This window comes from Micromys minutus (assembly GCF_963924665.1).
Source record: "Micromys minutus genome assembly, chromosome: 6".
Lineage (NCBI taxonomy): Eukaryota > Metazoa > Chordata > Mammalia > Rodentia > Muridae > Micromys > Micromys minutus.
Genome location: NC_137975.1, coordinates 56,350,338 through 56,638,695, shown reverse-complemented (window position 1 = coordinate 56,638,695; position 288,358 = coordinate 56,350,338). Strand labels below are relative to the sequence as shown.

The following is a 288,358-nucleotide window of genomic DNA, read 5'->3' as shown; positions in this document are numbered from 1 at the left end:
CATGGTAGAAACACAGTACCGATCCACCAGGTCGGGGTCTGAAGAAGCAACATACCCACCCAAACCTGTTTCCTGCAGACCAAAAGCCCAAACCATTCACTACTCATTAAAAACTAGCAAGTTCTGTGTGAATATTTATGACCTTCAAAAGAGTTACACAAAGAGCAGAAACTGGGAACCAACAGCCTTTATGTCCCTTGCCTTGGCTTCATTTGTGTCTCTTTGTCTTTCTCACTGCCCCACTTTGGCACAAACCTCAGAAGGGGTCACTTTAATGACAGTGGCTTATACTGGGAACTTTATTACTACCTGATGAATCAGTAAGACTATCCTAGGTTAAAAGCATCTGGGGAATTTATTTATCTCACAAAGGGTTTAATACTCTCTGGGTCACTTTTTATTGTATCCAGCATTATGATGATGATGAGTACTAATATTTTAACTCTAAGTCACAGTGACACAGATGCCACAGTGGCAAGTGCCAAAAACAAAAGGTGACTATGTGGAAAGATGTTCCACACAGGGGATGACCCTTGGACATGGTCAGGCACCACTGAAAGAGTGGCAGTCAGTCAGCAGAGATGAACTTCCACCTAGGTATCATTCTTCTTACACACACACACACAGGGATGTTGACTAAGATAGACAAGCCCTAAAAAATACTCAGGAAAGAGTGGTAGATAGATGCTTAGACAGTTTGCTGAATTCAACAATGAGCCTTGAGGTCAAGTGCCTGCTGGAAGCCTGGCCTTGCTCATCACTAGCCATGGGAGCATGAATAAGTTCCCTGACTTCTTTGTGTTTAATCTATTGAGTTGGAGAGAAGATGGTGTGCACTTCATAGCACAAAAGGAATGATTTAACACACTGGCTTTGAGAAGCAAGCACCATGTGGCTGTCTGTGAGAAGCAGAATCAATGGAGCTTTTCTGGGGACTTCACACATACCGTCTGCCCTGTGACTGGAGACATAATGCATTCTTGCAAACATGATCCTTCTCTTCATTGGATCTAGTACTTTCTGTCTTGTGCTCGTTTCCCTTTCCATAGCCCTTCCCCATCCTATGCCTCTCAGCTCTTTCCTAAGTCTAAATCCTATTCCACAATGATTAAAAGAACCCTACATCTTTAAATATACAGAGGGTTGCCAAACCCTTAGAACACCAGCCTCTCGCATCAGTTGCTGCAGTGAGGTCAGTGAAAACAGTAGAGACATCTTTGCTCACAGTTCTAGAAGCAGGAAGTGTAAAGTCAAGGTCTCAACCTACATTCTCCTTCTGGCTTCAAAGAAAACCTTGACCATGTCTTGATCCTACCTTTGGGTGGCTGCTCACAATCCATGGCTTTTGTTAACTTTATAGTTGTGATGTTCCAGCCTGTGTTCATGTGAGTCTCCAGTGTATTTTTTTCTTTTGTAATTAGGAACCAGTCACTAGACTACGGTCCAAACTACTCTGATAAGATCTCTTATAAGTAATAATAACCACAAAGACCCCACTCCAATAGGATCACGTCCTGTATTCTCAGATGGGGCACCGCTCAGCTCAGTGCACTGACAAGAGTAATTTCCATTCATCCGTGGAAAGCATGACTGTGGGAAGAAGCAATACAGTGAGGAGCTTTTAGAAGCTGCTTCACAACCCCGTCTCCCCAGCTGAGTGTTGCCTGCCTGGCTCATCTCTCCGCTTTTTGTCCTTCATTCTAAATATTCCTCTAGAAATACACATAGATCATATACCTCTGCTGTCTTTTTCCTTGTAGTATCAAAGGAAGCACCAATCCAGGTAGACTGTGTAAGCACAGACAGTAAATCAGGCAGGACAATGACTACTAATGCCCTATGGAGCAAAAGGCTTGGATAAAGGTTGGAATCTTCCCTTCTAGGTTGTGCTCTCTTCCTGTTTCACAGACAGGTATGGATACCTTACATCTATTAGATGAAAAGCTGCTTTATCCTAGACATTGCATTCTTCCCAGAGGAATTATTTTTTATAGATGCTGCATTTGCCAGGCAAATATTAAAATTATAAACTGGGAGTGTATCTGGTCTAGTCTTTGTGGTTGTCTCTGTAAAGTGTTGGCCATAATTTATAGAGGCTGCCAGAGATGATGTGTGTGCACTTGATAGCACAGATAATTAAGTCAACAGAGGACCGAAGTATTATCTGGTACCATAAGAAGCTAACGGAGCTGCAGCAGCTGACAAAAGAGTTCAGGAGACGGCAGCTAGAACCCACTCTGGAAAGACAAGATATGTACCCTTAATATACCAACTCTGCTGCTTTGGGGGCCACAACCATTGGGTAGGAGTCAATATAATTGTGAGTGTTGTGTGTGTTTGTGTATAGATATCAGTAAGTGTGCATGTATTCATGTGCTCTAAGGATTTTCTCTCTTTTATATCATATCCAATTCTCAAGCAATGATGACACTGATCATTGGGAAGAGAAGAGTCCCAGTTGGTTTGTGACAGCTGCCATCCTAATAAGATTGCTATCTGAGCAGGCTTGGCCTGTGTAAGCTCAGAGGTCAAGGAGCAATCCTGCTCAGAACTTTCCCAGAGACTGGGATGTTTGAAGCGGTTTAAAACATTTAAACATGGCACACTGGTAAATGCATAGATTTATAATCTATCATATCTGTGTTTGGAAAGCATTTTTACCATTCATTAGCAGCAGGAACTTGGGCCATTCAAGTAACCTTTCACCTATTCAGTCACCCTATCTATAAAAATGGCAATAACGATACTCATCTAGTAGAATTATTGTGAAGATGAACAGAGGTTAGATCAAATAAGTAAGCTGGGTAATAGTCCCATAGGTGACTTGATAAACAGTAGGATCCGTATTCTGTGAGCTTCTGCACTGACATGTCACCTGTACTCTGACAGACCCTTCTCCTAATGAAATCAGCAGTCTATATCCTGGGCTATGTGCCCCAGAGAGTAACAAGGCATTTTCAAGCTTTGGGGTCACCTCACCTCCTTTGGTCATTTCTATTAGTGTCACAGAACAGTTTGCATAAATACCTAAGAATATTCTTAGGGTTTTGACATCTTTCCCGAGGGTTAAAAAAAAAAAAAAAAAAAAAAAAGGAGGATGCCATCTTTTCTTATTCTATGCTGATGGAAATGTATTTCTTACTCAGGTATAATTTGAACTCCTCCCAGACACCTACACCCTAGTTTGTAACCCTGAGGAGAGGTAGTTTATCTTCATTTTCTACGTGTCCTAGAGTGCACCAGGACAGGCAGTACAGTACAGAGCCTATATCTGAGAGATGATTATTAACAAGGTAAGTGACCCTGGTGACCCTGGTGATCATGGTGCTGGTCTTTCTATGCTAACTGCTGTATGCTGAGTGCTATCTTTAACCTTTCACATTAAACCATAATGGTTCTCTTTAGTGCTACCAGAAGATAGAAAAACTGAAGCTGTATTGATATATCCTCAAATGGGGCACTTTGGGCTTATGTGTGAGTGTATGTGTTCTTTTATATTACAACAAAAACTTTGGATGCAAAAAAAGTTTAAAATCAGGGATACAACATTCCTATTACCTACCCACTACCTATCACCAATCCTTGGCCTTTATGGGTTTGTAATTCCACCCCTGTTCTGTCTGTCCCTGTTCACATGACTGTCTCCTCTGTGTCCCTTTTCTTATAAAGATGCCACTTACTGGATGAAGATCCACACAGATTCAACATGACCTCCTCATCAAGGACAACTAAAAAGACCCTATTTCCAAATAAGATCACATTCTGAGGTCCCAGATGGGACAGTAGTCAACTAAGTACAGCTAACAAATAGCAAGTTCTTTCTTTTATAACTCTGTGGAGCAGAAAAGAAAAGAAGTGATAGTAATATGCAAAAAAGAAGTTTTAAGAAACTGCTTCTGAGGCCCCAGCTGAGGGGTGCCTGCCTGGTTCATCCCTACTCTTTGCTCTTTATTCTAAATACACACAAAAATAAATAAAATACAAATACAAAGAATAAAAATCAGAAGATTACATACTGTTGTCTTCTTCCTAATAGTCCAAGGGATCATTTGCTTTTCAGTCTAGGACATTAAACTGTAACAAGTTTAAGTAACATAGAGATTCCCTCATGTTTTCTTTCTTCCCATTGGATTCTCTGCTATTGGAATTATCTCTAAGGCTTGGGGCTAGAAGAGAAGTGCAAGGCATGCCTCCTACTTTATTTTCTGCATTTCAGAGGGCATCTATGGGAAAAAAATAAAGGAGAGGATGGGAAAGGGAGCAATTCATTTAGCAACACTACTAAAGGAGTTTCTTAGATGTCTGATAAGTTACTTCTCTCACTTCTGTGACCAAACCCGTCACAAGAAACAACTTAAGGAAGTAAAATGTTGTTCAGGTTCACAGTTTAAAATTCATTCTGGATACCTTCCCAAAATGGAGTCTCTGTGCTTCCCAGGAGGCCACAGTGACCAAGGACACAGGTGAGAATTTCACCCAAAACCCATACCAACCCAGCTGATACCGGACCTACTCCCACTGCCCCATCCCCAACCCAAGCTCCATCTTCCTTCCTGCCCATGTCCCCACCTAGGCCAGATTAGCAGCCAGGTCAATACCCACCCTACCTCTGCATCCTGTGTGCTTCCCAGGAGATCTGCACTGACCAAGGACACAGAACTCCACCCTTTTTCCAGCCCACTTTCCCAACTGGGCCAAACAAATGACCTGATACCTGCCCAAATATTACAGCCTGTAAGCCTCTCAGGAGGTCCACAGTAACCAGGGGCACAGAAGGCCTTCTATAACCAGAGACACAGAAGGTCTGCCCTAACCAGACCCAACATTGCCAGCCTATAAAGAAACCAACCCTATTTCAGGTCACAGAACTATACCTGCCTCCAAAGAGACCCGTTTTAGCCAGAGACACTCAAGGAAGTTAGCACAAGAGAAAACCAGATGGCTGGAAGTAAGTGTAAGATCATAAACAACAGAACCCAATGCAATAGGCACCATCAGAACCCAGTTCTCCTACCACAGCAAGCCCTGGCTACCCTAACATGCATGAAAAGCAAGATAATGACCTATAATCTGATCTCATAATGATGATTAAGGTCTTTAAGTAGTATATAAAGAACTCCTTTGAAGAAATACAGGAAAACACAGGCAAGCATAGAAGTTCTTAAAGAAGAAACAAATCTCTTAAAGAAATACAGGAAAATACAATCAAGCAGATGAAAGAATTGAACAAAAATGGTTCAAGAAGTAAAAATGGAAATAGAAAGAATAAAGAAAACTGAAAGGGAGGCAAACCTGGAGATGGACAACTTAGAGAAGGGGTGAGGAGTTACAGATTCAAGCATCGCTAACAGAATACAAGAGATAGAAGAGAGAATCTCAGGCATAGAAGATACTGTACAAGATACTGACATGTCAACTAAAGAAAATACAAAGTGTAAATAGCTTCTAACCCAAAATATCCCAAAGTTCAGGACACAATGAAAAGATTAAACCTAAGAATAATAGGAATAGAAGAGGGTGAAGACTCCCAACTCAAAGGGCCAGAAAATATCCTCAGCAAAATCACAAAAGAAAAGTTCCCTAACCTGAAGAAAGGGATGGTCATAAATACAAGAGCTCTACAAAGCACCAAATAGATTGAACCAGAAAAAAGACCCTCTTGTCACATAATAATCAAAACACTAAATGCACAGAACAAGGAAAAAATATTAGAAGATGTAAGGAAAAAAGGCCAAGTAGCATAAAAAGACAGACCTATTAGAATTACATCAGACTTTTCAACAGAGACTCTAAAAGCCAGATCTGGACAGGTGTCATCCAGACTCTAAGAGAACACAAATGCCAGCCCAGGAAACTATACCCAACAAAAATCTCAATCATCATAGATCAAGAAACCAAGATATTCCATGATGAAAAAATGTAAAAAATACTAATCCAGCCCTACAGAGGATACTGGAATTAATCTCCAACACAAAGAGAGTAACTACACTCAAGAACACTTAAGGAACTAAACAGATCACAACAAACCCAAAAGAATAGAATCATACATACATAATGCCACCTCCAGCAAAGAAAATAACAGGAACCAACAATTATATGTCTGTTTAGCAGGGTACCAACAGGAATGGCCTGTTCTCATCTTGGCAGACTCTCTTACCTGGAGCCCCAAAATCTCTTCACCCAATTTGCTAAGTTCCCATGGAAGGTTGCTGCTATTCCAGCCCCACACATCCAAATTTTTATGGCTGGCTGGGGTGCCCCACTACTGTACCTGTCTCTGGAACTCAGTTGAGTCACTCCACAAAGAAAAACACCACACACACTTAGTTTGGAATCAACAGGTAACTCAATCACTGGGCACAGCAACTAGCATCCTAATTTTGTAAGCTATTTTGAATATAACTCCTCTGGTATTACATCTTGCCAAATTTGCCATCTAAACCTGTGGGCTCTTGTTAGCTAAATGTTGTCCTCCTATCTCTTGCCATCCAAAAGCAAGTCACCTTTTTCTTCTCCTTTCTTCTACCCCAAAAATTCTGCCTACACCTGGCCCAGTGATTGCTCCCCTGAAATATTTACTCATTCGGGGAAGGTTCTACCACAGTATATGTAAACAAGATCCTGCATTTTGCTACATAAAAGAAACACACTTAAATATCAAAGACAGTAACTACCTCACAGTAAAAGGTAGGTAAAAGGTTTTCCAAGCAAATGATGCCAAGAAACAAGCTGGAGTTGCCATTCTAATATCCAATAAAATAGACTTTCAAACAAAAGATATCAAATGAGATGGAGAAGGATACTTCATATTCATCAAAGGAAAAATGAAGTCTCAATCCTGAATCTATGCCTCAAAAGCAAGGACACACACATTCTTAAAGGCAAGTTTACTAAAGTTCAAAAAAAAAAAAAAAAAAAAAAAAAAAAACACATTGAACCTCACACAATAATAGTGGAAAACTTCAACACCCCACTTTCACCAATGGACAAATCATTGAAACAGAAATTAAACAAAGACACAGTAAAACTAAGAGAAGCTTTGGACCAAATGAATTTGACAGATATCTACACATTATTTCACTTCAAAGCGAGAGACTATGCCTTCTCAACACCTCATGGAAGCTTCTCCAAAATTTACCATATAATTAGAAATAAAGAAAGCCACACCATACAAGAACACTGGAATATTCCTATTCAATCAGATCACCACAGACTAAGACTATACTTCAGTAACAGCAAAAACAACAGAAAAACCCACATACTTATGGAAACTGAATAGCTCTCTGTTCAATGATAACTTGGTCAGGGAAGAAATAAAGTGAGAAATCAAACACTTTATAGAATTCAATGAAAATGAAGACACATCATATCCAAACTTATTGGGCACAATGAAAGCAGTTCTAAAAGGAAAATTCATAGCACTAAGTGCCTTGATAAGGAAATGGGAGAGATCCCATACAAGCAAATTTAAAGCAAACCTAAAAGCTCTAGAACAGAAAGAAGCAACATACCCAAGAGGAGTAGACAGCAGGAAATAGTCAAAATCAGGGCTGAAATCAACCATTTAGAAACAAAGAAAACACATGATCCTTGACAAAGAAGCAAAAACATACAGTGGAAAACAGATCTGGTGGTCTATATATAGAAGAATGAAAATAGATCCATATTTATTACCTTACACGAAGCTCAAGATCAAGTAGATAAATGGCCTCAGCATTAAACCAGAAACACTCAATCTAATAGAAGAGAAAGTGAGAAAGAGCCCTAAACTCATTGGCACAGGGGAAATTTTCCTGAACAGAACATCATTGGCTCAGGCTCTAAGATCAACAATTGGTAAATGGGACTTCATGAAATTGAAAATCTTTTATAAGGCAAAATAAAATACCAATAAGAAAATTGGCAATCTACAGATTGGGGAAAAGTCTTTATTAACCCTACATCTGACAGAGAACTAATATCTAAAATATATAAAGAACTCAAAAAGTCAACCTCCAAAAACCAAAATAACCCAATGAACAATGGGTTACAGAGCTAAACAGAGAGTTCAAAACAGAGGAATCTCAAATGGCTAAGAGGCACTTAAAGAAATGTTCAAAGTCCTTACTTATCTGAGAAATGCAAGTCAAAGCAACCATGAGATTCCACCTCACACCAATCAGAATAGCTCAGACAACACATGCTGGCAAGGATGTGGGATACGAGGTACACTCCTCCCTTGCTGGTGAGATTGCACATTGGTACAACCACTCTGGAAATTAATCTGGAGGTTCCTCAGAGAATTGGAAATAGTTCTAACTGAAGACCCAGCTATACCACTCTTGGGTATAGACTCAAAAGATGCCCCACCATACCACAAGGACACATGTTTCACCATGTTAATAACAGTCTTATTTGTAATATCCACAAACTGAAAACAACTCAGATATCCCTCAACAGAAGAAATGATACAGAAAATGTGGTTCATTTACACAATGGAATAGTCTTCAGCTATTACAAATGAGGACATCTTGAATTGTCTGGGAAAATGGATGGAAGTAGAAAATATCATCCTGAATGAGGTAACTCAGACCCAAAAGGACATGCATGATATGTACTCACTGATAAATGAATATTAGACAAAAGGTAAAGAATACCTAGGGTAAAACCTACTGACCGTAAGAAGTCTAACAAACAGAAATGCCCAAGTGAAGAGGCTCCAACCCCACTTAGAAGGGGGAAGGGAATAAGCACAAGAGGCAGAGGAAGGAAGAAACCTGGGTGGAATTGGGAAGTTGGAGGGAAAGGAGGAACCAAATCAGATACTGGAGGAGAGAGGACAGGAGAGAAGTCCATGGGGCCAAGAGAATAAATGGAAATAAGAAGCCTCTCGAAAAGGGATGTGGAAGAACCTCTAGAGAGTACAAAAGACTTCAGAGGCATGACACTCTCAGATTGAGAGGGCCTCAAGTTGGAAGAGAGGGTAAGTAACCTATGGTAAAAGTTCCTGACCCAGAATTGTTTCTGTCTAGAAGAACTGCGGGAACAAAGATGGAGAAGAGACTGAATGATGGTCCCATGACCTGCCCAACTTGGGATCCATCTGATAGGGGACACTAAGGGCTGGAACGTCTATGCTACAGTGTGCTTACAGACAGGAGCCTGGCATGACTGTCCTTTGAGAAGCTCTACCCAGCAGCTGACTGATACATAAGTAGGTACTTTGCACCCAACCATGGCACTGAAGTTAGAGAGCCCTATGGTTGGATTAGGGGAAAGAAGCTGAAAGGCGGAGCGACCCCATAGGAAGACCATCAATTTCAACTAACCCAGACCCCATGGAGCTCCCAGAGACTGAGCCACCAAGCAGGCAGCATACACTAGCTGGTCAGAGGCCTCTGGCACATATAGAACAAAGGACTGTCTGGTTAGGCCTCAGTGGGAGAAGATGTGTTTAATCTTTGATATGTGTGTGTGTGTGTGTGTGTGTGTGTAAATATGTGTGTGTTTGCATACAGATAATGCACGCACACACACAAACACACACACCTTTAAACCAAAGCAATTCTCGTGGGCAGACACTGAATGTGGAGTGAAGTGTGCTGTCTACCTGTGTCAGGTGTACCTGAGATCTGCCAGCTCACTGTGTCCTTGTGATTAGCCTCTCAGATGACTCCAGCAATGGCACAAACAAGGAAATTTAGGTTGTTGGTGGTGGAGGGGTTAATGGTACGCTCTGAACCAGTAAGAATATTTTGATAAGCCTGCCTGGTCTGCTAAAATCAGAACTGATCTGTTTGAATGACCAAGCTGGGGATGGGGGTGGGACACAGCCACACAGAGCTACTCAGCTCAGTAGCATCCTCTGCTGTCCGTGAACAATGCTGCCAAGTCATGTGCACCAGAGAGACTGGGGACTCTGCTATCTGCTTACTGTTTTCTACACAGTTGAGGCTTTAAGATCCTTCTCTGGTTCCTTGAGTAATCAGGCCTAAGACAAATGCAAATAAAGCTGCTTCAAGACCCATTGTAACCCCAGAGCTACAAATGGCAAAGTTGAAAAAAAGCACAAACAACACAAAACAGGAAGAGCTACTCTGTCCTTTGGTCATGAACTGATTTGATATATCAACCCCCAGGTATAGGTTAAAAGAGTGAGGTGACAGCATTATTTTCTTATCTTTTGAACTCCATATCTTCTATTTTCCCTGGTTCTTGATATACTGTTTCAAGGGAATTTTCTCCAAACATAAATGCAGAGGAGGCAGAAATTGGATTGGTTGTAGGAACTAAATTACAATTTAAGTTCAGTCTGCTTCGTGCCTGAAAACTCATAGTTCTTCAAACTGCACTTTAGTTATTGGGTAACCTTTAACAAATTAATTGATCATCTCTCTTTCCTTAGTCTCTCTCTCTGTACATCACTGAACACTGGCATAAATAAAATAGCTCCTACATTGGGCTGTTGCAGAGATGGGATGAAAGGAGAAAGAGTGAACTATGCTATCCTAGGACTGTGTAATGCAGAGCTTCCCAATCTTCCCAGTGCTGTCATCCATTGACAGAGTGCCCCCTGTCGTGATGATCCCCAAAATTCCTTTTATTGCTGCTTCATAGCTATAATTTTTCTGCTTTTATGAATGGAATTGTAAACATCTGTGTTTTCTGATAGTCTTTGGCAGCCCTTGTGAAAGGGGTCACAATCCACAGGTTGAAAACTGCTAGTTTAAGGGGGAGGGGTCTGCTTCAGACTTATCAAGTCAGAAATCTCATTTGGAGATGGACAAGCCATATAGTAGCTCTAATCCTACCCCTTGATGATGAAAAAGGCGAAGTTAACATCAGCCTTAAAATGTGAGTCTTCTCTTTGGAGAAATTTCGAAAGTTTCTGAGAGGCAGGCTGTTAGGACTACAGTGCCTCAGAGCTTCCAGATGGTACTTCACAGGGGCATGAAGGCAGAAGAACCTTCCAGAAGGAGGTAATACTCCATGTGCCAGTTCCATCTGAAGTAATCCCAGGTGGAAGAAGTAAAAAAGGTATTTTAATTTTAGTGGCTTTAGTGTTTTATTTTTTTATTTCCAAGAATGAAATTTTATGGAAACGAGAATAGAAAGAAAGGCTGAAGTCTTTGAGACAGAAGTGTAAGAGCACCACAAATGGACAATAAGCTTCCAAACTGTGAAGAAAATAGACACAGTCTTGCTTGAAAGTGAAAAAAGATTCATCCGTGTTTCTCTCCAGTGTTGTGAAGCCCGATAGCCAGGTTTATAACCCGTTGCCATGTAAAGTTTCTGTGACAGAATTCAAATTTCTTCAGATTCATGCCCATGACCTTGCACAGGAATGCTTTCCTTCTCCCTCGACAATATCAGCCATTGCGATCTTTAGGGAAATTACAACAGCTTAAAGAGCCTCATGATCTATTTGTAGGAGCTATTCCTAAGGTAGCAGGACACAGCCAGATGAACATGTAATCTGAAAACAAATCAGTACTACAATTGAGGACTAACCCAACACTGAAGTTTAGTTTTTGTGTTTAAACAGCAGTGGAGCGTGGATTTTTCCTTTCTTTTATCTAAATTAGATAAGGGTGTGACTAAAGTGATCATGGCACATAAGTTAAGAACAGTGAAGCCAGAGATGAGTTCCCAGCACCCATATTAGGCATTACATAGCCACCTATAATTCCAGCTCCATGAGATTCAACACCTTCTTTTGATCTGTATAGGCACCTGAACACACAAGTATGTTCTCTCTCTCTCTCTCTCTCTCTCTCTCTCTCTCTCTCTCTCTCTCTCTCTCTCTCTCTCTCTCCCTCCTTCCCTCCCTCCCTCTCCCTCCCTCCCTCTCCCTCCCTCCCTCCCTCCCTCCCTCCTTCCCCCCCCCACAAACACACACACAAATGTAGAAACAAAGTAAATCTTAAATATATATTAGGTCACATTCAGGCATTTTGAAGAGAACCTCCACTCAACACTGAGTGGAAGAAGAGTTCCTTCTCTCCGCCCTTACTGTTACATTAGAGATCACCAGATCAAAATAGATTAAATGTACTTGACTGAGGATAGAAAATTCAGGCACTTACTAGGTAGTAATAACTTCTGACAATATCAACATGTGTCTAATAATGAGGTTAATCATAAATTTGATACTTGAAAGAACATTTTGCCACTGAGCATGTGTTGTTGATTTTTAAAAATGAGTTGAGAGGATTTTTTTTTGGTTTTCCTTCATATGTTCAACATTTTTGTTTTTGCTTTTTACATGTTCAGGACATAAAATGTTGTCACTCCAAAATTATGTCCCTGCTGTTTTGTATGTACCACAATATTCACAGCCTGTCAAGAAGATATTTTTAAAAAATTGAGAATTATTTTTATTAAGGCACTTAAGTTGACAACCCCTTCATGTGCAAATGAGTCTGAAAAAATAAACTGTTCTTTAACCATTATTTTTATTTGTTGCCACTTATAATTTTTGGTTGTTACAATTGGTTTGGGTTTGTTATTCCATGCTATAAAAAGGTAGATAGATAAATGAAGGAATTTTAATGTGATTCAGTTTATAGAAGCCTAAATCTTTAGAAGCACCAACTATCATTGTAAATTCTCAGTACAAGCATGTAGAGAAAGGTTTTGCATTTTCAAACTCAACTGAACCACATCCCACACCCCACTTCATATGACTCAGTGATTGTCAACCCACGAGTTCTATTAAGATCATCAGGAGAGTTTGAAAATACTCAGATGTAGACTTACTCTGAACTATAGAATCATACCACTCCTTTGAGGAAACAGACGAGAATATTTATTTGAAGCAAGCTTAGCATCGGTGTACTCCATGTGTATTGCCATTCATAGCTTCCCATCTAAAGAAATGGTAAATAGTGCTCCTCACTGTCTTCACACATACACAGACCCTCAGAATGTGCCCTTACTTGAAAATATAATGTTTGCAGAAAATGCTAGTGATAATGAAATTGTTGAACTGACTAAGAATGTGCTGCTTAACGTAGGCCTGAATCCAATGCCTAGTGTCCCTAAAAGAGGAGAAGACACAGAAAAATACGGACATGCATGGAAGAAAAACATGTGATAGAGATCAGAGTCAGACTACCACAGGAGTTTCTTGGGCCACCAGAAACCGGAAACAGATGAAGGTAGATTCTCCAGAGTCTACAGAGAGAGAAAGCAATGCCCTACAGATATCCTTGATTCTGACAACTAGACTCCATAAGTGTGAAGAATTAATTATACAATGTTGCAGTAAATAGTGAAAATGTTTGAGTACTAGACCCAGCTGTGACTCTGCCACATGTCTACTCCACCTACCCTGCTTGTTTTTGATCTGGGTGGTCCACAACCACCCCAGCATGTTGTTTTCACTCACTTTCCATTGGTGGGTTGTGGCCAAGCCTTGCACACATACATCCCAACTCCGTGGGAGGCTCTGTGCTTCCCACCATTATTCCCTCTTTGAACTCAATTGAGCTGCCACATCAAAGAACACACCAAAATACTCTGATAAAATTGGTAGGACATAATTCGCCCACCTAGATAAGTCAAATGATCCTGTACAATTCCACCCCTTATAAAATATTTATAACAATCTTTATCCATATAGAGATGCGCCAAGAGAAACATCTACGTCTGCCTCCACGTTCTCCTCTTGAATCTCCCCTCGCCTGCCTTACCAAAACTTTGTCCCCACCCCACTCTATACTGTTCAATTATGTATCACCTTGATATCAATCTGTAATACACTATGTTATATCATCTAGGTTTTAGTAATGCATCATAGTGGCATTAGTCACTATGAAAATATAAATAATGTCACCCCTAAAAAGTAAATTCCAGTGGTTGTACTCTAACCATTTACATAATTTATATGCCAGGTGAATGAAAAGAAAGAGCAGATGGGAGTGCTGGCAGATGCAACATCAGCATTTTAAGAGGTTGAAGGTGTGAGGATCAGGAGCTCAAGGCTATTCTCCATTACTTAGCAAGCTTCAGGTCGAACTGGGAAATATAAAACTGTCTCAAAATTTTAAAAAGATAAGAGAAACAGAAAAATATAGCATGCACACTAGTTGTGAATATTATGATCATGCCTACGTCAGTCATATATTTTTTTAACCAAGGTGTCTTAGTCATTGTCCTATTGCTGTAAAGAGATGCCATGACCTTGACAACTCTTATTAAAAAAAGTGTTTAACTGGGGAGGTTTACAATTTCAGTGGCTTATCGTATTATCAGGATGATGGAAAGTATGGCTACTTGCTGGCCGGAGTCGTAAGCCAAAGTTCTATATCTAGATTAGAGAGAGAGACAGAGGGAGAGAGAGAGAGAGAGAGAGAGAGAGAGAGAGAGAGAGAGAGAGAGAGAGAGAGAGAGAGAGAGAGAGAGAGAGAGCTGTAGAAACCCCAAAGCTCATCCCACAGTGACACACTTCCTCCAAAAAGGCCACACCTCCTAATCCATGTCATGCACTGGTTCCGGGTTCCCCAGAGGCACATTCTCTGCAGATTTCTTGATAAGGTTTGATATTTAAATAATCTATGGGTGGGGTGGATGACTGAGTGGGTACAGTGCCTCTCAACCGAAGATGAAGAGTGGACTCAGGTCCTTGTAGTCTATGTGCGGCCAGAGACTGAAGCACACACCTGTAACCCCAGCACTGCTGAGAGGAACTGAAGATGGAGACAAGAGAATCCTCAGACTTTGACTATGTTTAAATTTTCTCTTATCAAAGGTCTTTGAAAACCATACTGTCCTAGAACATCTCTTTTCCCTTAGCTAGGACATTATATACTAGCTTTGGAATCCTAAAGACTTTAAAGGTTATCAATTGGTCCCCTAATTACTGCCCGAAAAGCAGGGGAAAAAATGAGAAAGAAAACCCCATATCAGTAAAAACACAACAACCAAACCAACCAAACAAACAAACAAACGAAAGGGCCTCTGTCCAGGGCCTTTATTAATTTCACATTTGTGTGCCTACACAGCAATGCATGTCCAGCCATTTGGCACTCTTCCTCCTCAGTGTGTGCTTTTCCTCATCCTTAGGTGTGTGGCTAACTTATAAAGTACTTAAGAACAAGGGTATTGACTAAAATCCCTGTTTTAGAAATCTACCATTGTACACCCAAAGCATTTTGTACATATTTCCAATATAGCTCAGTTGGTGTGATTATATAAACAACGTGTAGTTAGGAAAGAATCACATTTTCCTTTGCCTGGGGGGGGGGACTGGGGGAATATTTAAAATGTTCAATAGATTTCCATCCCCCTGCTTATTAGATGATGCAATCTAAAGTATGGTAAATACTTACAGGAGCCAATGACTTTACAGAAAGTGCATCTCATAAATTATCCATAATCTTCCACATGCTCTGAAAAGCAGTTAGCTACTCTCAGAATCTACAGATTGGAAAACTAAGGCACAGTGATGAGGATGTATAGCTTTCTCAAGGTCGCAATGCTGATGATGTCAGCAACACACTCACATCGGGAGCCTGGGGAAATGACTGATGTTGAAATAAGTTTTTTTCACTAGTCCTTCCTGTGCTGGTGCAGGTAGAGACTGAAAAGTGTAGCTCAGAACTGTGTCTAAGTTAATGGTGGTAAAGCACACAATACTGTAATATAAATAACACCGATTGCACCAAGCACACTGTTAATTCCTTCTTATGAGGTGCTTGGTCTATTCTTCCTAAACTCCTAAAGATCTTATTGTAACGATTACACAAGTTCTAAACTTAAATATCACCATATCATAGTTCTACTGCATCAATGTACAACCAATATATTGATGAGTCAATATTATAATAAACATAAACAGCAAGTGACCACTTAGATATAAGAGTTCAAGAGCAATCTATTTGCAATGGATTTATGACTCAGTTTACACAGTTAAGGAATGGGGTGAATCAAAAATCCTAAACAGGTTCTTCTCCAGGAATAGATCACAGCAAGATGCATAAATGCTCTGTGAAGGTTGGCATCATTAGGAAAGATGGGGCCAGCTATGGGGTCTGCCCCTACAGAGAATTTAGAAAGTTGAAATCGGCCAGCCCAACAAATTGTGTGGCAATTCCAAAATAAAGAGGTTGATTGTGGACATTTGTCCCCGAGTTTTCTGCAGAAAATCGGTGGCTCGTGCTGAATGGACCTATGACATTTCTGCTGTCACTGTCAAGTCAGCCATGAACAACCAAAGAAACTGAAAGGCCAAAAGAGGCACGACTGTCTCCCAGCCTACAGCAAATGAAGGAGTGTATATTTTTAAATATCAATGGTAAGATAAACATGAGTGCTACCAGGTAGTGGTTAATAAATGTATGAGAGATTCCACAACACCAGTACCATAGGGACCAGGACAAGGTTAAGGTCCCCAGGACAAAAGTAAAATTTGTTAAACTGGAAAAAATCAAAACAAAGAACAGAAGTGTTAGATTAGGGTTTGTTTTGTTTTTAGATGATGTCTCTATGCAGTCCTGGATATCCTGGGGCTTGCTAGGTAGATCAGGCTAGCCTAAGCGCACAAGAGACCCATGTATCTCTGCTTCCCAAGTGCTGGGGGAAAGGGCCTGCACAGCAACGCTCAGTTCTGATTTTGTTAATAGGAATGAAAAGTGGTCGCTGGAAGGAGCCATTTGTTTTATAAGTCTCATGACCTTTCTGGTTGGCTGAAGCCAGAGAAAGAAAAAATCCAGAGTTGTCAGAGCAATACAAAGAGATGTGTAGGTCATTGATAGATAGTCTCCAAGCCACCCGACAGCTAGAAGAGTCTAGTATCCTGGCTTCTGACCCTCACCACCCACATTTACCACATCTTCTGCCATTGACAATTTCCTAATATCTCTTCCTGCTGTCTCATGCCCCTCAATGAAATTATTGGACATTCATAAATCAATGTACATGCTCTGTCTCTCCTGTATTGCTTTACGAATTGTGTTTTAGAAATCCCCTTAATTACTGGTCTTATCATTTTGTCTTCTTTATGATGTGCACTGGTATAGCCCATTAGCACATCAAGATCAAGGCCCAGGAGCACGGAAGTCTAGAACCCTAACAGTTAAGCCAAATACTAACAATATAAAGCCTTCATCTTCTTGAGGGGTATCAACACTCCACTAATCCTCACACTTGATAACAATGTAGATCAGAGAGTTGGTTAAACTGAAAATGAGAGCTACATGTTGAACTCTGTTTCTTTCTACTGTGTTTGGCTGGGCTCTAGCCTGCAGCAGTAATGTTTGCCACCATTAACGGAAAGTGACTATACTGTCAACCCAAAACTTCTAACCTCTAGATTATGGGAGATGACCCATAATACTTTCAAGGAGTCAGCTGTCACCACACTTGGGACCCTCCTTTGCCACCTCCCCAGTTTTTAAGAGCTTGTAGAATTTGTTTACTTTGTAACTCAAGGAGACAGGTTTTCCCCCTTTGAATCAGTTCCTATACTATACAGTGTTTCTTCAGAGTAAATAGCGATCTTTAATACATTTGCAGTAAAAGTATTAAATATGCATATATTCATGCTGTGACATCAGGACCTTTAAGTCTCTCAAAATAATAAAATAAATAATAAATGATCCATCTCATTGAGGAGTTAGTTATAGACCTATCATAAAATTTTTTGCTTTTGGAGTTTAACAATATTGGAATATTTGCACATAAATTATTAAAGGTGTCTTGGTCAGAAATGTCAGTGTCTCTTTCCTGAAAGTGGCATTTTTTTTCCAAAATAAGATTGTTCAAAGGATACCCAGGAAAATAATAGGCACTGGGAAAAGAGTAGATTAGGTTCACTGAGGTCAAAATTTCCAAAGTTCAAATAAATGCTTTATAAGTGAGTGCTTTTTTAGAAGTGTCCAAATATTTATAAATTTAAAAGTAGGGCTGGTAAGATAGTTCAGTGAATAAAGGCGCTTTTGTACAAGCTGGATGAACTGATATCACTTCATGGAAGCCAGGCAAGGGTAGGAGAAAACCAAGGCTGTCCTCTGACCTCCACACTAAGACTATGCTACATGTGCCCACCCTTATAATGTACCCACACAATGCTAATACTAATCTGTAAACATTAAAACATCATGGGCAGATGTAAAAGAAACTTAGAGATACTGTTTCATTTCTACTACTGTGGTAAAATTTTCTAACAAAAACCAACTTAAGGAAGGGAGACTTACTAGATTAATAATTTCAGTTTATAGTTTATTGATGCGGGAAAGCCCCAGAGAGGGAAGCCTGAAATAGCTGGTCACACCATCAGAGAAGTCTCAGAGAGAGGACCTAGCCACACCACATTTACAGCTATGAGTGGGGAAGAAATGAATGCACACACAATGCTTGCTTGCTCATTCAATGCTCGGCATTTCTGTACTTCACAGTCCAAGTCCCAGGACTGGTGCCTCCCACAGTCTTCATAAATCAATTAACAATCAAGACAGTCTCCCATAGATGTGACCAGCGGGCAGCTTGATGTCAATAATTCAGAAATTGAAAGCATCCTGCTAAGTGATTCTAGGTAGTGTTAGGCTGGTTGCTAAAAGGAACCAGCACAGATTATGGGTACATAACGGGGACAGGCTTGCTTCAGGAGCACATTGGTGGTACAATGATGGAACAAGAAAGGATTATACTGACATTAGGAACAGAACAGTTGCAGATTTGCTCCGTCTATGGGTGATCTCAAAGGGCAATTGTCATCCATCTGATCTGGTTTCTGAAAGATTACAAACAGCGTTGTCTATTACGTGTATTGACTGCAGATTGCTGAGAGCAAAGGTACGTAGCCTGCTTTAAAGATATCTTAATACCTACATGCAGACTCATCTCAAACAGTGAAAAAAACTGAGCAGTGTTGCACAGGGGCTCTGGACGGAAGAGTACTGTGAGTTCAGAGAGAGATGAGATACAGAACTTGAGGGGAATAGCTAGTACTAGAGCTGCAAGTTGGGAAATGGTTTGTGGGGGAGAAAAGGGAAGCCTTTTATCTTGATTAGGATTTTGAAAGATGAAAGATCCAATTTAGCATCTTAACCGTTGTACGAGTACAGTATAGAAGTGGTTTGCTTAGTCTTTTTACTGTGGAATGTGGCGGATGATGCCAGAGGACCACTGTTGCTACAAAGCCAGCCTGAGCTACATGGGAAATTTTAGCACAGCCTGGGCTAAGGAATGAGACCTTGTCTTAAAACCAAAGAAAGTAAATGAATAAACAAATAAATAAATGTGACTGACATAGCCCAAAACTGATCTAGAATGCCATTCAGAAAATAAGGGGGGGGGGGAGAGAAGCCAGAGAGTTCTTCAGACTGTCATGTCATTCATTGCAAGTAGGGGAAGACACTCACAGATCGCAGTGATAATGGGGACACTTATCTTTGGGGGCTAAAAGGAAGCATCGGTCCAAATCTGTTCAACAGTCAGTATCCCCCAAGTGTCACTCACAAGTGTGAACTGATGATTCTGGCGTTCGGTCCCACTAAATTGAAAGAGGCAGGCCAGCAAGATGGCAGAGACAACAGAGGCCCTTGATGCCCAGCCTGACTTCCTGAGTTTAGTCCCTGGGATCCACAGGGTTAGAGAAAACCAAACTCTTGAAAATTGTCTTCCATCTTCCACACGTACACAGTGGCACGGGGACAAAAACACACGCAAAAACAAAGAAATGTAATTTAATTTTTAATAGGGAGAAGGAAAGCTTCTGCAAATCATTACAAAATTATGGAGACACCTCCACTTTTGCAAGAAGGTAGGGCGAGGACTCCTGGTTAAGAAAGCAAATATTCTTTAGGAGAAATAAAGATGGAGAAGAGATCTGACTGAATGTAAAGTTTCTTTTGTCTCCTGAATTAGGCCAGTTGACAAATTCTCCTGTCTGTTTACCTTGTTGCTCCACTGAGGCACCAAGAGCTACCCAATACAACCTGTATGAATATATCATCGGTTGGTAACATTTCCTAGTAGGATACCAGGAGCCAGCTAGCTCAGCTCCCCAATTCTCCTTGTAGCTTTTGCCTCATCAGGACAATTTCAAGGGACTCTAAGCACATAAGAGAAGCCTCAAGTTGACCTTAAATTTGAAGTGAACAAAATCCAAGAGCGAAGCTATCTAATTGGCTGACTTCCCCAGCATGGTTAAGTATAGAGTGTAAGTAAAGAGGAAAGGAAGAAATAAACCATCACCGGCCCTGGGAGATCTGGCCCCACCAGCAAGCCTATGGCTCTCCTCAGGTGATGGCTTTGGCCACAGATGAATATAGAGAAAGACACATTCTCCCTGAGTGGGGATCTGGAACTGACCACTAGGATTTTGAGTGGGTAAATATGGACAGCACAAAATGGTTATGCTTTGTTCTTTTTTTTTTTTTTTTTTTTGCAGGAGTTGGAATTTGGTATCAGGGTGGGTGTGATGGAGGAGGACAAGACATAGGAAGACTGGGAGGTGATCGTGATTGGAGCCCATATAATTAATTAAAGATAGATAGATATGGAGGAGGACAAGACATAGGAAGACTGGGAGGTGATCATGATTGGAGCCCATATAATTAATTAAAGATAGATAGATAGATAGATAGATAGATAGACAGACAGACAGACAGATAGACAGGTAATTGAAAGCTATCTGAGACACAACCAGGAATGTAACCAGCGGGTGACTTAGGCTTGAATCTCAGCAGTAACTTCCCCACGTGGCCCCTGTCCCCAGTCTGAGAGATGAGCATCACCATCTGGGGCCTGATGTGCAATCCCTGCGCAAACTGAACTTGCATTTCTCCTGCGTGAAATGCACCAGAGCACTTCAGAGGAGCCATTCTGGAACCCTTCCTTCTACTGATGCTCACTCCCAGTCTCCCCGTAGGGAGGTTAAGAGGTGAGGAGCTCCCCTTGTTCTTCTCCATTCGCACCTTCAGTGGACTTGGAAGGTGGCAGGGTGACAGAGAGCTTGCCTAACATGCGTTAGACTCCATTTCCCAACACTACAAACAAGACAAGTCTTCACCAGCAACCTGTTCTCAAGGCAAGGGGGTTCCAGTGACCTCCGCTGGATGTATTTTCGGGGCTCTGCTTGCATTCTTAGCTGCAGGGAAACACAGGGACCACTTCCTAAAGAGTTTTAAAACACGCTGAACAGCTCAGACAGACAGACAGCTCCTCCACCCAAGACTTCCAGGCTGCAGCAGAGGCAGACATTGGCAGAGCCGGACAGATTAGCCCCTGCTGTTGTTTGGAACTGAAGTGTTCACCTTCCCCACACCTCCGGACACAGTTACCCTCCCCCCTCCAGAAAGGGCTTCCTGTGTTCAACTCACACACAAAAAGTAGTTGGGGCCCTGGAAAGGATTCTTATAACAATCTTTCCGGGGTTGCTTTTTATCCAGTTGCTTAAGGATTCATCAGATTGATCAGAGTAAGGATGGTATAGTTAAAGGAGGTGGTTGGAAAACCAATGACTTAAAAGTACATCGCTATTTGTGAAAACAGACAAAGCTTTTATAGCCTGGGTTCCAGAATGTTCAGTGAAACCGATTTTCCCTTTTACTCCCCTTGTGTGCAATACTGAAGAGGGTTGAAGGGCTGTTAACATCGTCCCCCTTTGTCACTTACAAGGGAGAAAGATGAGGAATTAAAAAAAAAAATGTTTCCAACATAAAAGTTTACAGGCAGATGTGTTTGAGGTGGATGGCCAATTCTTGATCTTTTCAAACTAAGAACATAGAAATGCTGCTTCCGTAGCCCTCACAATCCACCCTTTAAATATTAACACGAACTGCAAAGCCAAGGAACAAAGTCTCTGTAGCGAACTATTTCCGGCTCCTCCAGGCAAGCACATTTCGGATGCATCTGACGCCACCCTGGAAATATTGACTTTATGTTTTTGGTGGATATCAGGATTTATTGTCCCTTGAGGTAAATATTGACCTCCGTGTCGCCACAGTCAATATTTACTGTACTTCTCACTTCCATAAATCTTTCTCTGCACCCAAATGAGAATTTCGAGTTGCCATGACTAAGCTAGCTATGGGGAAAGAGGCGTTTTCAAGGAGGCACAAGACCAGCATAACTCTCACGGTGGTTTATGGAAGAGGGTCCTGACTACTAAGTATGCATTTATATTCAGTATTATCCTGTTCTAAGTTTTCCTGTGTCTGTTAAATCCAATTCCCTGACCTCAATAGAACTTTAACATGAAAAAAATGTCTTAGGGTTTGTTGTTACGTTTCCCGCCCCTGCACCGAGACAAGATTTCTCTCTGTTGCACTGGCTGTTCCAGAGCTCTGTATATAGACTAGCCTGGACTTGAACTCATAAAGATCTGCCTGATTCTACCTCCTTAGTGCCAGGATTAAAGGCATGTGCCAATATGCTCCTGTAATAAGAGACTTGATGCACTGGGGTGGGGGGATGCTTGGAAGAACTTCCCTCTCAGAGATGAAGGGGAGGGAAAAGGGGGAAGGAACTCTGCCAGAGGGTACCCAAAGGGGGCCAGCATTTGGGATGTAATTAAATAATATTTTTTAAGAGCATGGTCAATAGCAACTTGGGAAGGGTTTCATACTTCATACATCATTCATACTTCCAACATCACAGTCTATCAGCAAAGGAAGTCCTGATAAGAGCTCACAGCAGAAGCCTAGAGACAGGAACCAAATAGGAGACCATAGAGAAGTGATGCTCACTGGTTTGCTCCTGTTAGCTTGCTTCAGTCTGCCTTCTTATGCACTCCCAGACAACCTGTCCGGCGTGGTACCATCCACATTGGGCTAGTCCGTCCTCTACCATTCGCTGATTAAGAAACTTCCCCATAAGTTTGCCTCCCGGCCTGTCTGGAGGGCATATACTCTCGACAGAGCTTCTGTCTTCCGGGATGACTCTCTCTTGTGTCAGATTGGGATTACACAATACCCTGTACAGAGAGTCATCTACTACTTTGGCTAGCTTAGCAACAACCTGCCATCCCGTAGCTGTTGCTTTGGTGTTCCGGAAAGAACTTGTTCAGTGTGGTCTGGAGACTGATGGCTATGATTTTTGTCTTGAATGAGTGTTTTTCTTAAGTGTACAGCAAGAGAAAGCTAAAGGATGAACGGAAAGTTCTAGTATTGTGGGTGTGTGTGTATGCCACCACCCTTGCTTTATGTTGTCCTGGCATTCAGACCCTAGCTTTGAGCATGTGGATAAGCGTTGTACCAATTGAGCTATGTCCACAACCCTCTTTCTATTAAAATAGGGCTGCATTCAACTTCTGGATAAGAGTCTAACACATGGCTTTAGGTGACCAATAGAACCCACCTACTCTACACTCAGTCCAAGATGCTCTTCAAAGAGGACCGAGGTTGAAGATCAACCTGCCTGGAGTGGAAAGCCTCTGAGAATGGAAATGCAGTGATGTTTTCCAGCTTCCTGTCCCTCAACACAGTGCTGGAGGCTTACATTATTTAAAAGTGTATTTAAAAAACAGTCATGTTAGGTCCAGTTACACTGGGGGAAAGACACAGGCACTGAACACAGAAATCATGTGACAGGATGCCTCCAAAGCAATGAGGATGCACAGCAGTGATACCCGTGTGCCCACTAAATGTGTGTGTGTGTGTGTGTGTGTGTGTGTGTGTGTGTGTGTGTGTGTGTGTTGAAAGTAAAACAATGAAGTTTAAAGAAAGACCTACAGGGGGGTGTTATTTTATTAACCTACAAAGTTTCAGGGAAACACAAAGGCAGAAGAAGAGCTGCCTAGTTTCTTTTAAAAAGCTGGCAGAGCCCATGTGGATGCTGTCAATGGACTTTTGGGTTGATGAGCAAAAGGGTGGAAAACACCGGTTCACCTCTTTATTCACAGCTGCACTTTCTGGGCAGGCGCTGTCCGCTGTGTAAAGCTGAGAGGCAGCTCTTTGATTTTCTTTCCATTTGATGAAGAGGCTCTGGTGCTCGGCAGACCAAAATTCACCAAACTGCTAATTGTTTTTTAAATGAGAATTATGACACTTTTAACAAGCTGCACTTCTTACTTTGCATTGTTGTGGGGTGGCTGCTCGCATTCTGCCGAACTATCTTACTTTGAGATCCGGGTCCCTAATTGCTTATAAACCACACTGTTTATTGAGTATTAACTCCAGCATAGTTGTTTATGATGGGAGCCTATTGCTCAGTGCCTATAAAAAGCAACATAAATGAGCTACTTGGTGTCTGTAGAGTTTCTCCCAACACACATACGTACACACACACACACACACACACACATGCACATGCAAACACACGTGGACATGTACAGACATGCTCACAGGGCTACACTGACGTTCATCAGTGGAAAGAACACACAGACATAGAATGGACAGAATTATGCAGCAGGAAAAAGCAGGCAGCACATGTTGCTTGGTAACCAGGAAGCCACTCTCTTGATTCATCTGGGTGTCAACCATACATTTTGTGCTGTACATTACCTATAATGAAAAGGTCGGCGACCCAATGAAATATCAGATTAAGTCAAACTATTAACTGGACAAATGCATTTAAAGTGCCCTTGTACGCTTGGTTTCCTGTGATTAGTATACATGATGTTCTGCCAAGGCAAGCATGAATCATTAATATATTCGGAGCCTGCTGCTCGATGCAGGGAAACAATAAGTCACTCGGAGTAACGCGGTGTGTTGTGTTTATAAGACATGGAGCCTTCAGCCGGCGTGATCTACGGTGTTGTTATTCTGTGGTAAGGACACAAGTGCCTTTCTTTTCCTCCTCCCTTTTGTAAAAAGTGTTTGTCATCCCCTTTAAAAGACAGAAAAATCTTTCGCCGGGAAAAGAAAAAAAAATGGTCACCACATGACTGTGCCTGTGTGGGGGAGGGGAGATAACTCAGCCCATCAGATAGCTGCACTGTGAGGGCTTTTTATCATTTTCCTTTTTTCTCCCCTTCTGCAGTTAAAACCTATAGCTTGTAGACCTGTGCTTCGGGGGCTCTGCATGCTTAAAGTTAAAATAATGCAGAGGTTCCCAACAAATAAAAATCCAATGACTGGGTTTAAACTCTGAGTTCCCTGTCTTCTTTCTGTGTTTGATGGTTAGAGTTAGTATGAGACACCCCCAAATCCAATGACTAAGTTTGAATTCTGAGCTCCCTGTCTTCTCTGTCTTTGATGGTTAGAGTTAGTATGAGACCCCCACAAAGCTACAGGTGTCTCCCCCTGTTCTACACCACTATAGCTAGGACTAGGAACAGGAGAGTCTATGTGGTTAGCTATTTACAATTTGACCTTGATTTTATGAGTTAAGTTCATAGGGGTGGAAGTAATTATGTGGTGAGACCTGGGCTCATTTTCCACCTCTGCCCTTAATCAGTCCATTTAAGCCATATAAAAACATTTTGAGGCAGAAAGTAGTCAAGAGAACAAAGGATAACACGCCTCCCTGTGACTCTCAAGTTCTTTCCTGGAATCTTCTCCGACCATTCATTAGGGGCAGGCTAAGTCTTCCACAGCTCACCGATAGGCAGTGCAACCAATATGTGCTGAGCGCCTTCTGTGTATGAGGCACGGGACTTGACCTGAGATGGTGGTACTCTCAATAGCCACATTAAACCTACAGGCAGACACCGGGAACTGAGTTCCAGGGTGTAGACCAGAAGATGCTAATGTGACTTCTAAGATCAGTCCACCAACACCACCATTTCTTACTAATCATTAACTTTTCAGTGATGGTTAGAGGTGGAAAAAAAAAACCTACCAATAATTGGAACTGCATAATTGGTAGAAAAATGTAATGGTTAAATTGGTGAATTTGGGGTGGCTTCTGGTCGCCTAGAGATGCTCATTCTTTATTCTTTGTTTTGCTTATTTGGTGTGCAACAACTTTCCCGTTCACATCTGTTCTCCTCATAGGGCTGTCAGTGAAAACTGCACTCATCTTGAGAGGCATAAGAGAGAGTTTGTCCTGGAGGCGAATGTGAACACCATACTCCAGCAACACGGGTTTAGGTTATTCCAAATCTCACACTCCAATAAGCTACAGTTTTATTGAAGTTTCATAGTAACAGGACAGAAAAATCATAAATCAAAATGGCTTTTAAAATACATTGGTAGAAACATAAAATAGACAGGTCACAGAAAGGTGGGGAACTCTGAGCTTCGGATGCTATCTGAAAGGCATTCTTAGTTCTTTGGTTGCTATGAATTAGGGGTCTCTTGGTGGATCCCAGAAGGTAAACCTAATGCTCACAATGATGTTAGCACACAGACAGAAGAGGACAATAAATGACTGGACAGGGGGCTAAGGATGATTCTGGATAATTTGGCTCTTGACCTTCAACATCCCATCCCTTCCACATCACTGAAGTTCTGATCAATTAATGGACCTTGCAGTGGGTTTGGCATAAAGTGTGTTTCCTTCCAGGCACTTGTACTCACAAAGAACACAGTGCTAGAATTTGGTGATACTCCATCTGCTCAACCATCACAATGAACCCCCTACCCCTACCCAGTGGGTAAAAATACCATCACCTGACCAGTCGTTCTAGCTCAGAGTCACGGTGGTTTCCTGCTTCATCCGTGCTTGAACAGAGCCGGTCCTCTGCCCCTCCGACCCCGACAGCTGCTGTGAGCCTGAGCCCTTCTTCACTTCGTGGCTCCAGCATCGCCACCGCATCTTCCTCACAAGTGCGCCAGAACTACCACCAGGACTCGGAGGCTGCCACCAACCTGGACTTGTATGCCTCCTCCGTCTATCTGCCTATGTCTTGTTATTTTGCCCAGGATGATGTGGCTCTGAAGAACTTTGCCAAATACTTTCTCCACCAATCTCATGAGGAGAGAGAACACGCCAAGAAACTGATGAAGTTGCAGAACCAACGGGGTGGCCGCATCTTCCTGCGGGATATAAAGAAACCAGGCCACGAGGAAAGAGAGAGCGAGCTGAATGCAATGCAGTGTGCACTGCACGTGGAAAAGAGTGTGAATCAGTCACCACTGGAACTTCACAAACTGGCTACTCACGAGAATGAGCCCCACGTATGTGCCTTCATTGAGACGCATTATCTGAATGAACAGGTGATATCCATTAAGGAACTGGGTGATCACGTGACCGAATTACAAGCGATGAGAGTCTCTGAACCTGGCATGGCAGAATATCTCTTTGACAAGCACACCCTGAGACACCGTGATGGGAGCTAAGCTGACTTCCCCAGAGCCACGTGACTTTACTGGTCACTGAGGCAGTGCATGCATGTCAGGCTGCCTTAATCCTTTCGATAAGTTGCACCAAAACATCTGCTTGAGTTGTTTAACTTGTATCATTTCTTCAAATAAAGAATTTGGGTACCTCTGCCACACCTAAGAGCTGCTCTAAAACTCAGGGCTCGCTCTTTTTGTTCATTGCCTCTGCATTTGATAGCTACCAGTCAGAGCTGCGGTTCCTTACAGGGTACATTTAAGGAAGTAGCAAATGGTCCCCATATGAAGGTTATTTTCTTAGTCGGGGTTTCTATTCCTGCACAAAACATCATGACCAAAAAACAAGTTGGGGAGGAAAGAGTTTATTCAGCGTACACTTCCACATCGTTGTTCATCACCAAAGGAAGTCAGGACATGAACTTACACAGGGCATGAACTAGGAGGCAGGGGCTAATGCAGAGGCATGAAGGGGTGCTTCTTACTGGCTTGCTTCCCCTGGCTTACTCAGCTTGCTTTCTTATAGAACACAGGTCTACCAGCCCAGGGATGGCCCTCCTTCTCTTGGTCACTAATTGAGAGAAAGCCTTACAGCTGGATCTCATGGAGGCATTTCCTCAAGGGAGGCTCCTTTCTCTGTGATAACTCCAGCTTGTGTCAAGTTGACACACAAAACCAACCAGTACAGTTATGTTCAGAGACATCTTTCAACCCCCCATCAAAGATGACCGAAACCACAAACAATCTAAACCCTATAATTAATTATTTTTTTTATCTGAGCTGTTTGCCAGGTGATATGGTTAGAGCTTTTTCAGTCTCAGCACAAATTTCTTTTACCATCTTAAAATTAACACACACACACACACACACACTTGATTGAAATGTAGTGACTTTTAGCATTTTTTTCTTTTGTTAGCCACTAGGTGGTAAATCTGAATCACATGTGGACCCATAAATATTCCAGACAAAAGCCCATGCAGTGTGGAGAGACTGGTACAGACCTCATCACCATATTTGAACATAAAATTTACTTAATAATTGCTTGTTCCTGGAATTTTCTATATAGCACTGCCAGATTATAATTAGTAAAAAATGTATTAAAAGCAAAACCATGGATTGCAAAGCTCTCTTTTTAAAGATTTACTTTTATTTTCATGTGTACATTTTTTCATGTGTTTGTCCGTGGGCCATGTGCATGACTGAAACCCTGGAGTTACAGGTGATTGTGAGTAACTTTGTAGCTGCTCCAACTGCAGTCTTGGTCATCTGTAAAAGCAACAAGCACTCTTACTTGCTGAGCTGTCTCACTGGCCCAGAATCCCAAATAGTTTATCTTCTATAATTTATATCTATTTACATTCCTTGCATTGTCTAACAAGGATGTGTACGATTCTATATCGAATTGATCTCTTTGAAAATTAACTTTATTAGAACATAACAGCCACAATCATTCATCTTATAAGCATAGTGAACTGTCTAAATGTAATTCACCTTTCCCTCCAACAGTATCTCAAACCTATGAGCACCTTGATAAACAAGTACTATTCCCTTTGTCATAGCCTGAATTATGTCTGTTTCAGAATTCATAAGTTATATTTCCAATGTCCAGCACCTCTACATTAGTTTCTTATAACTAAATATGTTTTTTTTTTTTTAAAAAAAAACCATCATGGTCAAAAGCAACTTAGGGAAGAATTTCTTTTGTCCAGAGAGACCAGAGATCATCACGATGGGAGGCATGGCAACAAGTGGCAGTCATGGCAACAGGAACACACAATGAACCACAAGCATAAAGCAGAGAGAGTGAATTGGAAGTGGTATGAGTCTTTAAATTATCAAAACCCCTTTCTAATAACATACTTTCTCCAACAAAATCTTATCCCCCAAACCTCCCCAAACAAGCAGTCATCAGCAACCAAGATCAAGTGTTCAAATATCTAAGCCTATGGGGGACATTCTCATCCAAACAATTACATCTTTTGAATGTGATTGAATTTGGAGACTGAGTCTTGAAAGACATAATTAAGTTAAAACAAAGTCACCGAAATGAGCTTTCATTCAATCTGACTCTCATTGTAAGAGATTGAGACCTAGACACGTGGAGGGAAGACCACATGGAGATGAAGAATGAAGATGCCTTCTACCACCCAAAAAGGAGACACAATCTTATCGGATCCTTTTTCTTGGTCTTCCACCATTGAGAAAGAACAGCATTGAGAAAGAAGAGAAAATAGATACTTATGGCTTCAGTCTGTGGTATTCTGTTGAGATAGATCTAGCAGATCAATGCCTTTGTGTTCACATGTCTCTAGCAATCAGAAACACACACACACACACACACACACACACACAAACACACACAATCAACTATTAGATTAAATTATGCTGTGTGCCAGAATAAATATTTATGTGTGATTACACAAATTACCACCAAATCAAACTAAAGGGCTTTAATGGTCATCTTGGCTACAAAGCTATGCAAAGCAATGGCCTTCCCTATTTTTTCCTTCATCTTATGTTGATAGCAAAGGCACTCACCTTTTGAAGGATGCTAGTTTCCAATTCAAAATATATGCAAATGCACACAAGTGGGGACATCTCCTCACATGCATGTTCACACACATGAGTGAACATGGAATTCAATGTATAAAAGGACACTGGGAATACCAAGAAAAAATGTTTTTCTGAATAAGGAAGGATGGATAGGTGCTTATCTAGCTGGAAGATCTATCTACAAGATGGTAGAAAAATGTGTACTCCAACAAACCCTTCATTCCATTATAACTCTGTTTAATGAAGGCCATAATGATTCCCTTATTCTATTAACACTCAGAAGAGAGGTCATAAAATAATACAGTGTGTTTATTAAGGCATGGGATGTAATGGAAGCTGATGAATGTACCAGGAAAGAACCATTAACGGAATGATGAATTCAGGTTCTGTTTGCATTCCTATTAGGCTGAATCCACACTTGTTAGCTTAAGTAATCCCTGAGCTTCAGTTAGAGCCATCCACATATAAAAAAAGCATCGGAGTCTCAAAGGAATAGTGTTCTAATGTGCCCATGGAAACTCAAGTACATTATATCTCCCCTGAGATATAAAGGGCTCTACAAGAACAGAGTTCATATTAAACAAATTAAGTTGTCAAATAAGAGGGGAAAATTGCCCTAGGTTCATCTAGTATTCTTATTTACATGGGTCTGAGAGATAAAATGGTATTAACTGATGAACTTGTCTGCAATAGTTTTAAAGGTTCAGTTCTTTAAAAGAACAAAGAGTTGAACTAAATATGAATAATATAAGGATGATTGCAATGACATCAAGGTCATGTGCTCTTGTGGAGAAGAGTCTTTAAAAAGATTTTTTAAAGTTTTTCTGGACTTTAGGTTGATATAAGAGAATGTCAGGAAGCAGAACAGGAATTCTATTTTATAGGAAGGAAATGTTACACATTTCTGAAAAGCTCACTTCCTTCCCAAATAGAAAATGAAAGAACTCTACAAGAACCTTTTATCAATTTAGAGGTACCGTGTTAGTAGTGCAGTAGATAACACTTTAGCCTCACAGTTTTAGTGTCTGTATTTTAAGGGTTTTTCTTTTTTTCTTAAGGATCAGAACTTTTCATTATTGTGCTGACTGTCCTGGTTGCAGGCTTTCTGGTCAGTCCTATGTGGATGCTGAAAATGGTGCTGGGGTAGAAGATACGCAGCTGGAAAGGGATGCTGTTCCTGGAGTTATTAGAGTTATCATTAGCAATTACAGGTTCTGTTGACCATCCTCAGTATGCCAATGAAAGAAACAACTAATAATGAGAAGCAGTGTAAGAGAAGATGGATTGTATATGGCTGCATGGGGAAGACGCTCACTGAGACCCAGTGACTCCCAAGTTCATATTCAAGATTCTGATATGAGTTTTAGTTTTTATAACAAGGCAAGATGTGTGTATGACAGAGCAGTTCTGGTCAAGATGTAGTTTCACCCAGCATTTATCATCTCAGCTCTAGTGTCTTTTTCAAGATGATATGACTGTATCAGAACTATATGAAGTCACTTTCCTGGTGACAAGTTACCCCATTGACTGGCATTCATCATTTTCCTTCTCCCATCATGAGATTCCTGGAGAAACTCAAATTCTGCAAGTCCATTGTCTCCATAGTCTGAGAGTCAATTAGGCACAAGTACCTCTTTAGAATATCTTCATTCCACACTTGGTCCCAAAAAGACTTCTTGGACCCTAAAGGCAACCTTTTTCCCTATGAAAAGCTTTGGAGCCCCAAGACTTACCTGCTTGAAACCATCCTGCACCAATCCTTTCCTGATTGGGTCCTCTTGGGGCACAGCCAAGCAGCAGTAAATTGATTATAGTCCCCTGACTTCTGTTGTCTATCACTGGACTCTCAAGGAGCCTTGAACAACCCCAAGAGCATCCTGCTTCCCATGAATGCCTGCTGAATGTGAACTCCAAGAATAACCACCTTGGAACCCTAACCCAGAAATCCCTTCCCAGTTGTCTGGGGCATAGCTAGCAGAGGTGAGCTGTGTATTGTCCCATGATATCCATTGTCTTGCTCTGGACTTGCCCTTTGGTTCTGAGGAACCTTATGGGACCCGAAAAGCACCCTGATTCCTCTTGGAGGCCTGCGGGAGAGCCCAAGTACTACCAGCTTAGACAATTTTCCCACCAATTCATTGTCAGTGAGGTCTGCCTGAGGCACAGGCAGCAGAGTCTGTTCACCCTGCTTTTCTGAGAAGTCATGCTGTCATCAGGATCATCCAGCTAACACCAGGGACAACCAGATACCTAAGAACAGTGTAAGAACACAACCAACAAGAGCCAAGGCAGTATGGCACCACCAGAGCCCAGTTATCCTGCTACAGCAAGCCCTGGAAACCCTAACAAAACTGAAGCACAAGAAGATGATCATAAATCCAATCTTATAAAAATAATAGAGGTCTTTAAAGAGAAAATAAATAAATCCCTTTAAGAAATATAGAAAAATATATTTAAAACATTGGAGGCACTAAAAGAGGAAGGAAGCCAATATGAAGAACTAGAAAAAAGTACAATCAAATAGATGAAGGATATGAATAAAACTTCCATGACCTGAGAATTGAAGTAGAAGCAATTACAAAAAACACAAACTGAAGCAATCATGGAGATAAAAAACCTAGGAAAGAGAACAGGAACCACAGACAAAAGAAGGAAGAAAGAATCATAGATGAAATCAATACACTGGTCAAAAAAAGTGCAAAATCTAAAAAGTTCATGACACAAAACATCCAAGAAATTTGGAACCCTATGGAAATGACCAAACCAAAGAATAATAGAAATAGACAAAGGAGAATGTCCCCAGCTCAAAGGCCCAGAGAACATGTTCACCAAAGTCATAAAAGAAATGTCCCTAACCTAAAGAAAGAGATGGTTATAAAGACAAAAGAATCCTACAGAACACCAAACAGATTGGACCAGAAAAGAAAATACTCCTACCACACAATCATCAGAACACTAAAGGTACAGGACAAAGAAAGAATATTAAAAGCTGCAAGTGAAAAGGACCAATTAACATATGAAGGCATACCTATTCAAATTACATGCAACTTCTCAACAGAGACTGTAAAAACTATAAGAGACTTCGCAGATGTCATGCAGACACTACAAGACCACAAATGTGAGCCTGGACTATTATGCCCAGCAAAGAGTTCAATCACCATAGATGGAGACAGATATTCTAGGACAAAATCAAATTCAGACAATATATTTCCATTAACCCAGCCTTACAGAGGATACTAGAAGGAAAACTTCAACATAACAAGGCTAACTACACTCAACACAAAACAAGAAATAAGTTCACAACATTTAAACCAATAGAAGAAACCACACACACACAGAGCACTACCACCACCAACATCAAAATAACATTAACAACCATTGGTCATTAATAACTTTCAACATCAATGGACTCAGTTCCCCAATAAAAAGAGACAAGCTAACAGAATGGGTACATAAATAGAATCCATTTTTCTGTTGTATACAAGAAACAAATCTCAGCAACAAAGATAGACATTATCTGAGAGTAAAGGGCTGGAAAAAAATTTTCCAAGTAAATGGACCTATGAAACAAGCTGGAGTAGCCATTCCAATATCTAATAAAATAGACTTTAAGCCAAAAGTTATCAAAAGAGATGGGAAAGAACACTCTGGAAATTAATTTGACAGTTTTTCAGAAGACTGGGAATTTATCTATCTCAAGACCCACCAGATATAACACTCTTGGGCATATACTCAAAAAATGCTCCAGCATCTCACAAAGACAGGTGCTCAGTTATGTTCACAGCAGCTTTATTCATAATAGCCAGGAACTAGAAATAATATCGATGTCCCTCAACTGAAGAATGAACAAAGGCAATGTGGTGAATCTACACAATGGAATACTATTCAGCTATGAAAACCAAGAACATCATGAATTTTGCAGACAAATGGATGGAACTAAAAAATATCATCCTGGTGTTTTCAGCCTTCACTGTGACGCTGTTGCTCTCTAATGCCAGCCCTGCCTCTCGCTTGCTGAGCTCCAGCTGAAGGAGAAGGGTTAGGGTAAGTACGGAGGTGCCCATACCATGGCTCATACAAAGCAAACTGCCCACAAACCCACCGATGGTAAAGCACCCAGGAAACAACTGGTTACAAAAGCTGCTCTTAAGAGTGCGCCCTCTACTGGAGGGGTGAAAAAACTCATTGTTACAAGCCTGGTACTTTGGCACTCCATGAAATCAGACACTATGTAAGTTCACTGAACTTCTGATTCGCAAGCTTCCCTTTCAGCGTCCAGTGAGAGAGATTGCTCAGGACTTAAAAACAGATCTGCGCTTCCAGAGCGCTGCTATTGGTGCTTTGCAAGAGGCAAGCGAGGCCTATCTGGTTGGCCTTTTTGAAGATACCAACCTGTGTGCTATCCATGCCAAACGTGCCAAAGATATCCTGCTAGTACACTGGATAAGAGTCCACTATGAGGGAAAACATTTTATTCCCCAAACAACAACAACAAAAAACAACCAAACAAACAAAAAGCCCAATGTTTTTCCTCTTCTTCCTGTTATCAGTACTTCTGAATGTTGGATATTTTTTCCATGGAGTCAAAGGTACCTAAGTGTATGATTGCAAGTGGAAACATAGGGGACAGAATCAGGTGTTGGCAGTTTCTCCACATTCATTTGTATGTAGATTTTTAATATAAATGCAAGATGTAAAGCATTAATGCAAGCAAAATGTTTCAGTGAACACATTTCCACAGTTCAACTTTGTAACAATTGTAAATAAACTTGTTACAATTTTCTAGACAACACCAGCATTTGGATTTTTTAAAACAAGTAAATTTTTTATTGAAGGCAACTAAATGGTGTTTGTATCATTTTTATCAATCAGTAGATTCCATCCATTCACCATACTCTTCTAGCTGAGTTGTTCTACAAGGACATGTTTTTAATGTTGTCTGTCTTCTGTACTTGCTGTTCCTGTAAGTTTGCTATTAAAACACACTAAACAAATTTTTAAGGAAAAGAAAATATCCTGAGTGAGGTAATCAAGACCCAAAAGCACATGCATACACTCACTTATAAGCGGATATTAACCATAAAGTACAGGATACCCATATTATGATCAACAGGCCCGGAGAAGCCAAATAACAAGGAGGGCCCAAGGGAGGACGGTTGAAGCTTTTTCAGAAGAGGAAATAAAACAGATAATGGAAGTGGATGGATGGAGAGAACTTGGTGGGAGAGGGGATGGGGGATAAAGGTGGGGCACAGGGGGATTAGATGTAGGCAGAGCAGAGGAGAGAGAAGAGAAATTGGCAGTGTGTATGAATGTGTGTGTGTGTGTGTGTGTGTGTGTGTGTGTGTGTGTGTGTGTGTGAATCCCTAGGACATGCCAGAGACATGGGAGGGATACCCCAGGCGGCTTATGGGGCAACTCTATCTGAGACTCGTAGCAGTAGGGGATAAGGATTCTGAAGTGGTCATTTCCTATAGCCAGGCAGGACTCCCAGTGGAGAAATAAGGACAGCAATCTGCCTACAAACCTTAGACCAATATGTCCTGCCTATAAGATGTTCAGGAAGAAAGATAGAGCAGAGACTGAGGAAATGGCCAACCAATGACTGGCCCAAACTGAGACACATCCCATGGCCAAGACCCAATCTCTAACTCTATTAATGGCACTCTGTTATGCTTACAGACAGGAGCCTAACATAACTGTCCTCTGGGAGGCTCCACCCAGCAGCCAATGGAAAGAGATGCAGAGGCCCATGATGCTATCAGAGACTTATGGAAGAGATGGGAGAAGTATTGAGGAACTCAAAGAGGATAGGGACTTTTGTACAGAAAAGGTCTCCTGTAAGCTTGGAGCTCGCAGTACCTTTCCTTAACAGCCTAATCCTAACAGCACAGATAACATAGTCTTTCTTCCAACAGACTCAAGAAACCTGGGATCTTTGGGGTTCCCAGAGGCTGAACCACCAACCAGACAGTGAGCACAGGTAGCACATAGGCCCTCTGCATATATGTAGCAAATGAGCAGTTTGGTCTTCGTGCAGGTCCCCCAACAACTGGAGCAGGGATCTGTTGCCTGTCTGAGGATCCAGTTCCCGAAGTGGGTCACTTTGGCTGGCCTCAGTAGGAGAGGATACACCTAGTCCTGAGGTGACTTGATATGGAGGGATAGGAGGGGGATGAAACCTAAAAGAAGTCCCCTCCTTTCCAAAGGAGAAGGGAGGGAAGAATGAGGAGAAGATCTGTTCCCCTTCTCTCCTCTAGTCCCCCACAGCAGAGATATATATGTATATGCAGATCACAGTTCTATCTCTCCAGTCTAAGTCTCTGCAACTGTCAGTTTAGCTGCTAGAAGCTGGGGTCTGGAGTGTGGATAGAACAGGAGACTTATTGAGAAAAAGACATTTGTAATTGACAGGGAATTGATTTTTTTAGATTAATATGACTGAGTTTTGAGATATAATAGGAAAACATGTCTTAAAACAGTGAATAAAGAGTTATTGAATTTAAGAAAAAATATTTTAGGGAATGTTATTCCTAAGTGCTGGTAGAAGGGATTGGAATATATTCATTTCATGTTGTATTACCAATAAGGTGAGAGTTCCAATGCAACCATTCTTACAGTTCAGTAAGGTAAATTGTTAAGGACGTGAGAACAGGACCTACACATTCCTATATTAAGCAGAAAATGAGATAATAAAGGATAGTAAAATGATTATGGATTTTAGCTCCACTTCTCAGCAGATAATAAATACTTCTGATAGAACAACCTTATAACTGTAGTCACTCAGTTTCTTTAGCAACAGAGCCTAACTTCCTCTACAAATGTTCAAAATAACCCATACTTTTTAAAACTTCTTGTAACTCTTGCAGCTATAAAATGGTCATGTGATTCCAGTCAATACAATAAAAGTCTGTTGAAAGTGAGGAATCTTCTAAGAAAGTCTTTGCTGCTTAATTAAAATGGTAGTAGGGAAATGGAATTTGCCATTTTGGGAAGAAAAGAAAACACATCTATGTGAGACCAGGGGTAGCCAGATTGCAAATATGAAGGCAGGAGTCTAAGTTCCATGCCATCTCAAAAACATTCCTCAAGTATTCTCCAAGAACGCCTCTCAATTAAGAGGAATCTCTGCTCTTATATCAAGAAGCCACTGAGGCTACCCGAATCCCTTCAGTCCCACTGGAAAAGAAATGCTAATCATTAAAGCATTTGAGTGTTTCTTTACTTGCATCTGAAGCTATGGTAGCAAACACACCACTTTTATAAGAGTTACATATTGGAGGCAATTGTGCAGCAGTTTGTCTATAGAATCATCATGGCAAAAAAGTTGAGATCTGAATGCATTGCAGAACTCATTTTACACATGAGAGAATTAAGAATGAGAGGTTGAGTGATTTATTAATTTTGGTAATGCCTTCTTCTCACACCCCTGTTTATACCCTGATGGCATGTATTGGTTGGTGTTCACATATTAAGCTGACAATATTACCTATAGCTGACCTAGGGCACTTGAAAAGTTGTGTGGAAAGTATTTCCAAGAAAATTCTATAGATTGTCATTCTCAGTGTCCACAGTATACACATATAATAAATCCCCTTTTTTAGTACAGTCCATGATGAGACACAGGATAATGATTCACTGACATTCTCTTCTATATGAACCGAATGGCATCCTAGGCTGAGAGGATAATAACAAGGAGATAACAACAACAATCATGATAATGTGTTGTTTGTAAATTCGATGCATTTTATATCCATATATACTTTTCAAAACTTGGTATTCACAATATCCAGACATAGTGCATAAATATGTTAATACCAGATCCAGGGATATAAAATTAGATGGACCTCTGGGGGCTTGCTGGCTAGCCAACCTATCCAAATCTGTTTCAGCTCAGTGAGAGTACCTGACTCCCAAACAGGATAGCTGGTATTCTAACCTAAGAATAACCTCTGTCCACTGCATTTTAGCATAAATACATATCTGGATCAATTGGTGAGAGGGCCTGACTCAGAATCACCTTAGAATATAAGCAAGAAATGCTACTTCTATTGATTTAGAGATTAGACAAAATATGGGACCCTCAAATTGCAGAGGACTCGAATATGGGACCCAGTTTCGCAGTTTTCCTAGTGGCTGTTTATTTCCCTTCAAGAGCCTAACATCCTAACATCATGGCTTAGTGTTCTAAATAAAATGAGAATTCGATGTGAGAAACTACTTCCATCTCCTCCCTTGGAGCAAGTGAAAAGATGCTCAGTACCCTGACTTGGAAAGGGATACTGGTTCCACTCAGCCCCAAGTACAATCTGGGGTGGGCAATGGGCCAGCAATGAGTCAATGGGATGTGTCACCCTTTCCCCTATGCGCTCGTATAAACAATACAAATTAGTGCTCTGCTTCATAAGCCACATGCCCACAGAGTGCTTCTTGTTATGGGAAAGCTCTGCATCTCACAGTCAGCAGTGTCAAAACATGAGCGATTATGTTCTCAAGAAGCCACTACTAGTTTGAGTTTAATTTTGTTTATTGGGCAGAACTGTACACTTAAGGCTTGAGAAAAATGTTTACTGCTGGTAACAATAACGATAACAATGGCTGGTGTGTCTCTACTCCTTGGGCAGACTTGGATACTAAACCTGGTTCTTGATGTCTTCATCTTCCACGCTCCCAGGACCAGCCGTTTCTCCTTCCTGCTGCTCCACCTTCCTCGGCATAGTGAACTACCCCACAAACAGGGAGCCTTACTTTAGTAAGCTGCTGTTACCAAGTATTTTGTCACAGAGCAAAAGAAGCAAAAACAGAAGCCCCACTGTGAAGACACTAATTTAACTCTCAGGAGGCCCGTGAAGTTACATACCAGGTCTACTACTTTTAGAGGACTGGTGTTAATTCCCTTTTGTCCATAGTGAAATTACCATTATGGATACTCTAAAATCAATGTTAGTGTGCCTTCAAATATAAAACATGTAAAACTATATCCTTTAAAGTGGTGACTTTTACAGTATGTGAGTTTTATAAGAATACAAATCATAGCAAAGAAAAAATCAAGCTAACCTTAAGAAAACTCTATTCCATCATCACCAAAACTTTCTATTCATCTTAACTAACAAGTCATAAAAAAACCAAAATCCAGCTATCCAAATGCTACAGAATTTCATATTGTATCCTCTCATGGAATAAGAGTGTTGCCCAGAAGGTGGCCAGTCCCAACTCAGTTAATCTGCCTTGTCCAGCACAATGCATTACTAGACAATAAAAGGCCACCAACATCTTACATTTTTGTTTCTAGGGAGGATTTTGATATGAAAGGGCATTGTGCAGAACACATGGTGGGCATTCAGTAAGTGCGTCCAGAGAGAAACGAATGTCATCAATCAAGAACAACAGTGAAGAAAGCATATGGGAGTAGAACTCATCAGATTCTGGATAAGAGGTGAAAGCAGTTCCATCATGATGGTGTTGGGTTGACTGACAGGTACACCGAGCCTCACCCAAGACGTTTTTTAATTCATTATGTACCTTGGACTTCTGAATTTTCTATCCCCAACTTCCAAGTATCAGGATTGCAGGAGTCATGTCTTCACTGATGTTCTGGCCCATGTTCACAATGGCCCTCCGCCCTCACCTAGCACAGCTACACCAGCCAAGCAGGACTCTCCTAAACTCAAAGCTCCTTGGGAGGTATCATGGGCTCCTTGCCTCACACAAGGTCCTGTCTTCAGATGGTCCTCTTTAGTAAAACTTACCCTTTAGGAAGTAACAGATTAATGAAGAGGAAGCAGAGGATGAGTAAATGGGCCAGAAGGTACCTGGGGACACTGCTCCAAAGGCATGTTGTGGCATTCGGTAATTAGATGCCACACAGAACTTCAGGGGACGGGTCCCCTACAGAATCTGTCTGTAGAAGCAGGGTAGCATTGGGTGCCAGGATCAACACATACTAATACCCAACCAACGTAAGTAGGCTCTAATGCCCTGCATATAATCTGGCTCTTTTCAATTTAAAGCATCAGGGACCTCAAGTAAGTTACTTGGGTCTTAATCTGTCTCATCTCCTTTTAATTAGATGCATTCATTTGAGCACAGGAAGCCCACCTATAACTCACATAGAATCTCCTAGAGGCTTACATAGAGGTGAATATTATATTGAAAAAATACATGGATACCTCTGGGGCCAGTGGGGAGAGGCTGAATCAAAGCCAGATTGAGCAAGGGTTCTGGGAGGCTCGAGTTTACCTCTCTCTTGTGTGTTCCTGATTTCTCTACTTTCTCTTCTGAGCACTCAACACACCATCAGTATTTACTCCCCTCACTCCCCAAAGGACCCTCAAACCCACGGGGTACCCCAGAATCCATAGTATCTACTGATCCTGGTTGAAATTCAGTCCTCTGTGTGTTCTAAACAGGCTGCCTTCGTGGGCTCAGTTAGCATGTTTTTTAAGACTGGCCTTTGAATGAACAAGTCTGACAACCCAAGTCCCAATTTACTCCTCCTCATGCTTTGCAGGTTTTCAGGAAGCCAAAATTTCCTGCCACTTCTAGTATTCTCACTTTTCAAGGCAAAAAAAAGTCAACCTCGGTGGCCTGGGAAAGTTCTTGCAGTTGCTGTTGAAATCCTCGGGCGTTTGCCATTTGTTGGCCGTACTCTCCACTGTGGGTACATTTTCAAAGGCATGCATTTAGCCTTAATTAATCTGAACATTTAATATAACATAAAGGAAGGGCTACAAGTGAGCCTCAAGACAGTAGGAACAAGTCATAGGAAGGATAATTTAGACCTCTCCATGGGTGGGTGACTAAGCGTGTGAGGAAATTGTGTTGGCAGAAAGAAAGGGACATGCGGGCATTTCCTTACATTCGCTGAGAGCACAGGGGAAGGAAAAGAAAGGGATGTGGAATTGTACCACAGCTGCCTCATGCTCCTGTTCCTTCAAATTCAGTTTTTCATACAATCTTTCAGGCACTGGGATAAAATCTGACACACACACAGACACACACACACACACACACACAGAGAGAGAGAGAGAGAGAGAGAGAGAGAGAGAGAGAGAGAGAGAGATAGACAGACAGCATGTGGATACTTTTCCCACTGAGTTCTTTGACAGTCCCTACCTCATAGAGGTAAGCGTAATAGACTGAGGCAAAATAGTCTCCCTAAACTAACACATACACACACACACACACACACACACACAGAGAGAGAGAGAGAGAGAGAGAGAGAGAGAGAGAGAGAGAGAGACGGACAGACAGAGACAGCAAGGGGGGAACTTACCAAACAAGCTCTGGGGTCCTGTTTTCAGTGTGTAGATGTGTATGAATGGTATATGCATGTGTATACATGTGTGTATACATGTATGTGCATATGTATACAGGTGTGATTACTTGAGGTGCCTTTGAAAAACAGAAATCAATATTAGAATAAACTCCTGTCTTTTTTTTTTTTTTTCTGAGTCAGACCCTCACACTGAGTCTGGAGCTCATTTTGGCTCAATTTCATAGCCAGCGAAACCCCAAGTTTCTCCTTTCTGTTCCAACTCCAGAACTAGGGTTACAGATGTATGCTACGGTTAGTGGCAGATGCTAGAGTTACAGGCACCTGCCAGGGCGACAGGGGAACACAGTTGCACATAGCTTTCACATGGCACTAGGCATCTTAACTGGTTCACATGCTTACATAGCAAGCCGTTTGCCCACAGAGCCACCTCAGCCTTGCTTTTGAGCTTTGAAAAGGAAATCATCTGTGAACTTTCCCACTGTTTTGTTTTAAAACCTTAGCCTTGTTACCAGGCTTCTTACCAATAGTATCTGTGCCATAGCCAAGAGACAATGGCCGCATGTGCTCTACACATCCCATTAAGAAAAAGCTACCTTTCTCATCTTAGTGTTGTCAAACAGAGGGAATGATGCTCTACTAAGTAACAGAAATATTCTGGCCTGAATGCTTACCGGTTTCTCCTTATTTTAACAAAACACCTGAGGTTAACAATTCTAAGAGCAGAAAGGGTTATTTTAACTTGTGGTTGGCTAATTAGCTTTGCGAATGCTGCCTCCCTTCCCTACAGTTCCTCATGCTCTGGAGAGCCCCGACCATAAGATTATCTTTGTAGTTACTTCATAACTATAACTTTGCTACTGTTATAAGTTATAGTGTAAGTATCTGTGTTCTCCAGTAGTCAACGGTGACCCCTGTGAAAGTTCCATTCGATCCCCAAAGTCTCTTCCATCGATAGGTTGAGCACGGCTCTTGTCGAGGTTTCCATCTATAGTTGATCAGCTCTGCCTCTTAAAGACTGTCGTGAGGCTGCATACCGTGGCAGGGATCTGTTATTGTCGAATCTGCCCACTTCACAACAGCGAGGATGTGAGATCAGCAACTGGGTTGAGCTCAAGGACCATGGCTCCACTTTTATTTTCCCATTTCTCGGTCCGTTTACATTCCCTTTGAGTGCAAGGTTCCAATAGTTCACGGTTCCCCTGCTTTAAGGAAAGTATCTTTATTCCCGTGCTTAAGCACCAATCAAAGAAGACTGAACGTAGGCATCCCGCACATATGTAGCAGATGTGAGGCTTGGTCTTCTTGCAGGTCTCCCAAAAACTGGATCAGGGGCCGTCCCTGACTCTGTTTTCTGCCTACGAAGCCCATTCCCTTAACTGGACCAAGACATGTCTTCAGTGAGAAAGGATGTGTGCAGTACTGCAGTGACTGATTTGTCCGCAGGGGGGCGCCCCCCTCCTTAGAGGAGAAGGGGAGGCGAGAATAGAGGGAGGAGGTTTGAGAAGGAACTGGGAGAAAGGGGCCGATACGGGGATGTAAGGTGAATTAAATTTTAATTACTTAATTTTTCAAAAAATTACTAGATTAAGGTGCTTGCCTTGCCAGTTCCATCAAGATGAGCTCTCATCCCAAATTTGGGAAGTGCCTCTGAGCTCGGGCTCGGTCACCCACTTTCCCAGATGACCTCCTTTGACTGATATCACAAAGCACCGCAGGGTGGGCGGCTTGTAGATAAACGCTACTGACTTCCCAGGTTTCAAGCCAGGAGGTGAAAAATGAGCAGCCTCCATGTCAGTTAAAGGCGCTGCTTTCTTCTTCGTAAATGGCACCCTTTGTTGTGTTTACCGAAGAAGGGTCAAGGGATCTCTCTGGAGTTCATTTATAGGGACACTAATGTCCAGCCTTGTGACTCTGGAACGTCTCCAAAGCTCCATCCTCTTCTTACTTTCATTTCAGAGGAAGATTCTACGACTGTAGCCCATGAGCTCCCGGGAGCACACCGCAGGGACACACCGTAGAAGGGACAGTAAGCTGTCTAGGCTGCTGGAGGAATCTCCAGGATGGAATCCCTGGTGTTCAGAGGATGAGGCACACACAATTTGCTAGGGAAAGCGTTATCTGTAGAATGGTACTCGCTTCCTCCCACAATTGTCGACTGACCATTCTTTTCTTGCTCACTAAGGATCCTAATCATTAAGTCAAAATAAACAATTTCCTTCCTGATAAAAAGTCCCACTGTTTCCACCTCTAAAAAGCTGACGGTTTTCAAAACTGTCTCAGCTACTTCTGGCCACTCGTACTTTGAGGAATGCTATGTGCTTACCTTTTAATGAGGTGCTGGTCAGTCTTTGGTTGCCTAGGCTGACCCAGTGCTGGTCAGTCTTTGGTTGCCTAGGGAAACGCAGTTTAAAGAATTAGTTCACACTTCCTTGTGGCTCTTCCAAGAGATTTCTAAAGCATCCAGCATCAGACACTTTGTTCTGAGAGGGTAAACCCTTGATCTTCTCAGTGAGAGAGTAAAGCACAAAGCCATCTTGGGTAGAACCGCAATTTCAAAGTCCTTTTTCTATCTTTCTAAATTGCCACACTCCCATGTTTTTCTCTTTCTATGTCTTTCACTGGCAGAACAGCTCAGTTCACAGTGGGAGCATGCGCAGTGGGAACATGCTGGGGAGAGGGTTGACCACGTGACCACAGACCTGGCAGTCTTAAGTAAGACTGGAAGTGGGCAGGGATAATTCTGGCCAAGAACCTATCTCAGGAACCCAGTCCATCCAGCTAGCCCCTATCTATGCGAATTTCTACAGCTTTCCGAAAGAACGCTACCAACTGTGGACTGGGTTTTCAAGGTACACGCCCATTTACATTTCAAATGTAAACTGCTATGCAGTGTTAAAGCATAGGCTCAGGAAGGAAGCTGATACTGAGGACTCGTAATGGAAATCAATGCAAAGCGCGACCTCTATCACGGTGCTTGAACATGGAGACTCACAGCTAGTGGGACAGGTCCTGCTTACTTTAGAAGACACCGGGAAGATGGCTCTGCCTCGTTCTGTGCTATCTGCCACCGAGGACCTCAACTCAAACCGAACGGGAAAGGAGAAGTCATGACCACTGCATTTTGTAATCACTGCTTCCTGGTCTCAGCATTTGAATTCCATTTCCATAAAAATCCACATCAGCAGGTTTCTGTGGGTAATTTTTTTTTCGTATCTTGCAGCTAGTTTTTATAATAAAAATGCATAATCAAATGGAACGACAAGGTTCCAGAGAACATAAATAATAAGTGTGAAAGAAAACCCCCCATTTCAAATTGTATAACATCAGCAAAAGCTCCAGTTCTCTCTACAGGTCGCCATAAAAATAACAAGTGGCTGCTATGCATAAAGCAAGGATACGTAAAAATGTGTTACCATGGATTGAATATTGTTAGAATAATCATAAGGCTGCGTTCTTATCTCCACGGTCTGAGGAATGGTTAGTAGAACCCGCCCACAATGACTTCCTCAGCAAGTTGTCATCACGTGTAACAGGGGCTCTTCCAGGCTCTCTGATCTATGTATGGAAAGCTGATAAAAAGAGTGTTGTCATAATCCATCAAAATTCTAAGAAGTAACCAGGGCTCTTCCGGCTTTGAGGGTGCGTGGAAAGGGAGATTTTTGTATCACTACCTAAAGAATCATGACATGTTTAGAAAAGAGATTGTCCTTTCTTGTTTTGTTTCTTGTTTTGGATTTGGTTTTTTGTTGTTGTTGTTGTTGTTGTTACTAACATGTGTTTATCATCCTGTGTGTTCATATAAGATTTAATCAAGCTTCGCAGTGGTCCCTAGAAATTATGAAATTAAAACGAGGTTCATTGGTAACTCATAATCCAATATGACTAATTTCCTCATAAAACCATAAGCTAAAGAATGCGAAAGATTTCCCCACCCACCACCACCCAAACCATTAAATGCTACAGAAGAGGCATTGGAGAGATTTCCTCCTCAGAATCCTCAAAAAGGAATCAGGTGCATAGATACCTTGGTCTTGGACTTTCAGTTTCTGAAACTAAGAGATAATACTCTACTGTTTCCTAAACTGTCCTGTCTATGGTCAGCAGCTTTCATTGATCAGTTCAGGGCTGAGATTGAGAAATACACCTCAATCTATTACTACCAATACACCACTTAATCTGAGCTACATAAAAGAAATGCCAATTGAGGGTAAGTTCAAGCTTTTCTGTAAAAAAGAATCGTGACTGAAATATGGCCATGTTGCTCTTTCTGTCGGGTATTGAAAGCTTCAGACAATGGAACATACAAAGGTAACAATGTTCCATGAACTTGGGCACTACAGTTCTCAACAGTTCAGTTTCTCCAAAGTTACAGAAGAGCCTTATCTTAGTTAGGATTTTACCACTGTGAACGGACACCATGGCCAAGGCAAGTCTCATCTAGGACAACACATATTTGGGGCTGGCTTACAGGTTCAGAGGTTCAATCCATTATCGTCAAGGTGGGAGCATGGCAGCATCCAGGCAGGCATGGTGCAGAAGGAGCTGAGAGTTCTACATCTTCATCTGAGGGCTGCTAGCAGAATACTGGCTTCCGGGAAGCTAGAATAAGGGTTTTAAGCTCACACCACCAAGTGACACACTTACTCCAACAGGGTCACCCCCTAATAGTTCCACTCCCTGAGCCAAGCATATACAAACCATCATAGGCCCCAATGTCTGTTTCCCCTAAAAGGTTCCCTGCCAGCCCTAGGTTTGCCATGGACATCTGCTTTAACCAGAGTATACCTAAGATATTTAACTCCATATTTCTATGATCTTATAAAATGTTCCAGGGGGTAGTCCCATTTCTCTCTCTGATTTACCATTTACTTGTTCCCATCTGTATCTTTGCCCTCAACCTTCCAAGCATTTCATTTCCTACTTCCTTTATGATGGTTTCTTTATCCTCTCCCTCATCCCCATTGGCCAAGTCTCTGTTGTCTTTTAGAAACCTTTTCCAGAAGCCCTCTCTGACCATTCAAGACTGCCTCTGGTCTCCTATCTCTGTGCTCCTAAGGAACCCTGTGTTCACTTTTAAAAGAGTCACTTGCTTCCTGTGATGAATACAACTTTCTCCTGCAGTGCACAGAAAATCCATGGCACTGGACCTCAATCCGGCTCATCAAAGTGCCTCGGTGTTTGGCACATACATAGCACAAAGAAACCTTTCAATGTGTTTTGCAGCATAATTCAAGAAATTCAGTTTTGCTGTAGGCTATCACTAGTCTAATTAGAAGGTAATTAGGGTCCCAAAATAAGAAAATACTGGAGATTAAAGGTGAAAATTGAGCTGAGAAGTGTTTAGGTGATGGGGTTGTTACCATTTGGTAACAGATAGGTAGAGAAATAGAGAGCAAAGAGATGCCTTTTAGGTTTTCTGATTGAGGTTAACTTATGAATTTAGAAATGGATCTCAGGGAGATCAGTTTGTAGTATAGGGGACGTAATTAGAGTTACTGTTGCCCTGGAAGCTAAACTACCCAGGTTCCACGCCTTCATTAGCTCATTTTGTATTTGTAGTTCAATTTACTTCCTACAAATATTGGGGTTTGCATGAATTACTGCCTCAGATTTTTTTGGGTTTTTTTTTTTTTTTTTTTTTTGACTCAACCATCCCATTGATTTTTCCCCCTCCTTTCTCTTTGTTATCTTGGGTCTCCATTAAGTTTCGTGCAGTAGAACCAGCCCTGTCCTATATGTTCTTGAGAGCCCTTCAGGAACACAAGCATTCTAATTAATGCAATGCATAAACTCCCTCGAATATGCTTCGGAGTTGTTTAAAGTGGCCCTGGGAATTTAATTTTCCAAAGCAAACTGGAATTAAAGCCCAGTACCCGGAAATATAAAGGGCAAGCTCAGCCTTACATAAGAAAGGCTTCTGCAGTCAGGGACAATAAAGTTCTACAGGAGCTGGAGGGGAAGGTCGGGGAGAAGAGAGTTTGCTGTAGAAGCAATGAGGCTATGAGTTCAGACCCCATTTAAAAGCTGGTTTGACGGCATACATCTGTAACTTCAGCCCAGAGCTGTGCAGAGAGACCCCGATGCTTGCAGCTTAGCCAGTGTGCCAGGTTCTGTAAGGGCCGTGTCGCAGAAGGGAGAGGGAGGAGATATGGCCCAGAGCCTAAGCATACTTGCTGCTCTTGTTCAGCTCTCAAACTTTGTTTCCAGCACCCACACTGTGGCTTACAACCATCCGTACCTCCAGTTCCAAGGAATCTGGTACCCTTTTTCAGGCTAACTTGAACACTAGAAATACATGTGGAACATATATATGCGTGAGTCTGAAACACTCAAACACATAAAATAAACAAATCTTTAAAACAAGAAAAAAGGTAAGGTATAGAGCTGTAGAGAGCAGCCTCTGGCCTCCACAAGGGTACACATGGGTATGTAATTCTCCCCACTCATATATAACACACTGACATGCCACACACACACAGACACACACAGACACACATACACCAACCAAAACCATTATGTACGAATAGTGACATTTGTTTTTCTGAAGGAACCTGGATGCATCTTCAGAAAGGTACCCACCACTCAGGCAATATAGCATAATAGCTCATTAGGGAGAGCAAGCAAGCAAGAAGTGTGCAGTAAAGGTCCTTCTCAGAATGCATTCCCCAAAGAAGCCCCTGCTCCTAGTACCTCTTTCCAGAGTATGGCTGTTTGCTCCTAGCTAAAGGGCCAGATTAAAACAAATTTAGCCAAGACATTCTCCAGGACACTGCTCTTTATACAAAACAAGGTCAAGTGAGCATCTCACTGTCTATTTCTATCAAAATCAGAGAGGGATGGTACCACTGGGTGGGATTAATGGACTAAAGATTGGTATGCCCAAAGGTGGGGTATGGGCTGGAGAGTGTGGTCTTACACAGCAAAGACTTTGCCACAAGGTGGTAATTTTGTGAAGGAAATAATTAGATTTTCGGGTAATAGAAAGAAGATATCATAAAATTAGGAATTTAGACCCATAAAAAACGTTTTTAGGTTATTTGAATTGTTGTAGAAATGCGATTTAATAAAGTGGTTAAGGTCAAGAGCTCCGAAATTCATATCAAGGTTCACTATTCAACTGTGTGACCCTGTGTTAGGAACATGACATCCCCAAGCCGTGTCTTTCTCGTCTGCAAAGGGTAAGACATAACAGTAGCAATCTCCTAAAGCTGTTGGAAGGATCAAAGGAGATAAAGATGACCACAATGCTTAGCTCAATTATTGACTCCATAAATCCTCAATCACGGTGAGGGATTATATTTCAATATGCAGCCGTGCAAGAGAGACAAGCACAGAACTCTCTTTAACCTAAAATCACTTTTCTTTATAAATGAGAATTAGTGCATACTTCTCCTGGTTATTGACAATGATTTCTGCCTTTTCAGAATCCTCAGCCAGAGGAAGTGCTTTCTGTAATTCACAGTACTCTAGGGACAGTGTAACAAAACCTTTCACACTGACACCACTCGGTTAATTCAAAACACGTAGTTGTCAAAATATCACTAAAACGAATGTTCACCACTGAAAATTTACCACAAAATGAATTATTTGCCATCACATGACAATGTGTAGGCCAGAGAACAGTTGAATGTAATTAATACTTTCAATATAACCAGCAAGGTCTAACTCTTCCTAAAGAGATTTGTATTTTACTGGTGTTACCTATACAACATCAGATTAAAAATACAAATTTCTGGGGAATTATTCAAGCCTGGAATTGATTTTCAAGAAAAATAAAAGAGTGGTAACTAAATCGTTCTGTAATAAGTGACCCACAATCATGCAATCCCAGCATGCTGTGCAGTAGTGTTTGGATGGACCTCTACTGAGTTTTGAGAGAAATGAGAAGTGCCATGAGCCCTTATGATACTTAATACACTATAGTTATGCTGGAAATACAGTTAAAAGGGGACAAATTCCCATGACACAAGTTATAGATAAAACTTTTATTGAGATTATATTTAATGTGCAAGGTTTTTTAAAATGCATATTTAAGAGATTTTTTTTCATGGATGTGCAAAGAGTCTGGGGTCTGTGTCACATATAGAAAGTGGGAACAAGCACTTAACAGCTTTTGGAACTCAATAATGAAGTGCCATATTCTAAATAAATATTGAAACTAATTTCCATGCTGAGAAATCTGCTTGCAATAAGTAACCACAAAGAAGAAGCAATGAACGGCCCCCATTTCTCCACTTCACACCTCAACACAACTTGTTAGGCTCACTAGAAGAAGGTGTCTCTTGGGCTTTTTCTGAAATGACAGAAAGAATATTTTCCAAGGACTCTGTCTAAGCTCTGTAGTCTGAATCAAGAAGCATAAAATTTAAGTCAGTATTGTCAATAAATGATTCAAAAGGATTGTCAATAAATGATTCAAGAGAAGATAGATTAGCTGGTAACATGCCTGCACTCAATTCCCAGAACCCATAGGGGTTTTATTGTTGTTTTTGTTTGGTTTTGATGTGGTTGTTTAAACCTAGGTGTGGTTGGGTATTTGTTTCAGCAAATAGAGACGTGGAGATCCCTGGGGTCCAGCTTAGACTGACAGGTAGATGAGAGAATGTGAGAATTATTTGGGCCAATGAGAGAAACTATCTCACAAAACAAGGTGGATGGCACATGAAGAATAAAACATGACGTTGCCCTCTGGTTTCCACATACATGTGCACCCGTACGCCTATATGCACATGCAGACAAGAATGGCTACCCAGTAAAACTTGGGAGAGATAATCCCAATGGAAGGTAGGCACAGGAGCTTTCTTACAATGCCTGGGCCTATCATCTGCCTTTCCATCAGCTGTGGGGGTAAATTAAACAGATGTGGATCGGAGAATCCTAAGATGGAGGGACTTTGAAATTCAAGAACTCTTCACGTCAGTTCCTTCTTTTAAAAAACTGAAATGCTTACTGCCATTCACCTCAGAGGATCAGCACTAGGAATAAATGAGCAAATTCATGTAAAATAGTTACTATGGTGTTAGAGCTTCATAATTAAGCACTGTCAATGTTAGTATTGTCTTGTTATTGCTTTGGCCACTGTCACTGATATTATAGTCTACTTTGTCATCCTTTTTAGCGTTATCTGTCAAATTGATACAGCCTAAAATCTTGTGAGAGGAGATCCTCAATTGAGGAATATCTAGATAAGACTGGCCTGTGTGCGTGGTTCGCCATGGTTAAAGTGGAATGGCCCAGCCCACTGTGGGTGGCACCATTCCCTAGGCAGGTGGTCTTGCTATATAAGAAGTAGATCATCATGATCCTGCAAGTAAGCCAGCACAGTGATTCCTCTATGGTTTCTACATCTTTTCTGGTAAGAAGTGAGTTTGTTGGTTTCCTGGGCTTTGGCTCTTTGAGGAGTAAAATCTTCAGAGTGAGACTGTAAGACTTCTATCCCAATCAAGTAAAGGTATGAAAAATAAAACTCTATTATCATAAGACAGAAAAAAACATATTTGAGAATAAGCAATAATCACCTGACTGGAATAAATTCTTTTTAGGAAATAATAATTTCTTAGTTTATGTACCAGTAAAAATTTGTCAAGAACTGTGGGGACTCAAGGCCCAATGTTTAGGAGCTACAACTGTTCTACAGGATAGAATTCTGTATGAATAGCTGAGAAACTATGTACCCTGCATCACCTCAGAGCTTCTATGGGTGGAACTCAACAGGCATTTCTTTCTTTTTTTTTAGCATAAATATATATGAGTATATTTTTCACAGTACTTGATTTCTTTAAAGTGTGATAGTATGCATTGAAATCTTACTATTTACAAAGATCATAAAGTATATGTAAAACAAAATGTTACATGGAAATAGTCAAAGTTTTTGGTATGTAAAGATTAAACATAATGATTTTTAACTACCAAAATTGCCACAAGGCTATCTTCTTAGCTCTTGAGTTATTAATGGTTTAAGGTCTAAGTGTACCCCACTCTGAGAGGGTGCTATACACTTTTTTTTCCTAAGAAGAACTGAAGCTTTCACTTTTTGGCCTTTTTCAGGTTTTTTTTTTTTTTTTTTTTTTTTTTTTTTTTTTTTTTTGGTATTTAGAGCTTTCTGGGGTTAGTACCCAATTATCAGTGACTGCATATTATGTCTGTTCTTTTGTGACTGGTTTACCTCACTCAGGATGATATTCTCTAGATGCAGCCATTTTTCTAGGAATTTCATAAAGTCGTTGTTTCTAATAGCTGAGTAGTATTCCATTGTGTAAATGTACCATAATTTCTGTATCCATTCATCTACTGAAAGACATGTGGGTTATTTTCAGGTTCTGGCTATTATAAATAAGACTGCTATAAACAGGGTGGAGTCAGGACCGTAATGACGGCATCTTGGGTGGATGACTCAGTTCAAACTCATGGAATCATCTCTATTCAGTATATGCAGTGTTTGTATATAACTCACATACCAACCAAAGTGTAAAATAAGGAAAAAATAAATCAATAATAAGAGAACCTGGGAAATGCATTAATAAAGACTTTTTGTATTATGGGTTACTCAAGAATCACTAACCCCAGGATTGGAAGGTAGTCAAAAAGTCATGCAGAAGAGACATGAATCTGAAGCTCACCATCAGGCAATTTAAGGAATCTCGTTTTCATTTATCCCTTGATGCCAATTTGGATTATTTTATTGTTGCTTTTTTTTTAAAGGTGAATCAAGTTCTATAGGGCTTGAGGGAAGCATCTCGGGACTATGTGATCAATATACTAGCTCTTCCTTCTGCCCCCATTTAAGACCTATATAGTCTGAAATGCCAGAAAAAAACAATGGTTAGACAATTCAGTTGTGAAGGAAAATACCCACATAGGAGAAAGCATCAAAAGAAATAAATTGTTGCTGATATACAGCAGGACTGGGAGTGACTTTTTTTCTGCCTTCTTTTTTTCCCCTGACTTTAAATTTTCCAACGCACAGGTAAGTACACATGCTTGGCAGTCTGTCGTTGCTACCTCTAACTCTCCAACTTGAGAGTAGCAATTTAGCCTTTTGAAGCTAGGTTTTCTTATGCATACATAGAAGAATAACAATAATATTTACCTATTAGATATGAAACGTGCTTAGCCCAGCATTTAGTACTAAGGGCCTTTCAGTAATTACATGCCTAGAACAAACAAGATTGTTGTATAAAAAAGCTAGGGAATATGTGTGTGTTTGTTTGTGTGTGCGTGTGTTTTTTCAATTCAAATTTATCTCCACTGTTCTAACACACTAAAGTCAGTCAGAAAGCACACTGAGCTGGAGGATGATGTAGTCCTAATTGACAAGAAATTCCTCAGGAGAGCTGATTTATCTACAGGATGACTTTTAACACAAAATGCTATTGAAGAAAACTTAGCTTTGGCCAAGAGCTTAACTGAAGGGTTGGGGCCACAGCTCAGTAATAAAGCACTTGCCTTATATGTATAATGCTTTAAACTCAGTTGCTAGTATTGCAGGAAAAAGAAACCACATTAATTTAGCAAGACACTGACTAGCTGTCTCTTTCAAAACAGCCGTGAAGTACTTCTCACACCTCCCCCAAGTCCACCCCAGAACTCTCCAGTGAAAACCACAGTTTCCCACCAACATTTTAAATGCCTAGCCTGTCAGATATTATCATTCCTAAAATTGGGCCTACATAACACTCCTCTAGATATGCTTGTGTGTGTGTGTGTGTGTGTGTGTGTGTGTGTGTGTGTGTGTGCGTGCATATGGCAAGCCTTTTCCCACCATGAAATTGTATTTATAATTGATCAAGAATTGCCTGTGTTCAACATATTCTCATATTCTCAACAAGGTCCTGTGACTCTTGAAAGGCAACTCTTGGTGAACCATCTGACATCATTTGTCTCCAGGGAATGTCATCAAGGGGTCATAGAATAAAGATTTCTGTTTCTAACCACAACTACAGCCAAGCTGGCATGTGACATCTGTTTATACAGTGGAAAGGCTTCAGTTTGTCTAATTAGAAATTCCACTTCTGAGACTGTAGCCTCAGATGAACGCTCTCTCTGACAAGTTCTTAAGGTCGTCTACACCTCCCCTTGTGACGAGGATGTTGCTTCAATCTCAGCATAGGCATCAGTGGCTGTAAAACACAGAAATAGAATTAGTGAGTTCCCTTAACACCCCAGACTCCAGCACCTTGAGAAAAGACCTCATTAGTAAGAAGAGAGAAAAATAATTCAATTTCCAACTGGCATTCTTTCTGTTGCAAATGTTGATGCAATTTCAGTCATTAGTCACTTTCATAAAGATGGAAACCATTATTGTAACAGAATAGCTAAGAGGTACTCTGATCTTGTGTTCATTCTGAATTCCCCAAATGTCTATGCCTCCATGAGTGCTTCCCTTTGGACAAGAGGGAAGATTGGCATTGTGTAAGGGAAGTCTTTAACGTGTCAAGAAACAGGCCAAGTTTATTACTACCTTTTCTCTTGGGACCAAGGAACGTACAATCTGGTTTTTCTTCTGTAATAAAAACTTCCCATTTGCTTTCAAGTGAATTATTCAGCCATAAAGGGAATTAGAGAATAGGAATAAAGTTGTTTCTCATTTGTCATTAGTAGTGCCATTCTTGTCGTGCTTTTTAAAATCTATACACACACCTATGACAGTCAGTAGCCAAGACAAAAACGTTTCTGAGAGTCATTCATTGTTAGTTTTGAGCCCAGTCTCCACATCGAAATAGTTGCATCTGACTCAAGTCCTCTGTTTGCCTCCTTTGCTGAACTGTAAAGTCGGTAAAGAGTAGATTTGTAAAGTCACCATGAGAACAAAGTGGCACCTGACATATGACAAGCATTTAATAAACAGTAGTTCATCCTACTGTCGCCTTCCCAACAGCTTTCGCTGTTCATCCTGGGGCTGCGACTTCTCTCCTGGAAACTCTCCAGGTAGCAAGATGACACGGGAGTTTTCTTAATTGAAACTGGAAGTCTATAAGGATCTTCAGGAATCTTCGAGACACATTTTTCTTTTGTGTTTTTATCAGAATATGTATTATAGCTAATGGGTTTCTTTGTGCTATTTACATGCTTGACTATAGTGCAGCTTTATCATATTCACCACTTCTAAAATACTTTGGTCTTTGATCGTAAGTGTCTTGGTTGAATTTTTGGGTTCATCCTACTTAAAGTTTGTTACAATCTTGGATATTCCTATTAGTGTCTTCTTCCAATCTGGGATGTTTTCCGTTTTTATTTCTCGAATATTCTCTCCCTTGTCTCACTTTCTTCTCCATCTGAGACTCTGGCACTAAAGACGTCAGTGTGTGTAACCATAGCCTTCAGGTCTCTTACACTTTCTACTTTGCTTCCGTCTTTTCTCATTTCTGTTCCTCAAACACAATAATCTCCTGTTTCATCTTCATTGATTACCCCCATCCCGTGAGTGCAACGAAGTTTCATTCACAATGATTATTTTTTTACTTTAATTCTCAATTTTAGGAATTTGTTCAGAAGAAATCAAATATCAATTAGACTACTGTTAGAGAGTACAGGTATATACAAGATGAACCTCAGAGTAGGTTAGAATAGGGTCATGTAATGAGCCCATTTAAATAAATAAACAAAGGGATACAAGATTATTGAGTATAGACGCGACACCAAATTGCAATGAGGTAAAGGCTTCACTTCCAATTATGATTTCTTTCACATCAAGTGTTTCTCTTAAGGCAAAGGCTACTGTCATTGTCATTCAGGAAAAGTGGCAGCCTAGAGAATGGTAAAAGATTTCTAGAGGACTAGTATTCTAACCAACTCAGTTGAAAAATGGAGTACAGATTTAAACAGAGAATTTTCAATAGCGGAAACTTAAATGGTTAAGAGACACTTAAAGAAATGCTCAACATCCTTAGCCATCAGGGAAATGCAAATCAAAACTACATTGAGATCCCATCTTATACCTGATAGAATGACTAAAATAAATAACACACGTGACAGCTCACACTGGAGAAATAAGGAAAACACTCATTCTGTGATAATGGGAGTGTAAACTTGCACAGCCACTGTGGAAATCATGTAGTAGTTCTTCAGAATGAGGGGAACTACCTCCACATCCAGCTATACCACCACTCTTGGGCATATACCCAAAGGATGCTTCATCCTACCACAAGGCCACTTGCTCTGTTCATTGCTGCTCTATACATAATAGCCAGAAACTGGAAACAACCTAGATGTAATCAACAGAAGGAATAGATAAAGGAAACAGTGTACATTTACACAGTACAGTATTATTACTCAGCTGTCAAAACAGTGACATCGTGAAATTTACAGGCAAATGGATGGGGAAAAAAGTCATCCTGAGTAAAGTAACCAGAGAGATAAATATGGTATATATTCACTTATATGTTGATATTAGCTGTTTGGTAAAGGATAACCAATCTGCAATGTATAGACCTTAAGAGGTTAGTTATAAAAAAAGGGATGTGGGGCTGGGGCACATGGATCTCCCTGGGAGATGAAATAAAATAGATTTTATGTGTGGACTGGACTTGGAGGAAGCAGGACCAGGAGGATCAGGTTGGGAAGGAGATAGGAAATTAGTTTTAGAGAATGAGCAGAGAGTCAACTAGACTTCAAAGGCATTTGAGGGGTGGTATGGAAACCTAATGAAATAGATACTTACTAAAATATATTAAGACAAACATATCGAAGTCTCCACAAAATAGAGGAGTTGCTGCCCAGCTGACCATCTCTTATCAATAAGAAAACCTTCCAGTACTAGGACTGGATATATCCAATTGAGTTGTCGGCCAGAGGAGACTCATGGAAATCTCCAAACAATGCAGGCTGTTGCCAAGAAAATAAGTTGCTCTCCAGAAACTGACAGCAAGACTCAGTTGCCAAGGAGAACACCCACATGACTCATGTGAACATGAAGAAATCCAACGGGTGCCTACATAGAACCTTCACGGTATGTTATAGAGTGTTTGCTGTGGGGAGGTACTCTGCAGGCTACCAAAAGAGAAATGTAAACATTGACCCAACCACAAACCCTTTGACCTACAATTCTGTCCTGAATGCAAAATATGTCAGAGCAATGGCGGCACAAATCTTGTGGGAATAGCCAATCAATGTCCGAGTTGACTCAAGGCCCTCTCCACAAGTTAGAACTTATACTCAACACTGCCTGGGCAATCAAGAACCAGATATTAGTCCAGAGACCTGGGGTAAAACTAAATGCTATTGGTCCTTTTATAAAAAGTAATAATAAAATGACTCCTGATGATATTCTGTTATACCAGATGTCTTAGTCAGCCATCATCAAATAAGCTTTCTCCTGCAGCAGATGGAAACAAATACAGAGACCCAGAGCCAGACATTAAAGAGAGGGGCAGAGAGAGGGGAGAGGGAGGGAAGGGGAGGGAAGGAGAGAGAGGGAGAGAGAGAGGACGTCAAACACACAGCTCTAAATGAGATGTCTTCATCAGATCCCTTCCTTCAGAGCTCAGGAAACCTCATGGAGGAAGAGGGGGAAGGAGTATAAGAGCCAGAGGGGATGGAGGACACCAGGAGAACAAGTCCCTTTAAATCAACTGGGCAAAGCTTATAGGAACTCAGAGACTGAAGCAGCAAACACAGGGCCAGAATGGGTCTTCCCCAGGTCCTCTGGGTATATATTATAGCTTTCAGTTTAGCATTTTTATGGGACTTCTGCATGTGGGAACAAGAGAGCCTCTGATTCTGTGTTTCTTTGGTTCTTCTACTGCTTTGTCCAGCTTCGATGTGACAGTTTTTACTTTATCTCATCATATTTAACTTTGTCATGTTTTGTTGTTATTCCTTAGAAGCCTGTTCTTTTCTGATGCAATACAGAAAGGGAATGGATCTGGATGGGAGAGAGGTGGGGAGGAACCGAGAGGAGTAGAGGGGGAGGAAACTGTAATCATGACATATTGTATGAGATGAAGATCTATTTTCAATAAAAGTGGGAAAGAGAAAAATGGTCATGTGGAGCAAATCACAATTAAGAGTGAAGGTTTTCACTCTGGAAATCAATCTGGAGGTTCCTCAGAAAATTGGAAATATATCTACCTAAAGACCCAGCAATACCACTCTTGGAAATATACCAAAATATGCCCCACAATGCCATGGGGTACATGTTCCACTATGTTGATAGTGGCCTTGTTTGTGATAGCCAGAATCTAGAAACAACACAGAAGTCCCACAACAGAAAAATTGATACAGAATAAGTGGTTCATTTACATAATGGAATATTACTCGGCTATTAAGAATGAGGATATCCTAGTTTTGCAGGCAAATCAATGGAACTAGAAAATATCATCCTGAGTGAAGTAACTCAAACCCCAAAACACATACATGGTATGTACCCACTAATAAGTGGATATTAGCTTTAAAAAAGTACAGAATGCACAGGATACAGTCCATAGGACTCAAAAAGGTTAACAAGCTGAAAGGTCCAGTTAAGGACACCTCAATCCCACTTGGGATGAAGAAGAAAGCGATCACAGAAGTGGGGGGTAAGGACCTTGGTGGGAAAAGAAACAAGGAGGGGAAGAGGGAAACATGATCAGATATTGGGTAGGGGAAATGACTGAATCCCTGAGGGCCAGCAGAAAGAATGGGAAAAGCAACCTTAGGAGGTAGGAAGTGAGAGAACTCTTCAGAATGTACCAGAAACCTGGGAGAGACTCAAAGGAACCCAGGACTCAAAGGGAGGGACCTTAGATGAAATTCCCTACAGTGGGGAGAGGGAACTTGTAGAGCTCACCCCTAGCTGAAAGACAGGGCATCAAGTGGGGTAGGGGGTTGCCATCCCATAGTCAAAAACTCAGACTCTTAGTTGTTCCTGACTGAAAGAACTTCTGGGACAAAAAGGGGAAAGAACCAGAAGAAAAGGAGGTCCAGTATGAGGCCCAAAGGGGAATCCAGCTCAAGGAGAGGCCCCAAGGCCTGACACTATTACTGAGGCTATGGAGCGCTCCAAAAAGCGAACTATCATGACTGCCCTCCAAAAGACCCAATAAGCAGCTGAAAGAACCAGATGTAGATATTTACACTGAACCAATCAACAGAAGCTGCTGACCCCTGTGGTTGAATTCGGGAAAAGCTGGAGGAGGCTGAGGAGAAGGGCGACCCTAGAAGAGGACCAGCAGTCTCAATTAACCTGAACCCCTGAGATCTCTCAGACACTGGACCACCAACCAGGTAGCACACACCAGCTGATTTGAGGCTCCCAATACATATACAGCAGAAAACTGCCAGGTTTGGGTTCAGTCAGAGAAGATGCACCTAACCCTTAAGAGCTGGAGGGCCCAGGGAGTGGGGAGGGATGGTGAGGTGGAGATGAGGCAGTTGAAGACATCCTGGGGGGGGGGAGGGCATGAGGTATGGGATGTGGAACCATCAAAGGGTAAACCAGGAGGGGGCTAAAATCTGAATATTTTTTATCCAGATTATTAGATTTTTTAAAATTTAAATAAAATTTTAAAAAGAGTGAAGTTTTTACTTCATTGATTCTTATGGCCGCTGCTATCTCCCTTAAAACCCCTCTAGTAAATTTTTCATTTCAGTGACTGTACTTTTCAGCTCCAGAACTTGCAGAAGTTTCATTTTAAGTTTGTATCTATTTACGGATGTTTACATTTTGCCCACAAATCCTTTTTTGATATTCTCAGTGGTTCTTTTTAGGGCCTTTGTGCTTTAAAGTCATTGTCTAGTTTGGTCTACCATCAAGGTTTTTCCAAGACTGTTACTTTATTTCCCATTTCAATGAAGCCAACCTTTCCTAGTCCTTGGTGTGCTTTGAGACATTTGCCTGTGAGTTGGACACATGCATCAAGGAATGCAGTAACTGGAAATTCAGCTCTCCTCTTCCTGCTTTCTGGTTTTGTTTGTCTGTTTGATAATTGTGTGTGTGTGTGTGTGTGTGTGTGTGAGAGAGAGAGAGAGAGAGAGAGAGAGAGAGAGAGAGAGAGAGAGAGAGAGAGAGAGAGACGGAGGGAGGGAGGGAGGGAGGGAAGGAGGGAGGGAGAAAGAGACAGAGAGAGACAGAGAGACAGAGAAAGACAGAGGCAGAGGCAGACAGAAACAGAGACAGAGAGGCAGAGAGAAAGAGAGAGAGAGAGAGATTTATTGGTACAGGTAGCCTTGAGATCAACATTAAACTTAATGTTTACCAAGATATTTTCCAATACTTTCCCTGGGCATCAATGGCCCCCGTTTCTAAATTTCTCTGTGTGAACTTCCTCTTGTGTATCCTGATGCTTATGTCTGACTCCCAAGAAAGAAACAGGGAAACAGTGCAGGGGACACAAGATGCTTATCATGTGCAGAAAATAGAAGAGGCAACATTCAGAAGGGAGAGCACAGATTCCTGACCGTTGTATGACTGGACCATCCTAGCTCCTGAAGGATGGAAACAAATCACCCCACAGGCATGTGTGTAGCTGCTCACCGAGGAGCTGTGTTGAGGAAGGAGAGCTACCATCACATTCTCTCAGAAATTAATGGTACTTACCCTTCCAGCCCTCCGTGGAAGGTGAAGCTTGTAAACTTGACAATTGCAAATGAACTGCTGAAGACAGATTTTGATGGTATGATACCTGTGGAGTAGCTGAGTTTTAGTGCTTCCTGCTCTGCTGTCTTCGAGGCCTTCCCACTTTACACCCATAGTTCTTAGACACAGGCAGTTGAAAGCCAGAAAGTGTAGTGTTTTAAATAAAAGAAAATTAAAAAAAAATTGCATCCCCTCCATCGAATTCTCTAAATGACTCTTTTGTTGGATTCTCTAAATTGTGTCTTCTCCTTAATTCATGTTGTTCATATTGCTTAGAAACTTTGTGTTTATCCATGTCTTGTAATCCTTTAAAAAAAAAAAAAAAGACTCTTCACCATGTGCACTAGCCATAGTCTCTGTCCCTATCCAGCTACGACCTAATCAATTCATTAAACTAAAAACAATGGAACTATAAAACAAGGTGAGTGCTTTAAAAGAAAGTAAAACTAGACCCTAATAAAATAACAAATGAATTGATCTAATATTGGAAACCTCAGAGAAATTCTTTCTGGAAAGTTACTGTATGATGTAAACAGAAAAGGCATTACCAAGATTGGATACTTGGGAGGCAGGGGAATCTCCTCTGGACAGACATGGCTGGCACAGGTGGGTAACTTGGACACCGCCTTTGAGAATATAGCCAAGCTCGAAGTCCAACGATCTCTCTGCTTCCTGATCCACCAACACATGGAAAATGTTATCTGAGACTCCAGCCATACTGATTAAGCTACTCCATTTGCCACGCCTTTACTGCCGTGGACTGCAATCCCTGAGCTGTAAGCTTAAATCATTATGTCCTCTCTTAAGTTGCTTTTGCCAGATGTTTTATTATAGCAATGGATAAGTAACTGAGTGGCCCTTAAACTTTACCATTTTTATGTTTGGAATGCATGGGATTAACTACTGTACTGGTTGGCTTTGTGTCAGCTTGACACAAGCTGGATTTATCAAAGAGAAAGGAGCCTCCCTTGAGGAAAGGTCTCCATGAGATCCAGCTGTAAGACATTTTCTCAACCAGGGTTGAGGACCCTGCCCATTTTGGGTGATGTCATTCCTGGGCTGATGATCCTGGGTTCTATAAGAAATCAAGCTGAGCAAGCCAGGGGAAGCAAGCCAGTAAACAACATCCCTCCATGGCCTCTGCATCAGCTCCTGCTTCCTGACCTGCTTGAGTTCCAGTCCTGACTTCCTTTGGTGATAAACAGCAATATGGAAATATAAGCTGAATAAACCCTTTCCTCCCCAACTTGCTTCTTGGTCACGATATTTTGTGCAGGAATAGAAACCCTGATTAAGACAACTATACAAGAGAAACTGGTTAGATGCTCCAAAGAACAGAGCATGTGAAGACAATGAAAGGTTGAGTTTAGTATAGTCAGGACACTGAAAGGCGGATGGCTGGAATAAAATGTGCACAAAGTAGTAAGCAAAGACTTTGAGTTTGTCTTCTTCGCCAAAACTTTTCCTCTCTTCCTTCATACACCGAAAATCATGGAACAACTATGAATAAAGCAGAGAAGCCATTCACTAATATTTGTCTGGAATACTATTGAGCTAAACGTGACATCTTCACATAGCTTCTTTTATGAGCAAGGAAGGAAAATATCTCTTAAAACAATACTGGAAATTAGACAATCTCCTCGGTTACCGGTGGACCACTAATCCTTTCTTTTACAGTTGGATCCAGAGTGTGTTAAAGAACAGCTCCCCTGAGAGGATGCAACTTCTGTAAATGAATCAGATCCCTGCTAGTCTTTTTAGCATTTTCATGTTCTCTCAAGAATACAGTCCAATACAAGCAAACACAAAACAAAAACCTGTGAAATTAATCTCATGTCCAAAATTCTGTGGTGTCTAAAAGTTAAGTCTAAGTCCCTGCTGTGACCCTTTACTACATCTAAGTAAAACATAAGGTGGCCTTTATTTTCCTCCTAAGCACACAATCTGTGAGTTTATAAAGTGAGGGAGTCATTTCCCCCAATAGTTCAGAAAGACTGTTCTAGGGTACAAATTGCCTTGTTGTTCATATGTCTCAACATGGCACCATCTACGTGGAGCACGTGCTTGGATTTATTTGCTGTGTCAAATCTTATTCCACTTGATCCCACCTTTCAGTGGGCGTTTGTAAATCACTTTCATGGGCATGCGATTTGTGAGTGCTATCAAAAAGTTCCCCTTAAGAGAATTTATGCCTCTCGTTGTCTCTCACCCTTAGCATCTCAATTGACTCACTGTCATCATTATGTGGAGCCATCTTGAGACTCTAACTCCATTTCTGCTGCCGAAGTGTAGCCTTGCTATAAACAAAGAAACAGGCACATGGTTAACAAATGGTGCCTGATTTGTACCAGTAAACAAATTAACCCTGTGTGTTTGCCTACGCCATGATAACCTTACTTATTCATGTCAGCCAGTGATAGAGATATTTTGAGACCTCAATGCTGTTTGTCTTGCAGCATCCCTACCCAACCCACAGATGCCTAAAATTTCCAAATAAACTAGCAGCTCCTCCTCACATAGATTTTTCTTTTTAGTATTTCTCTCCCATGAAAATTAGAACTAGAACAGATTTTCTCATCACTTGTATTGAGAGATGGTTTGAGTTCAGATTTTCAGACTTCACCATTGTGCACTGCAGTGAGCACATAACACTTTAAGCTTCAAGCAAAGAGCACAGGATCTACAAAACCTCTACCGACTAATAGTAAGAGTCCGATCTATGGCTGGAAACATGATCACACCGTAGATAAAAGCTCTGCTTGCTGTTCCCTTGTCTGCGTGAATCCAGAACAGTTAGAGGCAGAAAGTTCTGTTCAAGAAGATGGAGATAATCAGAGATTATATTTCTCTCTATAGATATAGATAATGTAGATATAGATAGACAGATCGATCGATAGATAGATGATAGATAGATAGATAGATGATAGATAGATAGATAGAGAGATAGGTACCATCAATGCTTGAAGCATCACATTGATGGTGGATGCTAGGTCCATGAGTTAGAAATGGACATCAAGTTCATCCTCTAATTACTTAATTAGAGCTTTAATTTCTCTATGTCTCAGTCGAAAGCAGCATCACAGAGTGAGCCTCATTATAACATTCCTAGAAGAACTGACACAAGTGAATAAAAGTAGTAGCATAGTACCCTGTGCTTCCCATTATTATAAATGTGTTCCAGCATTAGAAAGGAGGATCAGGGGCTAAGATTACTTGCTATTCTTTCAGAGTTCCTAGCTTCAGGTCCAAGCACCACCATCAGGAAGTTCATGAGCACCTGAAACTTTCAAAGCCAGCCTGCTGCTTGTCTCCCTAAGCCCTATCTTCCTAACACACACACACACACACACACACACACACACACACACACACACACAATGAAATAATAAAAATATTTGAGTGAGCACCACATGTGTTTGGAATCCCTTGTCCATATGTCAGTTAGATTTCCTAACCAAAGTAGAACCCGAGAACACGTTTAAAGTAGGTTTCACCTCATTGTCCATGACATCAAACCAAAATAAGGGCAAGAATCTACATAAAGGGGTCACACCAAGATGTGTGTCTAAATTGTCAGACAGGAACATGACTTTCCCCTCTGGGTAGATAGAAGAATAAAATCGTACGTTATAAGGAGAATTAGGACAACACTCATGCTCCAGGTCTTGCTGATCTTCTGCAGCCTTGTGTAAGATATGACATTATACACATACTCATGGGTGTTTTCTATAGAGTGATTGTGATGGGTAATTTTGATGGGTTTGTAGATCACCAAGAAAACAAGCCTCTATTTGTGTATGTGAGTGCTTCCTGAGAGGGCCGGCTGGGAAGACAACCTGAATGTGGGTGGCAATATTTCTAGAATCCTAGACTGCATAAACACAGTAACACAGACACTATTACAATGGCTTCCTGACTATGGAACCATGGGACCAACAGTCCCAATCTCCTCCCACCTCACATGGTGAGCTTTATCCTCAAACCCTCCCTGAGCCAAAGTAAACCCTTCTGCACCTAAGTTGCTTTCTCCAGGCATTTTGTCATAGCGGGAAGGAAAGTAGCTATTAGACATAATAACTACAACAGTATTTCATCAGATTTCTGGAACAGACTTCCAGCAAGTTCCAAAGCACTAATTCTGAGCAAATGCATCCTGCAGCACTACACAGTGAGTACCAATGAGAACCACACAGACCACCGGTCTCTTCTCAGTAACTGTGCTGGCTGATCTCCATTGTCACCCTGGCAATGTCTGAAATCAACAACTAAAACCCAAGCAGCTGGGCATGCCTGTGAGAGGGTTTTCTTGATTGGATATTTTGAGGTGAGAAGACCCGAGATACATCTTGGTGGAAGTGGCAGTCCACGTGAGAGAATGTGGAAGAAGAAAGCTTTTGTTTTGCTTTATCACACTCACTGGCAAGTCCAGCTGTGTTGCTGGGGCTATTAGCAGGTATTAGAACCTACTTCTTATGGATTCCAGAGTAGACTAAATCTTGACACATCTCTAAGACCCCAGGACCAGATCGGGGCTGCTGAGTTATCCAGTCCTGTGGACTGAAAAACTGCCAGAACCTTGACCTTTCCACCCAGAGACAACCATTGTTCAACCATAGCCTGTATGCCTGTCTAATACATCCCATTGTATGTACGTGTATGTGTATATGTGTGTCTCCTTGTGTATGTGTGTATCTCTGTGTGTGTATGTCTATGTGTGTATCTGCATGTATGTGTATCTCTATGTGTGTATGTGTGTGTATGCTTATGTGTGTGTGTATGTGTATATGTATGTGTGTATATATGTATATGTGTATGTATGTGTGTGTGTGTGTATGTGTGTTTATGTGTGTGTGTCTGTGTGTATGTGTGTTTATGTGTGTGTATGTTTGTGTGGATTTGTATGTGTATGTGTGTGTGTATGTATATATGTATGTATGTATATGTGTGTGTATATGTGTGTGTGTGTGTGTGTGTGTGTGTGTGTGTGTGTGTGTGTGAGTGTATGTGTGTGTGTGTATATCAGTTCTGTTCCTTGAGAGATTCCTGACACACACAGTGCCCGGCACAATATGGAACCCAGAAGCCCTTGTCAAGCTGGACCTTTCGATCTTCTTTCCTTCCAGAATGTTTCTGATGTGGATATTTTGATTAAAGGTAGTGGGAAGAGGAAACTAAAATTAAGGAAGAATCATCCTATGGGTAATTCAAATTGAAAATTACTGAGACAAGAATGTTTTGCCCACTTTGTGTACAGGTTACACACTTCTCCATAACACCCGAGGAGGTGACTCCTGAGAATCCTTAAGGAACTGTTATTATAAGAAATTAACCTCTAGTTATAGTCAGAACTAATAAAATATCTCAAAAGAATTCTCCACTGAATTTCTGGAGTGGTACTGCACGGCTCATTCAAACTCATGGCACCATTCCATTTACCCCTCTGTCCTCACCCACAAAAGATACGGTTTGCCACAAGTTTCTGAGTGTAGATCGGTACATGCCAAGCAGACAGCATTTGAAGTCCATCCTTATAGAAAGCAGCACACACCTTCGACTCTCTAGCCCCACTGGCTTATATAGTTTGTATGGAACAGTGTGTCTCGGTATCAGAACTTGAACTAGGACTTCTGTCTCCCAGCTCTGGGCTTCCTCTATATTAGAGGCTCCTAAACTACAAAAAAAAGAATGTACTCCCCAAATATTTGTGTGTATAGATTATATATATATACACATTGCATATTTACATATATACTATTTATATTTATATAATAGATATATTATATAAATATATGATATATATAAGTATAAATAAAATATATATATTTATATACTACATAATATATGCACATGCATAGTATCCATTTATAGCCTTTATAAACATTAAATATTTATATATACACACTATATAATATATATATATATATAGATCATATATATATATGATCTACCTCACTATGGTTCAAGCTACTAGAAATTTCTTTGCAGCTTTACAATGAGGCTACATAACTTCACTCAGAAAGGGACTTTAAATTTGTATCATTTCCTGAGTTCATAATATGTGGCAGGATCTTCTCACAATGTTGATAAATCACCTGACACTTTTCAGTCACAGGCAGGTTAAATTTCTGTTTGCTTGCTTTTTTGTTTTGTCTTGTCTTAATTCCAGTATCCAATAATTTACTCGGTATACTCAGTGAAATGCTTCCTCTGTCACGGTGAAATTGGATAGAGATGAGTAGGTAGAAAGTGCTCCCCTGTGTGCATGGAGCCCCGAGTTTGATTCCCAAAGCAGCAGAAATTTGAGTTAATGGGGCCACGTCCAAATCATGGTACTATAGAGAGTTTGAGTCCAGTAGGAGCTATATAAGACACTTCCAAAGTAAAGTAAAATAAAATAAAATAAAATAACATTTGTTAGATAATTTTCTTGCCTCTAGGTTGGTGTAAGTCTCTGGCACATGCAATATTATACACACACACACACACACACACACACACATATGTATATATATATATTATATATATATATGTATATATATATATATATATATATTCAGCCAAGTGAGTTTGTCAGATTATAGCCTCATGTAAGTGAAGAGAAATCTGCATTTAGTAAAAGTATAAATCACTTATACATATGCAAGTCATTGGTAAAATGTATATACATGCATGTAGCATATTACCCACATATATGTATATTATCCATTGTAAATAGACATATATATGGGCAAAAAGGACACATTTATAACGAAATAGAGACAGAGAAATGCCTGAGTGATGAGCCTAGTATCCTAACAATGGACAATTTGTTGCTGGGGAAAATTTTTCTTCTAACAAAAGGCAACTCTCACTAATCTATTGCAAGGGGTCAGGTGATTAAACACTTGTCATTAATTTGAAATATCTAATAAGATAGTTTATGATTTAGTAACCTGCAAATCTGAATCTCAATTCAGGCATTTTTCAGTCTGGATTTAGTGGCCACAGTAACCCAGATCGTGAAAGTCTCTGGATGTACCCCAAACTTTCTATTTTTAGTCACTTTTATCAGATACCTAAATGTTTTCGGAAGTGTACATTATTGGTATAGTCTCTCTTCCCAGAATTCCGACAGTATCATTTTACTAACCATGAGACACAGCACTTTACAGATTTAACAAAGGTTCTTTAAACCTCTATGACTTGATTCATATTTTCAGATTGTCAGTATATTCTCTCCAAGTTTGAAGTACTTTCAAATCTTTACTAATCTCTATTAATGACTCGCTGAAACCATTTTCCTCTGTTAATCTCATGTAAAAAGAGAGTCACTTTCTCCCAGGGACCATTTTCAGGATGCTCTCCCCATAGAATGGAGTTCTTTGCAAAATCTATTAGTTTTCCGGGCTATGCCACATTTACCAAAGTGGATAAATCGGGAACATGTGCCGGTGCTGGGTGGTGTGCTCCAACAGCGGCTCTTTTGGCATACACAGGCCATCACCTACAAGCTCCTTTCTATTATAAAGGAACAAATATATATGATATACTCACCCCATCTGGATTCCGCTGTCACTGCAGAGTCCTTACCACAGCTCTCATTGCTTCTGACCCAACCTACAATGATAACAGTCCTACTTTACCTTCTAGCCCAGTGATAGGAGCCATGCCAGAGCAACCAAAAGAGGAAAGGGTCTCCATCATCTCTTATTGTACCATCCATCAAGGGGAGACACCAAGGAAGGAACCCAAGCAGAACAGAAATCTAAAGGCAGGAACTGAGGCAGGATCTGCCATTTACTGGCTTGCTCCACAGGCTCATGTTCAGCTACCTTGTTTAATATTTCACAGGGCAACCTACCTAGGGTGTCACGGTCCACAGTGGGCTGAGCCTCCTTGCATCAATCATTGCTTAGGAAAATGACCAATACACTTGTCTACAGGTCAAGATGATCAAGGTGAGTACTAGGATAAGGTTCGCACTTCTTATAAGACCCTAGCTTGTGCCAAGTTAATGGAAAAAGTGACAATCACACCAGCACTTAACCATCTCTGTATCTGTATTCTAAACACAAGTGTTAGATAATAACACTCTTTCCTTTCAGCCTCAGTACACTTTTAATGGAACAACTTTATTTAAAAAAAAAAAAACAAAGATAAATGTACAGATTTTAAGCATTTTTGCATAAAAGTATACGAATATATTTTTGTCAGTGCTTGGGTTTTTTTTAAAGGTTTGAAAGTGTGCATTAAGATCTTACTAGTTACAATGCACAAAAAGTACATGTAAAACAAAATGTAACCTAGAATTAGTCAAAGTTTTCTTGGTGCGTAAGGATTAAGCGTAATGGGTTTTTTTTTTCTTTTTTCATGAACTGCATATAGTCTGTGAGTTGTTTCTGGGGTGTTCAGAGCTTTCTGGGGTTAGTATCCAATTATCAGTGATTGCATATTATGTCTGTTTTTTTGTGACTGGGTTATCTCACTCAGGATGATAGTCTCTAGATGCATCCATTTTCTTAAGAATTTCATAAAGTCATTGGTTTTGATAGCTGAGTAGTACTCCATTGTGTAAATATACAACAATTTTTGTATCTATTCATCTACTGAAGGACATCTAAGTTCTTTCCAGCTTCGGGCTATTATAAATAGGGCTGCTATGAACATTGTGGTGCATGTGTCTTTGTTGCATGTTGGAGCTTCTCTAGGGTATATGCCCAGAAGTGGAATAACTGGGTCTTCAGGTAGTACGATGGCCAATTTTCTAAAGAATCACCAGATTGATTTCCAGAGTGGTTGTACCAGTTTACAACCCCACCAACAGTGGAGAAGTGTTCCTCTTAGCCAATCTGACTGGTGTGAAGTAGAATCTCAGGGTTGTTTTGATTTGCATTTCCCTAATGGCTAAGGATGTCGAGCACTTCCTCAGATGTTTCTCGGTCATTCGGTGTTCCTCAACTGAAAACGTTTTGTTTAGCACTGTACCCCATTTTTTAATAGGGTTATTTGATTTTCTGGTGTCTAGCTTTTTGAGTTCCTTGTATACCTTGGATATTAGGCCTCTATCTGATGTGGTGTTGATAAAGATCTTTTCCCATTCTGTTGGTTGCCATTTTGTTTTCTTCACGATGTCCTTAGCCTTACAGAAACTTTGCAATCTCATTAAGTCCCATTTGTTAATCTTTGACCTTAGAGCTTGAGCCATTGGTGTTTTGTTCAGGAAATTTTCTCCTGTGCCTATCTGTTCTAAGGTTTTTCCATACTTTCACTTCTAATAGTTTCAGTGTACCTGGTTTAATGTGGAGATCTTTGATCCACTTGCACTTGAGCTTTGTAGAAGGAGATAGGAAAGGGTCTATTTTCATTCTTCTGCATGCTGAGTGCCAGTTGGACCAACACCATTTGTTAAAGAGACTGTCCCTTTCCATTGAATGGTTACAGCTCCTTTGTCAAAAATCAAGTGACCATATACATGAGGGCTCATTTCTGGATCTAACATTCTATTCCACTGATCCACGTGCCTATCTCTGTACCAGTACCATGCAGTTTATAGCACAATTGCCTTGTAATATAGCTTGAGGTAAGGGATAGTGATTCCTGCAGATAATTTACTGTTGTTGAGGATGTATTTCGCTATTCTAGATCTTCTATAATTCCAGATAAAACTGCACATTGCTCTTTACAACTCTATGAAGAATTGGGTTGGAATTTTGATGGGGATTGCATTGAATCTGTTGATTGGTACCATCTGTTTTGGTAAGATGGCCATTTTTACTACATTGATCCTTCCAATCCATGAGCATGTGAGATCATTCCGTTTTCTGAGACCTTTCTCAATTTCCTTCTTTAGAGGTTTGAAGTTCTTGTCATACAGATCCTTCACTTCCTTAGTTAGAGTCACACCAAGGTATTTCATATTTTTTGTGACTCTTGTGAAGAGTATCTTTTCCCTAATATCTTTCTCCACGTTTGTCCTTTGAGTAGAGGAAGACTACTGGTTTCCTTGAGTTAATTTTGTATCCAGCCACTTTGCTGAACTTGTTTATCAGCTGTAGAAGTTATCTGGTGGAATTTGTGGGGTCACTTAAGTACGATATCATGTCATTCGAAAATAGTGATGTTTTTACTTCTTCCTTTCCAATTTGTATCCCTTTGATTTTCTTTTGCTGTCTAATTGCTCTGGCTAGGACGTCCAGTACTATGCTGAATAGGTAGGGGGAGAGTGGGCACCCTGGTTTTAGTGGGATTGCTTCAAGTTTCCCACTGTTAAGTTTGAAGTTGTCTGTTGGTTTGCTGTATATTGCTTTTATTATGTTTAGGTATGGGCCTTGGATTCCTGTTCTTTCCAAGACTTTTAACATGAAGGGGTGTTGGATTTTGTCAAATGCTTTCTCAGCATCTAGTGAGATGACCATGTGGGTTTTTACTTTGAGGTTCTTTATATGGTAGATTACATTGATGAATTTCCTTATATTAAACCATCCCTACATCCCAGGGACGAAGCCTACTTGATAATGGCGTATGATCGTTTTGATGTGTTCTTAGATTCGCTTTGCAAAGAATTTGTTGAGTATTTTTGGTTCCATGTTCATAAGTGAGATTGGTCTGAAGTTCTCTTTCCTTGTAGGGTCTTTGTGTGGTTTAGGATTGAGGGTTATTTTAGCCTCAAAAAATGAGTTAGGTAGTGTTCCATCTGATTCTATTTTGGGGAATAATTTGTATAGTGTTGGTATTAGGTCGTCAATAAATGTCTGATAAAATTCTTCACTGAAACCATCTGGACCTGGGCTTTTTGTGGTTGGGAGGCTTTTGATGACTGCTTCTATTTCTTTAGGTGTTATGTGATTACTTAGATGGTTTACCTGGTCCTGGTTTAACTTTAGTATCTGGTATCTGTCTAGGAATTCATCCATTTCCTCCTGATTTTCCAGCTTTGTTGAGTATATGCTTTTATAGTAGGATCTGATGATTTCTTGAATTTCCTCAGTTTCAGTTATTATGTCTCCACTTTTTTTTCTGATTTTCTTAATTTGGATACTCTCTCTTTACCCTCTAGTTAGTCTGGCTAAGGGTTTACCAATCTTGTTAATTTTCTCAAAGAACTAGATCTTGGCTTTTTTTGATTCTTTGAATGGTTCTTTTGTTTCTATTTGGTTAATTTCTGCTTTGAATTTGATTATTTCTTGCTGTCTACTCCTCTTGGGTGTATCTGCTTCCTATTGTTCTAGAGATTTCAACTGTGCTGTCAGGATGCTAGTGTATGCTCTCTCCAGTTTCTTTGTGGAAGCACTCAAAGCTATGAATTTTCCTCTCAGTGCTGCTTTCATTGCATCCCATAGGTTTGGCTATGTTTTGTTTTCATTTTCATTAAATTCTAGAAAATCCTTAATTTCTTTCTTAATTTCTTCTTCGACCATGGTATCGTGTTCTCTTAGTCTCTGCATGATGTCTGTTCAGGATCTTCTAGCTTTCATAGTCTCTGTTGAGAAGTCGGGTGTGATTCTGATTGGTCTGCCTTTATATGTTTCATGACCTTTTTTTCCTTACTGCTTTTTAGTATTCTTTCTTTGCTTTGGGCACTTGTTGTTTTGACCATTATGTGTTGGGTGAAATTTCTTTTCTGGTCCACTCTATTTGGAGTTCTGTAGGCTTCTTTTATGCTGGTGGTCATCTCATTTTTAAGGGCAGGGAAGTTTTCTTTTACGATTTTGTTGAAGATATTTACTGTGCATTTTAGTTGATATTCTTTGCCCTCTTCTATTTCTATTATCCTTAGGTTTGGTCTTCTCATTGTGACCTGGATCTCCTGGATACTTTGGGTTAGGAGCTTTTTGGCTTTTGCATCTTCTCTGACTGTTTTGTCTATGTTTTCAGTGTTGTCTTCAGCCACTGAGATTCTCTTTTCCATCTCTTGTAGTCTGTTGGAGATGCTTGCATCTGTGACTCCTGATTTCTTTTTAGGTTTTCTACCTCTAGGGTTGTCTCTTTTAGTCTTTTTTCATTGTTTCCATTTCAATTTTAAATTCTTTCTTCAATTCCCTCTCTTTGGTTCTGTTCTTCTCTAGTTCTTTGATTTCTTTGAGTGTTTTCCTTGTTTCCTCTTTTAAAGCTTCCATTTTTTTTTTTTATTCTTTTCCTCCCGTTCTTGTTTAAGGATCTCTATCATCATCTTGAGGTAGGATTTTGGGTCTGAGTCTTCTTTTTCTGGAGTGTTTCGCATTCCGCTGTTTGCTGTGATGGGAGAGATGGGTCCTAGTGTTACCAGGTTGTCTTGGTTTCCCTGGGGTACATTCTTTCTCTTTCCTCTTGCCATCTTGTTGTCAGCAATTGGTTCTCCTCTTTCCCTTGTACCTGGCCTATGTCCCTGGATCTCTGCTGTTCCTTTTGGTAGATGGCCTGAGCACCTGTTTTGCATGCATGGGCCGCTGTGTGGAAACAGACACCCTAAGTCAGGATTCCTGCTCCCCTGAACCAATCGGGGGAAGGGGGGCGCACGTTCTGAGCGCTCAGCACAGACCTCTCTGCTCCCTGGCTTCTCAGAATGCCGTCTCTGCAGGCCTGTGTCCCTGAATCTCTGCTGTTCCTTGTGGCAGATGGCCTGAGCTGCCTCAATACATTTTAGAGTCCAAAGGCTATCATTATTTATGCGCTTAAAAATATAGTCAAATAGCCTTTCCATAGAGGAGCATCTCTGTCTGTCTCTGTCCTCTGTCTGTCACTGTCTCTGTCTCTGTCTCTGTCTGTCTCTGTCTCTCTGTATCTCTGTCTCTCTCTGTCTGTGTCTCTGTCTCTGTCTCTCTCTCTCTCTCTCTCTCTCTCTCTCTCTCTCTCTCTCTCTCTCTCTCTCTCTCTCCTCTCTCATACTTTCTTTTCCACACTTCTGAGTAAAAGCCTGCTCTGGATTCTCCTTGTTCAGTCTGATGGCATTATGGAAGGCTTCCTTGTGACAGCTCTGCAGAAAACAGCTAGCCAAACTTGGAAAAGCAGTACTCTCATTTCCAAAAGGTCAATTTAATAAGAAATAAAAAGAATTGTTCTGAAGAAGTAGTATTTTCGCAAAAAGAATACCTTCTCCTATACCCACTCAACCTTGGTTAATGTAAGGGTGGAGCCTCTTGAACTGATGAATAGCTGTTGAAGCTAAAGAGGACACTACAAGGTGTGGCTCAGGGGACTTTGGAGTTAACAGATGCACTGTAATTGAGCTCAGGGACTGCCACAAAATATTCAAGCCAATTATATCTGTTTGCCCATAAAATTATATATTTTTAAAGGTATTCATGATAATTCTTTCCTTTAATCTGCAAGTTATTTGTAACATCTCAGGATCTCCACTACAAATAACCATTCAGCCAGATATTGATGCCCATGTAATAAATGCCAGCCAGACATGGAAGTTTGAGTTCTAGGTCTGAAGATCAGATGCTATAACCAGTTTTTCCCTGTCTCCCAGTTTCATGATTTGTAATAAAAACCAAGTCCCCTTTAACCCATTGTCTCATTAGAAGATGTGGTGTCCACTGCACCCACCACACTCCTTACTTCTCTTCTCTTTCTACTAACAAATCATTCTTGTGCTTCTTGTGGCTCTGTTATATTCATTCAGTACCTTTTCAATGTGTGATTACAAATATTTTAAACTCATAGGTGACACACAAAATGCAGTGTGTGTATTTATAATGTACAGTTTAACTGACAGCCAATACCACAGAACCTTGGTAAATGGTGAATTATCCATGTCATCAATGGTCCCATACTTATGAGAAACAAGGGATTCTGGTGTTTTAGAGTTTTATTTAAAATGGAGAGTGGAAACCTTTGCTTCAGGTACAGACTTGTTCAGCCAGCTAAGCTGCCCTTATCTTCCTTATCATACAGGATATAGTGTGGTGAATGCATCTCATTTAATGCACCTTCTGGGGTTTTTTTGTTTTTGTTTTTTGTTTTTGTTTTTTGTTTTTTTTTTGTCATTAGCAAATACTTTAAATGTTAAAACCTTAAAGTCAAAGATGGGAAGATACTCCAGTGAGTAAAAGTGTCTGCCACATGAGTGTGAGTATTTACCTTTGAAAAAGATGGACACAGTGTGCAATTGTAATATTCAGCACTGGGAAAGAAATGGGTGTGGAGGAAGGGAGATCCAAACAGTCTAGACAAGTGGATGAACTCAAGATTAAATGAGATCCTCTACCTTAAAAAGAGAATGAAGTTGAGGGCAATTGAGGAAAGACATCTGATGACAACTTCTGGGAAGACATGGTGGCAGGAGCTGGAAGCAGTTGGTCACATACACAGACAATAGCAAAGAGAGATGGATAGATGAAAGCATGCCTATTACTCAGCTCAATTTCTCTATTATATAGCCCAGGATCCCCTACATAGGAAATGGTGCTGCCCACAGTGGGCCAGCTCTCCCTATGTTAATTAATACTAGTAATCAACCCTATATAGACATGCTCACAGACCAACACCATCTAAGATCACTCCTCACTCAGGGCTCTATTCTCTGATCATTCTAGGTTGTGTCAAGTTGACAATCAAAACTATCACACGCAGTATTAAAAATGAATACTTTGGCTAGGCAGTAGTGGCATACGCCTTTAATTCCAGCACTCAGGAGGCAGAGTCAGGGGATTTCTGTGAGTTTGAAGCCAGCCTGGTCTACAGAGCTAGTTTTAAGACATCCAAGGCTACACAGAGAACCTTTAAAAAGCAAAGGGTGGGGGAAGAATCCTATGTCATCTAGAGATGATTTAAAGAACCCAGGAGAATGTGCCAAAGTCAATGCAATGGCTACAGGGTTTTATTCTATTACTTTAATATTTAAATGTGCTGCATGAATGCATAAGTATGTGGATATAGTCATACATGTGTAGAAGCCAGAGATCCACATCAAACATCTTTCTTGGTTCCTCATAACCTTATTACTTATTGATACTGAGTCAATCACTGAACCTAGAGCTCCCTGGTTTGGCTAGATTCAAACTTGGGGCTTGTCAGCAAACCCCAAGAATCCTCTTGACTCTGCCTCTCTGGCACTGGGATATTAAAAATATATTGCCTCTGGCTTTTTAAATATATATTCTGGGAGCTCAAACTTGAGTCCTCACACTTATGATGTAAGCACTTTAGCCACCCTCCATCTCAACCAATGCTATATAGCATTTTATATAAGGGAGTTGATCATGTGTAGATTTTAAGTTACTATGGGATGGAAGGTCTCAGTGCTACTCCCTTCAGATTCTAACAAACGATTTTACTTAAATCATCTATATTATTTCCATTTACTTTTGTATCATGAACTGATTCCAAGTTCTAGACATACTCATACACCAGACACACACACACACACACACACACACAGAGAGAGAGAGAGAGAGAGAGAGAGAGAGAGAGAGAGAGATGGCTGAAGGGAGTTGGTATTCAGAAAGCAAGCATTTCTGTTTTGTGCTTTTCCCCTCAGGAATTAACTCTTCCAGCTCATAACCTTAAGGAACATTTTGGCTCCCACCAAGTCAGACATAAAATTTGGAGCATGCAATTGACTCCATGCACCCGCAAGGACCAGAGAACTCAGCGAGATAGATAATGGACAGTGAGCCCATGAAGGTTGGCATGACTCGTACTCTCCATCTGCAGAAGGGGCCTGTCATGCAGTGCCATTCCACCCTGCTAACTGTTGTTCTTTTTCACATTCAAATCCCTGTTCAGTGATAGTTCTTCTTTGCCAATGGCCTATCAGTTCTGTTATTATTTCACTATTAACAATTTCCTGTTATATCAACATGACTGGGCACAAGGACGTGTTGTTATTCTGTATTGTAAGTTTCTTCTCACTTTGTATTCTGAGACACTAAACAGTTTTCAGATCACCATTCACTTACCCACTATATGCTTCTTTAAGTCACTTATAAGGCTTTGGACCAGTATTTATCCAGAGTACCAGAATATTGACATTGTGCATATAGAAAGTTGGCATTCAAAATTAGTGTAAAAGTAAAGAAAAGACTGTGATTGAGATTCTTCTGTCTTCAATGGCCTAAATGTGTGTGGTCTTTTTTAACTTATCTACTAAAACCGAATCCCAAAGTGATGGGCCTAGGAAGGATGACTGACACAGAGTGACTGATTGGTGTGTTAAGGTGTGAGTGGGATTAACACCTTATAAACAGTCCCCCGTGTTTTCTCTTACCTTCTGCCATGTGAAAACATAGCAGGAAGGTAGACATACCATCTATGAACTAGGAAGCAATTATACAACAGACACTGATCCTGTTGGTCCTACCCTTGAGCTGTAAGAAATAGACGCCTACTGTTTATAATCCATCTAGTGAGTGGCATTTTATTACAGAGTCCCACACAGACTGACGGTCAGTCAAATATTTGTTGAATACCTACTGTGTGCTTGGTTGTAACTTATAGACATCAAAAGGTAGATCCCATGACCTCTGGAGTTCATCACCTTTAGTGACTATTTCTGGTTGTCAGCTTGCCTATATCTGGAATGAATTACAATCCATAACTGGGAGGCCCACCTTTGATTCTGATCTTGTGGCATAGAGGCTATGAATCTTAGGAAACTAAGGCAAGGAGATCACTGAGCTCAAGGTCATCTGGGACAAAGCAAGTCCTAGATCTAGGTGTGGTGGAACACACCTTTAATCTGGAACACACCTTCAGTTGGAGACCTATATAAGGGCATTGGAACAGGGAAGGTTGTCTCTCTTCACCTGACTGCCTTGTGGGACTTCACCTGTTTGCCTTGTGAGACTGAGTGTTGGCTAGATCCTTGGACTTCACAGCTGTTGCTGGCCATTTTAAGGGATTTGGACTACTAGGGGGAATCTGTGGCTTCCTACAGAAACCAGGTAACTTCTCCCTCAGGAGAGGTAACACTGGTCTCTTGCCCAACTGTCAAGTCAAGGAGAAATACAGTGGGCGCAATTTGGTCAAGGACATGGTGATACTGTTTAACCTAGGGGAGATACACCAAATATTGATGGAGGCTGAATAAATAACAAAGACTCCCAATGAATAGGGCAAGCAAGACAAATTACCCCTGCCTCAGTCTCTCCTTTCTATAGAGTTCTTGGCATCTACATGCTGGCGATTACCCAATGTGTTGGAAGTGGTGGCAGAAAATCGAGTGTGACATTTCCAGATTTTTGGTCAACTCAGTGCAGGACTCAGAAGCATGATTGTGGCTGGTTTCTAAACCCTACTTTCAGGACCCATGCTTCTGAATTCTTAAAATTTGAGAATCACAGTAACAAAAAGAGTTCTCAGTGCAAACAAGGGGAATCAAGAAAGGCTTCTGATTATGAAGGAACTCCAAGAAATATTTTACCTCGCCATCAAGTAAAGACATCAAGAAGATACCATCTATGAATCAAGAGCCAGGCCCTCAAGAGACACCAGACTTGCTGGTGCCTTGGTGTCTATTCAATGAGTATTTCTTAAAACGGTCATGTCAGTGTTGTTTGGAGCTTTGTTTACATCTCCTGTTTTCAGCTTAACAGTTCAAGAGGGTCGATGTCAAGGAGCAGTTCGAAGGAGTAAGAGTTTGCAAACATTTTTTTTTTTCTGATACTACTGATACTTTTATTTTTATACTCTTGGTCAGAGACAGAAGGAATATAAAAGTTAAAATGCTGGTATATTTTTAGGAGAAAGTAAATCTCACAACACGTTATGGAGGCAATACTTTAGTTGAATTAAAAATATGTGTGTGCTATATGTGTATGCACATATACACATAGGTGCCTGTGCACATGTGTGTGCATATGAATACCAGAAGTCAAGGCTAAACATTTTCCTCAGCTTTTGCTTATTTTAGTTTTTGACACAGTCTCTCGGTGAAGCCATTAGTCTTGACCTCTAGCCAGTGAGCTCCAGGAATTCACATGTCTACCTCCCTAACACTCACCTGTACAGAGATCACACACATATACACACTTACACACACACACACACACACACACACACACACTCACACACACACACACACACACACACACACACATTTGCACCTGGCTTTTTAAGTGGCTTCTGGGGATCAAATTCAGATCCTTGTACTTAGAACATCTTTTTCTCTCACTGAGCCCCCAAAGTATTGTTGTTTTTAATAGAAAATATGGGCCACAGGAAGAGTGCAGCAAACTGGCCATAGTAAAAACACAAAGATTGATTTAGACTGATGTCTCTATAGGACCTCAGAGATAGAACAATCCTGAAATCTCCCTTAAAGCCTGTTGCTAGCTGTACAGTCCCGTACTCTTTACCCCATTTCCTCTGGTGAACGGTGCTTAATGTCTAACTCTAGCTCTGAATTTAAAAGCAATAATTAAGCCCTCAAAACTTCTGGTGCCAAGGCTGTTCTGGAGCACTGTTAGTGCTCTGTAAATCACAATCCCCCAGCCCTGGGGGCTCCTTCCCAGAAACTGTCAGGGGCAACTCATCGTTTATGAGACGTCTCTTGGTGCTTTAGACTCATGGAGATAAAATTAAGTCAAAAAGCATTCCGTAAAAATGGCAGGGTAATTAAATGAGCGGTGCAGTGTCCCTCCATTTAAGTTGCATCAAAGACTGAATTGAGGCAAGGAGGGCGTGAGAGCTGTTTTCTTGCTGAGTGATTCTCAGGTACTGTAGGCACATTGGCTAATTAGGTCATGGACGACTGGAGACCTTCCCATCTCTTCTGCATATACTAAAAAGTGACACAGGGAGTCAACGGGTTCTCAAGATTGGGCCTAAAATCTGTGGAATGCAATTCTGATTCGTGGTTAGATCTGCTATTTTTCCTGTTGCTGTAACAAAAAGAGTCCAACAAAAACCTAAAGAGAGGAAGAGTTTATTTTACATTGCAGTTCCAAGGGGAAACGGGGGACATGTCATGGAAGCAGAAGCTGGTCCCACTGTATCCACGATCAGAGAGCAGAAAGGAAGATGGTCGTAGGAGGATGCTAGTGCTTAGGACACTTTTATTCAGTCCAGGACCCCAGTCCATGTAACATTGCCACCCACACTGAGTCTTTCCGTTTCAATTAACCTGAGTGGATAGTCTTTCCGAGTACATCCAATCACTAACCTAACCAATACATTTCCTCATAGATATGATGTCTGGGTGGAACCTTGTCTCCTAGGTGAAAGAAGGGAGTAAGTGTAGTCTAGAGACTTACAGAATAGCAGGAAAAGTAGTTCAGCCCATGAGCCTACGCTGAGCAGAAAGGATTTGATAAGGAGTCTTGACAATCTCCAAAGCAAGAACTAACTGTAGGAACTTTCTAAGGTCTCAGGCCTGTTCCAAAGCTATTAGGAAGACCTGACACATTTTATGTTATCAACTCATTCTTTTTTTTTTTTTAATCACACTGAAGCCAATGTTTTTTTTTTTTTTTTTTTTTTTTTTTTTTTTTTTTTTTTCTGTTTAATTAACCAGTCTTCACCTTTGGCCTCATTGACATCCCATTCCATTGATCTTACAACTCTGAATGGGAATTTGATCAGCTGTATAGCACCCACATGAATTCCCCTCCACACGTTGACTGTTGGAGTTTATCAGATGAACTTGCCCCTAACTCACAATCACCTGCAATCTCCCTTCCTCTGCCTGTACTCGAAACTTCTTACGGTCAACCCCTTGTCCCCCACCCCACTCAGCCCAGAGAAGGTCCAGTTATTTTCACTTAATTTCTTTATTCTGCTTACACATTGACTTAACATTTTGGTATTGGAAAATAAGTATCTTTCATGTGCACAATAATATATGCAGGAGCATCACATAAGGGTTTAAATGTTTGATGAATTAAAGTTGAAACATACATATAAAGCAACACCCGAGTTATATTCCTGATGTTTCAGAAATAGATATTTTATTTACCACAATTCATTCCTTCTATTTGCATATATTTAATTCATATTTATTTAAGTCTTACAAACTGTATCACAGCATACAAGACTTCTTCCCCAGTTAAATATTAACCATTTTCACATACCTTGCCTCCACTGATGATAGGCTACTAATTTTATGCATTTTAATGCTTATAAAGATTTAATCAAGGGTATATAGATGCATTGTGAGATATTCTGACAGAATTTGTCTAGTTTAGCCAAGTTGCAATAAAACTTTTTCCTTCTGTTCCAGATTAGTCTTAGCTTAATGGCCAGCTCTTAATTTTTCAGAAGTCAAAAAGAAGCCTCTCTTGTTACATTTCTGAAGGCTCCCTGATCTTGGAATGTTTGTGACTGTGGCCCATTGTCTTGTTTCTATCTAGGACAGTGTCAGTGGTTCTCATTTTTCCTAATGCTGTGTGACACTTTAATATAATTTCTGATGTTGTGACACTAACCATAAAATTATTTTTGTTGCTACTTCATAACTATAATTTTGCTACTGTTATGAACTGAAATGTAAATATTTTTGGAAACATAGGTTTGCCAAATTGAGCCTTTAGAGGAAATATTTGGCATTTCTGCTGTCTTAAGCCCATTGGCCCTTCTTGGCATTTGTCACCTGCATGAGCAGTAAAGACTTGTGGATATTTGTACTGCCCTGGGGTCTTTTGAATGTTGATTCTGATACAATATTTCAGTCTCAGCATCTTGCTTGAATAGAATAGTGGTCCACAACCTATGTGTCATGACCACCTTGGGAGTCAAATGACCTGTAGACAGGGATCACCCAAGACCATTGGGGAACTCAAACATTTATGATTATGGTTAAGCATCACTGCAGCATGAGGAACTGTATTAAAGGATTGCAGCCTTAAAAAGGATGAAAAACCACTGCTCTAGAAGGTTTCACGGTGTTGACATGCCAATCATGGACATGTTACATGATTCAAGGCCATGTTGACATCAGTGCTCCATGCTCCTGCTAAGAGCCAGATCTGGGTCTGTGATCCTACGGCAACCAGGGACAAGGTTGATGTCTTTGGCCCATGTTACAACAGAATGCCATGTAGACACCCATGTCTTGTGCTATTGCCTGAGGCCATGTTGATCTTCCTGGGCCTTGATGCTGCCAACAGCCATTTTGGTGTCTGTAGTCTGTCCTGACATTGTTGACCATTCTTAGTCCCATGGCCTGTGCTGATGCCCAGGGACCATGTGGAAGTCCATGAGCCATGCACCTGCTGACTATAAACAGCAAAAAAGCAACTTTTTCAGTAGTGTCAATGGCTGAAGACTCACAGTTAAGAAAGAAGGACATAGAAGGCTTCTGAGACAACCCCAAGACTCCTTCCCCAACAGCCCCAAATAACAGCTTAGACAGAAAACAATTGAAGAGAACTCTTTAAAATTGAGTTAAGGATGTTGAAGTTAGCTTCATATGATGGTTGTATGCTTGGCCCAAGGAGTGACACCATTAGATGATATGGCCCTGTTAGGGTTGGTATGACTTTGTTGCAGTAGGTGTGTCACTGTGGACATATGCTTTAAGACCCTTACCTTAGCTGCTTAGAAGTCAGTATTCTGATAGCAGCCTTCAAATGAAGATGGAGAACTATCAGCTCCTCCTGCACTATGCCTGTCTGCATGCTGCCATGTTCCCACCTTGATGATAATAAACTGAACCTCTGAACCTACGAGCCAGCCCCAATTAAATGCTGTTCTCATAAGAGTTGCCTTGGTCATGGTGTCTCTTCACAGCAGAAAAAAACTCAAACTAAGGCACTCTCCATAGCTGATTGCCCTCATCAGAGTGTGGGAAGGGAAGGACTTGGTTTTTTTTTAAGGGGCTGGCCACAGGGGGAATATGAGAAGCACAAATTGGACTTAGTGTTTGTCTTTTTGCTTTCTTGCTTTCTTCTGTAGAAGTCATAAATGCAGAAGCTTGAGGTAGTTGGTCACATTGCTTCTGTAGTCAGAGAATGGGAGAGGGAGGAGAGAGAGAGGAAGAGGGAGAGAGAGAGGGAAAGAGAGAGAGAGAGATTATCTGCACACACCAAGCATCATTTTGTAACAAGTTTGACAAAAATAAATAAATAAATAAACAGGCATATAAAATGGCAAGGTGGGTAGGCCTTGGGAACAATCAGGAGTTAGCTGAGGTCATTTTTCTTAGAGTCAATATTCTCTTAAAAATGAAAATGTGGCCCTCGATGGCTGTAAATCCCTAATACACAGAGATCCCTGGGTTACATACTTTATAATACTGAGATTGGGGTCTTGTAAGCAGAGACCACCAAAGTGTAACACTAAGTCTTGTGGAATAAAATCATGGATGATCAGCCGGAACGGCGGCTCGTACAGGCTGAGAAACTGCGACCTGGAACAGATCTTAGGAACTTCTGTTCCCACCCGGAGATGACTTCAGGACGCAGAGCGGAGCCTGGCCCAACAGCCAGCCAGAAAGGCGGCTCAAACAGGCTGAGCAACTGGTGAGTGGGAGACCTAGGCTGCGTGGGAGCAGAGGGATCTCTGCGGAGTGCACACGGAAAGGGCACCCCCTGCCCTGACCTGCCCTGTCCTCCCCGATCCAGTGACTGGGAACAGATCTTAAAAACTTCTGTTCCCACCCTGAGACGACTTCAGGACACAGAGCAAAGCCTGGCCCACCTGCCAGCCGGAAAGGTGGCTCAGAGAGGCTGAGCATCTGTGACCAGGAACAGATCTTAGGAACGTCTGTTCCCACCCGGAGGTGACTTCAGGATGCAGAGCGGAGCCTGGCCCAGCTGCCACCCGGAACCTGGGCTGCCGGGGAGTAGAGAGATCTCTGCGGAGTACACACGGAAAGTGTACCAGGGACACAGACCAGATACAAGGGAAAGGCAAGAACATATCACTGACAACAAAATGGCAGGAGGAAAGAGAAAGAGTATATCCCAAGGAAACCAAGACAATCTAGCAACACCAGAACCCAGCTCTCCGATAGTAGCAAACATCGGAATTCCAAACACTCCAGAGAAAGAAGACACAGACCTGAAATCATGCCTCAAGACGCTGATAGAGTTACTTAAACAAGAAAGGGAGGAAAAGCAAAAAGATTCAGAAGCTTTTAAAGAAGAAACAAGAAAAACACTCAAAGAACTCAAAGAACGAGACAAAAACAGAACCAAAGAAATAAAGGAATGGAAGAGGGAAATTAAAACAGAAATTGACACAATAAAGAAAGCGCTAAAAGAGATAACCCTAGAGTCAGAACACCAAAAAAAGAAATCAGGAGTCACAGAAGCAAGCATTTCCAACAGATTACAAGAGATCAAGGAGAGAATCTCGGGGGCAGAAGACAACATTGCAAACATAGACAAAACAGCCAGAGAAGATGCAAAAAACAAAAAGCTCCTAACCCAAAATGTCCAGGAAATACAAGACACAATGAGAAGACCGAACCTAAGGATAATAGGAATAGAAGAGGGAGAAGAGTATCAACAAAGAGGCACAGTAAATATCTTCAACAAAATCATAGAAGAAAACTTCCCTACCCTCAAGAATGAGATGACCACGAGCATAAAAGAAGCCTTCAGAACTCCAAATAGGTTGGACCAGAAAAGAAATACCTCCCGACACATAATAGTAAAAACATCAAGTGCCCAAAGTAAAGAAAGAATACTAAAAGCAGTAAGGGAAAAAGGTCAGGTAACATATAAAGGCAGACCAATCAGACTCACACCCGATTTCTCAACAGAGACTATGAAAGCTAGAAGAGCCTGGACAGACATCATGCACTCCTTAAGAGAGCACAAGTGCCAGCCCAAGCTGCTATACCCAGCAAAACTATCAATCACCATCGATGGAGAGACAAAGATATTTCAAGACAAATCAAAATTCACACAATATCTGACCACAAACCCAGCACTACAACGAATTATAGGTGGAAAACCCAATACAAGGAGGGAAAATACAGCCTAATAAAAACAAGAAAACTCCTAAACAAGAAAACTAAAAGAAGAAAAAAACACAGACACAACTCAACCCAAAAAAGCAAAAATGGCAGAAAACAGAAACAATTATTCCTTGATATCTATTAACATAAATGGTCTCAACTCCCCAATAAAGAGACATAGACTATCAGACTGGATACACAAACAAAATCCAGCCTTTTGCTGCATACAGGAAACTCATCTCAGAGACAGAGACAGACACTATCTCAGAGTAAAAGGGTGGGAAAAAAACTTCCAAGCAAACAGCTCCAAGAAGCAAGCTGGAGTGGCTATTCTAATATCGAATAAAGTAAACTTCCAACCAAAAGTTATCAAAAAAGATAAAGAAGGACACTTTTTACTCATTACCGGGGAAATCTGTCAGGAGGAACTCTCAATCCTTAACATATATGCTCCAAATAAAAAATCACCCACATTCATAAAAGAAACTCTACTAAAGCTCAAAAAATACATTTCACCCCACACAATAATAGTGGGAGACTTTAACACCCCACTCTCACCAATGGACAGATCAGGGAAACAGAAACTGAACAAGGACACTGCAAAACTAGCAGAGACTTTGAACCAACTAGAATTAATAGATATATACAGAACATACTATCCTAAAGTAAAAGAATACACCTTCTTCTCACCACCCCATGGCACCTTCTCGAAAATTGACCACATAATTGGACACAGAACGAGCCTTCATCGATATAAGAAGATTGAAATACTCCCATGCATCCTCTCAGATCACCATGGTCTACGGCTGGTCTTTAACAACAACAAAGACAACAAAATGCCCACATACACATGGAAACTAAACAACGCTCTGTTAAAGGATAGCAGGGTCAAAGAAGAAATAAAGAAAGAAATTAAGGACTTTCTAGAATTCAATGAAAATGATAACACAACATACCCAAACCTATGGGATGCAATGAAAGCAGTATTGAGAGGAAAACTCATTGCCCTAAGTGCTTCCAAGAGGAAACTGGAGAGAGCTCACATCAGCAACCTGACAGCACAGCTAAAAGCCCTAGAACAAAAGGAAGCAGATATACCCAAAAAGAGTAGACGGCAAGAAATAATCAAAATTAGGGCAGAAATAGACCAAATAGAAACAAAAAAAAAAAAACCATTGAAAAAATCAACAAAACAAAAAGTTGGTTCTTTGAGAAAATCAACAAGATTGATAAACCCCTAGCCAGACTAACTAAAGGACAAAGAGAGAGTATCCAAATTAACAAAATCAGAAAGGAAAGTGGTGACATAACAACTGAAACTAAGGAAATTCAAGAAATCATCAGATCCTACTACAAAAACTTATACTCCACAAAATTGGAAAATCTGGAGGAAATGGACGAATTCCTAGACAGATACAAGGTCCCAAAGTTTTACCAGGACCAAGTAAACCATCTAAATAACCCTATAACACCTAAAGAAATAGAAGAAGTCATCAAAAGCTTCCCAACCAAAAAAAGCCCAGGTCCAGACGGGTTCAGCGCAGAATTTTATCAGACATTTATTGGGGATATAACACCAATATTCGCCAAACTATTCCAAAAGATAGAATCAGATGGAATATTACCCAACTCATTTTTTGAGGCTACAATAACCCTCGTACCTAAGCCACACAAAGACCCTACAAGGAAAGAGAACTTCAGACCAATCTCACTTATGAACATCGATGCAAAAATACTCAACAAAATCCTTGCAAACCGAATCCAAGAACACATCAAAACCATCATTCAGCATGACCAAGTAGGCTTCTTCTCTGGGATGCAGGGATGGTTTAACATAAGGAAATCCATCAATGTAATCCACCATATAAACAAACTTAAAGACCAAAATCACATGGTCATCTCACTAGACGCTGAGAAAGCATTCAACAAAATCCAACACCCCTTCATGTTAAAAGTCCTGGAAAGAACAGGAATCCAAGGCCCATATTTAAACATAATAAAAGCAATATACAGCAAACCAACAGCCAACATCAAACTTAATGGCGAGAAACTTGAAGCAATCCCACTAAAATCAGGGACTCGACAAGGCTGCCCACTCTCTCCCTACCTATTCAACATAGTACTGGAAGTCCTGGCTGGAGCAATTAGACAGCAAAAGGAGATCAAGGGGATACAAATCGGAAAGGAAGAGATAAAAACATCACTCTTTGCCGATGACATGATAGTGTACTTGAGTGACCCCAAAAATTCCACCAGAAAACTCCTACAGCTGATAAACAAGTTCAGCAAAGTGGCCGGATACAAAATTAACTCAAACAAATCAGTAGCCTTCCTATACTCAAAGGACAAACATGTGGAGAAAGAAATTAGGGAAAAGGTACCCTTCACAATCGTTACAAAAACTATGAAATACCTTGGTGTGACTCTAACTAAGGAAGTGAAGGACCTGTATGACAAGAACTTCAAACCTCTAAAGAAAGAAATTGAGGAGGATCTCAAAAAATGGAAAGATCTCCCATGCTCATGGATTGGAAAGATCAACATCTTAAAAATGGCCATCCTACCAAAAGCAATCTACAGATTCAATGCAATCCCCATCAAAATTCCAACCCAGTTCTTCATGGAATTGGAAAGATCAATGTGCAATTTCATATGGAATAACAAAAGACCTAGAATAGCAAAATCCATCCTCAACAACAAAAAAACATCTGCGGGAATCACTATCCCTGACCTCAAGATATATTACAAGGCAATTGTGCTGAAAACTGCATGGCACTGGTACAGAAATAGGCAAGTGGATCAATGGAATAGAATAGAAGATCCAGAAATGAGCCCTCATGTATATGGTCACCTGATTTTTGACAAAGGAGCAGTAAACATTCAATGGAAAAAGGACAGCCTATTCAACAAATGGTGCTGGTCCAACTGGCACTCAACATGCAAAAGAATGAAAATAGACCCGTTCTTATCTCCTTGTACAAAGCTCAAGTGTAAGTGGATTAAAGATCTCCACATTAAACCAGATACACTGGAACTATTAGATGAGAAAGTAGGGAAAACCTTAGAACACATAGGCACAGGAGAAAATTTCCTGAACAAAACACCAATGGCTCAAGCTCTAAGGTCAAAGATTAACAAATGGGACTTAATGAGATTGCAAAGTTTCTGTAAGGCTAAGGACATCGTCAAGAAAACAAAACGGCAACCAACAGAATGGGAAAAGATCTTTACCAACACCACATCAGATAGAGGCCTAATATCCAAGGTGTACAAAGAAATCAAAAAGCTAGACACCAGAGAATCAAATAACCCTATTAAAAAATGGGGTACAGAGCTAAACAAATCATTTTCAGTTGAGGAACACCGAATGGCCGAAAAACATCTGAGGAAGTGCTCGACATCCTTAGCCATCAGGGAAATGCAAATCAAAACAACCCTAAGATTCCACCTCACACCAGTCAGATTGGCCAAGATCCAAAACTCAGATGACAGCAGATGCTGGCGAGGCTGCCGAGAAAGAGGAACACTTCTCCACTGTTGGTGGGGTTGCAAGCTAATACAACCACTCTGGAAATCTGTCTGGCGATACCTCAGAAAATTGGATATAGTACTACCTGAAGACCCAGCTATTCCACTTCTGGGCATATACCCCAGAGACACTTTAATACACAACAAAGATATATGCACCACAATGTTCATAGCGGCTCTATTTATAATAGCCAGAAGCTGGAAGGAACCCAGATGTCCTTCAGAAGACGAATGGATACAAAAATTGTGGTACATATACACAATGGAATACTACTCAGCCACCAGAAACAATGACTTAACCAAATTCTTAAGAAAATGGCTGCATCTAGAGAAGATCATCCTGAGTGAGATAACCCAGTCACAAAAGAACAGACATAATATGCAGTCACTGATAGTGGGATGCTAACCCCAGAGGCTTGCACTCCCCCAGAAACAACTCACAGACTGTATGAAGTCCAAGAAATAAAGAAAACAAAAAAATATACATATATTCACAAAACAAGAAGACTTTGACTATTTCCATGTTGCGTTTTGTTTTGCATGTACTTTACACTTATTGCAACTAGTACGTTTTCTATGCATACTGTCAAGCCCTTGAAAAAAATCAAGTACTGACTAAAAAACATATTCACATGGTTTTATGTAAAATTTATTTTAATGTCTGAAAATACAGTACTGACAAAAATGTATAATTTTAAGCAAAAAATGTTTAACATCTTTACATGTATCTTTGTTTTGCAAAATAAAGTCGTTTATAAAAAAAAAAATCATGGATGATGAGAGGGATGGGCATGCGGCTTGGTTTGTAGAATGCTTGTTCTGCATGCACAACACACTGGGTGTGTTTCCCAGGGCAGCATAAAGTCAGGAGAGGTGGCAAATTACGGCAAAGGAGGGTCAGAAGTTCACAGTCACCCTGGGCTATGGAATGAATCGAAGGCCAGCCTAGGTTATAGGAGAGTTTGTCTCAAAATTGGGGAGGGAGAGACAATGGTGGAATAGATTAATACTATCCCCTACAACATTGTATTTCTATATTATCTTCTACCAATAGGAGACATAATCTTATCAAGATTCCATTGAGATTGTAAAGACTTTGTTGGCAAAACGAAACTGTCTGTTTCTCAAGAACCTGGACTACCATGTACATGCAACAGCCTGAATAAAAGCATTACAGTAAAAAAAAAAAAAAAACAGTAGACTGTTCAGTAAGGTTTACACAGACATTTAAAAAGATTTATGCCGTCGATTGCCGTAGCATTTTGATACTTCCCAGTGGCATTTTATGTAAAAACTGAACTTTAAGAGAATTTTATAATTCATTCTAAACTTAATTCTATGCCTTTATTATTAACTGAGGAAATATGCGACCGTGATAAAATAGCCGGCTAACAGTAGCTGCCTGGGGATTACAAGAAGTCTATTGTATTATACAGTGTTCTTTTGCATATTTCATTTACTCGGGAGGAAGATATTCTAATTTGTAATTTCCATATGGCCAAGTTATTTCATGCTCTTCAGTGATTACTCTCTGTATTTGTTTAGAATCTGTCAATTTCTGCACAATTTAATAAGAACTTTTGACTTCCCAAACAGCCGCCAAATCTCAGATGGCTGCATTTCAAGTGAAAATTGAGAGGACAGTGGGTGTTTCTCTGGACCACAAGCCCAGAGCGTGGCTAGCCATTCAGCCTATTTCCCTTCTCCCTTCCTTGGTGTGCAACTATCTGACTTCATTGTGCCTCAACACAATTTTCCAGGGCATAATCTTCAGTCCTATTTTAACGCTGAAGTGGTAAGCGCAGAAGAAGCTGGTATGCTGCATTCACCGACTGCTATAAATTGCATTTGCGAATTTATGTGGCGATCAAATGAGGCAAACTTGCAAAGACTCGGTGCGATTTCCAGGACATTTAACCTGCCAGAGGTACCAAACAGTTTCCAAAAATGATCAAGTTGAAGCGATTCCGTTTAGATATTGTTTGCACATGACAGTGTTCTGAGCTCCCTCCCAGCAGTGAGGTTCTAATACCACACTACTACTTTCACACCAAAACAATGAATTCTGATTTGCCTCATCGAGTGGTTCCTCAAATGGGGTTTGCAATTAGCTCCCACGCCACAGGTCACTTAGGAAAGTCTGTTTAATTCCACCCAGTCAGCAAGTACTCATTGAATGACTTTTCGGACCTGGGCTACAAATTAATCTTTCCTGAAACAGTCCAAGCTGTTGCTTTCTCAATCCCTCTTAAGGGCTTGTTTTTTTTTTCAACTCTTCTCTTTAGTCCAGCCCGGAGAACATGGATTAAAGAGTTGCTAGGTCTTCTTTTTGCAGTTTATTTTTCTTACCCATTAGAGTTGTTATTGACCAATTTTTGTGTGATCAAACCTGCACCAAGGAACTAATATATGTAGTGAATCATAATAGTGATAGTAGAAATTTAGAAATTTCAAAATGATCCAGGTGTTCATGAATGTGTTTAAAGAGGCGATATACCAGAGAGGCCAACTATACAGAACTCTGCAGTTAGATCCAAGCTCCTGCTCGGCCAGTTGTTACCTGATCTCTATGAACTATTCGTTCACGATGGCAGCTTACTCATCTGAAGGTGACAATAATAAAGGATGCCACAAAAGGCTGTTGGATGATTAAATGAAATAATCCTTGTTTTAAATTGGGGTGAGCTGGCAAATCCAGGGGTCCTCCAGTCTTAGATGGGTTCTTAGGGTAAAAGCCAGATCCAGACCCGAGTTGACTCTGACCTGAAGGCTTTCCTGAAAAGATCTCCCTCTAGCCAGGGAGTTTCTATGGTTTCCTGGTTGTATGGAAGGCCAGAGCACAGACAGTCTACATTCACTGGATACTAATATTTTCTGGTAGAGGTGCGAAGGGCTAGCATATTAAAAACAGAAGTAGGCTAGAAAGGTGGCTCAGCAGTGAAGAGGCTGCTTCTCCAGAGAGCCTGGGGTTCAATTCCCAGCTGTGACTCCAGTCCCGGGAGATCTGCCCACTTCTAGCATCTGGGTGCCAGGCACATGCTTGATGCACAGACATACATGCAAGCAAAGCACCCAGACAAATGAAAGTAAATAAATAATCAATTGACTAAACAATTGTCATATGAAGTAAGTCTTCATGGAAATTTTAAAGTCTGTTTTGGTTTCATCTATGGTTGGTGGGCAAAGAGTATTTTTATCCAAACCAGCTGCCCTCTTTATAAATGAGCTGAGCTATTCATTGCTGGTTTCTTCCTTCTGCTCTGCCTTTCCGCTTGTGAAGGTTTTGCTATTGCTTTTGAATTGTCTGTATTTTCAGTAGTGGGGGAAAAAAAACATGTGGCCTGTGCCTAATATTGAAAATTGTTGTCTTGCTTATGGTCTTGGAGTACCACGGTACAATTTCAGTGTCTGATTTTTCTGGTTACAGGTGTTGGGATTCTGTAAACCCCACCCCTCAGTTACCTGGCAACAGCCAGGTATGCTCCACCCCAGTTACCTGATACTCTAAAAGGGGCTGCTTGCCCCCTCCTCTCTCTCTTGCCCTCTTGTGCTCTTGCCCTCTTGCTCTCCCCCTGCCCCCTCCCTTCCCCCTTCCCTTTACCCCCTCCCCCCCCCCGTGCTCATGCGCTCTCTCTCTCTCTCTCTCTCTCTCTCTCTCTCTCTCTCTCTCTCTCTCTCTCTACTACCCTCTTAATCTCCCCATGGCCCGAATAAACTCTATTCTGTACTATACCATATTCTGTACTATACCATCTTGTGGCTGGTCCCTCAGGGGAAGAGATTCCCAACATGGGCCCCCCAGAGGCATCTCCCTTGCCCCCAGGCCTCCCTGCACCTCATGGAGCATAGCCCCCCTCCCCCACTCTCTTGATCCTTTTCCTAACAACAGGCACAGAACACAGTTCAGAGGGTTGTGGTCATGACTGGAGGATGTCACTAAAAGTCAGAATGTAATAAATACCAAGAATCTGTCAGGACACCAGTCCTTTAAACGCAGGTCCATGTGGCAGCCATCTTTCTACTATCAATGTTTTCTAGAAGATGAACAAGCCATTTTCTTATGAGACGGTTCTTCCTGAGAGCACTAGTAGACATTAGTGATGTAATACTGTAGACTAAAAATAGGTTGTGATGGCTTTAATGTCTGTCTCCTGGGACAGTTTAATGCTCAGAAAATGAAGCAAAACTATTTCTACACTAAAAGATCTCAGCTTTTGGAGACTTGAGTTCTAATCCTGCTTTTCTTCCATATAATTTGCAGTATATACGTTATAAGCAGGGAGAAGAAAGAAAACAGAGCAAAGGGGGGTAGTGAGAGAGCTGCACTAGAAATAGGGCTACTTCTCTGAACAAAACCTTACACAGGATGGTGCCATAGACAGATGATACTTGTTGAGGTTCAGGGATGTTATTAACGTGCATTTTATCCCAGTTCTCCAGAGCTAGAAGAAGAATGACTAGTGATGACTTGGACTTGCATATCTCCATCCTTGTGAAGAGATTTCATTGTCACTCAGGTTTCCCAGCATCCTTGGCTGCCACAGGTTCCCTTCTGTCTTCTTCTTTATGCAAATCTGGACACATCTGAAGTCTCTTTAAAAAAAATAAACACACACATCATTATTGCCCAGGCGACCATGCTACTAGAAGTAAATACATCATTATTGCCAGGGTGACCATGCTACTAGATGTAAACACATCATTATTGCCAGGGTGACCATGCTACTAAAGGACCCACAAAAGCACCCACTCTATCTTCTTTCCCATGGGTTCATTCTCCATAAAGGGATGCCTGTGTTTCCCAGGAGTGTTTCTCATTAAGTGACATAAAAGGGTGTTGTGTTTCACGTGGCGTGTGGTGACTCATGCTGAAATGGAGTTAGCACTGCTAATCTGACTTGTGTGGCATGTGACAGGGTGACAATTTTAGACTGTATAGAAGGTGATGCTGAAAATGTCAACAAGTATTCAGTGTTAACACAGGTGTTTATTGAACTAAGATTATATAGTCTGAGGGGCTGGGATACACTGGAAATAGGTGCCCCTATGCATGATCCGGGGTTCTCTAGAGAAACGGTCAACAGACTGAATATGTGTTATGAAATGGGATGCTTTAGAGTAGCTTACATGAGAAGAACTGGGTTGTTCAACAAGGGCCAGGTTCATGCTGGAGGAGCTGAGAACCCAGTAAGTATCCAGTCCAAGAAGGTGGATGCTTCAATAGTTCCAAAGTGGTGCTGAGGTTCTGGACTGCTACTGGCCTTTAGTTCCCATTGAAAGGCCGAAGAAGCTGGGTCCTGACACCAATGCAGAACGGAGCTGGTGGTGGTAGTGAAATCAGAACCGACATGTGTAACAGGAAAGGTGGAGTGTAAATGAGTACTGGCTGGCCTCCTGATGCAGGAGCTGCTGTCGGGTAGATCATCTTCCTGGTAGAGCATCTTCCCTCAACTAATCCTTCTTGGAAATGCTCTCCCAATGGGCCCATGGTCTGTTTCTTAGCTGATTCCAGAGCAAATAAATGTTAACCATCACACCTTAGTGTGCTAAGAGGTAAGAAGACAGACTCTCCTGTCTTCTGGATTTACATAGAGTCCTGTAATTTCTATGAAGACAGTTTGATCTTAAAGTATAATAAAGTAGAAAAGATAAACTCTGAGCTATCGATTTATTCAGTGATTTACTTAAAGCATTGCTTGTATTACTATTTGCCAAGCAGTCGTTCTCTTGCCACCTGAGAGAGAATGACCTGGAGGGATGAGTGTTTAACAATGAGTCGTTGCCCTTAACAACCTGCTCAGTGCCAGGAAAGCTTCTGTAAATCTTGCTTGCTTGCCCTTCCCACCTCATGGTTTTGGAGTACAAAATGAGAATACAAACTGGACCTGTGGGGGACTGTCCTGGCTTTGGTCCTCTGGTGTCATCTCCCCCTCCACTCTCATTGCTCCAGCTTATTCCAAAAAGATTCTCCAACAATGCATTTGTTCGGCGTTGTTTGTATAACGTTCCTCCATGCTTCCCAAGCTTTTAATGATGGTGCTTTCATCATTGGCCATTTAACGGTCACTGGGGATGGAACGTGGCCTTTGAAGGCACCGAGCTTGTTCAGACCTCGTTACCTTTATAAAAGAACAACAGAAACATATAAGCAAATGCAGCTTGGCATTCGGTGACAAAGGATTGTGGGTTCAAAGATATGATGGCACCTAGAACTGGTTTTCACGGGATGGGGGGTGGGGAGGGTCTTGTACCATATGTGAGTCACTGTAAACAGGCAAGTGGAAAAAGACTATAGAGTGGGTGGGTCGCTCGGGCATAGTGACATGCATAATGCCAACACAGATGGCTTACTCTTAGCACACAAATAGCCTCTTTCCTACCATAGCATAAGACCGGGATGATGGATAAGAGATGGATGTAAAAGTTTCTTTTGCACATTTTACAAATACAGCTAGGATCTGGAGACACGTTTAATTGATAAAGTGCTTGAAAGGCAGGAAAGGGGATGTGAATTTGATTCTCAGAACCCACATAAAAACAAGGATGTGATCACACTTATAATCCCAGTGCTGAGGAGGAGACAGATGGGTCCCTAGGGCTTTCTGGTCACTGACCTTGCCTACTTAGCCAGTTCCAGGCCAGTGAGATAATGTCTAAAAATTCAAGGTGGGTAGTCCCTGTGAAACAATACCTGGGATTGGCCTCTTGCCTGTACTTGTGTGTCTGTCTGTCTGCGTGTGTGTGTGTGTGTGTGTGTGTAATTATTATTTATTACTAACAACATTAAAAATACAAATCCATTTTCTATCTATACAGACTATAAATGATGATTATAGCTTTTTAATTCAAGCGTAAATGTGGCATTTAAAAAATGTTCTTAGGCTCTTGAGCACAAATATTAATGTGAGGATAGATTGTAGAGTGCTTTTTCTAAACTAACGAAATTGATGGACTGGGTATTAAGTATATCTTGTACATTAGCAATTCATAATTGTAACGATTGTGCTCGATTTATATCTGAAAAAAAAGTTCTTTCATTGGACAAAAAGGGGGACATGTTGTGGGTTGCCCTGGTGCTGTTTGTATTTTGATGCTAATTCTGCTTCCTCAAGAGGGGCTGCCCTAAGGAGGAGTGGATCCTGTGCTCAGGAGATTCAGGTGAACCTTTCCCCCATTTTAACTGGTCAAATAAAGGCTAGGGCCTGTGATTGGACAGTGGAGGGGAAAGTTGGGACTGAAGGTTTTAGAGAGGGAGGGAGAAGAAGGAGGAGAGAGAGAAAAGAAGTGAAAGAAAAACGGAAAAAGAGGAGGTGGAAGGAAAATGGAGCAGAACCCTATGGCCTGGAGAAGCCACAGTAGCAAGGGATGTCATAGCTGGGGAATAGAGTAGTGTAGTGTGTATCTGCCCGATCTAGACATGCAGCTTATAAGTATTACGAATGAGTTATATGGATTTTGCTCAGGTTTATTAGGGTTGGATATTTACTTCAACATACATTCATTTGTTTCTCACCCAAAGGGGATGATACTGTAATGCGCCTCTTTCCATAGTGGTACCTCACTAATGCAGCAAGATTCAACAAAGGAAAGTTGATCCTTGTTAATAGCTGCAGAGTTTCACTATAGATCTATATTGTTTTTTATTTGTGCATTTTCTCTGTTTCCAACAGTGCTTCCTTTAGCATCCGTACACATGCCTTGCATACACATGGGGAACTTCCAACTCTTGAATTCGTTTTTGGCTTAATTTCTATAGGTACAGTAAAGCTGAAATATCAGAATGGATGTCATTTTAAAATATTTTTACTCCAGTGTTTAAGCCTTTTAAAGTTTCCTGGCAAAAATTTAAGCAAAAAAAAAAAAGTAAACATTAACACTAACATAGCTTAGTAGTCTCCTCTTTAGGTGTATGTGCATACACACATGTGTTCATGTGTTCTTGTGTAAGTCAGTGTCTGGAAGTTGGTTTTTCTTTGGTGCTCTTGCCTGTTTCATGCTTCAGGCTGGCTCCTCAACTTCACTGTGATTACTCACATGAGCTATCATGTCCAGGTTTTTGTGAGGCCTGGGGACTTGAACTCAGGTCCTAACACTAGCAAAGCAAGCGCTTTGCCTGCTGAGCCATCTCTGCAGTTGGTCGTCTCATCGAACAGGTTCATAGGCTCATCAATAGGCCTTGTGCAGTGCCATTCATTTTATGTTTTTTCTCTGCCTCACTTAAGCCACGCTGTGCTCTTAGCCAGTTGTGTAAAATATATAAAATTGTGGCTACTTTATTTGCATTTTAATATTAGAATTTATTTTTGTTTCCCCAAAATTAGTATTTTTTTCTCTACATTTATTTTTTTCTTCTTTGCATCTCCTAATCAAACATTTTATGAAGCTTTTTACTTTGCTCTGGGGAGTTCATAGTTTTGCTTCCTAAGAATGACTTTTGAATTCTACCAAGGTCTGCAGACAAAGCTACTGAAGAGGCTGAGGCTGAAAAACCACTTGAACCCAGAAGTTTGAGGCAGACCTGGACAATTTAGAGTAAGCCTGCCTAAAGAAAAGGAGAGACATTAGTTCATATTGCTTATTAATTTTCATGCTGGTTGTATTTTGCACTTGATACAAGCTTGAGTCATCTGGGAGCCTGAACTGTGAAATTTGTCTCCATCAGATTGGCCTACTGGCTAGTCTCAGGGGGACATTTTCCTAATTGTTAATAGATATAAGAAGGCCCAGCACACAGTGGGTGGTGCCACCCCTGCCTTCCTTGGTCCTGGTTGTATAAGAAAGCAAGCTGAGCAAGCCTTGAAAAGCAGAGAAGTAAGCAGTGCACCTCCATGGTCACTGCCCCTGTCCTATGAATTCTTGTCTTGACTTTGCTCAGTGAAGGGCTATGTTCAGAAAGTGTGAGACAAACAAACCTTCTTATCCACATGTTGATTTTGGTAATAGAATTTATCACAGTAATAGAAATCAAACTAGAACAAATTTGGTATTGCAGAATGAGATGTTGGCTGTGATGGATTTTGACCATGCTGGTTTGGGGGAAGGTTGTCAAAGCATTTGGAACTCTAGGATGGAATGACTTTTGAGTATTCCAAGCTTAATGCACTGTTCTTTGGAAGCCTGGGGAAGACTGCAGAAGGAAATGCAGACCACGGAGGCCTGCCTGGATGGTGGGGTCTTGGAGACAACTTCAAGAGTTCTTCAAAGACTGTGTCAGAGCTATTTGTGAAAAGCAAGCTCCATTTGTTCTGTGCTTCACTGGGAAAATAGATGCTGGTGAACAGTGACCAGCACCAAGACCAATAGAAACTCCTCATTCTCCAATTTGTTCCTTGTCAGATAATTGCTTAGAGTGGCAAGAAAAGTAACTACTGCATGGACAACCTGCAGGAGACTGATTCTAGCAGAGTCTCGTTATCTAACAAGAGCTATTTGATTTATGGTACCAGCATATTCAGTCATGTTCATTGTCTAAGTCAATGTTTTCATAATAGTATTTTATCATGTCAATAATTGCATGTGCATGTACATCAAGGGCACATTCGAGACTCTTTCTCAAACACACACACACACACACACACACACACACACACACACAGTTTTGATTTTAGAGCAAGGGTCTCTTGACAGGCATTTTTCATTCTGTTGGTATTTTGCCACTCTGTCTGCCAGATCCTTTCTCCATAGTTTTTGCATTTATAGTAGCCATGAACACAGGTTATTATTCCTCCAAATGTTGTTAGCCCAGCTGACCCTACTCAGGAGGTCCAAAAAAACATACCCTGTTTGGCAGATACAAACTATCTTATCCTATCCTATAAATGAATGATTCTTAGGTTTATTATGAGACAAGTCAGCATTACAATGCATATTAAATGTTTCATAAAACATTTTCATTTCAGCTTATGGGAATGAATTACATGGGACTATTGGGCTGAGTTTATCTAAGTGAGTCAGGATATTTACACATGAAAGTTGCCTACTTTAAATGGGATGAGTGATACCTAAACCTCCATTCGTGCTATCATTACTTTAAAAGCAATGGATCAATTAGTTCATGATGTGATAAGTATTAGCATCATTTGCAAGTTACATAGAACAAAACAGGTTTATCCCCACATTTACACCATTCCAAATGCCTCTCACAACCACTGGAATTTATGAGAAAGCAAAGGGGACAATATGCAAACTGTTTTGTTTTTAAAACGTTTGCAAAAAAATAAATAAATAAAATAGAGGTTTTACCATGTGGGAGAGACATTTAGAAATGTCACCTAGCTGAGTGGTTGGGAAATTGTAATTTAGATGGACCCTGTGCCAATATAAATGTTCATCTGGGCTTAAACAACTCATTTTAAAATAGCTCAAATATCATAAGAGTTACTGTAATTCGCAGAACAAGCCGTAGTGACACCTGCTGCTTGGTAACATGAAGAGACTTTTAATAACGATATCTTTGAGTGTTTAAACGTGGACACATCTTCACTGTGTAAACACACAAGACCAACAGATGAACTCAGTAAAATATGTTTGAGCTACAGGGAGGGGGAGAGGAAAAAGAGGAGGAGGGAGAGGGAGAGGGAGAATGAGAGGGAGAGAGTAGTCTGTGCAGACCAGAAATGGTACAGAAGACGAAATGTCAGTTTCAGCAGTGGGGCTAGGAAGCCGCCCTGTAGCCCAGACAAAAGCACTTCTTTTGGCTGAATACTACACAGTAGCACTCATGCGAGTGCTTTGCAAAATGACTTTATTTTCAAAATCTCCCACAAATGTGCTGGGCTCTGGCATTATAGGGAAAAGCCTGGCTCTGACAGCAGCAAGTGTTTCAGGAGGGCTTAGGTGAGGAGCCAGGACCAGAGCTTTTCCCCGAGGATTAAGATTTCTCCAACTACAAAAACCTGAGTTTCAGACAGAGATAACATCTTTCAGTAATTTGTCAAAAAGACAAACACAAGGGGAAAGAGGAAAAGCAATTGATAGGTATGCTTAAGTCTCTTTAAAAAGGGTGGAATTGGTCCTTTAACCACGTATATGGGTTGGAAGGTAGGAGATACTGTGGATCCTAGATAATATAGTGGCTAGGCTGGAAGAGTCTGGTAGGTGAGAGTGTAGAGCTGTGGACAGAGGACTCCTCTCTTTAGCAGATGTTACCCATTGCTTTTGCTTTGAGTTCTTGACATTGGTGTATGAATTGTCCCTGCTCCAGTATGTGCCTGTATGTGGTAGGGCTTTATTTTAACATGTTTATTCTTTTACAATAGCATACACATATTGTCTTAGTCAGGATTTGACTGCTGTGAACAGATACCATGACCAATGCAAGTCTTATAAAGGGCAATATTTAATTAGGACTGGCTTACAGGTTCTGAGGTTCAGTCCATTATCATCAAGGCTGGAGCATGGCAGCATCCAGGCAGGCATGGTAGAGAAGGAGCTGAGAATTCTACATCTTCATCTGAAGGTTGCTAGCAGAATACTGGCTTCCAGTCAGCTAGGGTGAGGGTCTTAAAGTCCACATCCAAAGTGACAAACCTACTCCAACAAGGTCACACCTTCTAACAGTGCCACTCCCTGAGCCAAGCATATACAAACCATCGCAGATATAGATAAATGCATATTTATCATATTCTCTCCATTACCCTCTCAATCCCCTCCAACCAAAACCTTTCTTCTTTCCAAGTAAGTTCCTCTCTTATTTTCATGTCTTAAAAAAAAATCCTGTGTGGACCAATGAATTTAATCATCACCTGCGTGATCACAAATGGGGAGTTCCTTCAGAAAAGGCAACTTTCCAGGGCCTACACTACTGAGGAAGGTGACTGCCCCCTCTCCCACTGGCCATTGATTCTATCCTATGAGAGACACTGCTACTGTGTACAGAACAGATGAACAGAAACATCTCACAGCAACATTCTATGAAACTATACAAATCTTCAGAAGGTCCACCAGTGGAAAAGATACACAAGTCAGTTTACATGCCATAGTGAAAATGAATCCATGGATTAAACTGGTGAATTAAAGGCACTTGTAAGTGTTATGTTTGCAATACTGAACAGAAGAAGCCAATTGAAACCTAGTGTAGAATCAACATTATGAAGTAATACTAAAGAGTATTTTGAAGAGCCATCAGAGTCCATTCTTAGATTAACGTTGAAATGCACCAAGGTAAAAACCATGCTTTGGAATCTGTAACACTAAGAATCTCTGAAATATGGAAGAAAGGGAGAAGCAGGTAGTTTGGCTTTATGAGATAAAAATATATAAACTTGAAGCAAGTATAGCAAAATGCTAAGTTTTAAGCACTCCTGTGCATTTACCATGCCACGTTATATTATTCAAAGGTTTGTTCGAGCATTTAAAATAGGAGTGCTGGCCAACGTTACCCAAATGACCCTAGCCAAAGTAAATGTGTCACAAAGTAAAACCAAAAATCATGAATCTCGGGAAGGGGGGGTAGAAAGGAGGGGGTTTTATAGGAAAAAGAGAGAGAGAGGAGAGAAGGGGGAGGAAGAGAGGGAAGAAGAGAGGAGGAAAGAGAGAGAAGAAGGGAGGGAGGGAAGGAAGAAGGGGGAGAGAGAGGGGGGGGGAGAGAGAGAGAGAGGGAGAGAGAGGGGGGGAGATAGAGAGAGAGGGGGAGGGAGGGAGGGAGAGGGAGAGAGAGGAAAGAAGGAGTAAGAATTTGAGAAAGTGGAGCTGTTATAAATGTAGAATGTGGTCTTGCTCTTGTGCTCTTGCAGCCTTGCTCTCCCACCCCTACCCCTCCTCTTCCCTTCCCTCCCCCCCCCCCCCCCCCCGTCTCCCTCCAAGTGCTCATGGCTGGCCTCTACTCCTCTTCTCTCTCTCTCTCCCTCCCTCCTTCCCTCCCTCCCTCTCTCTCTCTTTCTCTCTCTCTCTCTCTACCACCTTCTTAACTCTCCCATGACCCGAATAAACTCTATTCTGTACTTAAAAAAAAAAAGAAAGAAATGTAGAATATGGGCTTCCGGGGTCCACAACAGGCACTCAGAACACCCCACCAGGAAAGGCGGAGACCCAGAAAACACAGGACTGGCGAGAACCGGGTGAGAAGAAATTCCAACTAGCCAGGGGGCAGAGAGATTTCAGCAGAGCACATGGAAAGTGAGCCTGCCTGCTCGGCTTGATCCAGGAATCCAGGAACCATGGGCATCGGGCCAGGGTGCACAACAGGCACTCAGAACATCCTCTACCAGGAACAGCAGGGATCCAGGGACACAGACCAGGTACAAGGGAAAGACAAGAACCAATCACTGACAACAAGATGGCAAGAGGAAAGCAAAAGAATGTACCCTAGGAAAACCAAGACAACCTGGCAACACTAGAACCCAGCTCTCCCATCACAACAAACAATGGAATGCCAAACACTCCAAAAAAAGAAGACTCAGACATGAAATCCTACCTCAAGAGGATGATAGAGATCCTTAAACAAGAACAGGAGGAAAAGCATAAAGAATTAGAGGCTTTTAAAGAAGAAACAAGAAAAAACACTCAAATAACTAGAAGAAAAAAGAACCAAAGAGATGAAGGAATGAAAAAAGAAATTTAAAATGGAAATAGACATAATAAAGAAAACACTAAAAGAGACAACCCTAGAGGTAGAAAACCTAAAAAAGAAATCAGGAGTCACAGATGCAAGAATTTCCAACAGACTACAAGAGATGGAAGAGAGAATCTGGGGGCTGAAGACAACGTTGAAAAGAGACAAAACAGTCAGAGAAGATGCAAAAACCTAAAACCTCCTAACCCAAAATTTCCAGGAGACCCGGGACACAATGAGAAGACCAAACCTAAGGATAATAGGAATAAAAGAGGGCGAAGAATATCAACTAAGAGGTACAGTAAATATCTTCAAGAAAATCCTGGAAGAAAACTTCCCTACCCTTAAAAATGAGATGACCACAAGCATAAAAGAAGCCTACAGAACTCCAAATAGGTTGGACCAGAAAAGAAATTACTCCCGACACATAATAGTCAAAACACCAAGTGCCCAAACCAAAGAAAGAATACTAAAAGCAGTAAGGGAAAAAGGTCATGTAACATATAAAAGCAGACCAATCAGAATCACACCAGATTTCTCAACAGAGACGATGAAAGCTAGAAGAGCCTGGACAGACATCATGCAGACCTTGAGAGAGGACAAGTGCCAGCCCAAGCTGTTATACTCAGCAAAACCATCAATCACAATAGATGGAGAGACGAAGAAATTCCAAAACAAAACTAAATTCACACAATATATGACCACAAATCCAGCACTACAACAGATTATAGGTGGAAAACCCAATACAATGAGGGGAACCACCTCACAATAAAAACAAGAAAACTTCTAAGGAAGAAAACCAAAAGAAGAAAGACACGCAGGCACAATTCAACCCACCAAAACAACAATAGCAGGAAACAGCAACCACTATTCCTTGATATCTATTAACATAAATGGAATCAGCTCCCCAATAAAAATATATAGGCAATCAGACTGGATACATAAACAAAACCCAGCATTTTGCTGCATACAGGAAACTCATCTCAGAGACAAAGACAGACACTATATCAGAATAAAAGGTTGGGAAAAAAACCTTCCAAGCAAATGGACCCAAGAAGCAAGCTGGAGTGGCCATTCTAATATCGAATAAAGTAAATTTCCAACCAAAAGTTATCGCAAAAGATAAGAAAGGACACTTTTTACTCATTACAGAAAAAATCTGTCAGGAGGAACTCTCAATCCTTAACATATATGCTCCAAAGACAAAAGCACCCATATTCATAAAAGAAACCCTACTAAAGCTCAAAAAATACATTTTACCCCACACAATAATAGTGAGAGACTTTAATACCCCACTGTCACCAATGGACAGATCATGGAAACAGTAACTGAACAAGGACACTGTAAAACTAACAGAGACTAAGAACCAAATGGAATTAATAGATATATATAGAATATATCATCCTAAAACTAAAAAATACACCTTCTTCTCAGTACCTCATGGCACCTTCTAGAAAATCGACCACATAATTGGACACAGAATGAGCCTCAATCAATACAAGAAGATTGAAATACTCCCATGCATCCTTTCAGATCACCATGGTCTAAGGCTGGTCTTTAATAACAACAAAGACCACAAAAAGCCCATATACACATGAAAACTAAACAATGTCTTTTAAACGATAGCAGGGTCAAAGAAGAAATAAAGAAAGAAATAAGGGATTTTCTAGAATTCAATGAAAATGAAAACACGACATATCCAAACCTATGGGATGCAATGAAAGCAGTATTGAGAGGAAAACTCATAGCTCTGAGTGCTTCCAAAAAGAAACTTGAGATAGCATACACTAGAATCCTGACAGCACAGTTGAAAGCTCGAGAACAAAAGGAAGCAGATACACCCAAGAGGAGTAGAAGGCAAGTAATAATCAAACTTAGGGCAGAAATAGACCAAATAGAAATGAAAAGAACCATTGAAAGAATCAACAAAACCAAGAGCTGGTTCTTTGAGAAAATTAACAAGATTGATAAACCTTTTGCCATACAAACTAGAGAGCAAAGGAAGAGTATCCAAATTAACAAAATCAGAAAGGAAAGTGGAGAAATAACGACTGAAACTGAGGAAATTCAAGAAATCATCATATCCTACTACAAAAGACTATACTCAACAAAGCTGGAAAAGCTGGAGGAAATGGATGAATTCCTAGACAGATATGAGATACCAAAGTTAAACAAGGACCAGGTTAACCAGCTAAATAATCCCGTAACACCTAAAGAAATAGAAGCAGTCATCAAAAGCCTCCCAAGGGAAAAAAAAAACGCCCTGGTCCAGATGTGTTCAGTGCAGAGTTTTATCAGACATTTATTGATAACATAATACAAATACTCTCCAAACTATTCCACAAGATAGAATCAGATGGAATACTACCTAGATCATTTTTTGAGGCTACAATAACCCTTGTTCCTAAACCACACGAAGACCCTACAAGGATAGAGAACTTCAGACCAATCTCACTTATGAACATTGATGCAAAAATACTCAACAAAATCCTTGCAAACTGAATCCAAGAACACATCAAGACGATCATTCACCATGATCAAGTAGGCTGCATCCCTGGGATGCAGGGATGTTTAATATAAGGAAATCCATCAATGTAATTCACCATATAAACAAAGTCAAAGAAAAAAAGCACATGGTCATCTCACTAGATGCTGAGAAAGCATTTGACAAAATCCAACACCACTTCATGTTAAAAGTCTTGGAAACAACAGGAATCCAAGGCCCATACCTAAACATAATAAAAGCAATATACAGCAAACCAACAGCCAACATCAAACTTAAGGGTGGAAAACTTAAAGCAATCCCACTAAAATCAGGGAGTTGACAATGCTGCCCACTGTCCCCCTACCTATTCAACATAGTACTGGAAGTCCTGGCCTGAGCAACTAGACAGCAAAAGGAAATCAAAGGGATACAACTTGGAAAGGAAGAAGTAAAAACATCACTATTTGCAGATGACATGGTAGTGTACTTAAGTGATCCCACAACTTCCAGCAGAGAACTCCTACAGCTGATAAACAAGTTCAGCAAAGTGGCTAGATATAAAATTAACTCAAGCAAACCAGTAGTTTTCCCTTACTCAAAAGACAAACATGTGGAGAAAGAAATTACGGAAAAGATAGTCACAAAAATTATGAAATACCTTGGTGTGACTCTAACTAAGCAAGTGAAGGACCTGTATGACAAGAACTTCAAACCTCTAAAGAAGGAAATCGAAGAACATCTCAGAAAATGGAAAGATCTTCCATCCTCGTGGATTGGAAGGATCAACATTTTAAAAATGGCCATCTTACCAAAAGCAATCTACAGATTCAATGCAATCCTCATCAAAATTCCAACCCAGTTCTTCACTGAGTTGGAAAAAGCAATGTGCAATTTCATCTGGAATAACAGAAAACCTAGAATAGCGAAATCCATTCTTAACAACAAGAAAACATCTGCGGGAATCACTATCCCTGACCTCAACCTATATTAGAAGGCTATTGTGCTGAAAACTGCATGTACTGGTACAGAAATAGGCATGTGGATCAATGGAATAAAATATTAGATTCAGAAATGAGCCCTCACGTATATGGTCACCTGATTTTTGACAAAGGAGCTATAACATGCAATAGCAAAAGGATAGCCTATTCAACTCAGCATGCAGAAGAATGAAAATAGACCCTTTCTTATCTCCTTGTACAAAGCTCAAGTCTAAGTGGATCAAAGATCTCCACATTAAGCCAGGTACACTGAAACTATTAGATGAGAAAGTAGGGAAAACTTTAGAACATATAGGCACAGGAGTAAATTTCCTAAACCGAATACCAATGGCTTGAGCCCTAAGGTCAAAGATTGACAAATGGGACTTAATGAGATTGCAAAGTTTCTGTAAGGCTAAAGACACTGTAAAGAAAATAAAACGGCAGCCAACAGAGTGGGAAAAGATCTTTACCAACACCACATCAGATAGAGGCCTAATACCCAAGCTATACAAAGAACTCAAAAAGCTAGAAACCAGAGAATTATCAACCCTATTAAAAAATGGGGTACAGATTTAAACAAAAAGTTTACAATCAAGGAATATCGAGTAGATGAGAAGCATCTAAGGAAGTGCTCAACATCCTTAGCCATCAGGGAAATACAAATCAAAACAACCCTGAGATTCCACCTCACACCAGTCAGATTGGCCAAGATCCAAAACTCAGATGACAACAGATGCTGGTGACGATGTGGAGAAAGAGGAACACTTCTCCACTGCTGGTGGGGTTGTAAACAGTTACAACCACTCTGGAAATTAGTCTGGTGGTTCCTCAGAAAAATAGACATAGTACTACCTGAAGACCCAGTTATTCCACTTCTGGGCATTTACCCCAGAGACGCTCCAACACACAACAAAGATACATGCACCATAATGTTCATTGCAGCTCTACTGGAAAGAACCCAATTGTACTTCAGTAGTTGAATGGATACAAAAATTGTGGTACATTTACACAATGGTGTACTACTCAGCTATCAGAAACAATGACTTAACAAAATTCTTAAGAAAATGGCTGCATCTAGAGAATATCATCCTGAGTGAGATAACCCAGTCACAAAAGAACAGATATAATATGCAGTCACTGATAATGGGATACTAACCCCAGAAAGCTCTGAACACCCCCAGAAACAACTCACAGACTGTGTGAAGCTCAACAACAACATAAAAAGAATATATTTTAATTATAATAGAGCTGTATCACATCCCCCTTTCCTCCCTACAGCCCTTCCTAGTCTCTCTCCTATCCCCTCAAATTAATAGCCTTTTTTCCTATAGTATTGTTACATATATATATATATATATATATGTATATATATATATACATATATATATACACAAATACTTAATTACAACCTTAAAAAATGTATCCGAAGTAAATTTTAAAAAAAAGAAATGTAGAATGTGAGATGAAGAATGAAATTAGTTTCTCAGAATATAACACATTAAAGATGAAAGTGATAATATTTAAGAATATTAATGTTGCCTCACGAAGGATGATATTTAAGAATATTAATTCTGCCTCACAAAGTGTCGCAGAATTCCAGTGAGTCTTTCTAATAGTATACATGACTTAATATCAATATTGTATTCTAAATACAAATGCAAACATGATGAAATTATAATTGAACATAATGAGATAATGGGCAACTTAATAACACTGTTGCTTTCCAAATGTTCTACAGTACAAACACATTACTTTAATAATCAGAGACTGCTTTAAAATTTTCACCTCTAACCTATGTCTTAATTCGGAAAAGACCTGTATTATGAGTGCCCCAATTACAGGGGGCGGGTGAGTTTCCCAGGGCGGCTGAGTTATGCCAGAATATTTCATTATTGTTCTCACATTGCCTGACTATAATAATAGGTGCTTTTAAATGCATACATTTCATTTGAATTTCCTAGAAAAGAGGCCCCAAGGAAAAGCTAAGTTGAGAGGAGGAAGTAATTTCAGGTAAAGAAGTTAGGCATGTAAGGAAAAGAAATGCTAAACATTATGTTATAAGGTTAGGCATGATTCTAACAGAAGCTTGTGGCTTGCTGGACTGCGCAGAGCAGCCATACCAGGGGTGGGGGCATTGTTCTGGAGGAGGGACTTGTTCATACAATCTATATGTCACCGATGAAAGCTAAGGGGAAACTTCTTAAACATTTCCAAGTACTGTCAACTGAAACACCCCTTACTTCCCATGGAACTGAAGATTTGAACAGTTGAGCGCATGGGCTCTGAATGCCAGTTGCCAGTGGTTGTGGTTCTTAACTGTGGGGCTGACAATGACCACAGAGCAGGGACCTCTGATTCCCACGTTCATGCATCAATTGCTGGGTGCCTATTTTACCCACTGCAATATCCTGGCTCCCATGGGTATGGCTTCATTCATACCCAACTTATAGGTACCACTAGCTTGATAGGAAGACATAAAGAAGGTAGAAATGGCAGATTATCTTGGCAGTGTTGATGCTGAGGTCAGAGGATAGAACTGCGGGTGATAGTGGAGACGTCACAGAATTGGGACTCAAGCAACTCAGCGCTCCTTGTAACAGTACCACTCATAGTCACTGGTTGGCTTGACATCTGGGTTTGCCCAGTGTTTGATGACATCATGCCAGGTGCAACTGGTTTGTAATTATCAGCAAAATGCATCATGTCAGAGGAAGCAGGTGGTCTCCACCTGCTTTCAAGACATGCAACATGACTAAGGATTTTGAAATCCCGTGGACTGTTCACAAAGCTCCCCTCCAAAGAATATGTGGTGCTTTCTACATATAAGGGCTGATACATGGCTGACATTAAGCCTGTAATGTAGCCAAAAACAGCCTAGAACTTTTGATCCTCTGACACCACCTCTGGGGAAGTGGGGGGTGGGCCATTAAACTCAGAGGTTGAGTTTTAGTTATTTTACTGAAACTGGATTCCTAAAATTCATTGAGTCTTCTGTGCTAAACACCACACAGCATTTATTTTGTGTCGATTAATCCTATTAACTGTAAACATGCATAACGTTTTAGCCTTTTATAGAAAACTGAAATTTTGTGTTATATAACTGGAAGGTGATAGAATAAATACTTGGAGTCAGTTGTATGTGAAACGTGTATGTTTTCCCCTTATTCAACATTATCTGTCTTTGAGATATATGTTCTCTCCCTTCATACCACCCCCCATATATATATAATGTTTATAAACACATATATGTGTGTATTTATGTATGTGTATCTATGTATATATGTGTGTGTATTCACATTACACAAACATACACACATACTGTACATATATAACCACCTAAATATATAATGTATACATACACATATATACCTAATATTTGTATATATGTTTACACGTGTAGAATATATGTGTGTGTGTGTGTGTGTGTGTGTGTGTGTGTGTATCATTCCAAAACTTCCCAGCAAAACCCCACTATTAAAACAGAACAAATCTTGTGTTAAGTGAAAAGACACAGCAGTAGTGGTCATGGTATCATTGAATGTTTCCCCATCGTCATTCTAACAAAGCAAAACTTTCTTTCATCTATTACCATGATCTATCATTTAGACATATCAGCTAAACATGACACTAAAGAAAACTTTGACACTACAAACAAGCTTCATTCAACAGAGATGTGTGTAACCTGTGCTTGAACCAGTGTCATAAGCACACCTTCATGAAACTATTCAGACAACTCTTTGTGGCTCAGGTAATATTTTCACCTTACTGGTCTTCGCATGGAATCGCCCAAGGTCATCCTCACACAATCAGGACTGTGAAAATATGTTATGTGAACCTCTAGTAAGCACTGTACCTTCTCATTAAGACACCACAAACCTCAGAACAAAGGAGAAGCTTCTAGTGAACTGAAAGTTATACATAGTCTGGCTAAGTAGAAGAAAAACAACAGGAAAAACACTTTTGCTTTGGTTTATTCAATTTAGAAACTTGGAAGTGTCCATATAGTCAGCATTCAAATTTCTGTTTTCAAAGATATTTAAATCCAGATAGAAATAGGCTAGCTACACTTATCCAGCTGTGCCATCCTCTCTGCTGCTGGTATTATTGGAGAAAGGAAATGATGCTTTTTCTTGTGCTTTCTGAGGCTCTGCTTCTGCTGTGAAAGATTTGAACTTTTAGTAACAGTGATTAACAAACAAAAGCACCTCGTGGGAGCCAGGCATGGTGGGTGCACACGTGTAACCAGCATGCATCAGGCTGAGACAGAGGATCTCAAGTCTGAAGGCAGCTTGAACTGCAAAGTAAGAACTTAGTTCATGAACCTATTTTTTTAAACCACCCACAATTAGAAGAGAATGAAATGTGTATATGTGAGGTTTGACTAGCAGCAGGACTAAAAATGAGTTGAAAGTGAAGTGTGCTACTTGAGATCAGACAGAAGGACAGACGCAGTGTCTGTCCACTTCCGTTACCCAGGGGCCTAAGCCTGTTTTGGTTTCTCACTCTCCCTGTGTAATATAAGTCACAGTGGCAGAAAAGGAGGGGGATTCTCTTTGCATCAGATCCCAGGGTTGGGGTAACATAATGACAAGCTGTTTTCCTCTTCTTTCTTGAATACTCAAAACATAGTTGTGAGAGTGGGTCATCCAATGTATCAGTCAATGTAGTTATTAACTTAGGGTCCCTATGGCAAGAAAGCAATCTTTCTTCCAAAGTGTCAGGAAATCCTTAGAAATGAAAGATGGTTGAAGCTGGGAAGGCCAGGAACCATATGAAAGTAAGCAATACTATGTTTATGTGCACGTGTGTGCATGTTCATGTGCATGTACACATGTGTCCACTTGTGTGGAGGTCAGAGGACAACCTCTGGGATCATACTTAGAATGGTTATCTTCTTTGAGGCAGGGTCTCTCATTGAATTAAACAGTCATTGTCCACTGAGCCCTGGGGACCCACCCATCTCTATCCCAGAGACCTAGGATGGCAAGCATGTACTCTAGGTATTTCTAGCTGGGTTCTCAGTATGTAATTCAAGTCATTAAGACCACAAGTCAGGCACTTCAGCAATCATTCCCAGAGCCCCAAGGCACTGTTTGACTGTACCCAGGGAAGTGTCTGTGGCTGTATAAGGGAGCTAGCTAAGCATGAGCCTACAGAAGAGCAAGTGAGCACAGGTTCCTGCATCAAGTTCCTGCTTGCGCTCCTGCCTAGATTTTTCTTAATGGTGACCTGTGACCTCGAAGCACAAGCCAAACAAATCATTATCTCCTCTACGTTGTTTTGGGTTAAAATTTTATAAAACAAACAAACAAAACAGGAATAAAATAAGAGCAGGCACATGTTACCTGAGTAAAATTCCATTGCAAGAGGTGACTTTGAGATATATGGTTCTAACCAACAACAAATCCTATAATGAAATGCAAAACCAAAACAAACTTCAGGAGCAAAGAACCCTAACAGAAGCCCTGAACATACATTTAGTAACCGTTGACTCATAAACACAAACACTCATAAACAAAAACAAAAATTTATTTTTATTTTATTAGCAACGTGGTGTCCATGTTTTCAAGTAAAAAGGGTTTTTTCCATTTAGAATAAAAATTAAAATAGAACTCTGATATATATCTTCCTTTATGTACATGGAAACATATACAGAACATAATCTTACAGCAGACTGAGAGAGTATGCCCTTTGTCCTTTAAACTTCAAACATAAAGACTCTGATGTTTTTTCTTTTATGCACCAATACACAAGGTGTGAACCAAATTTCGATATAAACTTTGAAAAGAGGAGCATGAGACATAAAGGGCTCCCTCCATTGGTGACTAGGATTCTCTCTGCTTCTGGAGATGTTAGCTTGCATTCTGAGTGACAGGTAATATGTTCACTTTTTCCTTTATTGAAATAAAAAAAACCCACTGTTTTCATAATAATCCAATGCTCTAGCAAAAGACTATTATAGAACTTTCCTGCTTCAGTGTTCCTCTTTGTCCCATCCAAAGCACTATTCTGCCTCAGTTTGGTGACATGGCCTACATCTCTGTGGTACTGAGTCTTAGTCATCAAAAGAAAACTGAACAAGGATGCGTATAGTTCAGAAAACCGAATCATTCTTCACCATTTTAACCACAAAGGCTTTTGAAACCAAAACCCAAGGAGAGCAGGCATGACTTTTCAGCAAATTAAATGTGTCACACATACCACAATCTTGTTCTGTTGTGGAGTATTTTGGATACCCACAAACCACCCTAGTTTTAAAAAGCTAGGTGAATTAAGCAATTTAAGAAGTTAAACTGATTAAAGTGAGCGATTTTACTGAAAATTTTCCAACAGAAAGCAATTAGTGAGCAAGTTGAACCATTAGGTTGCACAGTTGCCAGTTCAAATCCTCCTTCCTATTTAATTATTGCGCCAAAGGGACACAAACAGTAGGTGTCCCCAGAGACTTGTGGTATAAACACTACAGCTATCTTAATTTACATTTTATTCCAAATAATTGCACGCTCAATCATAGCTCTCCAAGGACAGAGAGTAACTGGAGCCTAGACTCGAATATCTTAACCTCACACTAGCAATGTCAAACCACAACAGATCTCCTGATACTGCTCTGTACTGTTTCTTTATACAGAAATGAATATAAATGGGTGTTGTATGAAATAAGTATGAAAACCCCGAGGGCTTCCAAACTCAGGGACAAATCTTGGGAAGCAGTATTTGGTGTAAGATAGAAGACAACGCCAATATTTGCCTCATACAGCACTCAACATTCTGTGACATAGACTAGGAGGGACTCATCTTCAAAGGGCTGATCAAAAGGAACCGTCTGAAGATGGCAGTGAAGGTCAGATGTGGCAGTGTTAAAGTGTGGATCATTTTAATTTATTGAGGACCAAATCAAAGCAAGCATGGGAAATGATCTTCTGAATATGATCAAATAAGGTCTAGGGACTCAAACAGCTGTAGAACTCAAATGCTGTCTGTGAGTCAAACTCTGATCAAAGGCATCTAATTTTAAAAGTGACAGACCAGTTCTCTGCGCTCTGGATTAGAAACTATGGTGAAGGACACCATTTTGGAATAGGGAAATTATGCAATGCCCAGATAGCCTGCTTTGATCAGGGTATGTTTTATTTTATGGTCAGGATTCTTTATTATTATTTCTTTTTTTTTACAACACAATAAAAATATATTCCTGAAATTGGAGGCTGAAACACACCTTATGTTTTAAGGTGGGCATAGACAGACTGTTATTATTTAAGTTGAGGTGGAATTTCCATTCCTCAGCCCATTCCATGGACTGGGTAGTGTCTGCTCATGAAGAGCATGAATGGAGTGATGCACCCAAGGTGTCAGTACAGGGAGACATGGAGGAAAGGACTTTTGGTCCCAGAAGACAATCCGAGAGATAAGGAAATGATACCATCAAGGAAGCAATGAGGCAAGGGCATCATTTCATGGTACTTAGGGCAGAATATTTTTTTGGCGTATGTGTATAAAATCCATGTATTTTTTTTGAAAATTTTATTTGAAATATTTAAAATTTAAAGTATTGAAATAATATTGAATCTTTATTTTATTTCATTCCATAAAAATCAGCTCAGTGGCTCTGACAAAAGCAGTGAGAGGCAAGTGTAGAAAGAAACAAAACCCACATTACAATCTGGTGACAAAATTGCATTCCAAATGCGAGAATGCCATCCTGGATCAAAGCTCCGGAGGACACTGGCACCTCTCTGAGAAAATTCATCCTCTTTGGTCATGGAAATGATTCTCAAGTCTACAGGGGTAGGAGGGCTGCACATTGACAGCCACTCTGATGAGAGTGGCCCCTGGCCAGGTCAGTCTTGGGGTAAGATTTCTGTCATCTCTTCCTTGCCAAAGCCGAAGGTTAGGCTTCAGTTGATGACGCTATGCAGAGGGAGAACGACCGGGATGTTAAGCTGCCTGGCTGAAGCATGAAGAGAGGTTGAAACATTTGGATCCGCAGGAAGAAGGGTTTCTCACTAATGGTGGATATGTTCTGGCAGGCTTTTCTGTTTTCTGGCTCTTTCCGTGGGCTCAGCAGACCTCTAGGAAACCGCCCCCCCCACCCACTGTACCAAGGCAATGCCTCCTCCTCTGTGTCATTATTGGAAATGGCATGGGAAGGTGACATTTGTTTTGAAATCATACCATGTTCAAGCAATGTGATAGCCACATCTCATTTCAGAAGCATAAGAAATAACTCATCTTGAAAGAACCACAGTGAAGGATCAAGAAAGAGTCGGTACAGGAGAAATGCCACCCCATCTTGAAATAGACAAGACTGAGTATTTCAACCGACAGACTGAGTATTTATGGCCAAAGATAATGGCTGAGAAGGCAAACAAGGCAAGGAAGGTTCAACATGAGCTTAGAAGAGAAAAACCCAAGTGCAAGCTAACCACACAGACACCACACAGGAAGCAGTCCAACCACCAGTTGTCCCTAGGCATACCCATTTATCAAAGGTCTGTAGCTTGACCATAGAATACCAGCTTTGGGGAAGATGAAAGAGACTCAAGAACAGATAATGCAACCATGGCCCAGGGTTGAGAATAAGTAACTAACGTAGGCAACCAGAGGTTTCAAACTTGATGAGTCTACAAATGACTTCGTGAGATTTCAGAAGCAGCCACAAATAGGGTGAAAGTCAGAAACTGGAGGGTTAAATTCTGCGGCCATATTTGTTTGTTTTCTCATTATGGTCTACCTAGGCTCCTCTCTACCTTTCTCCTCGATGGGAACATGGATCCAGGGTGGTGCTGAGCTACCCGAGGACATGAAGTTGGCCATTAGACAACGGATGGAAACCAACTGGATCCAGTATTTGCTCTGCTATCCTATGCTGTGAAATACTGCTCCCTTGTGCTTGCTTTCCATGTGGAAAGTCAGGCACTAGCAGAAAAGATGCTCAGAAGGATTTGCTAGCAGTGACCATCTGTGTTAGCATTCTAAGCAGATACAGCTAGTTCACAAAAAAATAGCTACCCCCAAAATATTTTCTAATATTTGCCCTGTGAAAGCCTTTCATCAATATGTAATTTTTACTACCCTAAAGCAGCCTCCTCCTGACTGGTCACAGTGATCTTAAAACATTGCAGCTATGATCCTGCAGGAGACTGCAGGAGTGTCTGCTATTGTAAATGTTTTAGGTTCCACTTACACGGTAGCTGTCTCATGGTAACCCACCGTACTTGTGAAAAGGCACCTCTCACAGAGGAAGAAGCTGAAAAGAGCCCAGCACAGTGTGGGACAATGGAGCTTAAGTGAGACCAAACGGAAAAGGAGGTGGGTCTAAACCAAGGTAGCCTACATGTGTGTGGCAGACGGAGCTGTAAGGGAGCTTGAGACTGAGTCAGGCAAAAATAGAAGCAAGATGGCTATTCTGCTCTGCTAACACCTTATCTGTCTGAGTTTCTCAGGAACCTAGACCTCGGTGCAAGGAAACCTGACTTCCAGAAAGAAGAAAAGGAAACTCGGAGGTGCTGAGCCAGGGAGGGTCCGTCTCAGAACATTCACAATACTCTGTGGGAAAAAAAAGAGCTGCTGGTGTTTCTTCCGTGTGCTTTAAAAACATAGGACTATCAAATAGGCTGGTGCAAGAAGGAGGTCCTGGAAACCTTGACAACAAACACAGCATTATCAGAGCCAGGCGACACCCACTAAGAAGGGCGAGTTAGCTAGCATACTGGGCATAGAAAGCCACCTTCACTCGCTCAATCTGGTGGCACAGCTTGATAGCAGGTCCTAGCTTCAGCTCCATACACTCCTGCACCGTTGGGAGAGTCAGCAGGAGGAGGGCCTGCCCATCGATGTCCTGTCAGGAGAGAAAGCCACGTTAGAGAAGGAGGATACACTTGGAGAATGTGTTCATCTTGTCAAGCTTTGTCCAGGAGCTAAACATGTAAAGAACTGTTCTTTGTGCTTTTAAACTTGTGGGCATATTATCAAAGGTAGCATTTAGCTTGATGACTACTGAAAGCTTGTGTTAACCAATCTCTCTCTCTCTCTCTCTCTCTCTCTCTCTCTCTCTCTCTCTCTCTCTCTCTCTCTCTCTGTGTGTGTGTGTGTGTAGAAGTTAGAGGGAATCCTTGGATGTTGGTCCTCAACCCCTACGTTGTCCAACACATTGTATCCTTGCAGGCTAGCTGGCCTGTAATTTTGTCTCTGCCTCTCCTCTCCTCACAGGAGTGTGCTAGGATTACATATACATGTACACTATTTCCCCTGGATATTTATTGGTTCTGGGGATCCAAACTTGGGTCATAGGTTTGCATTGCTTTACCCATTGAGCCATCGCTCCCACCCTGATAAAAATGGTTTTTTGCTAAAAAACATTTTAGCTTCTCTGAAATTTCCTAAGCTTTTCCTAGTGGATGTTCCAGGCAATGGAACAGTGGAGAGGGTCCAGAAGTTGTTTCCCAGGCTAAGTATCCTGTTCTGGGACAGCAAATTCTTAGTTCTGGTCAGGTCCTTCTATGCTGATCTGAACACCAGAAAAGATATGGACACTAAAACATACTAACTCACTGCTTTGTATGGTCTGATATTTTATCACCAAGATAGGTGATAAGGCACCAAAGAGAAAGTTGTCAACTACATAGTGTGATTTCCCAGAGAAAAATACATGCACACATTTGTGTGTGTGTGTACAGACAGATATGCAGACAAAAACAGACAACAGACAGAGAAAGAAGGGCTATACCTACCTTGCTCCATTAAATTTCCTTATTGCTACACAGTGATAAACATGTCCAGTGTATATCACCACCGCCACATGTACCATGCCACAAACCATTATTTATTGCTGGTAAAATCATGATATCATACTACATTCAAACGGAACCCATGTTAGTTGCCACATGTTAACCCAACACTCCTAAGAATCATCTTTAGAAGAAAATCTTTTACAATTGAATCTATCCTTTAAAACGATTAGAGAAAAAGAATCTGTCAGATGTACAAGAAATATCAATGTAAACTATGAAAAAAGTTAAGACTACATGGGGCATTCAGAGTAACCCACTGGCAAGTAGCAGACCCCCAAAGACAATAGACAGTTGAAATAAGGAGCCTGGCTCCTAATAAGAATGATGAATTGAGCCAAGGGATCAAGAATGGGGTAACAATCAAAGCAAAACCCCAGAGCTAAAGAACTGAGTAAACCAGCCACAGATACTGGCAGAAGCCTCAGCAAGCAGACAGGCAGAGTTCCCAACTTGAAGAGAAATCTTTGGAGGTAACAGATTTAGACACAAAAGGGAAGAAGGGAAAAGTCAGTAGCCAAGTGAACAGTAAGCCATTCCCTGAAATGGACGGATATTCAACTGAGTATCTTAGAAAAAGGGGGTGGGACCCAGAAAACCTAATGATGAAATAAACAACTGAAATCTTAAATATCTACATTGAGGTCCAGGAGGCTCAGAAGACCTCTCAAAGGCATGATGGCTGAGATGACCCATGAGAAAGGCACACCTTTGAAGCTCTTGTACAAGAGCACGTTTTCATAAATTGCACACAGAAGCTATGTTTTCATCCCTGGGACTAAGACTAAGAATAAATGGCTGAATGAAGCTTGAGTTGCAGGCTGATACATCTATGCTAACTAAGATGTCTAATTAGAACATTATAAAGAGGAAGGTTTAACATAAAGAGGCAGAAATAATGCACAGATTCTATCTGCCTGGTACACTCCACTAATCTCATTTTGCTTTTAAATCTACAAAAGTACCTGGGAAATAGAACTAACAAACCTTAATTGTAGTTTATATGTAGAAATCTTTCAGCCAACAGGGAGGGGGACAAAGAACTAAATAATTGACACCTATGTGTACTTCTTCAAATTGTGTATGTCCAACCCATTCCCGCTATTAGCTGTGAGTGTTTTAAAAGAAAAGTTGGTGTGGGGATGAAAAGGAGGAAGAGGAAAACCCTAAAAGAGAACTAAGTCTGCCAATGATCCTTTAACATTCTCATAAAATGAGCAGCTTGTTCAGACAGTGTGCTTCGCTTCTGAGCAGCCTGACTGGCAATGGGCAAGCACATAGACTAGGTTATTCAGGGCCATGTGCTTAAACCACATTACGGATGTTCGGACTCTCGCTGTATGATGTTCAGATTTGCAGCACAAAATACAAAGAGTAGATTTTACTGAGAGGCTGCCACAACATTTTGGAAAGAAAAGGTATGAATGCTGGCAATGGGGAACGTGTAGTGTCTGCAATCACTCCCGGTGATCAGAACCATCTCTGAACTCCTAACGTCCCTAAGCATTAACAGCTATTATTAGTCTGTGCACTGTGGTCTCCCATGCAAGCTGGTGAATAATCTGACAGCTCAGGAAACGCTTTCTGGAGGCCTCACCCAACCAGAGCACTGCCCATTTCGACAAAATGGTGACAGGAAAAAAAGAGCTAGTAAAAATAAGTCATTAAAAGTCTAATGGACCAGAAAGAACTCAAGTGTCCACACACTTTAGATGAACCAGCAGGCACCACTATTTTTTATTACAACAGCAGAAAAATCCCTAATGTAAAATGCAAAATAATGAAGAACAAGACTCATCCATTAAAAGCCCACCTGACGTCTAAATCAAGGACAAAGCTTTTAGATGATGTCAGAGGAGGTGGGTGGAGGAAGCTGTTGCCCACTCTTTGAATCTATGGTGAAATGTGCCAGAAAGTTTATTTCCTTGAAATAGTCTGAGATATTGTTGGAAACTGGGCTTAGCAGACACATAAAAGAGGAATTTAGTGTTTTAGCCACCCATCCCACACACCAGCACCTCACTGAGAGTTTGCACAATTCTGAACACAGTTATCAACACAGAAGCCTGGTAAGCATTTGTGATACAGATGTTCTTGAGCTCCCAAAATTATTTTGAATTTCACATTAGGGATTTTCAACTGTTATAATAATAATTTAAAAGTGTTACCTGATGGTTCATCTAAAGTGTATGGCCACGTGTGTCCTTAGAATCTAGAAATCACCAAAAAAAAAAAAAAAAAAAAACAAAACAAAAACAACAACAAAAAAACCTATCCCTTGTTCTGGCTCAGAGAAGAATAGTGTTTCTAAAGTGAATGAAACATTTGAGTCTAAAATTTAAGATTTCTAAAAAAACAATATATTTCATTGTCATATTTTAGGCATTATAAGGTATATGTTGGATCAGTATATGTTGAATGTATATATGGACCAACATATAGATGGCGGTGTATTTAAACCTATATACGAAGAATTTGTCCTGTACTTAAATAAGACAGGTTCCTGTTTTGTTTGTTTGTCTGTATGTTTGTTTTAATATCGCTGTGTCTAAGTACCAGACTGGGAAAATGCTACCTCAGACAGTACGCTACATGATTTCCTCACTGTTGCTTTGTGTTTGTTTCTAAGATGGAGATGACATTTTATCAGTGAGCACTGCTCAGCGTTTCCTGTCTTGCCTGTGAGCTATAATGAAAAGACAGATCATTGCTCTCATGCCTTGGGTCAGAAAGCACGTCTCTCTGTCTGCCTCCCTGTCTGTGCCCAGAGAAGAAGAGCAGCGAACGGCAGAAATCAAGAGCCGGACCTCCTGTCTGGCTCCTCTTTGTTTCTTCCATGTGACCTCCTCAGGAGTGTGCAGAAGTTTCCAGAGTGAATGAGAATTAATCACTTCACCTCATGAGTACAGAGGCAGCAGAGCTTTAATACCAAGAACTACACTCATGGGAATGAGAGGTGGAGTTCTGGGATAGTCTTTAATTTTTACAAAATTTACAACATTTGACCTTTTGCAACCTTTGACCTCATTGACTTGGACATAAAGCTAGAAAATCCTCTATATCAATGGGCAATCGACCTTTTTTCTACCTTAATGTTTAAAATGTTACTTTAAATTATTGACTTATTAAATGTAAAAACAGACTAGAGAGGTCTATCTTTAATCAACTATATAGACAATAGTATTTAGAAAAATATTCGGTCTTAAAAGACAAGATATTTACTCTGTGAGGCTTGGCTGGTTAGTGACCCTCCACGCTAGTATGAGAACATTGGCTGAGTCAGACATGGAAAGAAGACAGAGAGCAAGTTCCATCAAGTCTCTGCTTCTAGTTCCTGCTTCCAGGTTCCTATCTTGAGCTCCTTCCCTGACAACCCTTCCTTCGAGACTATGAGCCATGAGAGGAAATCAATTCCCTTCCAGGCTGAGAGCATTTTATTTATCACAGCCAGGGCTTAATAGAAACTGGTACTAGGAAGTGGCCTAATAGAAACTGGTACCAGGAAGTGGGCTACAGCTAGGGATAAGAGCGGAGCCTAGATATTCACTCTTCACTTGGCAGGCACCTGTCAGTCAGAAAACCCTCATGGCAGGTGTACTGTACCTGGACGAGCCTGCTTACAGATAGATGTCAACTCTAGCATGCAGCTGAAGGGCATGTAAGACTTTATCGCTCCATACCAAGTCATGAAGAAGCCAGATAAGGCAGGCAGTTCCTTTAAGAGTCTCAGGGCTGGGAAGACAGTTTAGTCAGCCAGTAGCCTAGTTCCAAGCCAGTGAGTGAACCTGTCTCATAAAGGTGACATTGCTCGAGGAAGGATACCTTATGCTCTCCTCTGGGCCTCAAATGCACATGCATACCAATGTGCACACGGGCATGCATGTAACTGCACACACATGAACATATATACATTCATGCACAGACATACAAACACACAGAGATAAGACCTGGAGTCCAGAAAATCATCCAATGACACAGAAAGCCACCGTACCTGCTCCTGAAAGATCCTGGCCAAAGGTGCACAGTCAGTCAGCTTAATGAAGCGTACCACATCCATGACAGACCACTCCAGTGGATTGCTCTCAAGGATCAGTTTCTCCTCCTCTGAATCCTTTGCATCCTGCAGGGAAGGGGGGCAGGGTACTGTCATTGCACACTGTGGGGCCAGTTGCATCGGGTCCTAACAAGCTCTGTGTCTCCACAGTGCTGGACCAGAACTCCTAGCCCTCTTGGTCTCTCACTGGGCACACAGACAGAACTCGGAGTTTCTTAACAACCTGCCTCTGGTGACTTTTACCCCTGCAGTGACTTGGGTATCTTCAAAGGCTTAAAAACATTAACAACAGAAGGTACAGCCGGGCCAGGGACATATCTCAGTTGGCAAAATGTTTGACACCCAAGAATAAGAACGTGAGTTTGATCACCAGATCACACATTAAGAAAAGAAAAAAATTGTGGTGGAGTTTGGGACGTGGAGACAGGAGGATTGTGGGAGTTGCTGCTCAGAGAGAATAACCCACTACTAAGCAAGCTCCAGGCACTAGATGGCCTGCCTCAAAACATTTTTTATATAAAAAAAGAAGAAGAGTGACAGCCCCTAAGAAATTGCATCTGAGCTCGATCCCTGGCCTTTGTGCACACCTATAAACATGCTCCTGCTATACCCTGTGGCTTACTGAGTCCCTACTTGTGAAAATATAGGGCCAGGTTTCTGAGGAAACATCTCTGATAAAAGTAAGAAAGTAAGAAAGAAAGAAAGAAAGAAAGAAAGAAAGAAAGAAAGAAAGAAAGAAAGGTGAATAGATAGTAAGAAGCCCAGCTGGAAGCGTGCAAGGTAATTCACTGTCACCCCTGGCTTACGTGACAATGGCACCAAGGACTTCAGCAGCAGTTCATATGTCACCTATGGATTACAGGAGTGCCACGCATGCTGATTTAATATTATGATATGAGAGAGGTGTCTTGTACGAGAGTGAGGGAGGAGTGCAAAACTCAAGTGTGGAAATGAGACATGTAGAGATGGAATTCTGGGACCCAGAACTGGAGATTGGACCCTTTCCTCCACCTAACTGGAAGCTCTAGAGGATTAAAGACACCCAGAAATGAAGACATTATTCTAACCCTGGCAACTCCTGTCTGTTGTTTCCTGGCCCTGTCTACCAAGAGATGACATCATTCTTTTGTCCTTGGAATTGGGAAGTTTGACAGAGCATCTCGGGTCATTTCTGATATTTTAAAGATTTTTTCCTGAACCATATACCCTTAACTCTACTCCGTGTTCTATTTTTAAATTTTATTTTATTAGATACTCTGCATTTACATTTGAGATGTTGTCCCTTCTGCTCTCCCGCCCCCAGCCCAGCTCTCATCCTCCCTCCCCCTCCACTTTCTTCATGAAGGTGTGCTCCCTCCTAATCACCCTCTCCACCCCATTGCCTTGGCATTCCCCTACAATGGGAAAACGTGCCCTCCCTGGACAAAAAGCCTCTTCTCACATTGATGCCAGACACTACTAGCTTCAACTACATAAGCAACTGGAGACATAGGTCTCTCAATGTGTGTTCAATGGTTGGTGTTTTAGTCCTCGAGAGTTTTGGAGGATTTGGTTGGTTGATAATGTTGTTCTTCCCATGAGGTTGCAACCCCTTTCAGTTCCTTTAGTCCTTTCTTTAGCACCTTCATGTCAGTTCGATGGTTAGCTGCAAGCATGCTCAGGTGCATCTATATGACTCTGACAGAGATCCTGAGGAGGTATCTCTATCAGGTTTCTGTCGGTAAGTACTTTTTGGCATCAGCATTAGTGTTTTAATTTGGTGGCTGCATATAGGGTGGATCCCCCGGGTGAGGCGGCCTCTGAGTGATCTTTTCTTCAATCCCTGTTCCCCTATTTGACCTTGCATTTTCTCCCGGGAAAGATGAGTCATGCACCCTCCAATCTCTGAACTCACCTGTGATTTCTCAAGCCTAATAAGTGGACCCTTGAGTCTGTTCCTAGAAGAAGCAGTAGTTGGCACTTGGCGGCGCTTCCGTGCCCTTTGCACTGGAGGCTTCGTCACAGCTGTTGAAATTTTCTTGAGGGTCACAGCCCTCCGTGGCCGGGAAGAGGCCACTGCTGGTAAGGTGTTTTTCTGGGAAGACCGGAGCCTGTAACCAGTTTCCTGAATTGGAGTGTTCTTGGCATCCTGCAGGGCAAAGGGATGTGCTTAGTGATGGTGGGTTGAAAGGGCCTTGATGAGCACAGTGTACCTCTTACCGACAGCTACACTGCCAGGCCTTAATAGCACTTCCCTTTCTTGCCAGAATAAAGCTCCTGGCAAGGTTTGTCTATGGAGATCCCAAAATACCAAAAAAAAAAAAAAAAAAAAAAAAAAAAAATCCAAACACAGACATCTTTTAATGTAGTTGAACATGTGCAATTGGTTCTTGGTATGCAAAGGAATGGGGGACTTAATGGGAAGAGTGGGGAGTTAATAGGTAAAATGCTTGTCATACAAGCAACAACAAGAACCTTGGTTTCATCCCTAGAAGCTCTGTGGAAAAGTTTGGAATTGGGAAGGTGGAGCCAGATGGGTCCTTGGGATTTGCTGGTGAATCAGCTTAGCCAAAAATGATGTGCCACTCTGAGCAAAACAACCAAACAGGGCAGACAAAAGTGCATGTTGCACAAACCAGACAACCTGATTGTGATTCTGGGGTCCCACAGTAGGAGGAGACAACAAAGTTGTCTCTAAGCTTCCTCGGGTGCAGCACAGCAAGCGTATGCCTGTGTTGTCACCTCTCTGTCTTCTCTCCCTTCCCCTTCTGCCCTGTGACTTGTTCTCACACACACATAAATCACATATTAAGTTATAAAACCAAAGAGACCCTTCTAGCGTACCTGTGCCAAGACCACTGGTGCAGCCACTGGTGCGGCCACTGCTTTGGCCACTGGTGCGGCCACTGCTTTGGCCACTGGTGCGGCCACTGCTTTGGCCACTGGTGCGGTCACTGCTTTGGCCACTGGTGCGGCCACTGCTTTGGCCACTGGTGCGGCCACTGGTGCGGCCACTGCTTTGGCCACTGGTGCGGCCACTGCTTTGGCCACTGGTGCGGCCACTGCTTTGGCCACTGGTGCGGCCACTGGTGCGGCCACTGCTTCGGCCACTGGTGCGGCCACTGCTTCGGCCACTGGTGCGGCCACTGCTTGGGCCACTGGTGCGGCCACTGGTGCGGCCACTGCTTCGGCCACTGGTGCGGCCACTGGTGCGGCCACTGGTGCGGCCACTGGTGCGGTCACTGGTGCGGCCACTGGTGCGGCCACTGCTTCGGCCACTGCTTCGGCCACTGCTTCGGCCACTGGTGCGGCCACTGCTTCGGCCACTGGTGCGGCCACAGTAGAAGACTTCCGTCTCTTCTGCACATAGACTGACTTCCTGCGTTTCCTTCTCCTGACTGGTTGTGGTGGACTTTCAGCATTGCTGTCTCCAAGTGGAGGATTAATGACCCTCTTTCTTTTTCCATAATAATAGGCTACAAAAAAAAAAAAAGACAGTTTTACTGAGAGTATAACCTACGATGTGTTCATCACAGAGCCATACAGCCCACTGGGAGATCACTGGACTCACTGGTCCCAACTCTAACCAACAGCTATTTTGCTTTGTTTGTTTGCTTTCCCCCTGCCACTGTACCTCAATTTCCAGTGAAAGCAATATTCACTCGGAGGGATCCTAGCCTTTTGAAGTTTGGTAAAATGAGACCCAGAATCATCTTTTAGTTCACTTGCAGGTCACAGTGCTGACCCCATCTCCCTTTTGTCCCGGGACTACAGAAGAACCTATTTACAAGGTCAACATTCAAGCCAACTGAAGTCCTCAGACAAGTCAGTTCCTTCAGGATCAGTAGCTACCGAGGAGCCCTTGCTGACTAACCTGGCCTGAGGTAAGGTATTATAGAAATGAATAGGGAAGTGTGAACATCCTGGGGTAGAGTAAGTCATAGAGAAAGTATAAATCACAAAGGGAATTTCTAGGTGATGCTTAGGGTTCATTGTCAACTTGACAGACCTTAGAATTACCTGGGAAGGGCCTGTGGCTGATAGGGTGGGGAGTTATCTTAACTTGATTAGTTGAGGTGGGAAGGGAGCTGGTAAGCAGACAACTACCATGTACTCCTTGCATCCGATTTCATCTGATGTGCCATGACCACCCCTCTCAAATTTCTGCCATTGTAACTTCTGCCATAGTTGGCTGCAACTTGGAAGTGTGAGCGAAAATAAATACACCCCCCATAAGTTGTTTTAATCAGAGTATTTGACCAACCACAGCAGCAAAACAACTAAGACACCTTGTCTCAAAACAAGGCCTGTGGATGTGGCTCAGTGGTAATATGCTTGTCTGGCATGAGCAAGACTGGGTTCTATGCCAGGGACTGGGAACAGAAGATTAATTTGCCAAGTCTCTCTCTCTCTCTCTCTCTCTCTCTCTCTCTCTCTCTCTCTCTCTCTCTCTCTCTCTCTCTCTCTCTCTCTCTCCTCCTCCTCCTCCTCCTCCTCCTCCTCCTCCTCACACGTTTAGTGTCTATCTGTCTGTACATATAAGAGCCATACTGTGAACAGTATCTTAACTATATTCATGGTTCCAACACAGCAGTTGATATACAGGTGGCTGTGGTTCAAAGCTCTGATCACACTGTGTGGGTTCTTCAACTCTAGGTGGCTCCAACCTGGGCTGGCAGAGCCAACTTCCTTGTCCTGGCCCAAGGACCAGAGATGACTAAGGGGAGGTTGGGAAGCTCAGAAGCTGTTAGACTGAAGTTCTCAAAGCTTGAGATATCTAAATTAGAGACCTCTACAGTGGGAAAGGCTACCAGGGTGGAAGAAAATCATTCTCAGAAGAGAAGAAATGAAAGGCAGTGGGAAGCTGTAAGTGTAAGGCAGAGATCTCTCGGTGTGGTGGGGGATGACAGTCACAAGCATTACAAGTTGGGAAAGTGGGACCAACTCAGAGTCCTGCTTAGCAGTGGCAAAGCAAAGGCATCTGGGAAGGAAGGTGCCCAAGAGAGTGCTGAGGGAATTATCTAAGCAGGAGAGAAGCGGACAGGGTCTGTGCAGGAAAACTTCCCGGGCACTTTCCTGTGTGGGGTGAGAGAACCATCCGCCAGCAGTGAAGGACTTGTTCACACCTGTAACCCCAACTGTAAAGGGCAGAGGCAGGGGGTGCTCAGAAACTGTGAAGCCAGCCCAGCTTACATAGTGAGCTTTAGGCTAGCCTTGGTCACAGAATGAAAAGGCCACATCTCAGAAACGAAACAAACAAACAAACAGAACCCCAAAAAAGTGTTTTCCTTACAAATCATGGGTTTATACTAGGACATGAAATTGATTAGAGTCCCTAAACATTACTAGTTATCAATTTATAAGATCCTTCTTTGACACACACAGCTTAGGAAATAGTTGGTCCTCTGAAGTTCTCCCTTCTTCTTTCCCAAAACCTTCTAATGAACCCCACCACCACCACTATTAGATTCATCCAACCCCTTCTTATATCAGCCTAAAACATACATGGATTGGCAACAGCAAATCTTAAAGAGTTCTCCAGGTACTCACATGAAGAACTCTGCAAAGAGTTAAAAACAAGACAAGACAAACAGACAGACAACAAACAGATGCCCAGTACAGCCCAGGAGCACTCAGGCATGTTGGGTGTCTTTCCTGTTCATACTCACTGTATTTGGTTTTGGTGTACACGTAACAATTCTCCGGGCAGGCTTCAGAAAGCAACTCAGAGCTGAGCAAGTTGGGACAGCATTCTAGCCTGGCACAAAGTTGCTGGCAGAAACTTAGTACTTGGTCGGCTGTTTTCACGATCTTGACCACAGCCATATATGTTCTGCCTCGGTACCTGGATGATAACAGAGTAGGACCAGTGAGTTCATTTTCAAACTTATTCTGTTAAGGCTGGCAGGTGGGTCTAACCTTTCGGCATTATGACAGATACAGATATTGTCACCTACAAAGTTCACACTCGAGAACTACACATGAAGCTATTATTATTATTATTAATGGCATGATAGCTTGGCCAGATGGCTCAATGGTTCTCTTAGCATTGGCTATACTTCCAGAGAAAGGAGGCTAGGTTTCCAGCACCCACAAGGTGGCTCATGGCTATCTATAACTCCTGATCTAGAGGGACTTATCCTCCTTCTGGCCTCAGAGGACATTGCAGGCATGTGGTACACAGCAAACGCAAGCAAAACATTCAGGCATATAAAATAAAAATAAATGCATTAAAAAAAATTACGACGTTTCAAGTTTGGGATTTAGTGTTGGGCCTCATAGCTCTCCTGGGGTACATGCAGCCTACATGCCAGGGGTTGGAGACACACAGCATTGTTAAGGTTGGAATCTGAGGTGTTCCCTAAAGGTGTTAGATGTGTGGATGCCAGCCTCGGGGCTTTGGGGAAATGACTGGATCATACAGTGCCATTGATTATTGATCAGCACAGTGACTTCTCAGTGGATTCATAAGTTGATGGCATTATTGGGAAAAGATAAAGACTTTGGGGGCAGGGCCTAGATAGAGACAATGAGTCTCTGGGGCATGCCTCTATTTTGTCCCTAATTCCTTTTGATCATTCACACAGTCTCCCTGAGGTGAGCAGCTCATTAGGAAACCACTCACTCCCTACCATGCTACTCCACTATGGGCTGAAACTTCAGACTCTCTAGGCCCACACCAGGACTTCTTCCCATGTTATTCTAAGAGTGGACACTTTGTTACCTCAAAGGCAACAACAAAAACAGACAAGCTGGAGTGTACTTCCAAAGTGACATCTCTATTTCCTAATAACGCGGTGCTCTGTGAGCAGCTTTTATCTTCTCTGTACACTACTTTCTTACAGTCTTACTGGGGGTATGCTGGAGAATTATTCTCTGGTGGGTACAAAAAACATTTCAGTGTTTCTAGATGGATAATTGTTTTAGATCCCCCCTAAAGCAGAGAGTCAAATTCCCGTGTCTTAAGACTCAGAATGACGTAGGTAAGCGTGGAATATTTACATTTGTCAGTTCCTTCCCTTTGTCACTGGGCATCATTGAACCATAAGTGACTTTTACAGAATTGGATGACAGGACTGACCTAAACAGACACCAGGAATTCGGAGTGGGTAGCTGACCATAAACTGTCCCACCAACCACATACATGGTGCCGGGAAGAGTCAGTAACTGAGAAAATGATGGTGGTCATGCAGCTGGTCCCACCATGGATTAGACTGGGTATGATGCTGCATGGCTGGTGTGAGCAAGTGCAAGGTGGTCCTTGGCTATCTCTACGGCTCCATGGAAAGGCATGAAAGAAGGCTAGGCCTTCTTAGGCACTAAGCAACACTCAGCACCAGAGTAAGGGACGTTTTCCTGTGGTCTCCTCAATAATCATGAGCAAGCATGTTAGCATGCCTGCTCTCCCATTCAGAGATGGAGAAAGGTAAAGCCTTTGACCCCACCTACTCAAGAAACTAAGGCAGGAGGATCTCAAATTCACATACATGGCCAGACTGAGCAACTCAGTGAGATTTGCCACATACTATAGTTTTAAAAGGCTAGGTTCTGGCATAGAGGCCCTGGCTTTGAAAATCTTAAATAGGAAATAAAAAGAGAAAGAAGAAAGTGAAGGAAAACCCAAACCAAGTCATCTTCTCAAGTCCCAAATCAAAGCACAAAGTTGGCTAACTACATACACATAAACCCAGCGCTCAAGGCCATTGCACTTAACGCAAGCCAAAGAGATATGTCGGTTTCTTCAAACTTTAAATTCTTTCTCTATTCCAAAGCAGAGGATATTTTCTTTGGTACAAACGGGTCATGATAGCAAATCCCAAGATGATCATCCTGCAATGATTGACAGGAACCCCTTCCATGTAGGCTCTTCTCCTTCCTAGTAAGTTTTCCACTGGCTTATACACACGTTTCGATTCTGAATGCTTAATCATTAATAAAAATATGTATTATTAATAAGGGGCGGGGGAGATAACTCCATTGGTAAAATGCTTGCCTAGCAAGCCCAAGGACCTGAGATCAAGCTCTAGAAGCTGGACAGGGTGGTGTATGCTGTATTGCTCAATCTGGGGACGTGGAGACAGAAGGACAGCTGAGCTTGTTGTCCAATCAGCACAGCCTACTTGCCAACTATACTAAAATAAGAGGCTATTTCAAAAAAAAAAAAACACCTGAATGTCCTATAAGGGTGCTCCTTGACCTCCATACATATTTACATGCACACACATACACATTTGCACATATATAATACACATATATGCATACAAACATATATGCAAGAATACTAGTTAAGCAAGTCACTTTTCATATTAGCAATCTTAACGCTTAACACAGTTCAGTAGAGCAGAAATGTCACTGTTATGACATGGATGTGAGTAGCCCTTCTAGGACCATTTATTAAGCATTTGGTCCTTAATTGATAATTCTCTTTTAGGAGGTGGCACCGAGCTGGCACCTCTTTTCTCTCTTTTCTCCTGTCCACTGGGATGTTAACAGCCTCTGCCACAATATCATCCTGCCACAATGCAGACCTAGAAAGAGAGCCAGGTGAGCACAGGCTAAACCAGAGCCCACAAGGAAAAACACATCTTTGGCTCCCAAAGTTGTTTTTATTAAGCATTATGTTACGGGGATACTAAAACCGATCTAGGCAGGAAGTCTACATGTAACACATGGAGATGTGATGCAACAGACCTTTGACTTGTTTCTGTGTGCCTGGACAGTATCAAACCAAGGAGTGGGGAAACAGCATGAGAAGTATGACCAACTCCATGTTTCCCAAAGCTGAGGACACTTACATTGCCTCGATAGTCTCCTCCTGGAAATTCCACTCTGGGTCTTCCAGCAGCTGTAACTCTCTCAGCACCCTCCCGGGCTTGTAGGCGGCATTGGTGATCATGGTGAGGATCTGTTGGAAAGAAGACACCACAGTGAAGCATCCTGTTGACCTCAACAAGGATGTGTTGACCGTTCTTGACAAGAGATTTTCATTAAGTGTGGCAGGTTCTGATGAAGAGGAACTAACTACTATCTAGGAGAGATAAAGACTAGCCATGCTGGCTAGGAAAACAGAAACTGATACAGAGTGTGCCTGATGCTAAAATCCTCTTCAATTTGTTCTCCAACAGAATTGCTCTTCAGTCAGGTCCTGAGAATTTCATTCTGTTTTGAAAGGCCCATGGTAGGGTCTGGAGAGGTAGCTCTGTAGTTCTGTAGGTACTGCCCTGGAAGAGGACCTGTGCTTGGTCCACAGCACCCATATCTAGCAGCTTCCAACTGCCTGCAATGACCACTCACTACAAGGGATCTAACACCCTCTTCTATCTTCCACAACCATTTGTATCCCTGTGCATGTCCCTTGAACTAATTAAATGTAAAACTCAATCTTGTACTTTTTAATGTAACCAATAAAGCAAGCAATGTTTGAACTAACACTGCATATATTTCAAATATACCTGTAAGAAATGTAATGAGTTTCTAGAAGCAGATAATGGGTCAACTTGGGTATGTGTCATAAGCAGTAGTCTGAACCACAGTAACACCATCCAACATTATATTATTTTTAAATAACACACTCATTTTCAAGTGTGAAGTCCAAGGAAATAGCTAATGTGGTGACCACCTATAGCAGAGTGCCCAGAATGACCAACTGTGTCTATCCTAAGAGTCAACAGGACAGGTTCTAGAGAAGTAATGTGTTCCCAGTAATTCTCAGTGTGCCTGTTTACTAAATCAATGGAGGAACCCAGAACCGACCCTGAGCACTGGCTTCTCACTAAGCAAGTCATGATTTACTAACTTTTTTGTGGTTTAGAAACAGTATCTCTTATAGCCAAGGCAGACCTCAAACTCTGAACTTCGTGCTTCTACCTCTTACACGCTAGGTTTCCAGGAAACGTATTGCCATGCCTATGTGATGTTTAGCATTTACAGACTCTGCCATGCTCCTGATACTCAGCAATATGAAGAAGTGAAGCAGGAAGTCAGTTGTTAAATTCTACAAAGTCGCCATCCGTGGGCAGCTCCCTGGGATGCTAGTCATACAGACAGTAGGAAAATTACATGGTGTTGCCCCTCTTCAAATAGCCAAGTCCAGAAAAGGTAGTAGTAGTCACATCAGGCTGAAGGCACACACTTCAAGAGTAGGGGTTAGATACAACTCATAGTGAAAAAAAAAAAAAATCGTTCCAAGATGGGAAACAGGCGCCAGTGCCACCGTGTCTGTTTTGGGTGGAAATCAGTCAACATGAAGGATAAATATACCCAAGAACCTCTAAAAACGTGAGGCTTTCTCACATTAATTAAAGGGATTCATCTTTGATTTTACACTATCCATGGAGACAGATGTGGTTGCGCTGGAGAATGCCTGTCGCACCAATTTGAGGATCAGAGTTCGAGTCCCAGCACCTGCACTGTCAGCTGTGGTGGAAGGTACCCACACTAGGGAGGGAAAGGCAGGCAGATCACAGGAATTTGCTTGCCAACTGGTCTAGCTAAATTGGTGAGTTCCAGGTTCCAGGTCTTGAGACTCCGTCTCAAAAGATAAGATGACAGAGGAAGATACATAAAGATGACTTTTGGCCACCGTGTATATGTGCATATACCCTCCATACATGAATACAAACATACAATTTACACCCCCCCTCAAAAAAAGAGAGACAATTTTTTTTTTTTGTACAGTTACTATGGCAAGCCACTTTGTCCCAGTGATACCCTGTTTTTCTAAGGAACCCTGACTATCCCCAACAAAAAGACACGCTTGAACCCAGGGATTACATGGAACAAGCCAATGCAGACCGTCATGTAACATTTTATTTTCTGCATTAAAACAGTCATCTGATTTTTTTATCTGCCATCAGTACAAGTTAAGAAACTGAGCTTAAAAATAAATCTAATTAGAGATGGCTGCAGTAACACATAAAGTATTTATCATAAAGCAATAACATTTCAGTTGGTTCTTTTCATTGTGACTAGCGGAGAAAACCCCAGAGCTATGGTGTCATGTGCTGCATATCAGAATGTATTCTGTGACTGCGAAAAGAACCAGAACATGCCTTCCAGAGTTCATTTCAGCCTGGAAACAAGCAGCAATTAAATTTGAAAATGCGCCCGATATTGAATTTTTTTTTCTTGTGGCTTTCCCCATTACTAACCCATTTGTCTTCAAATTTAACAAGGTCTCTCTAAAATGTTAGAGCGCTGGTATGCACGGTGGCTGTGTCCATGAATGCCAAAGAAAATACGGAGGTCCCATAAACAGAACTAAGTGGGGGGTGGGGAGACTGCACAGTGGTTAAAGTGTTGGCCACGTGCTCTAAAGACCCAAGTTTGGATCTCCATAATTCATATAAATGTTAGCTCCGTGTAGTGGCCCACCTATGATCCCATTCTTGTCAGAGAAAAAAAAAAAAGATCCCAGAGCAACCTGGCTGGCCAAACTAGCTGCAAGATAAGGGTTTGATTGAGAGGTGCTGTCTTTATGAATAAGGCAGAAGAGTCCACAGAAGACTACTGATATCAACTGCAAGTTTGCCCATGTAAACCAGCAGACATGCAAACATGCATATACATATATGTACTATACATATAGACATACAAATGAAAGAGTAAGAACTAAGTAGATGTCTGTTATCACTGGGCAGAGTTAAATGAAGTACCTTTACTTTGTAAACTATCAGAATACAATTCAGTATGTTTTCTGTAAGAAATAAAACAATAGCATGAATCCCTTCCGTGAACAGTGGAAGCTAATGTTGAGCTGATGCTTCCAGCAGAAGCAGTACATGCAGAGCCCGGCACCGTCACAAGGCACGTGTGCCTCTGCCGCTCAACAAGGCCTTTCCTCTGTCTGGAAAAGTCACTATCGGGAAAAGTCACTTCTAAAGAATCTCATGATAGGTGCTGAGAGCGAGCGAGTGTTGAACAGTTAGCCCCAAATGAGATGCTTTATTGGGATTCTTCACAAGGCTCAGTAATACTGTATAAGAAATAAAGAATCTAAGAACTGGAGAAAAGGGTGGTGTTGTGGAAGCCAGTCGTTGGGAACTGGCACAGCCTTTGCATTCGTTAACTCATGGTAGCTATGACCACCTACATGAGATCAGGATCAGGCCCTCCCTGGGGATTTGTGGGTTAGGTAAGGGATGCTGGGAGAAGAACCATTTTCTTCAGTGGTGCATGGGTAAGTTGCCCATGAGCCTACCTCTCACCCACATTACTAAAAGTAAGCCTTATACTTATATATTTAAAAAATTAAAGTAGAAAAGAGTAGTTGAGGGCTTGAGAGATGGCTCAGTGGTTAAGAGCACTGACAGTTCTTCTAGAGGTCGTGAGTTCAAATCCCAGCAATCACATGGTTCACAACCATCTGTAATGGAATCTGATGCCCTCTTCTGGTGTGTCTGAAGATAGCTACAGTGTAACTATAGATAATAAATCTTAAATAAATCTTTGTAAAAGAGAGAGTAGTTAAAAGGACGAAGACATGAGTAAAAAGGGAGATGGGCTAGTTAGATATGTTCAGGGATAAATATCAAAATACATATATGTAGTCACAATAATGTCCAATATTATTTAACAGATGCTAATATAGAGCATTCTAATACATAAAGCGATCCCTGTCACTTTAATTGTAATTTCCTTGTGTCACTGATGACTTAACAGCCATCCTCACTGCATCATCTCCACAAATAGATTGAGACACTGGGAACGGAGAGATAGATGATAAATAATGAGGTAGACTAAGTATCTGATAGATGGTAATGACAGTAATAGACGGTAGACAGATACCATGATAGATGACTGATAGGTAGGTAGGCATACCTAAGTAGCTATAAAGGCATAATAGATACAGAATGATGATGACAGATAATGGAGAAGTACAGGATAGACATGAGGAAGAAGACAGATGGGACGTCAGACAGATATCATAAGCAGAATGCACTAGAGGATGGCTGGATAAAAGGGTAGATGAATACGACAGGTGATAACAAAGGTAGCTTAAAGATAACAAATAGGCACGTGTGGGAGGGCATAAACAGATCAAAGGATATAGAAGTTAGAAACTATAAAAATAATGTCACAGCAGATGACAGATAGGCAGATACATAGGTCAGTGGCAGATAAGGAAACAGGATACCCAGTGGAAAATGTAGACAATTGAACAGGTTAACTAGGGCAGTGTGGAATAGAGCTTTACTTCTTAGATCGGAAAAAGGACCCAGTGTGCACTTCCACACTTAGTCTACTGACCATAGTCATGCCTACCAGTCTAATCACATTTCAGGCAACCTGAACTCACTGGTGTAGAAAGTCACACCGCAAGGAAGTGATACACCCACAGAGGGTCATCACACCCGAGAATCTGACACACTCACAGAAGTTCATCATAGCCAAAAGTTTCCTACAGGTGCAGGACCTAGAACCCTTTCTCCTGAGAATCAGGGAGCGGCAGAGAAGACTGAAGAGCGGATGGTGATATTTTCACCCTAAATGCCATCAACCTATCTGTCACCGATAATTCTACAGTGTCCATAAAATGGCACAGACTTTAAGGGGTCTTCGGAAGACTTGACTTGGTCCTTAACATCAGAAGGTCATGACCTTTGCCAGGTCATGCGCCACTCTGAGTTTCCTTTCAGGGAGGGTGCAGAGTTGAATGGACTCCATTTCCAGCTTACTTAAAAGTATCTCCCCTCAACACCATTCCGGAAGCCATGCTCAGTTAGCAGCTCTCTGAATCTCCACAAAGCCTGTTACTATCCAGAAAATAGGCTGATGCATGCTCTAGCAACCATTTTTTAGACACTTCCTTCTCTTTAATGTAGAGAAGCCCTCACATATATCTCAAGACCCCTCTCCTCAGCTTGCAGCCAGTCTTCCCAAACAGCAGCTCCCCGTCGACCTACAGACACTATCTACATAGACTAGACCAGACCAGACTAGAGAAAACAACTCCCATTTCACATTTTCTGAAGATACAAAAGCGTTTAATTTTCCAATACTGCCAATGGCTCGGAAAAGCAGCACACCCTGTCTCTGCTTCAGTTACCTCATTCTCTTTAAGCAGAATGAAATTTGAAGCCATGCAGAGGCTCTGGCACCAAAGAAAGAACATTAGCATAAATATTGGTTTGGTGGAACTCACATTTTTCATGCACTCACAGAAGTGGAGCGTTTGCTTTTTATTTATTTATTTTCCTCCATCTTGCTACACACATTTTTAACCATCCGCAAAACCCAACTTTTGTCATCAAAAAACTGCTCCTGGCTAGGCTTTTAAATTTGGTGGCTGGCAATCTATCAGAAAATGATTGAGGAGAACAACCTTTGACTTAAATAAAATTATTTAGTTGAGTAAAATGACCTGCCACTAAAGAGAGACAGAAGCCAAGGTCATGTTGTTTGGTTAAGGTAGCTAGTAGATATTGGAAAGTCCCATGTTAGCACCCATTAAAATAAGACAGACAGACAGACAGACAGAAGGGGGCGTGGCAAAGGAGACTGTTCATGGTGACACACATATAAAATCCAAGAGCTGGGAAGGTAGAGACAAAGGGAGAACAAATGCCTGATTCTGGCTAGCCAGTGGATGTGAGTCAGAGTGAGTCAGGCCAGTGCGAGAGATGTGGTCTCAAGCAAGAAGTAAAGTGAAAGATGACTGAGGGCTGGAGAGATAGCTCAGCAGTTAGAGCACTGACTGCTCTCCCAAAGGTCCTGAGTTCAATTCCCTCAATTCCCAACAACCACATGGTGGCTCACAACTATCTGTAATGGGATCTGATGCCCTCTTCTGGTGTGTCTGAAGACAGTAACAGTGTCCTTACAATACATTAAATAATAAGTCTTTTTAAAAAATAAAATCTGGTCTCAATACACAGGGCCATACCCATGGACACACATGCATCCCCTACAAAGTAGAAAAACACATATAATACACACAAACACACACACACACACACACACCTACAAAGATGACTCCATGCCAGCCTGGTGCCACTCTGAGAAATCCTCAACAGTCCCAACTGCTCAGAGTAGCAAAAAAAAGCTTCCCTTGAGCTCTTTGGTTCCACTTGACAAGGAAACACCAGACAACCCAGAGCCTCTTGGCTTTTACTCTTAAAACACAACACACCCTTTAACACATTTTTCACCTAGGAACAGCCTAGCATCCCCTCTTCCAGCCTGACCCATCTGCCCAAATCTTTCCTGGATGCCTACCCATGCTATGCAACTGAGATTGTGCTTACTCATCTCGGCCAAGTCAGATGTCACCTGCCATATTTTTGTCCCCTCCCCCTTTGCCTCTGCTCTCAGAGTACTGTACTCCTGTCTCTCTGGAGCCCATGTTTATCTGGCTTAGGGTCACATCATTTCCTCACCACTGAATGGGAAACTCAGACAAACAAAAGCCTGCTGGGGTTGGGCTTTGGTCCAGTGTTTCAGAAAGTACCTGGCTCTTAGAAGCTGCCACATAAACGATTCTTTGATGGGTTAGTAGACTGCGTAGCCACAGAATTTTGTTCTAAAAAGCATTCAGCATAGCACAACAGCAATTAAAAAAAAAGTCATACTGGTGTCTTTTTTTTTTTTTTTTTAAGGAGAGACCCTGAGGAGGATCTGCTGTGCGGGGAAGAACAGAACATTCCTAGAAGAGTCTAGAAACTATTCCATTATTCCAGTGGGGTCCAGCTGGACCAGTCAGATGCAGAAGAGCCTGCAATGACCATTTAAATCCTTTGGGTTAGCCTCTACTCTACAACAAACAGGAAGGAAGTGTGAAGTCTCTGCCAGGCGATGAGTGGCCTCAGATTTGCCTGAACCAAGCCACAGCATAAGCCTCACGACCATACAGAGACCAGGCAGAGTATTATTACTGTCTAAGTGCAGGTAGCAGGCAGACATTGTGGAGGGAGAAGCCGGCAAATATACCAGGTGGGCTGGAGGTAGAGCCCAGTTGATAGAATGCTTGCCTAGCACCCAGGAAGCCCTGGGTGAGACATCATCACTACATTAAAAGCTTGAGTGTTGGTGTACAATGTAATTGCCAGATTTGGGTGGTGGAAGGAGGGGCGGAAGAGTTCTAGGTCATCATTAACTAGACAGTGAGTTCAAGGGCAGTGTAGTGTGTACGAAACCTGTCTTTAGACCGGCAAAAAGGGAAATGGAAAAGATGCCAGTCACTTTATCCTGCCTTATAAAGTCCCTCTTGCTTGCTCAAGATAGCTTCTTCCTTGAAAAACTTCCTTGAAAAACAATCTAATGATGAGTGCTCAATACACACATATTTATTCTTCTGTCTTCCTAGAGCACTTGATTTAAATCCATCACAACATATTTCCCTAACTCAACGTGGTGGAAGAGCATATTGATTAGACCATGAGTCTTACGTGGGTAGGAATGACACTTGCCACCTTGAAATCTCTAGTGTTCCATCCCCAGAGATGAGATGTGCTTTGCCAAACCTGAACTAAACTGATTCGAATTGAGGGACTGAACATCTGCTTTGGGCACTGAACACAAAGCAAATCTCCCGGTAGAACAGTTCGGACACCTTACCTCTTTAAGCACCAGCACACACTTGCCGGTTCCCACTGAATGAGGTAGCTGTGAAATCTTTCCTTTGTTCAGGAATGGGCCTGAGAAACACCGGTTGTTGATGAACAGCTGAGGGCAGTAGTACTTCTCATCGTCTTCTTCTGCTGAAATAGAAGGGTACAGTGAGATTATGTCATGACTTACAGGGCTAACAAGGCCTGTGCTGGATCCAAAGATCTCATTTTGACTGATGAAGAATCTGGAGAAGAAATGGACTCTGAATGGTCATCACTTCCCCTAGAGCGAATCAAATAACCCTATTAAAAATGGGGACAGAGCTAAACAAAGAATTCTCAGCTGAAGAATAACAAATGGCTGAGAAACACCTAAAGAAATGCTCAACATCCCTAGTCATCAGGGAAGTGCAAATCAAACATTCCACCTCACACCAGTCAGAATGGCTAAGATCAAAATCCCAGGGGACAGCAGATGCTGGCGGGGATGTGGAGAAAGAGGAACAGTCCCCCATTGTTGCAAGTTGGTACGACCACTCTGGAAATCAGTACATTGGACATTGTACTACCTGAGGACCCAGCTATACCACTCTTGGGCATATATCCAAAAGAAGATCCAACATATAACAGAGATACATGCTCCACTATGTTTATAGCAGCCTTCTTTGCAATAGCCAGAAGCTGAAAAGAACCCAGATGTACTTCAACAGAGGAATGGATACAGAAAATGTGGTACAGTTATGTAAGGGAGTACTACTCAACTATTAAAAACAATGACATCATTAAATTCTTAGGCAAATGGTTGGAACTAGAAAATATCATCCTGATTGGGTTAACCCAATCCCAAAAGTGTATTCATGGTATGCACTCACTGACAAGTGGATATTAGCCCAAAAGCACGGAATACCCAAGATACAATCCACAGACTTCATAAAGCTCAAGAAGTTGGAAGACCAAAGAATGGATGGTTCAGTCCTTCTTAAAATCAGGAACAAAATATTCACAGGAGGAAATACAGAGACAAAGTGTGCAGTAGACTGAAGGAAAGGCCATCCAGAGACTGCCCTACCTGTGTATCTATCCCATATACAGTCACCAAACCCAGAAAATACTGTGGATTCCAAGAACTGCATGTGACAGATGCCTGATATATCTGTCTCCTGAGAGGCTCTGTCAGAGCATAACAAATAGGGAGTCAGATGCTCTCAACCAACCATTGGACTAAGTAAGAATGGAGTCCCCAGTGGAGCAGTTAGAAAAACAACTGAAGGAACTAACTGAAGGGGTTTTTCAACCCCACAGGAAGAACAACAATATCAACCAACTAGACACCTCAGAGCGCCCAGAGATTAAAACCACCAACTAAAAAGTACACATGGCAGGACCCATGGCTCCAGCAGCATATGTAGTAGAGGACTGTCTTATCAAGGAAAGGAGAGACCCTTGGCCCTGTGAAGGCTCAATACCTCAGTGTAGGGTAATGTGACCTTGGGGAGATGGGAAGGAGCGGCGGGTGGGGGAACATGTTCAAAAAAGCAGAGGAGTGGAGATAGGATAGGGCAATTCCAGAGGGGAAACAGGAAAGGAGATAACATTTTAAGTGTAAGTAAAGAAAATATCCAATTTAAACAAAAAAAGAAATTTCAAAACAAACAAACAAACAAAAAAGAGTTTCCAGTAATGATTTAAGGAATGCACCTTCAAGAGTTGGCTGCGGCATACGGGCAGGAGAACTGGGTAAGGACATTTCAGACGTAGAGCTGGCTTCTCCATTCTCCCGCACACCTGTAAAGGTAAAGTTTACCATACTTGTCCCAACAGTGATGACCCCCACTGACATTCCCAACTGCATCATGTTAGCATGGCTGTTGTTCCACATGCAGATTAACTAGGTGTTGCCAGACTTTTCTATATTGCCAATGTGATGGAGAGAAAATTACCCTTGCATAAGTTAAATTCCTGTCCTTAAAATACAATCATTCAACAGGGCAATTTGAGTCACTAGCACTACAGCCCAGACTGCTGTGGAACTCATATCTCTTCTGCTATGGGATTGCAGGTGCTGAACAAACAGGTCAGCACAACTACATCTGGTAGGAGTAAATATTCTTGGTATTTGTAAATACAGAATAATGACTCTCTTTGGGTTAAGGGCCCCACTTTCTGATGTGCTCTCTCAGCCAAGAAATGGTGAGATTTCTTCAAAAATATTACTATTTGTTTGAAGGCAATTTAACAGTTCAGGAAGGCCTGCTTTTTAAACTTAAGGGCCAGTAAATATGAGGGAGGTGAGAATTCTATATTGAATGTACAAAAAAGAGTAATATTACTGTAGTAGACTATAAACTTGTATGATTTAAAAAAAACAACTATTATGAAGTTCCATACAAGAAGGAAAATAAGTAACTTGACAAACTGAATTTACTTATAATTTCTGCTAGTATTATCCAGTATTAGTTAAATGTTTATCTAATCTATTTATAAAACAAAGAATCTCAGCTATACCAGTTTTTGTAGACATATCTATAGTCACATTTGATGGTCCAGTGACAGCTCACAACTCTGTCTCACAAGGATACAAGATTTAATGTACTGACAAATAGATTGTTCACAATCAGATTCAGATTTTCATGAGTTAATCAAAAGTGAGTGAATATATGTAAGTCACTGGGGCAATGGTAATATTGATAATCCAAAGACATTATCACTTAGAATCCTAGTACTAGGTAGGTTGAGGCAGGAGGATTGAGAGGCCAAGGCTAGCCTGGGCTAGATAGCAAAACCATGTCACAAAAAGTCAAGTGGAACTGTGATAAAATGACAATAAATGAATGGCCAATTCAAGTTCTAATGCTTTCCTTTTCTTCACTGTGGTCAGGGATGCAGGCTACTAATCTGATTTACAATGGGCAAATATCAAACACATTCTTTTCCTGAAGATTTCAAGACCTGTCTACAGGTCATAAAGAGGAAGTACAACTTTAGCCTTAAAATGTTTTTTTTTAAATGGTTGTCAATGTGTAGCAGCAGAAGGAAGGAATGAAAACAGGCTCAAAGTTGAAATTCGAGGACTACAACATGCATGTCTGTGGTCACAACGACACAGTGGAAAGAGATGGTCTTCATGAGGCTTATCTACCTTCAGTGTCCATCTGTGGGAGTAAGCAAAGCTCTTGAGGTACGTTCTCAACAGGCACTGGGGGCAATGATCTGCGGATAAAGAAAATCAACCTTTAAGGACACAGTCTTAAGAAGAAAGATGTGAACTCTTCATATTTAAAATCAGTACTCCAGGAATTCAAGACAAAGCTATTACAAGGTGGGCCATGTGCACAAAAATAGCCCCAATCAACTAAATAAGGAGGTCATTTTGAAAAATTGGTGTTCAAATCCATTTGATGACCCTAAAAAGCTTAGGCACATGTGCCTCTGAGCAGCCATACCTGACCAATGAGTTTCTTCTGGACTTGGATATTCCACTATGTCTTCCACTACATTCTAGATACAACTGACGTATAATTAATGTTAGACTAACACTGATCAATTAAAAAAACCTTCAGGTGACTTTGGACATCTTTAATGGGGTCTTTGTGGGACATGGATATACTAAAAAGAAGACTCAAGAGGAAGACCTGTAAACTGGTGATTGTTAAAACTTTAATTCTGGCTTGTTCTTTTAGAGTTCAGGTAAAAAGTTCATAGGTAAATGTAATTATTTTAAGTGTAGTGTAAGGAGAATATAGGAAATCTGGGGCTCAGAAAGGTTCACCTTGGGTAGCCACATAGCAACTGCAATTTTTGAAAATTGACCTAAATGTCTAATAAACCATCAACAGCTATCTTAACATGGAGGAGGTTGCATCCTCTCAAGTAGTGGCTATTAGACTGTGGCTCCCTGAGCTACAGAACTCTCATCAGCTGGGATATGTAGAAATACAGATTCTCAGAATAAACCCCAGATATCCTAGATCAGAAATCATGAGTGTGGGGTCCAGCAATCCATGTGAGGTGCAAAAATCATCAATGTGTGAATTGGAAATTAGGACTCATTAGCAAGAGCTTAATACCGACCTGTCTGAATCATGTTACGCAGATAAACTGGAGCCAAGTTACAAGCCTGCCCTAGGCGTTCAGTGATGACTGCACATAAAACACCCCAGGTCATTATCCTCATTCAGGGAGGACTGCAAGTATTTGTTTCCTTTCTTATATCTAAATTTAAGCCTGAATACATGCAAAGGTGCTGTTTTCAGTTAACTTGATTACCATATGTTTTTGTTTCCTTAAGAAAACACGATCACTTCAGATGGAAGGAACATTTGGAGGTATTTTTAAATGTTTTATAAATGCACAAAAGGCTCACCAGAAGCTCCAACTTTTCAAACACCGCCTGCATGTACAACACTTTATCCTAAAACCTCCAAACCAACATCCAAATTGCAACCTATATTCACATCAAAATGGAAAACCAGCATTTTTTTTAACATAAAACAAAATTTGATATTTAAAAAAAAAAAACCTCAATAATTATTGCTTTTAAATGGGGATGTTAGGGCATGAAGAACGAAAGCAACTTCTCAAGTTCATCAAGATGGGTGTCTGGGGATGGTCCTCAGAAGTGGATGACACTGAAGTCTTTTGCCTCCGCGCATACAGGGTCAGCAGAACAGGTAACCAACCCATCTGTAAGCTACACTTGTCATGTGGGGCCACCCAGAATCGTCACCAGGGCCAGCCATGTCCATCAGTGTGAAATTAAAAATGAGAAATAGCCACGGGGGCTGTAGAAGGCTTTGAGAGTGGGCTCTGGATTTTGTCCATAATAACTGCACAAAGAAGAGCAACTGTCCCATGGCCGGTAAGCTGCTCACTAGCTAATTAATGCCCCAAGAAAAACACTCAGGCCCATGCAAAGAAGTGGGGAGTATACGTACTGTTGATTCTGTGGTTTTGTCTGTACAATGACAGTGGTTCTTATGCTTTTTGCTGTAAAATGGAAAAAGAAAAGCAATCAGACACTGTTAGTGAATTTAATCCTTTTTGAATGGCTTAGTGTAAAAGTATAACCTCTTTGGCTTATATAGAGATAGGGTGTGGTGCAGCCTAGAGCTAGATACGTGGCTGACACAACTCTGCATGTCTGAGCCTCCAGGATCTACCTTTGGAGCGCTGGGATTGCATGGGTGCACCACCAAGTCCAGCCTGAGTCGTTCTGGGTCTAAACCTAGGCTGTAAGTGATGCTAAGTAAGTGGGATAAGTAGCTGCTATGTAGATATGCACTCTCTCAGCAGAGCTGCTTCCCGACCCTTCTTCATTTCTAAATAGGACAGGGGTCATTTTTCTGTGCCTTTTAAACTGCTAAATAATGAAGACAGTCTTCATGGCAAAGTCTTAATTATTATTATTTTTTAATTAAGATGAGTGCTTGTGTCCACTCTGAAAACTAAAACGCTGTCAAAGGATAAATTCACATAGTATCTCCTAGCATAAAACAGATATGGTTTTATCAAACATGAAAACAATTTAAGTACATCTAATCTGATCACTACAGTGGCTATTTTATTTTCAAAGGTGCTTTTAATACAGAAGCTCAAGAGGACACATATTACACTGTATATAAACACATATTAAGATAATTTATTGCAAAGTCAACAGAAATTCTGATAATGTGAAAAAGTCTGCTCAGACAATAGACCCCTAAGTCAGCCTCAATGAAATGGTGCAGACAGCTAGCGATGTATCTGCTCAAATATTCAAATAAAACCAGCAAATAATGATGGGGAGGTGAGGACACTGTTATATCTTTAAAGACTTATTTATTTTTGATTATGCAGGTGTGTCTAGGTATAGTTATGTATATGTTGAGTCCAGACATGGCTGTGAGATCCGCTGGAGCTGGAGGCCCAGGTGGTCCTGGGTACCAATCAGGTTGTCTGCAAGAGCAGTATGCATTTGTAATCACAGAGCATCTACCCAGTTCCAATCCTTACATTCATGTCTTAGGCAAACTTGAACTGTTATCCTACCAAATGCTAATAGCTGTAGAAATATGATTAGCATACGCAAAAGCTAAGCTGGGGGTTATAGCACACATCTTTAATTCCAGCACTAGGGAGGCAGAAGCAGGTATCAAAGTCTGTGATTTTGAGCCCAGCCTAGTCTATATAGTGAGATCAAGAAAGTCAAAGCTATATAGTGAGACTGTCTTGGGGAAAAAATGCTGATATTAGAAAATACCGAGTTATCTGAGTTAATATTAATAATGGAGAATGCTGTGGTCTATCTTCTTATCAAGTAGAAATCAATACTGACAGAGGACTTGAGACATGATCACTCACATGAATGTCTATCCACACATAGACACACACATACCCACAAATAAAAAAAATAAATCTTAACAAAAACTTAATGTAAAATTATTGTAAGGAAGCTGGAGAGATGGCTCAGTGGTTAAGAGCACTGACTGCTCTCCCAGAGGTCCTGAGTTCAAATCCCAGCAACCACATGGTGGCTCATGACTATATGTAATGGGATCTGACGCCCTCTTCTGGTGTGTCTGAAGACAGCAACACTGTACTCACAAACATGAAATAAAAATTATTGTGAGAAAAACTCAATAGACTGTCAGTCATATCTATTCATTGATACACAGAGCATAAACTGGGGGTTCAGAGGCAATAAATTCAACATGCAGGACACACATGTGTGCAGTTTTGAAAGAGAAAATGCACACAAAGGGCTTGACTGTGTCCCCAAGTGGTGATTACTGTTATTGTGACCTTATTTTACTAAGTTTAGTTTAGAAAAAAAAATACTGCATTCACTTTATCCAACACGTGACTGGTGTTGTTTTTTTGCTAGGGACTGGAAGACTTTGTACTTTTCTGTGGGGAGGAGGAGAGGAAGGGTATGTGGCAAAAGGCTCCGTCTAGGGGGTAGTGAAGCCAGTGCTGCAGTGGGTCTTAGGGGAGACACACGGGCAGTCATGTGCAGAAACTTAGGATCTCAGGAACAGTCCATCACCCCTTTACAATGAGGCAGGTTTTTAACCTGTTCTGCCAACACGCCCACCAGTCAGCAATAGGGAAGGTTCTAGACTTCCCCAAGTAGATGCCAAGGACCCTCTGAAATCTGTGTGAAACCACCTCTCAAGAAACTTTCTTTACAGCAGAGTCCTGAGGATGCCCAGAAGTAAAGCACAGAACAGGGTGCTAGGAGGAAGTAAGGCTGACCCAAAAACTCTCTATCGAAAACACTAGAAATACCTTTTCTTTTTAAAGAGCTCTTAGAAAAACTGTGGAGAGTATTTGTGTGTGTATTTGTGTATGTATGTAGGGTGTGTGTATTTGTATGTATGTACGTAGGGTAAGTGTATGTATGTAGGATGTGTATGCATGTAGGTAGGATGGGTGGGGTATTTGTTTAGGGTATGTATGTGTGTGTGTAGGGTTTGTGTGTGTATATGATATATGTATAAAGGGTGTGTGTGCATATATATGTAGGATGTGTGTATGTGTTTATATGTGTGTGTGTGTGCTTGGGGGACATGTGTGGGACATGGCATACATGTGGAAGTCAGAGGACAATGTCAAACGTCAGGCCTCATTTCTATCTTGTTTGACATAGGGTCTCTTCTTCACTGCTACTAACACCATTCTCCCACCTCATCCCAGAAACACTGGGATTACAAGCCTGCACCATTGAGTCTGATCTTCCATAGGTTCTGGGATCCAAACTCAGGTCTTCATGTTTGTACAAAAGTGTTTCACCCACTGAGCCCCTCCCTTAACTCAAATATCATCTCGATAACAAAATAGGACTCATACTATTTCAATAGTATCTTTGATGTACATTAAGGAGAAAGAAATGCAAAGATGAATTTGGTCTGAAGATTTTTAAGCCATGGAGTTTCAGGGGGGAAGGACCTATGATAACATGTTATAGTTGCCTTGTAGATATGGACGTGATGCAGTCTAGCTACATAGCATGACATAGGTTAGTACCAGACATGTGTGCAAGTCTGAACTTGCAGTCATGGATGTAGAAAGCATGGAAAAAGAGGTTCCTGAATCTCTACCCCCAAGATATCTCATTCAAGATATCTGCTATGGACTGAGGACCTATCATATTTGCGAGTTAGCAAAACATGATATAATTTGGTGTTGGGGCATCAAAAAAAATGTGAGGTCATTTATTGTTAAATTGAAGCATTGCTTAGTTACTCTTAGTAGTGGATGTTATCATTTAGGTCAGTAATTGCTGAGATCATGTTTGGTTACTTGATTTTTGACTTTTAGTGTCACCACCTTCTGTACCCAATAGCCCATTTAGTCACTGAGACTATGGATGCTAGGTTTTTATCAAATCTTGTTCCACTGGGAAACACTTACAGGATGGTTTGTATGGTGTGGTCAAAGGGTAACAATTGGCTTCACACCAGCCCACAGGGAAGATATCCATAGAATCCGCACCCACAATGATATCTGGTATTGGTGTCTCCAGACCTGTGTGGAAAGAAAGCAAAATGATGGGTACCAGAAACACACACATGCGCACACACACACACACACAATTCCTAAGACTGAGAAATACATTCCTGGGAATGGTTTACAAATTGATAACAGTATAGAGGATGGCTTGTAGAGTCTGTAGTCTTAAAATGGGTTCAAATGTTGAAAGAATTTAGAGAACCTAAGACAGTTCAAATAAGAAGGAAGTTTGGAGGAATCATATACATTGCCCTAAAAATGGGGAGAGAAAGAGGATGCTAGGAAAATCTGGATCAGAGCCAAAGATGTTCGAAAAGGGACCAGATGTCCTCTTTCCTAAGAGTAGCTATGAAATTAAAGACATGTGGCAGAGCTTGTAAACCACCATGGGAGAATTCATTCCAAACCAAGAAAAGAGTAACTGTTAACTAAATAAAAGCAAACATTACAGCCAAAAGCTACAACCAGGGGGAAACTACTATGTAGGAATGGAGAGGTAAGAAAATCTCCCGAGAGAATGTGTCTGCCTCTTAGCTTTGACTGGAGCGGCTCATTTTTGTATGTGTGTATGTATGTGTATGTGTTTGTGTATGTGCAGGTATGAGTGCACTTCTGTGTGGAAACAAGAGGTCAACCTCCTGGGTCACTCCTCCAGTGCACTAGCTTTAGTTGTCGAGATGGGGTCTCTGACCCTAAAATCCTAAGTTGTGTGTGTGAGTATGATGTGTGAGTGTGTGTGTGTGTGTGTGTGTGTGTGTGTGTGTGTGTGTGTGAAGAGAGAGAGGGAGAGGGAGGGAGGAAGGGAGTGAGAGAGGGGGATGAATGGTTGGAGGGAGGGAAAGAGGGGGGAGCAAGGGAGAGAGGGAGAGGAAGAGGGAGAGGGAGAGACAGAGAGACAGAGATAGAGAGACAGAGACAAAGATGGAGTTATATGATGTGCTTTCTGGCTTAGATTTGGATCCCCTGTACAAGAAACTATTCAGAAACACTAAGGTCTGCTCTCTGTGTTTTGGATGAGAGACAGGAAACTTTTATTTTCTAAAGTATCCAAAAAAAGATTCTCCAGAAGTGGATAGCACAAGAGAATCTAAGAAAGGTAGTGTAACAAAATGACCCCATTTAAGGATAACAGAGCCATGAAAAAAAGTGAAACACCAGGCCATATGTGCTGAGGGACCAGGCTCAGCCATCGATAAGAAGACTGACCGGTGAACACGTGGTTCAGATCTCAGCTGCTGTGCTAGAGGCACAGAAATTGAAAGTATGGTACTGTCTACTGTTCAGAGCTTTACGCAGGACTTTCTATTGGAATAATGAGATGAGAAAAACAGGACAGAATCCATCCTCAGACACTAAGGCTTTTCTCATGCATCTCCCTTCCAATCAGTGCTTTGTGAGAATTAGAATCTTTTCCTGGTGTGAACTAAAAATATGACATTAATCTCATATACTTTATTCATTGAACTCTTCTTAACAAAAGACCTTCTAAAAGATACTTAAAGAATGATCTGGCTTCCTAAGGAGTCAAATATTAACTAGAAAGGATCATTTTAATTACCTAAAAGTGGTCAATCAGCCATGCACTGAAAAGACTTCAAACTGATTTAATGCATTAAAATAACTAATAAAATTGTTATAAAGTCTTTTGTAAATTCAAAGTGTCAGATAAATGGCCTGTAATCAGAATAATCGTTATCCTACAAAGTAATTTAATAGCCACAAAGTGACCATAATGAAGGTCTACCATTTTACCCACAGGACTGAGGACAGAGATGCTATCTATAGATAAAATTATAAAAGGAAGAGAAACTGGTGCCACTGAGTTGTCACTTTAGAAGGTGACAACGTTTAAAGGACCTCTAAGCCCAAAGTCCAAACAAAACAAAAAAAGTAAAATTTAAGCAAAATCAAGAAGATGGTCTGGAGTTTAATATATGCTGCAGGCATGTGTATACACAGGCCTGCATATTCACATACACATATATAACCACACATAGAGGCCAGAGGACAATGTTGAGTGTCTTACTTAATCACGATCCACCTTACTTTCTGAGACAGGGTCTCCCCACTGAACCTGGAGCTCAAAGATGCATGTGGACACGCTGGTCAGTGCGACCATGGGATACACCTATCGCTGCCTTCCCAGTTCGGATATGCCAGCCAACCTTGCAACCGTTTTTTTATATAGGCACACAGAATCCAAATTCAGGGCCTCACACTTCCACAGAAAATAGCTTTTAAATAATGAAAAGGGGGTATGATTTTGACCATTAACTCTATGTAATATAATACTCAATGGTCATTGGGAAATATTTAATAGTTTAAAAGCACTTTTTAAATATATAAATTAGGTCTGAAAGATGTATACTTTTTTTGTAATTTTTATTTCTTAGTTTTTATTATTATACAAAATAATTTAAATGTAAAAAAATAAAGCTGGACATGAGGAAGGGTTTTGTTTGTTTGTTTGATGTTTTAGGAGGATTTTCTTTCCCTATAAAACCCAAAATTTATATCTTGAGAAAAATTAGAAAAAGAAATATGGTCAAAAATGTTACATATGCATTAAATGGTGCACATCATTCTCTTTCAAGAAGCAGAAAGCTGCGGGTCTAAGTGAATTAAGCAATGGAAAATGTCAAGAGCAAGGAAAATGAACCCTGGGTAGATCTTAATGGCTTAGCTGGTTTCTCCAGCTATAAAAATCAGGACACTCTTACCACTGTTTGTGTTAGGTAATTAACAGCTGCAAAGCAGACTGAAAGGAGAAACTGTTAAATAAATAATGAGTGCACGGAATCTCAACCATAATGTGCTAAATAAAAAAGAAGAAGCATAGGCTTCTAAAGCCACCACTTCTGTTTTGCTGCTAATGCAAAGGAAATATCAGTCACATTAATGTAGTTCAGTACATGTAGACAGAAGTGAGGTATAAAAAGTCATCGTGGGACCTCGTGACTTCAAAATCAACAGCAACTATTCGAGTCTACCAGTAGCAAGAAAACCAAAGGTGTCCCCTTTGTAAGAGCAAAAGCGTCACCATTTTGTCTTTAACATTGTTTTGATTGCTTCCAAGTAGAAGTCGGTCTCGAGGAATCAATAAGGCAAAACCATTCTCAGAATCCCTTAACTTCAGATGGATTCTGACACCTGACCTACAGCAATGTTTCCATTATTATCTGAAAATTAATGACACAATGACATGTAGGATGATCCTGTCTCAGTCTTCCAATAGAGTTAATCTGAGAACCTGCCACTTATTTGCACAGGAAATAAGGATCACATGATATTAGTCCCAAGTCTCCCTCCTTTCTTCCACACTCTCTTTTTGTAATAGCATGATAATTTGAAGGAGAACACCCCTTAGAAGCTCACTCTCCCCAGATAGTAGAACTGTTTGTAAAGGATTAGGAGGTGTGGCCTTGTTGGAGGAAGTGTGTCACTAAGAGCAGGCCTTGAGGTTTCAAAAGACATTTGAGATCTCTAGTGTTCCCTCATGGCTACAGGTCAAGATGTGAAGTCTCTGCTGTTCCTGCTACTGCCTTAGTTCCACTAGCATGGACTCTAACCCCATGAAGTCACAGGCCCAGTTTAAGGCTTTCTTTCAATAAGTTGCCAAGGCTGTGGTGTTTTATCACAGTAACAGAAAAGTAATTAAGGTAAACTGTGATAGGCACATGCCAGGAGAAGTAAAATAAGCACGTGCCAGATAGACACTTTTGTAGCCTCATCAATTCTCATTGTTTTGCATATGCATCAAACATCTGAATTCTATCATTACGTTATGAAAAGTTGAGGGAGGGGAGCCTTCGAGATAGTCTATTTTAATTCTTTCCAAATCAAAATATAACACATGAAAACACAATGTTTAGAATCTAATTCTAAAATGTTATAGTCACAAAACACATTTTTTGTGTATTCTAAAATAAACTGTAACTGTAAAGAACTGTCTCAACATCATTGAAGGCAAAGAAAAAAGCATAAATGTATTTGGAAAGAGAAGCCGTTCGTCCGTTGGTATTTTGAGGAAAAATAGAACATCTACAGAAGAAACCAAAATGAAGGGTATGCCCACATTAAAATGCAAATATATCATTTTGTTCTCATAATGACCAAGACCTCAAATACCATTTCTAGTGACTCATATTAATTTAATTGCAACATTAGCTTTTATAATCATAGATGTAAAAAGACCAGTGTGTTCCAAACATAATTATCTCGCCGGCATCTCATTTCATGAAATTATTAGTTAAGATGAGCGCCTTGAAATGAATTTGTATTTGATTAGTTTCACTTATTTAAGAACACTGAGTAATTTAAGATCTGTTTAAATAGAAGGGTGACAAGAGGGGCATTTATGAGTATGCTGAATTCTCCTCTACCCCACCCTCTGGAGAAGACCCCCAAGTTCTCCCGAACAGCGGCTGATTGCACGTACCTTCTAAATGGAGCCATAGCATCCTTCCTCTCACGTTGACCACAGTGGCCACGCACACCTCTGCCGGATTCGTGGGGTTCACAGCTTCAAGCTTCATGTTCTTTTCAAAGCCCAAATTAACCGTCTGAAAGAGAAAGAGGTGGGTCTGAGCCAGCAGTTCCCAGCAGAGAGTAGGTGATTATAGAGCGGCCAGCAGGGAGAGCGGACCCAGAGCTGGCCAGAAGAGAGGGGACACAACTGCACTTATCTCTGAGACAAACAGACTTGTTTACAGGCTTGTTTTACTCACGGCTCATGAGCAAAGTGCCATCCATTCTTGACTGCTTAGGTCAGGAATCATATCTGAGCTTAACACACGGTAGGTACCTGGGACCTTTTGCTAAACAAATGAGGGTATGGACACATTCTTTCTCTAACACCATATGAACCTCCATTCTCTGGGATTTCTAACATGCACCATTTCTCTACTCTTCTGGAGTCCCTGCTAAAATATTACCTAGGGTGTTAAAAGAGGCAGATGGGATATCCATCTGGTATCATTTTCTTTTAAAAGACATTTAAAGAATGCCCTTTAGCTTAGAGCATTGGTCTGTTGGTGATACATTCCTTAGTTTCCATTTATCTGAAATTTACTATCTTCTTAATACTTTTCTCTTTACTTTGCTAATTAACATTTTTTATATAGTAGGAGCTGGGAAATACAGAGAGATGGATCAGACAGTGAAGTGCTTGCCATGTAATCTAGAGGATCTGACTTCAATACTCTAAATTCATTTTTTTAAAAATGTAGCGGCCTTCACTGGTCACCCCAGCACTACTGAAGGACACAGGCATAACCTTTGGGCCTGCCAGCCAGCCAGGTCTAATCAGGGAGCTTCAAGTCAGCAGAGGCTTTGTGTTGTTTGTTTGTTTGTTTGTTTAAGTGGGCCACATCTGATGAATGACATTAGTGGTAATCCTCGGGTCTGTGCACACATTCACCCACGCAAATACTTGAAACATATACACCCAAACCCACATACCCTAAACACACCCACGAATGCATGCAAGCATGCACGCGGACACTCCAAGAAATATATATAGTAAAATTCTCCATGTAGGGAACCCTGGTTGATCTATAAAGATAATGCTGCACACAACCATATGCACTCACAGCTAGCCATGATGCAGAACAGCCCATTGGCCACCTCCTCCAAGCACCCTTGCACTAGCCTTGGTACCCAGTCCTTGACACTCAGTTCCTACTGGCCATCAGTGTGGCTTCCATTTCTAAAATTCTATCTACTTGTCATATGTTATCACATAGAATTGCACTCTATGAAGCTTTATGAAGTCTCTGCTTTCACTTAGTTGATGGTTAGTTTTAAAGTCAACTTGCAGGCTGGAGAGACAGCTCAGTGGTTAAGAGCACTGGCTGTTCTTCCAGAGGTCCTGAGTTCAATTCCCAGCAACCACATGGTGGCTCACAACTATCTATAACTATGATGGGACCCGATGCCCTCTTCTGGTGTGTCTGAAGACAGTGTGTCAGTGTACTAACATATATATATATATTTCTAAAAGAGAGAGGAGAGTCCTATCCTGAATGTGAACATTTCCTGAGCTGGGTCATGAACTGTAGCAAGTAAACAGCAGGCAAAGCTTGGTTTTCTCTTGACTGTACCTGTAAATCAACCAGCTTTGAAGACCCCCCTTGACTTCCCTGCTTTTATTTGAAGAGTGTAAGTTGGAATCGTCCACCTAAGTGGCGTTAAGATATTTATTACAGCAAGAGAAACAAAAACACTAAGTTTAGCAAAATGTATTTATGGATCATTCCTCCAAGAAACAAAAATAGTCGGCCCTAATTTATAGCTGAATAGTTAATATATATGCACCACAGTTTATCAATCTAGTTGCTAATTAAGGGACATTGCTTCTTAGGATTCATTGGTCTTTTCTATTTCTTCTTGGTAGTCTTCTCTTTTCTCCCTGTCTTGATCTGTTTGTTTGTTTGGGGTTTGTTTTTAATTTCCTGTAACTTCTACATTGAGGATCAGTATTCTCATTTCTGTTCTAGTTCTAGAAAAACCACTCCAGTGAATTCCTGTGTTCAGAAGACTTTTCTCAATTCCAGAGCTCCTTCGGTGGACAGAGTTTATTTCCTATCTGTGCATGAATGACAAAAATACTTTCCTTCATGTCTACTGTTCTAAAACTGTGGGGAATATCAGAAACACGTAGAGAACTAAGAAATCAGCATTTCAGATAAGGTCATTGAGGATGCTAAAGCTACTGGTGTGGGGACCAAACAAAGAAAGCCAAGTTTTCTGTAACTGGAACTCCATCGTACAATCAAGGTCACACAATACATACCTGCCAATCCCAGCATTTGGATCATGCTGGTTTTGGTCTCCTTTTTCTTCCTACTCAGAAGGAATATGGGTTTTTTTTTTACAGTTTCTGCATGTCTTGGAACACTCTTGATTGAATCATGTATATTCTATGACACTGAAACTCTGGATTGTGCTGTGTCATTATAGGGCAATGGATTTTTGTTTTTGGTTTCCATTTTAGCAAACCATCTTCTTAGTTTAATTCAGTCAACAAACTCGGTCTCTTTAGGAGCAGTTTAAATGCCCTGAGGGGGGCATTTAATGAACAAGATTCGGGGCTTTGTCTGTACGGTTCTCCACTGCCTGGAATTTTATCTTACTTTCCTGTATCTGTGTTTGCCATATTTGCCTGAGCTCTAGAGTCTGACATGTGAGGGCAGAGAGACGTGGACTTTCACACAACACTTTTAGTCGCTTGTGCTGTCGTCCTACCATGAGAGCGGGGACCTGAACAATGTCCACGGTCCTTCTCTCCAACTGCTTGCTCCTCACCACACATATGTGTGCTCCACTACACTCGTGTGGGTGCTTTGGGTTCTGAGTCTGGAGTTAAGTAGCTATTTCAAGAGAATCAATTCTGTATGAGTTTTCTCCACATGACTAACAAGAATCTCACCAAATATTATTCTCCAATAAATGTGACTTTCCCCAAGCAGCAGCTACTATAAATTGCAATCAAATATACTAGAGTGCTACGAAAAGAAGCGTATCTACTTTGAAATGTATAAACTCATCTAAACAGATTCCTAGGACCAATAAAAGATTATATCACTATGTGACTCTTGGAGGGATAGAAATCAGAATAATTTAGATTTAAGTGTCTTTTTATAAAAGAAGTTGAAAAGGCAATTGTATCCTTATGTAATCAGAGCAAAAATTATGACCTGCCTGTTTTAAAAATTCAGTTTGCTCCTTCCTTTCACGTTTCTCTGGAAATTGGAAGCAGACATGTTCTCGGGGTATTTTGTTGTTGTTGTTGTTGTTGGTTTTTAATCTTTCTTTTTCTGGCATCTCACCCTATCGCCCTATCTCGTTCACACAATTATGTATGAAGCCTCTTTCCGGCAGCACAGCTGGATGGCTTCGTGGAGAACCTCTAAGTTAAAAAGCATTTCATCTCACTTAATAAGGAAAAGCTACAACCACATAACCTCTTTTCATTTCCTCCTGCTGCTTGGGGGTGATTTATAGAGGATCAATAACAAAACTGTTACCTCTGGGTTTCTTTCGCTGAGCATTTGGCTATGTCAATCTACCCTATAACCAGCTCTGGTTGTTAAAACATCCCCAGGGAAATGTCTTCCACACAGTTCTCCTCTGCTACACATGAGATGCGTGATTAAAAAATGAATTCATAATAAGCATTCCATTAAAGAGCACTTGTAGCAAGCTAACAAATTCAGCAGAGTCCCAGTACACTATGCGCATGCCGGTGGCCAGACGACTCCCCTGTCTATTAAATAAACGGGGAGCCAGAAACAAAAGCACTCCTAATGAATACACCAGCGAATTCATTAAGCCAGATCTAATCTTGGTGACTTGAATCCTGGATGATCCAAAGCCAACCTGGTCTGTGGTTAATTGCTCCAGAATGAAATGCCATGTAGACACTCCTGGATAAAGGGAAATTTTCTGGGGACTGGGGAGATGGCTCAGTGGGTAACGTGTCAGCCATATAAGGGTCAGAATCAAAGTTCAAATCCCCAGCACCCATGAAAAAAGGCCATGGGTGCAGCATCTGGTAATCCCAGCACTGGTTACTTTATCATTCTAGAGAGAAAGAGTCAGGGAAAAGAATGTTTCCCTTGTGAGTTAGAAGTCACAACCTGGAACAGATTTTGTGGCTTCATGGGCCTCCGTGAAAGACAGGCCAGTAGATTCTGAGACAGTGACATTAACATGTGTCATGATAAGCCTCAAGGGGACCTGCAACACACCCATCCCCATCCCCATCACACAGTTTGAAACATCCCCAGCAGCTCCATGCTTTGCATACAGTGTTGAGGTCATTAACCTCAGTGAAGACAGTCCTGATCTTACAGGGAATTGCATCTACCAATTTAAATGAAGCAAATAGGAAGAGTCTTACATTTTTGAAGCAGTAGGGAGGTGCTTCTTCTACCTCGCGCCGCTTGTGATAATTCACCCAGTTAAAATCCTGGCCTGAGTAACCTGTGAGGGAGAAAAGAGAGATAACAAACGTGGGCTTAGTTGAGCTGGATAACAGACCAATGATCACCCATGCGCGTGCTTCCAAAATCTCTTATTTTACATGAACTTGAACTGACAAAGAGAAGGCACTAAATGAAGTTGCCAGCGACAAGACCTTCCTTGAGTCAGCCTGTAGCTTTGCCTGTTCATCCTTCCCAGTCAAAGCATAACAAGTAGACAGCCCACTCCCCTTTTCTGTAAGCAACTGCACAGATGATGTCTGTATGCAGTGGGGTTTTCCTTTACAGGTGGCCTTTCTCATTTAGGGTCCAGAGGTGCTCCCATCCCCTCAAACACCGTCTCATGGTTTCCCGGATGAATATGCGTTATATATGTCCATCCCGTATAAATACAGATTATATATGTCCATCCCATATGTTGCATGAATAAGATCTGAGTCTTCTATCTATCCCCCCACCCCCACATGCACCTCTACTCCCAACACCTTACACAAGAGGAGACCCAAGTCTCTCAATTCTCTGTTTGACACCCTCAGCCAGGAAATGACAAGGCCAGCCACCTACAGGCCTGCTTCCTTTACTTAGAGGGGCTTTGCCACACAAGCCTCTCCTGAAGCTGCTCTCACTCCCCTCTACTGCTCCCTTTCCAATAGAGCCTGACCTTGTCTACGAGCATACAAAGGGAGCTAAGGTCAGCCTTGGTTTCTGTCTGGCTTTTCTTCCCTGTAATTTCTCTACTTGCTCCCTAAATTTTGTTTATGAATAAAAAAGTATATGCAAAGGGCTGGAGACAGGTCTCAGGGATAAGAGCAGTTTCTACTCTTCCAGAGGACCAAAGTCTCCACCAAGCATCTCACAACCACCATTAACTCCAGCTCGGGAGGACCTGAGGCCCTCTTCTAGCTGCCAGTCATCACTGTAGACAAGGTAAACCCCCACACAGACACACACTCGAATGAATGCAAAAGTAGACATCAAAACCTCATGACAATCAATGTGCAGTAGAAATGCCTGGAAAATCCAAATAGCAACATGGTTTCACACCCATGTGGCCTGAAACTCATCAAGCAGCCTATGCTAGCTGACCAAAGGGCCCTCAGGGACTTGCTAGTTTCTGCCTCCAAACCACGACTTACACATACCACACAATTCTGCAGACTCAAGCTGGTCCTTATGTTTGAAAGACAACCACTTTACCAACTGAGCCGTCTCTCCGGTACAATGCATCTTCTAATACTCATAGAACTGTGTGAACTGCATTTGGGTGATCTGTGTGGCTAATGTATGTTCATATAAGATGTTTTTATTTGGAAGTCACCCCTGATTGTTGTGCATAGATCTTTAGCTGGGTCTTCTAAAACCAACTTCTAATGGGGCTGCAAAGTGTCGCACTGAGTACCATCTTGGACCAGGATATAATCCTTCTATACATCCAGAGTGCAACAGTGTCCCTGGGGAAGCCACTTTTTTAATTTAATAATTTCTAGATATAATCAAGTCTTGCTGGGCTTCACCTAAGCAGCAATTAATTGTCTTGACCCTAAAACTCAGTCGTTTACTTGAAGATTGGAATGGCTTAGATTTTTCCTCCCCCTTCTCCTTGGGACTGTTGTTCACTCTGTCATTTCAAACTCTTTTCCTTTGGGCTGATAATGAGCTCTTTTTGTCAGGCAGTTTAGGGCAGCTCAGAAAATAACTACTACATAAAAAACAAATTGTCGCGCAGATTGTATAATAGAGACAACAGGGGTCAATTACACTCATTCATTCACAGAGGCAGAACAAGAAGTACTGAGGCTTAGGCACAGCCAGGAAAACATGTTTTAATCCATGGGGAGGGGAGAAAACAGAAAAGGGAGGGGAAAAAAGAGGAAATAAAATCCCTCCAGCTATTAGAAGTCCTAAGAAGCTGCCTGGGGAGACTGTGTGAATGACAGCCATTAAAGGTATTTAAGCCTTTATTACTATTTACTTTGAATGAGGACATTCCAAAGGGAATGTAGGCAGGAGGGAGGAGGTCCCCGACCCATTCTTCTTGTGATACAAATGAACAGACATCAAACAGCCATTAGGTATGGTGGTGCAAAGGGACAGCGCCTCGGAAAAACTTAACAGTGTAAAGGGCTGTGCCCTTTGACATGATTTCATTCCTAGAAATTTATCTCAGAAAAAAATGACCCCTCCAACTGAGAAAATGAGTTATATGTTAGGAGATGTACACCAACTTTATAAAACTTGGAGAAGGCAGAAGTAACTTTTCGTCAACAGAAAGTGATATGAAATTTGCCCAAGACCCCTCTAAACCCGTAGGATATTATAGCATAATATTGCATGGTTGGGGTCATATCATGAAGTGATGTTGCTATGGCCTTCAGCTAAAAGGTCTAATTACAGACATATGAAATTGCTAGAGTTAAGCAAAATATTAAAGAAGAGTAATAAAAGAAAAGTAATTTGTTTTGAACTTGTGGCAAATGTCTTCAACCTCTTTGTACCTTTTGAGTTTTCACTAATGACTATAAAAGAACTTCAGCAATAAAATATATATATATATATATCATCGTTGTTCTAGTATAATGCAAAGCCAGATTATGCGTTGATCAACAAAAGTCCTGCACAATGTGCGCCAAGAGTGACGTCCTCCAGCCCCCCCCCCCCCCCCAGCATCAACCAATCCAGATTCTATCCAAGTGCAAAGTCTCTTAGTGAGGCCACGTTTTGATATAAAGAGGTGAGTCACGGTTACCTCAAGGCTATCTCAGTGGCCCTGTCCCCCTTTTCTGTGGCTTAGAATGGTGTTACCATCCAAGTTTAGGGTAGGACTCCACTCTCTTATAAAGCAGACAAGACAACAATAAAATCCCCTCTCAAATCTTGCCATCACAATAGAAAGCAGCAAAAAGGATACCAAAATAGCAAAAGGATAGTAAATAAGAGGAAAAGTAAAAGACACCCACATTCTGAAGTCTGTGGGGCAATAAGACACAGCTCTTTAGGAGACAGAAGTAAGTCCCACATAGAAAAGAACCAGTGCGTGGTGGTGAGTTCACACACCAGCAGGAACAATGGCAAGACTGGAGAGGAATAAGCCGTGAGAACAGAATTGTACAGTTACAATTGACAAGAAAACACGCGCAAAGTGGATTCTGCTTTGGCATCCTCTCACAGAACTGGGTGCTGGTATTTTAGATGCAGAAATTAACTGGAAACAAAGGAAAGCAGTGGGAAGAATTGCAGTGTTCCCCTGAATGTATCAGGGTGCTCCCAGGCCATTTGAGACAACATTCACCCGTTCCCATACAGGTTCTTTATATTCGCACGCAGGTAATCGTGCAGAAAAAGGAAAACTTAGGCAAGGAGAGGAGAACCAGAGATTCCATCTGTACCAAATACTAGCCACAACGCTGCTTCTTACAGAATGGGAATTAGGCTAAGAATATGCCAATAAAAATACTTCTCCGTGTAAGATCAAGCCCAACATTCCAGTCTGAATTATGTTACAAGATGTATGCCCAAAAATACTCTAATATCATACAATATCAGGTGTTGACAGAAAAAAAAACATTTTAAAAAAGCTTAAAGCATTATTAAATAAGCAAAAGCATTATTAGTTTTTAATATTTTAGACTAGAAATATTTTCAATATTAAAAGCAACCCAGCTTCACCCTCTTAACCGTGTTCAATTAAAAGTGACCATTTTGGTGGAGAATGAAACAGAAAAAAACAAATACGGTTCTTTTTGCATATCTATTAATCATATTGATCAGTTAGGTATTCCTGTATCTGGGACCAGAAGAAAGATAATTGAGTTACATTGTACTCTGAAAAGTAAAAGAAAATCTTCATATGCCAAAAATAAATAAATAAATAAAAAAGAATCACACCATGACCTGCATGTATGCTGAGTTTTGGGGATTGAACACAGGTTGTCAGGTTTCCAAGATAACCGTTTTAACATGGTGAGTGAGACCTCTCACTGTCTGAGTAATGGATAATCTATAGGACTTCAAATTGCATATCATTCCAATGGGTCTATGAGTGCCATTCATGTGTGTGTGTGTGCTTGTGTGTGTGTATCTGTGCATGTACATGTATATTCATATACACACATATACATATGCATAGACATACATATATACACAGGCACCATTCGTGTGTGTGTGCTTGCGTGTGTGTGTATATGTGTATGTACATGTAAATTCATATACACACACACACATACACATATACATATACACACATGCACCATTCGTGTCTGTGTGCTTGCATGTGTGTGTATATATGTGCATGTACATGTAAATTCATATACACACATATACATATGCACATACATAAACATACATGCACATACATAGAAGGCATCACATGAATCCCAGGTTGATCTCTAACTCTTCATGGAGATAAGAATGAATTTGAACCCTTGGTTCCCCTCATTTGTCTTTCAATAGGAAACCACTAGGCCAATCACAAAAACAACCAGTGTGAATACATCTAAAGTTGCATTCATTTAAATAACCAACATAAATAAAATCTACTTTCCTGAGATGTAATTAGAGTCCAATGAACAAAGCCACAACTGTGGATTAACCATCAACATTTGGAAAATTGCATCTTCAAACTATAATTCACAGATTGCTCTCAAGCATATGGACCAAACACCATGCAAAATTCACACCCAGGCAACATCTGCTGGCACTAAATGAGACCCCCTGAACTACCCAGAAAAATGAACTATGTAGAGATGCCAAGCCTAGGAACAGCAACAAATGGTAGTTAGTTAGTACACCTACTCGGAGAATCGATACTTTGTGATTGTAAGGCCAGGATTAAGACTTCATCTCGAAATTTCAAAATTATTAACACTACTGAGCTTGGAGTCCCCACAGGGAGGGAAAGGGTCACAATGAATGGGATTTCAATGACAGAATTTTTATCACGTAATACAAATAAGAAAAAAAAAATCCCTCATGAAGTAGGACCTAAAATGTAAACATGGTTAACACATCCACCTCAGTAAATCTGCAGAGTACTAAGTATATTGGTAGGCACTGTACAGAGCTTAACCCGCTTGAGTGCTTTTGTGTGTGTGTGTATGTGTGGGTGTATATGTACATGTATATTCATATACACACATGTACATACAGACACACATATACATACATACACATATACAGGGGGCATCACAGGAATCCCAGGCTAATGTCTCTAGAGCCTGGGGCAAATATATTTTGCTTTCACCTTTAAAAAGAGAACAGAGACAAAACAATATAAAAAGAGATCTATGGTCGGGGCTCATCTGTATCCCATTTTGCCTTCTACAAAAAGTTTTTCAAAGACTGGACAACATACAATTCATATTTTTCGCAGTATTCAGAAAAACCTTTGAAATATCTCAGGTATATGAATATTATTACAGCTTACATATTCTGGTGAACAACCCCAATGTTCAATATTAAAATAGACATGAAAAAAATATCTTCACCTTTCACGTATTAAAAAAAATATGGAATGGGATTTGCAAAAGACTGTAAAAAGAATTCTCAGCCCTCAAAAGAAGATGAGGAATAAAGTGAGCTACCTCAGTATGAAACCAATAAGAACAACACAAAAACAACCAGTACCGACACACCTAAATTTGATTTAAGATGCATACCAATTACCAACATACTCTACTCACATGAGACAAAATCATAGCCCCGTACATTAAGCCACAACTGTGGTAGAATCATCATTTGGAAAATTGCAACTTAAACTGTAATTCAACAACTACTCTCAAGCATATATACCAATTAACCATGCAAAAATCTCAGCTAGCTAAGATCTGACATCCCCAAATAAGGACACCTTAACTGCAAAGGCAATTTAGTAAACCTACTCAAAGAAGCTTCCCTTTGGGATTATGAGGCCGGAATTGACACAAAGTCTTGGAATATCAGAAATTATTAATACAACTGAGCATGCAGTTACCAGGGGAGGATGGAAAAAGGACTGGGATTTAAATGAGCTAATTTTATGACCCATTTCAAATGAGGAAATCTCCCACCTGAGCTAAAATCCATTATGGAGTAGGACCTGAAATGTAAACATAATGGTTAACACATCCTCCTGTGTACATCTGCAACTCCTTAGAGCATTGGTTGGCATTGTATAAAGCTTTTCCCACCTAAGTGCGTCTGTGTGTATGTCTGTGTGAGTCTGTGTGTATATGTACACGAATATTCATACAAAAACGTGTACATATAAACACACAAAACACACATGCACACACATATGGGGCATCACAGGAATCCCAGGATGATCTGTAACTAAACATGGAGCTAAGCATGAATTTAAACTCCTAGTTCTACTGATTCTGTCTTCAAGTGTGGGATTAACACTGTGTGCCGCCATGCCTGGAGGAATATCAAGAATTGTTCTCTGGAATACAGCAAATGGCCAATGAAACAGAATTTTTGAAATGAACTATAATCAACTACTCAGGTTCTTTATGGAAAGAGAATTAGATCTGAGAGTCACATTTTGAGACATTGCAGAGTCAAAACAATATAAAAAGAGACCTGCATTCAGAGACCGACTCTCTCCCTAAATTCTACTCATCTAAGTTCCCATTCATCTGGAGAGTCCTTAGAACATTTGTCAGCATTCTATAACTCTGTACCCGCCTAAGCTCTTGTGTGCGTGTATATGTGTATGTGTGCATGTCCATGCGTATTCATATACACACATGGACATACAGACACACAAATACGCACATGCACACATACACAGGGCAACACATGAATGAATATCAGGCTTAAACCTAAATCGTCATGGGGTGAAGCATGGATTTATACTCATGGTCTTCCTGCCTCCCTCTCCTAATAGTTCAGGTTAATATTGTATGCCTCCATGCCTGGTAAAATATTAATTTATTATTCTCTGTAATACAGCAATAGGTCATACAATACGTACACAGATTTAGCTGATTAAGAGTTTGTGTGCAGGTGTATGTGTGTGTTCATATGTCCATGTATATTAATATACACACATAGACATATGAACAGACATATACACACAGGCACATACATCAGGGGAATCACAGGAATCTGAGGCTGCTCTTAAACTCAAAATGGAGTTAGGCTTGAATTTAAACTCCTGGTCTCCTGATTCTGTCTTCCAAGTTTTGGGATTAACACTGTATGACACGAAAATATCAATTTATTATTCTCTATAATCCAGCAATAGGACATACAATAGGTATACAGATTTTAGCCGGCTAAGTGTTGGTGAGCGTGTGTATGTGTGTGTTCATATGTCCATGCATATTCATATACACACATGGACAGATGCACAGACATATACACACATGCACATATATCGGGGGCATCACAGAAATCTCATGTAGATCTCTAACTCGACATGAAGTTAAAGATGAATTTGAACATTTCTCGAAATTCTGTGTTCCATGTGTTAAGATTATGTGCCACCATGCATAGCAAAATGTCAAAATATTATATTCTAAAATACAGCAAATGCACAACGAAACAGAATTTGAAATGAAATGAGAACAAACACTCTGGCTTTTTCAGGAAGGAGAATTAGAATTGAGAGTCACTCTTTGGAGCCTCGTTAATCACATAATTACTTCTCTTTTTCCTACATCATATTAAACAGTTTCTATACTTATTACACGGTCAACCAAGAGACAAATAGTGCTACAAATACAAACAGTTTCCTTCACTACTGGTTCCTGATTTAAAAGCAAAAATTCATTGTTTTTCTCCAAACACTCCCTCATTTGGAAAATTCCCTGAGTGTAATATACTATTAATCTTTAGTACTACATATTCAGATGGTAGATAGTTTATGTCTCCATCATTCTTAGCTTACTTCTTCATATATTTATCAAGCGCTGTTGGTAGGACTTAAAAAACACTGAGTGTCTTTATTGGTATAAAATGGCAGGATCAACTCTGATAGGCTATGTCCTCTATTTAAGAACAAAACTCTGAGTCAGGAAGCCACTGGAAAACTCCTCTCCTTTTCAGCTTAGAAGGCTTGTCTCTAGAGTCTGAGTCAGACATATTTTGCTATCTCTTTTAAAAGAGAGTAGATTCAAAACAATATAAAAAAGAGTACTGAATTTCAGCCCAAGTCTCTCGCATGTTGCTTTCTACAAAGTTCTGTTGAAATCCAGGATAGGTACACTTGGAAGAATTCATAACGTTCAGAGAAATCAAAGCACAAAGGAAAAACTTTGAAATATCTAAGCTATAAATCTCTAAATCTATAATCACATTATAGCTTACACATTCTGGATATGAATTCCAATGTTCATTTTTAAAAGACACAGAAAACACTCTTCTTTCATACATTAATAACATATGAAATGAAGTTTGTAAAAGCCACCAACAGGGTTCCCAGCCCTGATAGGAAGATAAAACATGAGATAAAAAAACCTCAGGAGGAAGCCACTATTCAACCAATTACTAAAAAAACTATCACTCATCTTAATTTCCATTCATTTAATCGCCAACATAAAATTTAATCTACTCTATGGAGATGACACCAGAATTTAATGAACAAAGCCAGGGCTGTGGTAGAACCATCAACATTGGAAAAGTGCACCCTCAACTGTAATTCAACAACGGCTCTCAAGCATATACACAAATTACCATGGCAAACTAACAGCCTACTAACATCTGCTCAACCACACTATGGCCACCGGAAAAGCCCTTAGGAATAAACTATATATAGAGATGCCAAGACTAGGAGTTAGGAGTATAACTAGCAAAGGGTAGTTAGTAAACATGCTTGAAGAAACATTGTTTGGAATTTTAAGGCCAGGATTAAGACAACCACTCAGAATTGCAGAAATTATTAACATATCTGAGCTTAAATATCCCATGGAGAGGAGGGGGTAATGACTGGGGTTCATTGTAGATAACTTATATGACCCAATTCTAATGAAATAAAATCTTCCATATGAGTTCTAAAATCCCTCAGGTAGTAGGTCCTGAAAAGTAAATATAATGGATAACAACCTACTGGGTACATCTACGGAGTACTTAGAACATTTGGGAGCATTCTATACCTCTGTAACCGCCTAAGCTCTTGTGTGCAGGTGTATGTGTGTGTCAGAATGTCCATGTATATTCATGTAAACACATGGACATACAGACAGACAAATACACACATGCACATATAGAGGGGGCACCACATGAATACCAGGCTTAAATCTAATCAACATAGGGTGAAACATGAATTTGTACTCCTGGTCTACCTGACTATCTCCTAACTGTTGAGATTAATATTGTATGCCACCATGCCTGGCAAAATATCAATTTATTATTCTCTGTAATAGAACAATAGGTCATACAATAGGTAAACAGATTTAGCCGACTAAGTGTTTGTGTGCAGGTGTATGTGTGTGTTCGTATGTCCATGGATATTCATGTACACACATGTACATACAGACACACAAATACACACATGCACATATATATGGGGTAGCACATGAATACCAGACTTAAATCTAAATCGTCATGGGGTAAAGCATGAATTTGTACTCATGGTCTTCCTGACTCTGTCTCCTAACTGTTGAGATTAATATTGTATGCCACCTTGCCTGGAAAAGTATCAATTTATAATTCTCTGTAATACAGGAATAAGTCATACAATAGGTATACAAATTTAGCCGACTATGTGTTTGCGTGCGTGTGTATGTGTGTGTGTGTTTGTCCATGTATATTCATATACAAACATGGACATACTCACATACATATACACACATGCACATACATCAGGGGCATCACAGGAATCTCAGGTTAATCACTAACTGAACATGAAGATAGATGACTTTTGTGACCCATTGCAAATGAGAAAATCTAGCTCATCAGTGCAAATATCCTTCACATAGTAGGACCTGAAATGTAAGCATCGTGTTTTAACACACCCTCCTGTGCACATTGGCTGATTAATAATAAAATTATAAACACTCTATACCACTGTATCCACCTAAGTGCTTGTGTTCATCTCTGTATGTATGTGTGTGAGTAAACCTATATTCGGATACACACAAACACACGCACATATAAACACACTGCACATTCATCACAGGCATCACATGAATACTACGCTCATCCCTAAATTATCATAGTGTTAAGGATGAATTTAAATCCTGGTCTCCTGATTCTGTCTTCCAAGTGTTGGTATTAACACTGTATGGCACCATGCCTGGCAAAATATCAATTTATTATTCTCTGATACAGCAAGCAATAGGTCATACAATATGTACACAGATTTAGCCGGCTAAGTGTTGGTGTGCGTGTGTATGTGTGTGTTCATATGTCCATGTATATTCACATACACACATGGACAGATGCACAGACATATACACACAGGCACATACATCAGGGGCATCACAAGAATTCAAGGCTGAACTTAAAGCCAACATGGAATTAGGCATAAATTTAAACTCCTGGTCTCCTGATTCTGCCTTCCAAGTTTTGGGATTAACACTGTGTGACACCAAAATATCCATTTATTATTCTCTATAATTCAGCAATAGGTCATACAATAGGTATACAGATTTAGCTAGCGAAGTGTTGGTGTGCGTGTGTATGTGTGTGTTCATATGTCCATGTATATTCACATACACACATGGACAGATGCACAGACATATACACACATGCACATACATCGGGGCATCACAGGAATCTCATGTAGATCTCTAACTCGACATGGAGTTAAAGAAGAATTTGATCATTTCTTATACCAACATAAAAATAATCTACTCTCAAGAGATGTAACCCTCAAGAGACCAATAAACACAACTGGGACTGTGGTATAAGACTCAACATTTGGAAAACTGAACCTTCAAACTTAGGCTCACCAACTGCTCTCAACCATAAACTTCAATGTCCCATGCAAAAGGCACAATCTGCTAAAAACTGCCAACACCATCTAAGGCCACCTGACCTTTCCCGAAGGATGAACTATGTGGAGAAGTCAGTTCTAGGAGTGGCAGCAAAGGATAGTTGGTACACATACTTGAAGAAACCTTGCTTTGGTATTGTAGGCCTGGAATTCAAACAACCACTCAGGAATTTCAACAATCATTGACACAACTGAGCTTGCAGTTCAAAGGGGAGAATGTGGGATTGATTGGTATTTGAAAGAGGTAATCACTGTAACCCATTTCAGATGAGAAAATCTTTCACCTGAGTGCTACTCTATCTGATGGAGTAGGACCCGAGACGCAAATATAATAGTTAACAAATCCTCATCTCTACATCCACAGAGTACTTAGAACACAGTCAGCATTATGTACTGATTTACCACCCTATCTGCTTGTGTGCCTGTATGTGTGTGTGTGTGTGTGTGTGTGTGTGTGTGTGTGTGTGTGTGTGTAAGTATATATATTCAAATACACAAACACACACACTTATGCACACATGCACTTACATACGGGACATCACATTGATCGCCAGCTGATCCCTAACACATCATGGAGTTAAGCATTAATTAGAACACCCGTTTCTCATAACGTTGTTTCCCAAGACTTGATATTAATATTGTATGACACCATGCATGGCAGAAAGTCAATATATTATTCTTTATAAAGCAACAAATTGTCAAGAAAACAAAATTTTTTAAATGAACTAAGGACAAATGCTACAGATCTTTATGGAAAGATAATTAGAATGGGGGTCATAATATTGACTAAAGTAATAATATAAATACTTCAGCCCTTCCAAAATCATATTAAGCCTTTTGTATCTCAAATAGAAACTCAACCTAGAGACAAGTAAATGCTAAAATAAACAGTTTCCTTCAATACTGATTCCTACCTTTTACAGCACAAAACAATATTTTTCCACCAAACATTCCCTCAGTTAAGAAGTCACATTGTATGAAGTCTAATAATATTTTTTGGTATCACATTACCTGAATGTAGCTAGCCTATCTATGTATTTATTTTTCTCGTATATTTATACAGCACTTTTGGTACGGCCTATAACCTTGACTGGTGTATTACGTTAAAATTGCAGGATCAACTCTCTTAGGCTTTATCCTCTTTTTAACATCAAAACCCTAACATAGGGAACCACTGGAAAGCTCCTGTCCTTCCCAGCTTAGAAAAATTGTCTCTAGAGTATGGTACAAAGATATTTTGCTGTCTTTTTAAAAGAGAGAAAAGTCAAAACAACATATAAAAAGAAATCTACATTCTGGGCCTAACTCACTCCCATGTTGCCTTCTACCAAAAGACAGTTGAAAACCAGCAACTTACACTTGCAAAGATTTCTATTTTCACAGATATATAAGCACCCAGGAAAACCATTGAAATCTTCCAGGTATATGCTCATTATACCTTACACATTCTAGGTATCAATCCCAATGTTCATTATGAAAAGAAAAATAAAATAATATTCTTTCACACATTAACAATATATTTAATGCAGTTTGCAAAAGCCTCCAACAGGGTTCCCAGCTCTCATAGGAAGATAAAAATGAGATAAAAAACCTCAGGAGGAAGCCACTATTCAACCAATTACTAAAAAAACTATCACTCATCTTAATTTCCATTCATTTAATTGCCAACATAAAATTTAATCTACTCTATGGAGATGACACCAGAATTTAATGAACAAAGCCAGGGCTGTGGTAGAACCATCAACATTGGAAAAGTGCACCCTCAACTGTAATTCAACAACGGCTCTCAAGCATATACACAAATTACCATGGCAAACTAACAGCCTACTAACATCTGCTCAACCACACTATGGCCACCGGAAAAGCCCTTAGGGATAAACTATATATAGAGATGCCAAGACTAGGAAGTTAGGAGTATAACTAGCAAAGGGTAGTTAGTAAACATGCTTGAAGAAACATTGTTTGGAATTTTAAGGCCAGGATTAAGACAACCACTCAGAATTGCAGAAATTATTAACATATCTGAGCTTAAATATCCCATGGAGAGGAGGGGGTAATGACTGGGGTTCATTGTAGATAACTTATATGACCCAATTCTAATGAAATAAAATCTTCCATATGAGTTCTAAAATCCCTCAGGTAGTAGGTCCTGAAAAGTAAATATAATGGATAACAACCTACTGGGTACATCTACGGAGTACTTAGAACATTTGGGAGCATTCTATACCTCTGTAACCGCCTAAGCTCTTGTGTGCAGGTGTATGTGTGTGTCAGAATGTCCATGTATATTCATGTAAACACATGGACATACAGACAGACAAATACACACATGCACATATAGAGGGGGCAGCACATAAATACCAGGCTTAAATCACAATCATCATGAGGTGAAGCATGAATTTGCTCTCTTGGTATACCTGACTCTGTCTCCTAACTGTTGAGATTAATATTGTATGCCACCATACCTGGCAAAATATCAATTTATTATTCTCTGTAATAGAGCAAATGGTCATACAATAGGTATACAAATTTAGCCGACTATGTGTTTGCGTGCGTGTGTATGTGTGTGTGTGTTTGTCCATGTATATTCATATACAAACATGGACATACTCACATACATATACACACATGCACATACATCAGGGGTATCACAGGAATCTCAGGTTGATCACTAACTGAACATGAAGATAGATGACTTTTGTGACCCATTGCAAATGAGAAAATCTAGCTCATCAGTGCAAATATCCTTCACATAGTAGGACCTGAAATGTAAGCATCGTGTTTTAACACACCCTCCTGTGCACATTGGCTGACTACTAATAAAATTATAAACACTCTATACCACTGTACCCACCTAAGTGCTTGTGTGCATCTCTGTATGTATGTGTGTGAGTAAACCTATATTCGGATACACACAAACACACGCACATATAAACACACTGCACATTCATCACAGGCATCACATGAATACTACGCTCATCCCTAAATTATCATAGTGTTAAAGATGAATTTAAATCCTGGTCTCCTGATTCTGTCTTCCAAGTGTTGGAATTAACACTGTATGGCACCGTGCCTGGCAAAATATCAATTTATTATTCTCTGATACAGCAAGCAATAGGTCATACAACATGTACACAGATTTAGCCGGCTAAGTGTTGGTGTGCGTGTGTATGTGTGTGTTCATATGTCCATGTATATTCACATACACACATGGACAGATGCACAGACATATACACACAGGCACATACATCAGGGGCATCACAAGAATTTAAGGCTGAACTTAAAGCCAACATGGAATTAGGCATAAATTTAAATCCTGGTCTCCTGATTCTGTCTTCCAAGTGTTGGAATTAACACTGTATGGCACCGTGCCTGGCAAATTTTCAATTTATTATTCTCTGATACAGCAAGCAATAGGTCATGCAATACGTGCACAGATTTAACTGGGAAGTGTTGGTGTGGGTGTGTATGTGTGTGTTCATATGTCCATGTATATTCACATACACACATGGACAGATGCACAGACATATACACACAGGCACATACATCAAGGGCATCACAGGAATCTCATGTAAATCTCTAATAGATATATAATATTAATAATCTCATGTAAATCTCAAGTAGATTTGAACATTTCTCAATATTCTGTGTTCTACATGTTAAGATTAACATTGTGTGCCACCATGCATGGCAAAAGATCAATTTATTATTCTCTGTAATACAGACAATGATCAACTAAACCGAATTTGAAATGAACTGACGACAAAAACTCAGGCTCTTTCTAGAAAAAGAATTACAATTGAGAGTCACTATTTGGAGCCAATCAAAAAATAAATGCTTCACTGTTTCTTACATGATATTAAACAGCTTGTGTGCTTATTACATGGTCAAGCTAATGACAAGCAAATGCTACAAAAAGAAATGGTTTCTTTACTACTGTTCATTGATTCTACACATCAAAAATCCAATACTTTCTTCCAAGCATTTCCTCATTTGAAAAATTCTCTCTGTGAAGTTTACTCCTAATATTTGGTAATAACTTCTCTCCAGATTTCAAAAATTATCAAAACAGTTCAGCTTGGGGTTCCAATGGGTAGCATGGGGGAATGACAGAAATTATATGAAATAATATGTATGAGCCTACTTATATGAGAAAAGCTTCCACTTGACTGCTATCATTGCTCAAAAAGTAGGACATGATATTTAAACATAATGGCTAACACAGCGCCCTGTGTACATCTGCAAAATACTTAGAACATAGTCAACATTCTACACATTTTACCTGCCCAAGTGTTTGTGTGCATGGGTGTATGTGTGCGTGTGTGTGTGTGTGTAAATGTATATTCATATGCACACACACACAGGCACTAATACACACATGCACATATATAGTGGGCATCATGTTAATCACATGCTGATTTCCTATGCAAATCTCATTCCCTGCTAAGATCTCAACCAAAGAAGGCCACCCAAACCACCCTGAAAGATGAATTATGTAGAGATGCTGGCCTAGGAAGAGGAGCAAAAGTAGTTAGTAGACCTCCTGGGACAAGCATTTTTTGGGGACTGTAAGGATGGAATAGGACCACCTCTCCAGATTTCAGAAATTATCAACACAGCTGAGCTTGGGGTTCCAGTAGGTACTAAGGGAGAGTGACTGAAATTACATGAAATAATATTTATGAGCCTGCTTATATGAGAAAAGCTTCCACTTGACTGCTATCATTGCTCACTGAGTAGGATCTGATATTTAAACATAATGGCAAACACAGTACCCTGTGTACATCTTCAGAGTACTTAGAACATGGTCAACATTCTATACCTTGTTACCCGCTCAAGTGGTTGTGTGCATGGGTGTATATGTGCGTGCGTGCGTGTAAATGTATATTCATATGTACACATACACAGGCACATATGCACACATGCACATACATAGGGGTTTCACATTAATCGCAGGCTGATCCCTAACATATCATGGAGTTGAGTATTAAATATAATGCCTGTCTCTCCTGCATAAATTTTACAAGTTTTTATATTAACATTGCATGATTCTATGCCTCGAAGAATATCAATGTTATTCTATATAAAGCAACAAATAGTCAATAAAACAAATTTTTGAAGTGAACTAAGGACAAAAACTACAGATCTTTATGGATCTTACAAGAGAGTCAATATTTTATATAGATGTACCCCACTAAGTGCTTGTGTGAATTTGTGTAAGTATGCATGGGAGTGTGTGTATAATATGTTCTACACACATACGCATGCATTATACACATATGCAATTACATACTTAGAACATGGTCAACATTCTATCATTTTTTTACCTGCCCAAGTGATTTGTGCAGGGGTGTATGTGTGCTTGCCTGTGTGTAAATGTATATTCATAAGTACACATACACAGGCACATATGCACACATGCACATACATAGGGGGCATCACATTAATCACAGGCTGGTCCCTAACAGATCATGGAGTTGAGCTTTACTTAGAATACGTGTTCCTCCTAACTATGTTTCCCAAGATTTGAAATAAATACTCTATGATATCATGCCTGACAGGATATCAGAACGACTATTAAAGAGTGTATATCTCAATAAGATTGTCGACCTAGAGACAAGAAAATGCTTCAAAAAACAGGTTCTTCAATACTGGTTCCTACCTTTAAAAGCACATATCCAATATTTTCCACCAAAATTCTCTAAGTTTAGAAGCCTCCCAGTGTGAAATCTACTACTAATCTTTTGTAACACAAGCCCTAAATGTGGTTAGCCTTTGTATCCATCAGTTTTAGCTGACTTATGTATTTCTTTAGGACTGTTGGTTGGGCCTATATCCTTGACTGTCCTTTATTAAGTTAAAATTGCACAATGAACTCTCCGGATTTCAGAAATTATTAACACATCTGAGCTTGCAGCTCCATTGCATAGGATGGGGGGAGGACTGAGATTACATGAAATAATATTTATGAGCTAGTTATATGAGAAAAGCTTCCACTTGACTGCTATCATTGCTCACTGAGTAGGACCTGGTATTTAAACATAATGGCTAGCACAGGGCCCTGTGTACATCTCCTAAGTTCTTAGGACATGGTCAACATTCTTCTCCTTTTGACCCGCCCAAGTGCTTGTGTGCATGGGTAAATGTGTGCCTGTATGTGTGTGTAAATGTTTATTATTATGCACACATACACAGGCACATATACACACATGCACATACATAGGGGGCATCACATTAATCACAGGCTGATCCCTAACATATCATGCAGTTGAGTATTAAATAGAATACCTGTCTCTCCTGCATATGTTTTACTAGATTTTATATTAATATTGGATGATTCTATGCCTCGCAGAATATCATTGTTATTATATATAGAGCAACAAATAGTCAATAAAACAAATTTTTGAAATGAACTAAGGACAAATAATACAGATCATTATGAATCTTACAACGGGGTCAATATTCTATACAGATGTACCCCACTAAGTGCTTGTGTGAATGTGTGTAAGTATGCATGGGTGTGTGTGTATTATGAATATTTTCTACACACATACGCATGCATTATACACACATGCACTTATAGGGGTCATCACATTAATCACAGGCTGGTCCCTAACAGATCATGGAGTTGAGCTTTACTTAGAATATGTGTTCCTCCTAACTATGTTTCCCAAGATTTGAAATAAATACTCTATGATATCATACCTTGCAGGGTATCAGTAAATCCTATTAAAGAGTGCATATCGCAATTAGATGGTTGACCTAGAGACAAGAAAATGCTTCAAAAAACAGCTTCTTCAATACTGGTTCCTACCTTTAAAAGAACAAATCCAATGTTTTCCACCAAAACTCCCTATGTTTAAAAGACTCCCTGTGTGAAATCTACTACTAATCTTTTGTAACACATGACCTAAATGTGGTTAGCCTTTGTATCCATCAGTTTTAGCTGACTTATGTATTTCTTTAGGACTGTTGGTTGGGCCTATAACCTTGACTGTCCTTTATTAAGTGAAAATTGCACAATGAACTCTCCGGATTTCAGACATTATTAACACATCTGAGCTTGCAGCTCCATCGCATAGGATGGGGGAATAATTGAAATTACATGAAACAATATTTATGAGCCTGCTTATATGAGAAAAGCTTCCACTTGACTGCTATCATTGCTCAAAGAGAAGGATATGATATTTAAACATAATGGCAAACACAGTGCCCTGTATACATCTGCAAAATACTTAGAACATAGTCAACATTCTACACTTTTTACCCACCCAGGTGATTGTGTGCATAGGTGTATGTGTGCGTGTGTGTGTGTAAATGTATATTCATATGCACACACACACAGGCACTAATACACACATGCACATATACAGTGGGCATCATGTTAATCACATGCTGATTTCCCATGCAAATCTCATTCCCTGCTAAGATCTCCTCAACCAAAGAAGGCCACCCAAACCTCCCTGAAAGATGAATTATGTAGAGATGCTGGCCTAGGAACAGGAGCAAAAGTAGTTAGTAGACCTTCTGGGACAAGCACTACTTTGGGATTGTAAGGCTGCAATAGGACATCCTCTCCAGTATTCAGTAATTATCGACACAGCTGAGCTTGGGGTTCATGTAGGTAGGAAGGGAGAGTGACTGAAATTACATGAAATAATATTTATGAGCCTGCTTACATGAGAAAAACTTCTACTTGACTGCTATCATTGCTCACTGAGTAAGACCTGATATTTAAACATAATGGCAAACACAGTGCCCTGTGTACATCTGCAGAGTACTTAGAGAATGGTCAACATTCTTTACCTTTTTACCTGCCCAAGTGGTGTGTACACAGGAGTATATGTGCGTGCGTGCGTGTAAATGTATATTCATATGCACACATACACAGGCACATATACACACATGCACATACATAGGGGCATCACATTAATCACAGGCTGATCCCTAACATATCATGGAGTTGAGTATTAAATAGAATACCTGTCTCGCCTGCATATGCTTTACAAGATTTTATATTAATATTGGATGATCATATGCCTCGCAGAATATCAATGTTATTCTATATAAAGCAACAAATAGTCAATGAAACAAAATTTTTGAAATGAACTACGGACAAAAACTACAGATCTTTATGGATCTTACAACAGGGTCAATATTCTATACAGATGAACCCTCTAAGTGCTTATGTGAATGTGTGTAAGTATACATGTGTGTGTGTGTATAATGTATATGTTCTACACATATACACATGCATTATAACCACATGCACATACATACTTAGAACATGGTCAACATTCTATCCTTTTTTACCTGCCCAAGTGGTTGTGTGCAGGGGTGTACATGTGTGTGTGTGTGTGTGTAAATTTATATGTATATGCACACATACACAGGCACATATGCACACATGCACATACATAGGGGGCATCGTATTAATTGCAAGAAGATACTCAACACATCATGGAGTTGAAAATTAATTAGAACACCTGTTTCTTCTGACTATGTGTTTCAAGATTTCATATTAATATTGCATGAAACCATGCATGGCAGAATATCAATGTTATTCTATATAAAGCAACATATGGGCAAAAAAACAAAATTTTTTGAAATGAACTAAGGACAAATGCTAAGGTTCTTTATGGAAAGATATTTAGAATGGGGAGTCGATATGTCCTCCCACAGTAATAATAAAAATCTATCCTTCTTAAGTCATATTAAGATGCTTGTATCTCTATTAGATGGTCAACATGGAGACAATCAAGTGCTACAATAAACACTTTCCTTCAATACAAGTTCCTACATTTTACAGTACACTACAATTCTTTCTACTAAACATTTCGGCAGTTGAGAAGTCTCACTGTATTAATTAAACTGCTATTCTTTGGTATCAAGAGACATCAATGTGTCTAACCTATGTATCCACACAATTTATTTTTCTTATATATTTATATAGCACTGATGGTAAGACCTATAACCTTGACTGTCCTTTACTAAGTTAAAATTGCACAATGAACTCCCATAAGCTCCATCATCTTTCTAACATCTAAACCCTAAAGCAGGGAGCCACAGGAAAGCTCCTCTCCTACTGAGCATGAAAGGCTGGTCTGTAGAGTCTGGTGCAAAGTTTTTTGCTGTCTCATTTAAAAGAGAGCAGAGTCCAAAACAACATGTTAAAATAATCTACATTCTGGGCCTGACCCTCTCCCATGTTGTTCTCTACCAAAAGACTGTCAGAAACAAGCAATGTAGAATTCCAAGGATTTCTATTTTTCACAGATATCTAAGCACACAGGAAACCTTTGAAATCTCTTAGGTTTATTAGAGTTTACACCTTCTAAGTATCACACCCAGTGCTCAATATTAACAGAGATAGAAAGAATCTTTCTCAAACAGTAATAATATGTAGAATGGTGTGTGAAAAAGCGAGCAACAGGATTCCTGCGCTCAAAGGATGACAAGACATAAGAGGATAAACTGAATAAGAAACAAGGAATCAACAAATTACTAAAACAACCAGTATCAGCTCATCTAACTTTGCATTAGTTTTAATTACCAACATAAATGTAATCTACTCTTGTAAGTTGTAACCATAGTCCAATGAACAAAGCCATGACTGTGGTGATACAATTAATTTTGAAATGTGCACCTTCAAACTATTATTCACAAACTGCTCTCAAGCTTATAGACCAACTATCCATGCAAATCTCATGGCCTCTTAACATCCCCTCACCCTACTAAGGCAACCAAACTGCCCTGAAAGATAAAGTATATAGAGATGCAGCCTAGGAACATCAGCAGAGGGTAGTTAGTACCCCTACTCAGAGAAGCATTCCTTTGGGATTGTAAGGCTGGAATAGGACAACCTTGTGTACATCTCAGAGCACTTAGAACATGGACAACATTCTATACCATTTTACCCACACAAGTGATTGTGTGCAATGGTGTATGTGTGCATGTGTGTGTGTGTAGATATATATTCATATGCACACATACACAGACACTAATACACATATGCACATTTATAGGGGGCATCATATTAATCACATGCTGATCTCCCATGCAAATCTCAAGCTGCTAAAATCTCCTCAACCATTAGAAGGCCACCCAAACTGCCCTGAAAGATGAACTATGTAGAGATGCCATCTTAGGAACAGGAGCAAAATGTAGTTAGTAGATCTACTTGAAGTAACATTCCTTTGGGATTATAAGGCTGGAACAGGACAACCTCTCGGGATTTCAGAAATTATCAAAACAGCTGAGCTTGGGGTTCTAATGAATAAAAAGGGAGCATGGCTGAAATTACATAAAATAATATTTATGACCCTTTTATTTTAGAAAAGCTTCCACTTGAGTGCTATCATTGCTCACTGAGTAGAACCTGAACTGTAAACAAAATGGCAAACACATCCCCTGTGTACATCTCACAGTATTTAGAACATGCTCAACATTCTATACCATTTACCCGCCTAAGTGCTTCTGTGCACGTGTGTATATGTGCATGTGTGTGTGTGTGTAAATGTATAGTCATATGCACACATACACAAGCACTTATACACACATGCACATACATAGGGGCATCACATTAATCGCAGGCTGATCCCTAACACATCGTGGACTGAAGCATGAATTAGAACACCTGTTTCTCCTGAGTATATTTTTCAAGATTTTATATTTATATTGTATGATTCTCTGCCTGGCAGAATATCAATATATTATTTTATAAAATGCAACAAACAGTCATAAAACAAAATGTTTGAAATGAACTAAGGACAAATACAATGCAACTTTATGAAAAGATAATTAGAATGGGGATGTCCTGATACATCTGCAGAGTACTTACAGCAGGGTTACTATTCTATAAAGCTTTACCCCACTAAGTGCTTGTGTGCACATGTGTAAAAATGCATGTGAATGTGTGTAATATTTACATTCTACACACATAAACATGCATAATACACACATGCACATACATAGGGGTCATCACATTAATCACAGGCTGGTCCCTAACAGATCATGGAATTGAACATTAATTAGAATACCTGTTCCCCCTAGCTATGTTTCCCAGGCTTTAAGACAAATGTTGCATGTCCCCGTGCCTGGCAATATGTCAGCATATTAATCTCCATAAAACAAAAAATGGTGAGACAAAACTTTTGAAATGAACTAATTAAGGACAAATGCTCAGGGTCTTTATGGAAGGCGAAGTAGAATGGGGAGTCACTATGTTGTGGCTGCAGTAATAATATAAATTATAGGAATAATATAAATAATACTCTTCTTCGTAAATCCTATTAAAGAGTTTACATCTCAATTAGATGGTCGACCTAGACAAGCAAATGCCTCAAAAAACAGCTACTTCAGTACTGGTTCCTACCTTTAAAAGCAAAAATCCAATGTTTGCCACCAAAAATTCCATAAGTATAATAGTCTCCCTGTGTGAAATCTACTACTAATCCTTTGTAACACATGGCCTAAATGTGGTTAGCCTATGTATCCATCAGTTTTAGCTGACTTAAGTATTTCTTTAGGACTGTTGGTTGGGCCTATGTCCTTGACTGTCCATTATTAATTAAAATTGCACAATGAACTCCCATAAGCTCCATCATCTTTCTAACATCTAAACCCTAAAGCAGGGAGTCACAGGAAAGCTCCTGTCCTACCGAGCATGAAAGGCTGGTCTGTAGAGTCTGGTGCGAAAATATTTTACTGTCTCTTTTTAAACAGAGCAGAGTCAAAACAACATATTAAAATAATCTACATTCTGGGCCTGACCCTCTCCCATGTTGTTCTCTACCAAAAGACTGTCAGAAACAAGCAATGTAGAATTCCAAGGATTTCTATTTTTCACAAATATCTAAGCACACAGGAAACCTTTGAAATCTCTTAGGTTTATTAGAGTTTACACCTTCTAAGTATCACACCCAGTGCTCAATATTAACAGAGACAGAAAGAATCTTTCTCAAACAGTAATAATATGTAGAATGGTATGTGAAAAAGCGAGCAACAGGATTCCTGCGCTCAAAGGATGACAAGACATAAGAGGATAAACTGAATAAGAAACAAGGAATCAACAAATTACTAAAACAACCAGTATCAGCTCATCTAACTTTGAATTCCTTTTACTTACCAACATAAATATAATTTACTCTTGTGAGGTGTAATCAGAGTCCAAAAAACGAAGCCATAACAGTAGTAATAAAATTAATATTTGAAATGTTTACCTTCAAACTACTAATCACGAACTGCTCTCAAGCATATAGACCATTTATCCATGCAAAACTCATAACCTGATAACATCTCCTCACCCAACTAAAGCCACCGAAAGTGCCCTAAAAGATAAAGTATATATATATAGAGAGAGAGATGCGGCCTAGAAACAGGAGCAAAGGATAGTTAGTACCCCTACTCAGAGAAGCATCCCTGAGATTTTAAGGCTGGAAAAAGACAACGTCTCGAGATTTCAGAAATTATTAACACAACTGCCCTTGGAGTTCCAATGGGTAGGATGGGGGAAAGACTGAAATTATATGAAATATTATTTATGACACTATTTATATGAAAAAAGCTCCACTTGAGTGCTATCACTGCTCACTGAGTAGGACCTGAAATGTAAACATAATGGCTAACACATCGCCCTGTGCACATATCAGAGTACTGAGAACTTGACTTACATTCTATACCTTTTTAAACACCCAAGTGATTGTTTGCATGGGTGTATGTATGCATGTGTATGTGTGTAAATGTATATTTATATACACACATACACAAGCAGTAATACACACATGCACATACATAGGGGCATCATATTAATTGCAGGCTGATCCCTAACACATCATGGAGTTAAACGTTATTTAGAATACCTGTTTCTTCTGACTAGGAGTTTCAGGATTTGATATTAATATTGCATGATACCATGCATGGCAGAATATCAATATGTTTTTCTATATAAAGCAACATATGGGCAATAAAAAGTTTTCAAATGAACTAAGGACAAATGCTAAGGTTCTTTATGTAAAGAAAACTAGAATGATGAGTCACTATGTGTTCCACGGTAATAATATAAATACTTGTCTCCTTCATAAATCAAAATAAAGAGTTTTTATCTCAATTAGATGGTCCATCTAGACACAAGAAAATGCCTCAATAAAATTTCCTTCAAGGCTGGTTCCTACCTTTTACAACACAAATCCAATGTTTTCCACCAAAGCTCCCGAGTTTAACAGTCTCCCCATCTAAACTCTATTACTATTATTTCATAACATATTACGTAAATGTGGCTAGCCTATATATCCATCAGTTTTACCTAACTTATGTATTACTTTAGAACTGTTGGTAAGGCCTATAACTTTGACTGACCTTTATTATGTTAAAATGGCAGAATCAACTGTCTTAGGCTCTGTCCTCTTCTTAACATCAAAACCCTGAGACAGGGAGTCACTGAAAATTTCTTACCATTCCCACTTTAGAAGGCTAGTCTCTAAACTCTAAGGACAAAATATTTTCCAGTCTCTTTTAAAAGATAGCAGAGTCATTAAAAACATATTAAAGAGATCTACATTCTGGGCCTAAATCTCTATCCCATGTTGCCTTCTACAAAGGCTGTCGAATACAAGCAACTTAAAATTTCAAGTATTGGATTTTTCACAGATATCTAAGCACACAAGAAATCCTTTGAAATCTCTTAGGTGTATTATAGCTTACAATTACTAAGTATCAAACTCAATGTTCAATATTGAAAGACATGTAAAAAATTTTCTTTCAAATATTAATAATTTATAAAATGGTGTTTGAGAAAGCAAGCAACAGGGTTCCAGCTCTCAAGGAAAGGTAAAATTGGGATGATCAACTTCAACAGGAAACCATTAATCAACAAACTACTAAAACAAAGAGCATAAGCACATCTAAATTTGGATTTGTTTTAATTTCGAACAAAAATATCATCTACTCTTGTGAGTCGTAAAATGTGTTGAATGTACAAAGCTATGACTGTGGTACGAAGATCAACATTTCTAAATGTGCACCTTCAAACTGTTATTCACGAACTGCTCTCAAGCATATAGACCAATTACTCATGTAACACTCATGGCCTGCTAAGATCTCCTCAACCCAACTAAAGCTACCCAAACTGTGCTGAAAGATAAACTATGTAGAGATGCCTGTCTAGGAGAACAGGAGCTACACTTACTCAGAGTAGCATTCCTTTGAGATTGCAAGGCTGGAAATTAACAAACTCTCAAGATTTCAGAAATTATTATCACAATTGACCTTGGAGTTCCAATGGGTAGGATGGGGGAAGGACTGAAATTACATGAAATAATATTTATGAGCCTACTTATATGAGAAAAGCTTCCACTTGACTGCTATCATTGCTCACTGAGTAGGATCTGATATTTAAACATAATGGCTAACACAGTGCCCTGTGTACATCTGCAGAGTACTTAGATCATCATAAACATTCTATTACCCGCCCAAGTGATTGTGTGCATGGGTGTATGTGTGCGTGTGTGTGTGTGTAAATGTATATTCATATGCACACACACACAGGCACTAATACACATATGCACATATATAGTGGGCATCATGTTAATCACATGCTGATTTCCCATGCAAATCTCATTCCCTGCTAAGATCTCCTCAACCAAAGAAGGCCACCCAAACTGCCCTGAAAGATGAATTATGTAGAGATGCTGGCTTAGGAAGAGGAGCAAAAGTAGATAGTAGACCTACTAAGAGAATTCCTTTGGCATTGTAAGTCTGGAATAGAACAACCTCTTCAGATTTCAGAAATTATCAACATAACCTAGCTTACAGTTCCTATGGATAGGAAAAGAAAATGTCTGAAATTACACAAAATATTATTTATGACCCTATTTATATGAGAAAATCTTTCACTTAAGTACTATCATTACTCACTGAGTAGGACCTGAAATGGAAACATAATGATTAACACAGCACCCAGTGTACATCTCACAGTACTTAGAACATGTTCAAAATTCTATACCTTTGTACCCACCTAAGTGCTTCTGTGCACGTGTGTATATGTGCGTGCGTGCGTGTGCAAATGTATTTTAATATGCACACATACACAGGCACATATGCACACATGCACATACATAGGGGGTATCACATTAAGTGCAGTCTGTTCCCTAACACATCATGGAGTTGAGTAGTAAATAGAATAACTGTCTCTCCTGCATATGCTTTGCAAGTTTTTATATTAATATTGCATGATTCTATGCCTCGCAGAATATCAATGAGTTATTGCAAATAATGCGACAAACAGTTAATAAAACAAACTTTTGGTAATGAACTAAGGACAAATACTACAAAACATTAGGGAGAAATAATTGGAATAGGGACTCATTATATTGCCCCACAGTAATAATATTAATACTTTTATCTTTCTTAAGTCATAATAAGATGCTTGTATCTCTATTAGATGGTCAACATGGAGACAAGCAAGTGCTACAATAAACACTTTCCTTCAATACAAGTTCCTACATTTTACAGTACAATACAATTCTTTCTACTAAACATTTCGGCAGTTGAGAAGTCTCACTGTATTAATTAAACTGCTATTCTTTGGTATCAAGAGATATCAATGTGTCTAATCTATGTATCCACACAATTTATTTTTCTTATATATTTATATAGCACTGATGGTAAGACCTATAACCTTGACTGTCCTTTGCTAAGTTAAAATTGCACAATGAACTCCCATAAGCTCCATCATCTTTCTAACATCTAAACCCTAAAGCAGGGAGTCACAGGAAAGCTCCTGTCCTACCGAGCATGAAAGGCTGGTCTGTAGAGTCTGGTGCGAAAATATTTTACTGTCTCTTTTTAAACAGAGCAGAGTCAAAACAACATATTAAAATAATCTACATTCTGGGCCTGACCCTCTCCCATGTTGTTCTCTACCAAAAGACTGTCAGAAACAAGCAATGTAGAATTACAAGGATTTCTATTTTTCACAGATATCTAAGCACACAGGAAACCTTTGAAATCTCTTAGGTTTATTAGAGTTTACACCTTCTAAGTATCACACCCAGTGCTCAATATTAACAGAGAAAGAATCTTTCTCAAACAGTAATAATATGTAGAATGGTGTGTGAAAAAGCGAGCAACAGGATTCCTGCGCTCAAAGGATGACAAGACATAAGAGGATAAACTGAATAAGAAACAAGGAATCAACAAATTACTAAAACAACCAGTATCAGCTCATCTAACTTTGCATTAGTTTTAATTACCAACATAAATATAATCTGCTCTTGTAAGTTGTAATCAGAGTCCAATGAACAAAGCCATGACTGTGGTGATACAATTAATATTTGAAATGTGCACCTTCAAACTATTATTCACAAACTGCTCTCAAGCTTATAGACCAACTATCCATGCAAATCTCATGGCCTCTTAACATCCCCTCACCCTACTAAGGCAACCAAACTGACCTGAAAGATAAATTATATAGAGATGCGGCCTAGGAACATCAGCAGAGGGTAGTTAGTACCCCTACTCAGAGAAGCATTCCTTTGGGATTGTAAGGCTGGAATAGGACAACCTCTTGAGATTTCAGAAGTTATTAACACATCTGAGCTTGCAGCTCCATTGCATAGGATGTGGGAATGACTGAAATTACATGAAATAATATTTATGACCCTATTTATATGAGAAAAACTTATGCTTGAGTGCTATCACTGCTCACTGAGTAGGACCTGAAATGTAAACATAATGGCAAACACAGTACCCTGTGTACATCTGCAGAGTACTTAAATCATCATAAACATTTTATACCTTTTTACCTGCTCAAGTGTTTGTGTGCATGGGTGTATGTGTGCCTGTGTGTGTGTGTAAATGTATATTCATATGCACACATACACAGGCACTAATACACATATGCACATATATAGGGGCCATCAAATTAATCACATGCTGATTTCCAATGTAAATCTCATTCCCTGCTAAGAAAGATCTCCTCAACTAAAGAAGGCCACCCAAAGTGCCCTGAAAGATGAACAATGAAGAGATGGCGGTCTAGGAACAGGAGCAAAAAGTAGTTAGTAGACCTACTCGAAGTAACATTCCTTTGGGATTTTAAGGCTGGAATATGACAATCTCTCGAGATTTCAGAAATTATCAACACAGCTGAGCTTGGTGTTCCAATGTGTAGGAAGGGAGAATGACTAAAATTACATGAAATAATATTTATGACCCATTTATATGAAAAAATCTTTCACTTGGTTAGGACCTGAACTGTAAACAAAATGGCTAACACATCCCTCAGTTTACATCTCAGAGTACTTAGAACATGGTCAACATTCTATACCATTTACCCACCTAAGCGCTTCTGTACACGTGTGTATATGTGCGTGTGTGTGTGTGTAAATGTATAGCCATATGCACACATACACAAGCACTTATACACACATGCACATACATATCGGGCATCACATTAATTGCAGGCTGATCTTTAACACATCATGAAATAGAGCATTAATTAGAACACCTTTTTCTCCTGAGTATGTTTTTTAAGATTTTATATTTATATTGCATGATTCTATACCTGGCAGAAAATCAATATATTATTCTATATAAAGCAACAAATGTTCAAGGAAAAGAAATTTTGAAATGAACTAATTAAGGACAAATGCTAAGGGTCTTTATAGAAGGAGAAGTAGAATGGGGAGTCACTGTGTTGTGCTGCAGTAATAATATAAATTATAGGAATAATATAAATAATACTCTCCTTCGTAAATCCTATTAAAGAGTTTACATCTCAATTAGATGGTCGACCTAGACAAGCAAATGCCTCAAAAAACAGTTTCCTTCAATTCTGCTCTCAAGCTTATAGACCAATTATCCATTCAAATCTCATGACCTGCTAACATCTCATCACCCAACTAAGGCCACCGAAAGTGCCCTGAAAGATAAAGTATATAGAGATGCGGCCTAGAAACAGCCATAAAGAGTAGTTAGTACACCTACTCAGACAAGCATCCCTTTGGGATTGTAAAGGTGGAATAGGACAACCTCTCGAGATTTCACAAATTATTAACACAACTGAGCTTGTATTTCCAATGGGTAGGAAGAATAACTAAAATTACATGAAATAATATTTATGACCCTTTTATATAAAAAAAGCTCCACTTGAGTGCTATCATTGCTCACTGAGTAGGACCTGAAATGTAAACATAATGGCAAATACATCCCTCTGTGTACATCTCAGAGTACTTAGAACATGGTCAATATTCTATACCATTTACCCACCTAAGCGCTTCTGTACACGTGTGTATATGTGCGTGTGTGTGTGTGTAAATGTATATTCATATGCACACATACACAGGCACTTATACACACATGCACATACATAGGGGGCATTAGATTAATTGCAGTCTGATCCCTAACACATCATGGAGTTGAGTATTAAATAGAATACTTGTCTCTCCTGCATATGCTTTACAATATTTTATATTAATATTGTATTATTTTATGCCTAGCAGAATACCAATATATTATTCTATATAAAGTAACAAATAATCAATAAAACAAAATATTTGAAATGAACTAACTAAAAACAAATGCTGATGTTTTTATAAAAAGATAATTAGAATGGGGAGTCACTATATTGCGCATCAGTAATAACATAAATATTTATATCCTTTCTAAATCATATTAAATATTTTGTGTCTCAATTAGAGAGTCGACCTAGATACAAGCAAGTTCACAATAGTTTTTTTTCAATGCTGGTTCCTACATTTTGCAGCACAAATCCCAAGTTTTCTACCAAATGTTCCCTCAGTATAGCAGTCTCCCTGTGTTAAGTCCAAATATCTTCGGTAACACATGACCTCAATGTGACAAACCTATGTATCCATCCATTTATCTATTCATGCATTATTTAGTACTGTTAGAAGGGTCTATGGCTGGAGAGATGGTTCAGTGGTTAAGAGCACTGATTGCTCTTCCCAAGGCCCTAAGTTCAAATCCCAGCAACCACATGATGGCTTGCAAATTTGTAATGAGATCCAAAGCCCTCTTCTGGTATGTCTGAAGACAGCTGCAGTGTACTTACATATAATAAATAAATCTTAAAACAAAAATAAGGGTCTATAATACACACACACACACACACACACACACACACACACACACACACACAAACACACACACACACACAAACTGTGGTCTATAATTACCTGATAAAAAAGGGTAGTTACTATACCTACTCAGAGATGCATCCCTTTGGGATAGTAAGGCTGGGACAGGACAACCTCTCGAGATTTCAGATACTATTAACACAACTGCGCTTGGAGTTCTAATAGGTAGGATGGGGGAATAACGAAAATTACATAAATTGATATTTATGACCTATTTATATGAGAAAAGCTTCTGCTTGACTGCTATCATTGCTCACTGAGTAGGACCTGATATTTAAACATAATGGCTAACACATGACACTACATCTGCTAAGTACTTAGGACAAGGTCAATATTTTATACCTTTTTACCTGCTCCCGTGATTGTATGCACAGGTGTATGTGTGCGTGTGTGTGTGTGTAAATGTATATTCATATGCACACATACACAGGCACTTATACACACATGCACATGCATAGGGGGCTTCACATTAATTGCAGGCTGATCCCTAACACATCATAACTGGAGCATTAATTAGAACACCTGTTTCTCCTAACTTTGTTTCACAAGACTTGATATTAATATTGTATGACACCATGTCTGATAGAATATCAATATATTATTATCTATAAAGCAACAAAGTTCAATACAACAAAATAATTGAAATGAACTAAGGACAAATGCTAAGGATCTTTATGGAAAGATAATTAGAATAAGGAGTCATTGTATTGCCATACAGTAATAATACAAATACTTCTCTCCCTATTAAATCATATTAAGCAATTTGAATCTCAACTAGATGGTCGAACTAGAGACAAGCAAATGTTACAATGAAAAGTTTCCTTCAATAAAGGTTCCTACATTTTACAGCACCAAACCATTTAGTTCCACCAAACATTCCCTCACTTTAGAAGTCTCCCTGTATGTAGTCTACTAATAATCTTTGGTATCATGTGACCTCGATGTAGATAGCCTATGTATCCACCCAATTAAATTTTCTTATGTACTTCTATAGCACTTTTGTTAAGGCCTATAACTTTCACTGTCCTTTACTATGTTAAAATTGCAGGATCAACTCTCTTAGGCTCTGTGCTCTTTCTAACATGAAAACCCTGACACAGGGAGCCACTGGAAAACTCTTGACCTTCCCAGCTTAGAAGGCTTGACTTTAAAATCTAGGCTTTTAAAAGAAAGCAGAGTCAAGACAATATAAAAAGAGATGTGTATTCCTGACCTGACTCTCTCACATATTGGCTTCTACATTAACTCTGTCGAAATGCAGGCAACTTACAATTACATACATCATACTAATACAAGGACTCATCAACAATCTATACTGCTTTACCCCCCCCCGTAAGTGCTTGTGTGCCTGTGTGTATATATGTGTGTGTGTGTGTGTGTAAATGTATATTCATATAAACACATGCACAAAGATCAGATCATCACATTATATCAGGCTGATCTTTAAAGTTGAGCATTAATTAAAATACCTGGTCCTCCTGACTGTGTCTCAAAGATGTGAGCTTAAAATATTATGAAACCATGCCTGGCAGTATTTCAATATATTATTCTCCTTTCTAAATCACATTAAACAGTGTGTCCACATAGATACAAGGAAGTTCAAAATAAAGAGTTCCATCAATGCTGGTTCCTACATTTTACAGCACAAATCTGATGTTTTCTTCCAAATTCTCCCTCAGTATAGCAGTCTCCCTGTGTTAAGTCCAAATACTTATCTTAGGTAACACATGACCTCAATGTGATATACAAACCTATGTATCTATCCGTTTTATCTATTCATGCATTTATTTAAAACTTTGGTAAGGTCGATGACGTGTGTGTGTGTGTGTGTGTGTGTGTGTGCATGTGTGTGAGTGTGTGTGTGTGTGTGTGTGTGTGTGTGTGTGTGTGTGTGTGTGTAATGTGGTCTATAACTACCAAAAAAGGGTAGTTAATACACCTACTCAGAGAAGCATTTCTTTGGGATTGTGAGGCTGGAATAGGTCAACCTCTCAATATTTCAGAAATTATTAACACAATTGACCTTGGAGTTCCCTTGGGTAGGATGTGGGAATGACTGAAATTACATAAAATTATATTTATGACCCTATTTATATGAGAAGAGCTTCCACTTGAGTGCTATCATTGCTCTCTGAGTAGGACCTGAAATGTAAACATAATGGCTAACACAGTGCCCTGTGTACATCTGCAGAGTGCTGAGAACATGGTCAACATTCTATACCTAGTTACCCGCCCAAGTGGTTGTGTGCACGGGTGTATGTGTGCGTGTGTGTGTGTGTAAATGTATATTCATATGCACACATACACAGGCACTTATACACACATGCACATGCATAGGGGGCTTCACATTAATCGCAGGCTGATCCCTAACACATCATAACTGGAGCATTCATTAGAACACCTGTTTCTCCTAACTTTGTTTCACAAGACTTGATATTAATATTGTATGACACCATGCCTGATAGAATATCAATATACTATTATCTATAAAGCAACAAATTTCAACACAACAAAATATTTGAAATGAACTAAAAACAAATTCTTCTGATCTTTATGGAAAGATAATTAGAATGAGGAGTCACTATATTTCCCCACAGGAATAATATAAATAGTTCTCTCCTTATTAAGTCATATTAAGCAGTTTGAATCTCAACTAGATGACCCACCTAGAGACAATCAAATGTTACAATAAAAAGTTTCCTTCAATTAAAGGTCCTATATTTACAGCACCAAACCATTTAGTTCCACCAAACATTCCCTCACTTTAGAAGTCTCCCTGTATGTAGTCTACTAATAATCTTTGGTATCATGTGACCTCGATGTAGATAGCCTATGTATCCACCCAATTAAATTTTCTTATGTACTTCTATAGAGCTTTTGTTAAGGCCTATAACTTTCACTGTCCTTTACTATGTTAAAATTGCAGGATCAGCTCTCTTCGGCTCTGTCCTCTTTCTAACATCAAACCCTGACACAGGGAGCCACTGGAAAACTCCTGTCCTTTCCAGCTTAGAAGGCTTGACTCCAAATTCTAAGGGAGTGATATTTTGATGTCTCTTTGAAAAGAGCAGAGTCATGACAAAATAAAATGAAACGTGTATTCCTGACCTGACTCTCTCCTATATTGCCTTCTACTTAAACTCTGTCGAAATGCAGGCAACTTATAATTACATACATCATACTATTACAAGGAATCATCAACAATCTATACCGCTTTGCCCCCCTAAGTGCTTGTGTACTTGTATGTATGTATGTGTGGGTGTGTGTGTAAATGTATATTAATATACACACATACACACACACTTATACACACATGCACAAAGTTAGGGGTCTCACATTAATTGGACACAGATTTCTCATACATGACAACATTGAACATTAATCAGAACAGCTCGTCCTCATGACTGTATCTCAAAGATGTGAGTTTAAAATATTATGACACCGAGACTGGCAGAATATCAATATATTATTCTCCTTTCTAAATCACATTAAACAGTTTGTATCTCAATTAGAGTTAACCTAGATACAAGAAAGTTCACAATAAAGAGTTCCTTCAAAATGCTGGTTCCTACATTTTACAGCAGAAATCCAATGTTTTCTACCAAATTCTCCCTCAGTATAGCAGTCTCCCTGTGTTAAGTCCAAATACTTATCTTAGGTAACACATGACCACAATGTGACAAACCTATGTATCCATCTGTTTTATCTATTCATGAATTTATTTAGTACTGTTGGTAGGGTCTATAACATATGTGTGTGTGCATGCGTGTGTATGTATATATGTGTGTTCGTGTACGCGTGTGTGTGTGTATATGTGTGTGTGTGTATATATATATGGTAGTTAGTACCCCGACTCAGAGAAGCATCTCTTTGGGATTGTAAGGCTGGAATAGGACAACCTCTTGAGATTTCAGAAATTATTAACACAACTGAGCTTGAAGTTTTCTTGCGTAGGTTGTGGGAATGACTGAAATTACATGAAATAATATTTATGACCTAGTTATATGAGAAAAGCTTCCACATGAGTGCTATCATTGCTCACTGAGTAGGACCTCATATTTAAACATAATGGCAAACACATCTCCCTGTGTATATCTGCAGAGTGCATAGATCATCATAAACATTCTATACCTAGTTACCTGCCCAAGTGATTGTGTGCACAGGTGTATGTGTGCGTGTGTGTGTGTGTGTAAATGTATATCCATATGCACACATACACAGGCACTTATACACACATGCACATACATAGGGGCATCACATTAATTGCAGGCTGATCCCTAACATATCATGGAATTGAGTAGTAAATAGAATACCTGTCTCTCCTGCATATGCTTTACAAGATTTTATATTAATATTGCATGATTCTATGCCTCGCAGAATATCAACACATTATTCTCTATAAAGCAACAATGGTCAAATAGTACAACTACTCTGAGAAGCATTCCTTTGGGACTGTAAGGCTTGAATTAAGACAACCTCCCAAGAGTTCAGAAATTAACACAAATGTGCTTGGAGGTTCCAAGAATAAGATGGGGGATTGACTAGAAATAAAGGCAAAAATTTTTTGACCAATTTAAAATGAGAAAGTCTTACACTTGAGTGCTAAAATCCTTCAGGCAGTAAGACCTGACCTGTAAATATAATGGTTAACACATCCTCCTGTGTACATCTGCGCGGTACATAGAATATGGTCAGCATTGTGTATATCTTTATCCACCTAAGTGCTTTTGTGTGCGTGTGTATGTGTGTGTGTGTATATATATACATGTATATTAATATGCACACACGTACACAAGCACAGACATATACACACATGCACGTACATTGGAAACATCATATGAATCACAGGCTGAACCCTAATTTGACATGGAGTTAAGCATAAATTTAAACTCCTGGTCCTCCTATTTCTGTCTCCCAAGTGTTGGGAATTATATTGTAGGCCACCATGCCTAGGAGAATATTAATATAATATCCTCCATATAGCAACAAGTGGTCAATAAAACAGAATTTTCTAAATGAACTAAGGACAACTGCTCAGATTCTTTATGGAAAGAGAAATAGAATTGAAGTCACTATTTTGCTCTACAGGAATAATATACATACATCTCTCCTTCCTTTGTCATATTACAGAATTTGAATGCCTATTATATTTGTATGTTGATTTAGAGTCAAACAAATGCTACAATAAAGAGTACCTTCAACAATGGTTTCTACATATTAAGGCACAAATTCAATGTTTTTCCACCAAACGCACCCTCAGTTAGAAGTCAGACTATGTAAAGTCTATTACTAATCATTGGCATTACATACTCAGAAGGTGGACAGCCTATGTATCCATCATTTTAGCTTCTTTATGTGTGTATATATTTAAGTACTGTTTGTAAGGCTTTTCTTGGGTGAAATAGCAGGATCAAATATCTTAAGCTCTGTCCTCTAACAGCAAATCTCTGAGGCAGAGAGCCACTGCAAAGCTTCTGTCCTTCCCAGCTTAGAAGGATTCTTTCTAGAATTTGGGACAGAGATATTTTGCTTTCTCTTTTTAAAAGAGAGTAGATTTTAAACAATATAAAAAGAAATGTGCATCCTGGGCTATTCTCTCCCATGTTATCTTCTATCAAAAGTCTGTAGAAACCAGGAAACATAAAATTGCAAAGATCCATTTTTTCAAAAAAATTAAAAAAAACAGGAAAAATCTTTGAATTCTCTCAGGTATATGCACATTATAGCTTACACCTTCTAGGAATCAATCCCAATTTTCAATATTAGAACAGATATAAAAAAAATCTTCTTTCACAAATTGAGAATGCCTGGAATGGTGTTTGCAAACGCGTGCAACATGGTTCTCATCTCATTAACTAATTACTAAAATGCCTAGTTAGTACCAACTCTTCTAAATTTGCACTTCTTTTAATTATCAACATATCGACATAAATATAATCTATTCTCGTGAAATGTAATGAAAGTCCAATGAACAAAAAGCCACGACTGTGGTGTAACCTTCAACATTTGGAAAATTGCACTTTCAAACTGTAGTTCACCAAGTGCTCTCAAGCCTATAAACTAATTACTCGTGCAAAAGTCAAGGCCTGTTAACGTCTCAACCCAACTAAGGCCACTCAAACTGCCCTGAATATGAACTATGTAGAAATGCCGGCCTAGGAACAGCAGCAAGAGGTAGATAGTAGACCTACTTGGATAAGAATTACTTGGGGAATTGTATGTATGTCTAGAGTTAGAACAACCTCTCTGGATTTAAGAAATTAACACAACTGAGCGAAGAGTTCCAATGAATAAGATGGGGGAAGGACTGCGTATAAAGGAGATCATTTTTATGAACCATTTCAAATGAGAAAAATCTTTCACTTAGTAGGACCTGAAATGTAAACTAATGGTTAGCATATACCCCTGTGTACACCTGCACAGTACTTAGATCACCATTAGCATTGTATAGTTTTTTCCAACTAAGTGCTTGTTTGTATAAGTGTGTATGTGTTTGTGTGTATGTACGTGTATATTAATATACTCACATGTACATTCACACAGACATACACACACATGCACCTACATCTGGGGCACCACAGAAATGTCAGGCTGATCTTTAATTCAACATGGTGTAAATCATGAATTTGAACTACTGGTTCCCCAATTCTGTCTTCCATGTACTGGGATTAACATTGTACGCAACCTAGCCTAGCACATTATCAATATATTAATCAGTATAATACAGCAAATGGTCAATAAAACAGAATTTTCAAATGAATTTAGGACAAATGCTCGGGATCTTCATAACTTATAATAGAGAGTCACTATTTAGATAGAGCCTCAGGAATAACATAAATACATCTCTTCTTCCTATAACATATTAATCAGTTGGTACATGTATTCCAAGGTCAACCTAGAGACAAGCAAATGCCACAATAAAACGTTTTCTTCACTATTGGTTCCTGCATTTTGCAGCACAAATCGAATGTTTTCCACCAATTTGGGGAAAAACTCTACTTGAGTGCCAAATCCATAACTATGATAAAGCCATGAACATTTCAAAATTTGCACCTTCGAATGGTAACTCACCAACTTTTCTGAAGAATATAGATCAATTAACCATGCAAAAGACATGGTACACAATATAAGGTCAAACCAACTAAGAAGCCCTAAACTTTCCTGAATGGTGAACTATGGGGAGATGCCAGCCTTGGAACAGCAACAAAGGGTAGGTGGTACACCTACTATAAGAAAACTTACTTTGGGATTGTAGGGCCAAAATTCAAACACCTCTTAGGATTTCAGGAATTCTTAACAAAACTGAGCTTGGAATTCCCAAGGGTAGTAAGAGTGAATGATTATATTTAAATGAGATAACATTTATGACCCATTTCAAATAAGAAAATCTTCCACCTGAGTGCTAAAATGCACATGGAGTAGGTCCTGAATTACAAACATAATGGTTAACACATCCTCCTGTGAACATCTGCAGAGTACTTAGAACATGGTCAACACTCTATACCTATTTACCCAACTAGTGCTTGTGAGCAAGGGAGTATGTTTGTGTGTGGGTGTGTAAATGTATATTCACATACACACATGCACACAACATACACCCATGCACATACATCTGAGGCCTCACATTAATCCCATGCTGATCTCTACTCAACATGAAGTAAAGCATGAATTTAAACTCCTGGTCCTCCTCACTCCTTCTCTCAAGTGTTGGGATTAACATTTTAGGCCACCGTGGCTGAGAGAATATCAATATGTTATTCTCTATACAGCAACAGGTGGTCAATAAAACAGAAATTTCAAACGAACTAAAAAGTACTGACCAGTTTCTTTATGGAACGAGATTTAAAATTGAAGTCACTATTTTGCTCCATTGTAATAATATACATACACCTCCTCTTTCTTTATCATATTATCAAGTTAACTTAGAGTCAAGCAAATGCTACAATAAAGTGCACTGGTTCCTAAAGGTTAAAGCACAAGTCCAATGTTTTCCACCAAACACTCCCTCAGTTGAAAGCCTGCCTGTGTGAAGTCTATTACTAATCTTTGGGTTTACCTACTCAGAAGGTGGACAGCCTATGTACCCATCATTACAGCTTCCTTATTTGTGTATATATTTAAGTACTGTTGTTAGGGCCTTTATGGGGTGAAAATGGCATGATTTCAGCTCTATCCTCTTTCTAACATTAAAACCGTGAAGCAGGGAGCACCCAAAAAGCCCCTGTCCTTCCCAGCTTGTCTCTAGAGTCTACCATGTTTTACTCTCTCTTAAAAGAAACTACCATCTAAAGAATATAAAATATTATCTACATTTAGGACCCAAGGCATCTAAATTTGCGTTACTTTAAGTATGAATGTAAGATATTCTACTTATTTGAGATGAAACTAGAATCCAACAAACAAAGCAACAACTGTGTTATAACCATCAACATTTGGAAAACTGCACCTTAAAACTATAAATCAAAACCTGTTCTCAAGAATATAGAAAATTCCTCATGCAAAACTCATGACCTGCTTACATATGGGAGCCCTTACGAAAGGAACCTGAACTGCCCTGTAGAATGAACTGTGTAGACATAATGTTCATAGGAAAGAAAGCAAAGGGTACTTAACACCAACTCACAGAAAAATTACTTGGGATTGTAAGACTGCAATTCAGACATCATCTCAGGATATCAAAAATTATTACCACAACTGATCTTAGCGTTCCCATGGGTAGAATGGGGGAAAGACTGGGACTTAAGGGAGATAATTTCTACTCTCAATGTCAAAGAAGAAAGTCTTCCATATCAGTGCAAATATTATTCATGTAGTAGGACCTGAAATGTAAACATTATGCTTAACACAACCTCCTGTGAACATCAGCAGACTGCTCATAAAATGGACAACACTCTATCCCACTGTACCCACATAAGTGCTTGTGTGCATCTGTGCATGAATGTGTGTGTCTGTGTGTAAATGTATATTTGTATACACACAAACACCCACATCTACACACACTGCACATACATCGCAGGCATCACACGAATACGAGTCTGATCCATAACTCATCATGGAGTTAAGGATGACTCCTGGTCTGAGTGAATCTGTCTCCCAAGATTGGGATTAATATTGTATGCCAACATTCATGGCAGAATATCAATGTATTATTATCTAAAAAGAAACAAATGGTAAAAAAAAATTTTTTTTGAAATGAACTGAATACAACTGTTCAGGTTCTTTGTCAAAGGTAATAAGAATTAAGAATCACTATTTTGAGTCAGGGTAATAAAATGAAAACTTCTCTTTTTCCTACATCACATGAAACATTTTCTATACTTATTACATGTTCAAACTAAAGACAGGTAAATGCTACAATAAACAGATTACTTCAATATTGCTTCCTATATTTTACAAAAAAAAAAAAAAAAAAAAAAAAGATCCACAAGGTGAAATGAAGTCTTCAACTAATTTTTAGTATTACATAACAAGGAGGTGGCTAGCTTACGTATCCAAAACTTTTGGCTTAGTTATTTATGTATTTATTTAACCACTGTTGGAAGGGCCTATAACCTTAACTATCCTTTATTGGGTTAAGGATCCACAACCAAGTCTCTTAAGATCTGTCCTCTGTCTAAAATCAATGCCATGAGGAAGGGAGCCACAGGAAAGCTCCTGTCCTTAATAGCACAGAAGGCTTCTCTCTAGAGTCTAGGGCAAAGATATTTTGCTGTCTCTTTTAAAAGAGAGCAGAGTCAAAATAATATAAAAAGAGATCTTCATTTGGGACCCGACACTCTCTAATGTTGTCTTCTACTGAAAGTCTGCTGAAATCAAGTAAACAAAAAATTGCTAGTATTAATAGTTTTCCAAGATATCGCAGGACACAGGAAAACCTTTGAAATCCCTCACGTGTCTTGCACATTATATCATGAACTGTCTGGGTATCAACATAAATGCTCAGCATTTAGAGGGACATAAAAAAAATCTTCTCCTTTGATCCATTAATAATACATAAAATATAGCTTGCAAAAGCCCGAAACAGGGTTCCAAGCTCTCATAGGAAGATAAGACAGAAATATAGCCACCTCAATATGAAACAACTAAGCAAACAATTACTAAAAGAACCAGTGTCAACTCAACTAAATTTCTATTCATTTTACATATCAACATAAATATAATCTACTATCCTGAGTTATAACCAGAGTCTAATGAACAAAGCCATGACTATGGTATAACCATCAACATTTTGAAATTTGCACCTTCAAATTGAAATTCAAAACTGCACTCAAACATATGGCCCAATTAACCATGCAAAAGTCATGGCTCACTATAGCACCTCAACCCAACTAAGGCCACCAAAACTGTCCTGAATGATGAACTATGTGGAGATGTCACCCTAGGAACAGCAGCAAAGGGTAGGTAGTATACCTACTAGAAGAAAATTTGCTTTGGAATTGTAACACCTTAATTCAAACACCTATTAGGATTTCAGAAATTATTAACAAAACTGAGCTTGAAGTTCTCATGGGTAGAAGGGGAAATGACTGGATATGAGTAAGATAACATTTATGACACATTTCAAATTTCAAAATCTACACCTGTGTGCTAAAATCCCTCATGTAACAGGTCCTGAAATGTAAACATAATGGTTAACACATCCTCCTGTGTACATCTGCAAAGTAATTAGAACATGGTCAACATTCAATATAGCTTTACCTGGCTAGGGCTTGTGTGCATGTGTGCATGTTTGTGTGTGTGTGTGTATGTGTGTTAATGTATATTCACATACACCCAGGCACACAAAGTGCACCCATGCACATAATCTGGGGCATCACTTTAATCCCATGCAGATCTCTACTCATCATGGAGTCAAGCATGAATTTAAACTCCTGGTCCTCCTCACTCCTTCTCCCAAGTGTTGGGATTAACATTGTAGGCCACCGTGCTTGAGAGAATATCAGTAATAAGTTATTCTCTATAGAGCAACAAGTGGTCAATAAAGCATAAATTTCAAAAAGAACTAAGGAAAGCTGCTCAGGTTCTTTATGGAAAGATAATTAAAATTGAAGAGACTATTTTGCTCCACTGTAATAATATACATCATACACCTCAACTACTTTATCATATTCAACAGTTTGCATGTCTATTATCCAGATGACTGAGAGTCAAGCAAATGCTACAATAAAGAGGACATTCAATAATGGTTCCTACATGTTAAAACACAAATCCAATGTTTTCCACCAAATGCTCCCTCAGATGTCTGCCTGTGTGAAGTCTATTACTATTTTTAGCATTACATACTCAGAAGGTGTACTGCCTATGTATCCATCATTTTAGCTTCCTTATTTGTGTATATATTCATTTTTAAGTACTATTGGTAAACCATTACTAGGGTGAAAAAAAAAACTTGATCAGATCTCTTAAACTCTGTCCTCTGTCTAACATCAAAACCCTAATGAAGGGAGCCACTAGAAAGCTCCAATTTTTCCATCGTTGAAGGCTTGTTCCTAGAGTCTGGGCAAACATATTATACTTTATCTCTTAAAAGAAAGCAGAGAGAGACAGACAGACAGACAGACAGACAGACAGAGAGGGGGGAGGGAGGGAGGGAGGGAGGGAGGGAGGGAGAGAGAGAGAGAGGGAGAGAGAGAGAGAGAGAGAGAGAGAGAGAGAGAGAGAGAGAGAGAAAGATCTGCATTCAGAACCCAACTCTCTCTAAGGTTGCCATCTACTGAAAGTTGGTGGAAATCCAGAAAACATACAATTGCAATGATACATGTATTTCCCAGATATTGAAGGACAGAGGAAAACCTTTGAAATCTCTAAGGTATATGCACATTATAGCTTGGAATTACTAGGTATCAAAGCTAATGATTAATATTTAAAAGTCATGAAAAATCTTTCCTTTCAAACATCAATACCATAAGGGATGGTGATTGAAAAAGCCTCCTACAGAAAGTCCAGCACTCATAGGAACATAAACAAAAGAAAAGCAACTTCAACATAAATACTTGAGCACATGACAAAAAAACAGTAGTATAAACACTTCTAAGTTTGCATTAATTTAATTAACCAATGTAAATATGTTCTACTTACTTAACATGAAACTAAAATCCAATAAACAAAGCCACAACTGTGGTATAATTATCACTTTTGAGAAAACTACACCTTCAAACTAAAATTCAATACCTACTCCCAAAAATATAATGCAAAACTTATGGTCTCCTTACTTATGGCAGCCCCAATGAAGGAAACCTGAATTGCCCTGTAGAATGAACTAAGTAGACATACTGTTCTTAGGAAAGGCATCAAAGGGTACTTAACACCAACTCACAGAAGCATTACTTAGGGTTGTAAGGCTAAAATTCAAATATCATCTCAGGATATCCGAAATTATTAACACAACTGATCTTATAGTTCCCATTGGTAGGATGGGGGAAAAACTGGTCCTTAAGTGAGATAACTTTTGTGACCCATTGCAACTGACAAAATCTCCGTCATCAGTACAAAATTCCTTCATGTAGTAGGACCTGAAACGTAAACATTATTTTTAATACATTCTCCAGTGTACATTGGATGACTATTTATAAAAAAAAGTCAAGACTCTATACCACTGTACCCGCCTAAGTGATTGTGTGCATCTGTGTATGTGTGTGTGTGTGTGTGTGTGTAAATTTATATTTGTATACACACAAACACACCACACACACACACACTGCACATACATCGCAGGCATCACACGAATACAAGTCTGATCCCACACTCATCATGGAGTTAAAGATGAATTAAACTCCTGGTCTGACTGAATCTGTCTCCCAAGATTGGGATTAATATTGTATGCCAACATTCATGGCAGAATATCAATGTATTATTTCCTAAAAAGCAACAAATGGTAAATATAACAAATTATTGAAATGAACTAAAGACAACTGTTCAGGTTATTTATGGAAAGAAATCAAAATTGAGAGTCACTATTTTGAGCCACGACAATAAAATAGATACTTCTTTTCTCTCTACATCATATTAAACAGTTAGTATACATATTACAGGCTCGAATAAAGACAAGCAAATGTTACAAAAAACGAATTACTTTATTAGGGTTTCATATGCTTTATTTATTTAAGCACTGTAGGTAGGGTCAATAAGCTTAAATGTCCTGCATTGGATTAACATGGAAGGATGAACTCACTTAGGCTCTGTCCTCTGTCTAACATCAAAACCTTAAGTCAATGGACCATTAGAAAGCTCCTGTCTTTCACAGCTTAGAAGGCTTATCTCTAAAGTCTGGGGCAGACATATGTTACTTTCTTTGTTAAAAGAGAGAAGAGTCAAAACAATACAAAAAAAGGTCTGCATTCAAGGCCTGACTCTCTCTAATGTTGCCTTCTACTGAAAGTCTGTAGAAATCCAGGAAACATACAATTGCAAAGATTTATATTTTTTCCAGATAGCGAAGGAAAATCACAGAAAAAGCTTTGAAATATCTCAGGTTGATGCATATTATAGTATGAATTTTCTAGGTATCAACCCAAATGTTCAATATTTAAAAAAACATAAAAAATCTTCTCCTTTCAAACATCAATAATACATGAAATGGTGATTAAAAAAGTCTTCAACATTGTTCCCAACCCTCACATGAAGATACACAAAAGAAAAGCAACATCAATATAAACAATGAAATGTAAACATTATGTTTAACAAAACCTCCTGTGAACATCAGCTGACTACAAATAAAATGGACAACACTCTATCCCACTGTACCCACATAAGTGGTTGTGTGCATCTGTGTATGTGTATGTGTGTGTGTGTGTGTAAATGTTTATTTATATACACACAAACACACCCACATATACACACACTGCACATACATCGAAGTCATCACACTAATACGAGTCTGATCCCTAACTCATCATGGAGTTAAGGATGACTCCTAGTCTGATTGAATCTGTCTCCCAAGATTGGGATTAATATTGTATGCCAACATTCATGGCAGAATATCAATGTATTAGTCTCTAAAAAGCAATAAAAGGTAAATAAAACAGAATTTTTTAAATGAACTAAAGACCACTGTTCAGGTTATTTATGGAAAGGAAATAAAAATTGAGAGTCACTATTTTAAGCCACGATATTAGAATAAATACTTCTTTTCTTTCTATATCATATTAAACAGTTAGTATACATATTACATGTTCGAATAGAGACAAGCATATTCTGAAAAAACGGATTACTTTATTAGGGGTTCCAATACTTTATAGAACAACACAATATTTTCCATAATATAACAATGAAATTTCAACTAATTTTTGTATTACGTGTTCAGAAGGTGAGTAGCTTATGTATCCATAAATTTTTGGCTTACTCATTTATGTATTTATTTAAGCACTGTAGGTAGGGTCAATAAGCTTAAATGTCCTGCATTGGATTAACATGGAAGGATGAACTCACTTAGGCTCTGTCCTCTGTCTAACATCAAAACCTTAAGTCAATGGACCATTAGAAAGCTCCTGTCCTTCACAGCTTAGAAGGCTTATCTCTAAAGTCTGGGGCAGACATATGTTACTTTCTCTGTTAAAAGAGAGAAGAGTCAAAACAATACAAAAAGAGATCTGCATTAAAGGCCTGACTCTCTCCAATGTTGCCTTCTACTGAAAGTCTGTAGAAATCCAGGAAACATGAAATTGCAAAGATTCATATTTTTCCCATATATCAAAGAAAAAACAAAGGAAAACCATTGAAATCTCTCAATACAATCCACATTAAGTATGAGCCTTCTGGGTATCAACCCAAATGTTCAATATTAAAAAAGACATAAATAATCTTCTCCTTTCAAACATTATAAAATAAATGGAATGCTGTTTGAAAAAAGCCTCCAACATTGTACCCAGCCCTCATATGAAGATACACAAAAAAAAAAGCAACATCCATATAAAAAATGAAATGTAAACATTGTGTTTAATACATCACCCCCTGTACATCGGATGACTACTTATAAAACATAAAACATCCTATACCACTGTATCTGCATAAGTGCTTGTGTGCATCTCTGTATGTGTGTGTATAAATGTATATTTGTATACACACAAACACACCCACATATACACACACTACACATACATGCCAGCATCACATAAATACAAATCTGATCCCTAACTCATCAGGGAGTTAAGGATAAATTAAACTCCTGATCTGACTGAATTTGTCTCCCAAGAATGGGATTAATATTGTATGCCAATATGCATGGCAGAATATCAATGTATTACTCTCTCACAAGCAACAAATGGTAAATAAAACCTAATTCTTTAAGTTAACTAGAAACAACTATTCAGGTTCTTTATGGAAAGGTAATAAGATAAATACTTCTCTTCTTCATATATCATATTAAACTCTTAGCATACTTATTCTATGTTTGTACTAAACACAAGCAAATGCTAATATGAACAAATTACTTCATTACCCATTCCTATATAGTACAAAACAATCCAATATTTTTCACAACATGATAATGAAGTGTTCAAGTAAGATATATAATTACACAATCAGAAACTGGCTCGCTTATGTCTCCATCATTTTTGTCTTACTTATTTATGTATTTATTTAAGCACTGTTGGAAGGGCCTATGATGTTAGCTATCCTTTATTGGGTTAACAATGCATGATCAAATCTCTTAAGTTCTGTCCTCTGTCTAAAAATCAATACCATGAGGTAGGGAGCCACAGGAAAGCTCCTGTCCTTCACAGCATAAAAGGCTTCTCTCTAGAGTCTGGGATAAAGATATTTTTTTGCTGTCTCTATTAAAAAGGAGCAGAGTCAAAACAATACAAAAAGAGATCTTCATTTAGGGCCCGACTCTCTCTAATGTTGCCTTCTACTGAAAGTCTGTTGAAATTCAGGAAACAAAAAATTGCTAGTATTAATAGTTTTCCAAGATATCGCAGGACACAGGAAAACCTTTGAAATCCCTCACATGTCTGCACATTATATCAAGAACCTTGTAGGTATCAACCTAAATGTTCAGTATTTAAAGGGACATAAAAAATCGTCTCCTTTAACCCATTAGTAATACATGAAATATTGCTTGCAAAAGCCTGGAACAGGGTTCCAAGCTCTCACAGGAAGACAGAAAAGTAGCAACCTCAATATGAAACCATTAAGCAAACAAAAGAACCAGTGTCAACTCAACTAAATTTCTATTCATTTTACATATCAACATAAATATAATCTACTATCCTGAGTTATAACCAGAGTCTAATGAACAAAGCCATGACTATGGTATAACCATCAACATTTTGAAATTTGCACCTTCAAATTGAAATTCAAAACTGCACTCAAACATATGGCCCAATTAACCATGCAAAAGTCATGGCTCACTATAGCACCTCAACCCAACTAAGGCCACCAAAACTGTCCTGAATGATGAACTATGTGGAGATGTCACCCTAGGAACAGCAGCAAAGGGTAGGTAGTATACCTACTAGAAGAAAATTTGCTTTGGAATTGTAACACCTTAATTCAAACACCTATTAGGATTTCAGAAATTATTAACAAAACTGAGCTTGAAGTTCTCATGGGTAGAAGGGGAAATGACTGGATATGAGTAAGATAACATTTATGACACATTTCAAATTCCAAAATCTACACCTGTGTGCTAAAATCCCTCATGTAACAGGTCCTGAAATGTAAACATAATGGTTAACACATCCTCCTGTGTACATCTGCAAAGTAATTAGAACATGGTCAACATTCAATATAGCTTTACCTGGCTAGGGCTTGTGTGCATGTGTGCATGTTTGTGTGTGTGTGTGTATGTGTGTTAATGTATATTCACATACACCCAGGCACACAAAGTGCACCCATGCACATAATCTGGGGCATCACTTTAATCCCATGCAGATCTCTACTCATCATGGAGTCAAGCATGAATTTAAACTCCTGGTCCTCCTCACTCCTTCTCCCAAGTGTTGGGATTAACATTGTAGGCCACCGTGCTTGAGAGAATATCAGTAATAAGTTATTCTCTATAGAGCAACAAGTGGTCAATAAAGCATAAATTTCAAAAAGAACTAAGGAAAGCTGCTCAGGTTCTTTATGGAAAGATAATTAAAATTGAAGAGACTATTTTGCTCCACTGTAATAATATACATCATACACCTCAACTACTTTATCATATTCAACAGTTTGCATGTCTATTATCCAGATGACTGAGAGTCAAGCAAATGCTACAATAAAGAGGACATTCAATAATGGTTCCTACATGTTAAAACACAAATCCAATGTTTTCCACCAAATGCTCCCTCAGATGTCTGCCTGTGTGAAGTCTATTGCTATTTTTAGCATTACATACTCAGAAGGTGTACTGCCTATGTATCCATCATTTTAGCTTCCTTATTTGTGTATATATTCAAGTACTGTTGGTAAACCATTTCTAGGGTGAAAAAAAACTTGATCAGATCTCTTAAACTCTGTCCTCTGTCTAACATCAAAACCCTAAGGAAGGGAACCACTGGAAAGCTCCTGTTTTTCGCAGCTTTGAAGGCTTGTTCCTGGAGTCTGGGCAAACATATTATACTTTCTCTCTTAAAAGAAAGTTGAGTAAAAAAAAATATAAAAAGAGATCTGCATTCATAACCCAACTCTCTCTAATGCTGCTGTCTACTGAAAGTCTGTGGAAATCCAGGAAACATACAATTGCCAAGATACATGTATTTTTCAGATATTGAAGGACAGAGGAAAACCTTTGAAATCTCTAAGGTATATGCACATTATAGCTTGAAATTACTATGTTATCATCGAAAATGTTCGATATTTTAAAATTCCTAAAAAAAAATCTTTCCTTTCTAACATCAATAACATATGGGATGGTGATTGAAAAAGCCTCCAACAGAAAGTCCAGCACTTATAGGAACATAAACAAAAGAAGAGCAACTTCAATATAAACATGTTAGCCATCACAGAAAAACAGTATAAACACTTCTAAGTTTACATTCATTTAATTACCAATATAAATATGTTCTACCTACTTAAGATGAAACGAAAATCCAATAAACAAAGCCACAACTGTGGTATAACCATCTACATTTGGAAAACTGCACCTTCAAACTATAAATCAACACCTGCTCTCAAGAATGTAGACCAGGTCCTCATGCAAAACTAACGGTGTGCTTACATACATATATGGTAGCCCCAACTAAGGCAATCTGAACTGCTCTGAAGCATGAACTGTGTAGACATACTGTTCTTAGGAAAGGCATCAAAGGGTACTTAACACCAACTCACAGAAGCATTACTTGGGATTGTAAGGCTGCAATTCAGACATCATCTCAGGATATCAGAAATTATTAACACAACTGATCTTAGAGTTCCCATGGGTAGGATGGGGGAAAGACTAGGGTTTAAGTAACATAATTTTTGCCACCCATCCATAATCATTGCAACTGAGAAAATCTCCCTCTTCAGTGCAAAAAATAATCCTTTATGTAATAGGAACTGAAATGTAAGCATTGTGTTTAACACATCCTCCTGTGTACATTGGCAGACTACTTATAAAAAGTCAATACTCTATACCACTGTACCCACCTAAGTGCTTGAGTGCATCTGTGTATGAATGTGTGTCTGTGTGTAAATGTATATTTGTATACACACAAACACACCCACACACACAAGCACACACACACACACACACACACACACACACACACACACTGCACATACAGCGCAGGCATCACAGGAATACGAGTCTGATCCCACACTCATCATGGAGTTAAGAATGACTCCTGGTCTGACTGAATCTGTCTCCCAAGATTGGGATTAATATTGTATGCCAATATGCATGGCAGAATATCAATGTATTACTCTCTCACAAGCAACAAATGGTAAATAAAACCTAATTCTTTAAGTTAACTAGAAACAACTATTCAGGTTCTTTATGGAAAGGTAATAAGATAAATACTTCTCTTCTTCATATATCATATTAAACTCTTAACATACTTATTCTATGTTTGTACTAAACACAAGCAAATGCTAATATGAACAAATTACTTCATTACCCATTCCTATATAGTACAAAACAATCCAATATTTTTCACAACATGATAATGAAGTGTTCAAGTAAGATATATAATTACACAATCAGAAACTGGCTCGCTTATGTCTCCATCATTTTTGTCTTACTTATTTATGTATTTATTTAAGCACTGTTGGAAGGGCCTATGATGTTAGCTATCCTTTATTGGGTTAACAATGCATGATCAAATCTCTTAAGTTCTGTCCTCTGTCTAAAAATCAATACCATGAGGTAGGGAGCCACAGGAAAGCTCCTGTCCTTCACAGCATAAAAGGCTTCTCTCTAGAGTCTGGGATAAAGATATTTTTTTGCTGTCTCTATTAAAAAGGAGCAGAGTCAAAACAATACAAAAAGAGATCTTCATTTAGGGCCCGACTCTCTCTAATGTTGCCTTCTACTGAAAGTCTGTTGAAATTCAGGAAACAAAAAATTGCTAGTATTAATAGTTTTCCAAGATATCGCAGGACACAGGAAAACCTTTGAAATCCCTCACATGTCTGCACATTATATCAAGAACCTTGTAGGTATCAACCTAAATGTTCAGTATTTAAAGGGACATAAAAAATCGTCTCCTTTAACCCATTAGTAATACATGAAATATTGCTTGCAAAAGCCTGGAACAGGGTTCCAAGCTCTCACAGGAAGACAGAAAAGTAGCAACCTCAATATGAAACCATTAAGCAAACAAAAGAACCAGTGTCAACTCAACTAAATTTCTATTCATTTTACATATCAACATAAATATAATCTACTATCCTGAGTTATAACCAGAGTCTAATGAACAAAGCCATGACTATGGTATAACCATCAACATTTTGAAATTTGCACCTTCAAATTGAAATTCAAAACTGCACTCAAACATATGGCCCAATTAACCATGCAAAAGTCATGGCTCACTATAGCACCTCAACCCAACTAAGGCCACCAAAACTGTCCTGAATGATGAACTATGTGGAGATGTCACCCTAGGAACAGCAGCAAAGGGTAGGTAGTATACCTACTAGAAGAAAATTTGCTTTGGAATTGTAACACCTTAATTCAAACACCTATTAGGATTTCAGAAATTATTAACAAAACTGAGCTTGAAGTTCTCATGGGTAGAAGGGGAAATGACTGGATATGAGTAAGATAACATTTATGACACATTTCAAATTCCAAAATCTACACCTGTGTGCTAAAATCCCTCATGTAACAGGTCCTGAAATGTAAACATAATGGTTAACACATCCTCCTGTGTACATCTGCAAAGTAATTAGAACATGGTCAACATTCAATATAGCTTTACCTGGCTAGGGCTTGTGTGCATGTGTGCATGTTTGTGTGTGTGTGTGTATGTGTGTTAATGTATATTCACATACACCCAGGCACACAAAGTGCACCCATGCACATAATCTGGGGCATCACTTTAATCCCATGCAGATCTCTACTCATCATGGAGTCAAGCATGAATTTAAACTCCTGGTCCTCCTCACTCCTTCTCCCAAGTGTTGGGATTAACATTGTAGGCCACCGTGCTTGAGAGAATATCAGTAATAAGTTATTCTCTATAGAGCAACAAGTGGTCAATAAAGCATAAATTTCAAAAAGAACTAAGGAAAGCTGCTCAGGTTCTTTATGGAAAGATAATTAAAATTGAAGAGACTATTTTGCTCCACTGTAATAATATACATCATACACCTCAACTACTTTATCATATTCAACAGTTTGCATGTCTATTATCCAGATGACTGAGAGTCAAGCAAATGCTACAATAAAGAGGACATTCAATAATGGTTCCTACATGTTAAAACACAAATCCAATGTTTTCCACCAAATGCTCCCTCAGATGTCTGCCTGTGTGAAGTCTATTACTATTTTTAGCATTACATACTCAGAAGGTGTACTGCCTATGTATCCATCATTTTAGCTTCCTTATTTGTGTATATATTCATTTTTAAGTACTATTGGTAAACCATTACTAGGGTGAAAAAAAAAAACTTGATCAGATCTCTTAAACTCTGTCCTCTGTCTAACATCAAAACCCTGAGGAAGGGAACCACTGGAAAGCTCCTGTTTTTCGCAGCTTTGAAGGCTTGTTCCTGGAGTCTGGGCAAACATATTATACTTTCACTCTTAAAAGAAAGTTGAGTAAAAAAAAAATATAAAAAGAGATCTGCATTCATAACCCAACTCTCTCTAATGCTGCTGTCTACTGAATGTCTGTGGAAATCCAGGAAACATACAATTGCCAAGATACATGTATTTTTCAGATATTGAAGGACAGAGGAAAACCTTTGAAATCTCTAAGGTATATGCACATTATAGCTTGAAATTACTATGTTATCATCGAAAATGTTCAATATTTTAAAATTCCTAAAAAAAATCTTTCCTTTCTAACATCAATAACATATGGGATGGTGATTGAAAAAGCCTTCAACAGAAAGTCCATCACTTATAGGAACATAAACAAAAGAAGAGCAACTTCAATATAAACATGTTAGCCCATCACAGAAAAACAGTATAAACACTTCTAAGTTTACATTCATTTAATTACCAATATAAATATGTTCTACCTACTTAAGATGAAACGAAAATCCAATAAACAAAGCCACAACTGTGGTATAACCATCTACATTTGGAAAACTGCACCTTCAAACTATAAATCAACACCTGCTCTCAAGAATGTAGACCAGGTCCTCATGCAAAACTAACGGTGTGCTTACATACATATATGGTAGCCCCAACTAAGGCAATCTGAACTGCTCTGAAGCATGAACTGTGTAGACATACTGTTCTTAGGAAAGGCATCAAAGGGTACTTAACACCAACTCACAGAAGCATTACTTGGGATTGTAAGGCTGCAATTCAGACATCATCTCAGGATATCAGAAATTATTAACACAACTGATCTTAGAGTTCCCATGGGTAGGATGGGGGAAAGACTAGGGTTTAAGTAACATAATTTTTGCCACCCATCCATAATCATTGCAACTGAGAAAATCTCCCTCTTCAGTGCAAAAAATAATCCTTTATGTAATAGGAACTGAAATGTAAGCATTGTGTTTAACACATCCTCCTGTGTACATTGGCAGACTACTTATAAAAAGTCAATACTCTATACCACTGTACCCACCTAAGTGCTTGAGTGCATCTGTGTATGAATGTGTGTGTCTGTGTGTAAATGTATATTTGTATACACACAAACACACCCACACCCACACACACACACACACACATACACACACACACACACACACACACACACACACACACACTGCACATATAGCGCAGGCATCACAGGAATACGAGTCTGATCCCACACTCATAATGGAGTTAAGGATGACTCCTGGTCTGACTAAATCTGTCTCCCAAGATTGGGATTAATATTGTATGCCAACATTCATGGCAGAATATCAATGTATTATGATCTAAAAAGCAACAAATGGTAAATAAAACAAAATTTTTGAAATGAACTAAAGACAACTGTTCAGGTTCTTTGTGAATGGTAATAAGAATTAAGAATCACTATTTTGAGCCATGTTCAGGTTATTTATGGAAAGAAAATAAGACATGAGAGTCACTTTGATTTTTGAGCTATGGTAATAAAATAAATACTTCTCTTTTTCCTACATCATATTAAACATTTTGTATATTTATTACACGTTGGAACTAAAGATAAAAAATGCTACAATCAACAGATTACTTCATTATTGGCTATTATACTTTACTAAACAATCCAATATTTTGCACTGTGATAATCAAGTGTTCCACTAATCTTTGGTTTTATACAATCAGAAACTGTCTAGCTTATACATCCATCATTTTGAGCTTATTTATTATGTATTTATTTAAGCACTATTGGTAGAGCCTATAACCTTAACTGTTCTTTATTGAGTTAAAATTGCAAGATCAACTCACTAAGACTATCAACTTTTTCTAACATCAAAACCCTGAGGCAGCAAGCCACTGGAAAGCTCCTGTCCTTCACAGCTTAGGTGTCTTTTCTCTAAATACTGGGGCAGACATATTTTGCTATCTTAAAAGAGAAAATAGTCAAAACAATAAAAAGAGAGATCTGCATTTGGGACCCTACTCTCTCCAATGAAGCCTTCTAGGGAAAGTTTGTTGAAATCCAAGAAATGTAAAATTCCAAATATTCATGTTTTAACAGATATCGAAGGACACAGGAAAACCTTTGAAATCTCTCAGTTAGCTACACATTATAGCTTGAACCTTCCAGATACCAAACTAAATGTTCAATATTATAAAAGACATTAAAAAGTCTTCTTTTTCCCAAATTAATAGTATATGGAATTGTATTTGCAAAAGCCTCCTAAAGGGTTCCAAGCTCTCATAGGAAGATAAGACATAAGAGTAGCAACCTCAATATGAAGCCACTAATCAAACAATTACTAAAAGAACCAGTATGAAATCAACTAAATTTGCATCCATTTGAAATACCAACACAAATATAATCTACTCTTGTGAGAAGAAACCAGAGTCCAATAAACAAGGGCAAGATAGTAGTATAACCTTCAACATTTCGAAAATTGCACCTTCAAATAGTAAGTCACCAACTTTTCTCCAGCGTTTAGATGAATTACCCATGCAAATGTCAAGTAGGCTTCATCCCTGGGTTGCATGGATGGTTCACTATACAGAAATTCATCAATGTAATCTACAATATAATAAACAAACTCAAAAAAAGAAAAAAAAACCCACATGATCATCTCACTAGATACTGAGAAAGCATTTGACAAAATTCAACACATCTTCATGTTAAAAGTCTTGGAAAGAATAGGAATCCAAAGCCCATACCTAAACATAATAAAAGCAATATACAGCAAACAACTAGCCAACATCAAACTAAATGGTGAGAAACTTGAAGCAATCCCACTAAAATGATGGACTCGACAAGGCTGCCCACTGTCCCCCTACCTATTCAACATAGTACTGGAAGTCCTGGCTGGAGCAATTAGACAGCGAAAGGAAATCAAAGAAGTACAAATGGAAAAGGAAGAAGTAAAAATATCACTATTTGCAGACAACATGATAGTATACTTAGGTGACCCCAAAAATTCCACAGAGAACTTTTACAGCTAATAAACAACTTCAGCAAAGTGCTGTATATAAAATTAAGTCAAACAAATCAGTAGCCTTCCTCTACTCAAAGGACAATCCCCATAAAATTCTAACTCAATTCTTCATAGAATTGGAAAGAACAATTTGCAAATTCATCTGGAATAGCAAAAAACCTAGAATAGCGAAATCTATCTAAACAATAAGAAAACATCTGCAGGAATCACCATCCCCGACCTCAAGCTATATTGCAAAGCAATTGTGTTAAAAAACTGCATGGTACTGGTACAGATATAGGCAGGTAGATGAATGGAACAGAATAGAAGATCTAGAAACAAACTCTCACACATATGGTCACTTGATCTTTGACAAAGTAGCTGAAAACATTCAATGGAAAAAGGAAAGCCTCTTCAACAAATAGTGTTGGCTCAACTGGCAGTCATAATGCACAATTAAAATATATCCTTTCTTATCTTCTTGTACAAAGCTCAAGTGGAAGTGGATCAAAAATCTCCACATAAAACCAGGTACACTGAAACTATTAGAAGAGAAATTAGGGAAAAGCTTAGAACACAAAGGCAGAGGGGAAATTTACCTGAACAGAACACCAATAGCAAATGCTCTAAGATCAAGAATCAATAAATGGGACTGAATGAGACTGCAAAAGTTCTGTAAGGCTAAGGACACTGTCAAGAAAAGAAAATGGCAGCCAACAGATTGGGAAGAGATCTTTACCAACCCCACATCTGATAGAGGCCTATTATCCCAGGTATACAAAGAACTCAAGAAGTTAGACACCAGAGAATCAAACAATCCTATTTAAAAAATGGGGTACAGAGATTAAAAGTTCTCAACTGAGGAATATCGAATGGCTGAGAAGCATCTAAGGAAGTACTTGACATCCTTAGTCATCAGGGGACAGCAGATGCTAGCGAGGATGCGGAGAAAGAGGAGCACTCCTCCCCTGTTGGTGGGGTTGTAAACTGGTACAACCACTCTGGAAATCAGTCTGGCGGTTTCTCAGAAAATTGGACATAGTTACTACCTGAAAACCCAGTTATTCCACTTCTGGGCATATATCCCAAATGGTTCCCAGCCCTCATAGGAAAATAAGACATAAGATGAGCAACCAAAATAGGAAACCACTACACATTACAAAAACAGCCTATATCACACATGTAAATTTGCATTCATTTGAATTACAAAATAAATATAATCTACTCTCCTGAGATGAAACCAGAGTCCAATGAACAAAGCCGTACTGTAGGTATAACCATCAATATTTCGGAAATTGCACCATCAAACTGTAATTCACCTACTGCTCTCAAGCATATAGACCAATTACCCATCAAATCTCATAGCCTTCTAACAACTCCCAGCCCCAACTAAGGCCACCCAAACTGCTCTGAAGGATGAACTATGTAGAGATGCCAGCCTGGGAACAGCAGCAAAGGATAGTTCGTACCCCTACTCAGAGAAGCATTCCTTTGGGATTGTAAGGCCAGAATTAGGACACCATCTTGCGATTTCAGAAATTATTAACACAATTGATCTTGGAGTTTCCATGGGAAGAAGGGGGGGATGACATGGATTTAAATGATATAATTTTTATGACTCATTTCAAATGCAAAACATCTTCCTCTTGAGTCCTCATGTAGTAGGAACAGAAATGTAAACGTAATAGTGAACACATCTTCCTCAGTACATCTGCAGAGTACTTAGAATACTGGTCGGCACTGTATACAGCTTTACCCTTTGTTTGTGTGTATGTACATGTATATTCATATACACACATCTACATAAGCACAGACATATATACACATGCACATCCATAGGGGGCATCATATGAATCAAGCTGTTGTATTACTTGACATGGAGTCAAGCATGACCTGAGATCATCTACCTCCTGACTCTGTATCCCAAGTTTTTGGATTACAAGTTTATGTCACAATGCCTGGCAGAATATCAATATATTATTCTCTATAATACAGGAAATGGTCAATAAAATAGAAATTTTGAAATGAACTAAGGACAACTGCTCAGGTTATTTTAATATAATTAATTAGAATTAAGAGTCACTACTTTTCACCTTGGAAATAATTTAAATAAATTCCTTCTTCCTGCATCATATTAAAGAGTTCTAATATCTATTATACGGTTGACCTAGAGACAAGCAAATGCTACAATAAACAGTTTCCTTTACTAATGGTTTCTACATTTTCCAGCACAAATCCAATGTTTTCCGCCAAAAGTTGCCTCAGTTAGAAAGTCTCCCTGTGTGAGGTCTACTACTAATCTTTGGTATTACATGGCCAAAAGGTGGACAGCCTATTTATCAATCATTTTTACCTCACTCATGTGTTTCTTTAAGTGCTGTATGTAAAACTTAAAAACCATTGACTGTCCTTTATTAGGTTAAAATTGCAGGATCGACTCTCTTAGGCTCTGTCCTCTATCTAACATCAAAACCCTGAGGCAGGGAGCCACTGGAAAGTTCTTGTCCTTCCCAGCTTTGAAGGCTTGTCTCTAGAGTCTAGGGCAGAGATATTTTGCTTTCTCTTTTAAAAGAAAGCAGAGAGAGTTAAAACAATATCAAAAGAGATCTTCATTCGGAGCCCAACTCTCTCCCATAATGCCTTCTACAAAAAGTCTGTCAAAATCCAGGCAACATACACTTGCAAGAATCCATATTTTTCAAAGAAATCAAAGCACGCAGGTATATGCACATTATAGCTTACACATTCTAGGTATCACCCCAATGTTCAATATTAAAACACAAATTTTTCTTTCATACACTAATAGTTTATGGAGAGTTCCCAGTACTCATAAGACATTAGAAGACCAACCTCAATAGGAAACCACTAAGCCAATCACAAAAACCACCAGTAATCACTCACCTAAATTTGCATTCACGCTAATTACCAACATAAATAAAATCTACTGTCCTGAGATATAACCAGAATCCAACCAACAAAGCCAGGACTGTGGTATCAACATTTGAAAAATTGCACCTTCAAACTGTAATTCACCAACTTCTCTCAAGCATGTAGATCAATTACCCATGCAAAAGTCATGGACTGCTAACATCTGCTGGCCCCAACTAAGATCACCTGAACTGTCCTGAAGGATGAACTATGTAGAGATGCTGGTCTAGAAACATCAGCAGAAGGTAGTTAGTACCCCTACTGAGAGAAGCATTCCTTTGGGATAATAAGGCTAGAATAGGACAACCTCTCAAGATTTCAGAAATTATAAACATGGGCTGAGCTTGCAGTTCCCAAGGGGAGTGAGGGGTGATACGTAGGATTTAAATGAGATCATTTTTTATGACCCATATCAAATGAGAAAATCTTCCACTTTAGTACTAAAGTCCTTCATGGAGTAGGACTTAAATAGTAAACATAATGGTTAACACACCCTCCTGTGTACATCTGCAGAATACTAAGAAAATTGATAGGCAGTGCATACCGCTTTAAGCGCCGAACTGCTTGTGTGTGCATGTATGTGTGTTTGTGTATGTACATGTATATTCATATACACACTTGTATATCATATACACACACACATATACATAGGAGACACCACATAAATCCCAGGCTGATCTCTAACTTATCATGGAGGTAAGCATGAATTTGGACTCCTGGTCTTCCGACTCTGTCTCCCAAGTATTGGGATTACCACTGTATGCCACCATCCCTGGTGGAATGTCAATATATTTTTCCTGGCTCAGGAAACAGGACTTGTCTCTCTAATCTCATCAAACCCAAAGATTGCTGCTCTTCTCTTTGCTTTTTTGCTTTTTAATTTTCACATTGAGTTTTCGGATCCTAGGAGTATCTGTTCAGTGTCTGAGACACTGAAGTCTACTTTGTTGTACGTACTTCTCAGATCTTTTTCATAACTTTGACTTCAATCACTCAGCGGCGGCATTTTTGTCTAAATCACTCACTACACAGCATTAGAGAGACGCAGTGATACCAGTACCATCTCGTGGAGGGTGTGCCTTAACATGGACCCAGAAAATCAAGCCCCACAAACCTTCTAAGGGGTGGGGTTATGGTGACAGAAGTAACCTTCCTTTGCATCAAAGATCAGTTCACACTGCAACTTTTTCAGATAAACGCGCTGACAACATTTCAGAGGCAAAAAGACACCCAAGCCCACAGATTTCCATGGCTACAAACCTCTGGGAGCAGCGAGGTTGACTCCATTTTTAAGGCACCACTGTACTGGCAAAATCTCCAGGGAATCTGCATGGCACATCATCGTGAGTTTATTAGCTTCAGGTCTTAGGTCATCAATGGCCACTTGGAAAAATTGATGGTTAAAAACCTAAGGGAAAAAGGGAGAGAGAAGAAGAAAAGTGACTTTCTCAGTGTGACATATATAAATCCTGTCAGTTCAGTGATACTGAATACATTCCATCAAGCTGACCAGTACTTCAGTACCTATCTCTGAACCCAATGGATAAGTATGTAGACTCAGTCGCAGTGCTCACATACATGGAGGGAAAAAAAAATAACTGAAATATACAGAAGAGAGAAAGTAAAGACCAAAAGAATAAATCCCTTGAGCTATAAAACAAAAGCCTCATTTGAATAAAAGAAAACTGGCAGACAGGAACCAATTCCTGCCCACGAAAAAACAAACTGGGTATTAAACAGCAGGAACCAAACTCCTCACAGCAGACCCTTCAACCTCTCTGGCTTCAGCCCTAGGAGACTTCTAGATGCCTGTGCCTTGCAGCCTTCAAAATACAATTTCCTGTAGCCAGAGAGAAAATCACACTTGCAGAAAAACCTGTCTTTACTCCTTTTTGCCCCCATCACCTGTCACCTGTCACCACCAAAAAGTATGGGATGTTCTTTGAGGACAGTGACCTCCTTTCTCATCAAATGATTCACAGAGGCCTAGAAATTGTTTTGTATATAATATACAATGAGTGAGAGGAAAATTCCAAAGCAGGTCTAGTTGGTGGAACCCTGTCAGCCCAGCTAAGGAGACCGAGGAAGTGGGGAGGAGCTGAAGTGTTCACAAGCTTGCTAACTGTCTGGGCTACAGGGTGAGATAAAGACAAGTCAAGGCAACTTAGTGAGACTCTGGCTCAAAGTAAAAATAAATAAATAAATGAAATAAATCTATAAGTAAAATAAATACAGCTCACTAGTAGAGAGTTTGCCTAGCATGGGCCAGGTTTAGAGTCAAGCTTCAATCATGCAGAGAAAAGAAAAAGAGAGAAACAACGCTCTAAGTGAGAGCAAAATCAAATGCCTCATCCCACAATAAATTAAAGGTACAAAAGCATGAGAGACAAGCCCAGTGTGGGCTGAGTGCCGCAGCTCTGTCAGTTTGTTTCCTAAACTTGAGGGCAAGCTGGCACTGCAGTGTGTTCAACAAGCCACACACCCATTTAGAAGGAGGCTAGGTGCCGTGATTACAATCAGTTTGCATGTTTCTAATGTAGTGTCACCACTAATTTTCTGAAATTCTAACAGATCATGAAAAAATGGGAGGGAGGGAAAGAAGGAGAGAAGAAAGGAAGAAAGGAAGGAAGCAAGGAAGGAAGGAAGGAAGCAAGGAAGGAAGGAAGGAAGCAAGGAAGGAAGGAAGGAAAAAGGGAAGAAGGCAGAAAGAAAGAAAAAATTCAAATATAATATTTGACTTACTACAAAAATACATCCACTTTTCTTTGGAAATAGAAATTAAACTGCAATTGACCTTGAATCTTTAATCAAATTTTTCCTCTGAATAAAAAATGTCATTAACTGAAGACATATTTGTCAAAAAAAAGAGAGATGTTCAGCTTCTCCTACCACTCAGCAAAAGCTAATACTTAAGGTGGGAAATAGATAATGAGAGTTTGACCATTGTCAGACACACCGGGATTGTCTTATGAAGAAGAGATGATCTTAATAAATAAACATAAGGTCTTAAAAGACAACCAGATCAGCACAAAAAACTCCTTTACACAGAGAAGGAAATTTGTGTTGACTGATGGTCTTGAGTACGTGACTTCCTTTAGTCAATGAGAGCAGATGGAAAACCAGAAGCAGCAGCACTGCTTTATGAGGAAATCAGAGCCTGCCTTCAGGAGTTTTCTAAGTGTGTGTGTGTGTGTGTGTGTGTGTGTGTGTGTGTGTGTGTGTGTGTGTGTGTGTAAGTTCTCATGCTTGCCCTGCAGTCCCTCTTGTCTGCCAATCCATCTTTGTGGCCCAGTAAATTATGTTTATAAACTGCACTTCGCCAGTAAACAACTATTCAAAGAATAGCCCGCCGCTCTGTTGATGCCAGAAGAAATCTAGATAAACCCCTCTGCTCCTGATCACAGGAAGAACACACAAAGAACTGAGAAGGGGGGACATTCATCTCCCTTTGGTTTGTCTGTGTGGTGTGTCTGTGAGTGCTTCTTGCAGGAACGTACGACATCTGCCCACCTTTGAAGACTTGTGACTTCACGGGGGAGCAAAGAGCAAGGAGCGAAAAAGAAAACTCACCTTGGTCACTGAGGCAGGATAGATATGAAAGGGATCGCTTTTGTGCAATGTCTCCACCTTCATCCCAACTGTAAAGAAATGCCTTCGCACTTCTGTATGGTCCTGCAGGGATAACAGTGAGCATATTAAAGGGGATGGCACCATGAATTAACTTGGCAGCAGATTGGAGTCTGTTCTTCAGCATTGTCTTGAGTGGCTGAAATCTGGTGGAAATAATTAATTCTCTCCATTTCAAATTTCTAATTATTGCAACACGGTGCGGATTTAATCATTTTCTGCGGGCTAAATTACTTCTCCAAGGGAGAGGCAGCAGGCCTGCATTGGCCATGCTTAAATTTACAGGAAGCAAAACAATTCAGGTGGCAATACATTGCTCTGATCTTTTCAGGTGCTCACCACTGAAGCCCCACACAGTAAAGGTGGCCATTGGTCATCTGAAACCCAGCAGAATTACCTTAAAGGGTAAGGAAAAAAGCATAGCCACCATGACACAGCATCCATCAACGGAAATCACCTATTCTCCTTCTAAATAGGCGATGAGCTGGGTTGGTCACTGGTTGAGTATATAACTCTACGGCATGTGAGAAGCTGCAGGTTCCCTGGGGACATCTGAGCCTGACTCCTACTCAGTAAAGATGTGCTCTGCACTTCCTTTTTATTGGGTGTCTACCAGGACTGACCCCCTCCCTGAAACCTGATGACTGAGTCCTGGGGCTCTCCTGCTTCTTCCAGAAAACAAATTTCAATATCTTCTTCAGCCACACAGCTATAGATGAGGTTGACCGGACACAGAGTATCAGAGTTCATCTTGCTGAACTGGAAGCCATCTTGTATGTAGCCAGGAATGAATAAATTAATTTACAGTCTGTCCCCAAAGTAGTAACAGGTTCAAATGAAGCTTGCTATTTCCAAGTACATCAAATGACTATGCAATACAAAAACAAAACAAAAACAAAGCAAACAAACAAACAAACCTCTGAGGATCTACTGATCTCTTAAATCTGAGCATCTCAAGTGGATTGTGAATGAATTCCATGTTGCCAGTCTATAGCCAACTCTGAGCCAACTCAATTATAGAGAGTCGTGATAGGCTGTGCCTGTATTTCAGCTCTCACCCCAAAAGCCAATCGATTTGTCTCTGTCCAACAGGAGACCAGAAAAAAGGAACTTCTTTAGGAATTCTCTAGCAAAGGCACTAGGAAGATGGCTCCACTGGCAAAGTGCCTAATTCAAAGGCATGCAGACTTGAATTCAGACCTCCAGTTCCCATGTAAAAAGCCAGCTATAGTACAAATGCCTATAACTGCAGAGATGGGCAAGTGAACACAAAAGGGTCCAAGGGCTATCTGGCCGGCCAGTACCTGAAACTGGCTAGTTCCAGGTTCAGGGAGAGGCCCTGTATTAAAAAGGAAGATACCTGGTATAGATCTCTGTCCTCCATATGTACAAGCAAGAGTGCACACGCACACACACACACACACACACACACACACACACACACACACACACTTTCTTTTCCTCCTCAAGGTGTTGTGACTTGATACACATAATTCTATCACTTGGGAGGCTGAGACAGAAAGACTGTAAATTTAAGGTAAGCCTGAGGCACATTCTGAGTTCGAGATTCACCCTATGCTGTACAGTTAGACTCCATCACATAAAAACAAAAAAATTAATTAAAGAAATAAATTTTGTCACAATCTCACTTTCATCTCTCTTTGGGGGGGGAGTGATCAGAGGAGGTGCAGTTACATGTTGGGTGACATCCCCACTAGGTTCTAAATTTTTAAAAATTCCTTCAGAGCTAAACAATCAACACTTTATAAAAATTACATGCAGAAGGAAAGACCCTTACACTCAGGTGGTGACATTGGTTGTTTATAAGATGACCTTTATAGATGTCTTAAGAACTGACAAACACTTTATAAAATTATAAGCCTAAGGAGAAAGCAAAAAAAAAAATTCTTCGATACAGGTGCTGCTATAAACAAAGCATTTTTTTTGAAAGGCACTTTAGAAGAATAAAGGAATTCAAAGCAACAGTTCATAGATTTAATATGAATTAACACAGACTAACTAAACCAGGGTGGCAAACTGCAGGTGCCAAGGTACCAGAGATAAACACAGTTACTAATTGACACCCGAATTCACAGATTAAAATCCAGGCTCCCCTGCAGACACCAATGTTCCCAGTTCTTAGGGGTGAGATCTGAGTCACACTTGTGGATTTTGCAGGTGATTCCCCCCTTTTATTTTGAAGTTACAATCAGATGTCCCTGAACATACTCTACAAGTGTAAGTGGCTATTATTAGGCTGTATTGCCTTACACACCTGGGGCACCCTAGATACACTGGTCACTATGAGAATGTACTGATTTCTCAAGACCCCTGTGCTTGCTTTAGTGTGGTATACCTCTCTAAGTGTGCAAAGTTGCTAGGCTAAGGGATCTTGCTCACTAATCATAACAAATGGTCACTTCCTAGCTACCTCTAGTGGAATTGCCCATCTCTAGGTTCTTCATAAAAGAAGCTGCCCAAAATCTAGAATTCTGGTCTGCCCCAGGCTTAAGCCCTTTACTCCAGCATCTTTACCAGCTCTGCTTTGTAAACTTTCAACACCATCTCTGATTGGCCAGTAGAGCCAGCCTTCCAAAGAGAGCTGTTCCACAACCATAAAGACTTTCTGTCCCAGATCTTTAATTTGATGTTGATCAATGACTAGAAAATGTCTTTGACTCAGTCTACATCCATCCTAATATCAACAAAGCTCCCAATGTTACACTAAAAGATCTGTGGCTCCAGAGATGCATGAAGATTAGTCCCTTATCTGATTCTTTATCAAGTAAAGTAGTCTTGTGAGAACAAATCAGTGGCTGCCTGTCCTCGAAAATAAAATATACTGAGGTGTATCTCCTCAAAGGATCTCAACTTGTGCTTGGGTCATCCCTTAAGATCATTTGTGGGGTGGAGATGGGGCAGTTTGGTGGGGTAATGTGTTCTGTACCCCTCTATCTCTATCTCTCTGTGTGTATTTGTGTGATTCTGTACCTCTGTCAGTCTCTTTGTGTGTGTGTTTCTGTGTGTGTATGTGTGTGTGCATGTGTGTGTATAAGTGTGTGTGTGTGTATGTGTGTGTGCAGTCTTCCCTCCTATGTGTCCCATGAGACTAATTTCAATTAAATGGCTGACAGTACAAAGAGGTCAGGGATCGATCTGTTCCCTCCTCTTACCCTACCATACCCAGCACTGCAGGGAGAGGCAAGTCTTTAGGATAAGTGAGGGAGTTGCCAACAGTGAGTGCCCAGGTAAGTCAGCAAGATTTTACATCTGTTCTTGGACATCCTTAATCACTTATGTGCTTACACAAAAGTATGGCAGAGGTCAACTGGGACAATTGCTCAGGGGTTACAGCAGTTGTCACCCAGTTACAAAGATGAAAGTGAAATGTGAGCACTCACATAATAACCAAACTTCCCATACACGCCTAGAACCTCAACTTAAAGCAGAGAGGTGGGGCAGAGAAAGGCCTTCAGCTTTGCTTAAAAATATGCAAAAGCCAAGCTCAAAGTGGGAGAGATGCTACCTCCAAGGGACAAGATAATTGCTGAGAAAGATAGTCACATGCAGTGCACACATCACAAAGACACATTAAACACACACACACACACACACACACACACACACACACACACACACACAAATACCACACTGTGTGAGATAAATCTATTTAGTTCCAACATGCCAGTTCTGGGTCTACTGGGAAATTAAACATTGCATAGGTTTCTCTTCAAGGCCTTAATAATTTGCATAATTTCTAAGAATAGGCTTTGGTAAAATTAAAGGAAGGTTTTCATTAGTACTACATCCAAATTGTTACATAATGAAGTCTAGTGTCTTTACTCACATCAGCGTATGTTACACTTTCTTTAAAAAGCCATTCGGTTCATAGTGCTGCCTGTTTTTATTTGAAGAATGGATTAATGCTCATGTACTCATTAGGAAATGACTCAGATAATATTAATTTCATCAAGAAATGACATTGGAATGCCAGCATTTGTTAAATCAATAGTAGCATTATATTTCAACTCCGTCATACTGATTTAAATTTTTCCACTGAAATATTTATAACAAAAATCTAATGAAAAAATCTATACGCTTAACAGCAATAAGCCTTTCCATTTTACACTCACAGCTGTAAAAAGCAATTCTTATCTCCAAGTGGTGCATTCAGTCAAGTTAAAAAATAATAAGAGCTAGGTATGCCACCCTTAACCACACAACTCATAAAGGGGGATTATGTAAGAGCTATTTCATGGTTAGGTCCAAAATGCCTATGCCACAAGCATTAGGGATATCTTCTACTGATTAACACCTGGCACCGCAAAAACATTGGCAAGAGGCGAGCTGTCTCCTCTTTCTGAAAAAAAACAAAAGGAAAAACCAAGGGAATGAAGTGGTAGCCCAGTGTTTAAACAGCTTCCAGTACAACCGTGAAGACCTGGGCATATCATAATACAGAGAACAGAATTCTGCCAGTGGCAGAAAAGACTGTGTTGTGGGTTTATATACTTGCTCTCCCATATTTCATTGCTATTTTAGAGCATAGCATTCTATTTATTAAAAAACGGGATGCTGTAAAACTTGGGTTACATGAGAAGCAACCTTATGCACCTCCTGTTTACCACACATTCTGCCTGCCTGCACAAAACAGAGTGGACTGGCGTCACTACAAACCAAGGGACTTCAGGTTTAACAGGTGGCCCCAAAAGAAGGACAGATTGCCAAACACGTGTCTCTTAAGGTGGAGTCTGAAACCACTCACAACCTGATTTTAATTATAACCTACAGAAGTGTAAGAGACTATGTTGTCTAGACTTATTCTGTCTAAAACTCACTTGGCCTATGGCAATTTGTTACAGTAGCCTTAAGAAACAAACTTCCAAAGACTTACAAATTGCAAATTAAATATAGACTTCTTCCAAATAAGATTACCTTGTCGTTTCTCTTCCATGAAGTGAAATCAAATTTATGCAAGTATCTCACAAATTTGTAAGAACACAAATACTCACTGCAATCAGCTTTTATTTGTGGATTGCCTACTGCATCCGTACTCCTGCCTTGTGCTAAGCCCAAAAGAGGTATTTGCTACAAACTCTTACAATGATACTTAATTATAGCAAAAACGTTGAAAAGACAGTAATCCTGATAAGGTAATATATTTTTTTAAAAAGTTTGAATTTTCATGGCATGGATTAAAGGTAAGGAAAGAAGATGGTTGTATTTTATAAAATACAGACCAACTTAAATTAAATCCTGGAGTGAGGGCAACAAGACATAATGGTCTTTTGCAGAGAGTAGCTGTTCAATAAATGTTTAATGAATCAGTTCCTTTTTAATTAAAAGCAGATCAAGATTATTAATGTTTCTGCCTTTCAAGTCTCAATGTTCACAATTCTAAGTACAGTTATATGTTCAATTAATCTACAAATATATTAACTCTGAATTTTTAAATCTAGTGAGTTAAACGTATGTGGTCTATTCAGGAAACTGTTAATTTATTTGACAAATAGTTATTAAGTGGTAGGAGTTATGTTTCCAGCCATGCACAAAACACATAGCCCTTTTCTTCCTGGAGCTTCACATTAAGCAAAACAAGGTGGCTATTACACGCTAATGACTATGTATCATTGTGGCACACGGGATGCCACAGGAACTGATCATGGAACCTTGTCAAGGCTGACAACCCAGGCCAGGAGCCCAGGTACAGAGTTCCTTAGAGGATTTATATTTGCATTTGGAAGATGAGTCCTAATTTGACAGAAAGAACGACACAGGTACAAAGAGAATAAGAAGAAGAGTATTAGACACACTGATGCCAAAGTATGCCTATGCAAACAAGAAGACATCCTCAGGGGTCAGCCTAGGCAATGTCTCTGGCTGACAGTGCCACATGCCAGGTCCATGAGTTTCCTGAAATTCTCCAGTCTCTGCCTCCCATTTCATCCTGCCTTCGGGGTACTGAAATTACACATTCAGCTTTTACATAGGTGCTGGAGATCTGAACTCAGGACCTCGTACACATGCCACTTCCACAACTCTTCAACAGTTTAGTTTATACTCGAAAAAGATGGAGGAAGAGAGAGAAAGAGAAAGAGAAATTGAACATATTCACCACTCACCTTAAATACTTCCATTGGAAGAGGAGACTCCGCGGCAGCGATTAGGGACTTTTCCAGGGCACGTTCCCATTCAAAAGGCAATCTCAGATAAAAAAGTTCTGTATCAAGGGCAAGTCACAAAGAAGTTAGGGACTGTAACTCTGTTAGTGGTTCTTTAAATTTTATCTTTCCACGGTTCTCGGCAAGTGTCAGCTGTTCACACTGCCCTATAAGCAGCCGCTTGCTAAGGGATTCTCTGAAATTAAAGAGCCGCTATCAGAAACGGAGAATACCTATCAGGGGTCCTCCACAGGGAACATTTGTATGTATCCTGTTGGCTTTCTGTGTGTAATTTAACACCATTAATCATATTAGCAAGACTGTCCATCATCTACAGCCACAATTCTATGTACCACCTAAAATGTCCACCCATTGATGGGGAACTCACTCTGATTAATGTCTAACCTCTGAACATCTCGTCCGACACCCACAGTCATTATAACACCTTTTCTACCAAGTCTCTAAGCTTGCATATGTTTAAAAATATATAAAATAGTCAGTGTAAGTCAGAAAAATTATTAAAAGATAAATTAAAATATACAAACCAAGATTTATATTTACACTTGAAATGTTCCTACCACATGTCGGCCATATTTTCCCCCCAGGCATTGGAGGAGAGGGAAGATTTACACCCAAAGGTTATACAGTCTGCATGCAAAATTAAAAGGAAGAGAAAGTTGAGTACAGTTTCCACGTTTTGCTGAAATGTAAGGGAATTTTACGGTCTGATAACAACAGATTTAAGACCTTATCAAAATAGGATTTGTGAAGGCTCTCACTGGAAGTAGAAGTGTTTACATCATCCCTATATCAACCCTGTCTGCCTCAGACAGACTGTGGGTATATGCATATGAATTTAAACACACTTAAAAGGCAATATTAAACCTTCGGGCTATATTTTTAATTTCTTACATGTCTGCTTTTAGCACAAAGACATATATTTGGATCCCTGTGTCTTCTAACCTCACCTTGAGCTTGAAGCTTCTTTATGTAAGCAGTTTGTTTAGGGTTTTTTTTGGGGGGGTATAATAATTGTAGTTGGTGAAAGGTTTTACCAGACTTAGCCAAGTTACCAACACATTGTCTGTCTTCTGTTTTTGTACAGAGACTGATTTCAGATGTAGTATCTTCTATTTGCCTAATAGTTTTTCTAGCATTTCACCTAGAACTTTCTATCTCTAGATTTTTTCCCCTAATCTAGCATTTCTATGTTGAGACAAAGATACATGTGATTTTCCATTAGCAATGATTCCCCTTCCTTCATGCAATGAAGCTCAAACTGTGAGCGAGTATAAACCCTTCCTTTTTTCCATTGCTTTTGTTGAGTATTTCCTCATAGCAATGAGAAAGGTGAGATCTAACCCCATGGCGAGGCACCCTCTTTTCTGAAAAACTAAACCCTCTCGTGAGGATAAAACACCTCCGAGGTACAATGTACAGAGAACAATGTCCCCTGTGTGTGTTTCAGGAGACAAGAGACACCCTGGGTGCACCAGCGAATTTATGGACAATAAACAGCTCCATTAAAAGAACATAAAACATGTTCTGAAAGTGACCTACACTGCAGGGAATTTAAAACTGTTCATCAGACTCCATTTACCAGTCATGGGAAGTCATAAACAATTAAAAAGATGGTCCTTGCCCATCTGTAACTAGGAGCCTGCAGGAAAGTGAGGAGACTTCCCTTTGGAAAGTTTGGAAAGCTCTGGTAGGAAGTGTTGCAGAAAGCAAGCATATTGCCATAAATAAACAAATAAATAAATGACCATATGTAAACAGAGGCCATGTAGAATGGTTGGCCCCCTTTTCATGTGCCTACCCATCACCATGAATCTGTTCCCTCCTTCTCTATCAGGTCCATACCAGTGAGGAAAGATGGACCAATGGTTATTAAGAGATAGGAAATATTAGAAAATGCTATAAACTAAATCTGTGTCCTCCTGAATGCCTTTGTAGAACCTCAAATCTCCAATGCGACATCTGCTGGTAATGAGGGTTAAGAGGAGTCTGCTGTGATGGCCCATTAAGGACAATTAGTGTGTGTGCTCTAATGAAAGCTAGATGGTGGCCACATGGAAGCCAGAAAAGGACCCCTCACCAAATCCCCAGAGAGGTTGGCACCCTTGTTTCGGCTTCCCAAACTTTAGAATCCTGATAAAAATGAATGTCAGCTGTTTAAGCAACTCAGACTGCAGTGTTTTCAATTTCGACAACACCAACGTTTCAGAAAACAGAAACAGTTTAAGCAAGAAGCCACTCAGTTCTAGACAGAAATTTCCTGACTCCGGAACCTACCTAGTTTTTGGTTTTATTTTGTATTTTTGAAAGGGTTGATTCTTTTGGAAAGAAATTAACATAGAAGAGCTCAAAAGAGGGGGAGGGAGGACTGGACATAGAAAAAGCTAGACTTTTGTTTCCTTGGCTTCTGTAAGTTCCAAACACCTATCATGTCTTCTAAACAACCACAGACAAAAGAAGCAAGTGGGGTTGCTTAACCTATCCCTGACTTCATGAACTTCCTGGAAAAGCAAACGCTAGCCACAATGCTCTGGACATAGTTTAAATGAGATGTCAATCATTTGTTTGCCCCATGCTCCAAAAAATGGGTCCCATCCTGCAGGGCAGGGTGCCCTCACTTGCTCTCAGGTATGAGAGACCAGACAGACACAGACAGGGAATGAATGTCCCAAAGGCTAGATCCTCAGAAGTGGACAGTATAAAATCCAGTACATTCCCTAGATTTTGCAACAAATAAAGTCTCAGCCATTTCTATTGCCTGCTTCTATTCTCTCTGTTCGAGGAAGAAAATATCTTTTAAAAAGTAGAAGCTGAGAATGTGGATTATTTACAACGGTGCGGACACATTTGTGAGATGCACGGAAAGGGGGATCTCACAAGCATGTCACCTTCCACAGCCTCCTCACAACATACACACAGACTAGGGAATTTCCCACAATGCCTTTCACCTTTGCAATTCTACTCTTCTCCGTCAGATCTTGATGCTGGGTAATTTTGTATTGGTTTACTAGTTATTGGGAATAAGAGAATCAGCCTAAACTTTTCTGTACTATCTGAAATTTTATTCGCAATGTCATGTTAGTTCAGAAAAACGATATTCCCATGTAAGTGGCACAAGGTACCCTGGGATTTGAAATTAATTTACACAAATCTTAACACATCAGGTTCTGTTCCCATGTGTAAAATTTCAGTAATGATTGCCTCTTTTCTCAGAGGGAACTGTTTCACTGAATCCAGAGTTCATCTTGTTACTACTATAAATGCATGTTGCCTTTTGTTTGCTCTCTCCCCTATACAACACGTTAAAAGTTGGGAAAATAAACTCTCTCAACAAATCACTTTTCCTATTTGCAAGCTCATAAACTCTCCTGTGAAGTCAACATTATGTCCAGAGATATGGACAGATAGCACAAGTTATCTGTGCTTTGTAAAGATAGAGACGTCCAGAAAATGAGAAGCACTCAGAACCAAATATTCTTCTTTCCTCCTTTCTTTCTTTTGAGAAGCAAATATTTCTTAAAGGGAGATTTTTTTCCCATTCAGGAATTAGAGTTGTAGGCCTGGGATTTCACAGGAAGGAGCAAAGAAACAGAACAAAAAGCATAAGAAGCAACGGGAAATTCTTCGCTTTACTATAAATCCTTGCACAGGCGAGCATAAGTTCCTTGTGGAATTTGTAAAGCAATTAGGCACTGGGCTGAGATTTAAACAGCCACATCAGTATATTGGATTTTATTCTACACCCAAAAGACTCTGACATTAACACACTTAAGATCCATGTACTTACTGGCATGTAAAAGACGCATGAGCAGGTGTGTCCCGGGACACACCCACAGAGTTTGACATCTCTAACACAAACAAGCACTGTCACAGAGGAAAAAAAAAAAAAAAAAAAAAAAAAAAAAAAAAAAAAACTGCCTCTCACCTGAAGGTGGATTCATTCTGTATTTCTTGTCTCGACACCAACCAACTGGTCGAATTTTGTGATCCAAGTAAAATAGCCACCGGTCGTAGGAGTCGGTGTCATCCAATCCCACATAGCGAAGACGTAATCTTCCTCCGACATTTTCAATCACACTAACTACCCAGAACTGAAAAGGGTTCTTAAAGTCCTGCAGCTCTACTAAGGAATCAATTCTAATGAGGTCTACAGGGCTTTTCCCTCGAAGAGGCTGTTTAAACAGAAGCAAAACTCTGTATTTTAAACTTGATTTTTTTAAGGTTCTCATGAAAACAGACAACAGCAGAAGACAGTAATTTTCTCTCTCACACCATCAACCAAGCGGCTGCCAGACACTCTGACATCACCCCAACCCCTTCCGCTGCACAACCATCACCCTTTCGTCCTTCACACACATCCATGTACCAACACCATTTCCAACAGCAAACATCACAAGTAAATAGAAAATAACAGTTTATGCCATTATTTTAATCGAACGAATTAACCTTCCCAGATGAAATTGCATTTATTAAAGATGAGCACTTTTTTGGTAAAAATTATTCTCAGATGCACCAGAGCAAAAACAGCTGATAACAAAATGTCTATTTTTTTTTTTCAAATTGACAGATGTATCTAATCTAGGGCTATAAATTTATAGCATGACTTCTTAAAGAAGTTCACCTTACAGTGCTATCTAACAGTAGCCAGAACCCTATCAGATACAGATTAACCAAATGCCTGCAGATGTATGTGCAGGTGACACGTCTGAAACACGTTTGGGCACCTGTAGAGTCTGGAGGGCAACCGTTAAGTGCTGCTCCTCGGTTGTCATTTACCATTTTTGAGAGGGACAGGGTGTCTCTTTGCCTTGGAACTGGAATAAGCTAGACTGGCTAGCCAGTGAATCCCAGTCATATGCCTGCCTCCTCTTCCCTGGTACTGGGATTATAGAGAAGGCTTTGTTTTTTTTTCTTATAACATTTGGCTATATTATGTGAAGTTTTTAACTTGGGCACTGGTTTGGAAAACCTATAAGTACTGTCCTTTCTGAGTGACTTCTCAGCACAGAGTGTCTCTCTAGCTGGCTACTTAGGTGAATATGTTTAACAACTTAACATAGTAAGGGAGCTATTCCCTGAAAAGATGACTGATCACCATTGCAGCCTTTTAACCCAATGGTCAAAAACAGCCATTACGATAAACATAATCAGGAAAAAAATCAACATAAGACATTTGTGTATGCTATGTCACATGGTGTCTGTCATGAGTATTAATACCACTGCCAAGGGAGAAAATGAAGATTAATAATAGTAACAACAGCAGCAATAGTAACAGTAATAAAAATCTGTATCTTATATCCAGCAACCTTAGTAGCAATAATGAAAACCGGCATCTTAACCCCAGTTATTCACTTAGGAGCCCCCTTTCCAAGGTACCCTTAAGACAGAGTTGGAAAATTAATAATTACATATGACATAGTACCTCTGTCTTCCTGTTCAAGCACATATAAGAATTATTAATATTTCATCACATTTTCAGACAAACCATCAAGATATGATGCTAAACTCTTCTGCTCCTATGACTAAAATCTGCCTGATCCACACTCCAATACAGTCATCCATCTCTCTCCCCTTGTTGGATAGAGATTGCTAATCAATAGTCTTGGGTAGCACATATATGGGAGATCATGGAGTTATTATGCGTTCAAGATGAACAACAAATGGTGCTACTTATTAAGGGGCTCCAGGAGACTATAGTAAGCACACAGATGTCACCTGACAGTGCGTGATCCTGTAAGGTAAGGCTTGAGGGTCATAGAAAGACATTCTGATATAGAGTTTTAAAATGAACTCAAATGACATTTGAAACTCAGTGCATCTATCTCTGTGATTCTTTCAAAAAACCAAGCCTCACTAAGACTGAGTGACGTAGATTCATTGTCATCTCATGTGCCTAAGGTTGCTGTAAAGATATGAGCCCAATGTTAAATTGTAACTGCTCTTGATTTTATACTGCTTATCAAATAATGGTTGTGATTTCCCCTTACTGCAGGTATTTGAAGGATCTTTACCTTGGCAGCTTCCCCTTGGAAGGTGTGGCTCTCACATCCTTCAAAGATTTCTTTAAAAAGACTACCACAGGGGATGCATTATTAACTGCATTTTATCATTAGCAAAGTCCACTCAGGGTACAGAATGCATAGGACTCAGAGAAAAGAATCAGAAATTCTGTTTCTGACAAGGTTTATATATTCAAAATACAAAAAAAAAGCATTTCTACGTCTCAGTAACAAACAAGGAAAAATTCTTAACAAACCCTTGTAATAAATAATGTAATTATTAGCTAAACTGTAGTAGGAAAAATTGTGTTTTTTTGGTTTTGGTGGTACTAATTAAAGGTTCCTGGGTCAACATAAAAAAAAAAAAACTCGAACAGAGAAAACTTCCCAATTATTGACTATCTTACAGGAAAACACTCGTCAATAGCACCTACAGAATTCAGTTAATAAACAGGAAGTTACGCTGTGGAAATAAAAACATCTGTATCTACATGTATCCACAGAAGAATATACTCGAAGGTGCCAATTAACATCATACACCCGGGCTGGTTCAGGGCTATAATAGAAGAATAATAGCAATACATACGCCTTCCAGAAGGGCTATAGGTGCCGTCCGAGAACCAGTCAATTCATGTATGAGGAATTGCGCCCAGTCTGTGTACTTATCTTTGATCGCTAGCAAGAGAGGGGAGAAAAAACAAACACTTCAATACATCGGCGACATATCAAGCACTCAAAGATTGTCGCAGGTCTCTGTACAACGAAGTCACTTCAGGATTATTTTTATGAGTTTTTACCACTGATGGTTAAATGAAGAGTAAGGAAATTACAGCCACAGCCCTGTTATCACGTATAGGCTTCATACTTAGCACGCACCTGGGCAAGAATCTATGGCCCTGAGGACTTACACCTACTTAGACACCCGTCTCAAGCAACAATGAATGACTATCATACTATGAAGCACTCTAGGTATTTCAATAAAAGTAGGTGGCCCACTTCAATCTTTAATAAAAAAAAAAAAAAGAGGAGTCAAGAGTGGACTGAAGACACACAGGATAACCCCTGGGGTCACTGCTGGGCTTCTTTCTTCTCTGTGTGGATCTTGCCCAGAATCTTCTATTTTTTTGGTCCAATCTTATTTACTAGTGTTATCATGTATGTGTTGGACATGTATCAGTGAGAGGGTATTGCAGTACCCATGTCGAGATTGGAGGACAAATTTATACAATTGGTTCTCTCTTTCTACCTGTATGTGAGTACCAGGGCTGTAACTCAGGCTGCCCAGGCTTCTGTGCCATCTTACCGGTCCCTAGAATCTTCTTTTACTGAGCAACCTTGGTTAACATTAAGTAGCTACACAGTCCCTAAGGAAAACACAGCCAGGCACATGAAAAAGTAAGAAGGTCAGCCTGAGTCACACATTTTGTCAGGGTGAGTTCTCATGGCACCCGTGTAACTTCATACGATGACTTTTTCCTCCTGGTCTAGCCAGTGCCCAAACGACTGTGAACCCCGCTGCCAGTTTTGAACTAGACAAAAGTAATCACCAGTTGAGTCACAGCAGTGGTTTTATCATCCTAATTCATCTTTTTTCTGTGACAGACATTTGGCCCAACTCTACTTTGTAAACAAGCAGATTCTCCCACTGATGGTGGCTTCCCACTTTCCTCTTTGCTATCTGCCTGAGTGTAGAGAGATCTTGAATCGAGAATATAGCTAATAAATCCATCGTGCCATCCTTTTGTCAGCCAAGAACAACTAACCCGCTTGGGTTTATCGTGATTGACTCAAGGTTCCAGCAGCAGTCATTCAGCTACACAATGCAATAAATGATCTCCCTCCGAGCTGCTATGATTAATCACCGGCCTTCAGTTAAAGTCAATATCCTGCTCACATCATGTTGACAAAGAGAAGAATTTGGTAATAAGGAATGGCTTTGCTTTATCTAGGCTGAAGACATATAAATTACAATCAGATTATGCAGATAAAATACACGAGCTAAATCTATCCGCTGTAACTACACTCATCACAGCACTTTTTAATGCCTCTTTTAAAAACTGGATTTATCTCCGGGCGACAACCTGAGGATGGTCCAAGAAAAAGACTGGCGCAGAGGTGCCTGCAAAGATCATTTGTAACTCATTCAAATTATTTCCTTCCACTGCAGAAATCAATAATTTTTTTTTAAAAAAAATTCTTTTCTTTTCCCTGGCCCAGAATGATTTTTTTAAAAGTACTTATAAAATCGGACCATCTTCAAGCCGTGAGCAAACACCATTGTATGCATAATGATGTAAGTCTGGTTCTGGGAGGCTGAGGTAGGGCCACTGTGCTGTGACACTCTGCCCACTCCTGGACAACCAACTGCAGGCTTAGGGAGGCTGAGAGACCATCTTCTTCCTCTTTTCCAGACACAAATAAGAAGAGGAGAGTCGTACAGAGATGCCCGAGCCCCGTGCGAGACGTTGGTAAAGAAATGTTGAATGGGGAACACCTAAAAGCTTTGCCTTAGATCCCACATTCTAGGCAATACGCCAGGAGGAACCTCCTGTTCAATCTTCTCTGGGGCTTCAGTTCTACATCCTTCTATAAATACCCACCGATCATTATCAGATTAGCCAAGTGGAACTGCTCTGGGCCACCCAGCCTCCGCTTAATGATCGTGACTTTGGCAGCAGCGGCAGCCTTCAGAAAGGGTGTCTATGCCTTAAAATGGTAATCCTGACTCTTTCCGGATAGGAAGTTATAAAACCTGAAGATAGAGTGAATCATAAAACCTGAAAACTGAGATGTTAATTGCTGACCAGGAGGTGATGCTATATTGCTTAAATTCACAAGACAGAAAGGAAAACCTGGCAAGAGTCGATGATACTCCCATATTTGGCTACATCGAATGGGTTGAAGCAGAACAACATGAAGCCTTCCACCTTCCTTTGAGGACAAAAACTGTACAATACGCTGAATTCTGTTTCCAAACGGACTGTGGTCCCAGCTGGCTTAAAAGACTTGAAACAGTTATTCCTCACTCTCAGGAGCCAAGCCCAGAACACCCCATATGCCTGTGGATCACAGTGAGAATGAGCTGTAAAGTACCGCAAATTCACACTGTAAACATCCAACAATGACTGAATAAATCAGGCAATGAAGAACAACTGGACTGACTGAGTGCTCAGTGTCATCTGATGGTCCCACATAACTCAGTTAAATAATGTAACGACCCCCCCCAACCTATGGGCTTAACAGGGACAGTATAGACCACAGCAGGGAAGACAGTTTACTCTTAGAGCCCTTATCCTGAAAGTATGAGGTTCTGAGTCTGGTCTCCAGCACACATGTGAAAAAGCCAAGCAATACAGCGTGCACTTCTAATCTTAAACCTAGGAACTAGGGGCAGAGAGGCAGGTGCATCTGTCTGGGAACTTGCCTGGCAGTCAGCCTAGTTGATTCTGGGAATGCCAGGCTAATGAAACCTTGTCTCAAAAGCAAAGGAAATGCCTCCTGAAGAATAATATCCAAGGTTGACTCTGGCCTTCACATGCACACATACATGTGCACCCAAAAGATCATGCACTCATACGTGCACCCACACCCATGGCCTCCCCCCACAATGATAAACCTAACAGTAAGCCCTTAATAAGCAGCTGCAGCTACGACTTGGACATTCAGGTATAGACATTCAGGTCCAGACACGTGTCTGGACAATGAACACAAAGTGGAAATCTGGAAATATTTCCTGGTTTCTGGGGAAATGGGAAGCTGAGTTTGGCCTACTTGATCATAGCAGAAGACACACACAGAGGAACACTCTGAAAACAGATGGTAAAATGCGTCGCCGGGGACACATGCTTGACCTCCCTCAGCAAGACGTGTGTTTACACAGCGCTCTAATTAGTGAATGGGACTGTTGGATTTTTATCAGATTGGCAAAGAAAACAGTAATGCTTCTGGCTGGGAAAGGGCAGTAAAAGAGACTCAGTAAGATAGCTTAAGTGTGGCCCAGAAGAGAGGCAAGCGCCGCTAAAGGCTCCTGGGAGAAATCAGGTGGGATAAGCAGATGACACACAGGAACCCTAGGGAAGAACTCAACAATGGACCAGGGGCAGCCTAAGATAAGCTGTAGGGCAAATGCAGACAAGTCATGGACAGAGACTGCATTCCACAAAGCAGGAGTTCAAGGCCATCATAAAGACTTAACTCATCAATTAGCATGTGCTCGCTGCTACTGAAATCCACAAGGACCCCTGGACGCACTCACCCAGAGCCTGGCCCTCAAAGTGTATGACATTTGAGATTCTGAGGACTCTAGACAGGGTATAAAAATGCCAGAGCCCTGAGAGGGGTGTGGCTGCTGCTGCTCCTCCTCCTGCCTGTTGGAGATTTCCTAAAGACAAAGATCAAAACTGACCAACAGACTCAACTCCCCTAATCACCAGGAAGGAGTCTAACGCTACCAAGGACCCCTTTCCTCTCCGGCCTTTTCTCCTATGTGGTGTTGATGGTACGTAGGATAAGAGTGGAGAATGGCAGAATAGGAACCCAGAAAGAAGCCAAAAAGTTTGGCTTCAAACAAGTATTCAGATGCCTGAGACAATGGAAGGCATATCATTCAAACCAGCAGAGGGCTCCTGCCAAGAATTTGCTTATTGCTCCTAGAGAACTTTGCCTAAAAGGAAAGGCAAATTCCTCACCTGGACCTTCATTTTCAAAACTGTGGATCACAATCCAGAATTATAGAATTCGATCATTATATCCTATTTTTTTAAAAAAAGGCAACAAAATAGGGGGTTGGAGAGATGGCTCAGAGACTGAGAGCACTCTCCGCTCTTCCAAAGGTCCTGAGTTCAATTCCCATCAACCACAGGGTGGCTCACAACTATCTATAAAGAGACCTGGCGCCCTCTTCTGGCTTGCAGGCATACATTCAGGCAGGCAGAACACTGTATGCATAATAAATAAATAAATCTTTTTCTTTTTTTTTTTTAAGAAAAAGCAACAACATAGGAAAGATAACACTGTAAGCATTGGGTAAGGAGAGTTGTTACCAGATTACTGAACCTCAACGGACATGGACACAGGGTGTGTCTCAGCTTAGGGCTGCCCACACCCTCCATGAGGAGACTATTTCAATAAATAAGAAATTATTGGTATAGCTATGAGATCTATCATTAGAAACAAAACTCAAATTATTACCAGCTACATCATAAGCTTATGGCCTTTTTGGTCCTCGCAGCAGAACTGGTGTAAAAGTTTAAAGTCAGATTTCCATGGAAATTTGTTTTATTTAATGTATTCAGTGAAATTTAACTATTATTTTTTTTTAATTTTTGTTCAATTAGCAAGGTCGGGCACATAAAGCCCTAGTGAGAACAGAAGGAAGGGTTGAAGTAGTTCTGTGGATAAAAAAATATACTCGATAATACATAAACACACACACTCACTTAAAGAATGCAAGGTATCACCATCCTAAACACACGTGGAAGTTGAAAACCAAGGTGAGAGTATGACCCAGAGCCATGAGTCACCTGAAGAACAAAGTTTCCCCCAGAATTGCAAAGCATCCTGGGAAGATAGCAATTACTTCAACACGAGTTTCTGCCGACTGTGTTATCTGCATGTCTGGCTATTAAATGCTACCTGATGTCAGGAAGAGACCCTCGTAACTAGCAGATTTGTGAGTGAGGAGTGCTGGTGAGGGACACACTCAGGATGGTCATGCCTGTTGTCACAATATTCTCTGCCTAGAGATTAGGGTTTCTATGGAGTTCCCCTTCAGAAGCCATTTTGGACATCTGATGGTTAATCTTCATTGTCAACCTGGCTGGATTTAGAATCATCTAGGCGACATGCACCTGTCTTTATTTGACGTGCACCTTTGGGGAAACAAGGAAGGCAGCTTTGTGTCTAGGTATCTTAAGCAATTGCACCTGTCTGCGTGTGATAAGTTCATGGCTTGTTTGTCTTGCCATCTTTGTTCTATCTTTTAATAATCCATAAAGCATAGAAATGAAACTGGCAGAGAGGAAAAGAGGGGGACAGAGCCTGTGGCGAACAGGGGAGGACCAGCATTCAAGTCTTCAGCACCCATGTAGTAACTGGGTAGATATGGTGGCTCATTTGTAATCCCAGAACTCAGAAGGCAAAGACCAGGGGCCTCAGAGGCAAGCTGTTGAAGCTATGTTAAGCCTTGATGAGCAAGCTCTGAGTTCAGTGCCTCAATGTACAAGATGGAGAGTGACAGAGATATTAACTGACCTCTGGTTTCCACATCCATACAGATACATGTGAGTGTGCACTAGACACACATGTAGACACACATATACTAACAAACAGTATAGACACACAGGCAGGGGGGGAGCAGGGAAAGCAAAGCTTGACAAGCCCAATGGGGCAAGATGAATGGTTCTCATTACTTAATAGGCTATCATACACACAGGGCAATTTAAAACCAAGAAATTTGTTTTCCTTTCCTATCAACCTAGATGCCTGGGTGTACAGCTGCTGACTCTTAAAAATTAATTAATGACTTTTTAAAAAAAAAAAATCTGGTGCTTCCTCGAAGGACTTCGGGCCCTTTTAAGAGCTATTCTCCAACGTCTGGGCCCATGGTATGAATAAACCAAGCTGTTTTATTTATTTATGAGACGTCAGTTGCAGGAACTTGTCCTCAGCCTCAGACACACACCCAGAGTGGGGAAAACAATCAGAAGGGAAACACAGCCCTAAGTCACTGGCAGAGTTTCTATTTGCAAGCCCTTTGTATTATTTTTTCTTTTCTCCTTTCTCTTCCCAAGAGAATTACTCACATATTTTCTAATCAAAGGAGTACGTATAGGTAGGGTATAAGATCAACAGCTATAAAGAAGTCATACTTGTTGACCATTGACTGCCACTGTATCAGGCCATTCCGTAATATCAGCGCAGAGAGATGTGTAGGTCTGCCTTTCGCTGGAGCAGAGTTCAGTGTGTGGGTCCCCTGGATCACACGGTACATGTCCTCTACTAGGCAAATCCCAAATAGGATTCTTACAACACTGATTCTATATGCGCTCTACTGTGACAGAAATAACTGATAAGGTAATTTAAGGATGGAAGGGTTTTGGGGGGCTCACAGTGTGAGGCCAGGAGTGTGAGGGCGCTGAGCATTTCGCAACCAGAGGCAGCAAGCAGAGTCAAATGCTGGGACTCAGTTGCCTTCTCCTTTTCTCATATTTTCAGTCTGGTGCCCCTTCTCGGGGCACGGTACTTCTCATATTTAAATCGGTTACACCTCACAGGCCCTGCCAGAGCTGTGACCCCCCCCCTGGAGATTCCAAATCCCCTCAGGTTCAATGAAGATAACCATCATAAAGGCAAATGATGGAATTATCATAAGTCAGACGCTGCTCTTGGAGACAAAGTAGACCTGCCAAGCATCTCCCTCTCCTGGGTGGATCAGTACACTGCCCTAAGCAACAGTCATATGCCAAGGTTCACAAGACCTGATCTCTCGGGACCTTTGATGTGATCTTTTTAATTAACAATGTGACAGGTTTTATTACAGAATTGCTCTTAATATAAAACAAATTAGCAATCTTTCTTGGTGGGCAGAAAAGAGCCTCATTATTTAAATGAAAATGCCTATCTCCCCCTTTAAAAGAAGGTAAGCTCATATTTCAGTAAAGCACTTATAAATGGCAGAACAATGATTTGGCATAAAACCCAACTGGAATATGACATGGGTTCCCAGTAAGGACACCTGGAAACTGCCCTGTGGGACACACTCTCCTCCTCCTAAACCTATAATACGCATGTGTACGTTTCTTAGAATCGTAAGATCATATGTTTTCTTTTTCTGATCATTCTGCTTCCAAACACAGCTGTTGAGGAGGCATCCTCATTCTTCTGGCCCTTTTCAGCACTAAGACTCAGGTCGCCATAATAAAGTCACTGACATGTGCAAAGATCCCTTTCAGTTCCTCAATTTTATGAAAGCCCCATCCAAACTCTGGAGAGGTTTCTCAGGGACTCTGACAACTGAATGCCTCTCGGTGGGCGTGGAATTAGAAAGCACTAGGGAGTTTTCAATACTTCTGGAACTTTTTTCACACTGTAAAATGTCACACACAAATGGGACCTACTCCCTTTGGTATCTGGACTGACTAAATAAAGAATGTTCTAGATAGAAATGCTATAGCTGCAAACTAGAAAGAACATCGGCAAGAACCCTCTGTGAAGGTTAGCCAAAACACTTCTCGCTCCATCTCTCCCCTCCTGTTACCGAACCATCGTCTTCTGATACAACTGGTCTACCGAATCTTTATCATAAAGCATGTTACCATGCAGAAATAAAAATACCACTGGGACGACTAACAAATCTTGCACATGCTAAGACCCTTCCCTGCCTCCTTTATTTCTCAACACATGCAATTAACTAGTTATCAGTACTATATAGCCATGTGTCTGCTGATGCACAAAATAATAGAGAAATAATTTTTACTGTCCATTTGTACAAGAAACTGAGATGAATGTTCTTTCATGCCTGACAAGCATTGACATGTACAAATAAAAACTGGGGAAATGCCCAGCTCCTCCGTAATACAAAGCCACTGCTGCCCTGTCTTATGAACCTAACGCTACTGGATTTGTTGACTAATTTATTATTTTGTTGTTTTATTTGAGATGCAGATCTGTAGCCAAGGTCGACTATTAATTCATAAGCCTCTTGCCTCAGCCTCCCCAGCAATGGGATTACAATGGGTGCCACTGTGCCTAGAGCTAACCCTACTAAATTTAAAAACACTAAATTTAAATTTAGCATTTATTCCAGGCCCACCAAAATAAGAAAGGGACAAAATTTTATTATTTTTTAACTCTAAAAGAAAGAGCATCCCTTCTTCTGGTTTTAAGTTTTGGAACTGAGTAGAAGTGTTGAATTAATTTCGGTTTTTAACTCATTCCACAGATTTTCGAAAGAGGCATTTAGCTTCCACTGGGAGAGTGGTTTTGTTTTGTTTTGTTTTTTAAAATCAATGTTTGGCTTCAGTTCTTAAAAAAACATCTTGAAAATAAATAAAAAGCCTCCCTTTAAATCTCCATGACTTCTCAACGATTCCCCACACACATGTGCAGAATTATCTATGAGAGGCACATACAAAAATATTTACAGATGAACTGATATGGTGTCTAGGATTTGCTTTTAAGTAGCAAAAGCCAGGAAAAGTGGGTAGCGTATTGATTAAACAAAAGATTGGCTTTGAACAGATTCGTGGTTAACCTTGAGTAATGAACATGTGAGGTTTTGCATGTACTTAAATTTCCCACAGTAAAAAAAAAAAAAAAAAAAAAAGTTTTCAAAGCAGAATTAGAGCGGCATTCTGCCATTCATTATGAAAAAGGAAAGCTAAAAACCACAGCAAGAAACTGTGATGCAAACAGTTTCGTAGAGCATGCCAACTGAGGGTTGACAATTTGAAAACAGTTCATTGTCTCATTAAAAAACAATTTATCATGTGTTCACAGTGAGCACTCCAAGGTCTTCAAAACCAAACCTCAATAATAACAAATGGATTCTAATCTAGGAAACCACAATATTTGTATGACAAGCCACCTGGTGGGTGTTTCATGAGTCAGTTTACATATTAACCACCACAGCATATTAGGCCTGGAAATGAGCTTGCCTGGGTTAGTTCAACTCATAGAGTAAAGAGGAAGGAAAACCATCTACAAGTAAATGAGACAAAAAACCATAATACTGAGTCATGTAGGAACAACTCTTACAGCTACCAAGAAATACTTATCTAAGTTTTGTTTTTAAATATAGTCATTGATGTGTTCATTGCTTTTGCTTTTATCTAAAACTGTCATGAAATAGCTGCTTAAATGAGTCAAAAATTTAAGCCACTCTGGTGCTAAATTAAAAGAAAAACAATTTTGCTAAACCATTAGTTTTACTAAACCATGAAAACATCTGAGGAATTAATTCTATTAATATCTTCGTGAAGGGGAGTAATGAGGAAAGAGATGTCTATGTCAATATACACCAGAAGAATAAAGAGGGACGTGCAGAACCCATATTAACACAGCTGATGTAAGCAAGTGCTCTTACTCAGAGCCACACCATTTAGACAATGTGGACAATGAAACTGACAGGACAGAAAATAATACTTCACTGCTTGCAGGGTCTACACTGACAGGTCCTGTGGAAGATGAGGATCTCAGAGGCTTGATGTATAAGAGTCTCTGAGAGTTCAGGTTAAAATGAGATAAGAAAAGAGTCATCTTTATTATGACTCCTGTGCGCCAATCAAGTACTAGTCATAATTATTCATACACTTCTGAAGGAAGCCACAGTCAGTGTTAACTGAAATGAATTAGGAAAGGGACCTGCGATGCCTTCTTGGCTTAATTCCTTGTCCACACACAACCACACACACGCCCCGTTTACATTGCATGTGTCGCTCAATTGAGAAGCTGGAGAAAATAAGGACACTTATGACTCACAAGAAAAATAAAATCTGCTCCAGGCTTTGTGCTTAAAGTTTTCATGCAACGAGGGAAAACCCAAATAGCATCTGATCCAATTTACATCACTTTACATAATTCCATGATGATCGTCCGCCAAAGAAGTTCCAGACCACAGCTCTTCCGGGTATTTGCCACCCAAAAAGGCAAGGTGGGAAACACTCTAGGCAAACAGCTTCCCTCCTGGCTCTTAAAGATCACAAGGAGAGAGAGGCCCTAGGGCTTTCCTCAGCTAGTGTTCCTAATATTCCAAGTTCATCCCTTCTCATACAAAATCTCACTCATAGAGTTTTCCCAGCAAACAAAGAATGATACCACACCACACCACCAACTTTCAAATCATTGCTTTCAAGATGGGGAATAATCATCGTTGGCGTGTATCTGTACTGCCATGACTTGGGATCCTCCACATTCTGCTCAAATGTAAAATAAAAATGCCAGCAGCAGCCAAGTTACACAGTTCTGCTAAGGATAAGATTAGATAATTCGAACTGTGATAGGTAGGCAGAATTCTGGGCTTTGGGAAACTGGAGATATAGCTCAATTATCACAGTGTCCATTGCACGAGCATAGGGGCCTGACTTCATTAACTCCAAACCCACATTGAGAGAAAGGGGAAGGGAGGGAGGGAGGGAGGGAGGGGAGAGGAAAAAGGAAAGAAGGAAAAGGGGAAGGGAAGAGAAGGGAAGGGAGGGGAAGGGAGGGGAGGAGAGGGGAGGGAAGGGAAGGGAGGGGAAGGGAGGGGAAGGGAGGGGAGGGGAGGGGAGGGAGGGGAGGGGAGGGGAGGGGAGGGGAGAAGAGAAGAGAAGAGAAGAGAAGAGAAGAGAAGAGAAGAGAAGAGAAGAGAAGAGAAGAGAAGAGAAGAGAAGTTTGGCTTGATACTATGCACCTATAATCCCAGCAAGAATGCACACTATATGTATATCTTCTGCCTTTAATTGAGAACTATATTAAGAACATAAAATTCCTGATTGATTTTTCACTGCACCAGTCAATGATGAAGGGATAAAGGCACATAGTAACTGTCAAAAGACAGTAAGCACACGAAGTGTAAGAGGAAGGATTAGCTGGACAGAGTGACCCATGCCTGTGATCCCAGCACTCAGAAGGCTGAGGCAGGGGGATCACGAGATTTAGACATACTGGACTATTAAAATTCTCTTTTTCACAGTGTGGTTAAGCAATGGCTATGGACAGGTGAGTTTTTGTGTCCCACCTGGCAGCAACTCTTCCCATACAATCTCCTGGCGTCCTCGCCACACTGGAGAACTTGGCAAATCTACCCACACAACATAAGGCCATCTTCACACTTTCCCCTCACGCTTCATGAATAAACATTCCTTCATTCAGATAAGTTATATATATTAACTAACTCTGGTGATGGTGATTCCACTTTGAAATGGTAAATACAGTCATTCTGGAGAGCCTGTGGGCGTTTGCAATTCAAATTACAGAAATTTTAATAATGGTGAAAATAAAAATTAGTGGCAGGATCCTAAGGCACTGTAATTCCAGCACTCCTATTTCAGCAGCCGAAGGCACACATGCATTTTTGCCTGTTTAGAAGTCAGGGGCTTTTATTGTCCTGTATCTTCACAAATAGTCACCGGCAATCTCACACAGGAGCATCCCTCAAAGAACTCAATAGGCATCATTTGGAGCATCAGAGCACCAAAGCACGGGGGCCCCTGACATTACGAGGTAATGTTGCTACTTCTGAATACATAACAATGAAAACAGTCATTGGATTAAATGATTTCTGTACATTATCACCATAAACAATAATTATTTGGCAGCTGCCCTTTGCGAGCGTGGCGCACACTTATGAATAAATCAAGCCTTATTGATTTACTAAGCTGAAGCGCTTTCCATTTTGCTCTGCTAATAGGAGCTCTAATCCCTTGCTGCACTTAGTGAGGCTCTAATGTAGTACGTCTCGTAATACTTTTAATATGAAAGATTAGCGTTGGTTAGCCCCGGAGCAGGAATATACTCGCTGCGCTCTCAATGGCCAACTGGCCACTGAACTCAGTTGTCTGTACGCGTGTCCTTGTTAATGGAATTCTCCAACTACAGATGGGAATCGCACCATAATGACATGGACTGGGGAACATGGCTGTGCAGATTTTCCTTCCCCCTGACATTTACCATAGTTATGGAGACCTACATTAATTCCAAGATAGAGTTAAAACAGCGGGGCAGCAGGAAGACACTGTACTGCAGCTAGGTCTTTGTGCTCCATCAAACTGGCATCTAAACTAATAAAATCCAGATTTGGGGATGGAGCTTGATTGGCACATAGCTTGATTAGCATGTGCAACACCCTGGCTTTGATCACTAGACCCCATAAACCCCCTCTATCGAGAGATCAGCCAATCAAATTGCTCCTTTTTCAAGGACATGACTCCAAAGGCAAGATGGCAACTTCAGATAATCCAAAGATCTTGGACTTGGCCACTTCAGCCTGATGGGAGACCATTTATGCGTCCCCATCAAAGAGTAGGCAACAGCCCATGTACCCTAAGCTGTCAATGACTGATCATTCCCTGACCATCCAGTGGGAAACTGGACTGTCTTAGCTACCTAGAGATTGAAAAGAGGACTATAATTGTTGATTGATTAAGGGACATTTTACCCAAACAATCACAATCATGTTCTACCCACATGGTGTGTTTAGTTTCTAATCGTTAACTTGCCCCAACCTAAGAGAGTCTCCAGTGAGGAACTGTCTAGATCGGTTGGTCTTTGGTAAACTGACGTGATATTAACTGAGAGAGGAAGACCCAAGCCTGAACGCAGGACCCTGGATTGTGCCGGGGTATCAGAAGCAGGCGAAGATGCCTTAACTCTCGCAATGCTCTTGGGATGTGATGTTTCAAGCTCCTGCCTTGACTTCCCCATCATGATGGACTGTGGCTTGTGAGCCAAATAAACCCGTTCTTCTCTAAGGTGCTTTGGTTAGGATATTTCATCATAGTGACAGAAATAAATAAAACTAGAGTACAGGTCACTGTCCAACAGGGATACAAACACTTTTTTCCCCTTGCTTTTAGTAGATTCCTAGACTGACATGCACGAACCCTACTTCTAAAATAAACTCCACTATCTCGTGCATAAAATAGAGATAAGCAGTCACGAGTTCCTACTTTTCTCTTTTAATTGGAATCACAAACACAGGGAGGTTGGGCCAGTTAACTCCCGGAGAATACATTGCACCAGCCCTCATTTCAAAGATAGAACTGCTAGAGGAGGTTGGGGGGACTCACCTCCAGAACTAAGCTAAGGGCAGATGCTCATAAGAACTCCGATCTCTATCTGATGGTGGTGTCCCTTTCTTTGATTCCTGAGATTTGTAAGAAGTTGGGGCTGGAGTAATAGCTTGGTCAGCAAAGTTCTTGCTTTGCAAGCTCCACAACATAAGCCAGGTCTCCAGAAGCAGGGATGAGCGCATTAATTTGTAATCCCAGTACTGGTAAGGCAGAGGCAGATCCTCAGGGCTCCCTGGCCAGCCATCCTAGCCTAATTGGAGAGCTCAAAAACAATTAGAGACCCTGCCTGATTATCCCAACAACAAAAAAGACAGACCTCAGAAAAGAGAGACAAACTTGTCCTTCGGTCTTACACATACACACACATGCACTCAGGCACACACACACACACACACACACACACACACACACACACACATCACTATGGAGCCTCTCAGAAAGAAACATTAGTGTCACGGATTGCTATTTCCTATTTTTCAATGCCTTTTGAGCTCCACCACAACGAAGATAAAGATCATTCGGGCACAGTCGCAGTATTTATAACATTAACTCACTAAGAAAACCATACAACAAAAAATCCCCATTCACAACACAGATTCCCCATAGTCCCTGCAGAACAACCATTGCCTCTGGTTATGAAGCAATAATTATCCCTCCCCACAGAAATCAATAAAAGCTCTTGCCCCATGAACCTGCTATTTCGCGACTTTGTTCTCTGAACTAAAGATTCCCAAGTCATATTGATTACATAGTAAATTTTTTTAAAGTTCTTTACAAGACGGCCCTGAAGAAATCCTCATGCTAGCATCACTGCTGTTGTTTGAAAAGACTTCTCATCTTTCCATCACACTAATGCTCGCCCTTTTTCTAGGGTTTTCTCATTTTTCATTTTCATCTTGTCATTTTAAGGGTGTCTCTGTCTTGGTTAATAGCACAGAGTCTGCAGAATTACAAATTTAATAGTGTTTCTGAGACTTTGACAACCGCCATATTTTTCTTCCAAGTTAGGGGGGAAGCTGATGAATGGACTGTGTCTTATCTCTCCAGGGACAGCTGGGACCATCCCAAAGGCACCTCGGAGCTCTTAAGGTACTAACATCATCAGAAGTCCAGTACTCTGTACAAGGAGTCATAGTGGCATAGTGCCTGTTTTACAGTGCAAACCAGCAGGCTGGGAAGTTGGGTAAAATACCCCAGTGAGTAAAAGTGCCTGCTGCCAAAACAGACCCACCTAGGAGAGAACAAGCTGCTGTATGCTGACCTCTGACCTATGCACACAAATATACATGTGCACTTGCACACAGTCTCTCTCTCACACACAAACACAATCTTTAAATGTGAATCTTTAAACGTAGATTGATAGTGACATTGTTTGCACAACCTTGTAAATAAGATTAAAGTCATCAAACTTAGAGAGATGACTTCTATAATACATGAATTATGATTAAAATTATACGGGGTTCCAGCCAGAGCTCAGAAGTACAGCGTTTGCTTACTATTCTCAAAGTCCTTGCAACATTAACTCATTAATAAATTACATTGCATTAAACACCCTGGTACTATTGATGTGAGCACCACTATGGTCCCAACGGCCTTGTTTGTGAGCACAGATCAGTTCTGACCTCAGAGACCAGTGGGAGAAGAGGAGGAAGGAGGCAAGTTGATCCAGGCAGGACAGAAGAGAGGCAAAGATCTAAAAAGATGCCCTCACTCTTTTTCTTCTGAGACAATGAGGGGTCATGATGTCAGCTAAGGCCAAGGCAATGGATTCAACCCTGACAAATGTCACACAAAGGCAACTCCAGAGCTTAGGCCAATTTTACGACCCCCTTTTAGCAAGTCATCAATTGTTCATAACAAAGGGAGGAAATAAAAGCCACAGATCATTCTGCACAACCAGAAATATTATACCAGAGGCCTGTGGGAGGAGCAAAAGAGAGAAGAGAGGGGTGAGGAGAGGAAGAGAGGGGAGCAGGAGAAAGAGAGACAAAAAGAACAGGGAGAGGGAAAAGGAGTGAGAAGAGAGAGGAACAGATTGGGGAATTGGGGGGGGAAAGGAAATATATTACTCCAAAGTAAGAGCAGACAGCTAGGTAGGGAAACCATGGAATACCCTTGGGAGACTGTAGCAAAGATGACAGGACCACTGGTGCTGTAATCATACAATAAGATCAGAGTCAAATACTCTGTTGAACTCAGTCCTAACAGACCCTAAGAGCTTCTGCAGCACTTAAGGAATGGTGAATCTGCTAATACTTAATTGTTAAGATGCCTTGTGCCAAGAAAGAAGTTTGGGGCTTTCTCTGGTTTGGTCTCTCAAAGTGTTGGCATCATCTCTCCCTCATGAGGCACACGTGTACTTCCAGACATTGCCAGATGTCTAGAGGAGAGACCTCCCCCAAGAAGGAACCATTGTTTTGTAGCAACTAAACTAATCCCATGTCTGTGTGTGTGGACCACGTTTTAAGTAATGTCCTTTCTCATTGGTTTGGTTTTTCTCATTGTTGCATAACCCCAGTATCCCCACAGCAAGAAAGATCAAAAACTAAGTACAGGGCTAGGGATGTGGCTCAGCTGGTAGAGTATTTTCTGGGGCACGCCAGAAGCCCTGGGTTCAGTCTACAGCACTACATAGTACTGGGTGTGGTGGCAAATGTCTGAAGTCCTGGCACTGAGAAAGTAGAGGCAGGAAAAGAAGTTTGAAGATCGGTCTACACAGTAAGCAGAGGGGAAGAGAGAAGAAAGCAAACAAGCAAACTTAGAAAAGAAGGCTGTGTGGGAGGGCTAGAGAAGAGGCTCTGAGGTTAGAAGCGTGTGCTGCTCTAATAAAGGACCTAGGTTCAGTCCCCAGAACCAATGTTAGATGGCTCAGAACCCAGCCACCTGGACCTCCAGATCCAATGACCTCACGTACGCTCAGCTAGACACTGCGGCACATACATATACATAAATGAAAACAAATTAACTTAAAAAGAAAGAAGTCTGTCCAAAATGTCAATTCTCTAAAACGATGGAAAAGCAGCCTATCTAATAATCCCAAAAGAGGAAATTCTCTCCTCTTCCTCCTCTCCGGCACCCCCCCTCTATCCGGCTTATCTTCCCCTCCCACCATCCAAAGACAACCTTTGAACTGGCCTTTTTCTCCTGTTTGACCAAACTGACTTAAGATTAATACCATTTTTGATAAACAAAACTTTACCCACCACCCACCCCACAGCATCCTCTAGAGAATTAAGCCCCAGGCATTTTAAAGAACTAAGAAACCTATTCACTAAACCCACATGGGGCTTTATAAAAGGGTCCTTCTGCCCCATGCGTCCAGCATCAGGCAAAGAACAACCTCCTGGATATCCAAACCTCTGACATGCAAACTCACCTCTCGGGGGTCTCAACACCTTGTTGTTCTGAGTACACCACCCCACAGGGTGCAGCTCCGCTGTTATCACGTCACACCAGAAGTCAGCCCTTCGGTCCTTCCCATAGCCACAGTAACGCAGGAGCAGCAGCTGTCCACACGAGGCGATGATCGTGGCCACCCAGTAAGTGCCTGGATAGCTCTTATTGACCACCTCCAACTTCATTCCTGAATGGAAGTGACTCCGAATGCTGATCTCCACCTTGAGACACCAGAAAGACCGGAAAACCATCATCAGACTAGTCACGAGCCTCAAATTCTGAATGATTTAAGCACAGAACATGGTCAAACCTAATCTCTGCTGCTTTAAGAGAGTGTATACACACTAGAAGGAACAAGCTGTTTAACCTACATGTTTGAAGGACACGTGTGGTACTGCTCTGGCACCTGTCTCTTCCAAATAGTCTCCCCAGCTGAATTCATTTTCCTCATAGGTGGAATCTTCCTCTGTGGAAACAAAGCAAGACTATCAAAACTAAGATAATTCTCAAGACACAAGCTGACTCAGTGGCTTCAGAGGATACAGCTGCACTCTCTGAAGAACTTCAGCTTGCTGTTGAACAAAGATGGAGTTAAAAGGGGAAGGGGATCTGAGAGATAGCTCCTTTGGTAAAGTGTTTTCTGTCCAAGAATGAGGACATGATTTCAAATATCCAGAAAGTAAATAAAAAGTCATGATAGGTAGTGCCCAGGTGTGTGTGTGTGTGTGTGTGTGTGTGTGTGTGTGTGTGTGTGTGTGTGTGTGTGTTATCAATAAGAGAGTCTGCCAAAAAAAAAAAAAAATGGAGATTGATTGGTTAAGGAAGATACCATTGATGTGAGGCTTACAGAGACAATGAGAGAAAAAGAAACAGGGGACAAGAAGAAACAATGTTTTGATGCCTTATCAAAATTAAAAGCAGTATTTGTGCTTTAAATCAAATGAGTAAGAGTGGTCTTAAGGCTGACATCCATGGATTAGCCTAACACTAGCCATGATAGACATCACAGTGTGGGAAGAGTGGAAGAAATTAATGTAAAGGGACTCTTCCAGCCCAAAGCGTGGGCCAAGAGATATACAGACACCAAACTACTTACCCACCGAGGCTGGAAACTGGAAACTAACAGGATTTTATAAAACAGCGACTTCAGTGACACTTTAAGAAAAAGGCATTGGGCTGGAAAGAGATCTCAGTAGTTAAGAGTGTTTGCTGCTCTCCGGCAACTCACAGCCACCTGTAATTCCAGCTACAGGGGATCCACCACACTCTTATCACCCTCTTCTGGTTCCGCACTCACAGGCACACAGTAACAGGCAGATACACTTTTACACACACACACACAGAGAGAGAGAGAGAGAATTGTAAGCAGAATTGCACAAAAATCACTTGAGTGAACTGAGGTCTCTCTGCAAGTTCTTGACAGGACATACCAGCTGCCTGATGCCCCTAATATGATCACTGGCGACATGTCTACCCCATGCAAAGCCCTGCCCCCTGCCATCAAAGAGTTCTCAGAGCCTCTCACACCAACAGAAGCCTACAGATTGTGCTTCTCAAACCTCAAGCGAAAAGACCCAAACAACCAAATGGATACAATGTCTCTCAACGTAGTTAACTCTTCTTTGAAGCAGACAAAATAATTTAGCATACAAAGAGGTTTGCTGCCAAAGATAGAGGGAGACCAGAGTTCAATTCCTGGAATCTACAAGATGAAAGGAGAGAGAATCCCAAAAGCAGCTTTCTGATTTCTTAAAGTACGTTCATATAAGAAAAAAGAAGGAAGAAAGGAAGGAAGAAAGACAGACTGGGGGAGGGCACAAGTATTCTAAATTTACATAATTCTGCACACCTGAGATTTGAAAGACAACTGCCAAAACATTATATAACAAGAAGCACCAAATAATACACTTTAGACAAAGAATGCATAAACTTTAGGTTATAACTTCATACGATTAGAGCTAAGCAGCCTGTGGTCAACCTTCTAGACTGGGTTTACTAAAGAAGGACACTTCACCCTAAATGTGAATGGCACTACTCATGAGCTGGGGCCCTGGCCTGAGTAAAATGGAGAAAGGGGAAAAGAGAACCAGCACCCTCATCTCTCTGCTTCCAGACTGAGGGTACAATGTGACCAGACACCTCAAGTGCAAGTCACCATGACAGATCCAAAAATAAAACTTCCCTTCCTTGGGTTGTTTGTCTAGCAGCAAATGTAACTACTATGTCTGTGCACGTGACTTTAAGCCATCCATAAGACTGTGAAGGACACCCAGCAAAAAGTACAGCACACACACTTAAAAGGAACACGTCGAATGCCTTGTCTTACAGAAATGCTCAGAGGATGTTAATCTTCAACCCACTGGCCAAGAGGAAATGCCATCTTCAGGCATGACGTGGTATGTGCTCTCTGGTGGGCCAGAGGAATGAGGAATGGGGGACTTGCAGGATGAATGCCTACCCTTTCTCCTGCTGGTGGTTTTTCAATTAAGGGGGAAAAAAGTAATTGTCTTTTCTTAGACTCTACATCGTCTAGGAAATGAAGAGAAAATGGTATTTTATTTTATTTTATAATCAGAAAATGCTAATATTACCTTTTAAGACTTGTTCTCGCTAACTCACTGTTTAACCCAAACAAGGCTCAAATGTGTGATTCTCCTGGCTCAACATTCCAAGAAGCTGTGAAGGTATATTTTTGCACCACTAGGCTTAGCTAAAAAAAAAAAAAAAAAAAATCTAGTGGATGGTGGGTGATGACTTTAAATTTCGCCTTCTGCACTGCAGTTTTTTACAGCTGCTTCTTGAGCGTGTACCAATAAAGATGCTTAAAACCCAAACCCTGAGAGAACACAGCCATGACCTCCAACCTAAGTTAGGAAGATACAAGACTTGGAGCATCTAAGACATCGAAACAAACAAGACATTCTGGCCTACTACAGAAACACTTCATAAAAATAAGTCACATACCAGACCCAGAATGAGATTAAATAACACAAAAACTGTATGCCCAACCCTGGTAACTCTAGCCACGCTGTTAAACTATAAAGCTGTATACAAAACTTGGGTTTACCCATAATACAGCCTTTTAAAATCTGCCACATATTCCTTCTCCTCCGGACTGTGTGCCCAAACAGTTGATTCTCTAAAGGCACGTTCAATGAGCAATCAGTAAACACACAAGATGTTTATGAGGAGAGATCTCATAAAGCCAGAGAAAATATTTACAACTGATCCATAAACCTCTTAAACCCACAAACATTTTATCAAGGAAACTCTGACAACTCCTACATCATAAATGGTCAAATAGGAGGCATTTCCCATGATGTCATGAAAACCCACTATGAAAAGCAACTCTGAACACTTCACACCTTACAAAGGAAAGCAGGCGTGTTCATTAAACAACCGTTTCAGTTTTGTTTGGTTTTAACAGAAAGCTATCTGTGGGACCAGAATATTCCAGAATAAACATAAATAGAGTGTCTTATGAAAAGCTGGAGCACAAGTGATTTCGAGTAAAAATAAAATAAACAAGTGGTCCATACATCTTTTTTCTTCATAAAAGCTGGAGATCAGCTCACTTTACAATTTGAAGGGAACCTGGCTTTGCGCGGCTGGATGTTAAAGCCTGCCTGGAACTGTTATGGTAGAAATTCCAGAAACTGGCAGATTCCCCATGAACAAAGTCTTGTAGAAGACAATCTCTTACATGTTAGGTAATTTTTTTAAACGTGAAAAGAGGCTAAAAGGTGGCTTTAAATCATCCTTAGATACGGGTAGCTCCTCCCATCACAGGGAGAGGAAAATGGGGCACTTGTGAACAGCACTCCAAGTAACCCAGAAAGGAACTTCAGCTGCCAGTCCACGTGCATCTGAGCACACAACTGCAGCCTGAAGTCCAAAGCACAGGAGAGGAGAGGACAGGAGAAGAGAGGAGAGGGGAGGAGAGAGGAGAGGGGAGGAGAGAGGGGAGGGGAGGAGAGAGGGGAGGGGAGGAGAGGGGAGAGGAGGGGAGGAGCGGAGAGAGGGGAGGAGAGAGGGGAGGGGAGGAGAGAGGGGAGGGGAGGAGAGGGGAGGAGAGGAGAGGAGAGAAGAGGGGAGGGGAGGAGAGAGGGGAGGGGAGGAGAGAGGGGAGGGGAGGGGAGGAGAGAGGAGAGGGGAGGAGAGAGGGGAGGGGAGGAGAGGGGAGAGGAGAGGAGAGAGGGGAGGGGAGAGAAGAGGGGAGGGGAGGGGAAAGGAGAAGAGAGGAAAGGGGAGGAGAGAGGGGAGGGGAGAGGGGAGGGGAGAGGAGAGGAAGGGAGGAGAGGGGAGAGGAGAAGAGAGGAAAGGGGAGGAGAGAGGGGAGGGGAGAGGAGAGGAAGGAAGGAGAGGGGAGGAGAGAAGGGAGGGGAGAAGAGAGGAGGGGAGGAGAGGAGAGGAGAGAGGAGAAGAGAGGAGAGGGGAGGAGAGAGGGGAGGGGAGGGGAGAGGAGGGGAGGAGAGGAGAGGAGAGAGGAGAAGAGAGGAGAGGGGAGGAGAGAGGGGAGGGGAGGGGAGAGGAGGGGAGGAGAGGAGAGGAGAGAGGAGAAGAGAGGAGAGGGGAGGAGAGAGGAAAGGGGAGGAGAGGGGAGAGGATGGGAAGGGAGAGGAGGGGAGGAGAGGAGAGGAGAGAAGAGGGGAGGGGAGGAGAGGAGAGGAGAGAAGAGGGGAGAGGAGGGGAGGAGAGGAGAGGAGAGAAGAGGGGAGGGGAGGAGAGAGGGGAGGGGAGGAGAGGACAGGAGAAGAGAGGAGAGAGGGGAGGGGAGGAGAGGGGAGAGGAGGGGAGGAGAGGACAGGAGAAGAGAGGATAGGGGAGGAGAGAGGGGAGGGGAGGAGAGGGGAGAGGAGGGGAGGAGAGGACAGGAGAAGAGAGGAGAGGGGAGGAGAGAGGGGAGGGGAGGAGAGGGGAGAGGAGGGGAGGAGAGGAGAGGAGAGAAGAGGGGAGAGGAGGGGAAGAAGGAGTAAGAGGAAGAGAGAAAAAACTGGAATAGAAGGAAAAAGAAAAAAAGGGAGAGGGGGAAAGGAGGCGAGAGGGAGAGTAAGAGAGAGAGGGAGAGGGAGAAAAGGGAGAAGGAGAGAGGAAAGAGGGAGAGAAGAGAGGGAGGGAGAGGGAAAGAAGGAGGAAAGGGGGGAGAGGAGAGAAAGGAAGAGAGGAAGAGAGAGAAAAAAAGGGGGGGCAAATCAACGAAAGAACAATTAATCTGAGCCTTTAGCCTGGGGGATAAGGATCTCTCAGAAAGTATTTCTATTTCTCTGCAGAGGACCAAGGTGCAAGCTGTCCTTATAAATGTTCCTATAGCTGTACTTAAAGATGTTTCTGGCTCATCCTTTATGTGTAGAAAAACCAGGAGGAATTAATTGCCTGATTCTGAAGCAGACACTACATAAAGGCAGAGCTTTTACGGTACTAAGTAAGACAGTCACATTCTACAGTTTTACAGACCCTTATAGAAGGGAGAAATCTGATCCAGTAAGGTCATCAAGCAGTTTTTTACTCCATCTTTGACTAGTTTGACCAAAGCACAAAGATGAGGCCAGCAAGATGGCTCAGCATGTGAAGGTGCTCACTCCCAAGTGTGAAGAAAGCTTGATTCTCCTCCAACACCATGGCATACATCAATCATATCAGTAAACACACACACACACACACACACACAATTCATTATTTTAAAGTGGAGACAAACTTGGTAATTTCATTAGACAATGGTCAACTCTTCCTCTAAGTTAATGCACAACATTTTGTATGAATTCACTGTAACAAATATTAATGATTCATAGAGCTCTCTTGCCCTTATTTAATTTGCTGATATATAAATCATGCATTTCTATTTTTAGAAAAAAATAAAACCAAAGTATCCTTTTAAAATAAACCAGTGCATAATTATTTTTAAAGATGCACTTATAAATTCATTAAATATTAAAATCTAATTAAACACAATCTGGGGTTTTTTTTTTTTTTTTTTTTTTTTGCTTTGTTTTATCAAATTATATCAAACAGACTCACAGGACCTAAGTCTCTTTCACACTACGCTCGCTGCTTTGGAGAGTCTGCTGGTAATGGGACACCTCCAGGGGTGGCACAGAGCAATGGTACATTCCCTAAGCATGAGAGCCTGTGACATCTATCTGGACAGCACAGATGATGCTTACAGACATTTACCAGCAGAAGGCGCTGAGTGGTACTATGTCACCTCGCTGTAAGCTAAGCCACTCTGCCTTTCAGGTCAATATTAATACTGACCCAAAACCTTAGGAAATTGAAAACTGCCGTATCTGTGCTGTATCTTGTGGCTTAGGAGGAACAGCAAATGCCAGGAGACCTAGAAACATGTCCCCAGTGTATCCCAAACATCTCAAGAAGACATTGACCCAATAAGCAAATTCTCAGAAAAATCCAATATGCAGAATTTTACCTGTGTCAAGATTCTTATTCCCATTTTCTGGGTTGGTTGCTTCTTCCAGAGCAGAGGATGAGTTGTTCATGACTGGCAAATGTTTCTCCATGATGATGGCTATGCCTCCTACTCCCTTAATTCATTCCTCAGGGAGCTATATAAGGGTGACCAAAAACAAAAGATTAGAGCCCTTTAAACAGATTCATTAGAGCAACTCATGTAGCTCTCCTAAGGTTCCCTCACACCAACTCATAACATTTCAGAAGCAGGTAATGCAGGTACCAACTGGGAAATACCAGGGAGCAGAATGAACAGCACATCGCATCTCTATACGGCATCAACCAGGAAGGTCGTGGCACAGCCAAGCCAGTAACTTTTCCAGAGCTCACTAATGACGCTACCATGGACATGTTTTTCACCAACAAACACAGTCCCCAATGGTCCTCCATCAGCCAGGTAGCTAGACATTTCTCCTCTGAAGATGAGACATTGCAAACCTACCTCCGACTCAGCACCCCACGTACAGCCCTGAACCTGTAAGACATCATCCTGGATCACAAGTGAGTTGGGACTGAAAACAGTTCTGTAAGCCTAGGCACATTGCTTTGTGTATTTTCACATTAGAAATGGCTAAGACTTCCTCATCCTACAATAGCTCTTCCATTCCTCATTTTACATCCGTTATGTCTGGGGAGAGACATATATCAGGCAGGTGACACCCTAAGACAGCTTCCCTTCCCCTTATTTCGTTTGTGTATTTGCCCTCTGTTTTCCTCAAAGATTTTGTTGCAGCAATGAAAAGCTGACAGGGGAGCAGACTCAAGACAGGAAAGTGCAGGCAGCGTGTTATGGGTAAAACAGAAACAGAGAAATAAAGAAAACCTCTCCACAAAAACAAAATAAAAGACACACACACAAATATTTTGCTTAAGTTAGGGTTGTTACTTGTTACCCAGATGAGCCTCGAACTCTATGTAGCCAAGGCTAGTTTTGAACTCCTGAGCCTCTGGCTGCCACATATAAACATTAGGCTTACAGACAGGCATGTTGGCCACGCCCAGCTAATAACAAGATATGTTGAAAAGCAAATTATTTTATTAACAACAATGCTCTCACCTCCAGCCCGAAAAATAAGAGCTATTTTTAGAAGGAAGCATATTTCCTTTTCAGTGCGAGTGTGGCTGCGTGTGTGTGTGTGTGTGTGTGTGTGTGCGTGCGCGCACGCCCTCATCTGTGAATCCTCCATGAAGCTATATATACCCATCCTTTTTTGGCTCTTATTTTTAAATAAACTCTATAATTTCAAAACCAAAGTTAAAGATGTTTATTAAAATGTGGCAGAATTCTTCTTCCAAAGATAGATAAACAAAGTTCAGCAAACTTCACTTTTAAAGGGGAACTTCCTCCTGTTACTATGAACTATGGCAACAGGATTGGCTCCTGTGCTAGGGAATAAAGTGTGGGAATTTCATGCGAAAGTCTCCTCGGCACGGTGAAACGAACCATTAACTTGAATATGGAGTAACTAAGCTGTTATGGAGTTGTGGGACATAAATTAACCTTTCTGTGCCACACATTTCTCATCAGTCAAATAAGGGGCTTGATTATGTGCAATCACAGATCCTTGTCAACTCCAAAAGGCTGAGCATCTATGATGCCTCCTTAGTATTATTAATTGTGGATATTCTCCATCAGACCTTCATCTTATCTGAATCACATTTAATACAATACACCTTCTCCCCTCTTAGACTTACTCTGCACACATACAGAATACAATGAAGTCTAGCACGAGTTAGTCAATCTTTGTCAGGGAGAAAATGAGTTGGGGTGGATACTCATTGGATGTGATTAGAAAAGTTGCCTAAAATCAGAAGGGTGGAATTATCAACTCTGAATATCATTCATCACCACTCAAAGAAAGGAATGTCCCCTTCATGTCTGTTGATGTGGTACCCACAAGCACCACGTGGCTACTAAGCGCATGAAATATACCCAGTGTAACTAAGGAAAATTTGGAAGCTGGGGAAAGGAAGATAGGAGACAGGGTTTCCGATAGCTCAAGTGTGTTCCACAGGATTAATTACAGCAAGTTGATATTTAAATATCAGGAGTTGGGGAGACAGTTTAATCAGACACTTGCCTTATAAGCATAAGGATTTGCTTGTAAGCAATCTTAAAAAAAAAAAAAAAAAAAAAAAAAGCCAGGCACGGGACACTTACACAATCCTGACACTGCAGAGCCTGAGACAAGCAGACCCCCGGGACTCACAGGTCTACCCTACTAGTGAGCTCAGGTGAGTAGATACAGGGTGGAATCAACTCAAACTGGACCCACCCCTGGCACTGAGAGGAAGCCCTTTAAACTCCTAGGACTTTTACAAGTTGATGTCAATATGGGTCATTAGGTTCTGTTGTGAGCAAACTTGGGCATTTCCTGGTAACCCAGCTCAAAGATCATGTGATGATGGAGCGGGAGGTTTAATCAGGTGACCTTAGGATGCTGGTTCCGTTGTAGACACAGTTACGAAAAGCAAAGAATCCAGAAAAAGAAATGCCAGACAAAGATCCTGGAAGAACACACAGAGAGCGCAGATACTGATCAGCCTTGAGTGTGGAGAACCAAAGTCCAACTCCAAGGCAGGGAAAAAACCTTCAGTTCAAATACATCACATGTTGTGCAATAAAAAAAAAGCTCCCAACTAAATAAACAAAAGAGCAGACAAGATAGACAGACGGGCGAGCTGACAGACAGAGGGACACAGGAACAGAGAAACACACGCACCTACCCACACGCCCACACACAAGGGCAACTTACTTAAATATCCACAAATCCAACAGTTGTGCACTAGACACCCAACACTGGGAAGCCACATGTGAGAGACTTTGGAACACATCCTAAGCCACCACCAATTCTCTCAAATAAACTATTCATTTAATTTAATAACGTCAAGCTTGTTAAAAGAGAACATGGAGATTTTAAAGCCCAAGAAGCTACAAACCATCCGATTTTCCCCTCTACTGGTGTCACGTGACACTATCTAGTGCCAGACCGGCGGGTAACTAGGCGTGCCAGCTTTGACAGCAGACAATGTCGGGAGAGAAGCAATCTTAGACACCAACCTGTTTGTGTTCCACTACAACTACTGACTTTTCTCGTTTATTTATAAGTTCACAAAAAAAGTCATCCCATCTGAAAAATGTTGTCGGATACAAAGCTTTTCTGGCAAGCAGAGGAAAAGTCCATGAATGTACTTATTAATAACTGAGGCATAGCGGGCTTCTGAGGTACTTATCAACTGGGGGCTATTGATAAAGTCTTCCTGACGCTAGTAATTCAGCCCGGTATTCATTTCTGGATCACCAGACAGCATGGATGGGTGGTCTCCAAGTCAGACATTGAGGTAAATGTATCAAATGGATTTTAAATAGAACTCAAAAGAAACATTGGCAACAAAGATAAAGTCCCCAGGCTGAGCAGGAGAATTAAACCTCTCTACACTTCTAGATGTTTTTTTCTCTGTATTCGTATGTATGTATGTATGTGCTCGCATATGTGTGTGTGTGCATGCGTGTGTGTTGTCTACAGGTGTGTGGAAGTGGATGTGCATGTATGCATAAGCATGTGGAAGCCTAGAAATCAGGTGTCACGGATGCTCAGAGAATCAGCTGGTAAGAGCCAGGGTCCGGGGGTTTCCACCTCCTGGAGGCAGGACTGCAAACGCAGTTTGAGCGAAACCCAGACAGATATCCGGGAAAATAAAATGAAATGAAACAGCAAACAAGAATCTTTCTTAACCCTAACACCTAGTGAAAATCGTTTTCATGTGTCTCTACCTTCTCAAAATGATTTCTTGGTGCATATTCTCATAAGTTCATAAAAAATTCAGAATCGAATTCAATTCATCGAACACTGTATAGAGAGTTTTACCGTGCTGAAAAAAAAAAAAAAAATGGCCGTATAATGAATAATGTTTCTAGGCTTATTATCAAGTAGGACATTTTTATTTTTCTGAAAACACTGTTCACATAGCAAATGCCATCTCGGGCTTGAAAACGATTCTTATTTTCAAAAAGAACACATCGATGTGTTCCTTGAGACATTTAAATTCCGTAAGAAAAATAGAACACAGATCACCCATGGCCTGAGCTAACTCTGAAGAACGTTAAGAAGTCAACAAAAGCTTGATTACAGCTCCTATCCATAATAAGACAAAGAATGTAGGGGCTCCACCTGCAAGGTGCCTGCCTGCAAACATGAGGGCCTGAGTCTGGATCTCCAGCACATGTGTTTTTAAAAAGAAGAAAGCTGGACAACAGGCATCTGTATTCCCAGCACTTGTGAGGGGCTCAGGACAAGCAAGAGCTTACTGCACCCAGCCTAGACCCGCCCCCCTCAGCCTAGACCCGCCCCCCTTAGCCTAGACCCGCCCCCCTCAGCCTAGACCCGCCCCCCTGAGTTCAGTGGGCTGGTGTTTCAAAAAAAAAAAATAATAAGATTTAGAGTGATAGAGAAAGAAATTTAGTGTTAAACCTATGTTATCCACATGTACATTCACATACATAATGTATTATATATGTATATATAGGCATGCATACATATAGATACACAAAATTAAAGGATAAATTAAGTATGGAGATAGTATTCACTTTCTTTTGTGGCAACGACCACTCCTACTTCTTTATCTACGTCCAGTCTACACTGGAGCTGCCCTAATTGGACATAGCTCTTGTATAAAGATTTCACTTCCTCTCCCCTTTTACAGCATCTACTGCTGTCTTTCGGCTTCTCCCTGTTGCTGATGGAGTGCACTCTCTGGTAGCTCCCTAGGAAAAAAAATGAGTGCAGAATGTGCCGGGCCTGGTCTGGCTGAACATGTTTTTAATGCGCTCACATATTTTAACCTATCCCTTAGGTGGATAGAGATATCATAAGGTGGTGGCTAGCAAAAAAACCGCCACCAAGTCTGATGGTCAGAGTTCAATCCCAGGGACCCACTGGTCGAAGGAGAGACCTCCACACACTGTGGCAGGCACATATGAGAACACATAAAATATATAATGTAAAAAAAAAAAAGTTTTAATCTTCAATTAGGAAAAAACGCCTATATGAGGGCTGGAGAGATGGCTCAGTGGTTAAAAGCACTGTGCTGCTCTTCCAGAGGTTCTGAGTTCAATCCCTAGCAACCACATGGTGGCTCACAACCATTTGTAATGGTGTCTGATGCCCTCTTCTGGTGTGTCGGAAGATAGTTACAGTGTACTTGTAAAATAAATAAATAAATCATTTTAAAAAAAAAAAAAAAAAAAAAAAAAAGGAAGAAAAAACACCTGTCCTCAAAAGTGAGGTCATCCCACCATGGCTAGACCTCCTTCATTTCTCGTTTTATTTTACACCATCTTTTCAAAAATTATATTAGATCCTTGCCTTCCTAATCTACCATCAGGAGCATGTCCTCCACTTCTCTGGCTGCCCTCAGCTTCCATAAACTTAATTCCAGAAGCTCCTCTTATACTTGTCTTTGCCTGCCGTTACTTATTATATTCCCAACTCAAAAAGGAGGAGAGAAAAAATAATTTTTCCAGATAGTAAAATAAAATGCAAAGATTTACAATAAGTACTGCATGTCTGAATCCCAGTCAGTCCACATGTTCAGACTTCCAAAAAGAGCCAGGGAGACCTTCGAATCTTTCAAAAGATTCCAATCCAAGAGGAAAATCTCAAAGGCATCTAAGGAAAGCACAGGGGCTGGAGGGATGGCTCAGTGGTTAAGAGCTCTGACTGCTCTTCCAGCGGTCCTGAGTTCAAATCCCAGCAACCACATGGTGGCTCACAACCATCTGTAATGAGATCTGATGCCCTCTTCTGGCGTGTCTGAGGACAGCTACAGTGTACTTACATGTAATAAATAAATAAATCTTTTTAAGATGTAAAACAAAAAAAAATTTAAATTAAAGGAAGCACAGCCAAGTTTGGGAGCAAAACTTGATCTCTGAGAAAATATAACTTCCATGTTCCTAAGAAGCAAGCAACCTGCAATCACTGGAGCCCGGGGAGACCGTTTCTGCAAATGGCTTTGAAGATGAAAAGCATCTTTCAGTGCTGGGTGGCCGGGCACCTCCGCCATCCCTTTTGTTTATATGCACCTTGTCACGCGGCTAATTCTGCTAATAATGCCTGACTAAGTATGTCACTTGGGGCTTTCACCAGCCAACTCTCTGCCTTCTTAAGAACAGACAAGCCCTGCCTCCTCCCACCAGCAAATGAGATGGACTGATTGTCTGGGGCAGAAGGTCCATGGAATGGTGTCATGTACCATCCGATCGGAGTTTGACTTACCTTGATTAAGACAGCAATTTACTCTCCATTTTTCAACCAGACTTCATTGGTTTTCACTCTAAATAGATTGAAATCTGACACAAATTGCTACCCCGGCATAAGAAATGCTAATTTTTTGCAATCAGAATCATACCCCAATACTTGGAAATAAGATATGTTGGAAATAACAGGCATTCCAGAAGAAAATACTGGGCTAGAGCCAGCTACCACCTCCCAGGGTCACATTTTGTCTCTAATTTATAGCCTCCTTAGCTCAATCCTCAATAATTTGTGGATGATGCTACAGGAACTATAAAGTGGGCAGAGTCAGGCGCTCACATGGGGGGCCATTGCAGAAATTTGAGCTTCCCAGGCTAGTGTTTTTTCTGGAAGCACGAGGACCTGAGTTCAAGTTCCAGGATCCACATAAAACAAAGTCAAATATAGTAAATGCCTGTTATCCCAGTACTAAGTGGCCAGCCAGTCTATCAGAACCAGTGAGATCCAGGTTCAGTGTGAGTTGCTGTTTCAAAATACAGTGGGGAAAACACTGAATTTTCAACCTCTACCTTCCACAGGTGCACATGCATCTGCACACACATGCAAACGCACATGCACACATACCACAAACACAAATAATTAACTAAAAATTTTAAAGTAAGCCCCTGTCATGGTTAGCTGTTAGCATGAACTTGATACAACCTAGAATCAATCACCTCAATGAAGTATCGTCTACATTAGGTTGGCCTATGGGCATCTCTATACGAAAGTATCTTTACTAAATTAATGGCTTTGGGAAGATTCAACTGTGGGAAGCACTAATCCCTAGGCAGGGGAGTCCTGAACTGTATGTCTATGAGAGAACTAGCTGAGTACAAGCAAATAAAGATTCATTTCCAGCTGCTCTTTACTGTGGATGTTCAAAGCTCTTTCCTTTAAATGGTGGACTATATAAAGGTAGGGATAGAAGACAAATTAATCCTTCTTCCCTCGGTTGATTTTTGTCGGAAAATTTTATCACAGCATTAGGAATGTAACCAGAACAGCCTTCTATGAGAAGAAATAAATCTCAACATTTCAATAGGCTGCGCTCTGTCTTAAAAGTGCATTCATTGATCAGCTAGCTAGTTATAAGGCCCATTTTATACCTAGGGATGAGTAAGTACACTCACATCAAATAAGAAATGAATTTCTTCATGAGCTGCGTCTGAGCATTACTTTTCAGAGCAAAAATCAGGACAAGGCCTCATGTGGCTCTCCAATTACTGAACAATAACCAGTACGTAGTTCTGCACAGTAGCCTTCAACTCGCTAGCTGTTTTCACACAACTGTCACCCAAGGCCAGTTGTATTTTACCATGCTTTGGGGACGTGAAGCTCAAGTATAGTGTGAGCTAGTGAGTACAGTGTCACAGCTTTTGTCTCTTTGTTTCTGGTCCCTCATGGTAACATGGACATCCCTGAGCCAGTCCCCAATCTGATGCTCTTTTGTAGACAGGAAGGCTCAGATTCAGTGGGGTAGCTAAATTCATCCCAGATGACACAGCTCAACAGAGTCATCAACTCTGAAACTATAGGCCAAGCCTCCTAAGTTTCCCCTCTTTCCTCCTATCAACAATTTCCTATATATACAAACCAGGCAAACAGTCCTAGGTTATCAAACTGAATGCACAAATGAGCTTCCCACGTTTACTTTTAATTGTATATCCGAGACAGCAAGTTAATATTGAAGCAATATGGATGTGAGATTTGGGAACGGGGCATCAAATGTATTCTGAATCATAAATCTCAGTATCAATATGGTTCTTTCAGAGCTTCTACTTCCTGACAAATGTACTTCCTACATTTCCTTTTGAGCCCCGCAGTATTACAGAAACACAAAAGTTCCAAATCCTGAAATCCAAAGAGAGAAACGTTCCCCAAACTGACTCTACCAAACTGGCTACGGTCTACATTGTTCAAAACAATTTTTTTTCAAGAAGACAAAACTCTTCCTGTGACATCTGCACACAAAGATGTACACATGGATTTACATTCGAAAGCAAATGACATGAAGTAAACTGAATCGCATGTATTTAGACTCACCTCAGAGCAAAGCTGTTATCACTTCCTCCTCCCAGAGTTCTGTGAGGGTGCAGGTGCTATGAAGGAAAACAAAAGTTACCTCAGCTAGAGTGGACAGGAAAGGAATTAGATGAACATACTCAGCAAAACTTTTGATAAGAAAAAAAATAGAAACAGAAAAGGGGGGGTTCTTGGAATCTCCGGGGTTTTGTTTTGCTATATCAAGAATCATGGAAGTAATTGTTTATACCTATAAAAGACCATCATTTTTAATATGGTCTGCAAGTTTAGCTCTAAGCCAAACTGACTATGTGGGGCTCATTGCCATATCAGCAGATATAGGTCAGTATTTTCAGAGCGATAGGTGGTTGCTACTGGTTTTCTAAGATTCAGACTGCCCAGATACACATCCTACCCACCCACTGTTTTGACACTGGCCTAGAAATGAGTCTTAGCAAATGCGTGCGGTTTTTTCTGCCCCTTGAAGGTGGGTGGGTTGGTAGGTTCCCGAAGGAAAACTAAGTTAAAGATCTAAAAGGAACTTTTCAATGTGCTTGGTGGGGCCAGGGAGTACAAATTCAATGCTCAGTTGGGAGAAAGTGGCAGATGTTTAACCTGGCCAAGAATTCCTTCAAAAGACCAAAACCTGATCCCCACTAAGGAATATAGCTCAACCACTATCTCCCCAGAAGAGAAGCACACCTCTTTTTTTCCCCCCAATACCTGCTAGAACTTCAATCCATTCATTTGGTGTAGCTAGGCCGTCCATAGTCTATTGGCTATGGTACCAGGATGGAGAGATGAGAAGGGAAGGCATTGACCATAGTTTACAATCCAAGGGCGTTGAGTGCCCCAACCCCCCCGCCCCTCCCCCGCAGTAGCCAGACACGTGGGGAAAGTAAGGAGCTAGTAAGAGTGGACTTGAAGTCCAGGAACTGAGACAAAGGCGCACGAATGTCCCTTGCTGCTCTTCCTAGAATCCTACCTAATCCCTCCAACTCCTCAATATCCCTAAAACTCCACAAGTGAAACTGAAGAGTTTGGGCACTCTCTCTCAATCGGACTTTCTTGGCTTTGACTCTGAACTTCTGGACACAGCAGCAACAAGGAGGAGGAGCCCTCGCTGAGCTCCAGAGATCTCCCTGGGATTTAATGCTCAAAGGTCCCCACACTCCACGTGCCCCAAGTCCCCACTGTGCAGCGATGGTCGCTTGCACTCAGCTCCTCCCTCTTTCCACGCTCCCCATGAAAAAAGGAACTCTTGGGCCCTGCGAAAATCCTGTGGAATATTCTTTGGAATTACCTGGATACTCGCTTCCAAGGCCTGACCCGATGCAAAATTGTTGGTTTGAAGCCTTGGGATGAGCTGCGCTCACTAGCCACAACGCCTGAAGGAAGAGGGGAGGGAACCATGGTTGAAATTGCAGTTTAAAAACACAAAACCATTTTGTTTGAGCCCACTGATGTTCCCCTAGGACGCGCCTAACCGCAGGCTGGGAGTGCCGGGAGCGCGCCGGAAGCGCGCCGCGCGCGCCGCTAGGGAAGACGAAAGGCATCCTGTCCCGCCATCCAGCCTGCAATCGCTCAGGTGGGAGGAGATATAACCTGCTCTGGGGTCGGCAATGCTTATCTCTCATCCACCTGACACCGTAAATGAACTGGAGCCCCCGACTTTGCGGAGTCTGAGTGACCCAATAGAATCACCCTCTGGCTTTCTGCAACTGCGGGGTGACCACGTTGTAGCAGTAACTACAGCACCTGGCCAGTGCTGTTTTTAACCCAATTCTATTTAAAAAAAAAAAAAAAATGCCTTCCCGACCTCGCCCTTGGGCTTTCACATTCGCTGGCGGAATAGCGTCCTCCCACAGGAGCCCTCACCAGAGATCACAAGCATCTGACGCCCACTCTCCTAGGGTCTTTTCTGCTGGACCCGCAGCTCTACCACACTCCTTTGCTGCGACGTGGACACGGGCGACCCCTGTCGGGGACCCCTATTCCTAGCTAGGCTACTACAATCATGCATTGAGTGGCTTTTTTTCCAGGTCCAGGGTTGCTGGCTTTCCAAAAAAAAAAAAAAAAAAGAAAAAGAAAAAGAAAAAGAAAAAACCCAGAGTGACTCCAATTTTTCTGTCTAAATCCCACTTTTAGACCTCCCCATACGCATCCAGAGTCCGGATGCAGACCGTTCCCCAGATCTCCAACTTCCATTCGCACCCCAGTACAACAGCCTAGCCCCGATGGAGGGCGCCACTATCACAGCAGTCCAGGGGGCTGCCCAAACTGAGCACGGGACAATTCCTTCCTAAAATGCACTCCCCACCCCTCGCCTAGCTTGGAACGGAAAAAATCGAAAGTATCCTGGCAACTCTACTGGTTGACCTCGTTTGCCTTTTGCTGGGAGGTCCCCACTTCCCCTACGGGTCCCCCTACCTCCCACCTTTGAGGGGAGTGCTGGAAAACAAGGTCCTATCGCTGACTGTGCCTCCCACCTGATCTCCCCGGCACACAAAATCCCATGGACTGCACGCAGCCCTCTCGAAAGACTAACCCTGGACAGTTAGTCTTTTTAATAATAATAATAAGCACCTCCTCGCTCCGCCTATTCGACACAGGATCCATCACTGAGAAAGAAAGAAAACACGTCCCCTAGAAAAGCGAAATTAATCATTCCCTCTGCCCTCGTGGATTTTACACCTCGTGTCAGCAGTTTGTCACGTCAGATCGTGGCTGAGTCTGGTTCTGAGACTCATACGCACGCTGGCGTGGGGGAGGGGGGGTTTCTTTAAACACACCCTAGCGACTGACTGCACGTTCAGAGTTGTGCATGGCCCCACCAGCACACACACACACGTGGCAGTTCCGCTTGAGTACCCGCGTTCTGGACGGAGGCACCCCTCCACCCTAGATCCTCTAGCAATGGACTTAATACAGATAAAACACGGGGAAAAAACTGGAACAGCTCGCTCTACTTCTTTTTTCCTATTTAATTCGCTAAAGCAGCTCCTGGAGTAACTAAAGAGAGCAGAAACTAAGGCGTGGCCACTTCAGTTGGGTTTTTTCCCACCTCAAAACCTTTATTTTCAGTTCTTAAAAGCCACCTTAGCCCGCCATATTGGAACTGGCACCGTGTCTAAAGACTCCTTCCCCGCTGCTGTAGCGCTTCCAAGAAAACACAAGTACTGACTGGGCTGGGGACGTGTGTCCGGCCACAGAAAATCATTTCTCTTCCCACCCTCAGTGTTCTCTCTCTTTCAGCCCCATCCCGTGCCGCCGCTCCAGGTAAAAAAAAATCAAAAGAAAAAAAAAATCCGGCAGTCCTGCTGCTGCTTTTTTTAAAGAGGATTTCAGCAAGACACACGCACATGAAAATAAATAGATGAACTCCAGGGCTCGACCCTGTTAGAAATTCTGAAAAGAGACAGGATGAGTGTACACAAGAAAACCCCAAGTGACAGGATATTACTTCAAAGGGTGATAAAAATGAACAAAAAGATCGTCCTTGCTAGAGCTCGCTCCGAAACTACTATTGACAATTTCAATTCCGCTGCACAAGGCAAATGTTTCCAATCCGGCGATTCCAAATGTCTGCGCGATTTTGGAAAGAGCCCCTACCCCACCCTTGCTGCTTTCCAATCCACCCCCTCCCGCCATCACTTTCTTCTCTCCAACCCCCTTAAAACCCCAAAATACACACCAAAAGAGGGAGACCCCAGCTCCGAGGAGACGCGGGAACCCAGGGTAGGTGGCAGGGGAGGCTGCGTCGCTAAAGCGAGTGCATAAACGAGGAAGGTGGGCGGCGGGGAGGGAACAGACTGCACCCGGAGGAGGACGAGGTCACTTTGCAACTCCGGACAGACTCCCGCAAGGCCTGGCTTTTCAGGGCCCGGAGTCGGAGGGAAGGGGGTGGGGGAAAGAGAAAAAATGACAACCCAGAGCGCAGAGAGGAGTTAGAGGCTTCGCTCAAGTGCTTCTCATTTCCTCTCCAGCCCCTGCTCTTCGGTTTTTCTCCTCCTTCCTCCTCAACCCCCCTTGCCCCCCCCTCCACCCAGACTGGTTTGAGCTTCCTTCTTAAAAAAAAAAAAAAAACTAAACTGGAAAAAAAAAAAAAAAAAAGACGCCTTTCCACATACTCAACCTGCGGGCCAGAGATCTGCTCGCGGGCCGGATTGGACGAGGGGACAGTGTCTGGGGCGGTGTCCTACCTGATTAAGTTTGTCCTGCTGGGAATTGGGGAGCCTGGCCCCCGGGGGCGACCGGAGTGGGCGCCGGTCGGGCTCACCCGCCCTCTCTTGCTCACCCGCTCTCTACCCGCCGCCTCCCTAGCGCGCCCGCTCGGGTCCTCCAGCTCCTACTACAGCCTCATTCCAATATGGCATCCTCTCTATGCGCATGCCCGGCACTCTTTTTTAAGATTTCTCTCTTTCTCTGTACAGCGAACTCCTTCAACGACCTTTTCCAATGCTCGCAAAATGTCTCGAGCCAATTAGCCCGCTCTTCGTGGTTGACTCCTTTTCCCGCCCACTACGTGACACCCTCCCCCCCCCCCCGCCCCATCCTCCCTCCCGCTCAGGCATAGGTAGACACCTCCCCCCAGCACGGACCTCGCCACGCGGACCCCTGGGGCGGGTTCCCTTCCCTCCTTTTCTTCAACTCCCTCCATAAGTGATCCGTAGAAAGTTCACACCGCAAGCGTACCCGAACCCCCATTTGCCCCGACAACTGGACTAACGCCCCAACTTCTCTGCTGTTGTTTGTTTTCTGGGTTTGGAACCCCCTGGTCTACCTAGTGCTTGACAAACTCAAGCTCGTGCTTTTTCCGCCCAAGAGCTTTGGAAGTGGGGAGAATAGGGGACCCCAAAAACAAAATCGAAGATCCCGCTCGGTCTACCCCACCCTGTGCTTTAACTGTGCTTTTCTATAAAGACTCAAAAATCTGCTCTTGGGAAAAAGCAGAAGGGGTTTTCTTTGGGCCCGTACCACACCCAAAAAAACTGGGAGTTTAGTTTGGACTGAGGGGGACCTACCCGCAGCAATCTACAGGAATGCGAGTGACGAAACTTCTCATCGGACACCTGGCCAGCACAGGCGTCAGTAGGGTGGGGTTTCTCAGGCCCGGACCAAGAAAAAACAAGTCCGTCACGATCTATAGGAATGGAGCGGAAGGTCCGCCCATCCTGGTCTGCCGAGTTAGCCCGCACTTTTTCACGGGCGTGGCAAGAGGGCTAAAGAACTTCCCGGGCCTTGGGCGTAATGGCCGAACGGAACACAAACGAAATGTCCCCTATACAGAAAAGTTGATAATGCCCAGGTAGACAAAACCCACAGTCTGTTAAGCGAGGAAGCTGTAGGTAGGCGCGCGTATAGAGCAGGTTCTACTGACTAGGAAACAGAATAGACCAAAATTGCTCAAAGTCTTTGCCTTTGCCACCCAGAGTTAAAAAAAAAAAAAAAAAAAAAAAAATCCTTCCACTCCTTAGTCTTCTATTGCCCATGTATCCCTTACACCACTCTCTGAAAAACTGAGATTTTTGGTCACCCTCCCGATCCTAACATCCCAACGATTTTCTCACACGTGGTCCCCTAGGGAGTGGTGAGGGCCAGGAGTCGCCAAAAGAGTGAAGAGGACCAGAGGCCAACTTTGCGCGGGAGAGATCACCAACTATGAGACTTTAGGCCATCTGGAAAAATCTAGAAGGGACGCGCCCAGCAATGGCTCTCGCCATAATTGTGCCTCCGGGGTGGGGGGGGAGAGTAATGGTGGCCGAAGGTTAAAGATTCGGAGAGCGGAGAACGTGGTGGAAATTACAAGAAATTAATCCCTGACCGTATCGGAATATTCAATTTTCTTAACATTTTAGAGAACTCTTTAGCTCTGAAGAGTCTCGCCTGGCCCCGGCCTGCACACCTCCGCTCAGTGCGCGAGCCGTCTAAGACCTGAAGGCCGCGTCATTCGCTTATCAGTAGTCGCTGAGATTCACACTTTTATCGCGGGCCCGAGTTTGCCACTCCCGAAGCCTCTCGGTGTCCAAATCTTAAGAACACCAACGTAATTTTGAACTCATGCTTCTCAAGGTCGGAGACGCCTTTGACGGCCGAGACTCCTCAAAATAAATAAATTCGCTCCCTGAACGTTACCCATCTTATTTAGAACCGCAACTGCCTCCTTTATCAACCTGAGGTGGTCCCAGGTGAAGAATCTGAGGCTTCCAGGGTGTGTGCCCAAGCTTAGATCTCAAAATCCCAACTTACCTCTTCTCGCTCTCCCACTCGCCGCCCGCCGTAGAGCCTTGAGAAAGAGGACGGGAAGAGTCTCAAAGTCACCTTTAGAGACTTAGACCCACAAGACCCAACCTGCGCTTCCGTCCAGGGGAGTGGTCAAGGTCCTGTCCATCCCCTTCCCTCCCTCCTCCCCCCAATAACCAAACGCAATGCACTCTTAGACCGGAATGGCTTGCCACTCACACTAGGTTGTCCAACCCATCTCTCCGAAGTCCCAGGTTGTGTTGCGTTGGACGCCCTAGGCAGTAGGACGCCCTTGTGCGTCCCAGACCGCCCACCTAGCTCCCAGCTTCCCCACAGGACTTCCGGGCAGCTCTCCTTTGGAAGGAAATCGAATTTTATCATTTCACCAGCCATGAGGCTTGAGTTGTAACCAACCAACGCGGTAAGGGTGGCGGGTCTGTTTCCTAGTCTGAAGTTAGGATTGCCCTCCGAACGTTGTTCCATCAAAATTTTAAAGCACACACAACCTGATTCTACAAGATAATTGAGCAATCTCTTTATATGGTTGATATTCCGTCCCACATTATCTAATTCTGTCCAAGGATCTAAAATAAATGGTGCGGAGTTCCATTCATTCATTCATTTGTTTGTTTATCGGTCTACCTGTCGAGATGAAGAAATAAAAACATTGCGCAGCCACAGCCCATCCTGCCGCATTGTTTACACAACTCCAGAGATGTCTACAGCTAACTGTCTCAAAGTTCGGTTTTCCTTACTTTTAATTCATTCCCTACACATAACTTTTCTAATGTCCTTTGGCTTTTCTTTGTTGTTGCTGCTGCTGCTGCTGCTGCTATTGTTTTTGGGTTTTGTTTCCTCTTAGACCAACTCCCACTATTCTCTTTTATCTCAGGACACCCAAGAGGCAATGAAAAGTGGCTAGCGGGTTCCTGCCGGCAATTAAAGGGACCCCTTCATCTCACTCCAATACCGTCTGATTTTCACTTTCATTTCACAGCTAGACCCTCTAGGAATGTGGGAGTGCAAAAGCGGGATCCAGCCCTAATCAATAAAAAAAAGTAACCATTGCCAAGAATTAAAAAAGGAGAGAAAACCAGGACTGCTTTTCCAAAGTTAGGGCAAATTGCATTCCAACTCAGAAGAAGTCAAATCTCACGATTAATATTACTAATCGATCCACTGATAAATAATTAACCCTTACTGGAAAAAAATCTGCCTTCAAATAAGTCTCTGATAGCAGTGACTGTAGATGCTTTTATTCCTAAGTTTCTGGCTAAGCCATACGTTCCATTTCTGTGTTAAAATAATCAGATTAACTTTGTTAACTTTAAAATGCGTATACGCTCTTCCATTTCTCTGATGACACAGGAAAAAAAATTAGAAAAGTTCACAGATAAAAAGTTTCTTCTTCGGATTCTGTACATTTCTAAGAATCACATCATGAGGACTTGAGTTAAAGAAAACTGCCTTTATGTTTGTATTAGAGGTAGGTGTGTAGCAGTTTAAATCTTATTGCGTTATAAATAAATGATGCTTATTTGCTGAGCCACATGCAGTCTTTACATGATCACTTCCTTCAAAAGAAAACAGAAATCCACTTTCCAGAGACTCTTTGTATGTAAAAAAAAAAAAAAAAAATTAAGATGCAGGTCATGGAAGCTCACATTCAAGCAGGAAAGCTAACAGAAAATAACCAATATTTGACAAATGTGTGCAATCTTTTTTTCCCTAGGAACTTTACCCCTAAACTTGTTTCTTCTTAGACCACATAAGAGACCATTTTCTAATATCCTCCTAACTCACCAAGTCAAAATTCTCTCTCTGTCTCTCTGTCTGTCTGTCTCTCCCTCCCTCCCTCCCTCTCTCTCTCCCTCCCTCTCTCTCTCCCTCCCTCCCTCTCTCCCTCCCTCCCTCCCTGTCCCCTTTTTAAATCCCTTTGTCAGCATTAAAGTACTTGGCCAAAGTACCAGGACCCAAGTGACCTTGGTCCCTGCTTTATCACTATCTCTGTTCCCTCTGGGAGTTCAGCAGCTTCCCTCTCTACTGCATTTCCCCCAGTAGTTAAAATAAAACGCACCGGGTTGGACATTTCCTAAGAGCCTTTTATGACTCCAAAGATCATCTAGCGATCTGCTTTACCCCATAGGCAGAAGTTGCTTTCTGTAATATTTCTTCACCAGCTCCACACAGGGCAAAGCATAAGCTCTGGGGGTCCCAGAGAGGAAAAAAAAAAAAAAAACCAAGTGCACAGATTGGCTCCTCTTCGCCTGATTGTCCTGGGAAGGTATTCTTTGAATCTTATTTCTTCCTTTCTGGACTCCCTTCCCATTATTATCACCTTGCTTAGCGACGTCCAAAGCCGAGGTGAAGGACCATGTCATGAAGATGATTTTGAAAAAAGTCACCTGAGAAACGGAGCATCCTCACATAGATAAAGAATTATTAATATGTGCGTTATAGTGATGTCCACAAAATATAACCGCCTCTCATGTATTTGTAGAAATTTTAGAGATTCCTTTTGCTATACCTACTTGTGTAATTTCAAGACATTTCAGGGTTTTTTTTTTTTTTTTGGCAAGAGTAGAAAAAAAGAAAGCAAACGTAATTATTTTTTTCATAATGTCTTAAAAGTGTGTGGTTCCTAGAAAGTCATAGGACATTTGCTTTAAAAAAGCTAAGAGCTTGCTTCTAGAGTATCAGTTGGAATTAACAGCTTCTTTTCCCACTGAGGAAAATCCTTTGGACAAAGATCACTAAGAACTTTCACGCTTTTGGCTTGAACACCCAGGGAAGACAGTGACACATACATTATATTTCATAATGTTTTCTCTTGGAAAACTTGCTTGCTATCGTGAAGCCTCAGGTCCAGCCATTTTGAGTGAGAGCTAGAATCCAGAAAGATTATTATTTGGTAAGTGCCACTAAGTGAATAGAGTTGTTGAATAGAGGCTTACTTTCTGCTTCTGGCCCTTTGTATTCCTCTAGGCTCTGAAGAGAAAAGGGTGGGAGGGGGAGCGGGGATTTCATTGCTTTGTGGTAGGATTTCTCATAGCCCAGGCTAGCCTTAAACTCACTTACACACCAGAGAAAGATGAGTGCAAGCATCACCACATCTGTTTTTAAGAAGGTTCTCGGGATCAAACCCAGGGCCTTCTGCATCTTAGGCAAGCACACTACCAACTAAGCCATATCCCTAGCTCCTAGCAGGGTACTTCATACCCAATTTACCTCAGACACTCTTCTAAGTATGTTTTTACATATGACAGCATTTAATAACCCCTAGCCGATATCTTGTTTAACATTCTTTTTAAATGGTTTTAAGAAACACTGTTAAAATATTCCTTGATACTTATCTGAGTTCCAACTCAGTACCACTGTTCATAAAACATCATGTGTGTGTGCATGTGTGTGTGCATGTGTGTGTGCATGTGTGTGTGCATGTGTGTGTGCATGTGTGTGTGCATGTGTGCGCTCGAGTGTGTATATTTAATTGGAAGATGGCATTTCCTGGAACCACTAGCATTTTTTGACCCAGCACTTTAATGGTATTGGGCACATACACACACACACACACACACACACACACACACACAAACACACACATATATGTCAGGGATATGGCTTCTGACTCTAGAACAATCCTTCCCCTGTGTATGTTAAATGGCTTGAATGAGGTCAAATTTGGCACCATGAAAATGTATATAGTCCCACTGAACATATAACTTTAAATAAGCTAAGCAAATTAAAACAAGCAGGCAAAGCCCAGCATGCATGGTTTCATGCATGTACATGGTGGAGGACTTCAGCGACAGAGAGCACACTATATTTGTGAGTGCTCAGCTATGGTGTACAGATGAAATGTCAGTGACAGAAAACAGCACAAACTCCCTTACGTGTTTGTTGTCACTGTGTAAGTCTCTTTATATGACCTCATAACAGAATAAATAATGATTTTCATGATCAAAGGGACAAGTTACTAGATCTACAAAGGCTTGCTCTGCAGTGCCATCTACTGGAAATAAATACTGATTTGCCTTAGAAAAATTTAAAGATAGTCTTTTTGTTATTGTTTGTTTGTTTGTTTGTTTGTGATAGAAGGAACACTGGCAAATTCAGGCATCAGTAGTAAGGAAAGACATGGGCCCTGCCTAGGTTTGATGTAAGATAGTGGGTCAACAGCTCTGTGCATACAGAAACTAAAATAATCCTATGAAACCATGCATCCTTTTAAGTGTTAAGAGTTTAAAGTAGTTGGATGTTCTTTGAGTAAAAATCCCTTCTAATTTGCAAGATGAATCATTTAAACAAGTTGAGAGAGTACTATTTTATCAGCCATTTAAGAGGGTTTCTTGTTCTTCATTTTTTAGTATTTGTAATTGACCATAAATTGATTATCATGTTAAGTTCTTAGTGGTGCCAACCTTATGTTCAAACCTGGAAGGGAAAGAAACCTCCCAATGTTTCCTAAGCCAATTTATTGAAGAAGTAAATGTTTAAAGCGAGATCTAGAAAGCATGAAGTATGGAAAACTAAAAACAAGACTCCGGTTGTGACTCTGAAATAGGCTAGTCACCCAGCATGCACCAGGCCCAGGGTTAGGATCCTGGTACCACAAAGAATCAGTCACAGCCTGAACTCACTCCTACACAGTTAACAGCACTTACTGAAGACGTCCAATGTCCTAGACGTTGCTCTGTATCTACTTAGATTCCATTAAGGAAAAATCAAAGGTAAGCAGTCCCACAAGGGGCCACTTGAAGGTTCACAAAATGGAAAAGAGAAAAGCAAAGGCAGCGACAGTGACAGAAAGAGACGTGGGATTTTATATGGGAGAAGGTTCCGGAATCGAAATCTGGGACAAAGTGCGTAGGAGCTGTGGCTACAGATGCCCTGGGGGTGCCCTGACTGTTTTTGAAAGGAAGAATAATATAAACCTTGGATGGTCTTTGTTCAAGGTTTAGAGCACAAACTGTTTACCTGTTGAATTAAGCACTGTTGAGGTTTAGTCTATTGTTACGCATTCTAATGCTAAAATTTTATTGGGGGGGGGGGAAGGTGTGGGCTACAAAAGACTTCTTACCTTTAAAAGCCTTTGTTGTGCAAACCTTGTTCTTTGATTTAAAGCTATTGGTTAAAAGAAATTGGCTGCAGCCAATCAGCAGAGGGATTAGAGGTAGGTGGGTTTGACATGACCAGATTGGAGGAGGAGACACCGGGAGAGAAGGAGGGAGAACATGGGAGAAAGGAGGAGGAAGCCGCCATTAGGGGAAAGGAACCATGAGCACATGGCCAGAAAGAAACAGCAAGTACCTGGGAGATACACACAGCTGGGGAGGTAGCCAGCCCTGCAGTTAGAATAGTAGCTTAGGGGTGACCCCCTGGTAATTGTCAAAACCAAATAAAGTAACCATAGTCTGAATCTCATTTATTTGTAAAATAAACTGGGATAAGCTTAAAGCAACTGTACTACAAAGCACTGTGTTCAGAATCCAGATGATAAACCACACACTGCCCCTATCTTCCTCCCTTCCTTCTCCTTGATTCCCTTCCTTTATGTTTGTTTGTTTGTTTGTCTTTTTTGTTGTTGTTGTGTTCGTTTTTGAGCATGGGTCTTAATGCAGCCCAAGATGTGTACTTATTATATTATAGCCAAAGATATCTTCGACCTCCCGAACCTTACAAATGCTAGGATTACAAATATGATCCAGCGCCTCTGTTTTATGCAGTGTTGGGGATTGAACCTATGATCTGCACAATAGGAAAGCACTCTACCAACTGAACTGCTCTCCCTTTTTAGCTTAATAATTAACTAAATTATCAAGAACCAAAGAAAACCACAGAAAAAAAAAGGGCTAATGAGAATTCCCAAATTAAAATTTAAAACTGAGTCCTATAAATGTGATCCATCTATTTCTCCCTTAGCTGGTCCCTAGAGATAATAAATATCTCCACCCTTCCTTACATCAGGACCATATGAAGTTGGCTCTAATTTAAATAAGTTATTTTCAACACTTTATATTGTTTAGTTAGACATCACACATTTTCATATTTCTACTCAGGTTTCAAACTGCCTTGGGCTCTTAGAAGAAAACTACAAACATTTTAGCATAAACAATATTTTTAATTTTTATTTTAGATGTATGTGTATGTGCGTGAGAGAGGGAGAGAGAGAGAGAGAGAGAACGCACATGCAGGCGAGTTCAGGGTGGGGGAGGAGTCGGCTGAGTCAGCTCTGCTTTCTCCTTCCACTGTGAGGAATTGGAAAGAGAGAGGGGGTGGGAAAGAGAGGGAGAGAGAGAAGGGGAGAGGAGAGGAGAGAGAGAGAGAGGAGAGGGGGGTGGGAAAGAGAGGGAGAGAGAGAGAGTAGGGGAGAGGAGAGGAGAGGAGAGAGAGAGAGAGAGAGAGAGAGAGAGAGAGAGAGAGAGAGAGAGAGAGAGAGAGAGAGAAGAGTCAGCTTTCTCAGTCTACTGTGGGAACTGAGCTTAGGCACCAAGTTGTGTAGCAAGCAAGATTGAGCCAACTTGCCAAACTATAGGTGACATTTCTCCTAACTGTGCAGGTGTACCTTTTACTGGGATATCGGCAGAGGGGGAGGAAAACAAGAAGGGAAAATTTGTAAAATCAAATAATTGTGTGAGACAGAAATATCCTCTCCTCTTTTTATAGCCTTCATTCTAAGTAATAGAAACCATATTGGTGACCCAGTATTTTCCACTTTGAAAAGCCACCAAGTATTTTTGATTCTTTCTGTCTACTAATTGAGGAAGATAATTCCTTTGGTGTACATGCGTGTGTAAACCAGAAGCAGACTTGAGCTATCACTCTCCCCTTATTCCCTTGAGTCAGAGCCTCTCATTGGGTAGGTTAGTAATAAGTAAACCCCATCTATCTACACCTCCCCACTTCTCACAGTTCAGGATTACAGATTCTTTAGGTGGGTACTGTGGATTCGAACTCAGGCTTTCATGCTTGTGTTTCAGGAGCTTAGTGCTCGTACCCCCTGAATCCCATCCCCATTGGCCAACTAAATTTTAGTAGTGAAAACCCAGAGTCTGAAGATCACAGCTGGATGCCGATGTTTGCCTTGGTAATTTGTTCCTCAAAGAGATTCAGTAAACGTTGCCATATAAGGCTGAGGCTTTGGCCTTGACCTGAATGTCACCGGTAGACTGACACCTCCTCCTTCTGTCTGTAAACAAGTGTAGTGTTATTACTTCTGAAAAGACTGCATCAAGATTGTTCAGTCCTGTGCCTCTCTATAGCTTCTTGAAAAAAAACTTACAAATCCATTTTGGGATTTTTTTTTTTTTTTTTTTTTTTTTTTTTTTTTTTTGAAAGCAGAGTTTATTTACACAGCTTCTGATTGACCCGTGGGCCCTGTAAATGCAGGGTTTACACTCCAAGTGGCTTGACTTGGTGTTGTGTCACTGAAGGAGAAAAGGGTGGATCCTACCAGCAGGGTGGTGACAGCAGTGGGATGCTGGTGCCTTTCGCAAGGATGCTACTGTATCAACTGAATGTCAGCAGCCAGTATAGCAATCTGGAGGATGCTGGGTCCTCCGTGAGACCCTCAGGATAGTAGAGGTGTGGGCGTAAAGGTCACAGGTCTTCCTCAGGGCAGCTTTTCCTCTCTCTGCTGCAAAGAACAGCACAAGTTTGGCAAGTTGTTGTTACAATATAACTACTGTTCTGGAATTTGAAGCAAAAAGCTTTTGTAAGCTTTCTGCCACTGAAGTATACCCCTTGTCTGCTTTATCTCACTTCTTCCTGTTTTGTTGTGTTTTGAGACATGGTAGACCAGGCTAGCTTCAGGCTCAGAGCTCCACCTGACTCTGCTTCCCAGTGCTAGGGATAAAAGTATGTGCCACCATGTCTGGTTTCAGGTAGTGCTAGGGATGGAACCCAGGGCTTCCTGAATGGTAGGCAAGCATCTTATCCGGGCCTTACTTTTTTATCTTGAGATCAGTATCACTATGTTGTTCAGAATGGCTTTCAACTCAGAAGGACTTAGGACTTAGAATCACCCTGATGCAGGTTCCTGCGTAACTAGGATTAGCGACCTGTGGTTCCTACCCCACTGAGAGCCGATCTGAACAGTATCCTTGTCACTTTATCTTAAGCCTGGGTCCTGGAAGCCTGGTGTAAGGATCCTGCTGGCTCAGTGAAAACTCCATCTCAAAGCAGCCTGGCTAGTAACGCCCTGCCCCTCGAGAAACGAGAAACGTTACTCATGCCTGGTTTCAGAGTTTACTAGGGACTCTTGTAATTTCTCACGGGAGAAAACCACCTGGGTATATGCTTACATCACTGACTGAGGGTATGTCCTAATTTCATTTCCACCGCTGGGATAAAATACCCCAATAAAAAGCAACTAGCTGAAGAAAGTTTCTTTTAGCTTACCATCCCAGATCATAGCACATTCCCCCAGAAGAGTCACAAAGGCAGGATTTTGTGATGGCTAATCATACCACAATCAACAAACACATGCATGCCTGTGTTCAGCCCTCTCACACACACAGCTCGGAAGCTCCAAACCCAGGGACTAGGGCTGCCTTTTGAGGCTGAGTCTTCTCACATAATTAAAATAGTTAGGAGAATTCCCCATGGACACATCCACCTGCCAACCTAATCTAGACCGTCTCCCCCTCCCTCCCTCCCTCCCTCCCTCCCTCTCCTCCTCCTCCTCCTCCTCCTCCTCCTCCTCCTCCTCCTCCTCCTCCTCCTCCTTCTCTCTCTCTCTCTCTCTCTCTCTCTCTCTCTCTCTCTCTCTCTCTCTCTCCTCTCATTTCAGGAAAATCCAGGTTGTGTCCCGATGACGATTAACAGTGACCATTGCAGGATTCAGTCAGGGAGTAAATGAAAAGAACAGCATTGGTTGTCCTACACCTTTTGCCTTCTGTCTTTGCAAAATCGTGAGAGCACAGCCCTTAGGTGAAGAGCACACTCATGGTAATCTTGCGTGTGTCCACTAGTGTACATCCCTGTCTCAGGGCCTCTGCATCTCCTACCCTCTCTGTCTAGAATATTCTCGCTCAGATAGATAGCAGCACATTTCTTCCTCTATTTCTCTCAAGTGTCTTGCTCTTAGAGTGCTCTGCACTACAGAACAGTGTCCCCCAGAGTCCCACAATGCACTGCTTTCCCTCACAGTCCTTAGCCATCATTACTATGGTACTGCTATTTCTTATGGGCACTGCTTGCTGAGAGAGCAGAAAGCTTCTCATCATGGTAGCTGTATCGTCGTCTTCTGGAACCCGACTGATGTACACAGTCCCTCACACACATCCCTAGGACAGAGCCAGCAGGTGCTTAATAAATACTTAGCAAAGTATCCCAAGTGCAGCCGAGGGGAATACATTTCACATCAGTTGTACGGACTGTACCTAAAGCAGGATCAAATCTAAGCTCGACCACCCTCTCCGGTCTTCCCGATGACAGGTGTGACTTCAAGTTCAGTGGGGCTGAACACACACATGGGAAACGAGCCATTGGTCTTGTGAAGAAAAAAAAATTTCACACACTTATGTCCGACTTCCTTAGAAAGACGAGACGAGTTTCAAATAGGGTTTTTGTTGTTTTGGGAAGCTTCCATACTTTCAAACAAAACCAACCAACCAACCAACCAAAAACCAAAAAACCTTAAAGTTCTTTGGGTTCACAAATCTTTCCTCCTTCCTTCCTTCCCTCCTCTCTTCATTTCCCTCCCCTCACTCCCTCTTGCCCTCTACCATCTCTTCCCTCCATCCCTTCCCCATATCTCTATCCCCCCTCCAGCAGATTTCTGCTTATACTGTAGGCAATCTTCACGCCTATATCTGTTACAATTAGATTGTAACCCCCGAATTAGAATGCTGCATTTAGTGGCTGTCACTTGCCGAGAGCAGATCTTTAAGAGGCTGCTGGGCTCCGTTAGGACTGCCAGAAGCAGCAGGGGCTGCATGCTAACACAAATCTTCCCTGGGCTCCACTGGTGTTAGAGGCCACGACACCAACAGCAGGCACTAATGCCACTTGTAGGCTGAATGAGCCAGAAACCTGCCTCCCCTTCAGTTTAGATGTCAGCATCTCCCAGCTAAACTCTGCTCCTTCTATTTTGTAGGTGAGCCTAAGCAGAGGGAAAAAAGGAACCACTGACTGTCCCACTGACTGTCACACTGACTGAACTGCTTTAAAGAGTAAATGTGGGATTTACTTTTGGAAAATAGGAGAACGAAAGCAAAATCCGAGGATGTCCAACATCCAACTTTGCCCCTAGCTTTTTCCTACCTGGCACACAGACTTGGAAGAACAGGTCAGTTCCTTCTACCCTGCCCTTGAACCACAATGCATCTCTTCCATTTTGGAAGAATTGCAGGAGAGCAAAATTCAGCAGTTCCTTACCCCTGCTATCAGTTTAAATCTCAACTTTGAGCAGGATGGTGATGCACACCTTTAATTCCAGCACTCAGGAGGCAGACACATGTGGGTCTCTATGACTTTGAGGCCAGCCTGGTCTACAGAGTAAGTTCCAAGACAGCAAGGACTGTCACACAAAGAAACAAGAAACTTGTCTCTTGAAGGGAAAAATTAAAACTTCAACTTTTTAAAAAGCTGCTAAACTGAATGTATTTATTTAGTGTATATGTAGGCATGTATGTATGGGCGTGTACGTGCCGAGGTGTGCATGTGAAGATGAGAGAACAACTCACAGGAGTTTATTCTCACCTGCCATCCTGTGAGCCCTCACCTTCTTCCATGTAAGAGTCGGGGATTGAACTGGGGTTGTCAGGCTTGGAGCAATCATGCGTTTTTACCTGCTATTTGTGCCCAAGTCTCAACCTCACATGTTTAACTGCCTATCAGTCAGGCTTTTAGGAAGTTAGTCTAAGAAAACAAGCCAATGCCAGAAGCACACACGTTTTGATTATATGAATCTTGAAAATATTAACCGAATCAACTGAGGTACATGCAAACAACAAAACAGTTGTTAACAACTACCTTCTCAATTTATCTAGTTTGACATGAAAAATATATTTAAATAGCATGTATACTATAATCTCAGTTTTCAAAAATTACACTTCTGCCTGGAGTTGATTCTTCTAGGAATTGGAAACATACGATAATAATTGAATGATAGTAAAATAAATAATTTCACATTCCATCCTTTATACAGTTTAACTCTCTTTACTCTGTAATGTATATTATAAGATACATCTTGTCTGTAGAGTCGTTAATTCCATAAAAAGCATTCACACACATTTAAGGTGTAGGAGACAAGAGAATACAATCAAATGCGAAGATGCCCGTGCCCTCCTTCCACAATCTATTCTAGAAAGTGACTATTGCTCTCTCCCTCATTATAATCCCATATTCCCTGATCTCCCTGAGGTAGGCTCTGCCTTTCCCTTACTTTTGTAATCAGAAAATCAGTAACACTAGGCCACTTTGAAAAGAATAATTTTTGCAAGTTTAAAGTTCAGTCTTTAGAAGTTAAAAGAAAAGGAAAGAACAAAAGCAGTGATTCTCTGACTTGAATTTGCATCTCACCATACAGTAGGGGAAAGTATATATTATCAATTCTGTGATGATTAATAGTCTCTTTCCGCCTCCTCATCACATGTTTGTTTGTTTGTTTGTTTGTTTGTTTTGAGACAAGCCCTATCCAGGTATCCTAGACTGAGCTGAACTGGAACTTGGTATTTAGCCCAGGCTTGCCTTAAACTCATGATCCTTCAGTCTGTACATCCTAAGTGCTGGGATTACAGGTATGAACCATAAAGTAAAGCACACACTTACTGATATAATTGCACTTCCGTTCTTCCCTCAGGCTGGTCTGCTGCAGCCTGACTGAATTTCCTCCTGGTCTCTTGACTCTTAATTTCCAGGTGCTGGAATTACAGGCATATGTTACTGTGCCAAAGTGTCTTCCTCCTCCAACTCCTCTCTTCTCCGGTTCTTCAAAGCTGGGGATTAAACTTTGGGCCTTGAATATCCAGAGAAGCACCACACCACAGAGCTCTCTCCCCAGCCCTGGACAATGTATTTTCAATCACCCAATAGATAAAACACAGGGTCTATAAGCTCTACAATAACTTAAAAAATTTTTAATATACATAAGTTAATCAAGATTTTACAAAAGATAATGTTTTGTGGATGTTAGAAGTTATGACTGCAGAATACACTTTCTATATGGCAAGCGGGGATTCTGTATATGTTTCATAGATAAACAGATGCGTACACAGTCTGAAGCAAGATCCAGAAGTTGTCGCTTGAATGGTGATGTAAGAGGGTCCTCGAATGCTACCCACTCACTGTGCGCCAGGTGTCTCAACAGTTGACTGGAATGACGACACTTAATATCCTTGACAGACAAGGAACCCAGAGCACAAACAGGACGACCAGGGGTTGCCTGCTCAGGAGACTCTTGCGTCCCTTACTCTGGATCTGAATTTAAGTCAGAGCAAACTGAGCACTTTACCCTTGCTGAGGCTGCACTTTGATTATCTCAACATCTCCTTGTGAGCTTAAAGTGACAGATCTCAGGCTTTTCTCTGGCCTCCTAGCAGTCTGTAAGGCTGGAAGGAAATATGGTGAATATTTCTCATTAATGGAGTGTTAACAAAATATTTAAGACTCTTAAAAAGCAGGGAGACGGAGGAGATGCCTCAGTCAGTAAAGTTCTTGCCTTGAAAGCATAAGGTCCTGAGTTCAATCCCTAGAACCTAGGACACACACACACACACACACACACACACACACACACATATGTGTGTGTGTATGTATGTATATGTATTTTGGGGGGAGGTGGTATTTGTTTGATTGTAATCCCAACCAGAAGGCCTTTTTTTTTTTTTTTTTTTTTTTTGAATCTCGGAAAAGAGATTCAGTCTCTAAAAAAATGCAATAAATTTTAAACGTTTGGTTTTTTTAAAATGGGGGGTTATGAGAAATTATATCTAAGGTGTCCTTTAGTATCCCCACAAACGTGTACATACACACAGACAGACAGACAGACAGACAGACAGAATGCATTACAAGAACCATGGCTGAAGAGAAATCTGAGAAGTAGCCTGAGTCTGTGATGTTCACCTAAAGTGAATCGTATTTATTTATTTGTTATTCATTTGTTCCTTCAGTCCTTTTTTTTTATTTCTTTTTACACATTATTACTGTGCGCATGATGTGTGGAGGGGGAGGCACAGGTACTGTCCTACTCATGGAGGTCAGAGGAAAGCTTCCCTTCCTTCTACCTTTATGAGAATTCCAGGGATCATACCCAGGCTGCCAGGCTTGTATGACAAATTTCCTTACCCACTGACCTATCTCACTGGTTCAGAACTAACTCTTTTCCAAGCCTGTGGCTTTTATTAAAACTTGACGACACCGTCCATCTGGGAGCCAAACGTTCAGTATAAAGAAGTTTTTAAAAAACAGAACCTAAGCCAAACCTTTTCCAGGGAGGCAAAGAAGAGGCAGGTTGAGAAGGAGCACTCTAAGCAATGCATGATGGGAATTGTTGGGCCATCTGAAGAAGTGCCTTACAAAGATAAAAGAAAATACACAACCGGCCATGGCCCCAAATGCAGGTCTCACTTCAGCACCACAGGCATCTCTTTAGAGCAGAGTGGAAAATCTGACCCCACAGACCTTCTGAACTCAGGAGAGATCTCTGCAGCTTTAGCGAGATCCCAGGGCGGCACAAACGAGGAGAGCTTAAGAATCCGCGCTCCACTTCAATCCCTCTGTTTTATAGGTGGAAATAAAACCTAATGTCTCTCTGAAAACCAAACATACAGGTTCGTTAAGGTTAGTGAAAAAGCGCATCTGCGATGCTTTAACACAGACAGTTCTCCAAAATCTAAACGGAGTACTAGGAATGGACCAATGTGATACGTCTCAGACTCTGGGCTCGGCACTGAGCATGCTTGCTCTGTGATTTGAAGCTAAGGCAGCTGCTGGAATGCAAGTTATTTCAATTTCCGGGTAAGCAGCTGATATGTCCTGACCCCTAAAAACACTTGGTCTCTCTTGGGCAAAATGTACAGTCCCTCACTGGGGATAATTTTTCCAACATCAGGGTTCCCCTCCCCTGAAGTCCTCAGGTGCAACCTCAATTAAAAAAAATATAGGCTGTCTCCTCTATGATATGATAATGATTGCCATATTTAAAATGCAATCCTCTTCTAAAAATATGAATGTTAATGTAACAGCTTAGCTCAACAGTGTGATTATCCAGCATTTTAATTTCTCAATTGATTTTTCCAAACACTTTCAAATCAGCCAGCTATTTATTAGAAGTTTTGTAGGGTCTTTTGGTTTTTTTGTTTTTGTTTTTTACTTTGGGGAGAGGGCGGAAAGCATTTATGTTTGAATCTGTGAGGGAAACTTAGCAACCACAGATTCTTAAAGCTTTTCTGACCTTGATTTTAAAGTCTTAGAAGGGGCTAACGATTAGTTATTATTTAGAAACAGATTCAAAATGTAAATCGTTTTATGAATACCAAAAAAGGCAGTTAAAGCGTACAATAGCCGAACCAAAAACTGGGCATTTTTTTTCATTTAAATAAAGAGTTTGGAGACAACGACTCCTGTAGACTGAATTTATAGGAGGATTTCACTGGAGGATTTTAACTTTCCCACCGAGTATAGGCAATAAGTATGAATCTCTTTCTTTTCTTTTTTTTTTCATTTTACTGAGTAATTGTATTATAGAACATATTTTACTTCTTTTTTTAACAACTTTATTTTACAAAACAAAGATAAATGTACAGATTTTAAGCATTGTTTGCATAAAATTATACAATACATTTTTGTCAGTACTTTTTTTTCAGATTTTAAAATAATTTTTACATAAAACTGTATGAATATATTTTTTAGTCAGTACTTGATTTTTTTAAAGGTTTGATAGTATGCATTGAAAACTTAATAGTTACAATGAGCATAAAGTACATGTAAAACAAAGTGTAACATGGAAATAATCAAAGTTTTCTTGTTGTATAGAGATTTTTTTGTTTTGTTTTGTTTTGTTTTCTTTATTTCTTGGACTTCATACAGTCTGTGAGTTGTTTCTGGGGGAGTGCAAGCCTCTGGGGTTAGCATCCCACTATCAGTGACTGCATGTTATGTCTGTTCTTTTGTGACTGGGTTATCTCACTCAGGATGATATTCTCTAGATGCAGCCATTTTCTTAAGAATTTGGTCAAGTCATTATTTCTGGTGGCTGAGTAGTATTCCATTGTGTAAATCTCTTTCTTAACATACTCCTGGGCAAAATTTATGACTAGTGTTTTTGGAGCTCCCCTGCTCACATTCTCCCACGGATTACATTGTCAGAGTTTACCTGCTGAGTTGACTAGGCGTTTTAAATTTTTAACTCAATCCTTTATAAACAACCTGGTGGGAGGGGGCGCGCTGGAAAGTTAGCTCAAAGTTCAGAGCACCTGTGGCTCTTGCCCAGGGCCTGGTTCGGTTCCCAGCAGCCACACACAGTAATGGTGGTTCCGGGAATCTGACACCTTCTTCCAGCCTCTGCCGGCACCTTACAAGATACACGTGGTACGCATGCATACATTCAGGCGAAATATTTAAAAAAAAATTAAAACTGATTCAGAATAAGTTAAGGGACATTTTTACTAGGGTTGTCGAGAAAACCCGTAAGGCATGAAAGCAGTACCTCAAAATAACGCTTTCTGAAGGAGGAGGAGGAGGAGGAGGAGGAGGAAGCAGCCTTGCTGGTCTAGCTAGGCTGGTATGCCTTTCACTGGAGGGCAGCAAGCAGTCACATGATACAAGTGGCGTGGCTTTAAAAGGAGAGAATAAGAAAAAACTCAAAGTGCCAAGGAAACCATGCTGGAACTTTGGGAAGCAACCAAAAAAAAAAAAAAAAAAAAAAAAAAAAAAAAAAAAAGATGGAGAAGGAGCAAAAAGAAAATTGAGCTTCTATAAGTCAGGAGGACCCAGAAAGGCCGGCAGACTTCGCTGCATGAAGTCAGCTTCACAATCCACTGCATCACGGGAAGGGTTTCTTAGAAGGAGGAGCAGCACGTAGTTAAGGGAATAATTATTCCTCCCATCTCTGTAGTGTGGCTTGAGGTGAATCATCTTTCCTGGGGATGGGCAAGTGATTGACAGGCCCAGAGAAAGTAACCCTTAAGAGGGAAGACAGTAGTGTGGAATGTTCTAGTTGTTAGGACAGATCCGAATGTCCTCTCTCTGTCTATTTGAGCAGAAGGAAATAGATTTTTTTTTTCTTAATGGACCTCATTAGAGCCCTTGTAACACTAAGCTTTTTCTGTCAGACATTCTATCACAGAGAAAAAAAAACAGACCAACTCAGTCCCTTGGCTTTGGTTGTTTGTTCAGGAAGCTAGATGCTTTCTTCACTAAGCAGGTTGTAAAAATGTGGGTTTCTAAAAATGCCATGTCATTTTTTCCAGCAAGACTTAACCAACTGGTGTCAAGGAACAGAAGGTCTGTGGAGATTGTGGTGTTTCTGTAGAAGAAACAGCTGGAGTTCTTCTCTGCCAGCCAAAGTTAGGGCAGCTGATGGAGAGAGGAATTCACAGACCTACTCAACTGCGTGCTGCTCAGTCCTATAAGGGAGGCTAAAACAAAGGAACACTGAATTGAGAATCAAGTAAGCATCAGAAACGGTACGTGGAAGTGGCATCAGAGGCAAGGGGACAGTGTGAGTTTTCCTCAAAACTGTAGTGATTGCCAGGATCCTTGCAATCTAGGTGTGAGCTTACTGGGACTACTCTTATTTGGTTTTCAGGATCATATGTGTTTGGAGTTTTCCTTTATGGGGTTTTGCTGATGGCCTAGGCCCCATCCCAGTTTGCTTCCCATTGCTGTGTTAAACAAAACAAACAAAAGCAACGCAGGGGAGGAGAAGGTTTATTTGGCTTATGCTTCCAGGTCACAGTACATCATTGGGGAGCTCAGGGCATGGAGTCAAGCAGAAGCTTGGAGGAGACCCTGTAGAGGGAGGTTGCTTGCTGGTTTGCTCTTTGGCTGGCCCATAGGCTTGTGCTTAACTAACTCTCTGATACAATCCATGACCCCCTGCCTAGGGATGGTACTGCCCACAGTAGGCTAGACCCTCTGACATGAATTAATAATCAAGACAGTCTGCCACAAACATGCCCATGACCAAGATGATCTAGGCAGTTTCTTACTTAAGGCTTTCTTTTCAACCGAACAATCAAAGCCAGTTAGGCAGCCCCTAAGCCCTCACAGCTTCACCCGATGTTTTTATTACTTTTAAAAATCCCTGCATAACAGTCTATCTAGTGATGTGTGTCTTTCTGGAGACAATTATATTCATTGTCTATTTCTTTTTAAATTTTTCAGCACCTTCTATAGTGTTTGACATCTACAGTCAGCTCTTCTTTCTCACAAGGTCTGTCACTGTCTCCCAGGAAGAGTTCTTTTAGAAGATCCAAACGTTCCTTCCAAACAACCACTCTGTGGCTATGACAGTCACGCCAAAAAAAAAAAAAAAAAAAAAAAAAATGGCACCGGAACTTGGATAAAATTTCACGTTGTGTAAATTCTCAGTGTCCCCTATTTGAAAAGAAACTGAAATAAATTATATATATATATATGTGTATATATATATATATATATATATATATATATATATATATATATATTAAAGAATCTCAAATGAGAGCCAATGAGATTGTTCAACAAGAAAAGGCGCTTTGATGACAAACTTGCTGTACATGGCAAAAGCTGAACTGACTCTAGTAAGTTCTCCTCTGACTTCCGCACATGTACATTAACACATACTCACATACATACATACACACAAACACACACACACACACACACACATACAATAAATACATGTCATTTTAAAAATCTCTAACCTTTGGGTAGAGGAAATGGGCACTGTACCATTTCCCTGATACACACACCTGAAGAACAACTGCATAATGGCGTTTTAACCACTATGACACAGTAAAATTCATATGGCCAAGATTTTATTACTGTGCACATAAATCACACACCGCAGCAGACTCTTTTAGGATCCCTACAAAGTGTTATTTGAATCATTAAAACTAAATGGCACCTGTCAAAATAAATCAACCCAATATACTTCATGATTCAGAACTCAACATTTCATTGTTTAAACAAATTTCCTCATTATGAAATTTCTTCCTACAAAAAGAGAATATTAAGACAAACTCGGGTATTTAATCTGTGCTTCTGCCTTTGGACTCTTCTGAACTAAGCTTTATCATTCAGTGAGAGTTTCCCAGACCCTAAATGGCCTGTCCCTCTTATAAAATGTTTTTACAGCTTTATGCTGTAAAAGTCAATCCAGCTGACAGATCTCTGCTGTTGCTTTTATGTATGTCTGTTTGATTTAACATGCTTCTGATTAACAATGGAGTTTCCTGATGCTGTCAAAATAACTAAGGTATTAAATGCCTTTCTAGAAATGACTGTTTTTAAAAGAGAGATTAAGTAAACAAGCCGTTCCCTACCAGTGAAAATAATTGATTATGTTGTTCACTAGTTAAGGTTATGTTTAGCAGCACTCCCAGGGACAGGTTATTACATTAGCATAAACAAAGAGAAACCATCGCACTCAGTGAGGGGAGCACAGGGAGGGGAGGGGGAGCACGAAGAGGGGAGGGGGGATCATGGGGATGGGAGGGGCCCGGGGAAGGGATGGGGAGAATGGGAAGAGGAGGGGAGCACAGGAAGGGAAGGGGAAGCACCAGGAGGGGTCAGGGAGCACAGGGAGGGGAGGGGGCTTCGAGGAGGTTGAGATGTGTGTTTGAGGAGAGGACAGATGCTTTCTCCATTGACAGTATCCAGCAGTCAGCATGGAAAGACCAGGGCCAAATGGATTGTTGCAAGCTTAGTCTTGCTATGGTAGGAACAGGTCCTAAGTGTTTTACAAATAGCTCTTCTCCTTCACAAATGAAGCAAGCAATTCCAAAAATATTTTGGTTCATGATTTTGAAAATTCTAAATCCAGCAGGTTTTTAATCTGGCTGTTTTTAGTTTCTTTTGACTTCCTACCCATTCTGTTTTGTTCCCACATCCCCGGCAACACTCAAGAAAAAAAAATCATCTTTTTTTAATGAGCTCCTTTGGTTAGGACACCACAAAGAAAAACTGGTCCATCTCCAAGGTTCCCTTGGGGAGTGAGCTAGTGGACTGGCTATGGGTGACTATACTTCAGCCTACACAATGTTTTGGGATGGCTCCAAAGGTTTTTTGGCATGTATTTACATCTTGGGTCAAGTAAATGTTTATCTCTCCATTAGATTTCGAAAGAAGAAAACCACACATGTTAAAAACCTACTACACCGTTCAATAATCATCCTTTAATTACTTTCTCCTCTAAAACAGGAGAGGTAGACGTTATCTGCATTTATATGGTTCTAGAAACATGGTGAGTGGGGTTTAGTCAATTACTTAAAGCAGAGTACTTCATCAAAGACTTTGCTACAGGAATGCTCATCTTGATGACAAAGGTCATGATGTTTTCAAGCCCAGCCATGAATGGATGCTGCACCATACACCCATTTCCCTGCTCAGTGGAGATGCTAACATCAAAGAAGCAAAGATAAGTGTCAGGACACCCAGCAGTGACCCCACATTAGCCAGCCCAAGAACACACACACACACACACACACACAATTTCAGTTTCTCAATGTCTTCTTAAGACTGTCATCTAAAATTTATTGCCTAGGCTACTACCATTCTGATCTCTCCCATTTTCTCAGGAAGACAAACTGACTAAATAGAAGTGTCAAGAAAACTACCTCCCTTAGTTGAAGGGTGATAGTCATTCCCTGGGAAGCAAGAATACAGATGTGAGGGTTGAAGACATAGGAATGGTGGGTAGAAAGATTTGGAGTTCAGGGGTTCTTAGAAGTCAGATTCTTTTTTCCAGTTCTTAATTATTGGTATGTTTTGGATTTCTTATATATTTGCTCATAGAAGCATTTTCCCCCTAGCTGAAAGTCACAGTACCACCAGTATAATTGTATCCCAACCCCAAGAGCTAAGTTGCTGGCACCATCTAAACTCGACACACAGAGTTAATGAGGTGGACACCTTGAGCAAGGATCAAACCCACATGTATTTTGGTGTTGAGTGGAGTCTGGTTTTAAGACTGAAATTTTTATTCAGAATGACTCTAGCACATAGGTGTGCATTGAGTTGCTGTCTAATAGAATATAAGAGTTTGAGAGTCAAATTCCAGCTCTTCACAAGGAAAAATGGAGTCATGTCATTTGGATGGATTCAACTGGAGATAATCATATTAGGCAAACGAATGCAGAGTCAGTAAGAGAAATCTCGTGGCTTCTGTCCTTTGTGCTCCCTAGGTTTTTTGTGGAAACCTACAGTCATGGAAGTGAATAGATGTACTTTTATATATACTTGAATGAAAATCAAATCAAATAACCTAGAAGTTAGAAAACTCTGGTCCCCAACTAGCTATGAGGTCTTGAGCAGTGTTTAACAGCTCCTCTGGGTTAGTTTGTCCTCACGTGCTGGGGAGTTGCCACCCCAGTCCTGTTCAAAATAAAAACAAGCAGGCCAAACTGGACCCTGCAGGTTCTAGTTTAGAGCAGATTGGCTGGAGAACAGGAGTGGTAAGGCTAACAGTGAGAGTGGGGAATGGGATTTGAATCAGTAGAAGTTTGTATCATCTGGTTGGGCATCCAAGATAGTCATGTTTATGAGACCCATGGGGCAGGCAGATTTCAAAAGATGGATGGAGGCAGAGGAACAGGGACAAAGCAGAGTGTGCCTTTGCTGGGGTACATGTTGGCCTAAAGGGCAGTGAGCAAAATGGAGGTAATGGGAGAAGTGTCACCGACAGCACATGACCAACTCTCGCCACAATTTCTCCTATTTCTTCTTCTTCCCCTTCCTGCTTCCCACAACACTTCCTCTCAAGGCCTGCTAAAAATCCAACAGACCCAACTGAATTGCTTTCAAATGATGGGTCCTTAAGTTGGTGATGTTTCTATAGGATGCTCAGATTCCTAAGGCTTCCAGATGTCTATATAGGGCCACTTGATGCTCATCTGTGCTCATTTCTAGAAACAGTCTCTTCCATGGTAATTTATCCAAGGGTGAAAATCAGAGCTAGGTTAGCCTTTTGACCCAGGAGGTCAACTTTCTGAGGAAGTGGTGTCTCAATCATTTTAAATCCTAACCACATTTTTTGAAGCCCAGCTTTTATAACACACACACACACACACACACACACACACACACACACACACACACACACACACACCAAATTCAGTTGGAACACTGGGGTGGGCCAAAGTGATATTTCTTGTTCCTTCTCCCCTGCCCCAATTACATGTGATCATTTAAAGAAATGCCATAGGAAAGGGTTGGGTTTTTTTTGTTTTTTTTTTTTTGTTGTTGTTTTTTGTTTTTTTTTTTTTTTGTTTTATAGTAATCTACCCCTTGAGTACCTCTAGCATTCATAAATCACCCAGAATGGGACAGTGTTTCTCTTAGAACCAAACATTAAGTTTCTTATTCACTCAACTGCTAAGAAACAGATCACCATGAGTGGGCTTCTCCCGTAACACCAGGCAACAAAAAGACATTTTGGTATAGCTCTGCCCTTCGTGGGAAAGGTCGGGGCAATGGGATGACTTTGGTGGCATAACAGCCACATGCAATATGACCAGCATACGTGCTGTGATGGTTAATATTCACTACCAGTCAGACAGGACCTAGAATCACCTAGGAGACAAGCACGCTTCTTGGGAGGTGGGCTCTAGACTGGATTAACTGAGGTAGGAAAGCTGAGACCCTAACTGTGGGTGGCACCACGCTTCAGGCTGCAGTCCTGGACTGAGTAAGAGGAGAGAGTCCACTGAGTACAAGTGTTCATCTCTTTGCTCCCCAACTACAGATGTAGCCTGAACAGCGGCTTCATGCTCTGGCTGCCTTGACCGCTCCACGATAATGGATGGCATTGTAAAACTTCAGATTGAAACAAAAGCCTTGCTTCCTTACTTTGCTTTTGTCCGGTCATCGTTCACAGCAACAAGACAGGGGACAAATCAAGGTACAGTGCCTTCCAGGCCCTTCTCTTGGGCTCTTACACGAAGCAAGTGACACTGGGAAGACCTGACATGGGTTTGACAGCCAGATGTGGAAGATGTCAGTTACTTCTTTTGACTGATTTTCCCATATAGACTGGGGACGAGAACACCAAGACTGACTTCATCACGTTGTAAGGATTAACGTTGGTAGTCAGTCAAAGCACCCATCATGGGGCCGGAGGCGTGACACAGCGGCAGAGCATGCCCATAACGTGCAAGAATTTGATCCCAGCATCCAAAAAAAAAAAAAAAAAAATTAAATTAAATTTAAAAAGAAAAAGTGCATGCCATACAAGAGTGAATTTATCCATAAAGTCCGATCTGTACTAGAATCTAATACAGTCCTTTGGTGAATAGCTTATGAGTATTCAACAATGTGGAAAACTAGATAAAAATACACTCATTTAGCCAACAGGGGAGTGGTACTACAAAGAACTTCCAAGAGTTATTCAGGGATGGGGAGTAGTAGGCAGGGGTTCCAGTTGTGGCCGGAATATGAGCTTTACCAGCCTATAGGGATCGTGTGATTTATAAATAGCTTTCTGTTTCAGAGAGAAAGCCCTGTGCCCCTTATAGATAAAAATTTAAAGTTTTTACTTATGAATGAAGTGACATTAACTTAAATTACCAAAGGCAAGGTTGTTAATTTCCTAACACAACTTTTCTGGAGCCCAAAGATTTTAACTTTCATGTGCTACATTAATGGATGAAGATATAATATTATAATGAAGAGGCTGTAATTTACCTGTAGGAAGTAAGTAGTTGAAAGGCCATAATCCATGCAATAAATAAACATGGTTTGGGGCTGTCACCTACTTTCCTTTTGATTAGATTATAACATAACTATTGATGGTCATCCAAAACCAATAGTGCCTATATGTAGACTCTGAAGTCAATCTCTGAGTGAGATTTTTAGTGACTGTCCAGTTGTTTCTAACAATATTATATTTAGGTCTATAAACTATTTTTCCTCTCTTACCCACCTACCACCCCCTACCTCTCTGTGTGTAGAAAAACAATTATTTAAGCTAGCTGAAGAGGGCCTGTGGCCATTACCGAATAGGAGGGAGATGCTATATGGAAGAGAAGAGATGAAGTCCCTGTTTTACAGGAGAAAATAAAATGGAGTTAGTGATCAGGACTCAACACAGGCTAAGGGACCAGGAAAAAGCATTTCCAGGTCTGTGTGCTTTAGAGTGTTAAATACCATCATCATTTGCACTCAGTAAAGTTCTGGCTACTGGGGCCTGATGCCCACTCTCCGCAGTCTGGAGAGCTAGAGCAATTCAACGATAATAAGAGGAAAATGAGCAATGAACCTTTTTTATTATATGCTGTAAAAGGCCTTCATTGAAACAGACTGTATTTAGCCTGGTGCTAAAACTGAGCGAGGAAGGCAGCCGTTTAACACAGGAACTGGTTCAAATAAAAAAACATATTTTCTCTTTAAAAAAAAAAAAAAAGTCCCTGACAAATTGCGTGGCTTGTGGGGAAACTTCTTACTTGGAAGTTTTCTATGACCACTGTAGAACTTGGCAGGTGTGCATAACGGTCTACCCCTGCCATGATGCCCACCTTTCTCCCTTTCCTCCTCCTCCTCCTCCTCCTCCTTGCAGTCGCAGCCCAGAAGAAGAGCCTGACCACTTGAGCAGCCGTGTTGAGAAGTTCATTTTAGCGTTTGTTTGTTTGTTTTGTTTTTCAAGGCAGGGTTCATCTATGTAGCACTGGCTGTCCTGGAACTCGATCAGGAGGCCAGGCTGGCCTCTAATTGGTTGCTTCCTGAGTGCTGGGATTAAAGGCGTGCACCAGCACCACCCGATCACACTGGACATTCTTAACAGTGCTGTGATTCTCAGAATGTTCACCTCTCAGCTCGGACTGACAGCTCGATCCACTGAATTCTGGAGTCTCGGCTACGGCTGTTCAGAGTGAGAGTAACACTTGGTAGGCACCTAACTAGGAAAGGCAAAACAGCAATAACAAAAAGATAGGACACATAGCTAGGAGTTGGCTCCACAGATAAAGTGTAAGAACCAAAGTTCAATTCCCCCAGCCCGTGTAAAAGTCAAGTGCCCTAACCTAAGTCTCTCTAAACCAGGTGCTCCTACAAGGTCATGGGAGATGGAGACAGGAAAATTCCCAAAAGTTGGGGGCCAGGTACCCTAGTGTGTAGAGGAAAGAGGTCTTCTTTTAAACATGGAGGGTGAGGACTAAGACAAAGGTTGCCCTTCTGACCACCACACCCTTGCTATGGAATGTGCACACCACATTCTCTTTCTCCCTCTCCCCCCTCCCTTCTTCTCTCCCTCTCCTTCTCCCTCTCTCACACACATACTCTCTCACCCTCCCTCCCTTTCTTCCCCCCCCCTCTCTCACACACACACCCACACACACATCCACCCCCCCACACAAAACATACACACATGGGGGGGGTATACAGATGTACAGATACA

General features: G+C 40.7%; 2 protein-coding genes across 2 annotated transcripts; one reads left to right on the top strand and one right to left on the bottom strand.

The window, feature by feature from the left end:
* Positions 1-24,650: 24,650 nt before the first annotated feature.
* Positions 24,651-27,149, top strand: LOC308422010 (ferritin heavy chain-like; the record flags this gene model as incomplete). Its single annotated transcript, XM_080918491.1, has 3 exons — positions 24,651-24,694; positions 25,863-25,926; positions 26,541-27,149. The coding sequence occupies 3 exons, from the start codon at positions 24,651-24,653 to the stop codon at positions 27,147-27,149; spliced, it is 717 nt and encodes a 238-aa protein (XP_080774617.1).
* Positions 27,150-113,578: 86,429 nt separating this feature from the next.
* SFMBT2 (Scm like with four mbt domains 2) lies at positions 113,579-249,306 on the bottom strand (the record flags this gene model as incomplete). Its single annotated transcript, XM_080918490.1, has 21 exons — positions 113,579-113,719; positions 118,660-118,788; positions 120,617-120,850; positions 121,546-122,177; positions 124,371-124,546; positions 127,497-127,606; positions 135,256-135,398; positions 136,947-137,033; positions 138,388-138,458; positions 140,183-140,234; positions 143,640-143,753; positions 148,177-148,300; positions 152,641-152,723; positions 211,082-211,229; positions 213,392-213,493; positions 219,571-219,668; positions 223,553-223,799; positions 226,213-226,301; positions 242,772-243,012; positions 243,163-243,257; positions 249,216-249,306. The coding sequence occupies 21 exons, from the start codon at positions 249,304-249,306 to the stop codon at positions 113,579-113,581; spliced, it is 3,207 nt and encodes a 1,068-aa protein (XP_080774616.1).
* Between the last annotated feature and the right edge of the window lie 39,052 nt (positions 249,307-288,358).